Source organism: Artibeus jamaicensis, unplaced genomic scaffold, assembly GCF_021234435.1.
Source record: "Artibeus jamaicensis isolate MK-2021 breed Jamaican fruit bat unplaced genomic scaffold, CSHL_Jam_final contig_1028, whole genome shotgun sequence".
Taxonomy (NCBI): domain Eukaryota; kingdom Metazoa; phylum Chordata; class Mammalia; order Chiroptera; family Phyllostomidae; genus Artibeus; species Artibeus jamaicensis.
In genome coordinates this window covers 7,326,482-7,555,900 of record NW_026521201.1, presented here as the reverse complement: position 1 = coordinate 7,555,900, position 229,419 = coordinate 7,326,482, and the positions used below count along the sequence as shown (strand labels likewise).

Below are 229,419 nucleotides of genomic sequence, written 5' to 3'. Positions count from 1 at the left end.
TATTACTTTACTCACCATTATAATATCAGTATTTTTCTTTACAAGTGCTAAGAGGGCTTCCCAAGTAGTTAAGGGACTGGGTGGGATCTAGGCCACTGCTGCCACTGGGAAATGAGTACAATGAGCAGGGAAAGAGCTTTCTTAGCAGCTCCTGCACTCAACACATCAGGGTAAGTCAGTGGCTCTAATGAGCAGGTGCTACAGTGAGGCACAGGGGCCAGGTTCTAGGGGGTTGGGAGCCACTCAACCTGGATGTGGTCATCTATAAAAGAAAATGAATACAAATTACAAATACAAAAATAGATACAAAAGTGAATATTTATTTATAATTTAAAAATCACCCCCCACAATTTTAAGAAGTTGATGAATACCACAAAAATCATAAAACCTAGAAAAATTATAATTGTTTTTTTTCATTAATTGCTCCACACACCTCTGTAGTACTTTTTCTAAATTTGGTATGATTTATAATCTTGAAAAATATGCAAAATGCATCTGAAATGAAGGCATTCATAGGAACAATTCAAATACACTTAAACATCACTGCCACCTTGTATTGAGCCATCTAACTGCAACCAGATGCCTCTGATTCTCCAACATTGACTTCCTGATGGGTACATGTAGGAGTTCTGTCACTGGAACACTTGTATCCTCAGAAATTTCTCTGTGTTGGTGGCCATTTTGCTGGAACCAGCAAATTTTGTCAGGATGAGATGCATCACGTAGATTAAGAAGCACTCTGACACATGGAATAAATAAACTGTGGTGTCATATACACTGCTTGTGTGATATTATCACCAATTTGGACCCACAAACACAAGAATTTTGATCAAATTCCATTTTGTGTAATTCCCATGGGAAGAGAAGACAATGTATGGCATGTTCATAATCACCCACCTTCAATATCGACTGCTTTCCTAACAGAAGAGAACTGTTTTGGCCAGACCTTGATTTGGCTGGACAATCAAGTGCTCTGTGGGCGATTTAATTTGTTGGATCTCTGGAAGACTCTTCCAGACTTAGCTTCTGACTCGGGGTATTTCAAACCTTATTTTTCCTCCCCTCCCATGTACTTCCAGTGGGGGGGTGCTGTAGGACATTCATAGGGTAATGAATTGCTGTACCTGAGTGTCCTAGTGCAAGGCTGGTCAGCACTTTGGGTGATAAGAGTGTTTCTACATACCAGGATGACTGGAGATAACTTAGCTATACAAGGAAGTAACTGAACTACATAAGTATATCCCACTAAGCCCTAATTAAATGCTTCCCCAAAGCATCTTTCTCTTAGTTGGATCCCCAAAATGTGCACAGCCACTACACATCACCCAGCTGAGGTGAAATCAGAGAAGAGCTGGAATAGAAAGAGACAGAGGTCTTAATCAGTAGTGGTCAATCTTCCTTTTGCATATATTAAGAACATGTTGCTGAGAGGGAAAGACCCTGAAGCATTATCAACTTCCTGGCTAATGTGCCCCTAGACCAGAACCAGAAGCAGGTACAATGCGGGATTTGGGGGATCCATAGGATGTTCACATGGCCAAAATCAGCAGGCCTGGAGACATCAGCTAGAGTTAGACTCTCAACTCTGTCCCCAATCCTTCCTGTGCCTCAAGAGTCCCTGAAAACAGGACTGGATGACAGGAACCTGCCAGGGTTACTCAGAGGTTTAAGGAGAGGATCTGTTGTAGCTCTTGGAAAATTGGAGCTCTGGGCAAACATCAGCTGGTATCCTAAGCTAGTGTCACAGTGTCCTCCTCCCTTTGGGTGCACAAGGACTGCCTCTTTAAAGTGGGGAAGTACACTCTGACCCTGCACTGGGCAAGCCCTGTCTTCTGAAATCAGAGTAATCCTGCTGAGATCCCTTCTGCTACCCCCTCCTTCCTACTGTCAACTGGGGGATTAGAGTAGAGGCCAGTGGATTAATGTGTTCATTTTGTCACAGCCTCCCTTGCCACAATCAGCCCCTCTGCTGGAAGCCTGCTAGGCAGGTAAGGTGTCTCCTCTGTTATCTTCAGGACAGAGAGAAAGCCCCTTCTCCCACCAGGCATTGCAGCCAAGATTGGACTATAAACCAGGAACCCCAGGTTTGCTAGGACTCTAAAAGCAGAAGGCTTGGGGGCATCGCAAGTAACAGGCAGACAGAGCCCATGGTCTGAGGCTCCTGTCTCCTCTGCACCCACCCTGACCCCAGCAGGAGCAGCATGCCTGGACCTCCCAGGTTGTCCACATCCCCCAGCTGCCCTTACATCAGGATGCCCTGGGGCCTGGGGCCCTTGCTGTGGAAGACTGCAGTCATCCTGAGTCTGCTTCTGTCCAGCACTGCCCTGTCCCCTACATCAGGGCAGACCAAGATTCCTCTGGAAATGTAAGCATCCAATTCAGTCCCCACCCCATAAAACCCTTTCACTCCTTGCTCCTTTTCTTCCTCCTGGCAGACCTCAATCTTCTGCCCTACCCACCTCCGATCTACCTCCAGTCTCTCCCCTGGGTGCTTGGATGGCCCTCTCTCTCATTTTTGCTCTGAAAACCTGTTCTTCACCCTCCTCTCTTCCAATGGGGAGCTCCACCTGCCCATCCCCAAACACCTGATGGCTTTAAGCAGACCTGATCGTCAGCACTCACCAGGATGGCAAGCAGCATCTCAAGCACAGGCAGGGTGATGCTTCTTACCAGATAATCGCTGACATGAGGTGACTGGGAATGGGAGTGGTGTTGGCTCAAAAGGATCCTTGCAGCCCCCCCCCCCAGGATTTGTTAGGAAATTCATTTTAACATTCTGAAAGCGTACAGTAGTTTAAATCAACAAAATGGCTCATGCAACCAGGGACTAGGTCAAACTGGACTTTAGTGGTCTCAGTCTCCTCTTTCTACTCCTTTCTACCTCCTTCCAGGCCCTGATTCTAAACCCTGTCATAAAGGCCAGGTATCAGTCATTTACAGTTGTCATTTACATCAGTCATATAAATTTAAATTACTGTGTAACCCCTCTGGGAGTATCTGTTTTTAGTCCTTGGTTCCGGTGGTTCTATTAAAGAACTTTCCAATAAAGGTGGGAAGCAAAGTGCTCTAGCCTAAATAAAGGAGGTTACCTGCTTAGTTCATATTTAAGTCTAGCCACTCAAGTGCAGCATGAGAGTCAGGCTATCAGAGCCAGCGGTCAACCTCATGTGTTAACAGAAGTGGGGATGGGGTGCCAGAGCAACACATGTTTTGGTTGAGCTTTGTTGATCAGTGGATTTGAGCAGCACTGTTTCCATCTGGTTGTGCTTTACAAAGACACCCTTAGTCCACACAGCTATTCAGTGAGGTGGGTAACAGTGTCTCTATTCTGCAACTAGGGAGTTGAGGCGACTTCCCAAGTTCATGTAGCAAGTAAATGGAAGTGCTGTAATTTGAACTCAAATCAGCCTGGCCTGTATGCCACTATTATACCCAGAGAAGCCTGTAAAACTATCTATTGTTGAGGAAGACGTTGAGAATAATTTTCATCCCTAGAATATACACCAACTAATAGTAGAAGGCAAACTCTAGGAATGGTCTGCGTGCCAATTCAAGATGGATGGAATCCAGGCTTTGACTGGGGAGAACTTTGGTGGACCATCAGCACAAAAACCTCCAGAGAGAGTCACTGAAATTAAGGGCCCCTGACACACTCACACCTGCACCTGCCTACTCCCTTGGAGCTGGGCCTCCATGAAGAACCTTGCTCCATCTCCTCCTTCCCACTGGATCCTTCTCAGTCTTTCCCACCCTAAAGACCCCACATTTCTCTCTGTGAAGCTGAGAGATAGAATTATCCTGCCACTCATCCCTCAGCCTCCAATGTCTGCCCTGGCTTCTACTGCCCACCCAAATATGTTCCCACTCCAATCTCAAAGACCCTCATTGCCCAATCCAGTAGCCTCTCCCTTTCTCTTGAGTCTCAATGCCTCAACTTCCATAACACTGTTCTCCTGGGTCTCCTTGGACATCTATTACCTCTCTTTCTCAAGTGTCCCTTTCCCTCTGCCTGCCCCTGAGATTGTTGGTGTTCTCCAGGGCTTGTTGCCCACTCAGACCTTCTCATTCTACACACGCAGTCCTTGAGTGAGCCCATCTACTCAGAATTTCCACTGCCACCCCCGTACTAATGACTCTTAGCCCTTCCTCTACCTATTAGACTCATGTATCCATTGCCTATGAACAGCTCTTTCTTAATATCATGAAAGGCTTTAAATTCAAGTTTGTGTCTTTCAAGATACAGAGCAATTGTTGCTTTCTAGAGTTGGACAACACACAACCTGCCCAACATCACTCTACAACATAGGCCTGCAACAGAATCTTCACATTCTACATATCCCAAGCTACACTCATCACCTTCCACCCTCCCCAACTTGCTTCCACGATCTTCCTGATATTCTTAATTTTATTTAATAACACCACCATCAGCTCAGTCACCCAAACTAGAAACCTAGAAGTAATGTTTGTCTCCCTCGAGCTCTTCCAAATCTATTCATCACACTAAACATGGGTGTCCCTTCAAACACCTATTAGTCTATCTGTATATGAAAGGACAGCCCTCTGATGGAAGATTTTACACTATGTACAAGGCTGAACATTAGGACATTAACAGATAGTGGATGAGTGACTGAATAAATGCTGATATCAAAATGATCATGTGGGCAAATCCTCTTTGCTCCAGTTGGAGAGGCTTAAATACAGCCTGTGACTACCCCCACAACCCCACCAGCCTGTCCAGATGGTGAGGTTTTGATGTCCTTCTGGGGACGGACAAGAGGTCGGAGATTCTGCCAAGGCTGCCTCTCGGGCCCTCACTGCCTGGCCTGCCCTCAGCAGAAGCAGAAGCAGCTCAGAGCCTTTTCCTCTGCCTCTGTGCTTCATGCTCTCTCTGAGGTTTCAACAGACGATGCAGCAGGCTACAATGACCTTGAGCAGGGAACACTAGAGAGGGAGGGACTCACTGAGAAGCTGCTGCTGTGCCCAGGCAGGTCCTGTGTCTGTCCTCAGGGTCCTCTCTGCCCTGTGCTGGGCCTGTCCACAGCCCCTTTCCCTCCTCTGTTTTCCATTCTCCAACCATAGTCCACAGGCTTCAGATGCGTGTGATCAGGGTTTTGTCTAGCTCATCAGCCCCTGCCCCTATTCCTCAGCAGGAGACCCAGCCAAGGGTATTCAGCATACTCAGTGCAGTTGCTGAGCCCTTGGTGGGTCCCTGGAGTCCCCTGCTCTGGCCAAGAAGGGCAGCAGTTCTCTGTGTGTGTTTTTCTCAGTGTATGTCAGTGTGTATGTGTTTGTATGTGTACATGAGTGTATGCACATTAGTGCACAAGCCTCTATGTATCATGTTTGTCTCTGTATTTGTGCATGTGTGCATCAGAGGATGTCTATGAATGTAAACACTTGTTTTGTATGTTCATGTATATCTATATGTATGTCTCTATGTGTGTGTGTGCATGTGCATATACACATATACCTTCATGGCCCCACAGGGTGAAGCTGTGGGCAGACACCTTTGGCGGGGACCTGTATGACACCGTGACCAAATACTCAGGCTCCCTCTTGCTGCAGAAGGTCAGTAACCCTTTCCCAGGAGCCCGTAGGGTCAGAGGGCAGTTAGCCAGAGAGCCCTTCCAGGGAAAGGAGCATAGACCTTGAATCCCTGAATGCCCATGCTGTGAAGGGACTTAGAGATCACTAATCCACTCCCCTCATTTTCAGATGGGAAACTAAGACTCACACAGGGGAAGAATTTTCCAAGTCACAGCAATCTGTAGGGTGGTCAAGGGCATGGTGTCAGTTCAGACCCCTGGAAGTAGAGGTTAAGCTGGAATGGACAGACAGGAGATTTATTGGGGGAGGAGCTGTGAAGTGCAGAGGGGTGAGAAAGCAGGAGTGAGCAGACTGGGATGCAGACCTGACACCTGTGAAAGGGGACAGGAGGAAGGAGAAAGGGTAAGAGGGGCTTCAGCCCACTATGGGAAAGTCCTTCAGGAGCTCCTTGGGCAGGACAAGCAAGCAAGCTGGTCTGTGACCTCTGCAGAGGGAGCTTCCATATATCTAGTTCTCAGGTGCTCCAGCCAGGCCTGGGGGGCTGCAGAGCCCACGTGGACCCTAGCAGAGGTCTGAGCCCGTGCTTGGCTCCTGAGTAGGACACAGGGCCCAATGGAAAATACCATGCACCAGCCCCTACCTTTACCAATAATTGCTTTAGAGCAGATTAACACGTAGCTGTCCTCTTACTAGATAATAAACATCTTCTGATATTTATAATTCCCAGACCAGTTTTAAGAATAGCTTGCCATTCTCAATTATTACCATTTGCTAAGAGCTTTATATTCAGGATTTAATTCTCCTCACAACTTAATTTTCTAAATGATGCCAAAAGCAACTTTCAAGCTTTTATGCCTGCACACAAACATCATGCAGCCCCTGCCTGTATCCCCTTCCCCACAGTTCACTGGGGAACCAGGAGAAGCCAGGCTGAGCCCCCTGTCCTGTGCCTCCATAGGCCATTGTAATAAAGACAGCTCAGACCAACTTGCCACTCACACCACACTCTGACTTTGCAAAGCAGTGTTTCATTCAGTGTTCTCATTTGTGCCCTCTAACCCCAGGTGAGAAAGTTAGAGCAAAATTATGTGACTGTTTTGGGTAAAAACGTTCTCTAAGTCTATGCATTCTAGAACATTCTCTAAAGCCATGCCAATGTCACATCTTGCAGTTGAGAAAACTGACTAATTACCTTGTCTAAGGTCACATGGCCAGTAAGTTGGTGAACTGGGCCATTAGACATTGGTGATATGCACACTCAGCCTGGAGAGTGAATCTGAACCCAGCTCTCTGAGCTCTTCCAGGCTCCCTGGCAGTTTGTCAGGTGGCATCAATACCTGTTGATGCTAAGCTTGGTGTGGACACAATGTGCATCAGGGATTGTGGGGGAAAGATAAATGATGCTCAAGGAGGTATTACAATCCACGTGAGCATCCCCAGGGAAGTCTCAGAGACCTGGCTGTGTGACTGGTCAAGTTTGTTGACCTGAGCCCCAGTCTACTCTCTCCTCAGGATACTACCGAATGTGCCCAGAGCCCCTGGAACGGAGAGGACATTTGATAAGAGGCAGCTATGATGGTTAGTGGGAGAGATTCTGTGAGGAGATGAGGGTCTGTCTTTGCCTCTGGTCAAGTAAATAAGGCCCCATAGTGTGAGTGTGCTAGTTGAGAGAATGGAGGCCACATGTAATTAGATACCACACATCCTGATGCCAGATGACAGGTGCCCATCTCTCCCACATTTCCTCTAACAGAAATACAAGGATGTGGAGCCCAGTCTGAGGATCCAGGAGGTGGATGGATTGGAGCTGGTGAGGAAGTTCTCAGAGGACATGGAGACCATGCTACACAGGAAGGTGGAGGCTGTAAAGGTGCTCCAGGTCCTATTATCTGCGGGGGGGGAACCCACCCTAACCTCTGTCACATCAAAAGGACCCTAACTGACATCATGACCCTGCATCCTCTCACCCACCTCATCCTTTTCTTGCCTCACAAGTATCAGCTTTGAATCCCTATGAGCCAAAAGGTCCTTGTAAAGGAGGAAATAATAGGAAGCAAGGGGAGAGAAGAGGGTTGGGATTGGAGCTCTGCCTTACCGAAGAGTCCTATGCAGTAGAATCAGCCTGCAGTGTCAGGAGGGACCCTGCATCATGACATTGTATTCAGTGACTAGGGTGGAGCAGGTCAAAATGAGGGCTGAGGAGTCACCTGCTGAATGAATGAGCAGGTGAATGGGTGAGTGGGTGAGTAGATAGATGGATGGGTGGATGGGTGGTGCATGGATAAATGGTGGATAAGTGGGAGTATAGAGGTATAGAGAACATACAAAATAAAGCTCCCTCCTCTCCTCCTCCTTTTTTCTTCCCCTACTCACCCCCCTACCCTGTCCCTTCCCACTATATGGGCCCACACTTCATGGCACCGAAGTGCTCCGAGGGCTTCCCAGACAGCATAGGTGCTTACAGTGATGGGCACCCTACTCAGATCATCCACTGTGGCATATCCACCAAGCCTGGCTTGACCTAGATGAAACAACAGTCACTTCCCTGGCATGAAGTGCCTGCCTACAGGGGTGTGATGGGGACCTGGATGATTGGAAAGACATAGTTCCTGCTCCACCCAGCCAGAAATCTGGCCATCTAAAACCAATGTTGTCCCCCCAAAAGTTTTATCTGGGGAGCCAGAGGAGAGCAGTAAACTGTTGGAGGGGAGGCTGAGGCCAGTGCCAAGGGCAGGAAGCGTGGGGAATGGAATCTGAAGCCTGGCCAGTTTGCTTGCCTGTCTCCCATGACCCCCATCAAAAGCACCATCTGGTAGGAAAAGCTGGAGCCACCCTTCCTACATAACTGAAACTGGGAAAGACCAGCATTCATGCAGCCTGTCACATACCAAACCCAATAAACAGAGACAGGGATTGAATCTGTATAAACGATTTATTCAGATGGCCACTGATCTGAGAAGGTGGGTTCATACCCTAATGGACCATGTTACATTTTATTCCAAGCCAGCCTTTTATAGCAGAGAAGAAAGTGCAATAAGAGGTTTTGAAATTCAGGGAAAATTAGATTTAAAAATCCACAGTATTCTCGCCCTGGGCAGTTAGCTGTTCCCCGGAGCAGATGGTCCTCTGTCTCTCTCTGGAACACAATGGCCCAGATGCCTATACTTGTTCCTCAGGCGGTAATCTTTAGTGGTGCTCCAGGAGGTTGGCTATCTCTCTCAGAAGTGATGGGCCTTATCTGTGTTCCTGAAACAATAACTTTGACATATGTATTACCTATTAGGCTTATTAACTATTTACCTTAAACTAAAATTTTCAAACTCTTGAGTCCCCTCTCACAACTTGCAGTCTTTTTTATTCAAGCTTAGGGGTAAGGGGTCTTAGCATGAGGAACCACTGAGAAGATACCAGGGGACTTAGAGAGCCCATTCTGGACCATAGCATGGGGACACTGACCTCACACACAAATAGCACAGCAGTACCGCCTACCTCTTTCAATTTGCAATGCTGTGGAAACTGCCTTCCTGGGAAGAGCACAGACAGTGGAATGCATGAACACACATTGCAGGGGCTGGTCCCTGAGGTGCCAGAGCATAGTAGTCCTGGCCCACTCCCAGAGGCCTGGCTCTGGGCTCCCAGGGGCTCCAGCTGTGCTGTGTCTTTCCCACAGCTTCAACCTAGGAAACCCAATCAAACCAGCGCTTGCTCTGTAGACCTTCTTCAAGCACCAGTCCCTGTTCCTTGCCAAGGTTCCCTGGCAAGCCACAGCCATTGACCCTTCTATGGGAATGCCCATGGGGAAATTTACTGCAAAGCAGCACTAAAATAACCTTGGCTCTGTGGAATGTTCTTTTTTAAAGTATGTTTTATTGACTATGCTATTACAGTTGCCCTATTTTTTTCTCTCCTTTATCCTCCTCCTCCCTGCAGCCCCCTTCCCACCAGCATTCCCCTCCACCTTAGTTCATGTTCATGGGTCATGCATATAGTTCTTTGGCTTCTCCATTTTCTATACTATTCTTAACCTCCCCCTGTCTATCTTCTACCTACCATCTATGCTTCTTACTCCCTGTACCTTTTCCCCATTCTCCCCCCTTTCCCTCTCCGCTGATAACTCTCCATGTGATCACTATTTCTGTGAATCTGTTTCTGTTCTGCTTATTTGCTGAGTTTGTTTTTGTTTTTGTTTTTTTAGGTTTGGTTGTTGATAGTTGTGAATTTATTGTCCTTTTACCATTCATATTTTTGATCATCTTCTTTTTCTTAGATAAATCCCTTTAACATTTCATATAATAAGGGCTTGGTGATGATGAACTCCTTTAACTTGATCTTATCTGGGAAGCACTTTATCTGCCCTTCCATTCTAAATGATAGCTTTGCTGGATAGAGCAATTTTGGATGTAGGTCCTTGCCTTTCCTGATTTGGAATTTTTCTTTCCAGCCCCCTCTTTCCTGCAAGGTTTCTTTTGATAAATCAGCTGAGAGTCTTATGGGAACTCCTTTGTAGGTAACTGCCTCCTTTTCTCTTGCTTCTTTTAAGAGTCTCTCCTTATCTTCAATCTTGGCTACTGTAATTATGATGTGCCTTGGTGTGTGCTTCCTTGGGTCCAAGTTCCTTGAGACTCTCTGAGCTTCCTGGACTTCCTGGAAATCTATTTCCTGTGCCAGATTGGGGAAGTCCTCCTTCATTATTTTTTTTAAATGTTTTCAGTTTCTAGCTCTTTCTCTTTGCCTTCTGGCACCCCTATGATTCTAATGTTGGAACATTTAAAGTTGTCCTGGGGGTTCCTAAGCCTCTCCTCATTTTTTTTTTGAATTCTTGTTTCTTCATTTTGTTCTGGTTGAATTTTTATTTTTTCCTTTTGCTCCAAATTGTTGAGTTGAGTCCTGGTTTGGCCCTGTGGAATTTCTTCATCACATCCTAGGCACTGGGGGTTGGGAGCAGGGAAGGTAAGGACCCTCCCACCCAATTTACAGATTCAGAGAGGCTTAGTGGCTTCTTCCTGACAAAGCCAGAATAGGACCTCAGGTCTTCTCCTCTTTTTTCTCCATATTTATTGAGGTATAATTGACAATAAAAATTGCATATATTTATATTCAGCAGCTGAAAGGTGGAAACAACCTAACTGTCCATCAACTGATGAAGGGATGAAAAAAATGAGATACCTATAAAATGGAATATTACTCAGCCATGATAAGGAATGCAGTTCTGACACATGTAAAAACACAGATGAACCTTGAAAACATTATGCTCAGTGAAAGACTCCAGATACAAAGGTCACATACTGCATGATTCCATTTATGTGAACTATCTGGAATAGGAAAAATCCATTGACAAAAAGTAGATCGGTGTTGCCAGGAGCCAGGGAGAGAGAGGAATGTGAGTGATTGTTTAGTAGATACAGGGTTTTCTTTGGGGGTGATAAAAAGTTCAGAAATTAGATAGTGATAGTTTTATGATATTGTAAATGGTCCTAATGCCACTGGGTTGCACACTTTAACATGACAAAAATGCATTTACACACACACTTAAATAGGTTATTTTCAGAGCACTTTTAGGTTCTTAGAAAAATTGTGAAGAAAGTACAGAGAGTTCCTGTATAGCTCCTGCTCTCACAAACACACAACCTCCCCAACTATCAACAACCCCTGCCAGAGTGGTACATTGATGCAACAGATGAACTACATTGGCACATCTTTGTCACCCAAGATTCATAGTTTACATTAGAGTTCACTCTTGATGTACATTCTGTGGGTTTTGACATACACATAATGACATGCATCAACCATCTGAGATCACACAGAATAGTTCCACTATTCTAAAAATCCTGTTTTCCACCTATTCATCCCTCCATCCCCACTAATGTCTGGCAACCAGGGATGTTTTACTCTCTCCATAGTTTTGCCTCCTCTACAATGTCATGTGGTTAGAATCAGGCAGCAGATAGCCTTTTCAGACTGGCTTCTTCCACTGGTAAATAAGCAGTTACCTTTTGGCTAGTGTGAATAGTGCTGCTGTGAACATTTATGCACAAGCTGTTGTTTGAGTCCCTGTTTTCAGTTCTCTCAGGTATACTTTTAGGAGTGGAATTGAGGACCACTGGCTTCCTTTGGCTCATTGATTCTCCCCTTTGTGTTCCTGTCCCTCAGAATCTGGTAGAGGCCACTGAAGAGGCTGACCTGAATCATGAGTTCAACAAATCTCTGGTGGTGAGTGCTATTGCTTCTAGAGCTCCCAGCAACAGACAGTGTCACCTGAGTACAGGATATGGAGAGTGGGCATGGGGGAGTGCAGCACTGTCTTTTAATGTGCTCAGGATTTGTATGAACCTATAATAATTTGATTCCGAAATGCTTCAGAGTCTTTTGACAAGGGATTTATGGGCCAGGTAGGTGAGACAGCAACCAAACCCTGGGGCTGGGCATGTAGAGTGGCAATCCACCTTTCTAGAGTCATTTATCACCCAATGCAACATGCTAGCCTCTGCCCAGATAAAGTCAAGAAGCTCATAGACCAAATAACTCTAGCATGAGGCCTATAATGTGCCCATACAGGTGGTCAGGTGTTCCCACAATGCAGAAAGGAAGAGGAGGAGCTCAGAAAGTCTCTCAGACAGAGTAGCCTCTGGGCTCTCTCAGGTTGAGGGGGAGTTGAGCAGCTGAAGGCATGAAGAAGGGGTTTCTAAGCTGGGTGAAAAGAAATAATAAATACCCAAGATTGAGGAAATTGCCAGCAGTCAGTTCTGTATGTCCAGGGGATGGTGAAGCAGAAAGTGACTGTGATAAAGGTAGAACTCTGGCCTTTATTCAGCCTGAAAGGCACATATGGAAGGCTTTGAGCTGGGGAGGGGCAGACGTGGATTCGTGGCAGCACTGTTTCACAACAGGCATGTCATACCATGGGCAGGACATGGTGGGGGTGGGGACTGAGGGTGCTCACCGAGGATGTTCACTGAGGGTGCTCTTCAAGTGTGAACCATGTGGTATGGAGAAAGTGGGGAAGAGAGTCTGATTATGGCTCCAAGGTGGTAATCCAAGCAGATGCAACACTGTGTAAGAGCAGAGAGCAGACTGCTGGCTCCTCAGGGGACATGGGCACCCAGTCCACACACAGTTAAAGAGAGAGGGCCTCACTTCTCGGGGCACCATCTGAGTCCCTCTGAGTCTTGCTGCACTGAAGGAGCTGGTGGTGCTGACAAAGCTGCTTCTGTCTTTGTCTCTCCTGGAATCTGTCTGATGTCTCTGTCTCCATCTCTGGTTGTGTCCATACATGATAAAGTGGAGAACTGAGCAATAATCCAGACAATTTACATCAAAACACAATCAAATCGACCATCTGCTCCAATTATCTGGACACGTATTTGCCCCAAATTCTGAGTCATTGCCTGAATACCCCACAGACAAAGCTTGTGTAGAAGCTGTCAGTCCGTCTGACGTCTCTCCCATCTGAGTCTTCTGATCACATCATTCCTCTTTCTCTGGCTCACTTGGTGGGACCCTGTCTTCACTGTCTCTGTCCGCCATTCTCCTCTGCCATAGTTTGACTATTACAACTCAGTCCTGATCAACGAGAGGGATGCGAATGGCAAATACGTGGAGCTGGGGGCTGAGTTTGTCCTCAAGTCCAATGCACACTTCAGCAACCTCATGGTGAACACGTCTCTCAGTAGTGTGCAGCTGCCCACCAACGTGTACAACAAAGGTAGTCCCTGCCCCATGGCCTGGTATGGTTGTTGGGTGGTGCTGGTGGGGGTTAATGATTTACTCCCATTTTCCTGACAAGCTCGTCAGGGTGTAAACTGATTCTCCAACCACCCTGACTGAGGATGGGGAATCCTTCCACAGGAGCCTGGACTGGGAGACAGCTCCATGCTCCTAGCTGGGAGGGTGTGAGTGTGACTCTCCACATGAGGGTGTGAGAAGGAAGTTATGAACTACATCACTGCAGGCTGTGTGTGCATGCTTGTGTGCACGTGCATGCATGTGCATGTGTGCTAGCAGGTGTCTTTAGTGGGTAAAGAATTGGTCACTGTTACTCCTGATTTAGTGTCCCCTGCAATTCCTTCTATAATCTCACCCTTTAGACCCAGATATTTTAAATGGAGTCTACATGTCTGAAACTTTGAACCCTGTTTTTGTGGAGAACTTCCAAAGAGACCCAACACTGACCTGGCAATATTTTGGCAGCTCAACTGGATTCTTTAGGATCTATCCAGGTAAGGACATGGCAGGCATCTTCAAGTCCTCTGGGCTTTTTCTCTGGGAATAAGGCAATAGGGGTATTAAAGATGGACCTTGACACTCAGATCCCTGGTAAATGGAGTTGACCCTGATATCCAAAGGCACCTTCAACCCACACTTTGATACTCTTTACAACATGATATGCACATTTTCAGCAAAGAGTTGTTGAATGAGTGAATGAATGAATGAATAAAACACCATAGTAATCAGCCAATAAATGCCCACATTGAACCCTTGTCTTATGAAAATGATTGTGGAAGATGCGAAGGAGGATAAAAGCAATTCTTGATCTTAAGAAGTTTATATATTAATTGGAGAAATGGGACACATTCAACTTAACATGTTCAGTAGCAACGTAGAGATGATGCCATGGGTCATGTTATGATATGTAACCAACCTAACAAATAGGAGGAGGGAAGCTCTGTTGTCTACTAATAAAAATATAAAACAAAAAAAATCTACCACAAAGTTTGTGAAAGTTCTCCTCTTTTTTTAACTTCCCATTTAAAATAATTCACCTCCATATTTTACTCCAATCCATTTTTATGTTTTAGCACACTGTCCGAAGTCTTGATATTGCTCTGTTTTCCTGAGACAGAAAATCAGAAAGGTTCTAAAGGACTCTTCTGTGTGCTCAGACTGCAATAGCCAACTTCTCTCTAGGAGCGCAGAGTGACCCTGGAGCTCATGAGTCCTCTATTAGTTAGCCTGCTCCTTCCTGTTTCTCTGTCCAAACCCACTACTAGCCATTGGTTCTTCTGTTCTCTGGAGCCTCAGTAAACAAGTTTATCCCTCTTCCTTGTAACAACCCTTCAAATGCTCAAAGACAACCCACAGTTCTCTCAAGTCTTCCCCAGAGTAGAATTCCTGTATATATTCTTGCCACATCAAGGTTTCCAGAGAAGTCAAGTTGTGTGCAAACAACACAATCCAGGTGTGAGCCATCATCTTAGTAGAGAGAGTATTTCTCACCCACACCCACATTACAGATACATATCAGCCTCAGGTAGACAATGTGGGGTTTGCTATAATCTTGATCACAGTGTGCTATCCCCATGTGTTCATGCAGGCCCAACACAAAAGCTAGACTACCAACAATTTCTATTTACTTACATGCTCCTTCTCTCTCTCACCCTCTTCTCCCCCTCAGTTCCCTCATCCCCACAACTGATTGGATAATAGCTGAATTATGACCTTATCACTGTATTTGTATTTTTTGGCTATCTGTTTATTTATTTAGTTTTATCTTATGTTTACACATATACATCTGCTTAAACAATATATTATTTTGTTTTGCTTGTTTTTAAAATTTTAAAAACTAGTTTCTGATATAGATTTTTAGAACTTGCTCTTTCATTCAATATTATACTACCAAGATTCATTAGGTTGTCACATATGGCTATATTTTATCATTTTTGTTCCTGTATCATATTCCTTGGGGTCAATATATCAGTTTATCCATCCTCCTGATCCCATCTTGGTTGTCTATAGTTTTGTTTTTCTTCTTTGTTTTTTACTTTGATTAACAATATTATTATGAACAGTCTTATAAGTGTTTCTCTTGGGCATACCCCAAGGAATGGAATTGCTAGATCCTAAGACATAAGACTGTTCATCTATAACAGGGAAATGCCAAATTGTTTTCCAAAAAGCTTGTACCAATTATATTCTCACCAACAATAAATAAGAGAACCAACTGATCCACATTTTCTCAAACCCTGGGTATCAGTGAACTTTTAAATTTTTTAATAATTTCTTAGTATAAAATTATATTTCACTATAATCCAGCATTGCATTTTTCTGACCACTTGTGCAACTGAGCATCTCTTTATATGTCATTTGTTGTATGTATTTCTTCTTCTGTGAAGTGCCTATTATATATTTTGCCTAATTATCTATTGACTTTTCTATTAACCCACCCTTGCATTTCTATGGTAAACCTAATTTGATTGCAGTATACTAGTCTTTTATGCATTGATGGATTTAGTTTACTAATATTCTGTTTAGAATTATTGCATTTATATTTTTAAGTAAAATAGTCTTATAATTTTTTTTACATACTGTCCTTGTCTGGTTTTCAAAATTATACTAGCTTCATTGGGTAAACTGGGGAGTATTCCCTCCTTTTCTGGTTTCTGGGAGTATTTATATAAGATTAGAATAACATTTTCCTGGAAAGCCTGGTGGACTTCTTCTATAAAACCATATAGACATGATGTTTTCTCTATGGGAAGATTTTTAAATTATCACTTTGATTTATCTAATACTTGCAAGACAAATATGACTTTCTGTTTCTTCTTAATTTTATAAAGTACTTTTTCTAAGAATCCACCCAATTTGTCTGAGTTTTCAAATCTATGTCCATGAAACTATTGTTCTTATTATTTTTAAAATCTCCACTGTATCTATAATTATGTCCCCCTTTTATTTGTATTATTATTTATTTTTTTATCCATATACTACTGATTTCGCTATTTTGTTGTCTTTTCAGGAATCATCATTTGTCTTCCTTGATTGCCTTGTATTATTTCTCTGTTTTTTATTTTACCTATTTTAGCTTTAACTTTATCTTCTTTTTTCTCTTTTATTCTGTTGTTTCTCCTCCTAACTTACTAAGTTGAACATTTAGCTTTAATTTATAGACTTTATCTAATTCTAAAATAAGAATTTATGGCTCTATATTACCCCTAGAAACTACTTTTGCTCCATTTCACAAGTTTTGTTGGTAGTGGTTTTTTATTATCATAGATAAATGCATATAAATTTTACCATTTTACCCATTTTCAAATATATGATTCAGTGGCATTAAATCCATTCGTTTGGTGTGCAGCCATCATCACCATTCACCTCCAGAACTCTCTTCACCTTGCAGAACTGAACCTCTGCACACATTAAACAGTAGTTCACCTCTCCCTCCTCTCCCAGTCCCTGGCTACCACCATTCTCCCTTCTATCTCTATTATGTGGCTACTGTAGATATCTCATATAAGTAGAATCTTACAGTATTTGTCTTTTTATGACTGGCTGATTTAACTTAGTGTAAGATCCTCAAGGTTCATCCATGTTGTAGCATGTGTTAGAATTTTCCTCCTTTATAAAGCTGAAAACTATTCCATTGTATGGATATACCACATGTTGTTTATTCATTCTTCTGTCAATGGATACTTGAATTGTATCCACATTTTAGCTATTGTGGATGATTCTACTATGAGTATGGATGTACAAATACATTTTTGAGACCTTGCCTTCAATTATTTTAGAGGTGTACTGAGAAGTAAAATTCCTGGATCACATGGTAATTTTGTTTTTAATTTTGGAGGAACAGCCATGCTGTTTTCTATAGTAACTGTGCCAATTTACATTTCCATCAATAGTGCCCAAGGGTTCCAATTTCTCTACATCATTGTTATTTTGTTCTGTTTTGTTTTGTTTCTAAGAGTAGCCATTCTACTGTATGTGAGTTGTATTTCATCATGGTTTTGATTTTCATTCACCTAATAATTAGTGATGTTGAGCATCTTTTCATGTGCTTTTGGCCATTTGTATATCTTCTTGGGAGAAATGTCTATTCAAGTCCTTTGCTCATTTTTGAATTAGATTGTTTGTTTTTATGTTATTGAGTTGTAGGAATTATATATATTGTGGATATTAACCTCTTATCAGATATACTGTTTGCACTTATTTTCTCCCATTCCATGGATTTCCTTTTCACTGTGTTGATCATGTCATTTAATACACAGAAATTTATTACCCATGTTTTTAGTGTTATGGTACTATTTTAATTATCATTTGGAGTATTTTTAAATTTTCCTGTGATTTCATCTTTTATTTATTTTTTTGGTTATTTAAAAGTGTGTTTTAAAGTATCTAAATATACAAGGATTTTATATTTATGTTTTTATGATAAATTTCTAACTGAATTGCTTTGTAGACAGAGAATATGGCGTATGTGGTACTGATTACATGAAATTAGTTAAGATTTAGTTTAGTAGCCTAGTACGTCATTAAGTTTTATAAATATTCCATGTGAATTTGAGAAGAATATGTGTGCTCTACTTGTGGAATGAAAAACTGCATATGTTTCAAGATAAGCTTGTTAATTACACTGTTTAAATTTTCTATATCTTTGCTGATTTTATATCTGCTTGACCCTTGATAGCCCTTATAACACTTTGTATTTTAAGTCTGTTTTCACTGTTATTCAAAGAAATACCAAGATGCTCTTGATTATCCTGATATATATTTTTCTCATTATTTTACTTCCAAACTTCTATGTCATTTTGTTTTAGTCATATCTTTTTAAAATAGCCTATAGCTTTTAGATTTTCATCCAAACTTACAATCCTTTTTACTAGTTGTCAAGTTCAGCACATTTATATTTATTGTATTGCTATATTTAAACATGATTATTTTAATTTTTATAATTTGTATTTGTCACTCTATTTTTGTTTCCTTTTTCTTATTTACCTTTTTTAATGATTAACCTTTTTTGATAAATCTCCTGTTATTTATCTCTTTTTCTTTCTCTCAATTTAGAACTTATTCTTCTGTTTTTATTCTTTTAGTAATTACCCCTCATCAGGAATATTTAACAAGATATTACAATTAGGTAATATTTTTACCCCCTTTTTTTAAATCAAAAAAGAACTTAGCGGTCTTCCACTTGCATCTCCTTCCACACAGATTTCCATCCTACTGTCATCTAATATTTTCCCTTTTTATCCCTACAAATTAGATACTGTGACTGTTATTTGATGTAAACATTGCTTGTTTGGTATTAACTGTTGGTTACCATTTTGTTGGCCCACAACCCCTTCAAGCACCACCAGCTGTCTTTCCAAGGTCCTGCTCCTCCTTGAGGCAAATCTCCAGAGGTTCCTTTGTAGTAGTCCCCTTAGTGTTAAGCTGCTTCAGCTTGTGTTATCCACACATGTTTTATATTATCCTCATCTTTTTTCAAAATTTTGAATGTATTCTTTTTTATTTTTGCAAGCTACACAGATGATTTCCTATTGTCATCCTATTTAAGCAGAAAAGGCCAAATCCTATTTCTTTTTTGTTGGAGACAAGTGACTGACTAAGCCTCCATTTGGTGACACACCCCTGAGAAACAGGTTACAGTAAATAACGTCTCAGGGGAACGGACACCCCAAGAAGAATTCAGAAAACAACACTGCAGTCTTCTACCCTCATTCTGGAGTGACAGTTCTGCTGGATATGCATTTCTAAATTAACAATTAGTTTCTCTCAAGACCTTAAAACTTTGTTCTACTGCTTTCTGGCTTCCACTGATATTGAGAAAATCTGCTATTAGTTCAACTGCTTTTCCTGTGAAAGAAAATGTTCTAGCTTTTCTGGCTGCTTTTAAGGTCTTTATTTATTTATTTCCCTTTGGAGTTCTGCAGCTTCACCATTATGTGTGTGCAAGTGGGTATCTTTTTATTAATCCTGTTGGATATACTGTGCTTCCTGGATCTGCGGGTTCATATTTTTATCAGTTCCAGAACATTTGCTCTCACTGTTTTTGTAACCATGGTGTTTCCTTGTGCTCTCCCTTTTCTCTTTCTATGTCTCCAGTAAGAAATTTATTAAACCTTATTTTAGCTTCTACAGGATTCTGGACAAATCCTTCAAATGCCTAATTTTTTTCTTAAAATCATTTTGTTGTTGTTCAAGTACAGTTGTCTCTATTTTCCCACCACCACACTCCCCAGCCCCACCTACCCCCACCTCCCACCCTCAATCCTGCCCCCTTTGGCTTTGTCCATGTGTCCTTTACACATGTTCCTTGATGACCCTTCCCCATCTTTCCCCTGTCATCTCCCTTCCCTCCCCTCTGGTTACTGTCAGTTTGCTCTTTATTTCAATGTCTCTGGTTGTATTTTGCTTGCTTGTTTGTTTTGTTGATTGAATTTTTTTCTTTACCTGTGAATAATCCACTATGCATTTATTTGTTTAACCTTTTCTTCATTTACAAAAATTGCGTATTTAAAAGGCTGTTTCCTTGTTTCTAATAATTTCTTGTTGTGTATTTTTTCTTGTGATTTCTCCAACATAGCTATCCTACATTTTGTATTTGGTAGTTCCAACACCTGTAATCCATAGAAGGATAGCTACATGTGGCTACATGTGGTGGTTCTTGCTGCTGCTGCCTCTCACTCATAGGGGCCTGTTTCCAGCATATTGATAATCTCTGTTTGTGAGGCCATGCTGCTTATAATCTGTGGGAACCCTACAGGTCTGACTTGGAAAAGCTCCCCTTCAAGAGGGTCACTTCTATTTCTTGTTGGAGTCGAGGGTACCCCCAACCAGAACCACCAAAGCCCTCTTTCAAGGTTCTGGTTCAGAGCCCAGAACCTCAGACTTACTTTCTGTTTCTTGTTATTGTTAAAGGGTCAAATTCCCCACAATCATGCTGCCATGGGAATGTGTCCTTAAGAAACTCTATTGCTCACTAGCAGCTGCAGGTTGATGGCAGAGCCATGCTACTCAGGCTTCCTGGACACAGCTCTGCCCATGGCTCTGTCCTGTTTCCCCTGCCAGCCTGTGCCTCCTCATTCTTCTGGCCCCTGCCCCTCCCTTTTGGAACTCTGCCTCCAGTTGTTTGGTTTTGGTAGTATGATCTGATTCTTGCAAACTTCTCCTCCCTTTGACAGACCAGCAATGCCTCAAGGTGTATATCTCATCTGAAGTCTAATTGCTGTGGAATAAAAAGATTCCTTAGAGCTTCTAGACATTCATGATATGTCCACAGTTTTGTTTTGTTTTATTTTTCTAGCCCAAACACAGAATAATATAATTGCACCTATTATTTTTAATATCTTATTGTGAATCCACTCTTCCCAATCACTATTTTTAAATAGGGATGCTATCATGGAGCATGTCAGTGTTACCTGTGCTTTGTGCACATTTATCCCAATGTTTAATTAGATGAATAGAACAAAATCTGCCCAAGCAGTCTGCTAGTGGGTCAAGGTAAGATCTTTTATACTCATGTATTTGTTGTTTCATTCATATGATAAATATTTAACAATCAAGTCTTTTCAGTGCTATGTCAGACACAGTGCCAGGTATAGGCAGACCTTGGAGATATTGCAGGTTCAGTTCCAGACCACCGCAATGAGTTTCTCAATAGAGCAAGTCCTAATATGTAGGCTGATGAAGGGCCTTGCCTTCAGTTTGTAAATAATGCAGCACCTTTGAAATGCCATAAAGCAGGGGCAATAAAACAAGGTGTGCATGTACTATAAGGAATTTATAGTCTTGTGGCCCCATCATTTCTCCCAGCCAGCTAACAAGAGGGACTGTGAGCACTAACAGACAACCTGACTGGAGTCAGGTGGGCTAGGAGTCAGAGCACCTGGGTCTCTCAATACTCTGTCTATGCTTTTGCCAGATGGTAAGGGATGTTAAAAGTTATGCCTTCCTGAAGCTTCCCCCTCCACAACTGAATGTGAAGTTTAGTTCATAAATGAGTCTTGCACACAGCATATAGGAGTCCTACTGTGAAAGTAACCCCAACTCTGAATCTGAGGAGTGCGGGTGGTGAGTACCCCTCCATCAAGCCAGCCTCCCCCTTGCCTGTTCCCTCCCTTTACAGGGTGCTCTAGACCCTGCTGCGCAGGTCCATGGCTGGCCTTCCCTGGGGGTCATGGCATTCCAGGGGCTCTGGACCAGACTCACTGAGGCAGTGAAAGAATTAGTCTTTGTTTCCCCAGGCATCAAATGGACGCCTGATGAGAATGGAGTCATCACCTTCGACTGCCGGAACCGTGGCTGGTAAGAGCTCCTAGGGAGAGGTCTCTGGTGCTGGCATTCATCTCATACACCTTGAGTCTTGTGTCATTCTCCTCCAGTCTCTGCCCCCCAGTCCAAGGGTCTCAGGTGTGTAGAACCTTAACCCAACACAAGAGCAGGAAGAAGCTGTCTTCCTTCTTGTCATGGCTGTCCTTGCTGCCCAACCAATCACATTTGTCTTTCCTGCCCCTCAGCTCCTCCAGGACACTGGGCTGTCTCCAAATCCACCCTCTGCCAGGCTCTCCTCTCCTTCCACACCCCTCCTCAGGCAGATTTGTAACAGAATCTGAGGATGGAACCCACTTGTCTCCCTTTCTGCTGCCTACCCTTCCAGGATCCTGGCTGGTTCAAAACATGGAGGATAAGGTTACCAGCAGAACTTGACTTTTCTCTCACCTGACAGGCCCATTAGATGAGCACATGACCAGCCGTTGTTCCCAAATGATTTTGGAACTATGCTAAGTAGTTATGGAACATGATATAACCCAGCATCAATGAGGCACCTACCTAAACTAAATACAAATAGAAATAATGAGACTAGGTTGGGTGGTTGCTCTGGCTCTAATCTTCCCATAATTGACCTGCCCCTTTCTTTCTGCTAAAGGTACATTCAAGCTGCCACTTCTCCCAAGGACATAGTGATTGTGCTGGACACAAGTGGCAGCATGAAGGGGCTGCGGATGACAATTGCCAAGCACACTATCTCCACCATCTTGGACACACTGGGAGAGAATGACTTTGTTAATATCATTGCGGTAAATGTGCCTTTCTACTCTTGAATAGCTCTCCCTTGTTTTTAAAAAACTTCTGCTGCCTGCACTGGAATGATGGGTACCTACAAACACACAATGCTTCATGCTGTAGAATAATTCCTCTGTAGCTTGGGCTCCTACTCTAGGGTCAGACGAGGGGTGGACTGCAAGAGGTCCGTAGAGTTTCTGAAATTATATGTATGTTCATTTTTCTGGGTCCATAGAGTTCATTAATTCAGATAAATCTGGGATGTAACAAAGATTAAGAAGCACTGGCCTTGAGCCTGATTTATCCCATCCATGTGCTCTTCTTGACCAGTGCCCATCTCTGAACAGCCTCTGCATTCTGCTGTAGGACAAGTGATCCCTGGGCTCCTGCTTTGCATCAATCTCAGTTTTCCCACTCCCTTTATTCCAAATCCAGACACATCAGGAGAAAGGAGAAAGTAGTAGGACACCTAGACAGGACCAACAAATCCTGGTCTTGCTTCCACAGCAACTCTTCCTAGTTCTGCCTGCCCCCATACAGGTAAATTTTGGGGGAGAGAGCAGGAGGAAAATGGGACAAGTTAGGAGAATGCTTTCAAATGCAATGAGAGAGGAGGGGCATGAAGAGACAGCATAGTCCTCCACAGAGGCAGAGCTGACAGCCACCTGGGGTACCATTTTGAAGGCTATCTGATTTAAGACTTTCCTCCACTAGCCTGTGTCATGGCTGAAATTATTATCTTTAGTGGGATTTATTTACCTCATAAAGAAATATCGAAGCAAAATGGTCTAACTTTAAAATGGCCACCCTGGGGAGAAGGGAATGGCCCCCTCATCCCTGAGCTTCTCCCTGAGGCCTGCATCACTTAACCACCCACATCACTCCTGGACCCCATGTACCCCATCTCTGCTGCTAACCCATCCCTGTTCCTGATCTGTAGCAGAGACAGCACTGCTACAGGAACAGGTCTCACCCCCACACAAGAGTAGAGATGTACCTCCCTCAGAGCCTGTCAATACCTAAAGGACCCTCTTCATAAATACACAGAAAAGAGAAAAAGTAGCACAGTTTCTAATCCCTGCACCCAGGCACTGGGGAGGGGTCTGCACTTGGAGGGCTCTGGGAGTCCCATGGAAGGCATTTGGTCTGGTCTTGGCAGCAGAGACCAGTGGAATTCTCTCAGTAACCTGCAGTTCTCTGTGTGCCCTAGGAGAGAGGCATGACTCAGCCACCTGAGAAAATGAACCAAGACCGGAACTTGAGGGAGAATTTTTAGAGCGAAGGCCCTGCTATTCTCTGCACTCTCACCTCTGTATTTAGAAAAATTGCCTGTAACATAGGGTTCCACAAGATAATATACACAGATGCCTGGGTGACCCCAGCCCTGACCCCCTGGTGAGTTGTCTGAGCTTCATCACTGGGCCCTGACTTTCTAAATGGACCCTGTCTGTTTCCCCCTCCCCTCTGCCCTCTGCAACTGCAGTACAATGACTACATCCATTACGTCGAACCTTGTTTCAAAGGGATTCTTGTTCAGGCCCATCGAGACAACCGTGAGGTGAGTTTCCACATCAGGTGAGTGCCTAATGCTTTGGAGTCCCTATTCAGCTTAGAATGGTAGGAGTCATCTATTTTCTCCTATATGCACCCAGCTCCTGGGTGCATGACAGCTCCTTTCCCTCACTCCCATGGCACTTGGAAAGGGGCAAAGCCCATCTGCAGTTACCCACACAAATACACTCAGGAAATTGCCCCCATGATTACGCTGCCTGCCTATCACAGTGAATAGTAGGTAAAGAGATACCTCCCATCTGGGAAAATGTTGCTTCTCCAGGACTGGTTTGTTATTCTGTGGACTAGCCAGCACTCAGTTTTCCCCTTTGCTTCCCACTGGGCCTTTTCACTATGGCAATTTTCATGAGGAGCTTCCTCAGAAGGAGGAGAAATTCAAATCCACTCTGTTGAGTCCCTTTCCAAGGACTTTCCAAGTCCTTGCCAAGGGAGAGATCCTTCCCTCTGTGTCTGGGGAATTTAGGTGTGGCTTCCTCTGAATTCCAGCTTTAAGTTGGAGACCCTGGCCATCTCCATACCATTGGAGGAAGAGCTTGGATGCTGAGACTGCTGGGGACCTGGGAGCCTGGGCACTGGTCTGGGCTGCCCTCCTCACTCTGGTTGGATCCACACTGGCACTTCCTTCCAGTAGCAGGGATAGATTTGTGCCCAGCCACTCACACTCTCAGTTTATCTTGGGGGCATTTGAGAGCATCTGATGTGGGAGTCCAACCATAATATCCTTCTGGGAAACTAGCTCCAAATAGCCTCTGAAATCAAGTCCCTGGCCAACTGGATCCATTGACATGACTCTGGTTTCTTACCTACAATAGCATTTCAAACAGCTGGTAGATGACCTGATGGTTAAAGGGGTAGGGGTCGTGGACCAAGCCCTGAGGGAAGCCTTCCAGATCCTGAAGCAGGTACTGCCCTTGAGGAAGCCAAGGGAGAATGGAGGGGTGGGGGACCACCTGGAGGTGTGGGGAAGGCAGCTTCTAGCCTGTAGTCATGGAGCCACCCCTCCCCTGCACAGTTCCAAGAGGCCAGGCAAGGAAGCCTCTGCAACCAGGCCATCATGCTGATCTCGGACGGGGCTGTAGAGGACTATGAGGCCGTGTTTGAGGAATACAACTGGCCGGACTGCAAGGTTACTCTCCTGGTAGCAGGCGGGGGGGTGGGGGGCGGTGAAGGGGTCAGAGCATGGGGAGCAAAAGGCAGGCCTGCCGAGTTCAAATTGTCTACCCACTAACCCAGTAGTAAATTCAACTGTCCCAGATTGGTGTTCCAAAATTGTGGTGACTCTAGGTACAGAGGACTCATGCAAGAGGTCTCAGGGGGAGAGACCTGAGTATTATGGTGAGACAGGAAAACTGCCCTGGCCAGTCCCAGTATGGCCTGGGCCCCAGGGACCTTTCTGATCCAAAGGAGTGAGAATGGAGGAGCTAAAGTGGGCAAAGCACTTGACAGACATCAAGGACTCACATAAATTGTGTTAACATTACTCACTGCCAGGAATTATGGCTGCTGAGTCTGTCCGTGTCTTGTGGAACAGGTTCGAGTTTTCACTTACCTTATTGGGAGAGAAGTCACTTTTGCAGACCGCATGAAGTGGATTGCATGCAACAACAAAGGTAGGTGGCAGAGCACCTCACAGCCTATCCCTGAAAACAGACCCTGGGACAGAGTTGCATGCAAAAGGGGATCCCCTTATAAGAAGGGAAGGAGAGCAGCATTGCGAGAGGGGGAGACTGACCCAAAGGCCCTTGCATTTGGGGCTCTGCAGCTTCTGTGGCAGCTCTGGAGCTGGAAGGGCCCTCACAGTTCTCTCAAGTTGAGGCAGAGTCTGAGCCTTTGGATCCCCATCAGCATCACTGGTCCATGGCTGCCCCCCCCCAGAAAAGGAACAACCTTGGAGAAAGCAGTTCCCAGTACCCCAGCCACAAGATGGAGAGAGTGCGGGCCCTGCAAAGGGGTTTCATGTGGAGCATCCAGCATTCTACAACTCACATGGCCTATCCCCTCCTCCAGGCTACTACACTCAGATCTCCACACTGGCTGACACTCAGGAGAATGTGATGAAGTACCTCCACGTTCTCAGCCGCCCCATGGTCATCAACCATGACCACGACATCATCTGGACTGAAGCCTACATGGACAGCAAGGTGAGACCCTGACCCCACTCCAGAGTTAAGGGCCCCAGGTTATAAGAGGTGACTTCTTGGGTGAGGAATGGGGAAAGCAATCACATCCTTGGGAAATGTGAAGGGGGTGAGCACTGTCCCCCACCAGCAGACCTACCACCTGAGTGCTGCCCTGAAGGCCCAGACACCCTGTGAGTTGACCTGTCCAGGGTGGCCCTTTGTGGACAGAACCCCTCTGTTCCAAACTTGTTCACCCTTCTTCCCATTGTTCTCACCTCCTTCATTATCCTCTTCCCTGCCCCATTACTTTTTTTAAAAAAAGGAATCTGACCAGTAATTGAAGATTATAGCTTCATCAAGTGACCCCCTCCCACCCCTGCCTGTAGGCAGCAATGATTTACACAAAGATGATGCATCATATTGGGATTAAGAGAGACCTGGGAGTAGTTACTTAGATAAAAGTGTGGTTTTCCCTCATGTAAGAGCAACAGCTGGCCCAGAGCCGATAAGGAGCTCCCTGGTCACCAGGGATCAGACCCTTTCCTGCTGTCCCTTTGGCCATCCCTATGGATCTCTTGCTCCAAGTGGGTAGTGAAACTAGTTAACAGAAGCTATTCACTTTTAGAAAACTTTACCTCTAAACTCTAAATTGAAAAATCTGATGAGGAAGGGGGAGGGTACCTGATAGTTCAAAGTTCTTCATTCTCTGAGGTCTACTGTAGACCTCCATGGCTGGGCAAAGTCCTTTAGTTAACTAAGAAAAGTCAGACCTGTCAGACACACTGCACACACTAATTCTCAGGATCTATCTTCATGGTAAAGCGGGAACATATGTGGAGCCTCTGCCAAGGGGACCGGAGGAGCCAGCACAGTGAGATGAGGAGTAAGGAGGAAGGCCATCTTAGAGGCTGGGAATGATGTGGCTCAGGCGTTCTGAGTGGGGAGGAGGCTGTGGGCTCATTGTGTGTGTGTGTGTGTGTGTGTGTGTGTGTGTGTGTGTGTGTGTGTGTGTGAAGGGGGTGATGGTGACTGGAAGCTACTACAACCACATCATGGCCAGCTCTCACACTGTGGCCCCTCTCCATGTGCTTGTGTTTGCCAGTGGCTCTGCATCAATGTCCCTTTCCCTCTTACCTAGTCTGGGCTATAGTTTGTGCCAATCTTGGGTCTAAGGCAGATATTTTTAGAAGAGCTCTTGCTATGCTCACCTCTTTTTTCTGGGCATGCCCAGGATGGGACTATTCCATGGGTCCGTGCTCATCCAAGACAAGAGGGCTTAGTGAGCATGCTTGGGAGCAGGGCTGTGGGCTCTGGGATTCGGAGACTTGCCCTGGCTCAGAACTTTCCTTGCTAAGTGTCATTGGCCTGGTTTGTCTCCCTGGCCTCTCCCCTCCAGCCTTTCTGCCAGCTCTCCCTTTACAGAAAAAGGAAACCTCATTTTAGATTGCCTCCTCCTGTTGGAAAGTGACACAGTAGTTGATGTTGGTGACTGTGGGTCCTCTGCACTGTGGACTCTGAGCCCTCTGTCCCTTGTTCTTTCCTTCCTGGCAGCTCTTTACCTCACATGCACAGAGCCTGATGCTCCTCACTACAGTGTCCATGCCAGTCTTCAGCAAGAAGAATGAAACAGTGAGTGGCCACTCTCGAGAAGCTGCAACAAGGACTAGAACTTGGGGACCCCACTGGCATTTTTAGACCAATGGTTCTTGGCTCGGCTGGGTATCAGAGCCGCATTAGGAGAGCTGTAAATGCAGATTCAAGGCTCTGTGCCCAACTAGCTATGTCAGAATCTCTTGGTTGGGAGTGGGTGGAGAATGAGAGCTGGGGTTTGGTCTGGACTTTCCAAAACTCCCCAGTGATTCTGCTCAGCCAGCTTGGGGACCACTGTCTTGGGGATATAGGACTAATGGGGTCGCCTGCCAGCCTTCTGCAAAACCACACACACTTAACCTCCCAGTTTGGGAAGGCTGTAACTTGTTGGTAAAGGCATCTGGTAAGGGAATTTCTAGCGCCTTCCATCTCTATCTAGTCAGGAAATGTTTGTTCCAGATCATAGATGAGGGATCCTGGGATTCTGATCCTTCAGCTTCTGCTATGAAGGTGAATATTTCATTCAACTTTGTATTTCATTTGAATACAACTTAAATATTAATATTGGATATTAACCTTCCCAGCAGTTGAGATTACTCCTGGGGCCTCCCTGCTAGGTTCTTGATTTTGTTTCAGCAAGCTCAGCCTAAAATCTAACTGCAGAGGAAGGGCCACATATGACCTAAGGGGCTTCCTCTCCCAGGCTCTAGCAAGGCTGAGGTCCAGCCTGGACCTGTGTTCAGGGAGGCCAGATCTCCCCCTGACCCTTTTTTGTCTTTCCAGCGGTCTCACGGCATTCTTCTAGGTGTAGTGGGCTCTGACATTTCCCTGAGAGAGCTGATGAAGCTGGCACCCCGGTACAAGGTGAGCCTGGGTCAGGTCCCTGAGTGGTGCTCACAGGCTCCCCAGGAGCTGCCCCACCAGGCTCAGGAACCTCTATGCAGACAGCACAGCCAAGTCTAGAGCTGTAATGGGGCCCCAACCCCCAGAGAAATGCAGGCATTGAACTTGGCAGCAGTGGCTTGAACACTTGGGGCCCTTTGTTACCACCAGATCTGACTTGCTCTGTGGCCTTGGGCAAGTGCTTTCACTTTCTGGTGCCTCAGTTTCTCAATCTACTCCTCCAGGCCTTATAGTTCTGTTTTGGAAACAAATGAGATTATCATCAAAGCACCTAAAACATATGGTGGGAAAGAGGCCAGGTAATGATATACATGATTATGGCTGCTATGAACAGTAGAATTAGGAAAGAAATTCAAAATGAATGGCTGGAAGTGCAGCACTGGCTCAGTTATTTCCTATCTGAAAATCTCACTGCTGTGCACTGCCATCTTTAACCATCCTGCAGCCCCAACACCTCCTCAGCTGCAGTTCTCCAACACAAACAACAACTCTGACTTCCCTCCACCCCTGTCTTTGTAGCTTGGAGTACATGGATATGCCTTTTTGAATACTAACAATGGCTACATTCTCTCACATCCTGACCTTCGACCCCTGGTAGGTACAGATCTTATTTTCCTTAGGATTTAACCCTATGGGATTTGGCATACTTCATAAAAACAGTTAAATAATGAACATATGCTGAGCTTCATTAGGAACCCAGTGGGTAATTAAGTCATAGTCCTGTGTTCAAACTGTTTATTACCTAGCAGAAGAGATAAGGCAAAAATACATGAATTGATTGATGAAGAATCCAGAGACCATGGGATGAAGTGTGCAGTTTTCCTTGTCAGACACAGCCACTCATGTTCCCCTTACTGCCTCAGTAGCTCCACACTCCCTCTTGGAGTTTGATGGTGAACAGACCCAAAGAATTGAAAATGTTGACTTAACAATAAAAAGTGTCAGAGGAGCTGTCTTGTGATAGGTGAGGGGCAGGAGAGCCAAGATTTTGGGTCAGGAGAGCCAAAATCCCCTGATTTTTGTCTTGGGATATGTTCCCGAGTGTTCCTGACTCCTTTCTAGGTCCCTCCATCCTGATACAGGGACTGGGGGCATTTTCACATGTGTTCAGCCAAACAACTGATGCCAAGAGCAGAATTTCCATCATTTTATCTAAAAGCTTTGCTTCCAGGGCTAGGGCCTCCCTATTGCTCTACTTCCAGTTGCAGCATTTGGCCACTGTCCATGGCAATAATGGCCTCACCTCTCAGTGTGATTGTTGGGGGCATTAGCGGGAGGGGAGTTAGAATCCTAGAGGAACATTAACACTTTCTCCTCTGCCAATCTTATACTGAATTGGAGTGGCAGCTGAGGACAATAACTAGCAGAGCACCTTTCTGAGAACTTACTAAGGGGTTCATCTGCCTGAGGTGTCATTTGGAGAAACCAGTCTAAGCCACATTCCATTTCATTTGGTTCAGATGATTACTGAGTTTCCATAAGACAACCAATTGAGCTATTTAAAGCAAACTATAGGGGTTTCCAGTGTATCTGAGTAGATAGAGACCAGGATACACTGGAAACCACCTGTCTTCCAAATTCAGACTCTACTGGTAAAGCATATGAACCCATAATGGGTCACTGACTTACACCAGTGGATTCTGTAAGGGACAGCCCCAGTGCTAACAAATAATATTATTTCTCACTAGAGAAATAATAAATGTGTTGGTCCTAAAGCTAACTTGTAGAATGAAGAGGCATTGGTCAGAAATCATCTATTACTACCTATATAACCTAGACAAATATAAGACTTAACCTTATAATGTTCTGAGAATGCCCTAAACAGAAGTTTGTAATCTAATTAAGGGAACTGACCATACACAAATAGACTTATACAAATGAAATAATTAGAGAATAACACCACATAGAACATTGTTCCATAATAAAAGATATGGTAAAGCCAACTTCATGAGATCCCTATGCAAAGTATTATTGATTTATGATAGGTGTTAAGGAGAACAATAGTTGAGTTTTTAAAAAATAGTGCTTATGTTCAGTAACAAATTGAAAAAGGGTCAAGAACCACATTTTGGGGCTGAAATCCTTCTATGTCAGTTGACTGGTATGACTAATTAACAAAGTAGAATTCTGGTCCTAATATGAAGAGCTAAAGATGCTCTTTCAGATATCATGAAGAATTAGAAAATGGCAATGAATGAAGAATTTTGCAGTTTATTCAAAAGAAGCAGATCCAGAGTCAAAGATGGCAAGACAGTGCTGTTTGTCATGAGTGTAGACATCCATAAGAGCAAGAACAAAATATCATCCATGCGTGGGTGAGGAGGAAAAGAGAAGAGTAAAAGGGAGATACTGTCGTGGAGGTTTTACTACAGATCTCCAGCACAGGCAAGGAATGAGGATAAGGCTTTCTGGAAAAAAGAAAAATTGGCAGAAACAAAATGCCCAGTGATAGGAGACTTCAACCATTTAAGCATCTGCAGAGAGGCCTCATTATGCTAAAAGTAAACCCTCTTATTAATTCTTAACTTACCCTAATGAGAAACTATTTTCTTCCTTTTTTAATTTAAATCACTTTTGTTTTTCAACTACAGTTGACATACAATATTATATTAGTTTCAGGTGAACACCCTAGTGATTAGACATTATATAACTTACTAAGTAACCATCCCAATAAATCTAGTACCCATTTGACACCATGTATAACTATTAGTATATTATTAACTATATTCTCAAGGCTGTACTTTACATCCCCATGACTATGCTATAACAACCAATTTGTACTTCTTAATCCCTTCACCTTTTTAATCTTTCTCCCAACTACCTTCCCATCTGGGAGCTGTCAAAATATTCTCTGTGTCTATGAGTCTGTTTCTGTTTTGCTTGTTTATTTATTATTTTTAGATCCATTTGTTGAAACATATGTATTTATTGCCATTTTATTGTCCATATTTTAATTTTTTTCTTCTTCTCCTTAAAGAAAACCCTTTAACATTTCATGTGATACTGGTTTGGTGATGATGAGCTCCTTTAGCTTTTTCTTGTCTGGGAAGCTCTTTATCAGGCCTTCAATTCTAAATGACAGCTTTGCTGGGTAGAATAATCTTGGCTGTAGGTCCCTGCTTTTCATGACTTTGAATATTTCTTGCCAATTTTTCCTGGCTCGCAAAGTTTCTATTGAGAAATTAGCTGACAGTCTTATGGGAGCCCCTTCGTAGATAACTAACTGCTTTTCTCTTGCTGCTTTTAAGATTCTCGCTTTGTCTTTAAACTTTTGAATTTTAATTATTTTTAATTAATTTTATTTAGTTATTTTTCAAGTACAGTTTTTTGTCTATTTTTCCCATCCCAGCCTCCCCTGCCCCTTGCTCCCCACCTCCCTCCCATTTCCACCCCCCTTAGTTCTCGTCCCTGTGTCCTTCCTATTTGTTCCTCCAAATCCCTCCCCCTTTTTCCCCTTAACTTCCCTTCCTTCTCCCCTCTGGTCACTATCCCCTTGTTCTCTATTTCAGTGTCTTTTTTTTTTTCTGCTTGCTTGTTTGTTTTGTTGTTTAGCTTCCTGTTAAAGGTGAGATCATATGGTATTTGTCTTCCAGCACCTGGCCTATTTCACTCAGCATAATGCTTTCCAGTTCCATCCATGTTGTTGCAAAAGGTAGTAGCTCCTTCTTTCTCTCTGCTGCATAGAATTCCATTGTGTATATGTACCACAATTTTTTGATTCATTCATTTACTGATGGGCACCTAGGTTGCTTCCAACTCTTGGCTATTGTAAATTGTGCTGCTATGAACATTGTGGTGCATAGGTTCTTTGATATTGATGTTTTAGGATTCTTAGGATATAATCCCAGCAGTGGAATTGCTGGGTCAAAAGGCAGGTCGATTTTTATTTTTCTGAGAAAATTCCATACTGTTTTCCATAATGGTTGTACCAGTCTGCAATCCCACCAACAGTGAACTAAGGACCCCTTTTCCCCACAACCTCTCCAACATTTGTTATTTGTTGCTTTGTTTATGATAGCCATCCTGACTGGTGTAAAGTGGTATCTCATTGTGGTTTTGATTTGCATCTCTCTGATAGCTAACGGTATTGAGCATCTCTTCATGTGTCTCTGAATGTTCTGTATGTCCTCCTTGCAGAAGTGTTCGTTCAAGTCCTTTTCCCATTTTTTAATTGGGTTGGGTGTCTTCTTAGAGTAGAGTCATGTAAGTTCTTTGTATATTTTGGAGATTAAACCTTTGTCTGAGGTATCATTGGCAAATATGTTTTCCCATACAGTTGGTTGTCTTGCTAATTTAATACTGTTTTCTTTAGCCATGCAGAAGCTTTTTATTTTGGTGAGATCCCATTTGTTTATTCTTTCCTTTACATTCCTTGCTCTAGGGGACATAGCAGTAAAAAAGTTGCTGCGGGAAATATCTGAGATTTTCTTGCCAATGTTCTCCTCTAGGACTTTAATGATGTCACGACTTACATTTAAGTCTTTTATCCACCTTGAATTTATTTTGGTGTATGGTGTAAGTCTGTGCTCAAGTTTCATTTTTTTTGCATATAGCTGTCCAGTTCTCCCAACACCATTTGTTGAAGAGGCTATCTTTACTCCATTTTATGTTACTGCCCCCTTTGTCGAATATTAATTGACTGTAGAGAGTTGGGTTGATTTCTGGGCTCTCTGTTCTGTTCCATTGGTCTATGTGCCTGTTTTTATGCCAGTACCAGGCTGTTTTGATTACAGTGGCCTTGTAATACAGTTTGATATCAGGTATTGTGATCCCCCCTACTTTGTTCTTCTTTCTCAAAAGAGCAGCTGCTATTCGGGCTCGTTTATGGTTCCATATAAATTTTTGAAGTGTTTGTTCTATGTCTGTGAAATATGCCATTGGTACTTTAATAGGTATTGCATTGAATCTGTATATTGCTTTGGGTAGTATGGACATTTTGATGATGTTAATTCTTCCAATCCATGAACAAGGTATATGTTTCCATTTGTTTGTGTCTTCCTTGATTTTGTTCTTCAGGGCTGTGTAGTTTTCTGCATACAGGTTTTCTACCTCCTTAGTTAGGTTTATTCCCAGATATTTTATTTTTCTTTTTGCTATATCAAATGGGATTTTTTTCTTTATTTCTGCTTCTGCTGATTCACTGTTGGTATACAAAAATGCCTTTGATTTCTGGATATTGACTTTGTAACCAGCTGTTTTGCCAAACTCATTAATTAGTTTGAGCAGTTTTTGGGTAGAGTCTATAGGATTTTCCATGTACACTATCATGTCATCTGCAAACAGTGACAGTTTTGCTTCCTCCTTTCCTATTTGGATGCCTTTTATTTCCTTTTGTTGCATGATCACTGTGGCTAAAACTTCCAATACTATACTGAATAGAAGTGGTGAAAGTGGACATCCTTGTCTTGTTCCTGATCTTAGTGGAAAAGCTTTTAGTTTTTGCTCATTGAGTATGATATTGGCTGTAGGTCTCTTATATATGGCCTTTATTATTTTGAGAAATGCTCCCTGTATTCCCACTTTGCTGAGTGTTTTTATCATAAATGGGTGTTGTACCTTATTGAAAGCTTTTTCCGCATCTATTGATATGATCATGTGATTTTTGTCTTTGCTTTTGTTTATGTGATGTATTACATTTACTGATTTGCGAATATTGAACCATCCTTGCATCCCTGGGATGAATCCCACTTGATCATGGTGTATGATCTTTTTGATATATTGTTGGATGCGATTTGCCAATATTTTGTTGAGGATTTTAGCATCTATGTTCATCAGCGATATTGGCCTGAAGTTTTCTTTCTTTGTTCTGTCTCTATCTGGTTTTGGAATAAGATGATGCTGGTTTCATAAAAAGAATTTGGGAGTTTTCCATCCTTCTGGATTTTTTGGAATAGTCTGTGGAGAATAGGGGTTAGCTCTTCCTTAAATGCTTTGTAGAATTCTCCTGTGAAACCATCTGGTCCAGGGCTTTTGTGTGATGGGAGTTTTTTTATTACTGCTTCAATTTCTTTTGCTGTTATTGGTGTATTTAGATTTTCTGCTTCTTTTTCACTGAGTTTTGGAAGATTGTATTTTTCTAGAAATGTGTCCATTTCCCCTAGGTTTTCAAATTTCTTGGCATACAGTTCTTCATAGTAATTTCTTACAATCCCTGCTATTTCTGTGGTATCAGTTGTAATCTCTCCTCTTTCATTTCTGATTGTGTTTATTTGTGTCCTCTCTCTTCTTTTCTTGATGAGCCTACTTAACGGCTTGTCTATTTTGTTTATCTTCTCAAAGAACCAACTCCTGGATTCATTGATCCTTAAAATTGTGCTTTTAGTTTCTATGTCATTTAATTCTGCTCTAATCTTGGTTATTTCCTTCCTTCTGCTTGCTCTGGGCTGTCTTTGTTGTTGTTCCTCGAGTTCTTGCAGGCGTAGAGTTAGGTTGTTTGTTTGAAATGTTTCTATTTTCTTTAGGTAGGCCTGTATTGCTATAAACTTCCCTCTCAGGACTGCCTTCGCTGTGTCCCATAAGTTTTGGGTTGTTGTGAGATCATTTTCATTTGTTTCCAGAAATGTTTTGATTTCTTCCCTAATTTCATTCTTGACCCATTTGTTGTTTAATAGCATACTATTCAGTCTCCATGTTTTTGGGTGCTTTGGGTTTTTTTCTTTGGGGTCGGTTTCTAATTTCAGTCCCTTGTGGTCAGAGAAGATGCTTGGTATGATTTCAATTTTCTTGAATTTTTTGAGGCTCGTTTTGTGTCCTATCATGTGGTCTATCTTTGAAAATGTTCCATGTGCATTTGAAAAGAATGTGTATTTAGCTTCTTTGGGATGAAGGGCTCTATATATATCAGTTAAGTCCATTTCATCTAGGGTGTTGTTTAATGCCACAATATCTTTGTTGATAATTTGTTTGCAAGATCTGTCCATTTTTGATAGTGGGGTGTTCAAATCCCCTACTATAATTGTGTTGCTGTCAGTATCTTTCTTGAAGTCCTCTAAGATTTTCTTGATATTTTTGGGTGCCCCTATGTTTGGTGCATGTATGTTTACAATGTTAATGTCTTCTTCGTGGATTCTTCCCTTGAGTATAATGAAGTGACCTTCTGGGTCTCTCTTTATAGCCTTTTTTTTTAAGTCTATTTTGTCTGATATGAGAATTGCTACCCCAGCTTTTTTTTCTTGTCCGTTTGCTTGGAAAACTTGTTTCCAGACTTTCACTTTTAGTCTGTGATGATCTTTTGTCCTGAGGTGGGTCTCTTGTAGGCAGCATATGTGTGGGTCATGCTTTCTTATCCATTGAGCTATTCTGTGTCTTTTGATTGGAGCATTTAATCCATTTACGTTTAAGGTTATTATTGATAGGTACTTATTCATTGCCATTTTTGTACCTGTGTTCCTCTCTGTCTCCCTCTTATCCTTCCTTCCCTTAAAGCAGTCCTTTTAGTATTTCTTGTAGAGCTGGTTTGGTGGAGGCATATTCTTTTAGACTTCTTTTGTCTTGGAAGCTCTTTATTTGGCCATCTATCTTGATTGAGAGCCTTGCTAGGTAAAGTAGCCTTGGTTGTAGGCCTCTGGTTCTCATTACTTGAAATATTTCTTGCCATTCTCTTCTTGCTTGAAGTGTTTCCATTGAGAAGTCAGTAGCTAACCTTATTGGGGCTCCCTTGTATGTTATTTCTTTTTTCTCCCTTGCTGCCTTTAAGATTCTCTCTTTGTCTTGGAATTTTGCCATTTTGATGATGATGTCTTGAAGTGGGCCTCCTTGGGTTCCTCTTGGTTGGGACTCTGTGTGATTCCTGGATTTGTGAGACTTTTTCTCTTATCAAATTAGGAAAATTTTCTCTCATTACTCGTTCAAATACGTTTTCTATCCCTTGTTCTTCTTCTTCTCCTTCTGGTATTCCTATTATTCGGATATTATTACGTTTCATATTGTCTTGCATTTCTCTTAATCCCTCTTCATTCTTTCTGAGCCTCTTTTCATTTTCTTGCTCTTTCTGTGAGATGCTTTCTACCTTGTCCTCCAGCTCACTAATCCTATCCTCTGCTTCATCTATCCTACTTTGGAAACTTTCTACTGTGTACTTCAATTCGGAAATTGTGTTCTTCATTTCCTCTTGTCTCTTGCTGATAATTTCCATTTCCTTTTTCATGTTGCTGTAGTTTGCAGAGAGATCATTATAGTTCCCCTGTAGTTTCTGGTAGTTCACTGTGAGCTCTTTGAACTTCGTAATAACCAGTGCTTTGAATTCACTGTCTGATAGTTGATCAGCCTCTATTTCATCTAACATTCTTTCTGAAGTTTCTGCTTTTTCTTTCATTTGGGGATTGTTTCTTTGTCTTCCCATTGTTTGAGACTCTTCTTGTTAGTCTCTGCTTCTAAAATTGATCTGTTCTGAAACCCTGGTTTTATGGTGTAAACTTCTGTGGTATGATCCTTGTGAAGTTCAGTGGTGCAGACTCCTTGAAGTTTCTTGATGTTCTTCGTCTCTACCTACACTCACACTGGTCCTCGCGCTGGTCCCTGCGTTGGTCGCCTACCACTGCTGAATGTCCCGGCTCTAGTAGCCACCTCCACAAGCACCCAGGCCCGTTACTGCAGGCCCGTGCTGCAGCAGCAGCACAGAGGCTGGGAATGTCCCGGCTCCTGTATCTGGCTCTCTCTGCTGCCCAGGGCTGTCACAGGGGTTTGGAGTGTCCCGGTTTCCATACCTGACTCCCCGTAGTCTAGTCCTGTCTCTAAGGCAGTGGCACAGAGGCTTAGAATGTCCCAACTCCCGTACCTGATTCCCCAGTGTCCAGTCCCGTCGCTATGGCAGCAGCACAGGGGCTGAGAACATCCCAGTTCCTGTAGAGGGATCCTCTGCCACCCAGGGCTGTCTCAGGGGTTTGGAGTGTCCAGGCTTCCGTACCTGACTCCCCGGTGTCCAGTCCCGTTGCTATGGCAGCGGCACAGGAGCTGAGAACTTCCCGGCTCCCGTAGATGGCTCTTCTGCTGCATCACAGGGGTTTGGAGTGTCTTGGCTTCCATACCTGACTCCCCGGCGTCCAGTCCTGTCGGTATGGCAGCGTCACAGGATCTGTGAACGTCCCGGCTCCCGTAGCTGGCTCCTCAGGGCCCAGGCCTGTCTCTATTGGCGGCGTCACAGGGGCCTTTGGTGTCCCAGCCCCTGCAACTGACCCTTCCGTTGCCCAGGCCAGTAGCTATGGCATCGGCACAAGGGCTGAGATTGTCCCCGCTCCGGTTTCTGACTCCTCTGTCTCCCAGGACCATCACAGGGGCTTGGAGTGTCCAGCTTCTGTACCTGACTCCCCGGCTCCCAGGCCCGTTGCTCTGGCAACAGCACAGGGGCCGCGTGAGACCCAGCTCCAGTAGCTGACTCTGCCGCTGTCTGGTATTTCAGCATCGGTCACAATCTCTGGTCTTTTAATTTCATAAATGCTGGGTAACCGATGGTTTATTGTGCTGTTTCTCTATAGATCTGCCAGGATTTTCACCCATGAGTACAGGAGCTAGTATCAGCTCCATCTTACTCCATCGCCATCTTCCCAGCATCCTCTGAATTTTAATTATGATATGTCTTGGTGTGGGCCTCTTTTGGTTCATCTTTTGATGACCCTCTGCACTTTCTAGAATTCTATTTCCTTCATCAAGTTAGGAAAGTTTCTATCATTTTTTCAAATAGGTTTTTAATTTCTTACTCTCTCCCTTCTCCTCCTATCAATCTCCTTGATGCAAATGTTGGTATGCTTGAAGTTTTCCTAGAGGCTCCTTACAGCGTATTCATTGTTATGGATTCTTTTTCCTTTTTGCTGTTTTGATTAGGTGTTTTTGCTTCCTTATATTCCAAATTGTTGGTTTGATTCTCAGCTTCATCTACTCCACTGTTGATCACCCATAAATTATTCTTCATTTCAGTTAGTGTATTCTTCATTTCTGACTAGTTCTTTTTTTATAGTTTCCATGCCCTATTTTATGCTGTTGAAGTTCTCTGTAAATTCAACTACTTTCCCCCTAAGTTCATTGAGTATCCTTATAACCAGTGTTTTGAACTCTGCATCTGGTATTAGTTTTGTTTATTTTTTTCTGTTCTTTTACTTGGGTCATATTTCTTGTTTCCTCATTTTGACAGCCTCCTTGTGTTTGTTTCTATGTATTAGGTAGAGCTGCTACAATTCCTGATCTTGATAGAGTGTACTAATGTAGTAGGTACCCTGTAGGGAGTTGGGCAACCTTCCCAATCACCTAAACTCTGCACTCCAAGTGCACCCCACCACCACTGTGTAGTTGTGTACACCCTTGATTGCTATTGGCACATCAATAGGACAGATTTATCCCCAGGCCAATCAGCTACAAGGACTGGCTATGACCACCAACCACTGTGGAGAATCAGCTGTACAGAAGCCCACTCCACAGAGCAGGACTCACTTCAGGCAGGGTTCTGGTGCCTGCTGAGTCTGCCCCTTGAGTGTGTTGTTGTGGAGGTAGTTGTGTGGCACTTCAGTGTAGTCTGAAGTTGCCCACTAGGTGTGCTGGCTCTGGGACATCCCAGGAGGTGCAGACCAAGATCAGCTGCTGTCTGTGCTCTGCCCAGTGCCACCTGGTTTGAGCTACAAAGTGATCTGCAGATGTAGCCATACTTGTGCTGGGTTTGAAGGTGCCCAGGAGAGACCATGCTGTGAACCAAGCATGCTGCTTGGTTCTCAGAGGCCACATGCTTTGAACTGGCTGCTTCTACTGCTGGGCACGGGGCCACTTAGAGAGAGGTATGGGGTTTGCTGAGGCCAGATGCTGCTTGTTTTAAGAGATTTTAGTAAAGCCTGAAGCATGAGACAAGACAAGCCACTCATATGAAAAACCACTGGAAACAACTTGGGTGGGCCTGAAAGTTTGGTGGGGTGGGGTCCCAGAGAATCACTAGGGTGGGCAAACAGTGTTAGCCAGGTTGATGGAGACTCAGATATGGTCTCCAGGCTCTGGAGATATGGTACCTGCAGGCTCTGGAGATATGATACCTGCAGGCTCTATGGGGGCAGAGCTCATGAAAAATAAAATAAACAATGGCCACTGCTAGCACTTCTGTCTATATGAAATACTTCATATGAAATACTGACTTTTGTCCTGGGCACTCCATTTTGGGAGTGACACTGACAAAATAAAGCATATTCAGAGGGATTTGAGGCATCTGCATATTAGGAATATTTAGCCTGCAAGTGAAGGCTTAGGAGGGACAAGCACCTTCAGAAGTCTCAAGGGTTATCAAAGGGAAGACAGTCTATGAAGCTCCAGGGAAAGAACTAAGACCAATGGGTAAAACTTACAAGGAGGCAGACTTCTGTTCTGTATGAAGGAGAACTTTCTAACATTCAGAGCTGTCCAAAATTATGACAACCTGACTCAAAAGGAGGGAGCTCCTCCCATGGGAAATATTCACTCAGAGGCCGAGAGACCATCTGTCACAAATGTTGACAGGGAAGCTCTGCATTGGGTTAAAAGTTGGCCCAGATAACCTTAAGAAATCAGTGAGATTTTTTATCATATAAACATACCTATAAGGCTTTATAGAAGAGATGAAACATGAGCAGGGTCTTACGTTAACCTCATGTTTTTCTTCTTGACATGCCCACTGTAGTACAGAGAGGGGAAGAAACTGAAACCCAAACCTAACTACAACAGTGTGGACCTTTCTGAGGTGGAGTGGGAAGATCGAACTGAAACTGTGAGTGGGGAAGTGGGAGGAGCTGGTGTACCTCTACTGCCAACACAGAGTCAACTGCATGACTGGAAGCTTCAAGGTTGCTCTATGCCTCTCAGGGGAGCCTTTCCAAGCCCAACCCAGAAAATTCCTTTAATGAGCAATTCTTTAAAAAACTCTAAAAATATAAAAATATCTTCCTGAATCACAAGAATCACTGAGGCTGCATGAGTTCATGTCTATAAGCTACAGAGTTGAAGTTCTAGTGATGTTTTAGTCTGGTTTTTGGTGTCAGTAGCGCATCCTAGAGGAAATTATCTAAAGGTACTATGACACCATGTTCCCTCATATATCAGTCCACTTTGGAACATTATCTTAGTGAATTTTCAGAACTATAATCTAAATGGAGCCTAGAATCAGTTCACTACTACCTCTCAATATCCCGTTCAGAAGAAAAAGGGAAGAACCAAAAGTGTTCCTAGGGATCACCTCCAATCTGGTCAGTAAAGGTCCACTCTCTAGTGTGAAGGAACTAATTTCATTATCTTTCTTCTTAAAGCTGAGAACAGCTATGATCAATGGGGAAACAGGTTCTCTCTCTATGGATGTGAAGGTTCCACTGGACAAAGGGGTAAGGTGCTAGAGGGAAAGAGCCAGGGTCTAATCCCAAGAGGCAATATTGCCATTAATTGAGGTTTGAGGTGGTGACAAGGAACTTGGACTTAGCTAAATTAGAGCTTGGGACTTGAGGGCTTGATTAAAAAGCATATCCAAGTGTGCCTCAGCCCCAGAGAAGCATCTGGACAAGGAAATATTGTTCACATCAGTGCTGGGTTCTTTGGTAACTACTGTCTGAGGCAGTAGGCCAGCCCGAATAGTTTACAACTCTTCTTTCTTCCTTATGCTGCCTGCTACTTGGCCCTTTTGTTGTTTATGATAGAAAAGAAAAAGGTGACAGTTAATTTTGCAAATTTCTAGTAGTTCCTATAAAACACAATCTATAGGAAGATGTTAAAAATAATTGTTATTCTCTATAGCTGATTTTTATCCACTGTAACCACAGATGCCCAAGAATCAATACTCTCACCAACTGTCTTTATAGACCTGCACATAAAAGATCATTTCACCCTCTCATTTAAAAATTTCTGATGCATTTTTAGTGAATTTCCATTGTCCCTTCACATATTTACAAATGTCACCTCCTCCCTCATAGCCACCCCCACCACCTCCTCCTGTTGCCCATCTGTCTCAGCTAAAAGAACAGAGGCATCTGTCTACAACAATTAGACCCAAGTTCGATAAACACAAACCTCCATGAAAGCCAAACAAAAAGCACTGGGAAGGAAAAACAATTCATACGATTCCTTTGAAATTCACAGACTGATTGTCACTGGGACCAATATCTGATTTCTGTGGCAGCTGCCTTCTTTTTATAAGTTCTGGGCTGAGAAGGGCCTCCTTTAGGCAAACTTGGCAGTACCAGTGTTGTGACACCATCAGTTGCAGGCAGCTGCTTCTCTTGATCCAGAAAAAAAATAGAGGTTTCTTCCATGAGCCTCCACCTTGATCCCAACCAGACACCAGCTCCTGTGCACAAGAGAGCTCTCTCCTAGCCCAGCCCTACCAGAGCTTTTAAGCACTTGTTTCTGTACTATAAGGAAAACTTGAACATGCCCATGGCATACGGCAACTTCAGGACTGATTTGAATGTGGCTATACTGTATTGAATTCAGACCAGCTTATGAAGTAAGTGTGGTTTGTCGACCATCCTTTCCTTCTCATGCTGCCTTAGCACTTCTTGTAACCACCATGGGAGAGTCCTAACCACATCCAGGCAGCCTGAACTGCTCCTGAAACCCCTGCCCATCCCTTTGAAATTTGTTCTTTGCTGCTAATAAATCATCCAAGTCAAATCTGCAATTTAATAATGTCTTCTTGACACATGATGCTTAAACATAAAGAAATAGAGTGATGAGGACCATCGTCACACCACGATGGACATTTCATAACACATTCATGTTTGTGCCTTACTACTACTAACAAAATAATAATAACTAATAATGGCAGCTAACATTTATTAGAAACTGGACCAAGCACTTAATAGGCATTCACTCACTTAATACTTACAATCTTATAGTAGGTACTATCTATCCTATCCCCATATTACAGATGAAGAAATTTCCAGGTTAAAAACTTGCCCAGGGTCACTGAGATGATTAACTGCAAAGCTTAGAATCAGATCCCCATGGATCGGAGTCTAGACCACACACTCCTGACCACTAATGTATAAAGCCTTTCTGTAGGACTGATCCTGAATTCTCAGCTCACCCTTCAGCCTTAAGATTTCCCAAGAGTGTCTTTAGAATAGCATTACTATTTTATCTTTACAAGTTATTGTCTTCTTCTCTCCCTTTACCCCATCACATCAAAATTTGGCCCTCTTTAATCTTTCCTCTCTTTACTCTCATGCCAGAAGCCACTGCACCTGCACTGTGTGTGGGGGATGTTTTGCTGTCACAGGGGAATAAAGCCTGCTGTCACAGTACCCAGCCTCTTACTGCTTTGATCAATAATGATGCCACTCTTTCCCAATAATGCTCCATTTCATTCACCACCAACTGCTCTGTCTCTCCTGCATGTCCTCTCCTTTCACAGGGTAACAGTCAGTCTCTCTGTTTTCTTGCCTACCAATCTTTCCCAGCCCTCCCTCAGCTCAGTGGCTCATCCCACCTGACAAGCTTGTTCCTCAGTGGAAGCAAAGTTTAGGCTAAGGGAAACTTTCTTAAAGCACAGACCTCCATGGAAGCCAAACAAGAAAGGCCTGGGGAGGAAAAACAATTTATTGTATTCCTCTTATCACTCAAGCCATCCTCATGGTGGGTGATAACGTGTTTTGTTGTTTTCCCCAGGAGATTTGGCATGCATCCTTATTTCTCACCAATTATTCAGGCCTTTCTAAATTTCCCCTAAACTCCAGACAGGTAACTATGGTGACATGACCATGGACAGTAGCAGCAACTCCAGCATGATTCAGAGCAGGACTCACAAACTCAAAAACCTATGGGGCCAGACAGGCCATGTTCAGAAATGTGAGTGAATGAAGCAGATAAGCCCCAGTCCCAGGGGTGTTCAGAACTAAGATAAACTGGAGAGTACATGTGCCATCTAAAGAAGACAGCTAGGAATCCATTTTTTTTAATGTGTGCATCTAATTCCAAAAATGTTATAAACACAATCTGAGCCAATATCTAGCATATCAAACTTGTAAAGAGTCCAAGTTTGGCCTGCAGGCCTCCTACTTACCACCTTGACAGAAAGATATTTACCCCCAAAATGTGGACCAATATCAGGCATCATAATTCTTAACTCATCAGTAGCATCCTGGGACACATATTAAAGGAAATTCAGAAAAGCAGAGTATCCTGGAACATCTTATCCTAGACCCTTTCACTTTCATGTTGTCTGATAGTGTAGAACAAATATTTAGTAGCAGGGGAGGGAGAGAGGCACACATGGTGTTTTTTACTGGCCTTCAGACTCTTCCAAGTTAACCCTGCTGAAGTGAGTGCATGGCACACACACACACACACACACACACACACACACACACACACACACACCCAGCAGCTGGCACAGGCATTAGGGCAGCTTCACCAAATGTTCCTCTGCCTTCTAATCCCTATGTACTGGATTCGAGGAGACAAATTAGAGTGCTCTGTGGTAACCTCTCATTCTCATTCTCTCTCCCTCTCTCTCTCCTTCTCTGTCTCTCTCACATACACACACACACAGGAGGCAATCTATTAAAGGGAGAGATTGTTATGATACTTCTTTACTTTCATCCTCCAAACCTCTCCAGCTTTCTCTTTCTGTTAATGAGATTCAGGTATATCCCTCCTCCTCCTTCTCCCTTTCTTTTGCTTTAGTCTTAAAAGATGACCTCAAAGTTCTGATTTTGATCATGAGGGAGTAGTCTGCATTTAAACTAACCTTGCAGCAGATGACAATTATAAATCTGAAAAATATATAAAAAAACAAACATTTAAAGACACATGAAAGTGACCAAAAGCAGGCAGAAACAAAGGTCGAAGGGGATTTCAGCTGCTGCCTATATGGTAGTGGGGACAACTTGAAGTCTGAGTCACACTGAGGTAGAGAAGCTTAATAAACACCTCAAGAATTTTTTGAGAACACAGAAGAGTGACATTTTAGGGGTGCAGATTATGTGTCAAGACCTTGGGGATTCACCCTAAGACTAACAATGAAGTTGAAACAGACCCAATTCACAAGCTCCATAAGTTCAGATGAGCAGCCAATAATCTGTCTGCTGATAAAATAAAAATCAACACTCTTTAGAGGGAGACAATATGTCTACCACCTATTCTTTACTATAGTCAGTATACAATAAAAATTATCAGACATGTAAAGAAATGGGAAAATGTGACACATAGTTGAAAGAAAAAACATCTTAAAATGGATTCAGAGATGACCCAGTTGTTTAAATTAGAGGGACATTAAAGCCTATATGATACATTTGCACAAGGAATTTTAAAAAAGTAGTCGTAGACCTGACTGGTGTAGCTCAGTGGGTTGAGCGCGGGCTGTGAACCAGAGTCGCCAGTTCAATTCCCAGTCAGGGCACATGCCTGGGTTGTAGGCCAGGTCCTCAGTGGGGGCCACCTGAGAGGCAACCACACACATGTTTCTCTCCTCTTTCTCCCTCCCTTCCTCTCTCTTTTAAATAAATAAATAAATAAATGAATAAATAAATAAATAAATAAAATCTTTTTTTTTTAAGTAGTCATAATAAGTGACTAGATGGGGAATCTCAGCAAAGAAATTATTACTGTTTGACATGTGGTGGAAGCAAGAGCAAACTGAAACCCATGAGGAAACACAGGAACCTATGAGGAAAAACTAAAATCCAAATTTGTCTCTCACTACCTCCATCCACAATGATGTCAGTGACCTGCAGATAGAGCTAGTGCTTTCCACCCGAAGCTGCAGGGCTCAGATCTCAGAGAAACTGAAGGAGGAGATCCAGTGGCAGCTCTGAAGAAACCTTAAATGTGGCTGTTTACCCAGGCCAAGTAGGTTAGCCAACAGCTCAGAGCAAGCTACACATGCCTGATACTTATCTTCAGCATGTAAAATGGTTCTTCTTCACTTCTGCCTTAAAAATCTCATGCAAGCTTCTCTTTTGGCCAGTCCCAACTTGGAACTATATAGGGAAGTGAATCTGGAAATGTAATTCAGCTTAGTTGATTTGACACAGTACAAAATTTCCACAATAACCAAATACAGTTTTAGAACTAAATAATACAGTTTCTGAAATGAAATTTTTACTGGGTGGGAATTCTGGTCAAGATATCAGACTATGTAAACATTACGCTGAGCTCCTCCTATAACCATTTCAAAATTATAACTAAATTACATAATAGCCATCAGTGAGAACAGCCTGAAGACTAGCTGGACAAAAGTCCTACAACCAAGGATATAAAGAAAGGGCCATGTTGAGACTGAAGGGGAGGAGACACAAAAGAGGCTGTTCCCACACCCATGTGTGGCAGTACAGAATCAGGAGGGATATCTCAGCACAGAGATGCTCCCTGAAGAACCAGGGGACCCAGCCCCACACTGGGCTTCCTGCATAGGAAAGAGAAGTCACTATAACTCCTGGCTATGAAAACCAGTAGGGATTGCAACTGAGTAAGAAAAGGCCAGATGAGCAGCATCTGGCTTGGTATGCCCTGTACCTTTTGCTAAGCAGCTGCAAGCCTGGCATTAGTGACAACCAGCCTCAGTTTTCAGCTTAGCCTCTCCCAGGCACCTCCAAGTTCTGCACATGCAAGCAACCATCTACAGATCATTCTGTAGCTCATACCAAGTGACGCCAGGCTTGACATAGGCAGCAGCTGACCTTGGCCTGCACCAGAGTACCCCCCAAGCAGCACCTGTTGCCAAGCTTAAGACCACAACATGGCACCACCCAACCACCTCTACAAAAGACACACCCAAAGGGTAGACTCAGCAGGCACCAGAGCCCCCATAAAGTGAATCATCTTCAGTGGGATCAGCCCTGACACAATAGCTTCTCAGACACAGTCATAGCCATTCCTCACAGCCAATCAGCCTGAGGATCAATTCTACCCACTGATGTGCTAACAGCAGTAAAGGCTCAGCTAAGACAGCAAGGCATACACAAGGAACAAGTTTGGAGTACCTAGCTCAGATGACCAGAGAAACTGTGCCAGAGGGCCCCATAAGGCACCTACTATGTAAGATGCTCTACCAAGACTTGGAGACATAGCAGATCTACCTAAGGCATAGAAACAAACCAGGACTCAGCCAAAATAAGGAGACAAAGAAACATGTCCCAAATGAAAGAACAAAACAAAACTCCAGAAAACAAACTAAACAAAATGGAGACAAACAATTTATCTGATGCAGAGCTCTAAATACTGGTTATAAAGATGCTCAGTAAACTTAGGGGAAGAGTAGATGAACTCAGTAAGACCTTTAACAAAGAGATAGGAAACATAAAGAACTAGCCAGAAATGAAGAATACAATAACTAAACTGAGGAATACACTAGAACACAGGAAATTAGATGAAGCAGGGGATCAAATCAATGATTTGGAAGACAAGTTAGCAGAAAACACTAAATGAAACAGCGAAAAGAAAGAGACTTCTGGTCAACAAGGTAGGGTAGGTAGACATGGCTTGCCTCCTCATAAAACCAAACCAAAATTACAACTAAACATAGAAGAACCATCATTCAGAACCATCAGAAATCAATGGAAGTCCTACTACCTCAGAATTAAAGAAGAAACTACAACAAGAATGGTAGGAGGGGTGGAAACATGGAATGGGCTGGTCCCACACCCACATGTAATAGGTAAAATCAGAAGGAATATCTCAGGAGTGATGAGTCCTAGCCTCACACAAGGCCACACAGCCTAGGGTTCTGGTGCCAGGAAGAGAAGTTACCATAACTTCTGGGTGCAAAAACCAGTGGGGATTCAGGCTGTGGAAGACAGAAATTGCTGGATTCCCTGGCAGTTCCTCTTAAAGGGCCCATGCACAGACTTACCCATACTCAATCCCTCTGAGCTCCAGCATGAGGGCAGCAGATTGAAAAGCACCAGAGAGACATGGGAAGAAACTGAACTATGTATCATCAGGGAAAGAGCTGGGGGATAGCTTTCCCATAGACAGAAGTGCTGGCAGAATCCACTGTTCCTTTTCTGAGCCCACACGCCACAAAGGCACAGAGCCAGCAGGCAAGTGCCATATCTGAGACTACATCAACCTGGTCACACTGTTATCCCCACCTTGGGGATTCCCTGAGGCCCTGTCCCACCCAGCTTTTGGGCCCACCAAAGCTGTTTCAAATGGCTTTCCCAACGAATGGCTTGTCTTGGCCTATGCTTCAGATTTTCCTAAATTCTCTGAAACAATCAGCATCTGGATTCAGCATCTCCATACCTCTCAATAAGTTGCCTGAGGCCTGGAACTAGCAGCAGCCAGCCTTAGTTCACAGCTTGGCTTCACCCAGGCACCACCAAGCCTAGCATAAGTAGCAACCATCTGCATATTGTTTTGTAGCTAATGTTGTGTGACCACAGAGAGAACACTGGCAGTGGCTGGCCCTAGATGTGCCAACAGCAATTATGACTCAACTACAACAGAAGGGTATACACAGTCCACACAGTGGATGCACCTCGAGCACCTAGTTTGGGTAAAGGGGAGGCTGTGACACTGGATTCTATAGGACACCTACTAGATTAAGCCACTCCACCAAGCCAAGGAGACATAGAAGCTCTACTTAATACATAAAAAAAAAAACCACAGGGAGGCTTCCAAAATGAGGAGACAGAAACATGGCTGAAATGAAAGAATAGAACAAAACCCCAGAAAAAGTTTTAACAAAATAGAGAAAAGCAATCTATCAGATGCAGAATTCAAAAACTGGTTATAAGAATGCTCAAAAAACTTACTGATAACCTCAACAGCATAAAAAAATCCACTCACAAATAAAGGGTATACTAATCAAAATAAAGAACAACTTACAGGAAACCAACAGAGAAGTGGATGAAGCCAAGAATAAAATCAGTATTTGGAACATAAGGAAGCAAAAAAAAATCAGAACAGCAAGAAGAAAAAAGAATCCAAATAAAATGAGGATGGTGTAAGGAAATTCAGGGACAACTCCAATAACACCAACATGTGTATCATGGAGGTGCCAAAAGGAGAAAAGAGAGAACAAGAAACTGGAAACTTAATTGAAAAAATAATGAGAGACAACCTCCCTAACTTGGTCAGGGAAATAGACATACAAGTCTAGGAAGTGCAGAAAGTCTCAAACAAGATAGACTAAAAAAGTCCACACCAAGAGACATCATAATTAAAATACAAAAGTTCAAAGACAAAGAGAGAAACTTAAAAGCAGCAAAAGAAGAGCAGTTAGCTATCTACAGGGGAGCTCCCATAAGACTGTCTGCTGATTTCTCAAAAGAAAGGCCAGAGTGGAATGGCAAGAAATACTCAAAATGATGAAAAGCAAGGATCTATAACAAGATTAGTGTACCCAACAAAGTTATCATTTATAATTGAAAGGCAGATAAAGAGCTTCCCAGACAAGGAAAAGCTAAAGGAGCTCATCACCACCAAACCACATTTCAGTATCACATGAAATGTTAAAGGATATTCTTTAAGAAGAAAGAATAAAAATATGAACAAGAAAATGGCAATAAAAACCTATCTATCAACAATTAAATCTAAAAAACAAACTAAGCAAACAAGCAGAACAGAAACAATCATTTTGATGGTTGCCACATAAGAGGGGGGCCAGTGGCATAGGGAAAAAAGCTGAAGAGATTAAGAAGTACAAACTGGTAGTTACAGAATAGTTATGGAGATGTAAAGTACAGCATAGGAAATAGAGTACCCAAAAAACATATATGCATGACCCATGGACATGAACAACAGTGTGGAGAATGCCTGAGGAATTGGAGGGGTTGGAGAAAGGGGGGAAAAGTGGGAAAAACTGGGACAACTATGATAGCACAATCAATAAATGTAATTTTAAAAACAACAAAAAATTAAAAATCAAAAAATATTAGGATGTTTTAGGGACCTTGGAGACAAAATCAAATGCACTGATATTTGCATCATAGGGGTACTGAAGGAGAAAAGAGAGAGCAAGGGATTGAAGGCCTACTTAAAGAAATAATGATGGAAAACTGTCCTAATCTGGCAAAGAAAATAGACATACAAGTGCAGGAAAAGCAGAGAGTCCCAAACAAGATACAGCCAAAGAGACCCACACCAAAACACATCATAATTAAAATTTCAAATATTAAGGATAAAGAGAAAATCTTAAAAGCAGCAAGAGAAAAGCAGTTAGTTGCCTACAAAGGAGCTCTCATAAGACTGTCAGTTGAATTCTCAACAGGAATTATGCAGGCCAGAAAGAATTGACACAAAATATCAAAGCGATGAAAAACAAGGACCTAAAACTAAGATTACTCTACCCAGCAAGGCTATCATTTGGAATGTAAAGACAGATAAAGAGTTTCCCAGTTAAGAAAAACCTACAGAAGTACATTACCACCAAATCAGTATTACAAGAAATGTTAAGGGACTTCATTAAGAAGAAAAGATCAAATATATGAATAATAAAATGGCGATAATTACATATCTATAAATAATTACTTTCCATGTAAATGGATTAAATGCTCCAATCAAAAGACATAGGGTAGGTATGTGGTTAAGAAACAAGACCCATACATAGTGCTGTCCAGAAGAGACTCACTTCGAATTTAAAGACACACAAACTGAAAATGAAGGAATGGAAAAGATATTTCATGAAAATGGAAATTAAACAGAAGCCATGTTAGCAATACTTATATCAGACAAAATAAACTTTAAAACAAATACTGCAACAAGACACAAAGAAGGACCCAGCAATTCTATTTCTGTGTATTTATCCAAGGAAATACAAAACACTAATTCAAAAAGACATATGAATCCTTATGCTCTTTGCAGCATTATTTATAATAGCCAAGATATGGAAATAACTGAAGTGTCCATTGATAGACAAGTGAATAAAGAAGATATGGTATGTAAAGATATATATACCATATCTTCTTTATTCACTTGTCTATCAATGGACACTTCAGTTATTATGTGTGTGTGTGTGTGTGTATACACACACACACACACACATACACACAATGGACTGTTGATGTGGACTTCGCCAGCAGCATCCATGTGTTTTAGGCACTATGAACAAATTCACACGAACTGCAGAAGTCCTGTGGAGAAAAAGGGATGGCACAGCCACTCTTTGAGAGAGAGAACACCTTGACCCTTGCCTGGACAGGCTTTTATTGCTTTCCAGTAGCATTACATCAGAGAAGGTTCTCATTCATTATACTTAGGTTTACTTTAAGTGATTACTTCTTGCAGATAACAAAGAAAAAATGTTGAAAATGCAAGGGAACGATAAAAGTGATTGGTCTGGTTACATTTCATTCTTGGGATGGCTTAGCACAGACTTTAGGGAGTTGCTTCAGAGATATACATTAAACATCTGCAGTCTTAACTCAGGGTGAGGGAATTTTGGCAAAAGCAAGCCTTAAAGCAGCCTAGGTACAATGCTAGCCTGGTTCACCATGGGAAAGTTGGTCTGCATGCCTGGGTCCTGCGTGCCACCTCACACCTACTCATTTTTCCAATTCGGTGCTGGGCTACACTAGACATTGCCATGCTGATCAGTTCCCTATGGACTGTTACTCATCCATAAAAAATAATGAAATCTTAACATTTGTGACAACATGAATGAACCTAGAGGGCACTATGTAAGTGAAGTAACTCAGACAGAGGAAGAAAAATACTGTATAATTTCACTTATATGAAGAACCTAAAAAACTAAATGAACAGACAAAGAAAACAGAAATAAACTCATAGATAAAGAGAAAAAATTAATGGTTACCAGATAGGAGGGGCGTTGTGGGGATGTGTGAGAAGATGAAGGGATTAAGAACTGAAAATTGCCTATTATAAAAATAATCATGAGGATATAAAGTACAGCACAGGAAATATAGTCAGTAGTATTGTAATAACAATGTATGGTGTCAGATGGGTACTAGACTTACCCAGGTAGTCATTTTGTAAATTACATAAATCTCTAATCACTATGTTGTACACCTAGAACTAATATAGTATGTTAACTGTCATTTTTAAATTTTTAAATATATTTAATCTTTTTTACTGGATGGGCTTAACAGCAGATTGAAGAAAAATGGGGCAGTGAATTTGAAAACAGATAAATAGAAATCAACTAGAATAGAAAGCACATTTTGAAAAAAAAAAACTTAAGTTACTAGATGCCTAACTTAGGTCCTTGGAATCCCAAAAGAAAGGAGAAAATGGAACAGAAAAAAAATATTCAGAAACTAATGTCCAGCCCTGACCAGTGTAGCTAAGTTGGTTCAGCATCATTATGCTAAGCAAAAGATCTCTGGTTTGATTCCTGGTCATCACACATGCCTAAGTTGCAGGTTAGTCCCCAGTCAAGTCATGTGCAAGAGGCAATAGATCGATGTGTCTCACATTGATGTGTCTCTCCCTCTCTTTCTTCCTCCCTCACCATCTCTCTAAAAATAAATAAATCAAATCTTTTTAAAAAACTAATGCCCCAAATATCCTGAATTTTGTGAAAAAATATCAACCAACAGATACAAGAATTTCAGCAAACCCCAAGCTGGAAAACAGAAAAAAAAAAAAAAAACCCTACACCTAAGCACACCATAGTAAACCTGCTGAAAAAATTGAAGAATAAGAGAAAATTATAAAAGAAACTATAGGAAAACAATAATAGAATGATAGCTGACTTCTCATCCAAAACAATAAAAAAATGCATAGACACAGAAAACAGTATGGTGATTATCTGAGGTAAAGGAGATGGGGGTAGGTAGAAGAGGGTAAAGGTGGGGTAAATGGTGATATAAGGAGGCTTAACTTGGGGTTGAACACACAATACAATATACAGATTGATGTATTATAGAATTGTACTTTGAAACCTATATAATTTTATTAGCCAATGCCACCCCAATAAATTCAATCAAAAAGTAAAAAAAGAAACAGTAAAAAACAAAAAACAATAAAATAATATTTCTGAATGCCAAAAGGAAAACACTATCTACCCAAATTTCTGTATGTAGAAAAAATATCCTCCCCCCAAAAAGGTGAAATAAAGACTTTTGATAAAATAGAACAGAGTTCATCATCCTCAAAACTGCACTATAAGAATGCTTAAAGAAGTTCTTTAGACTAAAGAAAAATAATGCAAATGGAAAATCTGCATGAGGAAATAAATAGCACAGGAAATAGTAAATATGTGGATTAATATAAGACTTTATTATTCTTTTCGCTTCTCAGAAAGATAACTATTTAAAGCAAAAAAATTTGACATTGTGTTGTAAGCTTCATAATGTATGCTAGTGAAGTATGAGGTTAATGGCAATAATAGCATAAAGTGAAGTTATCTCAAAAATGTGAGGCTAGTTTGACATTTACAAAAGTCAATCAATCAGTGTAATTCATCACATTAACAAAATAAAGGAACAACACCATATGGTCATCTCAATAGAAGCTGAAAGAACATTTGACAAAACTTAACTAGAAACAGTAGGAAACTTCCTGAATCTGATAAAAGACGTCTATGAAAAAATTGACTTTTACTGGTGAAATATTAAATAAATTCTTTCTAGAATGTGAACAAGGCAAGGGTGTCTGCTTTCACCACTTCTTGTCAACATTGCACTTGACCTTGCAAGGACCTATCCTTGTAATAAGGCAAGAAAACAAAATAAAAGGCACCAAAAAGGTTTACTGTCTTAATTCACAGACAAGATGTTTATTTACATATAAAATCCAAGAATCTGCAAAACAACTACTAAAACTAATGGGTAAATTTAACAAGTTCACAGAACACAAGATTAATATTATAAAAAATCTATTGTGTTTTTATATATAGCAGCAAATTATTGAACAATAAAATTGTTTTTTCTCTTTTGAATATATTTTATTGATAATGCCATTACAGTTGTTCCATTTCCCCCCCTTCATTTCCTCCACCCACATTCCCCCCTTTAGTTCATGTCCATGTGTCATAAGTTCTTTAGCTTCTACATTTCCCACACTACTCTTGCCCTGTCTATTTTCTCCCCTCCATCTATGCTACTTATTCTCTGTACCTTCTCCCCACTCTCCTCCTCCCACTCCCCTGTTGCTAACTCTCTATGTGATCTCCATTTCTGTGGCTCCACTCCTGATCTAGCTGTCTGATTAGTTTACTTTTTTTTAGGTGTGGTTGTTAATAACTGTGAGTTTGCTGTCCTTTCACTGTTCATATTTTTTATCCTCTTTTTCTTTGATAAGTCCCTTTAACATTTCATAAAAGGGCTTGGTGATGATGAGCTCCTTGAATTTGATCTTATCTGAGAAGCACTTTATCTACCCTTCCATTCTAAAGGAAAGCTTTGCTAGATAGAGCAATCTTGGATGTAGGTCCTTGCATTTCATGACTTGGAATATTTCTTTCTAACCCCTTCTTGCCTGTAAGGTGTCTTTTGAGAAATCAGCTGACAATCTGATGGAAACTCCTTTGTAGGTGACTGTCCCCTTATCTCTCACTGCTTCTAGAATTCTCTCCTTCATTTTAATCTTGGCTAATGTGATGATGATGTGCCTTGGTGTGTTCCTCCTTGGGTCCACCTTCTTTGGACTCTGAGCTTCCTGGACTTCCTGGAAGTCTATTTCCTTTGCCAGAATGAGGAAGTTCTCCTTTATTATTTGTTCAGATAACTTTTCCACTTGTTGCTCTTCCTTTTACACTTCTGGTACCCCTATAATTTAGATGTTGCACTGTTTAAAGATGTCCTGGGGGTTCCTAAGCTTCTCCTCATTTTTTTGAATTCTTGTACTTCATTTCTTTCTGTTTGGTTGTTGTTTTTTTTTTTCTGATCCACTCCATTGATTTGAGTCCCAGTTTTCTTTCCATCACTCTTGGACCCTTTGCATTTTCCTTCATTTCACTTAGTGTAGCCTTCATTTTTTCATCTAATTTGCAACCATAATCAGCCAGTTTTGTGAGCATCCTGATCACCAGCATTTTGAACTGTGCATCTGATAGGTTGGCTATCTCTTCGTTGCTTAGATGTATTGGTTCTGGGGACTTTGATTTGTTCTTCTGTTTGAGCCATAATTTTTTTGGTCTGGCCACACCTGTTATGTAGTGAGGGGCAGAGCCTTAGGTGTTCACCAGGGTGGGGCAACCCAGTTGGTGGTTTGTGATGCTGTATGTGGGAATGGGGTCATAGAGAGAACAGTGGTGCTTGCTTCGCTCTCTCTCAAATTTCAGTCCCCTCTGCTACTCCCCACAAGCAAATTGGGCCCTTCTGGTGCTGGCTCCCAGGTGGGTGGGCTTGTGTGCATTCTAGGTCCCTGTGGGTCTCTTCAACGAACTCTCCTGTGAGGCTGGGAGTCTCTCCCAGCACCTCAACCCCCACAAGTGTTTTCATTTGGTGCTTTTAGGCTTTATTTCCCATCACTGGGGCCCTGAGTTTTGCAGTCTCTCCCGCTGCCCATTTTCGCCTGGTTTATCTGCCCATGAATGTGTGTCTGCGGTTAGCCAGCTGCCTTGTGCTCCTCACTGGGTTGGATCTGCTCCTTTCCTCCCCAAGCTCGGGACTGCGAACCACTGCTTTTTCCTGCCTTGACCCCTCTCCGCCAGCCGCTGACTCTACCCCTCTTACCAGTCTGTATGAATGGTTCATTGTTGGACTTCCATACAGTTCGATTTTCTGTCTGTTCTGGTGTTTTTGTCTCTAAATCTTTGTTGTTCTTAAATTTGGTTGTGTAAGGAGGTACAGTATTTTCACCTATGCCTCCATCTTGGGCAGAAGTCTGAAACTGTTTTTAAGGTTCAATTTCAATAGCATCAAACAACATGAGATACTTTTATGTTGTATTTTATACTAGATATAAATTTAACAAAGATATATACATGGCTTCTACACTGAAAACTATATAACATTGTGAAAAGAATGTCAAAGATAAAATAAAATACAAAGATACAACTATGTTTATGGGTTATAAAATCAATATTGCTAAGATGTATATTCTCCCCCATATTAATTTGTAGATCCAACACAATCCCAATCAAAATTTGAACAGACTTCTTTTAGACATAGAAGAAAGTAATTCTAAAATCAATATGAACATTAAAATAATCTAAAATAGCCAAAATTACCTTGAAAAGGAAGAACAAATTTAAGTGACTCATACCACCTAATTTTAAAACTAATTATAAAGCTACGGTAAAGAAAACACATCCATCCAGCTGAGCCAACAGGTTGGTGCCATATCTGAGACTCCACAAACCTTGCTAGCACTGTTTGATTTGCCTTGCAGACTCCCAGAGATTCTGCCCCACCCAACTTACTGACCCACCCAAGCTGCTTTTCCATATGAATGGTTGGTCTTGGCTCCTGCTTCACAACGTCCTAAATCCTCTCAAACGAGCAACAGCTGGCCTCAGTGAGCCCCAGGCCTACCACTAGCATCAGCCACCAAGATTCACAGCTTGGCTTTGCCTGAGAGTCTCCAAGCCCAGCACAAGTAGCAGACCTCCCAGATTGCTCTATAGTGCATGGCCCCAGTCAAACCACAGGTGGGAACCCAGCTTGGCCTGAGCCACCTGGGAAATATCAGAGCCTGAATATCCCATAGACAGCTACAGACCATATCAGAGTACCAACACCCTGCCCCTGCACAGCTGATCCTCCACGGAAAGTGGAGGTTGGCACTAAGTGGTCACAGCCAATACTTGCAGCTTACTGGCCTGGGTAAATCCTTTCCACTGATCTGCCAGCAGCAACCAAGTCTCAACTATGACAGGGGAGAGTCCTCAGCCCACATAAAGTGTGCACCTCCAGTACCCGGCTTAAATAATAGGGGAAGCTGTGACACTGGACCCTATAGGACATCTACTACATTAAGCCACACTATCAAGACACAGAGTCAAAGCAGCTCTATTTAATATATAGAAACAAACACAGGGAGGCTGCCAAGACTAGGAGACAAAAAATGGCCTAAATGAAAAAACAGATCAAACTCCAGAAAAAAGAGCTAGATGTAATGGAGATAAGCAATCTATCAGATGCAGAGTTCAAAATACTGGTTATAAGGATACTCAAGGAATTAGTGAGAATCTCAACAGCATAAAAAAGACCCAGTTAGAAACAAAGGATACATTAATTGAAATAAAGAACAATTTATAGGGAATCAACAGAGGAGTAGATGAAGCCAAGAACCAAACCGATATTTGGAACATAAGGAAGCAAAAAATAACCAATCAGAACAAGAAGAAGAAAAAAGAGTCCAGAAAATTAAAGATAGTATAAGCAGCCTCTGGCACAACTTCGAGTTCTAACATTTGCATCATAGAGGTGCCAGAAGGAGAAGAGAAAGAGCAAAAAAACTGGAAATCTATTTGAAAAAAATAATGAAAGGAAACTTTCCTAATTTAGTGAAGGAAATAGACATGCAAGTCTGGGAAGCACAGAGAGTCCCAAACAAGATGGATGCAAAGAGGCCCAGTCCAAGACACACCATAATTAAAATGCCAGTGTTGAAAGATAAAGAGAGAATTTTAGGAGCAGCAAGAGAAAAGCACTTAGTTAACTACAGGGAGTTAGTTAACTATGGGAGTTCCCATAAGACTGTCAGCTGATTTCTCAAAACAAACTTTGCAGGCTTGAAGGGATTGGCAAGAAATATTCAAAGTCATGAAAAGTAGAGACCTATAGCCAAGATTGCTCTACCCGGCAAAGTTATAAATTGAAGGGCAGATGAAGAGCTTTCCAGATAAGAAAAAACTAAAGGAATTCATCATCATCAAACCATCATTATATGAAATATTAAAATAACTTATTTAAGAAAAAGAGGAATATTAAAACTATGAATAATGGGTGGAAGGGGATAATGGGGGGAGGGAGAAGGTTTGTCAGGAACATGTATAAAGAACACATGGACAAAGCCAAAGGGGAGTAGGATTGGGGGTGAGAGGTGGGGATGGTTGGGATTGTGGGGGGTGGGTAGTGATGGATGGGGAATGGAGACAACTGTACTTGAACAACAATTAAAAAAATTAAAAATAAAAAACAACTATGAACAAACAATGGAAAAAATTGATATATTAACAATTGAATCTGAAAAACAAACTAAGCAAACAGGAAGAACAGACAGAATCATGGATATGAAAAGCTTTTGATGGTTTCCAGTAGGAAGAGGGTATAGGAGAATAGGTGAAGAGGTGAGAGAATTAAGAAGTACAAATAGGTAGTTACAGAATAGCCATGAAGATATAAAGTATAGTATAGGAAATGGAGTAGACCAAGAATTTATGTACATGACCCATCTACATGAACAATGGTGGGGGGAGTGGGAAGTGCTGGGTGGAGGGAGGCAAAGGGGGAAAAATCAGGACAACTTAGTGATTATGCTGTAATAGAATAATCAATAAAATACCATTTAAAAAGAAAAATAGAACAAATTAAAAATAAAATACTGATAACGCCAAATTCTGACAAAGGTGTAGAAAAAATTGGAAGTTGTGCACTGCTAGTGCAAGTATTGTATAAAAAAACAACTTAGAAAAATTGTTTTGCCATTTTTATAAAAGCAAACATACATTTAGCATATGACCCATCAATTTCATTCTAGGTATTTATAAAGAGAAATGAAAACAGATGTCCACAAGAAGACTTGTTCAAGAATGTTTATAGCAACTTTATTTATTATAGCTCCAAACTAGAAATATCCCAGAGGCCCAGGAATAGGTGAATGTAAAAGCCAACAAGTGTATCCCCACCTTGGAGTACTGCTCAGCAGTGAAAGAAACATACTACTGATGTACTCAACAGCATAGATGGATCTTAGAGACATTATATTGAGCAAAAGAAGACAGACACAAAAGAGTGCACATTATAAGAATGAGCAAAACAAATCTATGGTGATAGAATTTAGAACAGAGTTTATCCATGGAGGGATGGGATGGGGACTGATTGGAAGGAAATTTTAGAGAATGCAAACATTACAATCTTGACTGGGGAAGTAATTACATGGCCGTATATATTTATCAAAACAAATGGAATGATACACTTAAGCTCTGTGCATTTTGCCATTTTATTCCATTTTTTTTAATAAGAAGGAAAAATTTAAAAGATGATCTCTAGTCCCGACACTCAAGCCAGCCCACCTTGGAGCCCAGGGCTCCCAAAGCCCATCTCTACCCTTGCTGGCTGCTGGCTGACCCATGACTACTATGAGGGAGGGAAACTGGAGAGAGCATCCTACTGAAGCAGAAAGAGCAGGAGAGCATTACCAGAGAACTGTTCATTTGGGTGTGGGCTAAAGTGAGTTTCCTATAGAAACTAACCATTTTTTTCCATCCCTCTCCCCCATGTCCCTTCCAATATCTTACTCCAAATTCCAAAGTGGAAGAAAAGCCAGAAAGAGTGAAGGGATTAAGAACAGCTCCTGAGCCAACTAAGGCATGTGGCTTTCCCAAAGACACATGTGAACCAGACAATTCATAAAACTTCAGAGCCCAGAGAAAATCCTGCTGCTCCCTGGACCCACTCCCATCTGTTTAAAACACCCTCACAACCTCACAGCAACCATATGCAAAAGATGCTATTGTTAACCCCAATTTGCAAATGAGATCACTGATGCTTAGAAAAGCATTACTTACCCCAGTGAATTACTTACCCCAGAACACACAGCTTAAATCCAGATCTGTCTGATGCCCAGCCCATGCCCTCAGCCACTGTATACACTTCCCTGATGCTCTAATTTATGAAAACTCAACTGAAACCTGAAAGTTTACAGCATTGAAAGGAAAAAGGAGTTGTAAAGGGGGCTACACCCTGGGAGGAGTTTAGGGGACAGATGGTGACCCCATTCCCTGTCAGCTATAGTCAATAGAGGGGAGGGTTGTAGGTGGGCTGGACACATGATCTCCTGAAGCTTTTAGCACCACCTAGGTCCCCTCCAACTGTATAAATATTCAACTGTGCTCCCATATGCAGCCTGGAGTCACTGTCCAATACAGGAGTCACTAACCATATTGGCTATCTCAATTTAAATGTCTCTTAAATAAAGTTTGAAAATTCATTTCCTCACTTGCACATATTCAAACTCTGTAACCATATGTGCCTGGTGGACCCTTCATGAGACAGCACAGGTCTAGCCCTTGGTCCTCCAGTCAGGCCACCACCCCAAGGGCTATGATTTGCTGGGCCTATGGTGACTCTGCCTGTGGTGTCCACATGATGATGCATGCTGGGGCCAGTCAGGGAAGAGAGAAGTAAAGGGAGTGACACAGAGCTGATGAAACCCCAAGGGTGGTAGGTAAGGAGGTGGAGGGCATGGTCAGGCACTCTCCAGCAAATGTCCTTTCTTTTCCCTTTCAGAAGAGAGTTCTTTTCCTGACCAATGACTACTTCTTCACAGACATCAGTGACACACCTTTTAGGTGAGGGACACATGTTTTACTTGCAAAGTGGAAGGATGGGTGGAACATGAATACCAACAACACAGGTTAGAAATTTCAGGTCTGGAGATGGATTTACTCAAAGTTGGTTGGCAATTTTGTGGTAACAGAAAAAGACCCAGCTCTACATTCAGGAAACTTGAGATGTCTAGACCTGCATTGCCAGTGTAGCCTAGTGTGCAGTCTGGAAGTCTGGAACCAGACTGCCTGGGTTTAAATTCTGCCTTCACCACTTACAGGTTGTATGACCTTTGTCAAATTAACTTAACCTCTCTGTACCTTAGATTCCTCATCTGTAAAATGAAGGTAGTAATAGTAGCTACTTTTTGGCAGTATTATGAGGATTGAATGACATAATCAAAGGTCTTAATGCATACAATTGTAAGCAATTGTTAGATGAAAGATCGTATCTGAAGATATTCTCAGTTCCCTCCAACTGTATAAATATTTAACTCCAGGCAATATATATATTTTGGGAGACAAATAGCCCTTGTCTCTGAATTATCTCATTTCTCAATAAAGCATCATTGCCAGCCCTGACTCATTAGGGTCCTATCTCATTAGAATACCTAAAGAATTTTATAAAATTGCCAATGTCCAGATCCATCCAAACCAATTTACTCGAAATTCTTTTATGGAGTCCAGGCACTAGTACCTTTTAAAACTCCCTGAGTGGTTCAAAATTTGGCCAAGTTCCAAAAGCAATGTTCTACCATGAGAGAGGAAGGCACATGGAATTCACCAGGGGGGGGAAACATTTTCCTATTTGTGAGGCCCTGTGAGGCCTAGGGACCTTTCTACATTTCAGAGGGTTCCTGAGAGGTTCAGGATATATCTTAATTAAAATGAGAGCTGAGGGGCCCTGGCCAGGTGGCTCAATTGGATAGAGCATTGTCCCAATACTGCAAGGTTGTGGGTTCTATCCCTGGTCAGGACACATACAAGACTCAACCAATGAATATGTAAATAAGTGAAACAACGAATCAGTCTCTCTCTCTCTCTCAAAAGAAATAAATAAAAATGGGACAACCTGTGAGGCCAGGGGCAAAGGGAGTCACTTTCCATGGGTATGGAGAACTCCTGGTCTTAGAGGTAGTGAAGGGCAGGACATGGACTGGAATGCTGACTTGGACTTGCTGTTTGATGAGAACATGGGTTCTGTGCTCTCCCCACAGTTTGGGAGTGGTGCTGTCCCAGGGCCATGGAGAATACATCCTTCTGGGGAACACATCTGTAGAAGAAGGTAGGTCAGCGCCCAGTAAGTTGGACACTAGAGGGAAAAAATGGATGTCCCTGGGATGCTGAGCAGAGCCAACTCAACCCAGATCTTATTTGACAGCCTCCAATGTCTTAGGCTTGAGAGCAGGGTCTCAGAGCTGGACTGCCAGACAGGGAGGGGTCTGTGTGTCTCCAGCATCCTGGGGGTGTGGGATCTGCCAGTCAGCAGTGCAAACCGACAGGGTCTAAGACTCACCAACCTTGCATTGTCAGGAGGCTTTGTTGGACCAGAGGGGTGGGCCTCAAGGGTATGTGTTTCTCTGAATAAAGTTGGATTTTACCTGTTAGAGGACATGAGAAAGGAGGCTGGGAAGAGTGAGGAAGCAAATCTGTAACAGTCTGCTCAGGCTGCTGTAACAAAGCATCACACACTGGGTGTCCTAACAATAGAACCTCATTCTCTCACAGCTCTGGAGGCCAGGCACCCTCCAACAGCTCTCCTAGCTCCTGGTCACACCAAGCATTCCTTAGCTCACACGGCAGCTCTTCAATCTGCCCTCCATCATCACATGGCTTCACCTCTTGAGTGTGTCTTTTCCCTTTTCACAAGGACACCAGGAATCTTGGATTAGGGGCCACTAATGACCTCATCTTAACTTGATTATATCTGCTGAGACCCTATTTCCATATCAGGTCACATTCACAGGTACTGGGGGTTAAGACTTCAACATATTATTTTCGGGGATACATCCAACCCATAACAAGGAACTTATGGGAACTGAACCTGAAAAAATGGAAGAGGCGGGCCTCATCCTCCCTGATGCTGCCTGCTCAGACCTGAGCTCCTTGAGAAAGCAAAACCTGTATCCAGGACTCCTGGATATTTTAGGAAGTCCTTGGGAGATGTCAGAAATCCATTCAAACCCACATTCTGTCTATTCTCCCTTCACCATCTCTTCAGTGTATCTAACTATCTTCCACTGCCCTCGTCACTGTCACCTCTCTCCTAGAAAACCACAGTAGCCTCCAGCTGGTCTCCTTGCCTCTTCCTTTCTTTGGACTTCTTTCTGCCACAGGGAAGTTTCTAAAACTGCCAAACTGGGTTGTGTTGCTACTACAGGACCTTCAATAGCCTTCTGCTTTTTTTTCAGTGCTCTACACACTAAGCTTCAGGGTCTTCCCATACACTGTGCTCTCCCCCAAAATACTATCCTCTCCAGCTCTCACACTTTTATCCCATCTAACTTGCACTCACTCCTCAGGCCCCAGTGTACATACCACTCTTCTGGGAGCAGTCCCGGGCAGACCCCTTCCCCCACTGAGGCCAGTTACATGTCCAGCTATGTGCTCCCATGTCCTCTGCTTTTACCCTTTTGCAGCACATATCTGTGACACTGGAACACTCCACTTTAACTTTCCACTGGTCCCAAAACAAACTTCCTGGGTCTCCATGGTGTCTTCCTCCTTCCTCTGCTTTTCTTCCTCTATCCAGATATCCCCATCTTCACTGCTGCAGGGGATAGAAGATGCTACCCCTCACCCACTTTGTGGGAGAGACCAGCCATCATCCCAGTGACTTGAAATCAGGGGCTCAACTGGGCTTATGGGGCTTACCACAGGGAAAGGAGTGTCACCCTTTCACTGCCTGCCTGTGTCTGTGCCAGTCCAGGACTTCCTTTGCCACCTTGGCATGTCCATCATCCTTACCTTCAATTTAGCAAACCTTAATTTGAGCACCTGTTTATTTTAAACACTGAAGGTGCTCAGTGGGGGGTTTCTCATTCATTCGCTCAAACAATGTACTCAGACCATGGTCAGTGTCAGTGTTGTGGTGGGTATGAGATTATAGAGATTACACAAAACAGACCTGGCCCCTCCCTGGGCTCATCTTTTGACTGGCCATTTAGCTCAGTCTAGTATGATGAAGCTGAAATCACTAGTTTGGAGGCTGACCTAACAGGTAGGATAGCCATGAGGCAATGGGGAGAAAGGGCATTTCAGGAGCGGAAGCAACATGAACAAAGGTGTGGTCTGTGCAAACCCAGGCCAGTCCTGCAGGATGAGTGCCTACTCTGAGCTGAAGAAGATTCCTTGCACTTGTTTGTAAAGAATTCAGGTGCAATACTCACACCAGGGTGAGCACCATACTGAGAGTGCGCTCTGGTTTCAGGCCTACACGACCTTCTGCATCCAGATCTGACCCTGGCCAGTGACTGGTAAGTGGAAACCTCTGCACAAAGGAGGTGGAGTGAGAGAGGGAGGGAGGAAGGAAGGAAGGGAGGCAAAGGTTTGTGAGGTGACTTTGACTCCCCTGGGTTCCAGGATCTACTGTATCACAGATATTGACCCAGACCACCAGAAGCTCAGCCAGCTGGAGGCCATGGTCCACTTTCTGACAGGACAGGACACAGATCTGGAGTGTGAGTGCTGCCCACCCACTAAGGGCTTCCCTCTGGGACCCTGCAGATCAGGACTTTGCATGAAGGGAGGGCTGGGAGGGGAAGGAAGGGCTGTCATGTAGGTCTATCCTAGGAACTCACTGATGGTTTAGGGAGGACAGAGAGAATTCCAAAGACAAAAGCAGAGCCAGCATCATCATAGGGCCAAGCTGGTGACTAAGTATCCCTAGAACTGTGGCACACAGGCATATCCCCATAGTCAGGGACTGGGATCTCTGTAAACATCTCTCACCTGAGTACTGTTAAGGTCTTGAAGGGATACTCACACAGTGTAAGGGCATTACCCTGGCCATCTGATCTGTCCCCATCACCACCTTGTGGTGGGCTCCCAGGCCAGCAGCTCACCTTTGAAGTCCAACCCTGCAGAGGAGGGCATTTGACTAGACAGCCTCTTACAGCCTGTGGTCTATGAGTGTTTTCTAACACCTGGTTCTCAGTCTGACCTTAAATTTCCCTCCACTAACTCAACCAGGGTAATTATGGGGCCACAACCTCATTGTGGTGCTTCTTCTCTCTCTTTGGGAGAAGAAGCAGGTCATTTTGTCATGTAAGTATCACCACCAAGAGAAGGCTCCACCTTCCATGTAGTCCGAACATTCATTCCATTAACAAATATGCACTGAGTATGTCCTCTTTACCAAGCCTGGGGCAGGCACTGGAGTACAGAGATGACCCAACCAGGCAAAGCCTTTGCTCTCATGGAGTTTGTAATCTAATCTCATGGGGAAACCATGCAATGAAGAAGCAAGCCCACATGTGTAGGAATAGGTTGTTACAGATTGTGCTGAACAGGAAAACATGGGCCCTGCTTTAAATGGATGGTCAGGGGAGGCCACCTCGGTCAGCCAGTGCCACTTCCCACCTAAGTGGCTTCAAGGGTATAGGACCTCCTTCAGTGGTGATGAAGATGTTCACAGAAGTGAAGGCTGTGCATCACTGTGAATGTACGAGATGCCACTGAATTATATACTTTAAATTGGTTTATTTTATTTATGTGAATTTCACCTCAATAAAAATAAATACTTTAGTAGTCTTCTCTCCCCTAGACTACTTTAAAGATAGTGAGGGGAAAAGAACGAGCCACCCATGCAAAGAATGGAGAGAAGAGCATCCTGACCAAGGGAAAAGCGTATGCAGAAGCTCTGAGTCAAGTTCAAATTCACAGAACTGCAAAAGGCCAACATGTGTGAGGCCAAGTATCAAGGAGCAGAGCAATGAAAGTTCAGATGGAGGGTGAGCTGGGCACAAATGGAAGTCAGTTGTTGCTGAGGGATTCTCCTAATTTCACAGAATATTAGAACTAGAAAGAGCCTTAGAAATCATTTTGTTCTACTCGCATGCTCTTTGAAGTTGAGGAAATGAAGGCTAGAAGAGGTGAAGTGACTTCCTCAAATTCATGTAATGGTTTTACATATTCTAGATACATGTTTATGAGGCACATCTTGTTCCTTGAAGTTCAAAAAGAACATATGAGTTGTGCTTATAATCATGGGGAAAATAAGTGGACTGGTCTCCTTTGATTGTGTACCCAGGTGATGAGGAGCTGGTGCGGGAGGTACTGTTTGATGCAGTGGTGACGGCTCCCATGGAAGCCTACTGGACAGCACTGGCTCTCAACAGCTCAGAGTATGTATCAGTGGGGCTGAAGGATCCTGGAAGAAAGAGAGATTCTGGTCCCTGGCATTCCCTTGGCTGAACCAGGGTCCCACCCATCAGCTGGCTGGCAGCCCAGGAGGTCACCCACATCCTTTGGCCTAAGATGAACAGTGATGAGGGTGCAAAGATGTGAGGAAGTGATAGCAACATGCACCCAGCCCCAGTGAAAGCAGGGGTTCAGTAAAGCTTCTGCACACTGCATGGGCCACCACCTCCCCTTGGAAGAATCACCCTGAGCAGATGCCCTAGTCATAGGACCAAATCCCCCAACCCATACCGCAGAAGCCCCATTCTAAGAACCCCTCTCTGGGGGTTGGGCTCTTGCTGTGAGAGCCCACCAGCCAAAGTGCCTTGAGAGCAGTTCAAGCAGATCAGTGCCTTGTCTCCAGCAGGTGAGGTCAAGACACCAGGAAGTGTATTTGACCCTTGGTATGTCCCAGTGCCTTAGATTTCCTCACTGCCTCTGCTGATCTTTACCTGGTGCTATTGTGTTTAGTAGACAGATAGAAGAGATGTATGGCTTGTGTGTGGGGGTGTGTGCATGCATGCATGTGTGTGCACATGTGCATACATTAGCACATGAGTATTTGGAAGGAGTGAGATATTAATGAGGTTAAGAGTACAGTGGGCCACCCCTTGTTCCTGAATAGAAAGATTTAACATCAGCATCATAAAGATGCCCAACCTCCCCTAGACACTTGATAAATTAATTAATACTATCCTAATGAAAACAGTAACAGAATTATGTAGGAATAATTACCTACTTTTAAAAAAGCAAGATGCAGAATACTTTGCATAGTGTGCTAACACTTCTATAAAAAGAAGGAAAAACATGGTATGAGTGTGTGCATTTACAAGGTGGGGCAAAACAGTTGTTTGTATGGAAAATAATACAGTAATTAATAAATAATAATATAATAAACTCTGTTTCATGTACTCACAACTGTAAACCTACATATTCCCCAGCCTGTATATGAGATACCTATGAAAGCCTGTTCTCATGGTTGCAAAAGGCAAGAAAAATGGGTAACTGAAACAGGGATGGAAGGAACACTTTATAACTTTTTGGTATAATTTTGAACCATGTGAATGTATTACCTACGCAAAATTAAATAAACTAAAAACAAACAAAAAAAGAATGCACTGGGTCAGGCACTATTCTTAGCACTTGGTGCATATCACATTGATTCTCACAAACACCCTACTATCATTATAGGTACTATCATTATCCCCACTTTACAGATGAGGAAACTAAGACAGAGTGAGATAAGAAACTTGCCCAAGACCATGTGCTTCACATATGGTGGAGCTGGACTCAAAATCAGGAAACCTGATTCCAGAGCCTCTAGACTCTTGGTTTCTGCACTGTCCTGATTTCTACAGAAGGGTTGGAGAGAAGAGGCATGATCCACATCTTTCCAATTTCAGAGATTAGCCAGACATGTTTTTAGTATTGAGAACCATTGAGGAACAAATATTCTTAACAAGGGTGTATATTAGAAAAGATGACTTAGAGAACTAATATAAATAGCATATTAATAAAGCTAAGAAGAAAAATCATATATTCACTCCCATAGACACAGAAAAGATTTTAACAAATTCTAATATCCATTTGTGTTTTTAAAAACCACTCAATAAAATTAAAATTGACTTAAGCTAGAAAGTCAGTATCTGAATGGGACTAGAGGCTCTCTCGATAAAGACAGAGGAAAAAAGACAAGCCTAGTGTCCCTACTACCATTTAGTAAGGTCAGAAGCCATTCATTGGTGCAACCAGATAAAAGGACGCACCTAGAAGAAACAAAAAGTGAAGAGGAAGAAGCAAATGATCTTTGTTTAAGATGATGTATTTATACATCTGGAAGCCCCCCAAAGTTAACAGAAAATCTACTATAAACAGTAAGAGAATTTAGTAGAGTAGCAATTTATAACATGCACACTGAAAAATTAATAGTCTTTATCTATACAAACAAAAACCAGATAGAAGATGTGATGTGAGAAGACCTATGTAGGAGAGCAAAATATAAAATATAACAAAATGCCTTGTCATAAATTGTAAGAAATATCCCAAAATTTACATTAAAAATTATAAAGCATTCCTGAACAATGAAAAGTAGACTTGAATAAATGGAAATATACCCAATGTTTTTAGATAGGAAGACTCAATATCACAAAAATTTTAATCCTCTGTAAGTTAATGTTATAAATTTAATGCAATCCCAATAAAAAAAATGCCATTAAAAGCCCTGGCTAGTGTTGCTCAGTTGGTTGGAGCATTGTCCCATAATCCCCAAGGTCTCAGGTTTTATTGCCTATCAGGGCACATGCCTAGGTTGTAAGTTCAGTCCCCAGTCAGGGTGTGCACAGGAGGCAGGCAGTTGATGTTTCATTTTCACATCTATGTTTCTCTGCCCCTCTATTTCCCTCCCTTCCCTTCACTCTAAAATCAACAAGCATGTCTTAAGATGAGGAAAAAAGAGGAAAGAAAAAAGAAGAAAGAAGAAAAGAAGGAAGGAGGAGGGAGCAATGGAGGGAGAAAAGAAGGAAGAAAGGAAGGAAGGAAGGAAGGAAGGAAGGAAGGAAGGAAGGAAGGAAGAGAGGAAGGGAGGAAGGAAGAGAGGAAGGGAGGAAGGAAAGAAGGAAAGAAAGGAGGTCTAACCAACATATTAAAATACATTACAAAGTCTATACCATGTATAAATTGTGGTCAATACTCATGAATAGACAGGCAGACCAAGGGAAGAGAATAGAAAATCCACAAAGTCACCTAAGTGCATGCGGAAATTTAGTCTATGACAAAGTCATCATGTCAAGTGAGTAAGGGAAACGTGGACTTTTTAATAACTGGTTTGAGAGCCATATGGAGAATGATAAAATTATATTCTTTCCTCATACCATAGAGCTGGGTAAAGTTCAAATGAGTCAGAGAATTAAATGTAAAAAAATGAAACCATATGAGTACTAAAAGGAAACATGAGCCAGGTCCTATAAAATCTAGGAGTGAGGAAATCTTTCCCAATGATGACTCAAAATCAGAAACAATAGGGAATGACTGATTAATTTAACAACATAAAAGTATTTATTTAGCAAATTAAAAACATGAGCAAAGTCGAAAGAGAAATGACAAATCAGAAAAAAATGTTTTCAACTTGTAAGACAAATAAAAGCTTATTATCCCTATATTATGTTTTCATGGTACATAAAGAACTTCAAAAGCAGAGAAGTAGAAGACTAACCACTCTACAGGAAAAATGACCAATAGATATGGACCAAGAGGATACATGCAAAGAGTCCTGAAATATATGAAAAAGTTCTCAATACATTTTGTAAAAAAAAAAAAAAAAGGAATGCAATTCAAACTGCACCAAGGTTGTATTTGTCACTTAAACTAATAACCATCTAAGTTTGTTGATGTGCATGGTTGACCAGCTGTGGGGAATCAGGCAATCTAGTACATTGTCAGTGGGAATATAAAACATTTCAAAGTTTATGGAGGGGAATTGGGCAATATTTTTAAAAAGTACACACTGTATGTTATACTTTGACCCAGCAATCCTACTTCTAGGACTGTATCCCAAAAATATATGAGAAAAAATAGGAAAAGATATACACATAAGCTATTCAGTACAGTATAACTTATAAGAGCAGATGATTGAAAATAACCTAAATGGCCATCTGTAGGAGCCTAGTCAAATAGATCATGGTAGATCCACATATTGGAATACTATATAGCTATAAGAAAATGAGAATTGTCTCATAGCAGTCAGACAAGAACATAGTCAAATGCATCCAAATTGGAAAAGAAGAAATAAAACAATCATTATTCACAGATGACATGGTACTACCTATAGAGCCCTTAATATTCCACCAAAAAAAAAAAAACTATGAGAACTCATAAATGAATCCAGTAAAGTTGCAGGATACAAAATTACTATTCAGAAATCAGTTGTATTTCATACACTAATAACAAACTATCAAAAAAAAGAAATTAAGAAACAATGCCATTTATAGTTGCATCAAAAAGAATAAAATACTTACAAGCAGATAAACTGAGAAGAACAACTGGGGAGTGAGACAGACCATGCAACCCAGGGTCCCAGCATGGAGAAATAAAGCCTCAAAACTTCTGACTGTAAAAACCTGTGGGAACTACAGCAGGGAGAGAAACTTCTAGCCTCACAGGAGAGTTCATTGGATAGATCCACAGGATCTAGAACATACACAAACCCGCACACCCAGGAATCAGCACCAGAAGGACTCAATTTGCTTGTGGGTAACAGAGAAAGTAACTGAAAGCTGGCTGAGAACTAAGCAAGCAGCATTGTTCTCTCTCTGACCCCTCCCCTACATACAGCACCACAACACAGAAACACGGGTTGCCCACCCTAGTGAATACCTAAGGTTCCACCCCTTACAAAGTAGCAGGTGTGCCAAGACAGAGAAATATGAACCAAATGAAAGAACAGATCAAAACTCCAGAAAAAATACAACTAAGCGATGAAGAGATAGCCAACCTATCAGGTGCACAGTTCAAAACACTGGTGATCAGGATGCTCACAGAAATGGTTGAGTATGATCACAAAACATAGGAAAAGTGAAGGCTATCCAAAGTGAAATAAAGGAAAATGTACAGGGAATCAATAGTGATGGGAAGGAAACTGGGACTCAAATCAACGGAGTGGACCAGAAAGAAGAAAAAAACAACCAAACAGAAAAGAATGAAGAAACAAGAATTCAAAAGAATGAAGAGAGGCTTAGGAACCTCCAGGACATTTTTAAACATTCCAACATCCGAATTATAGGGGTAGCAGAAGGAGAAAGGAAGGAAAACAAGTGAAAAAGTTATTTGAACAAATAATGAAGAACTTCCCCATTCTGGCGAAGGAAATAGACTTCCAGGAAGTCCAGGAAGCTCAGAGAGTCCCAAAGAAGTTGGGCCCCAGGAGGAACACACCAAGGCACGTCATCATTACATTAGCCAAGATTAAAATTAAGGAGAGAATCCTAGAAGCAGCATGAGAAAAGGGGACAGTTACCTACAAGGGGGTTCCCATCAGACTGTCAGCTGATTTCTCAAAAGAAACCTTACAGTCAAAGAAGGGGCTGGAGAGAAGTATTCTGAGTCATGAAATGCAAGGACCTACATCCAAGATTGCTCTATCCAGCAAAGCTTTCATTTAGAATGGAAGGATGGATAAAGCGCTTCTCAGCTAAGGTCAAATTCAAGGAGTTCATCATCACCAAGCCCTTATTATATGAAATTTTCAAGGGATTTATCTAAGAAAAAGAAGATAAAAATATGAACAGTAAAATGACAGCAAACTCACAATCATTAACAACCATAGCTAAAACAAAAAGAAAAGCACACTAAGGAAACAACTAGAACAGGAATGGAACCACGGAAATCGAGATCACATGGAGGGCTATCAACAGGAGGGGAAGAGGGAGAGAGTGAGGAAAGGTACAGAGAATAAGTAGCATAGATGGTAGGTAGAAAATAGAAAAGTGGAGGGTAAGAATAGTATAGGAAACCAAAGAAGTTATATGTATGACCCATGGACATGAACTAAAGGGGTGGGAAATGGAACAACTGCAATAGCATAATCAATAAAATATGTATTAAAAAAAGAAAAGAAAAGTCATCCAAATTGGAAAGAAAGAAGTAAAACTTTCTATTTGCAGATGACATGGTATTGTATTTAGAAACCCCTAAAGACTTCACACACACACACACACACACACACACACAGTTAGAACTAATAAAACAAATTCAGTAAAGTTGCAGAATACAATATCAATATGCCAAAATCAGTTATTTTCTACACTAATAACAAACTATCAGAAAGAGAAGTTGAGAAAACAATTTCATTTACAATGACATCAAAAGAATAAAATACTTAAGAACAAATTTTACCAAGGAGGTAAAAAACCTGTACACTGAAAACTATAAAATATTAAAGAAGGAAATTTTAAAAGACACAAATAAATATAAAGATATTCCATGCCCATGGACTGGAATGATTTATATTGTTAAAATGCCCATACTAGCCAGAGCAATCTAAAGAGTCAATGGAGGCCCTGGCTGGTGTAGCTCAGTGGATTGAGCATGGGCCTGTGAAGCAAAGGATCGGGGTTCGATTCCCAGTCAGGGCACATACCTGGGTTGCAGGCCAGTTCCCAGCAGGGGACACATGAGAGGCAACCATACATTGATATTTCTCTCCCTCTCTCCTTCCCTTCCCTCTAAAGATAAATAAAATCTTTTAAAAAAAATTTTTAAAGAGTCAGTGCAGTATCTATCAAAGTTCCAAGGGCATTTTCACAGAAATAAAACAAACAATCTTAGGCCCTGGCTGGTGTGGCTCGGTGGATTGAGCGCGGGCCTGCGAACCAAAGGATCGTGGTTCGATTCCCGGTCAGGGCACATGCCTGGATTGCAGGCCGGGTCCCCAGTGGGGGACACATGAGAGGCAACCACACATTGATGTTTCTCTCCCACTCTTTCTCCTTCCTGTTCCCTGTGTCTAAAAATAAATAAATAAAATATTTAAAAAACAAACAAACAATCTTAAAATTTGTATGAAACAACAAAAGACCCCAAATAGCCACAGCAACTTTAAGAAAGAACAAAACCAGAGGCATTTCATTTCCTGATTTCAAACTATATTATAAAGCTACAGTAATCAAAACAGTGTGATATTAGCATACAAACAAACACATAAATCAATGGGACAGGATAAAGAGCCCCAAAATAAACCCACGTATATAATTTATGACAAAAGAGCCAAGAATATACAATGGGGAACAGATGGACTCTCCAAAAAATGGTGTTAGGAAAACTAGACAGCCATAGGCAAAAAAATGAAACTCAATCATTATCTTACATCAATCACAAAAATCAGCTCAACATGTATTAAACATTTTGAACATAACACTTGAAACCATAAAACTCTAAGAAGAAAACATAGGGGATAAGTTCCTTGACATCAATCTTGGCAAAGATTTTTTAGATTTGACATCAAAAGGAAAGGAAGCTAAAACAAAAATAAACAAGTGGAACTACATGCAACTAAAAGGAACAATCACATGAAAAGGCAACCTATGGAATGGAGAAAAATATTTGCAAATCACTTATCTGATAAGGGGTTGATATGCAAAATAAAGAATTCACAGTTCAATAGCAAAAACAAAAAAAAGATTTTTCTTAAGGACAGAAGATCTGAATAAACATCTTCCCAAAGGAGACATATAATGGCCAGCAGGTACATGAAAAAATGTTCAACATTGCTAATCATTGGAGAGAAGCAAATCAAAACCACATGAGATATTTATTACCTCACACCTGTCAGAATGTCATAAAAAAGACAAGTGATAACAAGAGTTAGCACTGATAATAGTGTGGATCCTGAGAAAAATTTCTCCTGGTGGCAAACTGGGCTCAAATTAAAACCTAAACAAAACAGCCTAGCAGCTAACTGACATATGCCAGACACGTGCAATTTAAAAAAAAAAAAAAAGTGAAATACAATCAGAGCTACCAAGTGGTTGCTGTGTGGTGGGAAAATGGGCTGAGTTAGTAAAAGGGCACAGGTGTTTGTTTAGTTATGAGATGACTAAGGTCTGAGGTTCTGACGTAAAACATGATGACTGTAGTGCTAATGCTGTACTGTGTCATTGAAATTTGCTAAGAGAGCAGAGTTCAAATGTTCTCACACACAGGAAGACAAATATGTGAGGTGATAAATATGTGAGGTTACTTAACTGGGAGGGGGAAGCCTCTCACAATGCAGATGTATATCAAACCAAGACAATGTACACTTAAAATATCTTATAATTTTATGTCAATTACACCTCAATAAAGCGGAAATTTAAAAAAACAGAAAGAGATGATGACTACCACCCTGGAGCATTACCATAACAATATGTCTTTGAGACCATGAAAAAAATTGATTGTGCATCGGCTGGCTAATGGATTTTTTTCAGATCTATTGGCAAGGTTATAAATTCCAGCAGGATTGCTTATGTCAGTGTCAACAGTGTGAGTATGCAAAAAGAGCTCACGTGTGAGGTGCTGGGTATGCGCTGGTCATGAGAAGCCACTATTCCTTAGGTCCCAAGACAAAAATCTCTTCCTGAATCTCCCAAAAGCTGAGTGGACAGATCAGGAGCTAGCGCTGAAGAAGCAAAAAAGCATAGGATAAGGGGACCCCATTAACAAAGAGGGTGCTGCCCAGCAAAGCCCCACCCCCAGTCAGATGGTCAGGTGCTAGAGGGCCTTTGGGGTCTTCCCTTCTCCATGTGCCCTCCTCCTGAACCTGCCACTGTGCTGCATGGTGGTGACACCTGCTCTGTCTGCCTCACAGGGACTACCAGCATGTGGCAGACACGGCCTTCCTAGGGACCCGGGCTGGCCTCCTCAGAAGCAGCTTATTTGTGGGCTCTGAGAAGATCTCCAATAAGTAAGTCTGCTGGGTGGGGCAGGCAGGGAGAGGACTCCTGGAATGCAAGGAGCCTGGAAGAGCTGGGGTTTGCAGAGTGGGAGGGTCAGAAAGTTAACCTTTCCAGCCAGGCTTAGACTCACCCCGGAGGTATCCCTAGAAGGGAGGGCAGCCCAGTCTGTCAAGAGAGACCGAGAGACCTTGATGTTCGGAGGGTTAGTCAGAGGTTCGCTTCCACAGAGGGAAACCCAGAAATTGTTTTCCCGCAGGGGCAGGTCTCTACATGACAGCCTAAATCTTCTGGCTGAAATCCATCATTTCTTGGCATCCCCCCTTCCCCTAAGTCTGAAGTTCTTACCTGGGGGTGATTTATACCCACCCAGGGGCATTGAGCAATGTCTGGAGACATTTTTGGTTGTAGAAACTAGAGGAGGGGTGCTTATACTGGCACTTAGTGGGCAGAAACCAGGGATGCTGCTAACCATCAGATGGCACCCAAGACAGCTCCTGACAACACCTAGCATTGAGACTGAGAAAGCCCGCTCCAAGCAAAGCCTGCTTCCAGGAGAGTCCTGCTATGCCCAGGGCCCAGCCAGCCCTGTGTCCTCCCCACTGAGTACTGCAGCAAGGGGTGAGTGGGAGCTCAGAGGAGCATCAGGAAGGGGAGGGGTAAGCAGAGCTACCTGTGCTCTGCAAACCATGACACTGAAATAGGTTAGGCAGGGCCACTAGGCATCTAGAGGAGAAGAACTGAGGGGGCTCCCAAACAGACTTGAGCCCACGGTCCTCACCTCCCACCCACTGACCATTTCTCCCACTAAATCCAAGAGCACTTAGCAATGGAGAGCCATCTTTGAGCTTCTTCCAAGACTCTGGGACAGATCCGCGCTTGCTAGAAAGCCGAGTCTTTCTAGGAAAACCAATGGAGTTGCTCTCCCCTCTCCTCACCTCCCCTCATTCCCTCAGAAGTGGAAACAGAGAATCTTGCTTCCTTGCTACCCTTTCCCAGGGCCCTGTCAGAGACCAGCAAAGAGCTCAGATAGCTGGTCTGATAGGGACTGGACTGATAGGGAACTGTGGGTGTGCCCTGAGGCCCTGACCAGTGTGGAAACTTTCCTACCCAAGCTCACTACCCACTCGTACCTCCTCACCCCCTTAAACTGTACTCCAATCAGAAAACACACATGTTTTTGTTGAGCCAAGGTTGGACAAGTGCACCACGCCTGACAGTGCAAAGGAAGAAAGAATCTCGGTATTCCCCTGTGCCCTCTCTCTCTAAAAGACTTCTGAAAATGGAAGAGGGAAGCCTCAGATAGACAGGCCCAGCAACTGTGAACAGCCTCACATGCCCTGCACAGCTCCCCTCCCCTAAATTGTGATGCAACTGGCAGCCCGGAAACTGTGCAAAGAGGCAGGTCTGCTTCTGGAACATGTACACCAACCAGTCTTAAAATCCCACCTTAACCATCCACTTTATGGGTTATCCGCAGTAATGTTTCTAATCCCCACCAGCTTCTCCCTGCCTCCTACTCTGCTTCTGGACCAACACTCTCTTCTGCCAGCTGCTGTGTGTTCAGGGAATGCAAAACCATAATTAGCAAGATAAAGCTGCCCCAAAAGAGAAAACTCATGATGCATTCTAAAACCTAGAGGCAATGGCTTTGAAGTAACCACTTGGGGGAATTTATGCTCCTGTATTAGCCTCAGTGGTGGAGGTGACTATACAGTTTCCTCACTCAGACATGCCAATCAGCCAGACAAGAAGAAATGAGGCCATATCCAAAAGAAAGAACCTTGCAGGCCAAGCCATTTACATAAGAATGGAAAGTATTCTTTCAAAATACAAGCCTCATACCTTTTCTAGCTACTAATGTGCCATCAGATGTAATGACATTTGACTCTGGAAGAGCCAGAAATAGCTGGGGACACTGTCTGGGGCACCACCAACTAAGAGCTCATATTTTGTACCTGCAAGTCCACCAAAGCAGAAGGGAATCACTCTCTTGATCCAGCCAATATAGCTGTGTATGGAAAAGCAAAAAGAGGGAAATGTGTTCCCAGATTTTAAGGGAAGAACCAAATCTTTCTCCTTGCAGGAAGTTTCTGACCCCTGAAGACAAGGCCAGCATATTCACCATGGACCACTTCCCTCTGTGGTACCGCCAGGCCGCTGAGCAACCTGCTGGCAGCTTTGTATTCAACCTCCATTCTGCAGAGGAGCCAGGTAATCCACACCCTGTGCTGCTGGGCCAGGTGGGACCAGGGCGTTCCTCCTCCTCCTGTGCTCTTAGTGATATAAAGCAGGACGTCCAGACCTCAGGGTTCCCTCCTACCTTCCTCTTGGCACATGGTAGCAATTTGAGAAAGCTCACCGGGGCCTTACCACACATCTTGTGACTACCCCGCTTATAGGATGGGCCATTGTATTCCCTGGCCAGCAGTCACAGTTGGCTGTTAAAAATCCATCATGGAACAAAGGAAAGAGATCTAACCAAAAGTCAAGAAGAGCTGGATTCTAGCCCAAATTCCAAATAGAAGTATATTGGACAAGTTAATCTCTAAGATTGTTCTATTTCCAAACATCTGAGTATCCTTGAAAGTTCTTTAAACCACCCAGGTGAAAGTAATACTTTATTCCACTGGGCACGGCCCATACTTGCTGAGGCCACTGCCCTCCACAGCTCTCCTTCTCCTAAAACAGGGGAAGCAGCCTGGGCTCTGCTCCCTGGAGTTTCCCAGGGGCAGCAACACTGAGCTCCTGGCCTGCGCCTCAGAAATTTCCTGTAATAATGGGGTGCTTCCCACTGGCAGACCACAATGGGTCTGGGGCTTGAAAAATCGGAGGTGGGGCAGCCAAGGCCAGGCCCCATGGACCAAGCCAGCAAACCCTTACTAGTCTAAGGACCAGGAAGGTTTTCAGAGCTGTAGACACCCAACTTCCCCAGCCCCCACTCTGAAAAATGGCCCCAAAAGGAAAAATTAAGTGACTTTAACAGAGTACCAACAAAATAGTAGAATGTTTAGAACAGAGAGGAGCTTTGGAGGGCACACAGCCTCACACTCTTGACTTACACATGAAGAGACTGACCTACAGAGGTGGAAGGCCTTGTCCAGGGGTCCAAGAGTTTGAGCAGAGCAAGCTCTCCACAAGGTCACCTCTGGGGAGGCTAATCCCATCGCAGGAGAGCAAGAGGGCCTAGAAAGTATCCACACCAAGGTCAGAGCTGAGGAGAAGGGACAGAAGGAGGAGAGGGGAGGACTGAAAACATGTGAAAGGAGAGGGGCAGGCTGGGAGCAGACTGAAATGAAAGGTTGCACTTCCCCTTCAAGATGTCTCCAACCCAAACCCTTCTGGCCATCATTTCCACCATAGCCGTCCTCCGGCTTCCTGATGGAGAAATGCCCCCAGCTGACAGCCAGGGAGGCCCAGGCTCCCCTGGGCTCCTCCGGAGCTGCCACAGTAAGAAGGCAGTCACCTCTGTGTCTTTTGGATGCCTTTTTCTCCTTATACTTAAGTCTGCCTCTCCATCCTGTGCCTGTTCCTTTCACCTGAGGTATTACTAACTTAATTTACAAAACTCCTTACTACACATAAACACTTAATCTGCACAACCTTATAAGGTAAGTGCTGTTATCACACCTCTTATTATACAGGGAAAATCTGAGGCTTAGAAAAGTTCTGTGTCTTGCCCGGGGTCACACAGCAAGAGAACCACAGAGCCCAGCCTAAAACCAAGGTCTGCCCACAGAAGTCCTGGCTCTTTTACTGCACCAAGTGGAAGGCAAGAAGGGGGTGGGGTCAATAGGGAGTGCGGTTGCTCCTGGTGAAAGCTCAGAGGGAGGTTCTCAAAGCCAAGGTGAAGGTCTGCCTCCCACACTGCCCACCCTGAGCCAGAATGAGGCAGCTCCTTCTTCCTGGCACCATCTACAGCACCACCAAGGGCTCCCTGAAAAGGGGCTCTCACAGGGTTTGGGGGACATTCTCTGGCCCCTGGCCCCAGCCCAGGATGATACTCTCTGCTGCCAGCATTGTCACTGGGAGGCTCCTGCTGGTTGCTGGGGGAGCTTTTTGTGGTAGGAGGGTGGGTGGGTGTGAACTGAGCCACATGAAGGGAGGGAAGCTGGCAACCCAAAAACAGGGCCAATTGAGTTGGGAGGCAGGAGCTCACTCCTTTTTCACACCCTTGCTCATGCATATGTTTAGAGACACGTGGACACCTCTGCACACGCCCATTCTCCACCAAAGAAAGAAAGCAACAATTTTATTTTAAGGGAAGGAGGAGCCCCAAGGAGGCAGAGGAGTCTGCTTGGGGATATAAAGGCTTCCCTCTGCCTCTCGGTGCTGACTCTACTGCCCTTTGACTGGGCCTAGTGGGTTGAGCCTGCCCGCAGCTCTGTCTTTTGTCAGTGCCTAAGAAACTCACTAGCATGGAGCAAAGTCTCTCAGGCTGCCCCAGGCCTGCTCCACCAGCAAGTGGTAGCCCACTCATTCACTCCAAGTGCTGGACCAAGTAGCTGCTAGGTGACCCACGTGCTGACACTCCTGATGTCCCCAGAGACTGTCATTATGGTCCCCATATCTTCATGTGGATGTTTCCCACAGCCTATGGAGCATACATACAATGGAAGGTCTTTCTGGGAAAGTAGCCTGAGGGCCTGGAGAAAACCACAGGGGGTCAGCCACCTCAGTGTCTTCCAGAAATTTCTAGAAGCAAGGTGACAAAGCCTACTTCTTTATCTATTGTGGTCCCTTGCAGTTTCTTCATGGCAAATTCCTACAATCAAGACAACTTCACACATTTCAGATTCTTGGAATCTGAGTAATTTTAAAATTCTGCGGGTTTTGTGATTATAGCAAGGTGGGATGGGCAATCTTAGCAAAATAGCAGATAAGAGAAACCAGTGGTTGATTTAACTTCCATTTCAAATGACATGGTAAGAACAACCAATGCACAACAAGATTCTCATGACCTGTTTGTTTCAACGTTTCTCATAATAACATTTTAACAGGAAGCACATGATCAAATTTTGCCTCTTTCCTGGAACGTTTAGTACTGAAATTTGATCTGTAGATATGAGTGCTCTGTGAAGCTAATCCAGGCCCATGAATGGGTGAGAATTAAGAAGCCAAGGTCATGTACTAGCCTGTACCAGCTCAGACCCAGAAGCTCTGTTTAATGTAGAGCTGAAACTGCCACCCACATGCTGTACCTTCAGTGACCTGATTCCTAAAAGAGGCAGAAAAGCAACTCAAGGAAAGTCCCTTGCCCTTCAGGAGCCTGGCAGGTGTCCTAGAAGAGCAGGATCTGACTGCAAAGCCAGGGAAAGACATGACTGGACGGTGGTGTGGTGGTAGTGAGTGGGCTACCAACAACCAGGATTTACAAAGGGCCTCAGATGTGTAGGCTCCAGCCGGTCAGCCTTCTGTGCCCTCGGCAGCCCCAAGAGCTAGCTTCCTGAAGGGACTGTCAGGGTCTCCCTGACTCATGTGACTTATAAAGGACAATCCAGGATCTGCTACTACTCTGTGTCCAGAGGCACAGCCTGTCCTTTTTCTAGAATGAGTCATATGATGCAACACAACTCTTCTGGTTGGAAGCTGTGTCAAGAGAACAGTCACAGCAGGGTCCCCGAGCTCACATAAACAGCAAGCAGACAGATTCACTGCCAGAGACAGAGAAAACTCAGTGTCCTAGTGACACTGGCAGTACTGCGTTGTTCAGGTGGGCTGGGGCCACAACATACACCTATTTATCTATCAGGTTCAGATCTGCACAGAGAGGGGACAGCGCCTGGGCCTCAGGAGGCACTTGGCCAAGATCAAGGTTGGTGGTGGCAGAGCCGTCACAGCAACAACTTCCTCAAACACCCCCTCGGTGATCCAAGGATGTCCTCACCTAGTATTTATACTTATCTGCTTGGCCAACCCCAAACACTGCTCTTCTCCAGCTGCTGAGAAAGTGACTAGGCAACTTTTGTTTCCCCAGAAGGTCCGGGTGAGCCAGTGGTGGTAACAGCAAGCACAGCTGTAGCTGTGACTGTGGACAAGAAAACAGCCATTGCTGCAGGTAGGGGCTGCCCTTTGTCCCACTGAGGCTGGGAAGTTGTAAGTCAATGTCAAGAATAAGGCACATGGTAATAGCAGGAGGACTTCTGCCTATGGTCTGCATGGGTCACAGTCCTTGGCTGTAAGTTTTCCCAGGTGAGGGTAGTGGGGTCTTCCCAAGCAATTTTGTTTATAAAACAGTAAAATCTTAGATCTAAAAGAGTTTGTGAAATGAGTAAAATGAAGCCCAGAGAGGTTAAGAGTTCTGCTGAAGGTCACACAGGACAGAGACTGCAACCCAGAACTCCTTTCCACCCCTCAGCATGCTGCTTCCCTCTTCTACCACCTTGGGTATAGTATCCCTCTGAAGAAAGAATGGGGCTGTGACTCAAATCCTAAAATAAGAACTCTGTATGTGTGCTCAGCATGTGCCAGACACTAGGAATCTGCCTGTCATGCATGTTTTCATTCAGCCCTGGGAAGCCAAAATCCAGTGAATCCAAGACTTTTGGCTCCATTTGACAGATGAAGAAACTGAGACACAGAACAGTTATTTGCCCAGTCTTACAGCTAATGATTGATGAAGCTAGAATTTAAACTCAGATCACCTCTCATAAGGCCTGGGTTCACTATCCTGTGTTACCATTTGCCTCAAATGTGGTGAGAGCACCCAATGACTCTCACAAGCTCCCTTGGCTTTGTAGTTTCTTGGCTTTGTAGTGCCTCAAAAAACCTTGGGCATCTCTGTCTTGTTATCTGAGAGCTATCAGGCCTGAATGATGAAGCCTCCTTGTCCTGCTTCCCAGGAACCCCTTAGCTTCCCAGGAAGGACTCAGCAGCTAGAGTGGGGCAAGGCGGGCGAGATCTGTGCACCTTCTCTTCTCAGGCTGAATATAAAGTAAAGGGGGTGGATGAACAGGCTGGGCTCAGGCAGAGAGGGTCAGACCCTGCCTCCCTGTCCCAAGGAGGGCCCAGGGGCCTCCTGAGTCAGACTCCTTTCCTCCTGCTTTCCCCCTGGGGAAGAGAGGTAGGGGACAATGACTCGGTCTGATGTTGCTAAGCACCCATGTTAGGAAACACCAGCACCATGGACAGTCTGCAGGATGCACAGCACAGCATTTAGAAGGTACCCAGGCCATTTTGACCACCCCCTTTTTTTTCTTAATTCTAATTCTTAGGCTAATTCTAAACCCATTTCTGGGCCAAATTATGACCCCAAACTTGTCTCCTTAAAGACTGTTCTATGGTCCCAGCTGAGTCTGTGCCTGTCCTTCTCCCTTCACATCATGGGCCTTCTCAGCTCCCACACACCTCAAAGCCTAGGAAAGAGAATGGATACAGGGTCAGGCTGCTGGCTTTGCTATCCTGCACTCTCCAATTACTTGAAATCTTTTTTAACTCAGAGCTGAATTGGAGCTGTAAGGGGTTGCCATAGAAACTGTGTCCTTCCTGGTGCCTCTAGTTTAGTGCACTGCAGACAATCCCTCTGACACTCTGGGGTGCACAGATGTGACAAGAAGAAGATGAGGTACTGGATACCTGATATTTTAATTATTTGGGGAGTCTCCTTTTTTAATTTCCTCCCCCTGGCCTATGGCTCAGCCTCCCTGATCCTGAGGCCTATGGGGGCCTGTAGCTCAAGACAGGGTAGGCATCTTGTTTATTATCCTAGCATGTTCATCCCTTAGAAATTGGTGGCTTTGTGTGTGTGTGAGCTCCAGGATTGGGTGAGCCGGTGCAATTTTATGTACCACAGAGGCCAGCTCCATGTCAGGCAGAGCATGTATAATGCCATGGATTTCTGCAGAAGGGTAGATGAATGAGGAGGGATTATTTTCATCTCTAAGAAAATGATTTATCAACAGTTTTTGCAAAATTTCTATAAATCTAACTTTTAATCAGGATCTATTTTCAATTCTCCATGCCCTGCAAGCCCTCTTTTGGAAATATTGCCAAAAATAATGATGGTGGTACCATAATCTGCTGTATTTCTCTAGCACATATCCTGCAGTGGGCTTGCACACATGCCCCCGACAGAGGCTTTCATGCAGTAGGCCTGCCGTCTGGAGCTACAGGAGGCTCCTCTCCTCAGAGTTCTGCCCCCTAGTGACTGCATCTCGCTGAAGACCTGTGTGCACACTCCAGATGGCAACTTGAATAATGCATCTGTGCATTGTCCAGACTTGTGCCACACTTGTGAGGGGCCCTGTCCTCTGCTTCTGCAGTGGGGCTTGGGGGAGACTTGGCACTCAGGTCTGCTATAACTGTTAGGGCTACAAGAAGGCAACACCCCACAGTCATCACCACCTAGAAAAGGGAACATCCAAGTTCCACCAGGAGTCCAGCTGAGCCCCCAAAACGGGGACCCTGATGGTCTACTTCTCCCTGGGGTTTGCTCCTGGCTCACTGGAGTACCCACCAAAGAAAGGCTGGAAAAGAGACTAATGAACTGTGTAGCCCAGGCCTGGTCAGCCAGAGGCTAGCCAAGGCCTAGAAGAGGGTCACTGGAGCTTGGGGTGGCCAAGAAACCCTAGAGACCCCACTTACTCCCTCATCTCCTCTCCTGGTCCCCCTTTGCCAGCCCCTCAGTCTATAATCCTGACTCCCCTACCTGCTGAGATGGAGAAATCGTATTTGTAGGCCTAGAGTATCATCTGCCTGTCCCTGAAGTCAGTCTTAGAAGTGAAAGATGGTAATAGGAGAAACTGGGTTCCTCCTTCAGGTCAGCAAACCTCCCCAACCCCACTGCAGCTGATAAAGCCCAGTCCACAGGAGAGTCCCCTAATTGTTTGTAGGGAGCACCCCCCACTCCCCATGATACAGGGGAGTCCCTCTGGGCAGATGCATGCCTTCCTGCCACATGGGCCCAATTTGCCCTTGCCTGTCAGAGAGGCTTCACTCAGGGTGGATGAGCACCCACAGGGCACAGAGCAGTAACAGGTCTCACTCATTTCACTGCCACCCAGTGAAACCAGCCTGAGGCCTGTATCCCCACACCAGGCCAGCGCATACTCAGGGACAGGCCCATTCTAACCCAAAACTCAGCCCTTCACTCTCTCCCAGTGGCACCCAAGGCAAGGCCATGGGTGGGAGGCTGCCAGTTGTCTAGGAAGCTCTGAATATTGGGGTGATATCTGGCAGCACTTTGCGTAGCTGCCTGGGAGGTGAGGGGGCAGGCAACCACTCTCCCAGCACCCTCATCCCCTCCCCACCCAAGGAAACCAGGAAGTACATAGGAAAATACAGTCTTTATTGGTCTTCTGAAACAACAAACCAGAAATATAATTTTGCCTTTAAAAATCTTCCATCTCAAGATGAAGATACCACCGTTGACAACATCCACCCTTCTCCACCATTCCCTTTATGCAGTCCCTAGATCTGGTTTCAGCTGGCAAACCAAAAGAAGGAAGACTGTGCCCCCACCCCCGGGGAGGGCATTTAGCAGCCTGTGCTGGGGCTCCCTCTGCACCCGCTTTGATGGAGAATGGTCTTCTCAAAGGCCTTTCTGCTCCCCTCCTATCCTGCCCCCCACTATGCTCTTCTTTGAGATAGAAGGGCTGAGGGATACAAGGGGAGCTGGTCTTGCCCAGTCCTGCCCTGTCCTTCCTCAGACCCTGGGCCCCAGTGTTCTGCAACCTCCTCCTGGGCCACCATTGAGAACCTCCCTCTCAGCCTTAGGGCCAGAACCCAGCCCAATGTCTCCCACCCTCTGTGGGTCATGGGAAAACCAGTGTCTTGTATCAGACTCATGAGGAGGGGCAGACCTAGAAAAAAAAAATAGTGACCCTCGATCCCTGCACAGCCCTCTTCTCACTGCCACTCCCACCACCCTGCAAGCAGGTATCCCTGCCCCTTCAGTGTAGTTTCAGACAAAGAAAAAACACAGCCTGTGGCTCATGCTCTGGTTTGGAGCACAGTCCAGGGGCAATGGCAAACTGGGGAGCCAGACCGAACAGACTGAACAGTAGGAAAGGGCACCCCACCACTGAAGCTGTTGAACAGAGTGCAGCAGTCCTGGCCCTGCTCCTGTGTCTGTGTGGGAGATGTTGGCAGGCAGTGAACTTCAGCAAAAGCTACCTGTTTTCCCAAGATGCCACCAATCACAGAACATGACCAAGGCCCCATCCAAGGTCACAGGCCCAGAGGTTCTGGAGAGGGAGGGTTGAGAGATGCAGAGCAATGGTTCCTGGGCTTCAGGTTACAGGAGTGGAAGTGGTGGGTATCCTCATGGGGCTGGCAGTGATGATGCATTAGGCTCCCTTGGCTCTCAGGAGTCCGCCATCCACAGGTGCTGCAGCTTCAAGGCCTCTGGGCTGGTGTCCCTGGAAAACCCAGCAGGACAGGTGAGAGAGTTACCATGGTGACAGGCAGGCTCATCCACTTGGCCCACTTTAGAGGATCTCAAAGGCATCCTGTATTTTCGGTTTGGATTTCTCCCCCCTGTGGACTTTGAAGAAGATTGCAGTAAAGGAAGCAAAAGTTCTGTGTTCTGAGGGCTAGAGATCCAAGGGGGAAACATGCTTCTGTTCCCTGAGTTCTCATGGCCTCTGTCTCCATGTGACTGTGTGTGTGAATGTGTGTGAGATCTTGTCAATTGATGTGATCTCACCAGTGATGCTATGAGTGTTTGTGAGAGTGAATTAGTGAATCCAGGAGCAGTGCAGTCAGCATGGTCTCTAGCAGATATAGGGACACAATGGCTTCAGCCATGGGAGTGTGTTATAATCACAGCACTGTGCTAGATCCAGAGGTCAGGGTTGGTTTGACTGCACATGAGTATCAGCTCTTGGAAACTGGACTCAACTTTCACACTATGGATGATTAAGAATATTTCGCTGGCTTAGAAGAGAGTCACAGAAATGGACCACTAACTCTCATTACTTCTTCTCCAGCCCTTAAACGCAGATGAGGAGGGCTGAGCAAGAGGTATGGAGAGTCACCTAGCTGTGACTACACCCAGGGCAGGAAGGGGAGTGCTCAGTTCAGAAGCTTCCACTTGCATTCTTTCTTCCCTATGGCCAGAAGCTCAGGGAGATTGCCCAGGTGTTCCAAAGATTTGGTGGCCCAGAAAGAAGCATCAGCAGGAGCCTTCAGCATAATGGCTGCTTCCCCAGTGACGGAAAGTCCACACTGTGGCTGGTTTTCTGAAGGGTTGTGGGGGAAGTAGAGCTGGAGACTGTGACAGAAAGAAGGGCTGGCCCTTCCTGAAGCAGTCTCCATGAGCTTTCCTTGCCCTTCCTACCTGGGCCAGGTGGAACTGGGCTCTTTCATGCTACAGAGGAGATCTGCTTCTGGTCCTCATGCTCGCCTTCTGGGTCTCCCATGAGGGGTTGGCGCTTCTTGAGCTCTCGGTGGTACTTGGCCATGAGGGAGGCATAAATGCAGCCATAGGCAGCAGCCACCACCATCATGATGCACACGATGCCACAGACAACTCCAGCAATGATCACGGTGCCGATGGCCCGGCGCACGCTCACCGGCCGGTACCTCTGCTTCTGGGGGCAGGCTGTACTGGGCTCAGGCTCAGGCTCAGCCCCTGGCTTGGGCTTCACAGGTTCTGGGCTGGCCTTGGTGCAGGGTGGCCCAGGACTGTCCAGCCCAGCCAAGCTATTCTCATCCTCCAACTGGGAGCAGTAGTTGAACATCTCCATGGGGACCATGCGCATGTCCTTCCCCCTCAGCTCCTTGGGCAGGGTGCAGGCAAGCTGGTCTAGGTGCCCTCCTGTATTGGGAAAGAAAAATGAGGGGCTGACCAGGTACTCAGAAGCTAGACTCCCTCTCCCCATCCCCAGGTCCCAGAAACAGAAAGCTCAGAAGTTCTAGTTTCTATCAGTAGTGCAGTCAGTCTTAGGATAACATGGATAAGTGAGGAAGAGAGGAGGGAAACTAGCATCTATAGTCAGTGAGGCACATACAGCTTATCCTTTAATTCATGCAGAAGCCATAGAAAATGGATATTGTTATGATTCCCACTTTATAGAGAACCACGCAACAATTTCAGTTATGCTTACTTGCTCCAGGGTCACACTGGCCCACAGGGTGAGACAATCCTGACACATGCAGTGCTCAGAAAAGTTTTCAGTGCAAAGAGAGAGCCAAGAGCCCTACCAGACCACAGATCTGCTCTTCTCCTTGCCCCTGAATCTGCCTGCTTGCCACCTGTATGTAAGCCTGGAGCACTGCGATCCATACAGCATCTTATCCCTCCAGGGCTCCTTCCTCACAAAAAGCACAAAAGCCATTGCCAACACCACCACTCTTCCACATAGGACCTTTTGGTTGCCTAAGAGTACCTCCCCAAGTACAGAGAAAAAGTGTTGGGTGAAAATGTTTTTCTTTTCCTCTTTAGAGCAATCCAGTGTTCCCATCATCACCCCAACCTTAGCATCTCTGAGTGCAGAGGCGTCTTGGGAGGTAATCCTGAAGACTCTTTCAGGCAAAGGAGAGGGACCAGTACTAATGGTTGGGGGGTGGAGTGCAGGCAGCAATGGGTGCACTGGTTCACCATGATGATGGTGAAGCCTGCTTCACCATGAAGGGATGGAGATGTAGAACATAGGAGGGCAAGAGAGAGAATAGCTCTGGAGAATGAGCAGCCTGGATATGCCCTAGAAGTCACAGTTGGGTCCAGTGAAGTCTAGATGCAGGCAATAGACCTCAGTGCACCTCCCAGCCCTGTGTCCAATAGATATCAATCTTTTCCCAGGATGCTGATGAAAACAGCCAAGATCTTTTTTGAAGGAGTGCAAGGTTGAAAGCAACTCTACTATTAGAAACTTCTGAAAATATACATTCCCATTCCATGCCCTTTTATGCTGAGAGTTTAGTTCCTGATGACTGATGAAACGGTGAGGGCATTCCCTAGGAATAGCACATTGGTCTAGGTCTGAAGGCACTCGACCTCTAGTTCCTCCCTTTCCCTGTCCCCCACCCCAAGATGCTGACTGCCAAAGTGGCCTTGGCAAGTCTTATATCCAGTGAAATATGCCCAGGGCTGCCTTTCTATAAGCAGGAGCTGGGTGTAGACATGGAGGCAACCTTATCTTCTTCCTCCAAAGACCTGAGGGTAAATCCAGGCTATGTCATCTTGTGTGAATTACTTAATGTATTTATTTGTGAGTCTTAGCTTTCTTGGTTGTGAAATAAGAAAGCTATCTCAATGAGCTGTGAGGATTAAGGTAGGTAATGTACATGACAAGGTGCCTGTAAACTGGGTACTATGCAAACATTTATTTCCGCAGTGGAAATAATAAATGGAACAAATTATCGTAGTGACTAACATTTTGTGGCACTGTAGAGTGTGTAAAGTGTTTTTAATAACTAAGAAAAGAATATTATGCAAATAACTAAGATTGTGGCTGGGTATGAAACAAAAGGAACAAGACTTTGATAGAAAATGTTAGCACTTCTTTTCCAGAAAGTTTTTACATTGATTCATTTATTCAGCAAATAATCATTAAGCTTCTACTTTGTGCTGGGCACCAAAATATATCTTATTAAGCCCATTTAATATTATGACTACTACTAGCAAATGAGCAAAAAAAAAAGTTTTACTGAGAACTTAATTTATGCTGAGCCCTTTTTTTTTTAAGATTTTATTTTTTATTTCTTTAGAGGGGAAGGGAAGGAGAGAGGGAGAGAAACGTCAATGTTTGGTTGCCTTTTGTGCGTCCCCTGCTGGGAACTGGCCTGCAACCCAGACATGTGCCCTGACTGGGAATCGAACCGCGATCGTGTGGTTTGCAGGCCTGCACTCAATCCACTGAGCTACACCAGCCAGGGCTATGCTGAGCACTTTTTAAGACGTTTCACATGTAGTATCTATATGATCCTCACAATGATTCTACAGGATTGTCATCCACCCCATTTTACACATGAGGCCAGTGACACAGAATGAATCAACTTTCTCAAGATCACACAGCTAGTGGGTGGCAAAGCCACAAATCAAACCCAAATCTGGCAGTTTTAACCACAATGCTTACTCCTTTGCCCTCATTTTTCATTTCATTTAATCATTTCATAAGTCATTATAGAACTTTCTCAGTCAACAAAAGGGGGGAGGAAAAGAAAGTAAAACAAAGCCATTTGGCTTCTTATTAAAAGCTTTGATAACAGAAGTTCTTGGGAGAGAACTTCTCTCTCTTGGGAGAGAGAGTTGAGATCATCATCAGAATAACAATTTGGGTCTACGGCGATACCACCCTGAACGCGCCCGATCTCGTCTGATCTTGGAAGCTAAGCAGGGTCGGGCCTGGTTAATACTTGGATGGGAGAATAAAAATTTGGTTTTATCTGTGGATTTAAATGATATTCCACACTCCTGAAACTGTGGGTATTTAAGAGATTGTTGTATTCAGAAAAACAAGGTGTTTTTTTTTTCTTCCTTCTAGCATGCCAGAGAATCCCAGAGCCATACCTAATGGGACACAGAAAAACATACTGTGTCTTTAAGTTCCCTCATGAAATCTATGAAAGGAGATCAAGTGCAGTGAGTCAATCTGAAAGAAAGAGAGAAGAGTCCTGACTGGTGTGGCTCAGTTGGTTGGGCATTGTCCTACAAAGTGAAAGGTCACCAGTGTGATTCCCAGTCAGGGTACATGCCTGGGTTGCGGGTTTGGTCCTAGGTTGTGGGTTCAGCCCTAGGTTGTGGGTTTGGTTCCCAGTCGGGTCATATACAAGAGGCAACTGATTGATGTTTCTCTCTCTAATCAATCTTTCTCTATCTTTCTCCCTCCCTTTTCCTATCTCTAATAAATAAATGAATTTTTTAAATTCATTTGAAATGTTGAAAAAGAGAGAGAAGAGAAGAGAATGGAGGGGGTGGAGAGGGAAACACAGAGAAGAAAGGGGAGCAGTGGGGAAGGAGGGAGACCACCATTCTAGCCTCAGCCCTGCTGATCATTTGGAGGCAAGGCTGGGACTCCTTCAGTATGACTGGTGAAGAGGCAAGGCCACCTCCTTCTCCATGACCTTAGCCCAGAGTCAGTGCCCAGCCTCCAGGAAACATGTTGGATCACAGGTGACCCTACCAATTCCTCACACCCAGAGAGGATTGGCTGTGCTCACCTCGGTAGGAGAACCACTCCATCCAGTGCTTGAAATCTCGCAGGTTACAGTCACACTCCCAGGGGTTGTCCCCAACCTGCAGCAGCTGCAGACTTGCTAGGGGTTCAAACGTTAGCCGGTCCAGGTTCTGCAGGCGATTGGAGCGTAGCGATAGGGAGCGGAGAGCAGGGAGCCCATCAAAAAGTCCAGGGGGCAGCTGGGCTAAGCCATTAATGGACAGGTCCAGGTGGCGGAGCAGGGGGGAGTGCTGCAGCAGGTCTCTGTCCAGGGTCCTGATGCTGTTATTGCGCAGCTGCAGCTCCGTCAGATTCGTCAGATCTCGAAAAATGGAGCTTGGCAGCTGGTCCAGGAAGTTGTTGGATAGGTCCAACCGCTGCAAGCTGGACAGATTGGTAAATGCCCAGCTTGGCAGGGCACTCAGCTTATTGTTCAAGAGCAGGAGGGTTTGGGTGACAGCAGGCAAATCTGGGGGCACAATCGTGAGGCCTAGGCCACTGCAATCCACCTCCAGATTGCTGGTGTCACACTTACAGGAGAAAGGACAGGCAGGAAGGGCCTCCACAGCATACAGGGTGATCCAGCAGGCAAGCCCTGGGGGACAAAGAGGTGGAAGGAAAGTGACAGGTGGGGGTTACCACCTCCTGCCTCTAGTCCTCTTACTAGTTCATGTCATAGTGGCTTCTTGCCTTTATCTCCTTTGACCCAAGCCACAATCAATGGACACACACTAAAGATAATTAACACATCCAAAACCCTGCGGACATCACACAGTATCAGTAGAGATCCTTGCCTCATAGCATGCCTGGCAAAGGAATCACTTTTGTGGAATGTGATCCTGCAGAATGGCAGGCCTGAGTCCCACAGTGCTGGTCCACAAAGATGCTTCAGTTCACGTGGCAGCTCACATTGATCATTTCAGGAGCTTGGGCCCCACTGACACCATAGATTGACAAAGTGAAGGACATATGAATGTTGAGAAACTTGCTCCCATGTATTTCTCCTAGTGGTGACTGCCAGGAGAAGGTTCTATTTCCACATTGTTCTTCCCCCTTGCATCCCAACCCCAACCTGGAGCTGTGCAAGGCTGAGATACGCCACACATTAAGGAGAGAGCACAGAGGGGCACTCTAAGCCTGCCTCTCAACAACCCCCCCCCAGTGTGTCAGATCTGCTTGAGTCCCACGTCCAAGATGGGACCAGTGACTTAGTGTAAGGACCAGCCAGGAGCCCAGCCCATGCAGGGTCCACTCCAGAGACTATTGTGCAAATGATGAGGATGAGACACACAATTCCACTTCCTACTGGAGAGTACTTGTGCCCAAGCCACTGCAAATCATGGGGCCTAAGACAAGTTCCACATTTATTCTCATCCTAAAGCCATCTGTGCCTGTTATGGCCTGAGCTCCTATTCCTAAGGGCTACAGGGTAGCATTTCTGCAGAATGAATCCATTCACAGCATTCCTTCTGTGATCCCATGCTTTGCCCAAGACTCTTCTGAGTAACCCAGTTAAAGGGCCAGGAGCAGAGGTAAGGCCTCAGAGAACCATCACAAAAGGGTAGCTCATTCCATTGTCCAGAAGACTTTTCTAAGAGTGACTGAAAAATCCCCTAAACTGTCCTTCTAAATATCAAAGAAGCATGCTCACTGTGAAAGGGAAGAAGGATGAGCTCAGACTAGCTTAGCTTTACCAAGTCAGCCCCAAGAAGCCCAGAGGAAAGGTCCCACTCAAAGAAGCAATGGAGGTATCTAGCCCTAGCTCATAGCCCAGGTGACTTTACCCAGAGAAGCAGCAGCCACCTGACCCTGAATGCCTGGCTAGAATGGTAAGTGTCTGATTATCTGGTGTTCCAAAGGGCAGAACTGGAAGGACAGGATGGACTTGTGTCCCTCCCCTACCTGGAGGATCAATGACAGCTGAGAGACACACTGTAAGGCTGACACCTGAGCCTCGAGGGGAAATGAGCACAGGCTTGGCCATGGAAGCCAACTGAAGACCCTTCCTGGCCATGTGGGGGCATCTGCTGTTCCCTTTCACCTCCTCGCACTCTGAGCCCACCTGCTGCCAGTCAGGCTGCCCCGCACCACCCTGCACTGTGCATATAAAAATCAACCTTCTTCAGATTTCACATTCCTGAGAAAAAAATTCAGCCTATCTAGTGTCCCTCTCAGAAGATTCCATGTACCTAGAAGCCATTCCTCCCCCACCCTCAAGAAATTTTGAGTGGCACAAAAGTCCTAGTGACAAGAAAACATAATCCTATATTGTGAGGTGTTGAGTGATGCCAGAATGAGGTTGAAAGGAGATCTGAGTGGCTTGGGGATCAGCCACTCTTGCATGGTGAATAATTCAGGCCACCTGTATTAGGCAGCTGCCTGGCAGGGCTGACCATGCAAGGTGGGACATCAAGCAGAGTATGTCCCTCAGGACCACCTTTTACCTCCTACCATGGAGCCTTGGGCAAATCGATTCTTACTGACCTTGTCCCTTTACCTCATACAAAGAGAATTCTTGGGGCTTCTTCCACCCTGGCAGCTTTGTAAGTTCCCTTGTGGGTAATGGAGGGCCTGTTTCCTCACATGCAGGAGGGGTTGGACCCAGCCTAAGGTCTTTTCTAGCACCACATCCCAAGAGCCCACAAGTTGCCCTCATTTTAGAATTGGGAAGACAGAGGCACAAGAGAGGTCTCCAGGTTCACCCAGCAGGAAGTCCAGTGAAACAAGAGGGAGGCCCACATTACAGCAACAGGGCCATAGGTGCTGGAACCACCGCAGGGGGGGGGTGACTTCGTGGTTCAAGGACAGACCAACTTGGGGAGATGGAATCATCTATCATGGCCTCCAGCTCCTGATCTAACCACTGAAGCTCTCAGCAGCGACCCTTTCTTTAGCTGCCACAGATATCAGAAGCATGGCAGGTCTGCACAGGGTAAGCCTTGCCTTCCCAGAGCCAGGCTTTGGGCCTACTGGGAGATCCTAGACCTTTCCGCAGCCAGGATGCCTCCCTGTAGGCCAAGCTGACCCCACCACCTGAACCCTGCCCCACCCCACCATACTCACAAGAGATCTGCCTCCACTGCAGTGCCAGCCTGGTCCTCTGCTCAGGGCCACTGCTGGGGGCCAGCATGGTGAATGCCTCAGCTCTCACAGCCCTGCACTTCTGGGGACAGAGGAGCCCCTTGGTATGTGCCACTGGTCAGTCCTGGGAAAGAGAGAAATAGAAGGCACTCAGCAGAAGCAGGCATTTGAGCCCCGGGCCCATCCAGCCCAGGGGTTAGGGAGAGGGCCCTGGTGTCCTTTTACACTCCTTGTCATTCCCTCTCCTGTTCCCAGCTACGATTCCCTGGGTGGGGGGAAGAAGAGGACTGAGGGACCAGAGACTCCAGGAAAGCTTCCATCTCCCTAGGGTGATGGGGGCAGCATACTGGGGCTCAGGCAACCCAGGAGCCCTCACTCTCAGGCACCGTGCTGAGCTCTGTGCTGTGGATGCAGGAACTACCCCACACTCTCCCCAGTGTCCCCACCCCCAGTCTTCTCTCCTCTTCTGGTTGCCTCTCTGGTGTGTTGGTCTCCGAAATGTTTTCAGAGCCATATGGCACTTCTGTGTCACAGTGGGGAAAGTGAGGGACATCTCTGCTGGGCGAGCACAGTGAGGTCACACCCCCACCAGTGCTCTTACACTCTTACCATGGCCCCAGGAGTCAGAGAGCAGGCCCTCCTCAGGTGCTCTTGCTGCTAGGCAGCTCCTGCTTCCCCTCACCTTCGCCTGAGGTAAGAGTCACCAGCTCAGGGCTTCATGCTGCAGCAGCTGGTTGAATAGGAAACAGGGACATGGAGGAGAGGGTGAGATGTCCAAGCAGGTCTCTCTTCCAGAGAGGACCTAAGAGAGGGCCTCAAGGACCTGCCTGCCCCAACCCAATGATTCATAAGTGGGAGCCTCTTCCATGCTCCCAGCCCCATCAGAGGGTAGGCGAGGGAACTGTGGTGCTCGCCACTACAGCTAGCACAGAGCAAGGTGGGGAGTGGGACAGTGGGGCAGAGGGAGACTCTGCCAACAGCCCAGCCCCCTCCTGCTCCCAAAGGCACAGTCCTGTCATCCACTGCTCCTGGTTGCCTCCTGGAATCTGACCTTTCTTGGTTGTCTAATTCATCCCTGGGTGATTCCTCACTGCAGCCCCTCTCTCTCCTCCCACAAGTCTGGTTAATTCTGGAAGCCCAAGAAGCCAGTGGCAGAGTTAGGCAGATGATAGCTGAAGAGGTGGAAAGAGCTGCTGAAATCTTGGGTGAAGCAGGGTTTCCTGCAGGCATCTAGGGTCCTGCTGCAGCTCTGGATGTCTATCACCAAGTCTCTGCCCCACCCCCTTGGTTGCAGCTGTCTCCTGGAGGGTGCCAGAATGCGCTGAGAACACAGCAGCCCCATGGGACCCTCTGCTGTGCTTCCAGCAAGGGCAGCCTGCTCAGCATGGGAGGGGCCCTGCCTGTTCTTGGCTTTGTCTTCCTTTTCCCCCTCTGCCACATCAGGAGGCTCAGAGTTATGAAGGCCTTGTGGTGGCTGGCAGTGTGTCTCAACAACTGGGTACAGATGTGTGGTGTGGGCAGCAGCCCAGTCCCCACAATGCCTCCTGGACAGTCCCCAAGACTTGGGCTGAGGTGTAGGGTGGATGTTTAGAGTAGCTCAAGTGTTGTTCCCCGGCTCCTCTCCCAGGGCCAGGCCAGTGGGGCTGTGGGTTCAAATCCTCATCAGGTCAGTTCCTGGCTGTGCAGCCTTAAACAACCATCATAAACTCTCTGGGCCTCAGTTATCTCAGCTCTAAAAGTGATGACTATAATACTGAATTGGGTGGAATTCCTGGACCAATCTAATTAAGGGAAGAGAGTTAACATTTACTATAATTAGCACATAAATTACCTTAGACGATAATTCAGGAGAATGTGCCCAGCTTGGACTTGAGCCCAAGAGAGATGTGAGGATATACCAGAAGCTCATAGCAGGCCTATTGGACACCTCTTTCTGGTCCCACCAACCTCATGTGGGCCACCTGCTGTCCTGCCGAACATGAGCTGCATTCCTGAGCCTGCCCAGGCCAGTGGACCATTGTGAGATTCTCTGCAGGGCAGACTCTCAAGCACAACCTCACAGGCCTCTGTCACAGACAGCAGTGTCCCCTCTCTCTCTGTCTCTCAGGCTCCGACCCTCAGAACAAATTCTTACTCCAACAAGAACCTTTCATAGCAAAAGGTCATAGCACCCACATGATATTAGGGCAGGTCAGTGCCCACCCAAGGCACGGAGACAATGACCAACTTGCCCAAGGTCACAGGCAGGTCAAGGATGGAATTGAAGGCTCTGAGTCTGGCTGCTCATCCACTCCCCAGGGACTGTCACCCAGCATGGCCCCTGTGGGGAGACAGTTGTATACTCACAGAGTGGGGTACACACAGGCTCTCAGCTCCCAGACATGTGCTTGGAGCTCCCAACACAGCACATGGTGCAAAGACATACTCACAGACAGCCATGCAATGAGGCACATGCTAGCACACGCACTCACGCATGCACGCATGCACACACAATGCCCTTCCAGCAGCCCTCCAGCACTCCTCCTCGCAGCCAGCTTTCAGGTAGCGGAGTGAGAAGCCTGGCAGTTCCCGAGAGCCCCAGCCGACAGATGTCCAGGGACATGTCCAGCCTAGAAGTAAGGTCTATAGCAAACCCTCCAGGGCAGCCCCTACTCTAGGATGTGTTCTCTGCTCACACCCACACGGAGATTGGGACCCAATCCAACCCTCTGCTCCCACTCTACCCAGCTTCCTGCAGGGAAGCAGTGGGTGAAGAACCCCTCTCACCCAAGCCCAGGCCCTATTTCTACCTGAGCCTCCTCTCCTCTTCCAAGTAGACACTCCTTTCTACCCCCATCTACCCTTCCCTGGCCTCAGTGTCCTCCCAGAAGTGGGCCCAGGGGTTGACCAGCAAGCACCACTTCATGGAGGTGGTGGCCTCGAGTGCAGGTCCTGATGCCCCATCCCCAGAATAATGTCACTATACAAAGAAAATCAGGCAGGTCTCTACAATGCAGACCCACAGGCAATATCTTGCAAAATGGCAGGACACTGTTGGCCCTGGTATCTCTAGAGAAATGTGAAGGGAATGAGGAGCCCAGGTCCATGAGAGGGACCTGTGTTCCCTGGGGAGCTGACCCTTGAGCACCAGAAAAGTGGCCCTTACAGAGATATGGGCTTGAGCCCAGCACGTTCTAGCTCTTGGCCTCTGTCCATCAGTACATCTCCAACCAAAGGGCCTCTTCCCACCTCTAGAAGTCTCCAGACTCATTAGGAAAGGAATAACCTATATGAAGAAGCTTGGGGAGCAGCTGCTACAGCAAGCACTGATGGGCTGCTGGAATAAACCACCGCCATCCAGGAAGGCAGCCCCCACCCAGGGCAGAGAATGGGGGCGGACAAAGAGTCAGGGGCCCTGCCAGTAAATTCTCCTCTCTCCAAGCCCCACAGCCTTGTTGCTCTAGATGCTGGACCTGCTCCCATCTTCACAAGACTTTTGTCCCAGTTCCAGGGAAAGAGACACCAGAGAGCAAGGAGAAGCTTCTCCACTGAGCTTTTCTGGGAAAACCAGGATAGGGCCAAGGAGCTGAAAGCAGTCAAGTAGGGAACTCCCTGGGAACCAGAAACGGGGCTAAGTACTCCTACCCAAAGTGTGGCCCATGAACCTGCTTCGTGGGCTCACCTAGGAGCCTCTTAGAAAGGCAGAATTCAGGCCCCACCCCAGGCACACTGAATTAGAATCAGCATTTTAACAAGATCCAGACCATTCGTATACATATTCCAGTTTGAGAAGCACTGGGCTGGATCACTTGTCTCCCAGCTGGTCCTAACACCTGCAGGAGGCCATGTTGGGCCCTCCATGGAAGCCAGGAGCCAGCCAGGTGGAGTCAGTGACCTGGGCAGAGAGGAGAGGGCACTGACGTTAGCCCCTACTTCCACAGCCTCTGTATGGGGAGGAGCCATTACCATAGCTGCAAACTCCTGGGGATAGTGTTCTCAGCCCTCATAACAGCTCTATGAGGATAGCATTATTACTAACACCATTTTGTAGACGGGGAAAACTGAGGAACAAGAAACTGAGTAACTTCTCACACATTAGGTAATGGAAGAATGCAGCTCTGGGCCTGAGTGGTCTGGTGATAAAGCTCCTAACTCATTATTGGCTTCCAGATCTGTTCTGTTCCTGATCTGCTTCCACACAGAGAGGTTCCTGATACAAGAAGGAAAACGCAGAAAGGGGAGATGCCACCTTTCATTTGTGCAGAACCTCACAGTTCATGGGCATTTCCTCGTTTGCTCTCTCACTAGAGCTGAGCAGACACGTGTTCTTATCCCTCCTACTGCTGCAGAAGCAAGCTCTGGGCCTTGTGGGACTGAGACACAAGCCAGGTCTTACCCTCCCCTACCTCCCGTTCCCCCCCCCATTGCTGCCCTCTGTCCAGAAATATCACAGATGCAGCAGGAAAAGCTCCAGAAGCCAAGATCTGGTCAAGAGAGTAGAGGGGGCTTTCTAGAGATTATTCTGGTAGAGGGTTGGGTGCTGAGGTAAGGAGGGTGGTCTGGGAGTCCCAAGGGTGCCAGGGTGGGAAGGCAGTGATAGAACAGGAGGCAGCAAAAAAGAGCAGAAGGTTCCACATGCTCCTGCTGAGCTAAGTAGGTGCAGCATCCCCTGGAGCCTGGGGGGTGGGACCCACTTCCCCAGGGGGCACCCATGGTGAGGAGCAGCCTGCCCTGCTCTCATACCCTGCAGATGCTCAGGTTAGGATGACTCCAAGCTCTGCCTAGCCTTTCATGCCTCTGCCCCAGCCACCTCTCCTATAGATGAAGGATGATCCTCCTTCATCTATATTTACTTGAAGGTTAATCCTCCAAGTGAAGTGAGCTTAGGCTCCAGCTAGAAACCACCAAGCAACACACACAGGCCTGGTGCCCATGCCCCTTCCTCTGAAGCTTCTGCATGTTCATACCCCCAAGTCAGGTGTTCAAACCATGCAGCCAGTTAATGCCCATTGTGCCTCAACCTGGGGTTCCGGACCCCTGGGAAAGCATGCTGGCCCTGCTGTGCACATCCTCCCTTGGTATCTCCCTTTGATCAAGGCACCTAGACTCAGAATAAGGGTCCCCCCTCGTTCAGACTTACTGAACCTAGAAGCAAAAAGGGCCTTTGCAGTTGTCTCTGCACCCCTTTCGTTCTGCAGAGAGGTGAAGGCCACAGGCTAGTGAGAGGCAGGGCCAGGGTTGCGGCCACTTCTTAGGGCTGCAAGGACAGTTTCCTCCCCACCCAGGGGGTCAAAGAGGGACCTGGATGGCAGAGCGTCCATGCTGAGCCACGTGTGGCAGGGACCATGCTTAGCTGGGCTCCCCCATCTGCTGCCTCCACCCTGGCCATCCAGGCCCTGCCAGGAGACACTGTCAGTCTTTCCCTGCCAGCTGGACCCTAACACATGCTGCCCAGGCAGTACAAGCAGGCTTTTCAAATTCTCTATATTTGTACTTGGAATAGACAAACGCTTCTGGTTCATTTTTAAATGCATGCCCTATTCTTGCCCCTGGCTTCCTGCACCTGGTTTCTTTGTCAAACATCCCCAATCCCAAACAGATCCTCTGGGAAGTGGAACAAAAAGCCCCTAAGTCAGTCCTTGTGAGTAAGCTGTGAGCTCACTGAGGCCCTGGCTCTGGGGCCAGAGCTAGTCTGACAGGGGTGAAGGAGGCCTGATTTGGGGGTAGAAGGAGGGAGGCCCCAAAAGGGGAGAGACTTCTGCTAAACTCCTTCTCCTCTCCCCACCCGAGTGCCCCAGATACCCCAGCATTACATAAACTCCCTGCCCCTCAGCATGCTGCCCACTTAGCCCAAAGCAGGCCCCCAAGTCCTGGCTTAGGTGCCTGGAAAATGGAACAGGGTTTGTTTATCTTGGCCCCAGACCCAGCTTCCAGACAGACCCCAAAGAAACTAGATACGTTGCCTAAAAAAACCTCTTCCCTTCTCCTGCCACCCCCGCCTGGCTTTCCTGGTCTCCCTCTCTGGCAGCGCCAGGGACTGTGCCAATATGAGATGGGGTGGGAAGAGCAGGAAGCTGCTGTGGGTTTCCCTCCAGGATGGACTTCCCCCGCCCATCTCCATGTGCTCAGCTTCCCTCCCCTCCCCCAGCTGATGTAGTTATCTAAGCTGCAGAGTGTCGATCTGAGTCACAGCCAACATGCCTTGACAGCCAGGAGCCAATCTCACCATCATCACCCCCAGAAACACGGACCACATGGCTCAGGGAGGAGACAAAGCAGCCACTGGAACTGAGTGGGAAGTGGGGACTCCCAGTCAGACCCTCCCTCTGTTTTGTCAATATGGACCTTGGGCTGCTGAGAGAGGCAGTCCTGCTCCCACTCAAGTGTCCATGCCCCACTAGGTCCGGAAGCCAGGTAGGCATGGCCTGTTTGCAGACCACCTGCTCCCCGTAAGCTAAGTCCACACCCCCACTAAACCCCAGGTGGGCTAGGAGCAAGGCCTGGAGCCCACCAAGGAAGAACCGCAAGGCTCTTCTCCCTCATCCATTCCCAGCCATGCCCCCCCCCAGTGGCTTCCCCCACAGCTGTGTGGACACATGTCCAGCCAGGCAAGGGCTCCTCTGCAGCCTTCCAAGGACAGCCACCCAGAGGCCATGGCCCCACACTGGGGGCACCCTGTAAAGAGGCTGGGACCATGAGGTCTGTTCCCAGGCCTCAGTCATCACAGCCCTCCAACCCGCCACCCCACCCTGTGCCACTATGCTCTGCACCAGCCCTCTCTACAGCACCTTTCTTCCCACAGAACCACGTTCCTCAGGCTGTCTGCTGAGCAGGGTGGGCAGATGGAACAGGGTTCTTGGCTGGCTGTCCCTGTGCTGCAGGGACTGGCTTCTATGCCACACAGGCCTGTCATCTGGCACTGGCACTGCCCTCCTCCCACCTGTCCTTCTCTAGCACCCCTCTCTCCAGCAGAATCCCAGCTCATGTCCCTAACACTGTGAGGTCAGAGTTCCCTGTGCCCCATACCTGTGGGCCACCCAACCCTGAGTCCTCCCCCAGCCCCAGCATTGCCCCCAGGCAAGGGGCAGCAGCAGCTACCTGTCTGTGCAGGGCAAAGAGATCCAGCATAGACGCGACCCAAGTCCCCATGCCCCAGGCACCCTCTACCCCCACGAGTCCTTTATTCCCACCAACACACAGCACTTACCTTCTATCACCCTGACCTCGAGCTCCTGAAATCAAGTAGCTGTGAACTATCCAATATTCCGTTCCTGAGATTCCTGGAGAAACCCAGGCAGCACCGCCAAGCAGAGCGCAGTGGGCACTGAGCCCCCAATCCAGCAGGAGCAGGGACCTGGCACGCAGCACACCACACGGGGGAGAAGGAATGCCTGCCGCTGCTGCTGCCAAGGGGGCAGGGTCAGTAACAAACTGAGAGGGAAAGAGGGAGGGACAGAGAGGAGAGGGGAAGAAAGGGGAGAGGAAGAGAGAGCACGCGCGAGCAAAGAGACGGAGCAATGGAGTGACAGCTGGGGGTACATCTGTGATGACAGCGACAGTAGCACAGACAGCCGGAGCGCGCGCGCACGGTGCGCGCACCCACCGGAGGCGCTCATGGCCCGACCGGGGAGGGCAGCGCTCACCCTTGAAATGCTCACATTTCAGTGGAAAAAGGCCCTATGGATTAATAGCTCCCAACTCCAGGGAGGAGAAACGCTGTTTTACTATGCATCTCCACATTCCTTCCCCTCCCCGTGCTGCTTCAGGCTCTCCCTGCCCCCGACCCTGCTCCAGCTCAGCCTCTCCCCTCTCTCCCTTTTTCTTTGGGGAAAGAGGGTCAGGACACAGCTGGCAGAGGCCCTCTGGGAAGCTGGGTCTGTCACCTGTTCAAACATGTGGGATGGCATTTCCCATCCTGCCTGTGGAAAAGGAAAAACTGAACCCTTCTCTCAGTCAAAGGGGCATTCATTTCAGGCAGGTTATTCCGAGGGGCTCAGAGGGGGGCTATCTGCCTGCTGTCCTCAAAAGCAGTTCAGAGCATCAGAGCCAGGGTCACAAAGTCATGCAGAGGTCATCGAGCCTCAGTGCCCACAGTCCCAGGCTATTCAGTGGAGCAAAATGTCAGGACCTGCTGGCATTTGTGGGCATGCTGTTCGTAGGGTCCTGAGGCAAGGAACACATGTATTCAGGAACTCAGAGGCCTCTTTCCTAACCAGTCAGGACGAAGATGTTGGAGAAACTGATATTCCAAGAGACAGCCAGTGTCTGATCCAAAGGCAAGGAAAACTAAACCAATGGCCTGGGCACTGACCCCTAAGTGACCCTTCCTTGCAGTTATTAAAGCTGGCCTGACAAGCAGATGGCAGACTATGTGGCATGTTGGCAATGCTGGCGATGTCAGGGGTGTCCTAGTGTCCCTCTTGCATTTCACATTCTTTCCTGGGAGATTCACCATCAGGACTGGGGGTAGGGGTTGAGAAAGCCCCCTGACTCAGGATACCACTCACAGGACACTCCTGCCCCTCCTTTCTGTCTGCTCTGCTGGGCTACACAGCAGAGGAGGGCCCGGGCTGCTATCCCAAAGGGAAAAAGAAACTTTTACCTCCTGAGAACCCTCCTCGCCTACATAGATATTACATGCATCTTGCCCTTCAGGCCAAATGCTCCCAACGACCACTAAACACTTCCTACTTTGCAGCCCCAGAAAGCACATCCTTCCCTGAAGGACTTGCTTCCCTGAAAAACTAAACCACAGCATGGCCTCCTCTATGACGTTTCCCTGGTTAGTCCACAGACTTGACCTTCTCCTCTGATCTGTGGCCCTTCTCTAGGCCACCCTGTGGTTATCACAGAAAATGTGCGCAGCTTTCTGTGGTTGCTTTGCCTGCTTTCCTGCACTGTGAGCAGTTCCAGAGGAGGACTTTGGCCTCACTGCTGTCGGTGCTAAGTGTGGGAGAAGAAGGGAGGAGAGGGGAGACCCAAGCCAGGACTGATGGTTGCAGAGTCGGACTCTGCTGCTCACTAACTCACTTGGTGATTTTCAAACTTCATCTCATGGCATGCATAAACTAATTACTAAAAATCTGTGGCACGCCAAAAATATATATATATTTTACTGATCTGACAAAAAATAACAGGTATAATTTTGATTCATTCACAACAGGCACCTATTTTATTGGCTCTTGTCATATTTTTATTTGATAATCTAAGGAAAAAGAGGTCAGTGCCCCTGACTAAATGGTTGGGTATTGCATGTTTTAAAAATTCTTGTGACACACAAGTTGAAAATTGCTCTGGGGGTGGGGGAAATAGGGGGACTAAATGGTAATGGAAAAATATAATAAAGATTAAAGATTACTTCTGAAACACACAAAAAAAGAAAAACAGAAAAAATTGCTCAACTAGCTATAACTGGTTAATTAACCCACAGCCCTGGGCCTGGGTTTTCTCCTGTAGAACTGGTGAGTGGTGTGGCGAGACCTCTGGTCTCCCTTCCAGCAGGGACACTCTGTGACCCGAATATTCACTGTGCACCTGCATACTTCCCCCTTGTGTTAGGAAAGGTGGCCCCTCCTGAGGCTGCAGTCTGCAGATTGGGTTATTCAGGCAGAGGAGGGGGAAGGGCAAAGTACATATGAGACCTAGGAGGTAAAATATGGAATTTCTGACTCCTCAGGAATACAACCCTGATAGTCACTGTTTCTCTGTGTATGTGCAGTTGAGCGTGAGTGCATGTGCACAGCTATTTTGTTTTGGCTTCTGTGACAACAAAGCGGCACTGAGGTGACAGCCAGGACGCAGGCAGAGCGAAGAGGTTCATCTTGATAAGCTGTCTGCCGCCTGTGGCCTTATTGAGGCTCTTTGTTAGGTTGTCTGCCAGCCAAAGAGATCTTAAAGAAAAGCTGCTTTGGAAGAAAGCCTGAGATCATTGTGGAGAAGCAGGCGAGAGAGGGGTGGGAGAGGGAAAAGGCTGGGCTAGGGCCAGGAATAGGGGGTCTAATTTCTCCTCTATCAGGTTGTGGCAGGTCTCTCTGGGATTGAGGTCATGGTCTAAAACAAAGATCCACATGCAGAGGTATGTGGGGGGGTGGGGGGGGTCTCTTATTAACCCATGAGGGGTGGGGGAAGCTGCCCTCCAAGGCCAAGTGCCTCACATTCCCAGGGCCCTTTTGCTTGGATTTTCGTCTTCACCATGAGTTAGTACTGAGCCTGCCTATGAACAGTGCCATGAGATATCAGCTCCTGCACAGTAGGTCTATTAGGAGGTACTGGGAGGAGGGCGGCCAGCCTGGCACTGCCCCAGGTAAAGATCCACCAAGGCTCTGACAATAGCTAACAACCCAAGTAGCAAGTGACCAGAACAGGAACCCAAGCTGCCCTGGTGGGTCCCCCAGTAAAGAAGGCTGGGCTTTCTCAGTGTCTGGAGAGGAAAAGCACTATTTGGGTTGTAAGGCAGAAGCTGAACAGAAAGATTTGAAATGATTGAAAGGGTACATGCCTTTGGACCTGGCAGAACACAGTGGATTTGTTGTTGAGGATGTTCCCATGCTCCTCGCCAACCTTCCCATTCTATACCAACCAGCATCTGGCAGTGCCTACCATGAGGAAGTTCTTCGTGTCTCACCTAAATTCTCCATTTGTTAGTGGATTTCCTCCTAGGTCTTCAAGGGAATCAGAGCACAGCTAAATCTCTAGGATTTGAGTCCAGCTCTGTATAGCAAAAAGGAGTCCAGCAAGGTCTCAAACCCCAGAGGCAAGGGACAAAGAGATCTTGTAGAATTTGCTTCCCAATCAAGCAGCTGACACAATGGAATTCACAAGTATTTATTTCATCCCACCATTCTGTGCACTATTCTATGTGCTAGGGATCAGAACTCAGCCACTTGCCTGCTGCTGGCCAGGGTATGCAGGCAGATAGTAAATGGAAATAAAATAAACAAACCACATTGCTTAGAAAAGAAAAGGAGTGATGAGGTAGAGAATAAATAACACAGGGGAGGACCACTCTATCTGGGGAGGCGTCTCCAAGACATGATGTTTGGGCTGAGATCTGATGACAAGAAGGAGCCAGCTGTGTAAAGTTCTAGGGGAAAAGTGTTCCAGGAAGAGAGAACAGTTGACGCAAATGCCCTGGAGTGGGAACAAGTTTAGCATGTTTGAGGGAGAAAGTGACTCCCACTGAAATCAGAGACATCACGGGGCCAGCTCCTTGGAGCTTTGCAGGAACATCACAAAGGTGCTTCAGTTTTGTTCAAAGAGCAGTGGGAAGGCGTTTTAGGAAGCTTTCAGGCAAGGGAGTGATGTGATGTGATCTTCAGGAACATCAAGCTCATGGCTGTGTGAAGAACAGCCATGAAGGGCAGGGAAACCACTTGGGGCACACATAAACTTGGTCTATAGCATTAACCCGAGTAAGAGAGAGGATGGTTCAGCCCAGACTGGTAGCAGGGATGGCGGAGAGAAGTGGACAGACTTATTAAGTTTTTTAATAAGATCTGCAAAACTTGGATGGGATGGGGGAACACGATATTAGGTAGAGAATCTACCTCAAATGGGGAAATCTCAAGGAGCATCAGGTTATGGGAGGAAATGCCAGAGTTAGATTTTGAACATGTGGAGTTTAAAATGCCTACTGTTTACTCAAGTGGAGTTGTTGGTAGGCAGCTGGAATGGCCTAAATTCTGCGAAGGATACCTGGATGCAAAGGACCCAGAACTTGCCTTGGAAGAGCTTATAGCCCAGCTGTGAGACAAAACCCAGAAGAGGAGAACCTTCTCTGTGCCCTACTCCTACCATTTCTACCTGAGAGCCCCCAAAGCCTGTTCCGTTAGGGAAGAATTAACCCCACCCTCTCAATTCCCTCTGTTAGAATCATGGAATTTCTTCCAGCTCAGAAATGTCATGCTCCTATAAGACTTGGCACTGACCAATAGGTAGAGAGGCAGAATCTCACTCTAGAAATAGTCTGAGAGAGCTTGGCCCACAGGAGCCAAGGATGGGGGTAAATAAACATTCCTAAATCCCAAAGAGCTAGTCATTCTAAGCATTAAGGTGACTCCCCTCTGACAATTTTTAGAAGGCTTCTCACTCAGTCTTTCTCTACAAGTGAAAGAAACCGGTGTAAAATGAGTATCAAGAATATCGAGAGTGCTCTTAAAGGAAGAATAAGGGGGAGGGACTGAGGGCCACCAGCAGCCTCAGGAGGAGAGAGATGTGAGAGGGACAAGAGGTGTGGCAACCATGGTTGCTGATCACACCCGCTGTGTCTGTATTTGTCATGAACCAAGAAGTGGGTCCACTTGTCCCCTTCCCTATGACTCCTTTCAGCCACTTGGATCTTGAAGCAACAATGAAGGCCCCATAGAACTCAGATGTTCCCATATCACAGGACCATTTGAGAAGGCTAGCCTGAGTTCCAGCCACAGAATTGCCAGGAGACACCAAGGAAAGGGAGGGGCCTCGGTTTCTTGATCAGTAAACACAGAGCTATAGAATTGAATTGTCCAACATGGCAGCCACCACCCATAGGTAGCTATTTACATTTAATTAAAATTAAATTAAAAATTTATAATTCGGGTCCTCATGTAGGCACATTTCAAGGACTCAGTGGCCACATGTGACTAGTGGCTACTGTATGGGATATTCAGATCTAGAACAGCTTCGTCAACTCAGAAACTTCAATTGGACAGTAATGTTCTACAACAGTGGTTCCCAAAATATGGCTCCTGGACAGCAGCCACAGCATCACCTGGGAGCATTTTAGAAATGCAAATTTTCAGGCCCCACCCCAGACCTACTGAATGAGAAACTCTGGGGACAGAGTTTTACCAAACCTTCCAGGTGACTCTGATGCCTGCTGAAGTTGGGGAATCAAGGCCCTGGTCCAGCCTGGGGCTGGAACTCCAGCCCCTTGACCTTCCCCTGGTCTCTCTCTCTCTCTCATCAAATTTCTCTGGATCATTTCATATTGAAAAAAACAAAAGGATACAATTCTGTATCTCTGTGCCATACCGGAAGTCCAGTCCATTTTAGCTTTTTTACAGATTTTTGAATTGTATGTACGTATGTGTGTTTGTATGTATTTTAGAGAGTGGAAGGAAGAGAGAAAGAGAGAGAGAGAAACATCTTTGTGAGGGAGAAACATCAATCGGTTTCCCCTCGTATGAGCCCAGCTGGGGACCAAACCTGCAAGCTCAGCATGTGCCCTGACCAGGGGTTCTCTTTGGGGGAGTGACACCCAACTAACTGAGCCACACAAGTCAGGGCATTCCAGTCCATTGTAGAAGAGCCATCTCAGCCTTAGGAAATTAGAACAATTGTGATGGAAAGCTCTCCAATGAATGCTATCGGGGTGACTGTAGAATGTCTCGTGGAAAACAGTATAATGGCTGGGAACCCAGGTGCATTCCCATTTTTCAGATGAGGGAACTAAAGCCCAGAGTGGGCAAGTGCTTGCCTCTCAGCCCCTTAGGACTACTGGGGCTGTGTCAGGCCTAGGGGATACAGAGGTTAAGAGCCTTAGAGAAAGACCCATGAGACTTGGTTCAGTATTTAGGGGCTAAGTGACGTGGGCAAGCCATGTAATCTCTGTAAGCCTCCGTGTCCTCAGCTGTGAAGTCTGAATAATAATAGAACTGGTCTGCTGTGTGGATGAAACAAGCTCATGGACATAAATGTCCCTGGCACTCAACACTTTTTCGGTATTATTATATCAGGCAGTAGGAAGTCAGCCTAGATTTTTTCTCTTTCTTTTCAATGTAAGCTGTTTCCCCCACCCCTATCCTTTGGCCCCAAATTTCTCTACATCTATTTGGGAACCAAAGAAGCACCAGTGGCCCTTGTAAGTGGCATCACGGAGAGAGTAGTTTTTGCAAGCTGGAAAGTCTCTAGTTTCCTGGGACCTACCTGCAAACCTGGGATAAGCCAGGTACGAGAGGGGTTGTTACCTCAGCATGGAGATCTAGGAGGTCCCACACACCCAACCCACAGTGGCCATGAATTGCCAGCCACTTTTGGTCACATGACCTTGAACAAATGGCTTGGTCCCTCTGCCTCTATACTTTTCCATCTGTGGGAAAGGGGGAATTGTCTGCCCAGCGCACCTGCCTTGAGGTCCCTAAGACCCAAGGATGACTGCCATCCTCAGTGTTTTCTAGGACCCATGCCTCATCTTCCTCTTGGCCCATTTCTGGTACCATGTGCCATGGAGAGGCAGAAGCCACCAGTCTGTCTTCCTTTCTCCCTGACCTCACTCCCCAGAATCTTGGTCCACGGGCTGCCATCTGACATAGCTCTCCCCATCCCTTCTCTGCCCTGGTACTGTCTCTCCCCTCAGTTCTTGCTGATGCACCCCTCTCTTTAACTGGAATCTACTTTTTTCTCTCACTGTCTCCTCCCTCCTACCACCCACCTCCCCCAAAACAGTGGTGGGCATCCAAATAAGGCTGGACTTCCTACATCACCTGTTCTGGGCAGCCACACAGCAGGTGGGTGTGATGGTGGTGGGGTGAGGTGGGGGCCAGAGAGCTCTCCAACATATCCATGGTGAAGAGGGGCTGGCACTTTCAGACCCACTCCCCGAGCTGCCCCAATGCCTTCCAACCCACCTCCTGGGCCCCCATCAGCTCCTGGATCCTCTCCTCTGCCTTTCTCAGCTCTCAGTGCCCCTGCCTATGGCCTCAGTCTCTGGTCCAAGCCTCTCCAGACAGTGCTCTCTCTCAACTTAGACCTGAGGCAAAGGGCAGGATACCGTGTCCTCTCTGGGCCTGGCCTGCCTTTCACTGCATCTTTGCTGCCCCAGGTCCCCCACACAGCAGAGTAAGGAGACTGCCCTCCTTGGGCCTTCCAGCCATGATCCGAGCCATGTCTGCAGTCACCCCAATAAGAACTCAGCCTTACCACTTCCCTTTCCATTCCACCTCTTGCTCTCCTGCCTTGGCCCCCCAGAGACCTCAGACTTGGTTCCTCCTATACTTTCTAAGGCTTCTCATTGTCCTCCACAAGCTCCTCCAGCCCCAAATCTGCCCCCATGGACTGAGCCTCCTCTGTTCCCTGGCCCCCATTCACTTATCATTTGTTGCTGTGCCCTCACTTCGAGCAAGTTCCAGAAACCAGAGAGTGAAGGTAGAAGGGATGGCAGGGGGAAGGAGCAGCAGCCCAGTAGCCTCGGGTCAGCCACCACATGATGCAGGATGACAAAAAACAGTAAGAAGCCACCCCATGCATCTTTCCAGCAGTGCAGCTGACCCACAGTCTCCCCTCAGCCACAGCTACTGGGGCCAGGGCTCCCTCCAAGAAGGCTGACCCAGCCAGCAAGGACACTGCTTCCCCTTCCCCCCCTACCAGACACTGCCATGCACGTGTGGCACATACCACATCAAATACATGCATGCACACACCCACATAGCTACCAACATGCAATATACACATATCACACACCACACATACCAAATATACACCACATATACCATACATGGATGCACACTGAACGTAGATACCATAGACACACATGTGCAGGTATCACTAGCATGCCATAAACACACATCACCAGTCCCCACACATCAACACACAGACAAATGTACCACACACAGCACTCCCACAATCACACATCACGTATCTACCACACAAATGCCCAGGGCGCACATACACAATTGACAATTTCTCTTCTTCCTTCCAGTGCAGTGCTGGGGATGGGCTGTGCCCACAGAGCTGCCAGGACAGTGTAAGTTCTCCCCCAGTGTGAAGAGGATGGAAGTGGGAGCTGTGGGCCCCTACCCACATCCTCTTGATGGGCCAGCTCCCCTGATCCTAAGTGCACTTCCTCCCTACAGTGCTGGCTCCACAAAGGGCACCTTCTCCTTAGAAACAGACGCTGCCTTCCCAGATGCCAGGACAGGCAGGGACCCGGGGGTTGGGGAGGGAGGGGGCAGACCTCACCTCCCTTCTGGGTGTCTCCCCAGGACCTGGACTGCTTCGTCATCGACAACAATGGGTTCATCCTGATCTCAGGGAGGCCCCAGGAGGTAAGGCACTGGGGAAGTGGGGTTAGGGAGAAGTCCAGGCATCCAACAGCCCTGGCTTCAAAGAAAGGATTTAATGGCCTCGGGAAGTAATATTGGTTTAGAGCCGATTAGAGTGAAAGGTCTGAAGAAAATGGGGTCTCTTCTTGAAACCAAATCCACCATACCAAGATTACGAATTTAAGACACTTTACAACTCAGATGGTCCTAGACAATAATACTTTTTATTTTTATTTTAATATATTTTATTGATTATGCTATTACAGTTCTCCCGTTTTCCCCCTTCACACCCTCTTCCACCCATATTACCCCCTTTAGTTCATGTCCAACTGTCATACTTATAAGTTCTTTAGCTTCTACATTTCCCATACTATTCTTACCCTCCCCCTGTCTATTTTCTACCTGCTATCTATGCTACTTATTCTCTGCATCTTTTCCCCATCTATCTCCCTCCCACTCTTCTGTTGCTAACCCTCCATGTGATCTCCATTTCTGTGGTTCTGTTCCTATTCTAGTTGTTTGCTTAGTTTGTTTTTGTTTTTGTTTTCTTAGGTTTGGTTGTTGATAGTTGTGAGTTTGCTGTTATTTTACTGTTCATATTTACTGATCTTTTCCTTAGATAAGTCCCCTTAACATTTCATATAATAAGGGTTTGGTGATAATGAACTCCTTTAACTTGACCTTATCTGAGAAGCACTTTATCTGCCCTTCCATTCTAAAGGAAAGCTTTGCTGGATAGAGCAATGTTGGATGTAGGTCCTTGCCTTTCATGACTTGGAATACTTCTTTCCAGCACCTTCTTGCCTGTAAGGTTTCTTTTGAGAAATCAGCTGACAGTCTGATGGGAACTCCTTTGCAGGTGACTGTCCCCTTATCTCTTGCTGCTTCTAGGATTCTTTCCTTCATTTTTATCTTGGGTAATGTAATTATGATGTGCCTTGGTGTGCTCCTCCTTAGGTCAAACTTCTTTGAGACTCTCTGAGCTTCCTGGACTTCCTGGAAATCTATTTCCTTTGCCAGATTGGAAAAGTTCTCCTTCATTATTCATTCAAATAACTTTTCCATTTGTTGCTCTTCCTCTTCCCCTTCTGGTACCCCTATAATTCAGATGTTGTAACATTTAAAGATATCCTGGAGGACATCTAAAGATGTTCTAAGCCTCTCTTCTTCTTCTTTTATTTTTTTAATTCTTGTTTTTTCATTCTTTTCTGTTTGGTTGTTTCTTTCTTCCTTCTGGTCCACTCCATTGATTTGAGTTCCAGTTTCCTTCCCATCACTATTGGTTCCCTATACATTTTCTTTTATTTCACTTAGCACAGCCCTCATTTTTTCATCTAATTTGCAACCAAATTCAACCAGTTTTGTGAGCATCCTGATTACCAGTGTTTTGGACTATGCATTTGATAGGTTGGCTATCTCTTTGTCACTTAGTTGTATTTGTTCTGGAGCTTTGATCTGTTCTTTTGTTTGGGCCATTTTTTTGTCTTGACGTGCCTGTTATGTAGTAGTGAGGGGCAGAGCCTTAGGTGTTCACCAGGGCAGGGCAACCCAGTGGCTGGGTTGTGACGCTCTTTGTGGGGCAGGAGTCCAAGAGGGAACAATGGTGCTTGCTCCGCTCTCTGCCAGATTTCAGTCACTTCCCCCAAGCAAACTGGACCCTTCTGGTACTGATTCCTGTGTGGAAATTCCCATTTGTGTATGTTCTAGGACCTTGTGTGTCTTTCCAATGAACTGTCCTGTGAGGCTCGTAGTCTCTCCCAGCACCTCCACCCCCACAGATGTTTTTCAATTGGTGTTTTGAGGCTTTATTTCCTGTGCTGGGACCCCAGGTTGCGTGGTCTGTCTCACTCCCCAGTTTCGCCTGGTTTATCTGTGCACAAATGTGGGACAGCCCAGTCTGTCAGCCACCTTGCACACTGTGCCCCTCCACAATCCACTGCCTTGCTGCATCTGCCAGCTGCCGCCTGTGTGCACGGGTCCTCCAGCCACCGCTTTGCTGCGACTCCACCCCTCCACTGATCTGGATGAATGTGTCTATTTTAACTCCTTGGTTGTTGGACTTCTATACAGTTCAATTTTCTGTCAGTACTGGTTGGTTTTTTTGTTTCTAAATTTTTGTTGTCCTTATTTTGGTTGTAGGAGGAGGCACAGTGTGTCTACCTATGCCTCCATCTTGACCGGAAGTCCTTAATAATACTTTTTAATTTTGTCTGTACCTAATCAGGCTTTGTCCCATGGGTAGTGGGGAAATGGTCCATATACCAAGGAGAAGCTCAGCAAAGCTGCATCTCGGGCCCCCCATTGTTTTCTGTGCTGGGGATGTGTTGCTGGGCAGAGCCTCAGGACACCTTCTCCCAGAGCTCTGCGTACCTCGCTGCTCCAGGCTCCTTAGCTCCTTCCTGCTATCCCGCTGTCATGTCCCCACCCCAGTTGTCCATTTGGGCTGGGGCTGCCATAACAAACAATTACTGACTGGGTGGCTTATAAAACAACAGAAATTTATTGCTCAGCCTCGTGGAAGCCAGAAACCCGAGATCAGGGTGCCAGCCTGATGGAGTGAGGCTCTCACCTGTCTGGGTCATAAACTTCTTGTGTCCTCACATGGTAGGAGGGACAAGAGGGCTCTATGGGGTCTCCTTTACAGGGCATTCAACCCATTTCTGAAGGCTCTGCCCACTTCACCTAATCGCCTCCCAAAGGCTCCACCTTTGACTATCACCTTGGTGGTTGGGTTTCAACACATGAACTTGGGGGAACACTTTCAGATCATAGCTCCCTTCCCTCCTACCTTCTTCGCAAGGTCAGGAGGGCTAAGCCTGCCCTTTTGTGCTGTCTCCCTGCCTGGACCTCTTCTGTGGAAACTTCTAACCCAGCAAATATGCCCCTCGGTGTGCTAGCAAGGAAACAAAGGCATGGAGGTGACCCTTGTGTTGCAGCCTGGCTCATGTGTCTAATTTTCCCCAGGACTGTGGATATCTCCCTGGCCCCACGCATGCTCAGCAAGGCAAAAGAGAAGGTGTAATCATAATTTTGCTTTGCCAAGTCCTACATTGGGCCCCAAAATTAATTGTTTATTTAGCCAGGAATCAAACCTGAGTATCTCCTTGGGAAGTGTTTCCTTGAAACAAGCCAGAAGCATCAAAGTGGCCTTCACACTGACCCTCAATGGAAGGGAAATGGTATTTGGTCCAGAACAAGCTTTCCCCCTGATTAGATAAATATGTGATTGGGGTAAGCAGCTTCCATTAACTGTGACTCAATTTCCTCCTCTCTAAAGTAAGGGGCTTCACAATATGATGTCTAAGGTCACTCTCAATGTCCTGGGTAACAGCAGAGCTGGGAATAGGCCAGGGCCATGGCAGTCCCCTGCCCTGGCATCAGCAGAGCCAAGGAATAGGAAGGAGATGCGAGAAAGAGGGCAGTGGAAGAAGGGGCCCCAGTGGCTCATGGAGTCTGAGTACTTGGAGAGAGATTTTGAATGACCTACTTCTGTGGGGCCCGTCTCAGCAGCAGGCATGAAGAGGAAGATGGTTTTGCCCATTTTCCTCTGTAGTGGGAGTCAGGGGCCAGCTGACCCTTGAGACATCTGGTGCAGGACTCGGACTGCTGATCATGCACTACTGTTTCCTGGGTCCCTCTGCTGTGGCCCCTTGTCCCTTTCATGCCCCCTCTTGGCCACATCACTCTTCCCTGGACTGAGCAGCCGTTCAGTTAGTGCTTCTCAGCCACCCTGGGAGAAAATAACGATGACGGAAGTTGAAACCAGTGGTTGGAAAGAGGCTTTGGGCTTATCTGATGCTCTCAATCATTTATGTGCTGACCCTGCTGCCCTGGGAACTGAGATGGGCAGTGTCTCCAGGTCCCCGTGGTGTTAGCTTTCAAGGACCAGAGTTTCAGAGAGAGTGTGGAAGGCTGGACCCTGGGGAGGAGAGCACAGGGCACAGGGGGCAGGGAGCTGCACCGGAGAGGCCCGCTCTGGAGCAGCCATCAGCATGGGCCCCGTAGCAGAGCACAGAAAGCTGTGCACATGCTTTCTGGGCATGCTTTCGCCCTGACAGCCACTGCCTAGCTCCACAGGGGCAGTGTAGATGCAGCCACCTGCAGCATGGTACTGTGAGCATGGCTTTGTTCCGATAAAACTCAATTACAGATCCTTACATTTGAATTTCACATAATTTTTATGTCATGAAATATTATTAATATTTTGAGTTTTTTCCAACCATTTGAAAACAGAAACACATTCTTAGCTCAAGGGCCAGGTTGGCCCCCAGACACCTGCTTGAGAGGCAGCAGGACAACCTGGAGAGAGCAGGGCTGGTGACAGGCGCTCCTGAGGGGCCCTTTGCTTAACTCACTGTGGCCCTGCTGAACACTCGCTCACATCGTCACAAGCCATGACACCACAGGGTACAGCTTTGGCTAATATATGATAGCAAACAGCTCTTCAGAGGTTTATATTTTATAAAGCATGTGTTTACTTAGCTTATTTACCCATTTTCTCAGCTATTGTATTGTTTCGTAATGTCGTATGTAGTTTTACAAATCCCTTGAAAAATGAAGCAGAGTACAAATGAAATGAAATTCAATCTTCATTAATAGGGTTGGGACCTACTGGGAACTCCTCCAGAGCCCCAGGCTCCCACTGAGCCTGGTCACCCTCGCCTTGGTCACAGCCCATGCTCCCCCTTTTCCTCCCCGCCACCGTGAGGCCCCAGGAAAGGTGGGGGACACCTTCCTCTGATCAGCTCTGGGGGTGATTTCAGTCTCCTTTTATGCCAGGGGAAAACTGAGACTCTGTGAGGGAAGCTAAGCTGGGAGAGTGTGGGTTCTAATGGAAATCAAGAATTTGTTGGGCAAAGCGGGTAAGCCCAGGGAGAGGGGCCTTCTCTGGAGAGGGTTTCAGGCTGCAAGTCTGGGTCTAGGGCAGTCATCCTCCTGCCTGGGCCCCTGCCCTAACTCACTCTGTTCATGCTCAGGGCAGAGGTCACTCGCACAGCTGCACTGGTCCGAGTCACACAGAATTAGAACCAATGCTCTAGGACCCTGAATACCCAGGCCAGAGACACCAATGGTAAAAGTAGTGCCCAGTAGGTGTCCAGGCAAGGCCATCCATCCATCTGTTTTTACTTTTTAAAAAATTAATTCATTTGATAGCTCTATAGCAGTTATCTATTGCCGCATAACAAATTACCCCAAAATGTAATAACTTAAAACCACAAGACTTACTATCCCCCAGTTCCTGGGGGTGACGAATCCGGGTGTGGCTTAACTGGTTGAATGGCTCAGAGTCTCTCATAGGCCTGTAATTAAGGTACCAGCCAGCTCTGCTCACTCAAGCTATTTCAAAGCTCAACTATAGGAGGCTCAGCTTTCAAACTCACCCCCACGGTTGCTGGCAGGTTCTGGTTGCCAGGTGGGCTTATCCAGAAGATAGATAGCTCTCGCCCAGAAGATAGCTCTCACCCAGAAGCCAGCTTCACTGGAGCAAGAACAAAGAGAGGAGAGGAAGATAGAAGTTAGTCTTGGGAGCCTAACCTCAGAAGTGACATCTGGTCAATTTTACCATATTCCATTCACTAGAAGCAAGTTACCAGGTCCGGCCCACCCTCAAAGGGATGAGTTAACACAAGGCATGACTAGGAGAGGCTGGGCCATTGTGAACCATTTTAGAACCATCCCACCACACATTCCTACTCAACCAACCAAACTTGCCCACCCAAACACATCCAAATGCCAACCAAGGGCCACAAGTCTGGGTCAATCCCAACCTAATCCTTTTTCCCCGACTCACCCCTTTCATCTCAAGACTTCAAAGCATGGAGGGGGACCAGCAGCAGCAGCAGCAGCAGCATCTGGGAGCTTGATAGAAATGTATGTTCCCAGGCCCCACCCCAGACCAAAGGAATGAGAAACTCGGGGTGGCCCACCCTCCAAGCTGCAGCACAACCCCTGGCAGTTCTAGCGTGTGACGGGGTCTGAGCGCCACTGCCTTGGCCCTAGTGCCAATTGCTGCTGATCTGGATGCACTGTCTGGACTGGGTTAATGTGCTAGAAGTTCCAGGCTACTTCTTGTCCCTACAAAGGTCCATCCAGGGCCTGGGGACAGAAGCCTGTCACTATCCCAGATGTCATGATTCTTTCCGGACAGAGTCCTTCCCGGCCCTTCTTCATGGAGACCCTCCTACCCAGCCATTGCAGGAGTGCAGAAGCCCAGGGCGACCCCTGCGGCCTGACTCCGCCAGGCCAGGCAGTACAGTAGGAAGGGAAGAAAGGACTGACCCCCACTAGAAGCCATGTGCACTGATTTCACTCTGGTGATTCATTTAATCCTCACACCCGTTAAGAGTGTTTTCCCATTTTTAGAGAAGAAACCAAGACTGTCCCTAGGCAAGGAGGCCATATAACATTTGATCCATTCCAACACCAGAGGGAATCTTGGCCTTACTTCACCCTCTGGCCCCACTTCTTGGGGCCAGCACACTCACTCAGGCATTCCAATTAGCCCATGTCCGGGCACTCACCAGTTCTGCATTCTTGGCTGCCACGTGCCCCATCTGCTTCCTGCTCAAGGCTACTGGTAGACACCTCACAGGGCCTCACCTGTCTCTGGGCCTCCTTACAGACTGGAAAATCTGGAGCCCCAGAGTCCTATACTCGGCCACCTGGTGGACCATTGCATATGTGGGGGTTGCCCTCAATGAGAACGGAGCCCTGCCCTGGGGCGAGCAAAGCTGGTGAACTGGTAGAGCTCCCAGAGTCCCTTAGGCTGTAAAGAGGCTATAGTCCCCCCACCGTGCTGTGCTGGGTGTCCCTATGCATTCAGTTTGGGGGGCCTAAATTGACAGGGTACCCAAGGTTGAATGGTTGGACCTTGGCTTTGTAGATTCAGGAAATTCAGTCAGTTTACCTATTTGAGGCACTGATTGACTCTGAGTTCAGATGAAACTGTATAAGCTAGGAACTGTGTTCTACTGCCAGGCATAGAATCCCCACTATAGTGACTTGAGCAAATTAAAGGCTTATTCCCTCACATAAGGAATGGGTGGAGGCAGCCCAGCCCGAGTATAGTAGCCAGGTGCCCCCACACTCCAGATCACAACATGGGTACAGGGGCTCCTGCCATCTAGTCCACTTTCCAGACAAGAAGGAGGGGGAGGGTGCCCTGTCTGCAGAGTTGTCTCCCTTTCAACAGATTTCCGAAGGCCTGTTGGCCAGCCCCAACCACAGGGGAGGTTGGGAAACGTAGTCTTTCAGTGGAGTATATTGCTATTGTAATTAAAGCAGGATCTCCCTACCAAAGACAGGAAGGATGGGTATTCTCTGCCAGCATGACATATCCTTGAAGTCAAGTCATCTATTTACACAGGAGGATACATTTTTTTCCAGTGTCTAGAAGCTTGTCTTACTCTCAGGGACTTCTCAGTATCACGTGTCTAAACAACAAGGGTTTTGGTGAATAAGCCTCGAATTAGGGAGGAGAAGGGGACGGCCTCATAAGGAGCCTCAATTCCACCTCACTGCACTTTCCCGGGGAGCAGAACACTCACGCCATTTCGCAAGCCCCCTTGTCTGTGTGCTCACACCATCCTTCAGCACCATGCAACACTGTGAGCAAGACCCTGTGTGGTCTGCAGAGAGCAGAGGCGGGTTTCTGCCTGCTGGGACACCGCCATCTGGTGAGCAGGAACACGGGTGGGCGCAGTGACTGGAACAGCAGAAAGGGAGCCCCAGCTGATAGGGAGCCCTCTACCCACAGGAGCTTCAGGTGGCTTCAGGGCTGCGCCTGGAGGAACAGGCACGATTGGATAATCCTGGGCTTCCTATTTGTCATTCTGTCCCTGGAATGCCCTTGACTCTTCCACGCTGTCCCGCTGCTGTCCACTGCCCTCTGCGAAGAAGCCCCTCAGGCCTCCCAGTCACAGCACAAGGGCCTCCAGGCACTGAGAGCAGCGCTCAGATAAGTCTGAGCTCCCATTTCTCTCCCGTGTGTTCCTGTGGCCAGCCGGAAGTGTTTCAGTGTTGTGGTGCAGAGAAATGAGACATTCATTCTGCCTGGAAAGGCAAGAAAAGAGGCTTCTGAGAGCAGGGCATGAAGGAAGGCTCCTTGCAGTGCAGACTGGGGAAGGGTAATAGAAGCAGGGAGGAGAGCCAAGATCCTGGTGACTCCTTGTCACACTGGCCACACCTTATCCAGTACTTGCTGAGAGCCCAATGCTGGGCATGCATCTTCCTCAAGCCTCCTAACCTCCTGCCCATGGTCATGCAGCAAGCGGTGAACATGTGGCAGGGCAGCGGGTGCAGTGGGGCTCTGGGCTGCACAGCAGGCAGAGGGTGAGCTGACCTTGTTGGCTTGGAGGACACCCAGCACCCAGTCAAGTGCTCACCTAGTGTTGGTGGATTGGGTAGTGAAAGGGATGGATGGGCAGGGTGTCCTGTTTCAGGAAACAAAGATGACAGCAACCAAATCCCAGCTGTGTGTGAGGACACTGTCTGGCAGCAGTGACTGGGGCCTGGGAGAAACTGCAGAGAGGACAAGGGTTTAGTCTAAGTCACTATTCCTGGAGTCTGGTGGTGAATGACAGATCCACAGGAAACACGGATTAACTGGAAAGGGGGGAGGGCGGGAGGGAGAGGAAATCAAAGGCAGCTGAGCTCTCAGATTCCAGCTGGGTGACAAGCATGGCAGTGCAAGAGACAGAGTCCCGCTTTTGAGTGTTTTGTGGCCAAGACACACACACACACACACACACACACACACACACGCAAATATGCAATTAAGTTCCACAAAACCCTGTCTAACCTTGCTGCAAGTGATTCACACTGATTTGTTCAAAGAAATTGTGTAGCTTAAAAAAAAACGTGGTTGCAACCCCTAGATTGATTTTATAGCCAACTAATGGATTACAATTAAGAGTTTTCAAAACACTGAGATGAGAATATATGGCAGAAGAGCAGATCAGAAGACCGGCTTTGATTAGGTTGAAGGGCTCCTACAGGGAAAGCCCCAGTGGCAGCTGAAGTCTGGAGCTCAGAAATGAGTCATGGGCCAAGGCGAGAGATTTAGCCTCCTCACCCCACTGTCTCACACTCTCTCTCTCTCTCTCTCTCTCTCCCCCAGATAGGAAGATTTCTGGGGGAGGTGGATGGCGCTCTCATGACCCAGCTGCTCAGCACGGGGGTGTTCAGCCAGTAAGTGGGATGCCTTCTCCCTGCCTGCATACTCACAGGAAAGGCAGAACTTGAGGCTACACCATCCAGACAGGTCTCAGGGTCCTGACCTCCAAAACCCACAGTGAGAGCCCCAGAGTTCTCCAAAAACAACCTTTCTGAAGCCAGAGACCTGACACGAGGTGGGGAGGGGCATAAGGACATGTGGGCCCTTAGAAGGGAAGCCAAACTTGCTATTCATTCCCTTTAAAGCAAAGTGCAGAAATGGAACTTTGGGCACATGCTCTGTTCTGATCGCCTGTCCTAACTCAGGGACTGTTGGGAATCTGGGTGAATAAAACCCTCTGCAGACTCCCCTGGGGCAGGGGCAGGGGCCGGGGCAGGGGCAGGGGCAGGGGCAGGGGCAGGGGCAGGGGCAGGGGCAGGGGCAGGGGCAGGGGATGGTCTGGCCTCGCCATGCAGCCATGCTCCATTTCTGGTTTTCAGAGTGACCTTGTACGACTATCAAGCCATGTGCAAACCCCCGAACCACCACCACAGCGCAGCCTGGCCCCTGGTCAGCGTGAGTGTCACCCCAGACCTCCCCTCCATTAGCCCGAAAGCCCTGTACCTCCCCTAAAATGAGGCTCCCTGGTCCCTGGTCTCACCCAGCCTCAGGCATCTGGCCCAGGGCCTCACTTCTGACCCTGACCAAAAAAAAGTCCTCTCTCACTTCTGCCTACTCCCACCCCAGCCCTGCAGAGCTTACCTACAGGACCTCTGGCATGGCAGTGTGGTCGCACAGATCACTGGGGACCCTAGGCCCTGCTGTCTACCCCAGGAGGCCTGCCCTCCAACAGGGGTTTCTCAGATACCAGGGCTTTCCAGGCTCCCTCGCTGCAGGGATGGGAGTGGTGCAGCAGGAGGGAGTGTCTCAGGGCTGTGGTCTCTGACGGAACACCCTGGCCTGGCCTCGGGTTAACGGTTTGTCCCCCTCCTCCCAGCCCATCTCTGCCCTCCTGACTGTGACCAGATGGCTGGTGAATGAGCTCTTGCTGTGAGTAGGAGGTTGAGGTGGAGGAGGGGGATGGGGAAGGGCTTGGGGACTTCATGCAGGTGTGTCCTCTGAGGGAGCCTAGAGGTGGGGGTTGAGGTCTGGGGAAAACCCATCCTGTGTGTATGGGCCTCCTCTTTCCTGCTGCTGCCTGGGGCACCTCTCTGCTCGGCCATGAACCCTCAGGCAAGAAAGAGAAGGTTTTAGAGAGCAGGCCTGGCCTGGATGAGCTAGGAGCTCTGGTGCTCCAGCCCCTCAGGTCCCCGAGCTCAGCGCTGTGTCTGGCAGGTTTCTGCTGCAGTGGAGCACCTGGGACTCCTGGTGCACGCCCAGCGGGGCCGAGGGTGAGTACGAGGGACTGCACAACTGGATGAGTGACACTGATGCCATTTCACTCAGCCAGGAGGGGGGACAGACAGGGTGGGCGGTCTGGACAGTTCATTGCTCAAATCTCACCCTGCTTGAACTTCTCTCATCACCTTCCCCTCACTCCTGGCTCCCCTCACCTCTCTGTGACACCATACCATCTCGGGACACCACTGCTCCATGTGACATCATTCATCCCATGTGACATCACCACCTTGTGACATCCTGACCTCGTGTGACATTATGCCCATGCTGGGCCTCATGCTGTGGGCAGCCAAGGCTGTTTTCCATCACTGTAAGTAGCACCTGCCCTGGAGCCAGGGTGAGGGGAGGCAGCATGGAGCTGCAAAGGCCCATCCTCAGCTCTCTGTTAAAGGGGTGCACTCAAGAGGGCTGAGCTGTCTTTCTCCCAGGAACCCCAACTCAGGGGACCTTGCCCAGGTAAAGCCCCTTCTTTAGGGGCAGGGCTGCAGCCCAGACTCACCCTGTGTCGGGACTTCAACCATCTCCTCACATGAGAACGTTCACGGTTCCGAGAAGAGAGGGTGATGTGGTCCAGTGGCTGTGACCACACACAGGCGAGAGGCCACCAGGCCAGCCTGCAACACATGAACTATGGTGCCTCCAGCTTAGGTGTCCCCCGCATCCTGAGCTCAGAGTTGAGGGCGTGACAGGCAGAGGCCTCGTCTGGTCACAGGCACAATCCTGGCGTAACACCTCTCCGGTGACCTTCTCTCTGAGGACAGCGTCCCCCGAAGGTCTGACCACAAATCTGAGAACTTATCCTCACTGTCAGCCACTGTGACTCTAGGCCACATTCCCAGGGCAGTGAGGCCCCTTGATCTTTAACTGCAGAGGGGCGTCAATCACTTCCGCTGCCTGGGTGGCCGGCGGTCCCTGCACCACACAGGGCCACGCCACTGCACCAGTTGTGCTCAGCCTCTCTGGCTCACACGGCCTTCTCCGCAGTGTCCTGTGCCTTCTCCACGGCTGGTGGCACTCCCAACCCCTTCTTTTTCACAGTTTTGGCTCCCTGATGAGAAAATAACTTCCACCTCTGCCCTCACTCTGGCTGTAAGAGAGGCATCCTCTGACCCTCAGCTCATGTGGCCAGTCCAGGCCATGCTTCCAGACTCCTTTTGGAAATCACACCCCACAGTCTTCACAGGACCACTCTGGGGACAGTTCATAGTCACTTGGTGTTTGCAACAGGAACCATGAACCATGTGTCACCACCCATTTAGAAATAGGTCCCTCCTCCCCTCTACATGGGAACACAGGGTCAGGGACAGCAGCTATGTCTTAAAAAGTTGAGAATGACCTCCCTCGCTCGGCTTGTTCGGAATTGCTCATCTTTAGGGTGGCTGTCCCTGCTCCTCCCCAGCCTGCCCAGCAGGCCTACTTCGGCCATGCGCCCCCGTCCTGGGTGAGTGAGCACTCAGCCCACAGTCAGAGGGCACAGCTGCGCAGCCCTGGGGAAGCCACCCGCCTATTGCTATTGGTATGGTTACTCTTATTGTCACTGACTTACCCACGAGGTAGCTCAGCTGACAGGGCAGACAGGCCAGCCCGAGCCACTGGGTTGAGGCCAGTGTAACTGGGCACCGGACAGGAGCCAGCCCCACCCACAGGCTTCAGCCTGAGCTCCACTTCCCAACCCTGGGGCGCCCGGAGAGTGCAGCTGCCCAGCGGCCACCCCTGAAGGTCAGTGTGATCACGGCTGAAACCTGACCACAGGGGCAGACCCCCAGCTGTGGTCGTTCCTCTCCATTGGGCCTTCTCGCCCTGCAGGCTGGCCTCCCCTCTTGCCATCAAAGTCTGGTGGCCTGTCTCTGGGGGTTAGAGACTTATAGCTCCCTGTTGACCTTTGTGTGACCCTGCAAAAGGTCATATGTACAAAATGGAGGGACACTGCTGGCTCTGCTTTTTCACAGAGAGACTAAGAACAAAAGGACAGGTGTGAACAGTGCCTTGAAGAACTGGTAATGGTGTATTAACAAAATGGCACTGCTATTTTAAACAAAAATACTGTCATTCAACCCATGAGCTGGCCTTGTTTGCTTTTCGCTCACCTCAGAAGCAATTGTGGGCCCTCCAGGGCAGACTGCCAGGATGCTTCTTGGTGCTGAGTCCTTTCTGACTAAATGCAAGTGCACCACACAGACATGCCCTCAGGGGCCCCAAAGGTTGGCAGCAGTCAGCAGGAAGGAGCCCCTGCTCTCAGCTGTCCCCTAGCTCCCACAGCCACACACTGGCCCTCACTGCTCTGCTCAGGGACCAGCAGCAGGGATGGGAGAACAGGCCCAGGGCTTGTCCAGGACATGCACTTGCAGGGCACCTTAGCTGGGCCCAAGAACACGTCACCTGTCCATACTGAACGGAAGGGGTGATGGGACGATGAAGCTGAAGTCTCCCCCAAGCCACACCTTGGCGCTCTGATAGCCTCTGTTTTCCTCTCCGACCCTGCACATCGATGCTGAGAGAAATCTTCAAGAAAATGCACTCTCCCTCACCCAACTGCAACTTACAGTGGGGGTACATGCTCTCACAGGCAATGAGTGGTTTTCCCAAGGTCATGGGGCTAATGTGTCAACCACACACAACTGACCCCCAAAGTACCTTTAAGCCTGGTCTGCTGCCCTTCCCACTGTGGTCCACTCCCCTCCTTTGATTCTGTTCCTTTTCCTGCCTTGTTTCTCTCCTATCCCACCCCTGCTTTACGTGTCCTGAGAGCCTTCTAACAAGGGAGCCATCTGTAAAGGGACTGTGGGCATTTTACTGTGCAGTGACCATGGTGGCCCTGGAGGTGCTGAGCCTGAGATCCCCACAGGCATGACTGCTCAGGCCCTTCAGGTTCCACAACGCTCTCTCTCGCATCTGCGTCTGTCTCCCCACAGCCCACAAGCACCAGAAGCAGGACATGCTGCAGCCCTGCCACACCAAGTACACTGTGTTTGTTCACCAGAGGGCCGTCCAGGAGGCCAATGGGACCATCGAGTGCGGGGCCTGCCAAAAGTAAGATCTGAGGGTGCTCTCCCTGTCTCCAGCCTCGGGGCCAGGCATGGTCACTCTCAGGAGGTCATCTCCGCATGGGGAGAAAGGAGGAGTGCCCTAAAGAAAAGATCGTGCCCCTGGGGTCTTTGTTTCCCTCTCTCTCAGTGAAGGAAACACAGGCCCAGGCCAAGGGTATGAGGGAGGAAGCCAGTCGGGGGCTGCTGTGCCATATTAGGGGGCCCGTGGAACATGATCCCAAGGCCAACAAACTCTTGTCAGCAAGTCCATCCCTGCCCCAGTCTCCAAAGCCATCCCAGACAGAAAAAAAAATGATCCCATAATTCAGTGTCTGTCTCACTCACACCTGCGCAGCAGCTCAGTCAGGGCCATGCAAGTTGAACTCTGCCAGCGAGAACTTGGATGGACGGCAAGGATAGATATGAGGAAAGAAAGAAGTCAGCTCTCTCTTAGAAATCTGTGCAGAGAATGGAAAAGCTTAAGGCTGTACATCAGCCTTAAGGCGTGGGTGGGCTGGCACCTCTACTCCTAGGCCCTCAGCCTGCGTGTGGGCCCCACCTGGGCTCAGGCTGTCCTCCATGTAGAGGACACTAGATCCAAGCGGCTCTGCCCAGCCCTGGCCCAGAAAGGCAGGGCAGCCTGAATGAAAGTTCTCTTTTGCTGACTCTCTCCCCTGACATCAGGGACCCCTCACCTGGGAAGTTCTGCCCTGGCCCAGCAGGCTATGGCCTCCTCCAAGGTGTCATCCTGGCCAGCCTTGCCATTCGCCAAGGGTTTCCCAGGACGTTTTTGAAAGACCCCAGACTTCAAGCAAATCACTTTATAGTGTAATAGTTCAGGCTCTGGCATCTCTCACTCTCAGGTAATGTCAGGCAGGGTTTTAACTGTGCCACAGCAGCCCTCTTGGGACTATTATTTGTGCACTTAGCTCAAAGGCTTGTAAGAGTCAGGTAAATGGTATGTTGCAAAGACTTTAGAATAGACAAACCTTGAATTTAAAAAGTGGCTCTGCTACTTCCTAGCTATGTAACCTTGGGCAAGTTACTTGGCCAATTCTAGCCTGTTTTCTCATCCACAAAATGGGAATAATAACCACTTCATATAGTATGGTGAAGGTTATGTACACGTATACATATGTGTGCATACATGAAACCATCCATCCCAGAGGAAATGCTCAGTACGGGGCAGCTGTTATTATGTAACACAGCTGGCCTTCTGCATAATAGTTTTTCCACAATCCTTCACGCTCTCCCCCATCATTGGATTCCTGCGCAGTATGCAGGGATACTGTGCCACCTAATGGCCAAGACTAAGCATAGCACCTTCCCTCTGTGGCCTGCCCCCACCACATTCACCCAAAGCAAGGATAGCCACACAATGTCTATTTGCTTGGCACAGTCCTAATTTATCCCTGTTGTCCCTGAATATATTCATAAAAACTCATTTCACCCTCAAAAATGTTTGTTTGGACTCCCTCACCTTCTCCAATCTGCTAGGAAAGGAACATTTACAAAGGCTTGTGGGTAAAATAAACCAATAGGACTGTCAGTTGCTGACTATTCCTGTAGCTGCCACTGATCTGATCTGCCTTGTGGTCCCACTTCTTCTCCTGCAACCCCAACTCCTCACCAGAAGTCTCCAGAAGGGGTGTTTTCCTCTTGAAGCCCAATGTCAAGCCCACCATGGGGAAGTTCCATGGCCCCACCTCTCTCTTTGCTTCAGGGTGTTTGTGATGCATCAGATTCCCAACAGTAACCTTCTCCTTCTGGTGACAGACCCCACCTGTGACTGTAGCATCTTCCCACAAGTCCTACAGGAGACTACAGAAGTCAAATATATCCTTCCAATTTCCCAGGGAGTGAGGGGTGAGGGAGGCTGGCGGTGCAGGAAACCTTGAGGGACTCAGACTTTGAAGCCCACCAACATCCTGCCCTCCTCCACAGCATCATTATTTGTCCTCCAACCCTCCCCTCAGGGCCCTGGGTGTTGTCTCCTGACCCTGGAAGCCACTTGTAAGGCCGCTGGTCCTACCTCAGGTAGGATCTTCCAGAATTTACTCTCTAGAATCAGCTCCTATCATGAGATATTTTTGCCTTAACAGTGAATTCTGCACATAATGCCTCTCTCAAGTGTGACAGGATGCGCTCCCAGAAGCTCCGCCAGCGACCAGACTCCTGCCATGCCTTCCATCAAGAGGTGGGGGCTGCAGGGGGCAAGGGGTGGGGCTCCATCTTTCTCCCCAAGTCCTAAGCTCTATGGCTGTGTATGTGCACCTGGACACAGAAATACAACTGAACATGCACACTTTCATACATGTGCATCAAATACCAGGTCAACCAAGAGTCAAGGGGGCTGCTACGAACACAGCACAGTCCCCAGGGTTTTGGCCCTCAGTAAACCAACATACAGCTTCCCCATACTATTCTCATTGCCACTGCACTTAGCTCCAAATGACCTCAGCAAACAGGAGGAAACCATTATGTGCAAAATACTAATGGTAAGCAACATTTATTGAGCACCCACAAGTGGCAAGCCCTGAGTTGGGTCCTTCATACACAGTACTATCTTTGCTGGATGCAGCTGCCACAAAGAACCCACAGCTAAGGTGCTCCCAGAGTTAATGGTTCCCTGAAGTCATTCTGAGAGGATGACCCCACAGTCACTCCAAGACTAGGGGCAAGCAGACAAGTCTTGAACCCAGCTCTGGAGCTGAGTGTACAGCTCTACTTTCCCGTAAAAGGTAGGGGTCTAGGGAAAGTGGCAGTGCTTCCTTCACTTCCTGAAACTTCCCTCTTTCCCAGTTTTTGGGCCCTGTTAGTCCCAGACACCCCTGTCCTACTCCTTGTCTCCTCTGGCTGCAGTGGCTCCTCCACCCTGAATGCCGCCCTTTCCTCTCTGCTCTGGGTTCACAGGAGAATGCCCAGGACTGTGGCGGTGCCTCAGAAACCTCAGCCTCTTGCCCCTCACTCCTGCTGCCTCTGTGTGCCTGGCTGCTGCCACCCCAGCTGCTGCAGTGACACTTACTCTCTGACCTCTGTTATGACAAGGTGATCTTTCCAGAGACATTTTATAGTGTCAGCAACTGATGTGGGAGCCAGCTCACTACAACTGAGCTATCACCCAGGTCGTTGCTCATCTCAACCTTGAGCTAATGGTCCCTGCCTTCTAAAGTTGCTGGATACAAGCAGAAACCCCTTCCTGAAGACTAGGGTGCCTGGAACTAGCCCCCGCATCAACGAGCACATCTCAGCCTTCCCAGCATGAGCTCAACTAGGATCAAGACAAAACGATTTAGTTCCATTTATTCTCCAGAAGTCCAGACCCAGCCAAAGAAACAGTCATCTGCTTCCCATGAACCTGTTTGGTCTTTAGTAGAACCCAAGGACTTAAAGGTACTGAGAAAGAGGAGCAAAATTTGACCAACAATACCAACAGCAGGAATGAGACAAAGGCAAGAAGAAGCCCCTGCCTAAAACATTCCTGCCTCAGCATGGGATGCACGGTGGGGGCAGCTCAGTTTCTTTCCTTCGGCTGCTCAAAAAAGTTCTAATTCTGTGTGTGTGCACATACACGCATGAGAGAGAACAGGGAAGTGAATAGTAATGGGACACATGGCGGCAGACATATGTCTGCAAACTACTGCTATTAAAAAAACTTCTAGACTTCTGGTCAAGATGGAGGCATAGGTAGACAAACTTATACATTTGCCTCCTCTCACAATCATAAGAATTACAACTAACCCAAAACAAAAAACACTCAGAACTGCCAGAAAATTAAACTGTATGGAAGTCCAACAACCAGGGATTTAAAGAAGCCACATTCATCCAGACAGACAGGAGGGGCAGAGCCGGGGAGCCGGGGCAGGAATGGCATGGAGAGGTGGCAGCAGAATGAACTGTCCCACATTCACATGTGGCAGGTAAAAATTGGGAGGGTTAGCTCAGACACAAGCGATCCCAGCTCCAGGCCAGACTGTGCGGCCCAGGGTTCCAACACCAGGGGAAAAAAGCCTCACAACTTCTGGCTGTAAAAACCAATGGGTGTTGGGGCAGCAGAATAAACTGCCAGTCTCAGGAGAGTCCATTTAAAGGACCTGCATGATTCTACAACATACACGAACCCACCCGCTCTGGGAATCACCACCAGGCAGCAGCTAGAAGGGTGCCAGGCACATACAGGAAGTGGGTGAAGTAACTGGAAAATGGACGAGTGCTGGGCAAGCCTCCAGAGGCCAGGCAGTGGCACTGTCCCTTCTCAGACCCCTTCTGGCCCTCACAGCACCACAAAGTGGTAAAGCGGGTTGACTCACCCTTGCAAATACCTAAGGCTCCACCCCTTACAACTTACCTGGTGTGCTAAGACAGGGAGTCAAAGCAGCTTTACCTGATACACAGAAACAAACACGGGGAGGTTGCCAAACAGGGGAGACAAAGAAATATGACCTAAATGTAAAAAGAGAACAAAACCCCAGAAAAAGAACGAAGCAAAATGGAGATTGTACCAACCAATCATATTCAGAATCAAAAACAGTGGTGATCAGGATGTTCAGAGAATTCACTGAGTTTGGCAAACACATAAGGCAAGAAATAGAAGCTACATTAAGTGAAATAAAGAAAATTCTACAGGGAACCAACCAACGGTAAAGGGAAGAAAGCTGGGACTCAAACCAATGATTTTGAACAAAGGAAGAAATAAACATTCAGCCAGAACAGAATGAAGAGATAAGAATTAGCCCTGGCTGTCATGGCTCAGTAGTTTGAGTGCTGGCCTGTGAATCAAAGTGTCACTGGTTCAATTCCCAGTCAGGGCACATGCCTGGATTGCAGGCCAGATCCCCAGTAGGGGGTGTGTGAGAGGCAACCACACATTGTTTCTCTCTCTCTCTCTCTTTCTCCCTTCCTTCCCCTTTCTAAAATAAATAAATAAAATCTTTAAAAATTTAAAAAATGAGAAGAGTGTAAGACTCTGGGATATCTCCAAAAGTACCAACATATAAATAATAGGAATGGCAGAAGAAAAAGAGGAAGAGAAAGAAATTGAAAACTTATTTGAAAAAATAGTGAAAAAAAACTTCCTTAATTTGGTGAAGGAAATGGACATACAAGTCCAGGAAGCACAGAGAGTCCCAATGAAGTTGGACCCGAACAGGACCACACCAAGACACCTCATAATAAAAATGCCAAAGGTTAAAGATAATCTTAAAAGCAGCAAGAGAAAATGAGAGGGTTACCTACAAAGTAGTTCCCATAAGACTCAGCTAATTTCTCACAAGAAACTTTCCAGGCAAGAAGGGGCTGGAAAGAAGTAATCAAATTCATGGAAGGCAAGGACCTACATCCCTGATTACTCTCTCCAGTGAAGCCAACATTTAGAATGGAAGGGTGAATAAAGGTAAAAGTTTTATTCCCAAGGTAAAAACTAAAGGAATTCATTATCACCAAGCCATTATTACATGAAATGTTAAAGGGACTTACTTAAGAAAAAGAAGATCAAAACTATGAACAGCAAAATGACAACAAACTCGTAACTATCAACAACTGAATCTAAAAAACAAAAACAAAAACTAAGCAAACAGCCAGAACAGGAACAGACTCATAGACGTGGAGATCATTCAGAGAGTTATCAGCTGGAAGGGGAAAGAGGGACAATGAGGGAAAAGGTACAGTGATTAAGCAGCATAATTGGTAGGTACAGAATAGACAGGGGGAGGTTAAGAACAGTATAGGAAATGGAGAAGCCAAAGAACTTATATGTACAACCATGGACATGAACTAAAGAGGGCATTGCTGAAAAGGGGGGGGGGTACTAGGCAGAGGGGGGGCAAAGAGGAAAAATTGGGACAACTGTAATAGCATAATAAATAAAATATATTTAAAAAATTTTTGCAAAGCCCTAGCATTAAAGAACTTTCACATCTATAAGAAATGCTGCCACATTGGAAGGTAAGGCAGGTTCAGCAGAGGCAGCAAACATGGCTGAAGTGCAGTAGAGAGGTCCCAGGGAAATAGCAGGCCCTCCCACCAGCATGAGGTAGAGTCTCCTGAGCGCTGGCTCCACACTCTCCAGGAGGTCCAGGTCCCATCATGGTATTTTACTGGCCACTAGTCTACAAAAGAGACTCCCTGGCTCTGTTCCTGGGGCTGGAACTTTTAGGAACATCCCAATTTGCCAGGCACAGTCCACCAGGAAGGGAGCTCGCTTTGGAAACTCACTCTCCACATATATACTACTCCAGAGGCTTGAGACCCTGGAATTTCCTCCTCCCTCTCCCTCAGACCTGGCTCCTATGAGACAGCAGTCTCCACTGTGAGAGCAACATTAAAAGCAGTACTATATAGGAATTCTGGGGTGGCCTCAGACCTTTCCTTGTCACCAGCCTCCAATGAGGAGGGCTAGCCAAGCCCCATCATCATGGTCAAGAACAGCACACAAGAGCCTTGGGGGACCCTTCTTCTCAGGCCTCCACACTTCAAAGTACAAGTTTCCCTCTAGTAGTTTGCTCCACTTCTCTCTAGAGTAGGCCAACTCAATAAATACACATTCTTTATGTTTTTAAAATGCTTTATATTATCAATTATAAAATGTTTCTTTCACTACCATTTAGGGCTTACAACAAGCCTGTGAGGTAGCCTGTTTGCAGCTAAGAAATCAAACCCCAGAGAAGATCAGGGATCCGTGCAAGCTCACTCAACCCGTTTAAATGGAAGAATAACGCTAGGAATACCTAAGGTTCATATGAACCGAGTAAAAACAGGTATTTGCTCATTCAATCCTAGCATTAGCCCTGTACTACAGACCAGAAAACAAGCATGGGGTTGAAAATTGGCTCCAAATTATTGGAAGAGTATTGGGAGATTTGAACGTGATGTTCATAATAATGTGCCTAACTACTACTACCTGCTTTCACGGAGTAGGGGACAGAGAAATAAGTTTGGATGCCAGGAACAGTAGGCAAAGGTTACAGTTGTCGGCCTGCTGCAGGCCAGTGAGAAAGCAGCAGGAAGCCCTTTCTCCAGCCCCTTGGCTGTCAGTGCTCAAGAGCTTCCCCATGGTCCTGTCGAAGCCCTCACTGTGACTTTCATGAGTTTTTTATCCTTACCACTAGCTGAATGAAGGGCTTATCTCCCCCACCAAAACCAAGAGAACACATTCAGGCAAATCTATCAACTATATTCACCATAATTTAAGAACCAAGCTCAGAAAGTGCTGCGGCAGATCCCAGCCACATTTTGTTCATTTAATCCCTGTGCCTTTGTGTGGCCAGAAGTGAGCTGTAAGATCTAGAAATCTTTCAGAACCAGTGGAACAAAAGACCATTTCTAATAAACTACCCTTGCTCTTTACCTGGGAGAAGAGAAAATTCTTCTGAATTTTACCTTCAAAGGTCAGAACCCTTGTCCTCTAGATTTTTAACACAGATACTCCAAGAGAGCAGGTGGCAGCCTGGCTCAAGCAAAACAGCCATCGGCTTGATCTCAGAGGAACAAAGTTCAAACCTGAGTCATTTAATAATGATGTCTGGGGTACAGAACCTTGAAACCCCTTCTCTTATAAATGTTGCACATCTTTGGCTGACCAAGAACCCAAGGCTGCTATCAGATCCTTCTTCCTCAGCACAGGAATATATTAATTACTAAATCCACCTAATAATTTTGTGTATTTTAATAGAAATGCTTTCAGGTAAAATGCTTCTGCAGCCACTTTGTAAGTTTTGTTTCATGAGGGCAAGGCAGTGGACATCATCTTAAAGTCAGACAAATATATATGGGGTTACAGACCACAAAAGGGAGGAAGAATGAGAGTGGCAAAAATGCCAGCCAATCACATGGGAAATTTGAGAAAGTTGATCTGTAAGAACACTTCATGGAGAGATGCAAAGGATGTTACCCCATTTTAACAGGTGACAAAACAGACTGGGGAAATAAATCTTTTGCCTGTGTTACTCTGCAAATGGCAAAACTGGGCTCTGAACCTATGGCTGTTTCCTAGTTCAGTGTGGTTGGCGGGGGTGGTCAGCGAGCAGTAACGAGAGGCTTTTGCGGTCATCATGCAGCTGGATCCCCAGCTTCCTTGGGTCCCTGAGACCTGGTAGACCGTCACCAGAAGTTACGAGAGCCAGACTGCTTTGTTTCACCGAATATGTGAAGGCGGCAGAAGTTCGTACACTAGGACACAGGGAGTAGCGGTCCATAGTACATGCCCACCAAAGGAAGAAAACACAGAACGTGCTATAACTGAAGCAAAATATTCCACACAAGGACATTATTTCTGGGGTAATTTTTTAAAAGATTTTATTTATTTGGAGAGAGGGTAAGGGAGAGAGGAAGGGAAACCTCACTGTGTGATTTCCTCTCCCATGCCCCTATTGGGGACCTGACCCACAACCCAGGCATGTGCCCTCACTGGGACTCAAACCAGTGAGCATTTGGTTTGCAGGTCGGCACTCAGTCCACTGAACCACACCAGCCAGGGCATACTTCTAGGGTAATTTTTAAAGCAACACTGCCCCCAGAGGTTTCTCTAGGCCACCAAGGGCCCCAGCATTCTATAATCAAAATTCAAATTTGTTCTTATCTATTTCCTTTACAATATCCACAGACCCCACCTGAGAAAGAGAACATGCAGACAGCTTGTAGAAAAGACTAAGGAAAAACCAAGTGGGTTATTCCTAGGCCTCAGCTCGTTCAAGATCAGAATGCTGCCCATGTTCTACACCCAGAAAATAACAGGAAACTCTTAAGACTTTATTTACACTTAAAAACAAGAACTCAGAATGGTTGTTATCCCAATAATGGAAGTTCCCTTGAAAAAACTAAATTTATCTAAGGCAAAAGGATTAGGATTCCTCTTCCTTAATTACAGAAAGGGTTAACAATCCTCAAAACTTTTTACTTATTGCTTTTTAGAGAGAACAGAAGAAACATCGATCTGTTTTTTCGCTTATGTCTGCACTCACTGGCTGATTCTTCTATGTGCCCTGACCAGGGACTGAACCCACAACAATAGCATATTGGGAAGATTCTCTATCCAAATGACCTACCTGGCCAGGACTGCAAAACTTTTAAATCAATATACATGACTATTTCATCTGAATTTCCTTCTTAAAGAGTGCCAGCAGAGTGAGCCTTAGCTTTTCTAAGCATGTTTTTGCACCTATGAAATGAGAGTGAGCTGATCAGTTCACAGAATGATGGTTAGGATTGTATGAGGTATCAAGAGTACTTTAACAGACCCCTTTGCCTAGCATGTTCATTGTATTAGGTATTATTTTTAAAACTGTACTAATAAATTAAGAACTGCCCCCGTGGAGCTAGCCCTACCCTCTGTTCTAACCCTTGTCAGAACGGTTGAGGAAAGTGAGCCGAGTGCAGTGAACACTTTGGTTTGTGAATTCAGATTGCCAAGTTTCTAAAATTTCCTTAAGCTTCATTGTTGAAATTAAAACTTCAATTAAGAAATGTCAAAAGTTCTGGGGAAGTAAACTGAGGCAGTAAAAAGAAATATACGCCAACGGTTCATATTCCATTTGGTTCTTTTTATTAGAAGTTGAGAACACAGCAAGGGCAATCCCATGGTGAACAGCGCCGCCGCACAGATGCCTTTCTGAGACCCCAGCCTTCTACGATCCCCAGCGTGTGCTTTGTGGCTTCAGCAATTTATAAAGGGTAAAGGGAAAAATACTGAAAAAGGCCACTATTTAATGGTGAGAGAGTGAAGCTGCAGAGGTCCTAATCAGCCCAGGGCCAAAAAAGAAAATTAAAAATCTGCACAGAGCAAGCAAGCCTCTGACTGCTGAGAGTAAGGCATTCAGGCGCCAACCTGGTGAGAGTTCTCAGCGAGCACTGTAAGACCAAGTGCAGTGAGGCTGTTGGTAGTGAGTTGCACACAGACACACACATATAAATGGGCACACACACACCCACACACACACCCTTTAGAGATTTTTACTGGATTGTACATCGATGTTAAATTTCATGTTTCTTAGGGGTTTGTGCTATGTTGAACCAGATTCAGCTCCTCCTTGGGGGTGTGAAGTGATGGGGCCCAGAGACTGCTACCTCTATTGGTATTGTTTCAAGGCTGCATCTTACACCCCATATCCAAAGTGCATGACTGAAGAGCAAGTCTGGCTTCTGATATGTGCTATTGTGTCTGTGGAACTAAGTGAGCTTCCTTCCACATGGCCACTGTCCTGCTGGACGGTCTCCTCGAAGAGAGTAATACTGTTTATTCTGTTAGGCACTGAACCAATTTACCCACTTTTGCTGGGTCCACCGAGCATCCAGGACAGTGACCTTATCCAGACCCAAAATACTATTAAGTTCTACAATGGATTCTTTCTTCCTGGTTCCCAGCTTTTGCTAGAAACTGGAAGGGGAAAGAAAAGAGAAAAAGAACCGAGTAAACCCTGTCCAGAATAAATAGGAGACCCTTCCATATTCCCAAACACCCAGCTGAGGATGCAAGCTTACAAGCTTAGGACTAAACAATCACCTGATGAGGGTAAGTAACCTAAGACTCTAGTGCTATTTGGGTGGTTTGAGTATGAGCCAAGATGAGAGTTCCCCTCCCAGGCTATGAACCAGAACCTTCCCCTACCTCTCCCTGACACTGTAACAGGGTAAAGACATAAGCAGTCTTTCTTTTACTTCTGGCACCCCTTCAAAGATACAACTTTAAAGGTTCTACCAGACCCCCTGACAACATACAACTTTCCTTTAATAACTTCCTACCACACTTATCCGGAAATGCTGATACTCCATGGTGCGTACTGGACCCTGCTTCACAAGAGTTCTCCTGGCTTTTCTATTCCAGGAGAGCTGATATGTCTGTCATACTGAGGCTCGCCCAGACAAGGTACCAGGTGAAAATCATCTTCCTAATCCAAAGGCAAGCAGTCTTCCTAGCTGGGTAAATGAGCTCAGGAGGCACCTGGACAAGGCAGACTTTTGTGGCTGGCTCCATGCCAAGAAAAATTATGCTGGGAAAAAGTTGATTTTTTTAGTCCTCCAGGAGGAAGAAGGGTAGTTGGGGCAGTGATTTTAGTAGAGGGGAATTTCCAGGGTATTGTAAAGCTCTATTACAAGGATATGGAAAACTGTCACATCCCTGTAATCAGATAAAAATCACCACAAAACTGAACAGGATGCCAAGGAAGTAATCAGATCAGCCCCTGTGCTAATGTCTCCAGAGCTTCCCCTCTACCAGCATAAATGACTTTCTGAAGCAGGTGGCTCTACTCCTTAAAGGGTCATCAACACAAAAAAGCAGTCAGTCTCTCTGAAGACATCTTAATTAGAGCCCTTATGTAACATCCTGTTAGCCACTCACATGCTGCTTCCACTGAGAAAACACATACCAACTCCCTCTACCTCAGGACTCCCAAAGGCTCTCAGTCATGAGAGTGGTCATGTGATCACTGTGCTGGGGCTGTACTCTCTGCCCCACCAGGGTCCAAGATATGTCAGCCTTCAGAAGGCACCTTGGTGCACCAAGGCATTATACATTCTGGGGCTACCGCCTGATCCTCCTACAGTCACTTTGTGCAAAATTGAAACAGTGTGTGGTACTTGCATGTTTCATCCTATACAAAAATTCTCCCTCCCTCCCTCCCCTACCCCAATGTTTTAAACATTTATATAAATTCTTATTTAAACAGTAAGTTAGAAATCTTATTTACATTTTGTTCTCCCAAAACAGCATCTAAAATTACACTCCCACCACTTAATAAGATATAAGTGTTTATCTAAATTGGTTTGTATTATTGTTTTAAGGAGAGAGAAAGGGAGGACGAACTGCCAGTTAAACTGTTTTTCCATCTTCAACAAATAAATATGATACAGATCAGAAGCCAGTTTGCCAAAGGTCCTGCAGAGCCCTTAAATCAGTACATCGGACGAGTATGTCAGGGTTTGGGCCATTTCTCCTTTTTTCCTAATTGATGCACTCTATCCTTTGAGGTATGATTTATTTTTGTTTTTCTCTTCTCAGTCATGTGCCACATGGAGCCCCTGGGGCGTCACCAAGCCTGTGAGGCTGTCAGAGTTTTGGAGCTCCTCTGGAACTGGCATCACTGGACAGGAAGGGAGGCCTGCAGGTGCCACAGGCGCTGGTTCAGGATCCCAATCCCTGGATACTGTAGGTATCACAGTGCATCCTCTTCACTGCAGCCTCCGCCAATCATGAAGCGGAACTCTTGGAGGTTTGAGACCCCATGGAAGTGAACAAAAGCGCCGGCAACCACAAAGATGTGGAAAAGCTGATGAGAGTGAAACTGGAGGCAAAAAAAAAAAAAGGTGGGGGTGGAGAAACCTATGCATTATTAAAAGTCTGCTGAAGGATCTTAAGATCATTTACACTGAGCACAGGGCATAGAATGGATGTGACAGAGCTCAAATTCGAGGTGTCCACAGATCCTCGGATATACATTAGGCATATCATATTCTGCTGAACTGAAGACCAGCTGCCCCCAAGAAATCAAGGTGCTACTGCTAAAATCTAGACATGAAAATGTGCACACTTAACACTGCAGTATAAAGTGAACACAAGGACACTGACATACACAGACTCCTGCTGCCAGACCGCCAAGGCCCCAAGGGTCCCCTAATACCTAGCAGTAGGCAACGGTCAGACAGAGGGCATTTTCCTCAATGCTGACAGACACATTTGTCATAAACTAAAGCATTTGAGCTATGGTCATTTAAATGTTAGAAAATGCTCTCTGTTAGAAAAACTAAAGGTATTTCCAGGACTGGGTAAAGGTCAAAAACACATGGTGGCTAGAGTTTTCTCTAGCTTTAAGACTCTGGAATTACAGGGACAAGATACTAAATGTATCAAAAGACTAGGAAAGCAGGGTCTTCCACTTCCTTCTGAAGTCAGAAGCTGACCTACAACCATGTGATAGTATTTCTGACTCAACCTGTGCTGCTGAATGCTCAAAGGGGGTTATCAAATGTTCAGTGCACCGAACATTACTTCAAAATCACACTATTCTCTCATTATAGTCTCAAAATGAAAAAGTACAGCAGCAAATAAAGAAAAATACAGCAGCAAAACAGTATTTAGCAATGGAAAGACATTGATTTTAGAAGTGTAAACTAGAAAAATCTATTAGCCACAGCCAGAGAGATGCTTTCAAGGACACCAAAGGGACTTAACTCTCCCCCGAAAGGAGAAAAGGTAAAAATATCTTCCCATATCAATGTCAAAATTATGAACAGACAATCTCAGAGTGATAAATTAGCTAATTTCCAGCTCAAAAGACTGCCTAAATTAGCATTATTTTCATTTTACAGACAGCTAAACTAAACTTCAAAGAGACTGCCTGATCACCTTAGTCTGTAACAATCGACAAGAGGTTAAAAAACACGATTCCAAACACAATTTCAAAGGTTTGACTTCATGTCAAACAACATTCCAATTCTGTACCATTGAAAATGTTTCAAGCCATTTTCTGTTATAGAACATTCCATCTATCAGTCCCCTGTATCTTCCTTCTCTCTCTTTCCTCCTTTCTTACCATCAAGCACAATCTAGTTATCTCTACCTCCCACTCCAAACACACACATCCACACATTCTCTCTCTCAAAACAAATATTAAACTAGGTGATCAAAAAGGATCTAGGTAAAAATCTGGCCCCCAAAAAGGATTTCAGTAAAAATCTGGTCCATCGCTCTCATTTCATAAATGAGGAAGCTGAGACAAAGAATGACTAAGTGACTTGCCAGTATAGTGTAGTATACCCTCTGACACTGGAGTCTCATTCAGCGTCTACTCCTATCATGAGAGCCACTTAACCTCCCTAAACCTCATGTCCTAATCCGCAAAATGACAACATTAGTAACAATTATTATACCTTATAGGGCTAATGTGTTCAATGAGGTAATCCGTGAGAAGTGCTCACTCAGTACTGTGCTAGGTACCAACTAAGTGCTCAATACATATTCATATTTTGCCATGTATAATGCACACTTTTTTGCCCAAATTTTTGAGGGAAAATTAAGGATGTGCATTATACATGGGTAGTACCTGAAATACCTAGTATTTGTTCTTGTGTCCTGTAATTATTACATAAAATTTCTTCTACCATATTATGTCCCCCCAAATGCTCAAATTCCTATATAATACAAAAAACAAGTATCTAAATATAAATAATAATTGAATTAAAAAACTAAAATGAGCCCTGGCTGGAGCGGCTCAGTGGATTGAGCATGGGCCTGTGAACTAAAGGGTCACTGGTTTGATTCCCAGTCAGGGCACATACTGGGCTGCAGGCCAGGTCCCCAGTTGGGGTCGGTCACACAAGACGCAACCACACATTGTTGTTTCTCTCCCTTTCTCTCTCTCTCCCCCTCTGTCTAAAAATAAACAAATAAAATCTTTTAAAAAAATTTTTTCCCCTGAAAGTGTGAGCTAAAAATGTGGGTATGCATTATACATGGGAATGCATTATACATGGCAAAATAGAGCAGTTTTTGTACTTATCATCCAGAGAAACACAAGTAATGAGAGAGTTAGGACTAGAATACAGATCTGTTGACTTTGAGTCTACAATTTTTTCGGTTATTTTACTTCCCAGTCTGCCAATAACCCACTAATAGGTATGCACATATGCACAATAGCCACCTCTGATCATACTTACCCAGATGTCACACTTGCCAGGAAAGAAGCGTTCAGGGATGCGGGCAGCATACAGGGCAGCCCCTGTGATATAGAGGCTGGCCATGAGCATCAACCAGCCGATCTGTCCTATGGTGGCAGCTTTCAGGAAGCCTTCAGAGATGACATAGTGCAAGGCAGGGATGATTCCACTCAGGCCTAGTCCCAGAAACACTCCTGAGAATCATGAGAAATAAATAAAGCAAAAATGCAGATAGAAATAAGGAACAAGAAATAAATATTACAACACAGAACCAGCAATTCTGTAAAATGAATACTTCCAAGTATAATGCAACATTAGCCTCTTGTATGAATGGAAAAAGAAGGTTCTTCAAACTCTACCATACTGCCACACAAGACAGCAAAGGTACATTCTAAAAGATGGATCTAGTTACAAATTCAAGGAGCCCCCTGCTAAGAGAAGCTTAGCTTAACAAGCGAGCAGTCCTCAGAGGATGTTGCAGTGTTTTAGGAACGAGACAGCTCTAGGAGTTGGTTCAAACCTCCCTAGATGCTGCCTCTCCATAGACATGGACTGCAAAACAAAGCACAGACACAGATATTTTACGTATTTTTATCTTCCCTTTAAAACAACAGATATTAATGGTAATGGAAAAGATGCAATTTTTTTTTTTAAATACACAAAACAAGAGATATTCCTGGGGTAGCAGGAGGGATGAGAGAGTGAGAGGTGGAGGTGAGGAAACATGAGGCAGTTATTGGTTCTGCTGACTCCCCAAAGCATTTCTGGGAACCACAGCTGGAACTACACTCAGCTAGAGGTTCGTCCTTCCAAGCCTAGGCTGTGTCTTCATTTCCAAGACAGAGACAGAGACAGAGAGAGAGAGAGAGAGAGAGAGAGAGAGAGATGAGATAGAGATAGAGATAGATAGAGATATATATAGAGAGAGATGCTTCAGTTACAGAAGTCTACCAGAATCACTCCACCAAGCCCTACATGCCTTCAAAATTGATAGCAGTGTTTTTCAAACTTCTAGATATGACCTAGGTTACAAGATCAACTGAGTCTGGATCAGAATTTTTTTAAAATGAACTAGAGTAATATAATAAATATCACACTGTGTCGCAAGTGGAGAGTACTAGTTTGTAAAAGTTTTATAATTGACATTTCTGTCCATTTGTGTGTGTGTTAAAGCAAAATGTCACAATCAAAAAAGTTTGAAGGCAACTGACCTAAAACCACTCTGAGATGTGTGTCAACCCACACACCACATAACTCCCTGCAAGAGCCGAAACTGCTGCCACATTTTTGACACAAAGACTTAAGAATGGCCCTTGCAAAACAATGGTAAGCTTTTTCAAAAGAAAGGGGACTATTGCTTGCTTTAGACATTACTCCACAAGTTGCTGGTATGCAACAATGTATGCACATATGTATATTCATAAATAAAATGGACATTGACAGAGAAAAGGAAAATGGCAACGCTCATCTCACAAAAGAAATAAGCCAAGCAGGCCTAAATAAAAACTACTCCCTACCTCTATTGCTCACTAAAGAAGTCAATATGACCCTGTTCCTTGCTTGTTCTGTTCCTCTACATGCTAAGCAAAGGCTGACAATGGTCTTGCTCTACATGCTAAGTCAAAGCTCAGGAACTTGGTTCTTCTGATGTGTGTGAACCGCAGGATGCTCAGCTCTACTCAGCAAAGAGGTTCTTAAACTCATGTACTTAAGCAAGCTTAACACTAAAGGTTAAGTACTACTGTAAGCCAGCCCGGACCACTGCTCATTTGCTCACATAAACATTTAAGGAGGGAAGAGAGTAGTGTTAGAGCATAGAGTTAACTCTAACTCCTAACCTTCTAGGTAACTGCAGGTGGAACCATGGCTTAGATTTTAATACTAAATAGACTTTTTTGTTTTTTGTTTTAAAGATTGAAAGGAAAACTTCTCCTTTTAATACTTCTTCATTCTCACCAGGCACTGGGTTTGATGCTAGGAATAGAAAATTCAAGCCCTGGCTGGTGTAGCTCAGTGGATTGAGCACGGGCCTGTGAAGCAAAGGGTCGCTGGTTCGATTCCCAGTCAGGGCACATGCCTGGGTTGCAGGCCAGGTCCCCAGTAGGGGACACATGAAAGGCAACCACACATTGATGTTTCTCTCCCACTCTTTCTCCTTCCCTTCCCCTCTCTCTAAAAATAAATAAATAAAATATTAAAAAAAAAAAAAGAAAATTCAAGACACAGCCTTGGCTATAAGGACTCTCCAGTCCTGTAGAAGACAGAAACATGTCTCTGTTAACCCTATACTCTTACAGGAAAGCTCAAGCAAGTCACTCAAAGGCTTGTGGGCTTTCCATACAATCTATAAAAAGCCTCTTTATCCCTACATCAGAAGAGATATATGGTGCCTACATGAGTGGAACACAATCAGTATGAAGTTTTTTTTTTAACTTTATTTCTTTCCATCACCTCTTATCCCCCCACACCATCTTCCACCTCCACGCGTCCCCTCCCCTCCCCCATATGGAGTGAATTCTTATTTACCTAAGCAGATCGAACAATTTAAAATAAAAATACAAAACAAAAATAACAACACAACAAAAAAACAAATCACTGCAAAAATTATGCTTCATGCTGACAGTAGGAGGAATCAGTGATTATTTTACAAAGGTTACAGAGCCCCCTGGTCTCATCAACAGTGCATGACCATAAACTAAAGGAAATTACACACTGCCCAGAACACAGGGCTCATACAGCTTACCACTGTTCCTCAACTCTACTGCTTTAACACAGCTGATGAACACTGCTTTAAAAGCCCCCAAGAACAGAAACTATAATTTATTCATCTTTGCATCACAAGTATATAGCATAATGCTTAGAAAATAAATGGAAGACCTTTAGTAAATGACTGGCAAACAAATGTTCAATGTAAAACCTCCACATGCTCTTACCTGCTCTGACTCCCCGATACTGAGGGGTGGCAAACATGTCCCACTGGGAGACTATAATGGCTGCGATGCCCAGCACACAGATGACAATCAGGTAGATGAAGCAAGGTTGTGGATTACAGTAGAAAGAATAATAAAGCCAAGGAACAAAACTTCCCATAATCAGAAGAGCAATGCCGGAGTAATCTAGTCTAGGATGGGAGGGAAAAATCCATTTGTTAAAAATCACTGTGCATTACACATTCAAATTAATCCCCCATGACAAAAGCCAGCAATGACAGCTAAGAAGCAAAGTGGGATGCTTGTTTTAATTTTTTTAAATGTTCCTATCAGATGGCACTAAGAATTCTGTCAGCTCCGCTAGATGTTTTTCACTAACTCACTCTATCATTGATCAAAATGTGGACTTTACAGATACTTACTTAGAGAAGAGTCGGGAGACCCCTTCTGAATGGCAGTAGACCGTGTGGAAGAGCCACGAAAAAGAAAGGCAGAGAATGGCCCCCAAGAAGAACAACCCAAAGACCACCTTCTCTTGCAGAGGGGCCACAAAGGAGATGTTTGGACGAAACATATAAAAGATCCCCAGGCACAGGAAGAATACACAACCTAGGAGAAAAGTACAGGCGAGGGGGAAAAAAGATTATCCTTTTGAAGAAACAGTATTTTTTTGTTGATTACATTTTCAATCCTTCACAATTACAATGACAATCTGGATCAAGAGTTCCATAAGAAAAATCTAAATAACCAAAACCTATCCAAAATTTTGGCTAATTCAAGCACTGTTGGTATCATATACCTTTCAGCATCATAAACAGTATACAAAATACAATCACTTACTTATTTATCTAAGTACTTAATTTAAAAAGTGATGCTAGTCATAAGTCTACATTAGCCCACTTCTACCTCTAGATCTACTATAAAATTTCATTTATAACGTTTTCAGCACATTATGCTGTAGTCCAGCTTACAAAGGTCTACTTTGCATTTGTTTTTGCAATAAATCTCAATACCCCTAAACCCTGCCAAGAAATACAGCTTTTCTCCAAGGAACACTATGCTCCTCTGTTCCTCGCCAATTGGCTCACCAGATTCAAGAAGTAAGGACAGTGGCCCTGGCCGGGTAGCTCAGCTCGTTAGAGTATTATCCCAATACACCAAGGTTGCAGATTCAATCCCCAGTCAGGGCACATATAAGCAGCCACCAATGAATTTGTCGCAAAGTCAAATTACAAATTGATGTTCGTTTTTCCCTCCCTTCTTCTCTCTCTAAACATCAATAAATAAAAATTTTTTTAAATTTACAAAAAAAAGAATTAAGAACCATAAAATGCCTATTCAGGCTATTTCATAACCAATTTTTAAACCGTTCTTCACAGTAAGATATCATGTTCTTACTGCTTAGGGAAAGGGCCACTTAACAAAAGACAGGCACAGATATTAAGAATTTAAACATCTGCTAGTGGTTCTATCTGATCCATTTAATAAAACGTTTATTTACCCTGGTGTTAGACATCAGCAACAAACTTGATTTTATACTCTGTTGTGTTCTCACTACACTAGCAAGGTAGGAACATGGGGACACAGTGGAAATCAAATGTGTTAAGAAATGCAAGTCAAATGAGGTAAAGGCCACAAATTATTTAGTATACAATAGTTTTCCCCCTTATCCAGTTTAGCTTTCTGTGGTTCAATTACCCACAGTCAATAGTTGTCTGAAAATAGTAAATAAAAAATTCCAGAAATAAACAATCTGTAAGCTTTGAATTGCACATCATTCTGAGTAGCATGATGAAATCTCCTGTCATCCCGCCCTGGTCATGAATCATCCCTTTGCCCAGCGTACACATGCTTCCACTTTCCTACCTGTTAGTCCCCTTGGAGCCATCTTGGTTATCAGATCTGTTCATGGGTCTGATACCATATTCACACAGACACCACATTCACATAACTTTTATTACAGTATATTGTTATAAGGGTTCTATTTTATTGTTATTGTTGTTAGTCTCCTAATGTGCCTAATTTATAAATCAAATTTCTCATAAGTGTGTATGTATAGAAAAATATATGGGGTTAACCTCTATCTGCGGTTTCAGGCATCCAGTGAGGGCCTTGGAATGTATCCCCCTTGGACTTCACAAGGTTGTGAAATCATCACTGTTATTATATTCCAGAACATTTCCATCACCCCCAAAAGAAGTCCTATACCTGTTACAGTGATGTCCCATTCCCCAATCCCCACCCCAGTCAACCACTAACCTAATTTCTGTCTCCAGACCTCCCATTCTAGGCATTTGATGTACATGGATCATGTAACACGTGGCTTCTTCCACTTAGCATGTTTTCAAGCCTCACTCATATTGTAGCATGTATCGATACCAAGTAATAATTCACTGTATGGACATTTTACTTTTCAATTCACCACCTGAAAGATTTTGAGTTGTTTCCACTCTTTATCTATTATAAATAATGGTGCTAAGAACATCTGTGTACTCATTTTGTATGAACATGTTTTCCATTGCCTTAAGTATAAGCCTGAGGAGTAGAACTGTTGGTAACCCTGTTTAAGTATCTGAAGAACTGCCAGACTATTTCCCATAGAGCTGCACCATTTTATATTCCCACAAGCAATGCATGAGAGTTCTAATTTTCCACACCCTTGCCAAGGCTTGTTATTTTCCATTTTCTTGTTTATAGCCATTCTAGTGAGTTTGGCATGGTATTTCATTGCATTTCACAAAGTATTTGATTTGCATTTCCCAAAATGACTAATGGTGTTGAACGTCTTTTCATATGTCTATCGACTATTTGTAGATCTTTGAAGAAAAGACTATTCAGGTGCTTTATTCATTTTTCAAACTGGGCAGTCTTTTTATTGTTTAGTTGTAAGAGTTCTTTACTAGTACAACAGTCCCCAATCTTTCTGGCACCAGGGACCAGTTTTGTGAGACAATTTTTCCACAGATGGCAGAGTGGGGTGTGGGAGGGTATTGCAGAGACAGGAGGCAGGGCTCAGGTGGTAGTATGAGCAAAGCTCTGCTCACCTGCTGCTCACCTCCTGGTGTGCAGCCCGGTTCCTAACAGGCCACTGATGAATACATGTCTACAGCACGGGGCCAGGGGCCCCTGCTTTACTAGACCTTTATCAGATATACACTTTGCAAATATTTTCTATTCTGTGTGTTACCTTTTCCTTTCTGGGTAATTTCTTTTGACATACAAGCTTTTAATTTTGATTAAGTCCAATTCATCCATTTTTTTCTTTGGTTGCATAGGCTTTTGTTGTCAATTCTAAGAGACTGTCACCTAATCCAAGGTCACAAACAGTTACATCTATGTTTTCTCCTGATGATTTTAATAGTTTTAGTTTATATGATTAGGTCTTTCATCCATTTTGAGTTAATTTTTGCATATGGTGTAAGGTAGGGTTCCAACTTTATTCTTTTACATGTAGCCACTCAGTTATTCCTAATACCATTTATTAAAAAGATACTCTTTCCCCCACTGTATTCTTTCTTTAGTATACAATCATTATGAGAAAAATACTACACATAGCTACTTCAAGCCAAATATTCTACTTTGTATTCTACTTCAAGCCAAACTAAAATTTAATTGTGAATATTATAAGTACATACTTTGAAAAACCAGCTTATTTCTAGTAAATAACTACCTTTCTCTTAGTGTTCAATAAAATATTTTTCACATTTTGTGTAGAACCTTTCTCTTGGCCTGGTTCAAATACTGTCTAGAAATCCAGTAGTGGTAGACAGATCAAGCTACAAAGAAAAAGGACTCATGGACATGGACAATAATGTAGTGACTGGGGGCAGCGGTGTAGGTAAATGATGATGAAAAAAATACAATTAAAAAATCAGTAGAGAAAAATATGACAGCTATAAGAAATTCACAGGACAAACCACAGAGCAAATCAGTAAGAAACTGCATCATTACAAATCCAGAAAACAAAACAGCAAATCCCAAATACATTTTTTAAGTTCTGTCCTTACCATCAAATAAATAAAACATTTAAAAAATAAAGAAAGAATCAGCCATTCATTACACCACTGATATTTCATACCTAAGAGATGTGTCCAGATGTTGCCTGTCTCTGTGTGTATTCTGAAAATGCTCTTGAAACAGGCCCGGAAAGAAGGCATAGGAGGCCGGTGTCCATGTAAAAGGAAGTCATTGTCCTTGAGCCAGTCTGGCAGCACATCATGGGGAATTACTCGCCATCGACCTTCCCATACCTAGAAGAAAAATATCATCAACTACCTTTGGAGTTCTGTCACTTTAGCAACACTGGTCCTAAATAATCTCTTGTATTTTCTTAGGAGAAAAAACCTTATTTTTCAGAAAGACAAACACATTACAAATGCATAATGTCCTATATTCTGAGTTTTTAAAAATAGTTTGATCAAAAATATATCTTTAAATGGGGGGAGGGGCTTTTCTTAAAAAAGGGAAGAGGTAAATGCACTGACAGAACATGCCCTAAAGAGTTGCTTCAAACTCTGTTTCCATCTGGCTAAAGTACGTTGAGGGATCTAAAGTCCTACTCTATAGACTCCCTCCATGCTCCACAACAAACTCTACCTCTGAATAATTCGACATTAAATATGACCATTTTTATACTTAGGAGTCCTGTTGGTAAAAAAAAAAGAACTATAAAGAATCATACTTTTGTGTCTTTTGCTTAAATCTGTCTTCCTCTTTTTACTCTCTCTTCTCTTCCTATCGCAGCAAATATAATGAAGTGGAAAAGAAAGAACATAGGAGTCAGAAAAGCTCAGATGTCTGCCATTAATTAATTAAACAAACTTTACTCACAAAACTGCCAAGCTTCAGTTTTCTCATTTATAAAATGAAGATAATAGTGTTATGATTACTTTATAAAGAAATTACAAGGATCAGATGAAATGGCCCAGAGCCCTTCATAACCGAGTTAGCAAACACCAACATCCACCCCAAAGGTAGTATTAATCCTAACCTTCCCCAATGGCTACTAGGCTACTACCTGTCTAAGAATCAGTAACTAATCCAGCCTCCTCATGCTGGAGAGATGGCAAAGAAGTTGAGCCTTAACTGTCTTTTAAGTCCCTTTGCCCCCTACCCCTTTCTCCCTTTTCCTTACTGTCCCTCCCCATCAAACTCTAAAGGAAAAGGGATCCGAAGTTTTGATATCTCCTCCTTAAAAAGTCTGTCAACCTCTGCTCTGCTTGTTTTAATGTCTCTCAGCCCAGAGAGCTCACACCACAAGGATCACGTATTCCTAAAATAACTTGCTTCGGCTAGCCAGAAAGATATAAGAAAAAAATGTCAGGCACATGGACTACTTTTAGGCTTTAGCTTCAGGCAATGATTCCACCTGTTCTCCTCAGGGTTCTTGTGACAAACAATATGGCTGGGACATGCAAACTTGAGTCTCTTCCTACTACACAGAAAGATTAACACTTAGTTGCCAGCTACTATTCCCATTCCTTCCACTCCACAACACTGTCCTGTTTCTGTTCTCCTTAATCCTTCCTTCCTGGCTGACACATTGAAGAACTGATCCTCTGTGTAACTCCAAAAACCGTGAGGACTAAATTTAAGAATAGAAATGGCCCTGTGGTTACTGGTGCTAATTTGACATTCAATGCTTGTTCCTAATATACAATAAGAAATAAAATACCAAAAGACTAATCTAGAGGTGTTTTTAATTTTTAATTTATTTATTTTTAGAGAGAGAAAGGGAGGGAGACAAGGAGAGAGAAACATCAATGTGAGACACTGATCACTTGCCTCTCATGTGCATCCCAACTGGGAACCAAACCCGCAACCCAGGCATGTGCCCTGACTGGGAATCAAACTGGCGACCTTTCACTTTACAGGATCCAACACCCAACCAACTTTTTTGTGTACTGTTTATATTACCACCACTTATAAAAGTAGCTGTAGTTATCACAGAACTTTATAAAAAGTGAGAGAGACACCCCAAGATGACAAATTTCTTTTATCTAATTTGAACTTGAGAAATACTATTATTGTTGGGATTAACCTTACAAGATGCTGCTACTCAGTTTTACTTTGGGAGAATTTTATTTCCTAAGATGAAGAGGAAGACAGACATCAATCCTTACATCTCAAGGCAAACAGCTCTACCATGACCATATGAAAAGCGCTTTTGTGTTGCCACACAGAGACAAAATGGTCAAACACTCCCTTTTTATAGTTAGAAGGAGTATGCTGAGTTTCTTACTACTTCTATGTGCACATAATGACAGAGTGATTTCCCCCCATCGCATCTATACGAACATTCTAGTGCTCTAAAAACTGAGCCAGGGAGCTATATTTTCTAATTATACTGCAATTAGTGTTATATTCAACAGACCCTGCACCCTCTCTCTCAACTTGGAGTCAAGCCAAATGCCAACCCAAACAGTAACCTCTTTTACTACCTGAGGGAAAAAAGAATAGGATCACAGCTTAGATGAAGACATGTTTATTTATAAGCTTCACCAAGACACCACCTAAATCAAATTTAGCAATGGCCCACTGGGTTTGTATTACGCCATATAGTACACAAAAGATAATTTTTTAAGAAAATAAAAAATTACCCACAATATACTTATTCCTGAAACAGGCTGCAGCCAAGAGGAGGGCCCCAACTAGGGATTTGGAATGGGGTCCAGAACTCAAGGTGTCTAGGAATTATTAGAAAGAAATATAAGATGTCCTCACCTCTTCTCCTCCAACAGGTGTGAATTGGGGGAAGGGACATATGGAGCAGGAACATGCAGGGCTGTTTTGTACAGCAACAGCTTTGCAGCTAATCCATGGCATGGTCATTTAACATATCTATAACCTTTAACTGGTTGCATAGATACGCTGAATAGTTGTGGCCATGCTCTGAGATAGGGGGATGGAAGGGACTTCCCCCCAAGATGTAACTGAGGGTCAGGTCCCCCAGGTTACAGGGCCTCCATGAGAGCTTGGACAAGATTGGTTCCATGACATGGGGCCACACCTGCCCAGACTCACGATGGCAGCCCAGTAAACTTGGAATAATACAGGAATGCTGGCAGCTGTCACTGATTGTAGGAGGAGTCAGAAATGGGGGCATAGAGGAAGATTGGTGCAGGATTTAAACCTAGACATGGCAGCCATGGGAGAAGAACCACGTGATTTTGCCACAGCGCAGGCCCCCGCAGCTTTGGTGAAAAGAGAACCACGTGGCTTTGGCAAGAGTGAGGACTCCCATGGCTTTGGGGTGCACTCCTTGGCTACATGGCTTAGGAAGCAGGAAGGACTTTGCCTGAAAGAAAATGGGTACAAAGAACTCTTATCAGTAAGCCATGAGAAGGTGCCACATGGCTTTGGATTAATTACAGATCCTGTCTGGACGGCAACACAGCTGATGGTGCTGGCAGCCTAAATCAGACGTTTACTTCTTTTCCTGAGTTACAGTTCCTCAAATTAGGGCAGGGGGAGAAGGAAGCACTATGGGCATCTGTGGGTATCCAAAAGGACTTTGATATTTTAATGAAGACATTAGGTCACTACTTTAAGTCTGTATAGCGTTAAACAAACATTTCCTTTCCTTTTCACAAATCTCTGGCATTGAGAGACGTCTTTCCTATGGTGAAGGGCAACTGAACCTGGTGGGCAGTCCTTTAAGTAATCGTGTATCATACCCCCTTGGCCCTGAGAGTGCGTGCGTGCATGTTCTGTAACATTCCCACCACATGAGCCACGCTATGCTGGTAAAATTGCAGCAACTGAAGGCTGACAAGAGAAAGAAGAGATCAAGATCAAACTTGGAAACTCTATAAAGACTAAAATTATTTTATCTCCCCTATTCCTATAAGAAAAGCTTTTCCTAAAGGGAAAGTACAACCAGCAAGGCCACAGGACATTTCATTTTAAACTGTCTCCATTTACTTGCTTCCAATCCAAAAAGCAGAATCACTGTGTCCCTGGGACTTGGCTAGTTTTCAACAACAGCCAGCTGTACCACCGCAGAAGGGTGGAGCAGCTCTGGAGAACACCACGTAAGAGGAAGCCTCTTCTTGTTGCTCTCATACACAAATGCAAAGGGATGACAACCAAATGGTTTATCTATTTCTGTGCTCCACTCATTTTTCTTCAGTAATTGGTTTGTAGCAAAAATGCTTTATTTATTCTCCATTTTGCTATTAAAAGTTTTATTAAATATCTGCTTTATTCTTTGTTCTTAGTTCAGAAAGATAGCAAAAAAATCAGCGAAGTTAACTATAGTACCCCGCTGATATGTAGATAGATGTTGAAAATCCTTAATGGCCCAGAAAATAAATTCTCAACTTTTTTTTTAAAAAGGATTTTATTTATTTATTTTCAGAGAGAGGGGAAAGGAGGGGGAAAGACAGGGAGAGAAACATCTATGTGAGGGAGAAACATCAGTTGGTTGCCTCTTGTATATGCCCTGACCCAGGACTGAACCCACAACCCAGGTATGTGCCCTAATCAGGAATCAAACCAGTAAACCTTTTGTACTGCAGGACAATGCCCAACAAACTGAGGCACACAGGTCAGAGCTAAATACTCAACTTTGAGGACTAAATCCCCAACTTGCTTTTTGAAAAACAAAATATATCTTTTTTATCCTTCTGTGTTAATTCTCCAGAGTCAGCAATCACCAGAATGGATCTCTTATTTTGCTTGACTTTTTCTTCACCAATTTTCAAACACTGATTAAAATGCCCTGGATTTTAAGTAGACCCAAAAATGTTTATACCCCTCCCCCACCACTTTCCATCAATCCCTTCATCTTGGAAGGGATTTCTATATTCAGGTCATAATGTTTTCTTCTTATCCTCTGGTCCAAAGTACAGTAATATAAGTCAACTGGCCCCAATTATTTCTAGTCATTGTGAATGTGTAAAAACCTAAGTTTAGTTTTCAGGATCTATGACAACATGCATGAAAAGTCTTGGTTTTATAAAACCCATGAAAAAGCTGAGCACAAAAATTTCTCTCTACATGAAAAAAAAGTTTTTTCCAGAAATCTTTAATAAAGGAATTTACATACACATATACACATGGACAGAGTTATGCTGACTTTAAATCGTACCTGCCAGGGACCTAATCGATCGGATTAATCAAGTGGTTATAAATTTACAAATGTCCTTCCATATTTTCTCTAAGCAAGCAACCCCAATTCCAGTTACCATTTTAGGGGGAAAAATATCTGCACAATAGGTCCTAATGGATCAGAAAATGAATAGGAAGAAAAACCTTAGAGACAGAAAATAATATATCAGCTAAATTGAAAACATTAGACATGTATGAAAATCAGGCAATTCCTATCCAAAGAGTAGGGTGAAGACCCATACAATCACTAGAGAGAGTAGCAAATTTGTCATCACAGTCAACAGCAGAATCACTTCAAGGGACTAGAGGTGGCATTTTAATATCTCCAGCCATCCATTCCCCCGCAATGTTGTTTCATCCTGTCTTGTATAAACTATCTATAACCTATTATTAGGAAAGACTTGTTTCCCAGTTGGATGTTCTAGTTTTCCCAAAACATGATCATGGCTGCTACACAGGCAAGTGTTATTATGTCTTGAACAGGGTTAGAGTCATGAGATTGTTTTTGTCTCCCTTTTCCCACAGATTATTCCCAAAGCAAACCTAAGGGTAAGGGACTGTCACTCTCCTTTAAAAGTTTCTGTCTGGGAAGAGCTGATCACATAGCGTGAAAAAGACATGAAACTGCCACCTTACCTTACAAACAAACTCCTCCATTCTTTCCATTGCATGATGGGCTTGTAAGAGAGGGGACATTCCCATAAACCCCTCCTCTTCCTGAGAAGATTCATCATTACATTCATGTTCCTCAGAGCTCTGCAAGGTAATCACAGAAACAGTCAGCAGCAGAGACCAGGAGCCAAAGAAACACAATACACTGTCCTTGAAGAATTATAATGAAATTTTCTTAACGTCAAAGCAAGGCCTAAGACAAGTAAAAACACAGGAAGTAAATAAAGTCTGTTCATTATAGAATCATGAGTATTAAAAATGAAGAATAGTTACTCAAGTTTCTTCTGACAGACAAATGAACTATAACAACAGCATTCCTATGTTTGGTTCAGTAGCAAAGTTCTGGAGTAGCTTAAATGATTTTTTGTTTTAAGAATTATATTCATAAACCACGTATTATTAAGTAGATGAAGTTAAGGAAATACTGAGTTGAAAATTTCCAAGTACCCCACCTGGTACATATAATATAAATAATTGAGGTACAATGTAGTACATGCTCTAGGGGAAAAAGAGAAAAGAACATTTATTAAATTCTTACAATATGACAAGCACAACCCTGGCTGGTATGGCTCAGTGGATCTGAGTGCCAACCTGCAAACCAAAGGGTCACTGGTTCAATTCCCAGTCTAGGGCACATGCCTGGGTTGTGGGCCAGGTCCCCAGTAGCGGACGCACAAGAAGCAACTTCACAACGATGTTTCTCTCCCTCTCTTTCTCCCTTCCTTCCCCTCTCTAAAAATAAAAAATAAAAAATATGCCAAGCACAAAAGAAAGGGCTTTATACAGGCCATCTACCTTAATCCTGACAACCACCTACCTTACTAGGTAAGTATTCTTATCTAATTAACATATTAAAATTCATTAGGCAAAGAGGTTAAATAAATTGTCCAAGGGTAAAACTGGTAATGTAAAAAAATAAAAGTCTTCCCGCATTCTTGAGGAAGTGATCAATTCGTCTAAGAAAATGAAGGAAGAAATGCCAATCTGGTTAGACCTTAAAGGATACAATGAAGATTTCTGTTTCCAGATCAAGCTTCAAACTAGTTTAGACAGAATGATACTTGTGATGAGGGCAATGGACTCAATAGAAGGCAGGAGACCCAAACAGTAAGCCTGGTTCTACCATTAATATCAATCTTTCCATAAGTCTCTCAACATTTTTTATTCTCTGCTCAATTTTCTTATTCTATCTAAAAGGAGGAGTTTAAACTAAATAATCTCTATAGTCTTCTCCAGTCTCTAAAATTCTGTGATTCTGTAACTCAATGACTAATGACAGCATGAGGGAACTGTAATTTCCTATCTAAGAGCAGCTAGATAAACAGTACTAACCGGACTGCAGGAAGAAGTGGACTGACCCCCCCGCCTCCAATAAGAAACTGGTAAGGATAAACATGCAGAGGTAATAGTAACATACTATAACACCCAAATTTGCACATATATGAAAAGAAATTCTATGCTTTTATTTTTCTACTCTTCATTTTTCAAGATAGTAAGAGGCTAACAAGTTACATGTGAGACATGTTACACATCCAATCTCAATTTTTAAAAAATTATGTTCTCCAAGAAAACTATCTTGAACTTACTTCCCCACATTCTTACCAATAAAATGCCCCCCTTCTTTACTTACCTAAAACTCACCTGTCTTTCAATGCCCGATCCCATCATATTTCTTATTTGAAACTCTTTCTTAACTATCTAGCCTAGCTGTTCCCAGCCTTTCTTTCATGGTTGCTAACTCCCTCTCCCAGCTCCCCCCAGCATTTTTAGATTGCTTCCCCATGAATTTTTAAAAGATTTTATTTATTTATTTTTAGAGAAGGAAAGGGAGGGAGAAAGAGAGGGAGAGAAACATCAATGTGTGGTTGCCTCTTGCGTGCCCCCTACTGGGGATCTGTCATGTAACCCAGGCATGTGCCCTGACTGGGAATCCAACCAGTGACCCCCTGGTTTGCAGGCCGGTGCTTCCCCATGAAATTTTAACAACACAAGTATACTGTGTACCTGTTTATGTGCTGTGGCCCTTTGGAGGGCTACAAAGCATTGTATTATTTACAGTTCTTCATTCCCAGCAAAGAAGAAGCAATTTTCATCACAGAATGTATGCCCTACCTAATCCATAGCAACTGCCTCCTCTTTTGAACTTTTTTGGCACTTAAAATCTGTACCTCTCACTGGATACCTAATATAATCTCTAATTACAGCTTATTTTATTGACATATATTGCTTTATTTAGTGTTTAACAGAATTTTACATTATTAGTATATCATTTTTTAAAATATTTTATTTGTTTTTAGAGAGAGGGACGGGAAGGAGAAATAGTGAAAGAGAAACATCAATGTGTGGTTACCTCTCATGTGTCCCCCACTGGGGACCCGGACTGCAACCCAGGCATGTGCCCTGACTGGGAATCAAACCGGTGACCCCTTGCTTCACAGGCTCATGCTCAATCCACTGAACTACACCAGCTAGGGCAGTGTATCATTTCTTAAACTAAAATTTAAGTATCTGTCTTCTTCCCCATGGCACTCAGAATAGCAATATTTTATATAGTTACACAGTGGCTAAATTCATTAATGATTTAAAAGATTTTAAACAAAATATTAAAAAGAACATTGCCCAATCAAACAATAAAATCTCATTAAAATAGCAATTATATGAAACTGAAAAATAGAGAACAGCTTGAAATGATTAGCAGACTGATTTTACAATATAAAATATAAATTTACATGTAAAACACAAAATAGTTCAAGTTCAGCCTGTACTTGATTCTTCACAAACAAACAAAAAATCTTGATTCTCAAGCAAATAAATTATGTCGGCGTTTTTCCACAGAACTACAAATAAGCACACAAAACAAAACCACAATTAAATGTTTCCTGTACTATCATAAGTAACACCTGGCTAAGTTGCACATAGTTTGAAATATCAATAGGATTATTTACAATCAGTTAATTCTGAATACCAGGCTAAATGCCTTTGGGTCCACAGAGAGCTATTGACAAGAAAAGGTAAGCCAGCTTCACTAGCAACAGAAAGGGCATTTCACAAACTTAATTTTAAATTACAGACTTAGATAAAGAAAAATGATAGGGCGCCTCACTCAGCAGGCACTCACCACTACACAAGTCTATAGGAAAAAGAAATGAATGGTTCAACTTCCTAATCACAGGGAGGAATAAGAACAATGACATTGCTATTGGAAAAAACAGTAACAAAAAAAGCGGAAAAAAAAATAAAACCAGCTTTGTGTTTTCAGCAGTGCTAATAAATGTTTGTTGAAAGAAACCAGAAGTACATTCAAAATGTAGTATAGACAGTCTGAGTCAAACACCAGCCAGGGACCCAAATACTGTTTGAAATAGGGGGAGTGTTTCTGTCTGGGTGATGAAAGTTCTTGGAAACAGCGGTAAAGGTTGCACAACATTGTGAATGTAATTAGTGCCACAGAACTGTACACTTAAAAAGAATCAGAATGGCAAATTTTGTTATATATTTTACTATAAGAAAATAATTCAAAAAAGGTAAAGAGATCCATAGCAGCATTATCTGTAATAGTCAAAACCAAAAATAACCCAATTGTCCATCAATAAGAAAATAAACAAGTATGATGTTTATATAATAAAATACTACTCTATAATTTTTTTAAACTACTGACATACAAACAATATGGGTAAGTAGGGAAAACATGTCACATGAAAATAAAACAATCATTAAGAGTTTATATTGTATGACCCCATTCTACATTAACCAACAAGCAAAACAAATCCATACTGGTAGAAGTCAGAACAGTGGTAAACCTCTGAGAATGGGGGTTGGAATGGACAGAGGTTATGGGCTCAAAAAGGGGGTGACAGAAGTTTCTGAAGTGATGGAAATAATCTGAAACTTGATTTTTTGATAGTCAATGTCATTTTGCTACATGTTTAAGACCTGGGCATTTTTGTTTATGCCAATGTTTAGGGGGAAAAAACCAGGAGGGTGGAGGAATAAAGATGCAGTTAGGTAAGGGCCAGCTCATTAAAGGCTTTTGATATTGATGTTAAGGTGCTTTAGGCTTCATCCTATAGGCAAAGGTGAGCATTTAAATGATATGAGGTTGGGGCAAGCAGAGTGTTATTCAGTTTGCAGTTAGAAACCATTACTGTGTTAGCCAAAAAGTTCATTTGATTTTTTCCCTAAGATGGCTCTAGTAACATTTAGTTGCTTTTACCTTCATTCAAAACAATTTTGTTAGACTGTGTTCTGTCATATCAGCATGCATTTAAAAAACATCAGGGACTTCCAGCCAAGATGGAGGCATAGGTGAAAATACTGTGACACCTCCTCGCACGACCAAGTTTAAAGAGAACAAAGTTTCAGTAACAAAAACACAACCAAAACACAGAAAATTGAACTGTACAGAAGTCCAACAACAATGAACCATTCAGCCAGACTGGTAAGAGGGGCGGAGTCAGCGGCTGGGGGAGCAGGGTCACGCAGGAAAAATCCGCTGGACCAACCCAAGAGTGCAGGCAGCAGTCGGCAGATTCCAGGTGTGGGGTGGCAATGGGTGGATCCAGTGGGGGTGCAAGGCGGCTGGCTGACCACGGTCACACATTCGCACACAGATAAACCAGGCAAAGGAGAAAGCAGTGAGACAGGCTACTCAGGCTAGGGCCCCAGTGACGGGAATTAAAGCCTAAAAGCACCAATTGGAGAAACTTTTGGGGTCGAGGTGCTGGGAGAAGCTCCCAGACTCACAGAGTTTGTTTAGAGAGACTCACAAGGTCCTGGAGAATGCACAGGCCCACACACCTGGGAGCCGGCACCAGGGGGGCCAGGTTTTCTTTCGGGAAGCAGCAAAGGGGACTGAAATCCGAGAGCAGAACAAACACCATTGCTCTTCTCTGACCCCACCCCCACATACAGCATCACAACCCAGCAACTGGGTCGTCCCACCCTCCTGAACACCTAAGGCTCCATCCCTCACTACGTAACAGGCACTAACAGACCAAAACATTATGGCTCAAGAAGAGCTCAAAGCCCCAGAGCCAATAATTCTAAGTGACCAAGAGATAGCCAACCTATCAAATGCACAGTTCAAAACACTGGTGATCAGGATGCTCACAGAACTGGTGGATTTCAGCCACAAATTCGAGGAACAAATGAAGGCTAAACTAATTGAAATGAAGGGAAATGCACAGGAAACCAATAGTGATGGAAAGGAAACTAGGACTCAAATCAAAGGAGTGGACCAGAGGAGGAAAAAAAAATGAACAAACAGAAAAGAATGAAGAAACAAGAATTCAAAAAAATGAAGAGAGGCTTAGAAACCTCCAGGACATCTTTAAACGTCCCAACATCCGAATTATAGGGGTACCAGAAGGGGAAGAGGAAGAGCAACAAATGGAAAACTTATTTGAACAAATAATAAAGGAGAACTTCCCCGTTCTGGCAAAGGAAATAGACTTCCAGGAAGTTCACGAAGCTCAGAGAGTCCCAAAGAAGTTGGACCCAAGGAGGAACACACCAAGGCACATCATAATCACATTAGCCAAGATTAAAATGAAGGAGAGAATCCTAGAAGCAGCAAGAGATAAGGGGACAGTCACCTATGAAGGAGTCCCCATCAGACTGTCAGCTGATTTCTCAAAACAGACCTTTCAGGCAAGAAGGGGCTGGAAATAAGTATTCCAAGTCATGAAATGCAAGGACCTACATCCAAGATTGCTCTATCCAGCAAAGCTTTCATTTAGAATGGAAGGGCAGATCAAGTGCTTCTCAGATAAGATCAAATTCAAGTTCATCATCACCAAGCCCTTATTATATGAAATGTTAAACAGACTTATCTTAAGAAAAAGAAGATAAAAAATATGAACAGTGAAAGGACAGCAAACTCACAGTTATTAACAACCACACCTAAAACAAAAGCAATCTAAGAGGACAGCTAGATCAGGAGTGGAACCACAGAAATGGAGATCACATGGAGGGTTAGCAACAGGGGAGTGGGAAGAGGAGAAGGGGGGAGAAGGTACAGAGAATAAGTAACACAGATGGTAGGTAGAAAATAGACAGGGGGGAGGGCAAGAATAGTATGGGAAATATAGAATCTAAAGAATTGTGACATATGGACATAAACTAAAGGGGGTAACGGTGAAAAAGGGGGTGTGCATGGTAGAGGGGATGAAGGGGGGGAAATAGGACAACTGTAATGGCACAATCAATAAAATATATTTAAAAAACACCAAAATTGGTGAATTTTTGTGTAGACATTTGAATACTGAAGATGGAAGAAAGTATGTGATATTTTCATTATATTATGTTTTATTATTTCAAGAAATATAAAAAAAACTGAAACACAAAAAAAGGTTTGTGCAGTATATGGAAAAGGTGCTGTGATTGATTGAACATGTCAAAAGTGGTTTGCAAATTTTCGTGCTGGAGATTTCTCACATAGACCAGTTAAAGTTGATAGTGACCAAATTGAGACATTAACTGAGAACAATCAACTTTATACCATGCAGGAGACAGCCAACATACTCAAAATATCCAAATCAATAAAGTTATAGATGAAATGAAAAATATGTCTCTTATTTTATGAAAAAAACCATTGGGACTTTTTAGCCAACTCAATATTTTGGCAACAGGGAGGTCACATTGAAAAAGGGAACAGGAAGGAGAGGAAAAATTAAGAAAATACTTTAAAAGTCTAAAGCAGTTGTTCTCAACTGGGGGCAATTCTCCTCTCCCCCCAATCTCAAAATACATGGAATCATTTTTACTTGTCAAATTCAGGGAAATGCCACTGGTGTCTAGTAGGAAGGGTCAAAGTGCTATTAAACATCTTACAATGCAAAAGAAAGCTTCCCACAACAAAGAACTATCTGGCCACAATGTCAATAATGTTTGAGGAACTGATCTGAAAAAAAGATGAGAGGGTCTATACACTTCAAATTATATATGCCACCATCCAGTATTATTTGTTTACATCAGATAAAAATATTTTATCAGATACTTCACTGTGAGAAATACTGATAAGTCAGCTACTTTGAAAAGTGGTTACTAGTGCCAAGGCTAAATGGTAAATAAGCATCCATTCAAAAAAATTTTTTAAGTATCATTGAGCAGCTACTATCTTACAGATGAGAAAACTAAGGGCAAATGATTTGTCCAAAGCCGCACACTTACAAAATGCCAGAGCCTCTGGTCCATACAGTTTCAAAGTTCATACTCTATTCTTTCTACTTTCAGTTTTCTAGTTATGACACTGCCTGTATCAGGTAACACATTTGACCCAAGGCCACAACACATACAAGCAGATCTTGTTTTTTTTTTTTTTAAGCATTTTTTTTTTTTAGATTTTATTTATTTATCTTTAGAGGGGAAGGGGGGAAGGAGAGAGGGAGAGAAACATCAATGTATGGTTGCCTTTCGTGCGTCCCCTGCTGAGAACTGGACTGCAGGGAACCGGCCTGCAACCCAGGCATGTGCCCTGACTGGGAATTGAACCACGATTGTGTGGTTCTCAGGCCCGTTCTCAATCCGCTAAGCTACACCAGCCAGGGCCAAGCAGACCTTGTTTTGCATGGTAGTCAAGGCTAGTAAAAATTACTCAAAGTCAAAATCATGTAAAACAATCTTAAAAACCAGTGGGGAAAATGACTATTCCATGACAGTAACAAATTTGTCAAAACAACTTTCAGTTTTAAATGTACTGAGAAATTTTAAAAATAGCCAAACTGTTATTTATTTCATATGCTATATTTTAAAGCAGAAACATTGAAAATTAAGTGTTTGTTAAAAACTTACCAAGAGTAACTGGAACATGTTTGTCTTCTTATGGTATAACTCACAAAACAAAGTGAACAATCTTTCCTATGCCTTGGCAAATTGTTATACTCCTTCCTAAGTTTCCATGAGCTTTCATCACTTTATTCTTTGCATTTTCAGTGTGGTAAAATATATTTAAGTGTGCCTTTAGTTTGCCCTTTTTACCTGCATCACTTCTCTGGACATCTTCACCCTTTTGGTCACAAACACTTTACTCATTTATATCGACAATTTTGCCTTCACTAAGTTCCTCTGGTTGCCTATTTAAAATCTCTTAAATGGTGGCAGTGTCAACATTACCACAGTCAGCTATTTCTTCTATAATCCATTTATGTTTCCCTTTCACTTTCAGCATTACTATTTTCTTTTCTTTGCTTCACTTTTATCTTTGTTAGCTGATTCCCACTTTTGATTATCCACTTTTATAAAACAAATTACATAGGTTTATCGCTGGGAAGCAAAACAAGTATACACTTGCCTGTCTTGTGTATTATGAGTAACAATACATACAATAAGCAGTCACTGGCAGACTTCAAAAAGTGACATAACTGGTTACTCACTGACCATGATACTCATCATTTGTATAGTGACCTGTAGACTAAAGAGCTAGCAGTAAAGTTTGTGCCTTAGCAATTATAGTAAATACACTGTGGTGACTAAAATTTGAATCGTATTGTTGAGGAGTTACTATTATTTAACCCATAGTAACAAATTCATACATATTGGAAATTTTCAAAGTATTAGGGCTGCCAGTATGCAATTTCTCGTCACATCTTTCACAACCACTTATCCGAAATGTCTCTGCAGAAAAAGCTAGTCTCAATTCAACAGAATGCATTGTTACTGTTGGTAATAATATTTTTACCTGGTAGTCCAGTGTATGTTATTAGGCAGACTGTGATCAGAGGTCAGAAATACATATCACAGAAGGATAAATACTTCCACCTACCCCAACATGTCAGCAAGATTTCTGAATTTTTATTTAACAAAGTCTCCTTCAGAAGTACAAAGTACTTGTAAGTCTGTTGATTTATCATGTCTCATCCCCAATTCTCACCCTCCTATAACAAAATACTAAAAAATATACCCTCAAAAGAAAACTTTATAATGCTATCCATAATTACTTATTTATTGTGTTCAAGCATTATGGAGTTGTTATTTAGGGATCTGCACGGGTGAGCGGTGGCAAACACAGTCCCCTGGGTTAGACAGAAGATAAAGTGGTAGAGTCAAACACTGACCAGAAAACAGAACTTTTTTTAAAAAAAAATGCTTTTTCTTAGAGTACATAGGCAAGTTTATAGCTATGCCATATAATGATGGTTTTGAAAGCCTACGCTAGGCACTATATATAAAAGTCTGTTTTCCAATATTAACTCTAAAGAAGTACCTTGTCACGAGTAAAAATTACTTTCAATTTCCTACCTAGCGGCCACTAAACCACAGTGCCCAGTCTTTTCCTTCCATGCTAAATTGCATCTATATTAAGACAGTCACATACAATTGTTAAATATGTTCTGTTCTGTTGTCATGCTGCTAAGCCTTATCAAAACAAATTATGAAGAGAAATTAGACACTGTGAAAAATTAAACAATTAAAGCCAAAACTGCCTAAAATTAAGGCATAAAACTTGATTCCCTAATGGTTTCTATGAATAAATCACTGTATTTATACTTAGAGAGACCAATGCTAGAACATGAGTACAAAATATTGATAAACATTTCTCTTCTCCTACATTCAGTGAAGTCCATCTGCAAGAAGACTGAGTTAAAGTTGGTTACATTCCAAAACATAGTATTTGAGTCTGGTGATCTGTCCAAACTTGTTGGGAACCCCCCTGCCTGGTTTCAGGAGCTGTAATCCCCTGTGGCTAAGGCTGAGTAAAGGACCATGGGACTATAAATCACTAAGAAGACAAAGTTTATTTTCCTTGTAGGGACACCATCTCTGCCCCCTTTCTCTTCGCCCTCCTTGGCCCCGGAGGATAACTGGTTAGCCAATGACAGGTAAGATTCCTTAAAAGAGGGATGACCTAAGACAGGCACGATCTCAAAGGGGCCCCCAGGAAAGGACTTGGGGGACTATAGAAAAAGGGGGTAATGGAATCTTGCCCCTCGGCTTTGACATAGCCTGAGTCCTCATTCTATTTTCAAGAAGTCTCCTAATCTCTTGGCTGCCTTACTTCCCCTGCCTGACTTAAGCCTGAAACAATGCTGGAGGTGGGTGCTGTGCTGGAAAGGGCGGGTCCCCTAGGGTGATCAGGCTTAAGAAAGAATGCATAAAATCCTATGAAACCTACTTTGCTAATTACCCTCAATTTAAATGATAATGGTCCAAGCAGGAAGTGAGTTTGTTCCCCAAAGCTTTATGGCCCTTTAAGTATCTGACCCTGACTCAGAATAAGACCTCAGAGTTCTTTGAATGTTATCTATTTGTTTAATCATTTCTGCCTGACAATGATTAATTGGTATATGTATACACCCTGTATTCCTGTGCAAACAGAACCCAATAAAAGCTTGTCAAGGCAAGGGTCAAGGCACTCTCCTCTTGAGAGAGTAGCCAAGGCGCTCAGAAGCTTATTCTCCCCTTGAGAGAGAAGCCATGCTGTCCCTTTTCCTCCACGGGACTTGGTAGTCCATGTGAATTTGTCTCATCTCATCCATAATGCCAAGGAGCACAGGGGCCAGGATCAGAAAGTGTCAGAAAGTGCAACCTAAAATGACAGTTCTCTAAAGTATATTTTATCTTTGGAAAGACTGAACCATGGAGATAAAGATGAAAGGTCTTTAACATCAGTCTAACATGAAATAATTCATGAATCTCTTGAGTGTTTATCTGTTTTAGCCTGACTCAGTTCAACAGAGCAGCAATTTTCAACCAGTGAGTCACAAGATTTTTATAACATGCAATACTTGACCATTTACTCAGGGGCAATGACCTATTTTTTCATAAACTGTTAAATAAAAAAATGACAGCAGCCACACACAACAAGATAATTTACCTGGTGTAAATGATCAAAATTATACCTATTTTTGTCAGGTCGGCAAAAATATATATCTTCAGTGTTTCACAGAATTTTAGTAATTAGTTTATGTGTGCCATGAGATGAAAAAAAGCTGAAAATTGCTCTAATTGAGTAATTGTTTAAAAGGAGTTTTAAAAAGAAGAGTAAAATATAGTCTCTGTTTTCCATGGGCTTACACTCTAATAACGGGCTGAATTAGCCATATAAATGACTATAAGAGAGGTATAAGGTATAAGAGAAAGTTTATGCCCTGGCTGGTATAGCTCAGTGGATTGAGCACAGGCCTGCGGACCAAACAACCGCAGTTCAATTCCCAGTCAGGGTACATGCCTGGGCTTCAGGCCAGTTCCCAGCAGGGGACACGCAAGAGGCAACCATACACTGATATTTCTCTCCCCTCTCCTTCCCTTCCCCTCTAAAGATAAATAAATAAAATCTTAAAAAAAAAAAGAAAAGGAAGATAAAAATACAAACAGTGAAAGGACAGCAAACTCACAGTTATTAACAACCACACCTAAAACAAGCAAACTAAGAGGACAGCTAGGTCGGGAGCGGAACCATAGAAATGAAGATCACATGGAGGGTTAGCAACAGGGGAGTGGGAGGAGAAGAAGGGGGGGAGAAGGTAGAGAGAATAAGTAGCATAGACGGTAGGTAGGAAATAGATAGGGGGGAGGGCAAGAATAGTGTGGGAAATACAGAATCTAAAGAACTCGAGACACATGGACATGAACTAAAGGGGGGGACTGGTGGGGGAGGGGTGTGCAGGGTGGAGGGGAATGAAGGGGGGGAATAGGACAACTGTAATGGCATAATCAATAAAATATATTTAAAAAACGAAAATAAAAGACTACAAACTGAACGGTTTCAATGATATCAAGTACAAAAACAGGCAAAACTAATCTGTTTTTAGAAGTCAAGATAATTAGAGGGAGACTTGACTCTGGGTGGTGAACACAGAATATGATGTACAGATGATGTATTATAGAGCTGCACACCCGAAACCTATATACTTTTATTAACCAATGTCACCCCAAAAAAGTCAATAAAAAAGTCAGGACAATGGTTACCTTTAGGGGGAGAGGAATAGGTAGTGACTACAGAGTGGTCGGTATAGTAAAAGGGAACCTCTGGTTCGCTCTATTTATTTATCACTCTATCCACTTATGTATGACTCATGTACTTTTCTGTATGCAATTACATTTCACTAAGGGTTTTGTTGTTTTTTTTCTTTTAAAGACCCTCCCACACAAAAAGGTTGGAAAATAATGATGTAGAAGAGATCAGGGATTCAAACCAGGTCTCTCAAAATCCAAGACCCTGCTTCACCTTCCCCCGCCCCCCAGCCTTTTATGAAACTGCTCCTTTTGAAATTATCTACTGGTACACAGTAATGATTTACCTAAACAAAATCAACCATGATAAAAGTAGCCACTAAGTAATGTTGCTTAAATCAACGACACCTAATTGGACTAATCTATAAAAAATTATCATCTTTATTCATCTTTTATCCTTTGACAAAAAAAAAATGTTAAAACTATACTGGGGAACCACTGAAATTTGGAGGTTGAGAAATCCTTAGAAACCATCTACTTCAACAACTTCATTTCAACATAAGGAGACTGAGGACCCAAGAAATTAAGAATACTGGCCAAAATTACATAGCTGGTGGGCAGTAAAAGGCCATGGGTAAAACTCAAGTTCAATTATTCATTCATTTCTTTACTTAAATATTTATTGGGCAAATACAACAGTCTCAGACTATTCTAGGTGCTGGGGATAGACACTATGTCCAGGTGAATGGAAAAAAAAAATAACTAAGTTGATTTTTTAAAGAGATTTCACAAAGTTTAAAGAACAATTAAAAAATATAAAACCAAAATCTAACAGACTGACTTTGTCCTTTAGATAGGATAGTCTTGCCTTTTGAAGGTCAAATTTAAACAAGTCTTTTCTCTTTGACACAGATATACACCCCTAATGAGGTACTACATCTAACAGTGGTAAGTACTTTCCAGGAACCAGGCATTGTTCTCACTGCTTCACAGGTACTAACTTACTCTCACAACAGCCCTGCAAGACAAGGTACATATTCTCAGTATATTACTGCTATTACATTTACAGAAGAGAACACACAGGTCCTCTGGGGCTAGCATTACCCCAATGGAAATTCCATCTGTCTATAACCTATATATGCACTGTGAAGACTGTGATCATTGGCTCTCAACTTGTAAACATGCCCGAGGATCACATGGAGGAGCTTGTAAAATATTTGAATCAGTTTCCAGTCCAGTACTCTTTCTTTAAAAACAAAAAACAACAACACAAAAAAAAAAACCTTTGCTTTATAAGGAACTAAAGAGATTAACATCTCCATTTTCCTAAATAAAAGACTTTTAAACATAGGGACTCCTGAAGGTACCTGTGCACACAGATATTTCATTTGATGCTACCTGAGAATCAACTCCACAATTACAATAAATCACTATCACCTATCATAAGTTCTCTTTTCCCATGATTCTGACTGCCTACAGAAAAATGTCTCTTAAAATGTATTAAAGGCAAATAACCACTGAAACTGCCAAATCACACTTTTGACAATGAACCAATAAAAACAAAATCCAACCCCCAGGAAGAAAAAAAATCCTCCAACAAGAATCCTGGTATGTAACAAATTCAATGGAGCTTCAGTTTCCTTATCTGCAAAACAAAAATACTACTAATATCTATTTCATAAGGCTACTTCAGGAATAAGATAGTATTTGCAAGAACTTAGAAAACTGCCTCTGTTGAACCATCATTATTCTTTTGATAAAGAAAGGAATGCATTATTCTATCATAGATTAAAATAAGTATGTTAATTAAGTTTCCCTGAACATCAAAATAGCATATCCCAGTATTTTCTTTGTGTACATCTCAAGTAGTTTATGGAAACTACTTGAGACAATTTAGACATAGAACTCTAAACTGGCTGCTGATGAATTCATTCAACAACTATACCATTTCCTGATATTATAAGCACACCATGAAAGACTGACCAGGATCTGAGGATGGGGTGCATAAAAGGCAAAATTCTTCCTACCATGGAACATAGAGTCTATACGCAAAAATAACTGTTAAGCAAATATATAAGTTATGATATGTTGTTAGGGAAAATAAAATGTAAGGTTAAAGAAAATGTAAAATGAAGTGAGGACAGAGATTTTGAAACAGGTTTCTCTGAGGAAGTAAAACTTAACCTGAATACTAAAGGATGAGCAGCAATTAGCATGAGGTGGACATAAGAACCCGCCAGACAGAGGAAATAGCCATGTCTGGAGAGACCCAAGCCCCTTTAAAGAAGTGAAGTAAGGCCAGTGGGGGGCTGAGGCTCACTGAACAAGCAAGAGAATGTCTTGAAATGAAGTTAGAGAGATAGGCAGAGTTGAGATGATACAAAGTCCTGTAAGCTATGGAAAGGAGTAAGGATTTTATCCTAAGTGCAGTAGGAAGCAAATGAAGTATTTTTAAGAGTGGGAATGGCATAAAAAACTCTGCATTTTTAAGAGCTGTGTTTATCAACTGTGTGAAGAACGTATTGAACAGGAACAAGTAACAAAACAGAAAGTCCTATTAGAAGGTCTAGCCCAATATTAGAAACAGAAAATGATAGTATCTTAGACTAAAGTAGTGACAGTACAGATGAAAAGACATGGACTGTTAAAAGTTGAATTGATGCAACTTCAGTTTTGTAACAGGTTTGACGTTAGCTATTTTCAAAGTCTTCAAAGAGGTTAAATAATTAAAATCTTCAGCCACAACTAACTTCAGTAGAACTCCTGATAAAAGCTCAAGAGACTACTGTGACCACAATGAGATACCACTTCATACCCAGTAGGATGGCTATATTCAAAGGCAGACAAAAGCAAGTGTTGGCCAGGGTATGGGGAGGGTAGAGCCTTCACACATTGCTGGTGGGATGTAAAATGGTACAGCTGCTGTAAAAAGCAGTGTGGCAGTTCCTCTAAATGTTAAACAGTAAAATTAACTTATGACCCAGAAAAATCATTCCTATGTATATACTTAAGAGAAATGAAAACATATCCACACGAAGACTGTGTACATGCTAGTTCACGGCAACATCATTCATAATAGCCAAAAAAATGAAACCACCACCACTGATTCTAGAGAAATAAAATACAGGATATCTATACAATGGAATATGATTCAGCCATAAAAGGGAATGAAGTTCTGGTACATGGTACAACATTATGCTAAGTAAAGGGGCCAACATATTGGCCACAAAATACCACATATTATATGATCCATTTATATAAAAAGTCCAGAACAGGTAAATTCATAAAGACAGAAAGTAGATTGGAAATAGCCTAGGATTAGGTATTGGAATAGGGAGTGACAGTTAATGGGTACGAGGTTTCCTTGGGGGAAAAACAATGTTCTAATCTTAGATTGTAGTGATGGTTGCACAAGTCTGCGAATATACTAAAACCATAAATTGTACACTTTAAATTGGTGAATTTTACATGAATTATCTCAATTTTTTAAGAGTCAACTGTGAGTAAATATGACATTTTCCTTTAACAAATAATAAAGTCTAATTTTATTTTCCAGATTGTTCTCAGAGGACATGTAGACATTTGTCTTTTTGTGAAGCATGTTCCTGAGGAGTTTTTATACATTAACTGTATTAAATAAAATAGAATTATTTTAGGCACTCATTTTTAAACGATAATGAGCATCTTTATCACTTTCACAGCTTTTTGAAAGTGCATCCATCCGTGCCCTGGCCAGGCAGTTCAGCTGGTTAGAGCATCATCGCAATACACGAAGGCTACAGTTTTGATCCTTGATCAGGGTACATACAAAATCAACCAATAAATGCATAAATAAGTGGAGCAAATCAATGTTTCTTTCTCTCTCTTTCCCTCTATCTCCCACCCCCCTGCTAAAATCAATGGAAAAAAATACATCCAAGACTCAAAGATTCTGGCTCAGTACGTCTGGAATAAAATCCTGGCATCTAAGTATTTATTTTCATTATAGGGCCAGAGGTAATCAAATAAGAACTCCTAATAGACTTAAAGAAACCTGCTGATAAACACTTAGAACAACACATATCACTCCATAGTGCATGTAACTACTTTTAAAACTATTTTTATAAATTCAGAATTTCACGTACCTTGCCTATAAAAAACACCCCTTTTGCTTTCTTATTACATTTTTATCCTATGCACAATTGGCATTTAATGCAACTAGGCGGCCTAAGAAAAACTATCATATTTTTTAAAGTTTATGCAATCTAGTGAAGTTCTACATCCTAAAAAGAGGAAAGAATACTCAAAGAAACTGATGGAAAATCATTAGAAATATAAAGGATTACCCCACAGATACAATAGGTTTATTTACTTTCAAAATAAACTGAAAATCCATTAAATGGTTAGGATGCATCTAAGAAGAATATTAACCTTGCTTAACAAAAATAAGGTGCGCAAAAATTCCATTAAAAAAAAACAAGTACCAACTGTTGAACCTAACCTCTGGACCCAACATAGATACTCAGGGGCAGGGTCTGCAACTGAGAAACATGAAGTCAAATTGGTGCCAGCTGTCATAAAGGCAGCTTTGTTCAACAGAAAGAGCAGTCAGAAAGACTTGGCACATGCTATTTTAGCCATGTGACCTTGAGTAAATGAAGCTTTCTAAACTTTCATCCACTTTCAAAAAGAGATCGTATCTGTTCTTCGTATTTCAGAGTGCAGTTTTGAGAAGCAAATGAAATAACAGCTATGAAAGTGCTATACACTAATTTAAGGCATTATTACAATTATTTAGAAGGATACACTCTACTTGCTCAAAGTTCAGATAGTTCCACTTCAAAACTGGAAATTATAAGAATTGAATCTTCTTCTATACCTCTATCCCCTTTTCTCTTCTAGCTCCCATGATTATTCTGCACTAATAAGCCTAAAATTAATAGCAAGGGACAGTAATGTATATAGAGTAAATATAGAGCAGAAGTTGCAATGAATAGAGAGGAAGGGCCAAGGAAGGACCAGAGCAGAAGATTTCCTTATAAGTACCTCCCAAGTAGGTCAGTAGTACTGGCAGATGCACTAATTTCTTCATAAACCACCTTCACTTTTTTGGCAAATAATTTCCACTCCCAAGAGAAACACTATACAAAGAATTTTCATCAGGAACAAGAACACAATTTCCTCATCTGTAAATTCAGGTACTAAACAACATGGTTTCAGAGAAACTTTCCAGCTCTAACATTCTATAATCTATGGATCAGACAGATCCTCTCCTTCATTCCTCATAAAAAAAAAATCTGTTAAAACAGATGGAAAGAAATGGTTTCTTTGATCACTCTGTTCACTTTTTAGGTTAGCTCTAAGCTTAAAGGGAACTCAAATACAGGCTTTCAGGGCAATATAATGAGTTTGTTTATATAAGGATGAAAAAAATTACATTCAATAATTTGTCAGCAAAACAAAAAAACATGTATTTAGAAGACACTACCAAGTGAAGATGGCAAACAAAAACACACAGTACAACAAGAAATAAATAACCAATTAATGTGACTGACACAAAAGAGACTGAGTGGGGAAATTCCAAACTCTAAAATCATTTTACTATCTCATGGTTAAAATGTAGTAACTAATATTATAAACAGGACTTTGTTGCCATTTATAATGTCAGATTCATTAGCCTGAAATTCCTTCACACTTTAAAATTCTTTAGATTCAATAAACACACGTCAGATTTAAATGTAGTTAAGAAACAGTGGTACATTAAAATCATAGTGATATAGTTACTGCCTACTCACTATGTCTCTTCTAAGATGACTAATATGAATCTCAAATCTCACATTCTAAAACAGAACTCTTTGATTTTTCTCCCTTTAAACTTACGCCTCACTCTTGCCTTACCAATCTTAGTTTTAGCTCAATTAAAGTATCTAGCAATCGTCCTTGACTCCTCTCTTTTCCTCACTCTCCACATCTAATCCATCAGGAAGTTCTGCTGGCCTGACCTCTAAAATACCCAGAATCCATCCATTTCTCTCCATTTCTGCTGCTACTGTCACACTATTTCAAGCCATCATCTCTCACCTAGAATGAAGGCTTCTGGCTTTCTTCCATTCTGTCTTCTCGCAATCCATTCTCCACATCCAGAGTGATCTTTTCAAAATCACCAATGTCTCCCAACTGTTTACACACCACAAAAGCTGCCTGCTTTCCACTGAATTTTATTAAACTACAATCTAAACTCCTTCTATACACCTAAAATGAATGATCTAGCCCCCTGCCTGGCCCACTGACCTCATCTTATTATTCTGCTCTTTTCTCTTGTTACTTATACTCTAATTGCACTGGTCTTCTTTCAGGCCTTTAAAAAAAAAAAAAAGATTGTAAGAAGAAGGAAGAGGAAAAAAAGAAAAGCTTATTCCTGCCTTTGGATCTCTATACTAGCTTGTTTCCTCTACCTGGAAACCCTATTCCCCCAAGTGTTTGCATGGCTGATTCCTTATCACTCAGGTCTTACTTCAAACATGCTCTTCCTTAGAGAGGCTCCCCTTTACCACTGTATCTAAAAAATAGAAGTGGATAGGCAGAGTACAGGATTTTTAGGGCAGTGTAACTACTTACTCTGTATAATAACAGTGATGGGTAGATGTCATTATACATTTGTCCAAACCCATAGATATGCAGCCATCAAGAGTGAACTGTAACAACAATTATAGACTTTAACAACAATATGTGTGGATTTAGATTAACAAATGTATCCTTCTGGTGGAGAATGTTAATAATGGCAGAGTACAGGATTTTTAGGGCAGTGTAACTACTTACTCTGTATAATAACAGTGATGGGTAGATGTCATTATACATTTGTCCAAACCCATAGATATGCAGCCATCAAGAGTGAACTGTAACAACAATTATAGACTTTAACAACAATATGTGTGGATTTAGATTAACAAATGTATCCTTCTGGTGGAGAAGTTGATAGGCAGAGTACAGGATTTTTAGGGCAGTGTAACTACTTACTCTGTATAATAACAGTGATGGGTAGATGTCATTATACATTTGTCCAAACCCATAGATATGCAGCCATCAAGAGTGAACTGTAACAACAATTATAGACTTTGGATGATTACAATATGTGTGGATTTAGATTAACAAATGTATCCTTCTGGTGGAGAATGTTAATAATGGAGGGGGCTATGTATATGTGAGGGCAAAAGGTATGTGTGAAATCTCTGTACTTTCTCCTCAATTTTGCTGTGAACCTAAAAACGCTCTAAAAAAATAGTCTTTTTGGCCAAAAGCTCTCCCTATGCAGTGCTTCCCAACCTGAGATCTACTCTTTTTGGTAAACAGAGCCTTTCTTCTCATTAAGCCCTGATCATTCTATGCATCTAGTTGAAGGGACATAAGAACCAACCTTACTAAAAGAAGACATTCTGAGGACTTATTAACCAGCTTTTAAAAATTAATAAATTAATAACTGATTCATTTTACAGCATGCTCTTGGGAGAAGAAGACTCCTCCCCCAAACAGCAATATAATCCCTATCCCACTATCTTTGAACCTGGCCATATAATTCCTTTGCCCAATAGATGATAAGTACATGTAACATACATATACTACTTTTGCTAAAGTTTTGCTAAAGTTTTTTAGCAAAAACTTTAAATGCAAATGTGTGATTTGGCTTATTCTCTGGAACTTTTGCAATCTGCCATGAGAACGTGCTCCAGGAAGTCTCCAGTCTCCTTCTGCCTGGGTCTGAGAATGAGAAGACACATGGAGCCAGCCTGCAATAGGCTGGCAACCTAAAGCAACCAATCTCACTTGGCCTACAGCCCTCACGGAATGTGTGTGTTTACTGTAACTCATTGAGCTTTTGGATTATTTAATTCCTGCAGAAAAAAAGCTGACTAACACAGGAATATGGTCTTTCAGGTACACTAATATTTAAATATTTACATAACTCTAAATATCAGTGTATTTGACTTTATACATTGTAATATACATATATTATTTTATCTTCTGCTTTTTTTAATTTAACATTATTTAATATGCATATATGAACACTTTGAGATATAAAATTACCAGAACATTGGCACTGAAGATAGTTGTTTTATAATTCATAATTCACATTTTGTTATTAAAGTACTAGAAAGCAAGCATAGCATAATTTCAAGCACAAGCCTACAGAATTCAGAAAAGAGGGTCCACAAATTTAGAGTTAGAACATCTACTTTTTAGTCTTAATAATTATTCTTTTTGTAGTCCAAAACACCTCTAAAATACTTACATCTATACATTTATCATCAGTAGACTGCAAATGTACTCATTTAAGAAAGAACAAGCCAAAAATTAAAGGTTTTTTAATGTAATTCTATTGAATAATTGTTATTATTTCACATGGAAAACCAGAAAATTTTAAAATAATGTCATTACACAGGAACCATACTTGGAGAAAAGTTCATTCATTTGATCGTCTTTTTCCATGACAGGGAAAGAACTGCCTATTACATGTGCCATGAATAATTATCACCTGCTATTCACAATTTGATCTTCCCCAATACCTGGCTTCTGTTCCCAGCTGTCCAGCTCTTAAGTACAGCAATGAACATCATGTTGCCAGAACCAATGGTCACTTTTTCATCCCTTTCATCCTTGATCTAAAGTTTCGCAGCACCAGACACAAACTACAGCTCCCTCCCCTCCCTCCTGAAATACTTGTTTTTTGTGATATTACATTTTCCTGGGTTTTCCTCCTATCTCTCACTTTTCTTTTTTAGCTTCCTCTACTTGCTTGCTCTCCTTGTAAATGCTGAAAGACCCTGTGAATGTGATGTTCTTCAGGCTGGATCCTAGACCCTTCTCTTATCCCTCTCTTCATTCTTCCTCCCTTATGTAACCTTAACCATTTCAATAGTTATAAACAACATCCATACTGAGGCTATTTCCTAAGTGATCATCTGCAGCACAGACCTCTCTGGAATTCCACACTTCAAATTCATCCTCCTTTGCTTTTCCTGTCTCAGAACACAGTATCATAACACTCATCGATCCAATGACTCGTATAACTTCAGCATCATGCTTGTCAATTCCTTCTCCCTTAACCATCATACCCAATCCACCAGCAAATTCTGTCAACTCTACTTCCAAAGCATAGCTCAAATATTCCCACTTCTTGCCAATTTCGGTCACTATCACTATCATCCCAGACTCAACTACTCATGAATTTCTGTGGCAGCCTTCTAGCTCATCTACAGTTTTATCACCCCTCTCAAATGTACCCATAATACACTGTCTACCCATGAGGGTCAAAAATTAAATTTCTAGAATATAAATATAGTCTTGTTACTTCCCTGCTTAAAACCTTCTAATGGCATCCAAAGCACTTCTCCATATCATAGCTTACAAGAGTCCTTTCCTACATGTTTTTTACTTCATCTTTTACCATCCTCCCCCAACCATTCACTACACTTCTTAAAACATGCCAAGTTGTTTTCAGACTCAATACCTTGCACATTACTCCTCCTGTTACTTGAAATGCCTACACATTCTCTCCTTTCCTCTGCTCCACTTTCCATCAGCCTTTACTAAGCATTCAGTTACAGTCACTTCTAGAAACTGCCAGGTGTATTACTTTATCACTATCAGTTCTTTAAACTGGATATGACTATATTCCAGAACAGTTCAATGTGTGTATTTGAAAATCTCTGAAAACATTTCTTAATATCAAGAAATTGATAAAAATATAGAATCTTATTTTTAACTGGAAAAGAACACATACATCATCTACTATCCTATGACATATGACAAAAACAACTCAGGGAAACTAAATAAGCTATTTTATAAGGCTATGACCCTATCATAGAATATTAGAGAGAATATCTGCAATCCATACACCATGTAAGAGGTAATATCCAAAACATATAAGGAACTCCTAAGAACTCAATAGCAAAAAAATAAAAATAGGACTTCCAGCCAAAATGGAGGCATAAGGTACATACACACTGCCTCCTCACGCAACCAAAAGAAGGACAACAAATTTAAAAACAAATATAACAAGACCTCCAGCCAAGATGGAGGCATGGGTAGACACACTGTGACTCCTCCAACAACCAAAATAAGGACAACAACAATTCAGAAACAAAATGACAACCAAAACTAAGAAAAAATTGAACTGTATGGAAGTTCAACAACCAAGGAGTTAAAGTAGACACTTCCTCCAGAATGGTAGGCAAGGTGGTAGGTGGGGTGGAGTCCAGTGGCCAAGCAGAAAGGGGTTGCAGCACAGGAAGCGGTGATACTGGGCATGCAAGGCACCCAGGGTGCGAAAGACAGCACCGGGCAGACCCTGGGCACCCAGGCAGCAGCTGGCAGACCCGGGCGTGGGGTGGCAAAGAGCAGGCCCAGCGAGGCAGCAATTGAGAAGCAGGGCACTGTGCACAAAGTGGCTGGCTGACCAGGCAGTGGGCCCACATTCACGTGCAGATAACTAGGGAGCAAGACAGATCTAGCAACCCAGGGTCCTAGCCCTGGGAAATAAAGCCTCAAAACACCGACTGAAAATACCTGTGGGGGCTGAGGTGCAGGGAGAGACTCCCAGCCTCACAGGAGAGTCTGCTGGAGAGACCCGCTGGGTCCTAGAATGTACACAAGCCCACCCACACAGGAATCAGCACCAGAAAGGCCCAGGTTGCTTAGGAAACAGCGGAAGGAACTGAGATGCAACAGACAGTGGAGCAAAGGGCCACTGTTCCCTCTCGGACCCTGCCCCCACATAGGATAGCATCACAACCCAGCAACTTGGGTTGCTCTGCCCTGGTGAACACCTAAGGCTCCGCCCCACATACGTAACAGGCACTAACAGACCAAAATATTATGGCTCAAGCAGAAAAACAGCTCAAAGCCCCAGAGCCAATACTTCTAAACAACAAATAGATAGCCAACCTATAAGATGCACAGTTCAAAACACTGGTGATCAGGATGCTCACAGAACTGGTTGATTTCAGTCACAAATTAGATAAACAAATGAAGGCTACACTAAGTGAAATGAAGAAAAATATAAAGGAAACCAACAGGGACAGGAAGGAAACTGGGACTCAAATCAATGGAGTGGACCAGAAGGAAGAAAGAAACATTCAACTAGAACAGAATGAAGAAACAAGAATTTTTTAAAAAGGACAGGCTTAGGAACCCCCAGGACATCTTTTAAACGTTCTAACATCAAAATTTTAAGAGTACCAGAAGGGGAAGAGGAAGAGCAACAAGTGGAAAACTTATTTGAACAAATAATAAAGGAGAACTTCCCCAATCTGGCAAAGGAAATAGACTTCCAGAAAGTCCAGGAAGCTCAGAGTGTCCCAAAGAAGTTGGACCCAAGGAGGAACACACCAAGGCACATCATAATTACATTAGCCAAGATTAAAATGAAGGAGAGAATCCCAGAAGCAGCAAGAGATAAGGGGACAGTCACCTACAAAGGACTTTCCATCAGACTGTCAGCTGATTTCTCAAAAGAGACCTTGCAGGCAAGAAGGGGCTGGAAAGAGGTATTCCAAGTCATGAAAGGCAAGGACCTACATCCAAGATTGCTCTATCCAGCAAAGCTTTCATTTAGAATGGAAGGACAGATAAAGTGCTTCTCAGATAAGGTCAAGTTCAAGGAGTTCATCACCACCAAGCCCTTATTTTATGAAATGTTACAGGGACTTAATCTAAGAAAAAAAAGATAAAAAACATGTGTAGTTAAAAAAAAAAAAAAAACACAGTGCCAGAAAATCAACTGTATGGAAGTCCAACAACCAAGGAGTTAAAGAAGAAACATTCATCCAGATGGTCAGTAGGGGCGGAGATGAGCAGCTGAGGCAGAGAGGATACACAGCAAGGCGGCAGCTGGTGGACCAAGTGGTCCCATGTTTGCATGCAGATAAAGTGGGAAGAACAACTGGGGAGCGAGACAGACTGCACAACCCAGGGTTGCAGCACAGAAAAATAAAGCTGCAAAACCTCTGACTGTAAAAACCTGTGGGAACTACAGCAGTGGAAGAGTCTCTGGGCCACATAGGAAAGTTCGTTAGAGAGACCCACAGGGTCCTAGAATGTACACAAACCCACTCACCCAGGAATCAGCACCAGAAGGGCCCAATTTGCTTGTAGGTAGCAGAGGAAGTGACTGCAAGCCAGCCAAGAGCTAAGCAAGCAGCATTGTTCCCTCTCAAACCCCTCCCCCACATAGAGAACCACAATATAGCTATGCGGATTGCCTCACCCTGGGGAATTACTGAGGCTCTAAGGAATTACTAATTACTGAGAGAATCCTAAAAGCAGCAAGAGAAAGGGAGACAGTTACCTACAAAGGAGTTCCTGAAAGACTATCCACTGATTTCTCAAAAGAAACCTTGCAGGCAAGAAAGGGTTGGAAAGAAGAAAAAAGTATTCCAAGTCATGAAATCCAAAGACCTACATCCAAGATTACTCTATCCAGCAAAGCTTTCATTTAGAATAGAAGGGCAGATAAAAGTACTTCTTAGATAAGGTCAAGTTAAAGGAGTTCATCATCACCAATCCCTTATTATATGAAATGTTAATGGAACTTATCTAAGAAAAAGGAGATAAAAAATATGAACAGTAAAAAGACAACAAACTCACAACTATCAACAACCGAACCCCCCCAAAAAAAACCAAAACAAACTAAGCTAATAACTACAATAGGAACAGAGCCACAGAAATGGAGATCACATACTGACTTCCAATGTATGCACTAGAGATGAACCATACCTGAAGAAGTATTTCCAGAATACAATTAGAATTTCTCCAAAAATATAAACAATAATGTCATCACTAAAGTACTACACATTTCCCTCCTCAAACAAGACGAAGCAGATTAAGTATGATTTTAAGTATCAACAGAAAAGGCATAACTATGAAATTGAGTAATACCTAGCTGATTTAAAAATGAGAGACTGCAAATTATCCTGAACAGAACTTACAAATGTGCTCAAGGTTCCTTTCCAAAACCCTATCCTCTCTCCAGCCATATTCCCATACATTTTTGTTTTACTTACCATCCTGCCACCTCAACTTACTTTTTTATGATGGGTAGAAAGAGCAGGTGCCTCTAAAACAGGCTCCAAATCTCCTTGGTAATTGCCATTATCACTTTTCTCTATACCATCAGTTTGGTACCCTTTTCTGAGCCGTATTTCTGGCTCAGGAGTCCTGCTGCACTCCAATCGGTTTTTTGCTGTCTCGTTCATGGGATACACACGCTTTTCTTACAAAGAGGTCTTCCTTTCTGTCCCTTCTTCGTGGGAGGATGGACTTTCAGGATAGTTGAGTTAACCCTGAAAGAGAAAGGTTTTAAGTTAACATATTTTAAACACATTAAATGAGTGCTGGGGGAAAAGAGAGGTTATATTATTATACACTGAAACAATAAAACACTCAGAAATCAATAACAATAAAATGACGTATTTAAAAACATGCATTTGCTGATAGGAAAGAATGCCAAAATCTATTTTTAATGAAAAAGCAGGAAACATATACAGTATGTTCCCACTTATGTATTATAAAAATATAACTGTATATGTAACATAGAATAATTATTGGAAAATATTCTAAATTGTACTCTTGGTACAGAAATGAATAGGGAAGAACCTAGGGACTGGAGTGAGATTTACTTTTCATTTTCTTCTACCTGCATATTTGTCAAATAACACATCTTACTTTTTTTTTTATTAAAAGCATATCTAAGTACAGAAAGAATATATGTGGATTTTATGCATTGTAGTTGGGTTTTCCATATTCATTCTCATTTAGACATCATAATGACCCTCCATAGGGAATTTTATTGCTATTTCACGGGTGAGGAAACCAAAACTCGCCATGCTTTGTATGAAATAAATAGAACAACCTCTGTCCTATACAGCATAAATTTTTGGTAATCTTTTACATTTAAATTGCTTAATATCTGACATCTCAATATTTTTTAGTCATTTTGAACTCTAACTAGACTACCCTGGAAGACAAGAAACTCAGAACTGGAGCATACTTTTATATTGCTATAAGTTTTCAGAAAATGCTATGCACATAAATGTTTGATTAATAGTTGATGATATTTAAATATTGTTTTGTAAAAACTTTCAGAAGTCCTAAATATCTCTCTAAAATGAATTGCAGTAAGTTTCCTAGAGTACAATATTTTAAGTCCTTGACCCTCTCCCTCTTAAATCACAGTACAAAAGCTTATTTTCGAATTTAGTTACATATCTAAATAAGGTAATTATCACAGGCAACCCAACTAGAAACACTAAAATAGGAAGGAGCCAAGGTACAAGTGACGCTCATAACTCTCATGAAATTCAAAGTTCTTACTAGGGGAAAGGAGGAGTAGAGCAAAGTGGGAGGACCTGGTTACCATAAGAGGTAAAAGGTGTACTTAAGTGTTCATATATGTGAGTATACAAGACTTAGTCCAAGAGTTCTAATTAAACAAAGAGTTAGTCTGTTAGTTCCATAAATCATGTGATTTTGCCGCAGGATTTCTCTAAGGGTTTTCAAAGTTTTAAGAGCAGTAATAAACACAAAAAACTTTAAGGATCACCAATCCTGGGCTTCTGCCTATCACATAAGAGCCTGGGCTAGCATATTTATAATACTGAGATTATAAATGATGCTATTAATGCCCAATTCTGAAAAAGGGAATAATACTACTGATTTACATTCACTTTACAGATACGCAAACTAGGCTCAGGGATTGAGTAAATTTATTCAAAGCCATCAGTCTATAAATAAAGAGAAGCTGGAATTTATACCAAGGTCATTCTGACCCTCATTAAGTTCATGTGCTTTCTACTACCCAAAAAATTTAGACTAGTAAAAAAAAAAAAAGTTTAAGAACTTAAACCTGTGAACAAAAAAGGGATTCTGTAGTAAAATAGACAAGTCCAGTGATGGAAAAGTAGCCTCACAGGGTGATATGATCATAAATTCCTAAGTGGTGGTTAGGCATGCTACACATGACTGGTCGTTAGTCGTGCTACACATAACTGGTGGTTTAAGCAAGTCTGTCCATTGTTCTTGTGAATTTAGATTGACACACCTTTGAGATGCTACAAGTAATCCTTTCTCAGACCTTTGGGGAAGCAAATGATCTTGTTAACTATACCTTGCCTTGCTTTCTCTCACCTTCAGGTAATTTTCTTCATGTTTCCTCCTTAATTCCTAAAGTATAAAAGAAACTGCAAAACGGGCATTCTCCAGAGAATGTGAGATCTTGATTCCTGGCTTAAATAGACTCATAAAAATTCTCTGCAGATCTGGACATGTCTTACAGAGACAAACCCTAAAGTCATTTTGTTTACATGGCAAGCAAACAAAAAATCAAAATCTTTATTTTCAAACATAGCAAGTACAATAAAACTTTCTGCAAAGTAGCCTTGAAATATAACCACACTGATCTTTTCATAAGCAGGAGCTATGTATAAAGATATGTTGTTCATTAAGGAGAATATACATGGGGTGCCCTATTAACTAGATTTGCTTTGTAATCTTGAACTCAGAAACAGAAAGCAAATGACGAGAAATAAGTTTTCCCAAAAAATCTGTAAGGATTCTCCATAAAATAAAAACACATTTAAAAAACCAATTTCCGGGAAAGGCCTGAGATCAAAACACAGTCCTATCAACAATGTTTTCTAAATCTACAAGTACAATGAAAGAATGAACAAAATAAGGCACTGTAAAATCTCCATAAATTTTTAATTATATTCACCATTTTACATATTCTAAAGTAGGAAGGACTACCAATCTATTTTGTGAACCTCCAGGGTCCCAAAGACTTAACAAAACAAAAAAGCCCAACAGGAGAACACTGGAGAGAACTGTAATTTACTACACACTTTAGTTCATTTGCATGTTCTCTAATTATAAAATGAATTCCTACTTGGATGCAATACACCTTGAAACCCAAAGCAATCAATTCTAAAACTCTAAGGTAAAGGTAGAAAGTAACAGTGTCCTTTATCACCATTATTTTTTTTTCTCCCATATCACCATTATTAAACTCTGTCCTAGAGGTTTTAGATAGTTAAACAAGAGAGAAAAAATTAAAATTGTAACTATTTACACATTATAACACTTTATCTATAAAATCCAAAAGAAGCAACTAAAAATTAAAATTACAATAAGAAAATTCATCAAAGTGAATGGACATAAATACAATACATAGATACCAACAGCTTTCATGCTAAAACCTACCCTATTTGATTATTATGTAAGAAATTAATATACACAACAGAAAGACAAGAAAAAATACTTCAAAACAAACCATGAAATGCTACTGAAAATCTACAGAAACTCCCAGGACTACTAAATGAATGAGTAAGATCAACAGATAAAACATGAACACTCAAATATCAATCACATTTCTATATAGTAACAACTAACATGCGAAAATTAAATTTAAAACAATGCCACTTTACAATTACTTCAAAAAATTTAAATATTAAAGTATACACTTAAAATATGTATAGAATCTGTTTGCTGAAAATTATAAAATGCTAATGAAGAAAGTCAAAGGTCTAAACAGCAATAGTTCACATTCGTGGACTGAAAAACAATATAGTGAAGATGTCAATTTTTTGTAATTTAAAAAAAAACTGTAACTTTAAATTATATATATATATTTTTTAAGGTTTTATTTATTTATCTTTAGAGGGGGAAGGGAAGGTGAGAAGGAAATACATATCAATGTATGGTTGCCTCTTGTACATTCCCTGCTGGGAACTAGCCTACAACCCAGGCATATGCCCTGACTGTGATCCCCTAGTTCACAGGCCCATGCTCAATCCACTGAGCCACACCAGCCAGGGCTAAATTATATTTTTTTTATTATGCTATTACAGTTACCCTGATTTTTCCCCCTTTGGCCCCTCTCCACCAAGCACCCCCAACTCCTTCCTCAGGCAATTCCCTCCATCATTGTTCATAGCCATGGGTCGTGTGTATAAATTCTTTGGCTACTCCATTTCCTTTATTGTAACTACTATTGTACCATTTAATCCCCTCACCTCTTCACCCATTCTCCCCCACCACCCCCCATCAGGGAACCATCTGGTAACTAACTTTTTTCTCTTGTTGATTTTAAGAGTCTCTATTTTGACCTTTGGCATTTTAATTATGATGTGTCTGGGAGTGGGCCTCTTTAAATACATCATAATCAGGATTCTCTGCGCTTCCTAGACTTGCATGTCTATTTCCTACACCAAATCAGGGAGTTTTTCTTTTACTATTTTTTCAGATAGCCCCTAATGTGAATGGCACCCCTAATGTGAATGGTGGGCCTCTTGAAGTTGTCCCAAAGGCTGCTTGTACCGTCCTTTTTTTGGATTCTTTTTTCTTCTTGTTGTTCTGCATGGTTGTTTTTTGCTTCCTTATATTCCAAATCACTGATTTGATTCTTGGCTTCATCCAACTTACTATTGATTCCCTGTAAATGCTTCTTTACTTCAATTAGTGTATCCTTCATTTCTGACTGGATTTTTTTTATGCTGCTGGGGTCCTCACTAAGTAAGTTCTTGAGCATCCTTATAACAGGGTTTTGAACTCTGCATCTGATAAATTGCTTATCTCCAGTGTGTTTAGCTCTTCTTCTTAAGTTTTCATCGGTTCTTTCATTTGGGACATGTTTTTCTCCTTATTTTGGCAGCCTCCCTGTGTTTGTTTCTATTTATTAGGTAGAACTGCTTTGACTCTGTGTCTTGGTAATATGGTCTAACACAATATGTGTCTGCAGGGTCCAGTGGCATAGCCTCCCCTATCACCCAAGCTGGGTACTTGAGGGCTGAATACAAAAGGGCTGAGTATACACTCCTCTTGTAGTTGAGCCTTGGTTGCTGTTGGCAATCAATGGGAGGGATTTACACAGGCTAGTCAGCTGCAAGGACTGGCTATGACCACTGACCACCAACCTCCGCCGTCCATGGAAGATCAGCTGTGCAGGGGCAGGGTTGCAGTGCTCTAATGTTGTCTATAGCTGTCCACTGGGTGCTCTGGCCCTAGGGTTTCCCAGGTGGTGTAAACCAAGGTCAGCCCCCACCTGGGGGCTGATTCGCCTGGAGCCACCCTGCCTATGCTGTAAGGGATTCCAAGGCCAAGCCCAGATGTGAATCTAATCTGGCTACCCCCAAGCTCACAATGAAGCCAGCTATTGCTTGTTTGATAGGATTTAGGAGCCAAGACCAGCCATTCTAATGGAAGAGCAGCTTGGGTGGGCTCATAAATTGGGTGGGGGCAGAGCCTCTGGGGACCTCCAAGGCAGGCCAAACAGTGTTAGCCAGGTTGATGGAGTCTGAGGTATGGCACCAGCTTAATGGCTCTGAGGGAGGGAAGGCTGAGAAAAGGGACAATAGCCTTTGCTTGATGGCAGACACTTCAGGTTCTTCCTGTATACCACTGGTGCCTTTCAAGCTGCTACTCCGGTGCTGGAGCTCAGAGGGAATGAATCTGAGTATGTGAGTACACATGTGGCTTAAGAGGAACAGCTTGGGAATCCAAAAGTTTCTTTCTCTAACTCAATCTCCACTGGTTTTTGCAGCCAGAAGTTGTGGGGACTTATCTTCCAACCACTGGAACCCTGGGCTGGGGTGCCTGATGTGGATCTGGGACTCCTCATTCCCAAGATATCCCTACATGTGGATGTGGGACCAATTTTTATCCATATGGGTGTGAGACTGTCACAGGTGGGCACAGGTAACCAGATTCTTGGTGATCAGGGTGAAGAATTAAACCAGAGTTTATAGCAGAGAACATGGAAGCAGGCCAACTCTAAGCAGAGATTCACCCCATAGGCTGGAGGGATTCTATTATAGGGTGGATCCTCCCTGGCTAGTTTTGGCAGGCTTTTATCTCACATGTACAAGTAGTTGTATTACTTTAAAGCTACTGTGCATGTGGTCTCCCATGATTTCTTTGGCCACCAGAGAAAAGGTCGCACAATGTTACCAAATGGACCCACCCTAGGGGTCCCCTGTACTAGGTTCACCTTGCCTGCTGCCAGGAAATTATAGCTCTCCATGTCAGAGATTGGTGAAAAAGAAAGGAATTATTTATTCAAAAGTTATACAGACTTAAGAATGATGACTTAATGTCTTCATTAAAATCCCCAAATCTAATCTTAAAACACCCACAGTCACACACGGTCCTTCATTCTCCCCCTTTGCCTGGTCCAGGGTACTGTATCTCAGGAAAAGTAGTAGAAGTCCATGGCTCAGTTAGCACCAGTTCTTCCCAGTAATCCGTGCTCAGCTGGCAGGCTTCCCTTAGTTGCCAGCACCACCAGCTATGTCGCCGGGATTTCCAGTTCTTATCCAAAACCACATGGCACACCTTTCTCATGGCCCACCAGCAAGAGTCCTTTCAACCCTTTCCTTCCCACAGCATCTCTCCTGCATTCTTCCGAACTGCCAAGAGAAAGCTCTGCATCGCTGCTACATCTTGCTTTCCAGCTTCCTAAGATGAGTAGCAAAGGGAGACCCAAAGCTGCATGGTTCTCCCCTGCTAAAGCTACATAGCTCTTCACTGCCAGAGCTGAGTGGTTATTCTTGTCATGGCTGCCACCCCTGGGTTTAAATCCTAGAGTTAATCTTCCTCTGCAACCCCATTTCCGACTCCTCCCACAATCAGCTACACTTGCCAGCATTCCCATAGCTTTCCAGCTTTTCTTGGCTGCCATAGTAAATCTGGGCAGGCGTGGCCCTGTGGTATGGAGCCAATCACCTCCAAGCTCTTACACAGGCTCTGTAACCAGGGGGAGCCACCTCCCAGTTATATCCTCAGTGGAAGTCACTCCCTTCTCCCTGGCTCAAAGCATGGCCACAGCTATTTAACAAATCTATTATAGATATGTCAAATGACCATTCTAGAGGTTATCTGCAAAACTGTTACTGTGCAGAACAGCTCTTGCTGGCCCTGCTCCATGTGTCCCATCCCCCTGTTCAGACTTGTGGGTGTGAAGACACCCATATTTTTAATATTTCCTGGACACCCTAAGTTCTGGACCCCATTACAAATCCTTTTTTGGGCCCCTTGGATATACCCTCTTACAAGACCAGTCCATTCCACATCTGCGCCCCCTCCTACCAGTCTGGATGAATGTGGTTTCTCTAATTCTACAGTTGTCAGACTTCCATTCAACTCAAGTTCATGGCTGTCAGACTTCAATTCAGCTCAATTTCTGATGTTCCTGAGTGATGGCTGTTCTATATTTCAGTTGTAACTTTGATGTGGTTGTGTCAAGAGGCGAGCCACTCTGCCTATGCCACCATGTTGACCAGAAATGAGATGTCAACTCTCCCCAAATTCTATAGGTTTGATTCAATTCCTATCAAGATCCTAGAAACAATTTTTGTAAATAAAGTTTATTATAAAATTTACAGGGCAGCAGCCTGGAATAGCTAAAACAAATAATGAAGTGGAAACAATCCCTTGGGAGTTGGGAAGGAGGGAGCAAGGGAAGTAGGAGGAGGACCTCCACCTAAATAAACCTCATACCCTATACGAATACTAGCTCAAGATGGATCATGGCGCTGGTAGGGCAGCTCATTTGTTTAGAGCATCATCCCAATACACCAAGGTTGCAGTCTGACCCCCAGTCAGGGCACATACAAGAAACCGATGAAGACACAAGTAAGTGGAACAACAAACAGATGTTTCTCTCAAATCAATAAATAAAAAAAAATTTAATGGATCGTGAACTGGTATGTAAATGCAAACTATAAAACTTTTATGAGAAACATAGGAGAAAATCCTCAAAATCTATAGCTATGCAAAGAGTACTGAGACTTGACACCAAAAGCATGATCCATAATAAGGAAAAATTGATAAATTGAACTTTATCAAAATTAATTTTACTGTGAAACACTAAGAAGTTGGAAAGACAAATTGCAGACTAAAAGAAAGTGTTTGTAAATCACATATCCAACAAAAGACTATTATCTAAACTGTATTAAGAACTCTCAAAATTCAATAACAAGAAAACTATTCCAAATAAAAAATGGACAAATGACATGAGCAGACATTTCACTAAAGGGCATACACAGATGGCAAATAATCACAAAAAAAAAAGTTCAACATCATTAGCCATCACAGAAATCCAAATTAAAACAATGAAATATCACTGCATACCTAATTAAAACAGCTAAAATAAAAAAACAGTAACAGCAGGAGAATGACTTCTGCCATGACTTCTGAATGACTTCAGAGCTCCACTGTCTAAAGCTCTACCTTTTTATCTGCTCCCCAGTGAAACTGATAAAAACTATTTTTAAGGATTAAAAGCCTCTGGAGAAAGTCTTAAAGGTGAACAACAAATAAACATTCAAGAATGAGGCCAAGATAGAGGCGTAGGTGGAAACACTGTGCCGTCTTACACAACCAAGTTTAAAGACAACAAAGTTTTAGTAAAAAAAGGTGCAACCAAAACACAGAAAATTGAACTATACTGAAGTCCAACAACAACAAGCCCTACAGCCAGACGGATAAGAGGGACAGAGCCAGCGGCTGGCAGAGCAGGGCTGTGCAGGAAAACTCAGCCAGACAGACCCAGACGCATGGTTGGCACTTACAGAATCCCCAGGTGTGGGGTTGCGACGGGTGGACCCAGTGAAGGCACGGGGTGGCAGGCTGACCAGGGTCACACATTCATGCACAGATAAACCAGCGAAGGAGCGAGCATTGAGACAGACGGGGCAGGCCCCAGCAGCAGGAAGTAGCAGAGGGGACTGCTATTACCCTTCTCTGACCCCACCCCCACATACATCATCACCCAGCGACCTGGGCAGCCCTACCCTGGTGAACACCTAATGCTCCACTCCTCATACATAACGGGCGCGAACAGATCAAACATGGCTCAAGAAGAACTCAAAGTCCCAGAGCCCATAACTCTAAACGATGAAGAAATAGCCAAACTTTCAGATGCACAGTTCAAAACACTGGTAATCAGGATGCTCACAGAACTGGTTGATTTTAGTCACAAATTAGAGGAACACATGAAGGCTAAACTAATTGAAATGAATCGAAATGCACAGGAAACCAATAGTGATGGAAAGGAAACTGGGACTCAAATCAATGGAGTGGACCAGAAGAAAAAAAATGACCACCAGAAGAAAAAAATGACCAAACAGAAAAGAATGAAGAAACAAGAATTCAAAAAAAAATGAGGAGAGGCTTAGGAACCTTCAGGACATCTTTAAATGCTCCAACATCTGAATTATAGGGGTACCAGAAGGGGAAGAGGAACAGCCACGAGTGGAAAGCTTATTTGAACAAATAATAAAGGAGAATTTCCCCAATCTGGCAAAGGAAATAGATGTCCAGGAAGTCCAGGAAGCTCAGAGAGTCCCAAAGAAGTTGGACCCAAGAAGGAACACACCAAGGAACACCATCATTACATTAGCCAAGATTAAAATGAAGGAGAGAATCCTAGAAGCAGCAAGAGATAAGGGAACAGTCACCTATAAAGGAGTTCCCATCAGACTGTCAGCAGATTTCTCAAAAGAGAACTTACAGGCAAGAAAGGGCTGGAAAGAAGTATTCCAAGTCATGAAATCCGAAGACCTACATCCAAGATTGCTCTATCCAGCAAAGCTTTCATTTAGAATGGAAGGGCAGATCAAGTGCTTCTCAGATAAGATCAAATTCAAGTTCATCATCACCAAGCCCTTATTATATGAAATGTTAAACAGACTTATCTTAAGAAAAAGAAGATAAAAAATATGAACAGTGAAAAGACAGCAAACTCACAGTTATTAACAACCACACCTAAAACAAAAGCAAACTAAGAGGACAGCTAGATCAGGAGTGGAACCATAGAAATGAAGATCACATGGAGAGTTAGCAACAGGGGAGTGGGAGGAAGAGAAGAGGGGAGAAGGTACAGAAAATAAGTAACATAGACGGTAGGTAGAAAATAGAGGGGAGGGCAAGAACAGTATGGGAAATATAGAATCTATAGACAGTAGGTAGAAAATAGATAGGGGGAGGGCAAGAATAGTAGGGGGAATATAGAATCTAAAGAACTTGAGACACGTGGTCATAAACTAAAGGGGAGGAATGGTGGGGGAGAGGGGTGCAGGATGGAGGGGAATGAAGGGGGGAATAGAACAACTGCAATGGCATAATCAATAAAATTAAATTTTTAAAAAATGAACCCAGCCCTGGCTGGTGTAGCTCAGTGGATTGAGCACGGGCCTGGGAACCACACGATCGCGGTTCGATTCCTAGTCAGGGCACATGCCTGGGTTGCAGGCCGGTTCCCTGCAGGCCATTTCCCAGCAGGGGACGCACGAAAGGCAACCATACATTGATGTCTCTCTCCCTCTCTCCTTCCCTTCCCCTCTAAAGATAAATAAATAAAATGTTAAAAAAAAAAAAAATGAACCCAGATGTCTCTCTTCTTTCTAGACCCCCTCCTGACTCCAAGAAGCAGAAACTACATACCAGACTCTTGTCAAAAACACAGGGCTCTCTCTGACCCCGGTACCCAGAAGGGTTTCTTCCCTATAAAAAGTGTATGTCAGTATTTTTCAATCTGCCTCAGCTATTGTTGCTGATGCTAAGTCCCAAATAAGCACAGCTCAGAAGGAGGTGCTCCCTTCTTCCTAGCAGCCCCACTTATGGAACTGAGGCCCTCCCTTGACCACAGTACACTGAGAATTGCAGGGTGCTGACCATTCTATATCCAGCTCAAGAGTTGGTGGCTCTATACCAGGCAAAGCAAGTAGAGAGAACCCACTGCCCCTCCAAGCTCAAAGAAACTTGTCAGTGTCTCCATTCTCACATCTCTGGAGCTGTAATTCAGACATTTGGGGGGGGGGGGCAGGGGAAGAGGGCACAGTAACATCTAATTTCTTCTAACTTTATTTGCAAAACAAGGTGAAGAAGCTCAAGTCAAAGGCATTTTAAAGAACAGTGGATATTTTGATAAAAAGCAATTGGAAGGAGAACCAAGAAAAAAGCTAAACTTTAGGCAGTTTAGGTTAGTTTTCAGAAGTAAAACTGCTGCCCCCTCCTGGTGTCAGAACCAACCTCAAAAACCACTCCTTCAAAACAGCCAGAATTTCATGGTATTAGTCTGCAGAACAATCTATGGCCTGGGGCATTCTTAAAAATCAGCTGGCAATTAATTATTGGAGTTTAACAGCTAGGTGTAGTCAGGGAAAGAGAGCATGAGAGCCCAACCAAAAACATCATCTCACCCCATGGGCATTTCTAAAACAATACCTCCTTGAGGAACAATATCAGAAACTGAATCCTTGAGACTTTACTAAAACAATCCAGTCATTCATTAAACAAATAAGCAAACAAGTAGTATAACAAACCCTGGAGAAGGGGGGCCAGTACTTACAGTTACTACAATGTATTATCTAAAATGTCCAGTATCCAACAAAATTATTAGGAGGCATGTAAAAAAACAGGAAAGTATATCCATACATTGGGGGAACATAAAAACAGACAACAAAGATGATCAAAAGGTAAAAACTTCCAATTATAAAATAAATAAGTGCTAGAGATGTAATGTGCAGCATGTTAACTATAGTTAACAATACTGTACTGTATATTTGAGTACCATGAAATAAAATAACTGATAGAAGCCCAGAATAAATAAAAGCTAAGATAATAAATCTTTAAAAGTTTCCATTACAAGAAAATAATTTGTAACTAAGTGTGTGTGGGGGGGGGGGAGGCAACATAATGTATCTGTAACAGACACCAGATATTGGACTTATCAGAAATAATTTTAAAATAGCCATTATAAGTATGTTGATAACTAAAGGAAACCATGAAGAAGTGAAGGGCCCTGGCTGATGGGGCACAGCGGATTGAGCACCAGCTTATAAACTGAAAGGTCACTGGTTCAATTCTGTCAGGATCATGGATTGTGGGCCTTGTCCCCAGCTGGAGGCATGCAAGAGGCAACTGTCTGATCTCCCACATCATCAATGTTTCTCTCCCTCTTTTACTCCCTCCCTTCTCTCTCTGAAAAATAAATAAAATCTTTAGGGAAAAAAAATGAAAGGAGGTATGACAACAATGTCACATCACACAGAATTATCAATAAAGACAGCAATTGGAATAAAGAACCAAGTGGAAAATAATGGGGTTGAAAAGTGTAACTAGATTTTAAAATAGAAGGGCTCAACAAACTGCAAAGAACAATAAGCAAACTTGAAGATAGACTGATGAGAGATTATGCAAGCCAGAAAACAGAAAAAACAATGGAGTAAAATGATGAGAATTTCAGAAGTATACAAGAACCATTAAGCACATCAACATCTGCATAATGGAAGCACAGAAAGGAAAGAAGAGAAAAGATATTCAAAGAAATAATGTCAGAAAACTTTGAAAATTTACTCAAAACAATACACTACACACCCAGGAAATTCAATAAATTCTAGTGAGAATAAAAGCAAAGACATTCTGCCCTGACCAGTGTGGCTCAGTTGGTTGGGCACTGCTCCACAAAGCAAAAGGCCACTGGTTCAATTCCCAGTCAGGGAATGTGCTGTGTTGTGTGGGGTTTGGTCCCAAGTCCAGGTGTATGGGAGAGGCAACCAACTGATGTTTCTCTCTTAATGTCAATGTTTCTGTCCCTTTCTTTCTTCCTCTCCCTCTAAAAATAAATAAATAAAACCTTAAAAACAAAAAGCACAGACACCTACAGACACTTCATATTAAAAATGTTAAAAGTGAAACACCATTTGAAAATCCTAAAAATAGCAAGAAAACTAGTTATTTACAAGAGAACTCAGGGGGATTAACAGTTGACTTCTGAACAGAAACAATGAGGCAGTCAGGAGGCAATCACATAATATACTCAAAGAAAAAAATTATAAACCAAGCATCTTATACCCAGAAAAGCTTATCTTTCAAAAACTGTGAAATACTTTCTAATACTTTCTAAAATTGGGGGAGAGGAAAGAATCTGAATGAATACATTTGTTACTGGCAGGCCTATCTTAAAAATATTAGAGAATTCTGGGAAGATGGCAGATAGAACACACCTTGGGAATCTGCCCACCTAACAACTCTATTGTCAGAATATGTAACAATTTTCTAACTCTGTGGAGTCTGTTGAAAGCTTGCAACTTCCAGGGGATAACTGGAACAGGCAAATTGTTAAAACTGGTCAATTTCAGCTTTTAGCATAGTCCCCACCTCCAGCCAGGCAGATAGTGGTACACCAGCTCCTAGAGCCACTTTCACAAAGCTTGCAGGAGCTAGGGTGCTTAAAACAACCCTGTTCTCCAAATAATGGGGATCTATGCTCTGGCTCCTTCTTTTGATCCCAGAGTTACAGATGACCTGGGCAGCCATTATTGTTATACCTCCCTGCTACATTGCAAAATTCTCCCCATCCAGGTGAGGTGACTTCCAAAAATTCTAATGGGTAGATAACTTTTTCCCCTTTTATCTTTTGTTTTTCCCCTTTGAGGAGTCAGACATTAAAAGACTAGAACATTCAAAGCAACTATATATATATATGGGTAAAATTAAAAAGTGACAGTGCAGGCTGAAAGAGATGCTCCCAAAAAACGTAAGGAGACTTAGACCTCAGGACAGAGACAGGATGAAACAACAAAAGAACTAACAATAACCAAAAAACCCCAAAACCCCCACAAACCTCGGGGGAAGGGAGAATCTGATTTCCAGAGTTACCACAGTATTATAGTCAAATAAACCAGCGTTCAAAAACACATCACGCCCTGGCTAGTTTGGTTAAGTGGATTGAGTACTGGAGTGTGAACCAAAGGGTTGCTGATTTGATTCCCAGTCACGGCATATGCCGGGGTTGTGAGCCAGATCCCCAGTTGGGGGCGTGCAAGAGGCAATCGATCCATGTTTTTCTCATGCATCAACATTTCTTTCCTCCTCTCTCTCTCCCTTCCCCTTTCTCTAAAAACAAATAAATTCTTCTTCTTTTTTTTTAAAAATCACAAGATGTGCAAAGAAACAGGAAAATACAGCATGACAATCTTTGCCAAAAATCACTCTGGTTTCCTGCTTCAACAGTGTCCAGACAAATCCAACACTAACTCCCTTCCCAGTCAGCCACCCAAACCCAGCGTTCCACCACCTCCTCGGTGTCCTTGCACTGGCCTAAGCACCCTGCTATCACTCCAGCACCACAAAGCCACCTTTCCTCAGTCACCCACAATGACCATCTTGTCTACCTCATAGGTGGCACCAAAACTACCATCAGGTAGAGGCCACCATCATGGAGGCCAGATCAACTTAGAGGACTATGCTTCCTACATCTACCTGTCCATGTGTTACCTTTTTGACCACAATGATGAGGCTTTGAAGAACTTTGACAAATATTTTCTTCACCAATCTCATGAAGAGAGGGAACGTGCTGAGAAACTGATGAAGCTGCAGAATGAACAAGGTGGCCAAATCTTCCTTCAGAATACCAAGAAACCACACTGTGATAACTGGCAGAATGGGCTTAATGTAATGATAGAGTGTGCATTAGACTTGGAGAAAAGTGTGAATCAGTCACCACTGGACTTGCACGAACTGGCCACTGACAAAAAATGACCCTCACTGTATGACTTCACTGACACTACCAGAATGAGCAAATGAAATCCACCCAAGAACTGGGTGACAATGTAACCAGCTTGCCCATGTTGGGAGCCCCTGAAACTGGCATGGCAGAATATCTTTCTGACAAACACACCCTGGGAGACAATGAAGACAGTGCAGCCTCAGGACGCTTCCCATAGCCAGAGGGGTGATTTCACTGGTCACCAAAGCAAGACGTGCATGTTGGAGTTATCTTTACCTTTTCTATAACTTATACCAAATCATCCACTTACATTCTTTCATTTGCACCATTCCTTCAAATACAGTAATTTGGTAGCCACCCCCCAAAAAGAAATAGGAAATATGACCCATTTGAAGGGAAAAAAGTCAACAGAAACTGCTGTGAAAAGCACTGAATGGTTCATGTATTAGTCAAAAACTTCCTTTAAAATAACTGTCTTACAGATGCTCAAAGAACTAAAGGAAGATGTGGATGTGGAGAAAGGCAAGAAAACAATGTGTGAACAAAATGGAAATATCAGTAAAGAGATAGAAAATCTTAAAAGAAACCAAGAAGAAATTCTGTAGATGTAAAGTATAATAACTGAAATGAAAAATTCACTTACGGGATTCAAAGGAAGATTTCAGCATGCAAAATAAAGAATGGGTGAACTTAAGGACAGGACAATGGGAATTATTGAGGCTGCGAAAAAAAAAAAAAGATTAAAAAACAGTCTAAGGGATCTATGGAACACCATTCAGTGGACTAAAATATGCATCATATGGACACCTGGATATAATGCAAAATAATACTGAATGTAATTGTAATTTAAAAATATATTAAAAAATATCATAGGGATCCTAAAAGGAGAAGAGAAAAAGAGGCAAAGAAAATATGTAAAGTAATAGGCTAAAAACTTACTTTAATTAAAAACCTAAATATAAACATATAAGCTGAAAAAACTACATGTAAGATGAATTCAGAGATGCACACCAACACAATATAAGCATACTTTCAAAAGACAAAGAACAAACCTTTAAAGCAGCAATAACTGATACCACAGAAATAAAAAGGATCATGAGATTACTATGAATAATTATACACCAACAAATTGGATAACCTAAAAGAAATGGATAAATTCCCACAATCATACACCATACCAACACTAAATCATGAAGAAATAGAAAATATGAACAGACCAATAACAAGGAGATTGAGATAGTAACCAAATATCTTCCAACCCCAAATCAAATGGCTTCACTGGTGAATTCTACCAAACATTCAAAGAATAATTAATGCCAATACTTCTCAACCTCTCCCAGAAAAAAATCAAAGAGGAAGAAACACTTCCAAAATCATTTTACAGAGCCAGCAATATCCTGATACCAAAAAGTCATACAAGGACACTACAAGAAAAGAATTACAAGCTAATATCCCTGACAAACATAGATGCAAAAATCCTCAACAAAACACTTTTAGCAAACCTAATTCAATGGTACATCAAAGGGACCATATCCTATGATTAGTTGCAGTTATGGATGCAAGGTTAGTCAACATGCATAATCAATAAATGTGACGTACTACATTAACAGAATGTGATCATCATTCATAGGAACATAAGATCATCTCAAGAGATGCAGAAAAGGCATTTAACAAAGTTCAACACCCTTTCAAGATAAAAACTCAGCTAAGTTTAGAAAAAATGTACCCTAACATAATAAAGGCCATATATGACGAGCCTGCACTTAAACATCATACTCAACAGTAAAAAGCTGAAAGCTTTACCTCTCAGATCAGGATCTAGACAAGGAGGTCTTGTAGTAACTAGTAACTAGATATCTTGACTGCAAGTCAAATGTACTAATAACACCAGATTTCCTTCCTAAAAGGAAATTTAAAATTCCCACTTCTTAGACTTCACTTCCCCTTCAAATAATGCAGTCATCCCTAGGGGTCCAAGGTGGGTTAGTTCCAGGATGCCTGCACATACTGGTCAACATGCTCAATCAATAAATGTGATATACTACATTAACAGAATGTGATCATCCATACCCAAGGATGCTCAAGTCCCTTATATAAAATGACACAGCATTTGCATATAACCTATGCATATCCTCCAATATACTTTAAATCATCCATAAATTACTAATAGTACTTAAATCAATGTAAAAATATGTTATACTATATTGTTTATGAAATAATGCCAAAAAGTAAAATGTCTGTACAGACGGAACTATTGTAGGCCTATCAGCAACAAGGTGGAACCCATGGATTCAGAGGGCCAACTACTGCATAAGGTAAACTTATATTATTTAAAAGCACCAAGGCTGTTTAACTGCCTCAAAAATCAACTTCTTATCTGTACAAATTGCTAGCTTAATTGTTTGACACCTCCAGTCTAAAAATCTACCTCTATTCCAGGAAAGGTGTTTTTTAAAAACCAATGGCTTATATCTTCCATGAGAGCAAGGACTTCTGTTTTGTTCACTGCTGAAACCCAAATTACAACAGATACATAGTAGACATTCAAAAAACTTTCTTGAGTAGATGAACCCAATGTCCCATTCTCAAAGGGGGAGAAAGAAGAAGAAAAAAGGAATTTAAATTATTGATTTAATCATAGTTAAATGGGGATTCCTGCCAAGATAGATTAGTATAATGTATTACTTCACCTATTCTGCGACTTTAATTTTTATGTTGCCCTCAATTTTAAAGAGTATGCAAAGTCATGGACACAATATGATGGTTCCTCAAAAAAACTGAAAACAGAATTACTATACAATCTAACAATTCTACTTCTGAGTATACACACAAAAGAACTGAAAACAGAGTCTTGAAAAGACACTTACATACTCACGTTCATAATAGTATTTACAATACCTAAAATGTGGAAGCAACCCAAGTGCTACCAACGGATGAACAGTTAAACCAAATCAGGCCTATACATACAATATTATTCTCCCTCAAAAAGGAAGGGAATTTTGACACAAACTACAACCTGGATGAACTTTAAGGACACTATACTAAGTGAAATAAGCCAATCATGGGGAAAAAATAGTACTACATGATTCCACTCATATGAAGTACTTAAAGTAGTCAAAATCTTAAGAGACAGAAAGTAAAATGGTGGTTGCCTTGGGCTGGTGGGAAAAAGGAATGAGGGGGGTTACTGTTTAATGGGTATGGAGTTTCCATTTTGCAAGATGAAAGAGTTCTGTAGATGAATGGTGTTAATGGTGGCAAAACAACATGAAGTGTACAACATAACTATATACATAAAAATGTTTCACATAGTAAATTTTATGTTATCTGTATTTTATAATGTTTTAAATTGAGGGGGAGGTCAATCTCAAAAACTTTCATGCTATATGATTCCATTCCAAAAAGTGCCATACTTTTTGGAGTCCATTATTGTATAATATTCTTAAAACAATAAAAAATATAGAAATGGATAAGACAGTGGTAGTCAGGAATTAAGAAAGGTATGGGAGTGAGAGGGAACTGGGTATGGCTATAACAGGGCATCATGAAAGATCACTGGAGTAACAGAATTGTCCTGTATCTTGATTATATCAATGTCAACATCATGGCTGTACTATATATAGTTCTGCACAATTTCTACCACTAGGAGAAAGTAGCCAAGATATATGGGAGATTTTTTTTTTATTTCTTAGAAATAAAATTAAAATTTTAATTTTAATTAGAATTAAAATTCTAATTTTCTTTTTTTTGTTATTTCTTAGAACTACAATTAAAACTACAATTAGTCAAATGAAAAGTTTAATTAAAAACAGAACAGAATTCAAGTCCAGCTTCATGGTATTATTATACATAATATTCCACACCAAAAATTTCAATGCAAGGAGTAAAAGATCATGCACACAATTTCCCAATAAAACATGCATACCACAATGCTAAGAGCACCTAGGTACTAAAAATAATTTCAAAAAAAGATCATTAATACCTCTATCTCACTAAATGATGGCAATGGTGATTAAGACAGTAATAGGTCCCTCAAAAAGTTAAACACAGAATTACCATGACTCAGCAATTTCGCTCCTAGGTATATCTCCAAGATAATTGAGAGCAGGAACTGACACTTGTACACTAATATTCCCAATGGCCAAAACGTGGAAACAACACAGGCACCCATGAACAGATGAATGAGTAAACAAAATGTGGTATGAACATACAATAGAATATTATTCAGCTGTAAAAGAGATTAAGTTCAGATTCATGCTACAACAGTTAGAACAGAGGTTATTATCATAGCTGGGGAGAGGGAATAATGTGGAGTTATTGCTAAAGGTTAAGTTTTTGTTTCAGGTGATGGAAAAGTTTTAGCTTAGATACTGGTGATGGTTATACAACATTGTAAATGTACTTAAGGCTACTGAAATTGTAAACTTAAAAATGGTCAAAACTGGGAGAGGTAGAAAAGAGTATACGGGAAATAAATGACAATGACAGGAGACTTGATTTGGGGTAGTAGGTGATTAACACAATACAATATTCACATGATGCATTATAGAATTATACACCTGAAACCTGTAATTTTATTAACCAATGTCACCCCAATACAAAAGAAAAATTGGTCAAAATTGTAAACTTCATGATATGTGCACTTTATCACCATAAAAGATAGTATCAGCATCCAGAACCTATTTAGTGTTCATTATATGTCAGGCACTATGTCTTTTCAATCAGATACAAGAATTACCTTATTTAAAACCCTATGAAATGGGTACTATCAGAATCCCCATTTTATAGTTGTGAAAGTAAAGCAAGACAGTTTGAGTAACTAACACCAACTAATTGGAGATCTAGAATTTGTTTCCAGTCAGTCTCACTCCTGGTGCTACTTCTTAATTTTATTAATAGATGATTAATATGAGCAAAGAAAACCTCACTTCACTAATTCTTATTTGGGTAATAAATAAAAAGAAAATATGCCCTGGCTGTTGTGGCTCAGTGGATTGAGTGCTGCCTGCAAGACAAAGGGTCACCAGTTTGATTCCCAGTCAGGGAACATGCCTGGGTTGTGGGCCAGGTCCCCAGTGGGCAGAGTGTGAGAAGCAACCACACACCAATGTTTCTCTCCCTCTCTCCTCCTTTCCCCTCTCTCTAAAAATAAATAAATAAATATTTTAAAATAATAATTGTTAAAAGTCAGTAACATTAAAAATTAGTGAATAAAGGGGATAGAAATGTACTTCCAAAAACCATGCTCAGTTTAAATCCCATGGAGTCCACAACTAATAAAATAAAGAAAAAAAATACTGAATTCAAGTTTTAAGACCTGTGAAGTAAGATATTGAAGGCTGTATTTCAGTAAAATATACTCTAGTACTATACTGTCTTTTTGTCTAGTAAACTTTGTATTGATGTAAAAAAAATTCAGAAAAGCACAAAAGTACCCAAAGTTCTCAAAATTTAAATGCTGTTTAATCAGCAAGAGACAACATTCTAGTACCCAGAGGACCCCTCTCCCCATCACTGTAAAGTTTTTTAAATGAAATTAAGAGATACTACTCCCTTCCTTGCCAGTTAAAATGTGATAAAAATCTTCCAGCAAGGTTCTCTAAAGCCAGTCCAAATTAACACACCTTAGCATTTCTTCTGATAATGATTAAAAAAAGAAAAAAACTAGCTAATACTCAAAAAGAAAATGGGTACATTTAATATCCTTGCTGGTCCCATTATTCCATATAATGGGACTATATAAACTATTCCATTCCTAAAAATAATCCCATTCAATTACTGGCTCAGATTTGTAGCAGACACTATATTTTTACTTCACACTGAAGTCTAAAAGAAGAGGTAATGAGGGACACAACATACCAACATTATCATGTAGAACATTTTGCACCACTCAGGTTTCCGTTCAAGGAAAAACATGAACTTGATACCAGAAATCTCATTAACCATGTACCAACTCCAAACGCAAACTTCAGTGTGGAACAATAGGTTACTTTCCGTATACAACTTTCAAGTCACCTTGAAATTGGCTACTTTCACCTTAGAGGAAGCCAACAAAATTATGGAACATATTTTGTAGCCTATCCTCTACCAGTGAATAATAATCTAATTATAGACCTAGACAGTGACGTACTTACTCAACTCCCACTCACTGTGTATCAACCAATACAAACAGACATGACACCACTGGCCCTCAGAATTTTAAGACTTAATGCTCTAGTTTTGGGGTTGTTTTTTTTTTAATTCCTTTCTAGAGACAGGGGAAGGAAGGCAAAGTGAGAGGGAGAAAGAGGGGGAGAAACATTGATCAGTTGCCTCTCACATACCCCCAAACTGGGGACCTGGCCTGCAACCCAGCATGTGCCCTGACTGATAATCGAACAGTAACTTTTCAGTTTGTGGGCCAGCAATCAACCCACTGAACCATACCAGCCAGGGCAATGCCCTAATTTTTAACAACCTCAAAGGTGATGATAGATGGTAACTTAATTTTTAAGAGTTAATAACAATCTCTACTTCAACCATGATTGTGAAGATTAAATAAGCTAACAGAGACAAAGCACCAAAATTAATTGAAATCATGCCCTGTGAGTTTGTTTGGTGGTAGAACAGGATCACTAATGAGAAAGTAAGGCCTAGCCAAACATCAAGCACCTTACAGTTCAAATATGGGCAGTCACATCTGAAGATTCTAAAGTCTCTGATCACAACAAAAATACTAATGACAAACCAGTATTTAAAAAAAATCAACATAGTGTCATGACATCTTAAATTTCTGCATTTCCCTGTTTTTAAAGATTTTATTTATTTTTATTTTTAGAGAGGAAGGGAAAGAGAAAGAAACACTGAAGTGCAAGAGAGACATTGATAGGTTGCCTCTCACACACCCCCAACTGGGGACCTGGCCCACAACCCAGGCATGTGCCCTGACTGAGAATCAAATCTGCAACCTTTCAGTTCATAGGCTGGTACTCAAACCACTAAGCCTCACCAGCCAGGGCATGCTTTTGATTTAAAAGAAAGGAGACATCCACATGATTTTTTTTTTTAATTAGCAAAAGATAAATTTAACTTTTAAAGTAAATGGCTAGCCCTGGCCACATAGCTCAGTTGGTCAGTGTCAGGGTGACACTGGTAGTAGTGTCACCCTGATATGCTATATGCTAGTAGGTTCAATCTCCAATCAGGATACATACAAGAAACTAATGAATGCATAAATAAATGAAACAATAAATCAATATTTCTCTCCTTTCTAAAAATCAATTTAAATAATTTTTTAAATAAATGGCTGAAGCCCTAGCTCATAATCGTATAATGAACAGGGAAAGTATGAAAATAACAAAATCTACATAAGCAATACTTAGTCTTTTTTCATTAATATTAAAAATAGAACCCAATACATAATAATTTCAAAAACGTGATGGGCTCAATTCTTTATATTACCAAATGAAAACCATTCAGCTTCAAATCATTCTGAAACATCTCCGCTAATGAGGGACCTACAATGGCTTCTTCAAATGTTTAATCAACGTGACTCTGTCAAAAGACATCATCTGTTTTGTTTTGTTCAGTTCTCCAGACGATTATGATATCCACTGGTTTGCTGCAAATCACTATTTAATTCAAATTTGACTAATACAGATTTAATAAATCTTACTCATTTACCTTTTCCACAAAGGACCTATTTTTAAATTTCTGCTCATTTCCCAGGGTCTTTCTGAAATTTGCCAAATTCTTTCATCTCCTTATGTAGAGTAAGAAGTTCAGAATTCGATTTTTTAAAATACTCTTTACAATTACAACCATGTGATAGTTGATGCAAAGTATACATGCAAAATACAAGACTAACACACTACTATTGAGGCAGCTACAATCAAGTTTCTCCTAAATTTCTGAATGTTTGCATAATATTTTTCATTATTGATTTGAGAGACAGGAAGACATCGATTTGTTGTTCCATTTATTTATGCATACATTGGTTGCTTCTTGTATGTGCCCGACTAGAGATCAAACTGCGACCTAGGCAGATCAGGATGACGCTCTAACCAACTGAGCTACTCGGTCAGGGCCTGCATAATTTTTATTAACTGTAATGAATTGGCTTTTTGTGTTAAGTAACATTAACGATTAGCTGAATGATTTGTATTGTTACCTACTAAAATTTCTCACTTTACAAGAAGAAATCAAGTAGACTCTCCCAACAAATCTGTGTCAATTCACAGCTTATAAAGAATTTACAAATCTTTCATCTTGTAATCCTTTCAAAAACTTTCAGGTAGATGGGACTTGACCACGTTCATAAAAGTTCAAGAAAAATTTTGGTATGAAAAGTGCCCTGTATATGGTATCAAACTGAGTCCAAATACAGGTAAATTCTTGGACTGTCACTTAACTTCACTTGAAAAAGCTCTCTCATGTCACAAGAGGAAAAATATCTACCTCAATGTTTTAAAAAGGACTGTGTAAGGTATATAATGTATCTTAACAGAAGGTACTCAAATAACTGCATCCAAGCAAGTGTAAAACCAAAACTCAAATCTGGGCCTAACAATCATTTTTCTGCTTGCTTTTTCACAAGAAAAGTTCTCAAAGAGGATTCTATAGTTGCCACTTCTACTCCAAAACCTTGTATTCTCATTCAATCTCTCACTTCATACCTATCTACAATCTAGCTTCTATTCCTTCTGAGTGACCACACTTGACAAGGTCATACCACTGAAATTCTTATTACCAACTCCAGAGGATACATGTCAATGATTCCCAGATATTTATCTCTGGCCCTAACCTCTGAACTCCAGAATGCTACTATCTTCTATTGCCAAGTATAAAATCTCTATCTACATAGATATCTGTCATCTCAAACGTAACCACAATACAATACAACTCATCACTATCCCACCAAACCTCCTCTACCCTCTAGTCTTCCCCAATTCAGTAAACTGTATTTATCTTCTAATTACTCAACTCCTCCTAAGAAAAGAGACATTACCGTTTTTTTAAAAGATTTTATTTATTTTCAGAGCGAGGAGAAGGGAGGGAGAAAGAGAGGGAAAGAAACTTCCATGTGTGAGAGAGACATCAATCGGTTGCCTCTTGCACACACCCCTAACAGAGGACCTGGAACACAACCCAGGCCTGTGCCCCACTGACCAAAAATCAAACTGGCGACCTTTAGGTTCCCAGACCAGCGCTCAACCCACGTAGCCACATCAGCCAGGGAACCTGTCTTCTCTCCTATATTCCCAGCACCTAAAATAGCAACTAGCACATAGTAAGTATATTCAGTAAATATTTAGCAACTAAATTAATGAAAAATTACTGCCCACACTTCAAGAATTCAGGAGCAAAACTTAATTTCCTTGACCCCTTGGGTTCTTAACACTCCTTTCTTCTCATTTATTAATGTTTCTATTATAGTACCTGTCAGAATTTCTGCTGCCTACGGTAGTTATCGACAGCTACTGTTATGGGAAGTTGGTGCCTGCATCACTCAACACTGTTTTGTGTATGTCGTCTGTACTCCATATGGACCTGATCTTTACAGTACAGAACCCTAGTACTTCTATTTATTTAGTTAGTGGATTTCTGAATTTTAATGTCGTCTTTGCTTTGGCTCTCCAGGTGTTACCCACTGGCTTCTCTTATGAAATATCTACGGCAAAGATTTTACATTCACAATTTAGGCTACCCATATTGGCTTACTTTGGCTCCAATGTGCGTATTTGGTTATAATTTTCCTCAGCCTCCTAAAAAAGATTTCTTTTTTCTTGTATATCCACTTACATGTCTCTCTGGTGCTATGGCCCTTTCTGCACTTCAAAAATGTTACCACTTCATGTTTCAGTGACACTTCCTAGAGCATTATGTTGTACACTCAAATTAGCTGGTGTTAGGAACACTCTTCCTGTTTGTAGTCTTATCCTTTTCTCTCTTCTGTGTGTCACTCTTCAGAGGGTACCATGGGCCATTTGATTTGTACCCAGAATTTTACCAAATTGCTACAGACCCAACTATCCACAATGTCGCAGAAGGCCAGCCTGTTAATATCTGTTCAGGAAAAGAGTGACATCAATTTTCTAGCTTCAGTTCATTCCATCAGAGTTCAGGGGCCAGTTACCAAAACCTCTTGTAGAGGGCCACTGGCCACCTAGATTGTTCCTACTGACAAGAATGACCAGAACCTAGAGAAGCCATCCAGATATACTGACATTAATAAATTTATTGACACCATTATTTAGTGGATTTGGACACCATGACAGAAACACCCATGGAGACAAAATAATCATCCAACAGAGAAGAATGAATCAGCTAAGCCTATCGAACATTCCTTAGTGCTTCTAGATCTTCAAAGCTGCTGGGGGCACTTTATGACCCTGTCCCCTTCCTGTCAGATTAGTATAGAGTGTATACAAACTACATCATACCCAGAAGGCAAAACAGATAAGGAACTAAAGTGAAGATCAGCAACATGCTTGGCCCCAAAGGACAAAGATCCTGTTCTGGTGATTCCAATGACAGGACCCCCTCCAAGGCATCGCTTGTAACATTTATAATAAAGGTCATCAAACACGCACTCAAATTATTAATAGCTTTCGTAAATATTTCAGTAATTACATATTCCTACTTTATGTTTCCACTCTAACTTATTAAACTATTATTCTAATATTAAACATTCAGGCTACTTCTAATGTCTTGGATCCATAAATCTTTGTCCACATTATGTAGCATGCCATCACTTTGATAAGAGTAGAAAAATTATAGATAGATTAATTATAAATAACTTGCCTGAGTTAACTATGTTAATAAATGGCAAACTAATCTATCTAATCCAGCAGTCCCCAACCTTTTTGACATCAGAGAAGACAGTTCATAGAAGACAGTTTGGTTTCAGGATGATTCAAGAGTATTACATTCAAGCTCATCTCCTGCTGTGGGGATGGGTTCCTAACAGGCCTGGACCAGTACCAGTCCATAGCGTGGAGATTGGGGTTAGGCAGACTAGCCTAACACCCAAGTCACTGCTCTTATCCACAACCCTCTACGTTTGAACCATAAACTGTTCTCAAATGCATGAAAGCACCTTGTACTTTATAACAATGTTGACAATATTAAGAAACAGTAAAGAAATGGAGAACACGAACCTTTGCTATACACCAGAAGCAATAAAACAATTGAGTAAATTGAAATTCTTCCCGTTCAGAACATTTATGAGTAGAAAAATGTCAATAAAACAAAACTGATAACTGAAAAAAATATTTAACTGATAAAATGGGAAAAGTTCCTAACATATGTTCCTGATATAGTTCTTTTAAAATAATGGTACAGTTGCCCTGGCCATGTAGCTCAGCTGCTTGGAGTGTTGTCCCAGTACACCAAGGTTGTGGCTTTGATCCCTGATCAGGGCACATGCCAAGAATCAGCCAATGAATACATAAATAAGTGGAAAAAACTGTTATTTTTCTCTCTCTTGAATCAATAAATTTAAAAAATTAATTACATAATGGATAACTGAGAAGAAACAACATCTAGATTTTTATAGACAGGTCATTCTCAAGCCTTCTGCTCATAAAATCTTAACTTCTATAAGCACAAATATACTTCAAATTAAAAAGCAGTTTATTTTAAAGATATAAAGGCAGGCAACACTCTTTATCACGTATACTACTTTTTTCCCCTAGCATAAAGTAGGTCAATTTTAAGTAAAATCACATGGAACCTGTTCTAACTTACTGCCCCCACTCTAGTGACCAACTTTATTCAGACAAAACCAGGCAAATCTTATTATTAAGAAAGCCAATGAAAGCCTAACACATACCACTGCTTTCATTTACCACTGGGGAAATATTTAATGGGAATCTTCCTGTAAAGATTTCCAAAGTGATGAAAAAAATGCAAACACTTATTGCTTAGGGCCTGCATTAGGCCTACTAGAAATCAAGTCCACTGTTAGCCATTGCAAATCCTTCAACGATGTTTGTCAAAATTTGAAGAGCCCTGGCAGGTGTGGCTCAGTGGATTAAGTGCCAGCCTGAGAACCAAAAGGTCACTGTTTGACTCGCAATCAGGGCACATGCCTGGGTTGCTAGCTAGGTCCCCAGTTGTGGGCAATGTGAGAGACAACCAATTGATGGTTTCCCTCCCTCCTTCCCTTTGCTCTAAAAATAAATAAAATCTTTAAAACTTTTTCAAAGAACTGTACATCTAAAAAGGGTACATTTTACTGAATGTAAATTGTACCTCAATAAACCTGACTTTTAAAAAATCTGACAAATACTATAAACATTTCAAAAATGATTATTTCATTCTCAATTTTTAAAAAATATCTATTTGTTTTATGATATCCCCAAAAGTACAAAGCCAAGTTCGAAAGCTTTAAAAAACAAGGGGTTAGAGAAAAATAATGAACTTTCTCTTAACTTTTTAAGTTATAGGACTCCTATGATATGGCCATCTCAAGAAATAACTTGTCTTTCAAGAACTTGAATTGGTTTCTGGCCAGACGCAGGCGTAAATAGACACACTGTGCCTCCTTGCACAATGAAAAGAAGGACAACAAAAAATTTAAAACCAACAGAACTGAGAGAAAATCTAACTGAATGGAAGTAAACAGCCAAGGAGTTAAAGAAGAAACATTCATTCAGACCAGTAAGAGGGGCGGAGATGAGCAACCAGGCAGAGAGGACTCACAGCAAGATGTGGCTGGTGAACCCCAAGAGGTGGCAGATTGTGGACTGGGTGGTCCCACATTCACTGCAGATAAACCCGGAGGAACAACTGGGGAGCAAGACAGTGCAACCCAGGGTTCCAGTACCAGGAAATAAAGCCTCAAACCTCTGACTGAAAACACCTGTGGGGGTTGAGGCTGCTGTGGGAGAAACTCCCAACCTCACAGGAGAGTTCACTGGAGAGACCCACAGGGTCCTAGAACGTACACAAGCCCACCCACCCGGGAATCAGTATCAGAAGGGCCCAATTTGATTGTGGGTAGTGGGGGAAGTGACAGAAAACCCACACAGGGCAGAGCAAGCGGCATTGTTCTCTCTTGGACCCCTCCCCCACATACTGCATCACCCCCTTACTAGCAACAGGCATGCTGAGACAAAAAAAAAAAAAAAAGGTCCAAATGAAAGATCAGATCAAAGCTCCAGAAAAAATACAAGTAAGCAACGAAGAGACAGCCAACCTATTGGATGAACAGTTTGAAACACTGGTGATCAGGATACTCACAGAATTGGTTGATTTCAGTCACAAATTAGATGAAAAAATGAAGGCTATGCTAAATGAAATAAAAGAAAATGTACAGAGAACCAACAGTGATGGGAAGAAAACCAGGACTCAAATCAACAGTGCAGACCAGAAGGAAGAAACATTTGACCAGAACAGAATAAAGAAACAAGAATTCAAAAAAATGAGAAGAGGCTTAGGAACCTCCAGGAGATCTTTAAACATTCCAACATCCAAATCATACGGGTTCCAGAAAGAGAAGAGGGACAGCAATAAATTGAAAACTTATTTGAACGAACACTGAAGGAGAACTTCCCCAACCTGGCAAAGGAAATAGACTTCCAGGAAGTCCAGGAAGCTCAGAGAGTCCAAAAGAAGGTGGACCCAAGGAGGAACACACCAAGCAACATCATAATCACATTAGCCAAGATTAAAGAGGAGAGAATCTTAAAAGCAGCAAGAGAAAAGGAGACAGTTACCTACAAGGAGTTCCAATGCATTAGACTGTCAGCTGCTTTCTCAAAAGAAATCTTGCAGGTGAAGGGCCTGGGAAGAAGTATTCCAAGTCATGAAAGGCAAGGACCTACATCCAAGATGACTCTATCCAGCAAAGCTTTCATTTAGAATGGAAGGGCAGATAAAGTGCTTCTCAGAGAAGGTCAAGTTCAAGGAGTTCATCATCACCAACATTTATTATATGAAATGTAAAAAACAAACTAAGCGAACAACTAGAACAGTAATAGAATCACAGAAATGGAGATCACATAGACGGTTAGCAACAGGGGAGTAGGAGGAGGAGAGAGGGGGGAAAAGGTACAGGGAGTAAGTAGCATAAATGGTAGGCAGAAGATAGACAGGGGAGGTTAAGAATAGTGTAGGAAATGTAGAAGCCAAAGAACTTATATATGTGACCCATGGACATGGACTACAGGGGAGGAATGAGGGTAGGAGAGGGTGTACAAGGAGGAGGGGAATAAAGGAGGGAAAATGGGACAACTGTAATAGCATAATCAATAAAATATATTTTTTAAAAATCTTGAATTGTCTCAACTGCATTCAATTCAAAATAAGGCAATCTATACAATCACTAAGTATTGTTATAAAAGAACTGTATGTGATATGGCAGTTTAAAACTCTAAGAAAGAATTTTTAAAACCTACATTTTATCATTCAACATGAGAAACCACATCAAATCAAATTCCCCAAGTTTATACCACATGACCTACAAATCAATTCCATGAAAAGCAGATACAGAAGTAAAATGATGCTATTACTATTTACAGAAAGTGAAGATATTTTCTAAGTTATCTATAAGAAATTGGCTGCATTTAAATAAAACTGAAGTCAGCTTCAAGCATGACAGAGTAATATAATTAGGCTAATCGTTTAACAAACATTTATTATATATTTAATCTGTGCCAGGCACTGTTCTAGGAACTGATAACAATTCAGCAATTAACTAAAATAAAACAAACACCTGACTGGTATAGCTCAGTGGATTGAGCACAGGCTGCAAACCAAAGGGTCACCAGTTCAATTCCCAATCAGGACACATGCCTGGATTGTGGGCCAGGTCCTCTGTAGAGAGCATGTGAGAGGCAACAACACATTGGTATCTCTTTCTCCTTCCTTTACCCTCTCTCTAAAAATAAATAAATAAAATCTTAAAAACAAACAAAATATATTCCATTTCACTAAATGTTTTCTTTCCAATACAAATACAGAAAAAATAATAAAGCTTACATAGTCAAATTATTCAGTCCCTAGTACCTTCAGAGACTCAGTAGAATTTCAATGAAACTCAAACTTATGTTCTGAGCAATAAACAATAGTCCTCAATCCACAGGGGATAGGTTCCTGGACCCCCAGTGGACACCTGAAACCACGGATAATAATGAAACCTGAAACCCATATATACTATTCTTTTTTCTCTATATACACACCTGTGGAAAAGTTTAATTTATAAATGAGGCACATTAAGAGATTAATATTAATAACTTAAGGAACTTGCAAACACACTACATGACTAAGCCATTCTACTAAAAAGGTACTCAAGAGAAATAAAAACATAAGTTCACAAAAAGAATGACAAGAAAATTTTCATTTTTTTAATTTGTATTTTATTAAATACAAATTTCATGGAATAATTTCATGGAATTATTTTTAAGATTTTATTTTTTTATTTTAATTTTATTTTTTATTTTATTCATTTTATTTTATTTTATTTTATTGAAGGAGGGGAAGGGAGGGAGAGAAACATAAATGTGTGGTTGCCTCTCACGTACCCCTAGCTGGGGACCTGATCCACAACCTAGGCATGTGACCTGACTGGGAATTGAACCAGTGACCCTTTGGTTCTCAGGCCTGCACTCAATCCACTGAGCTACACCAGCTAGGGCACAAGAAAAATTTCTGAGATGTCCTAAATTAAATTTCAGCAGGCTGCAGGATAAAAGGAAGGGGTTAACAGGTTGGTTGGTTAATCAATTAACAGAGCCACAGGTCAAAACCTCATTCATGAATGTATATTAAAACTTTGAATCAACCTCCAGAGGGTTATCTAAAAGTTTTTTGTCTTTTTTTTTAAGCCAACCCCCACATGCCACATCATCTTGCTTATGCATAAACTTTCAGAACTCTTGCCCACAACCAATACAGAAAAGTCTTCTTTATACACTATCTACCTATCCTAAACTGCCCCCATCTCACCTTTTCCCACCCTTCTTATCTAGGGCCAATGTAAACTGTTTCAAAACAACTTACTGTATTTTGATGTGTATAACGCACATTTTTTTGCACAAACTTTTAAAAAGATTGTATTTATTTATTTTTAGACAGAGGGGAAAGAGAGGGGAAAGAGGGGAGAAAGAGAAGGAAAGAAACATCAACATATGGTTGCCTCACACGGGACCCCAACCCGGGACCTGGCCAGCAACCAGGCATATGCCCTGACTAGGTACAGAACCAGCGACCTTTTGGTTCACAGGCTGGTACTCAATCCACTGAGCCACAACAGCCAGGGTTTTTGCACAAATTTTTGAAGGAAAAATAAGGATGCTTATTATACATGGGTAGTACTAATTTCATATCTATATACATGTTTTTCTTTTATTTATGCTTATGTGTTAAAAGTGTCTAGAAAGCAATAACGGTATCATATGCAAAATAATACCCTGGCCTAGGTTTTTTATCTAAATATAAATACGTAAATAACTGAAGTAAAAAATTAAATTGAAAGATTTTTTTCCTGAAAGTTTGGGCCAAAAACATGGGTGCACACTATACATAGGAATGCGTTATACATGGCAAAATACAGTACATCTTTCTTTAAGAAAACTAGAAAGAAAAAAGAAAAACATAGAATACCTCACAAATAACTATCTGTGGGCCTTACAATAACTCTTCTCAGACCAAAAATGCAATAAAAACCCTTTCAAAAGGAAAGAAAAATAAAGTTTTCATTCTTTTTTTATTTACTATTTTAGAGAGGGGAAGGGAGAGAAGTATCAATGTGAGAGAGAAACATCTGTCAGTTGCATCTCACGTACATGCCCCAACCATGGACCCAACCTGCAACCCAGGCGTGTTCCCTAGCCAGGAACCAAACCAGTGACCTTTCACTGCGGGAGGACACCCAACCATCTAAGCCACACTGGTCAGGAAAGTTTCCATTCTTAAAGTAACTGATTTACAGTGGTTTCTAAGAAATAGTTAAGAAAATTAAGACTCATATTTACATACTGAATTCTCCTAAAATTAAAATTAAGTCTCAAACTTCAGAACACATATATATGACAATAGTAACTGGATGACTAAATACACGTAAATATTCTGAAGTTTTAACTATCAAATGTCAATCTAATATCTGCTTATCTAGTTTCTAAAGTCTGTAGGTACTAACCAGCAGTGAAGAAAAAGAGGGAAAAGAACCCAGCAATCTTATTTACTCATCAAACTATACCCTCAAAATGCCTACAACACAAAATCTACTTTAAAAGTGGTTGAGAAGCAACAAGCTCACACCTGTAGGGTCTCCATGCAGCTGCATGCACCAACTCCTACTCCAGCCACACACAACCCTGTAGCTTCATGGTGACCTACACTCTGAGACACGGGTGACAGCCTCCCCACCAGTTTCTGATGGAGAAAAGGGAAAAGCCACCAAGGCTGAATACAGCATGCCCCCCACAGGCCTGACTCAGAAAAATCACAAGATGGAGGCGCAGGTAAACACAGCTGGCCTCCTGGCTCGCCTCTTTGCATAATCACAGCAAAAATTACAACTAAACTACAAAACGACTATCACCCAGAATCATCAGAAAATTGAGCTCTATGGAAGTCTGACAACCAAGGATTATTAAAGAAATCACATCCATTCAAATGAGTAGGAGGAACAGAGAAATGGAGAGGTGGAATGAGAGGTCCCACATCCACATGTAGTAGATAAAAATCGGGAGGGAAACCTCAGGAGCAAGGGATCCCAGCCCCGCACCAGACCACCCAGCCCAGGGTTCCAGCACCAGGTATGTAAGTCCCCATAACTTCTGGCTCTAAGAACCAGTGGGGGTTGGGGTTGAGGAAGGAAGAAACTGCGGGATTCTCAGATGTCTCCTCTGAAAGGGCCTGCCATGGACTTAGGACTTAATCAGAAGCACACCCTCTGGGCTCCAGCACCCAGGCAGCAGCTGGAAGGGCACCAGTGGCATACAGGGAGAAAGTGTCTGGCATCAGGGCAAATGCCAAAGGACAGCTTCCTCCCAGAAAAAACTCCAGAGGTCATGCAGCAGCCACTGTCCCTTTTCTGAGCCCTGCCACACACAAAGCCACAGAGCAAAGACTCCATATCTGAGACTCCATCAACCTAGTTCACACAGGTTGCCCCATCCCAGTGATTACCTAAGGGTCCATCCCATCCAACCTATGGGTGTGCTTTTAAATAGTAAAGCACATTGCTAAGATAGGGAATCAAAGCAGCTCTACCTAAACACAGAAACAAACACAAGGAGGCTTCCAAAATGCAGAGACAAAGAAACATGGCCCAAATGAAAGAACAGAAAAAAGAACTAAACAAAATGGAGATAAGCAACCTATCGGATGCAGAGTTCAAAACACTGGTTATTACAATGCTCAAGGAATTCATTGGGCACTTCAACAGCATAAAATAGACCCACACAGAAATGAAGATCACACTAAGATAAAGGAAAATTTACAGGGAGAAGCCTGGATGAAGCTGAGAATCAAATCAATGATTAGGAACAGGGGTGTCAAACTCATTTTCACCAGGGGCCACATCAGCTTCATGGTTGCCTTCAAAGAGCTAAACATAATTTTAGGACAATATAAATGTAACTACTCCTTAACTCGGGGCAAGAAGCTCTGTACTGCCCCTGGGTAGAAACAAGGTGCCAGGCCAGATAAAACTAGGTGGAAGGCCAGATTTGGCCCGCAGGCCTTGTGTTTGTCCACTGTGATTTAGAATATACAATCAGAACAGCAGGAAGAAAAAAAGAATAAAAAAACAAGGATAAGGCAAGGAGCCTCTGGGACAACTTCAAAACATATCAACATTCAAACCATAGGGGTGCCAGAAGAGGAGAAAGAGCAAGACATTGATAACTTATCTGAAAATATAATGAAAGAAAACTTCCTTAATTTGGTGAATGAAATAGATATCCAAGTCCAGGAAGCAAAGTCCCAAACAAGGGACTCTGGATGCAAAGAGGACCACACCAAGACATATCATAGTTAAATACCAAAGGTTAAAAATAAAGAGAGAATCTTAAAGGCAGCAAGAAAAAAGCAGAGTTACCTACAAAGGAATTCCCATAATACTGTCAGCTGATTTCTCAAAAGAAACTTTGTAGGTAAGAAGAGACTGATAAGAAGTATTCAAAGTGATAAAAAGCAAGGACCTACAACCTAGATTACTCTATTCAGCAAAGCTTTTATTCAGAATCAAAGGGCAAATAAAGTACTTACCAGACAAGATAAAGCTAAAGGAGTTCATCATCACCAAACCATTATTATATGAAAAGTTAAAGAGACTTGTTTAAGAAAAAGATTAGAGGACTTCTGGCCAAGACAGAGGCCTAAATAGACACACTGGCCTAAATAGACACACTGTGTCTCCTCGCACAACCAAAATAAGGACAACAATTTAGAAACAAAATAACAACCAGAACTGACAGAAAATTGAACTGTATGGAAGCGAACAACCAAGGATTTAAAAGAGACACATTCATCCAGATTGGTAGGCGGGGCGAAGTTCGGCAGCTGGGCAGAGAGGGGTCGCAGTACAAAAAGCGGTGGCACCGGGCATGCAAGTCACCCTGGGTGTGCAGGCAGCAGCTGGCAGACCCCGGGAAATGGGCAGACCCCAGGCAATGAGCAGACCCAGCCAGGCAGCGACTGCAAAGCGAGGCACTGCGAGCAAAAGTGACTGACTGGGCGGTCCCACATTCGCGAGCAGATAAACCAGGCAAAACTGGGGAGCAAGACAGACTGTGCAACTCAGGATCCCAGTACAGAGAAATAAAGCCTCAAAACATTGATTGAAAACACCTGTGGGGGATGAGGCAGCCAGAGGGACTCCCAGCCTCACAGGAGAGTTCATTGGAGAGACCCACGGGGTCCTAGAACGTACACAAACCCACCCACACAGGAATCAGCACCAGAAAGGCCCAGTCTGCTTGGGGGAAGCAGTGGAAGAACTGAAATCCAACAGAGCAAGCGCCATTGTTCCCTCTCGGACCCTGCATCGACATACGGCATCACAACCCAGCAACCGGGTTGCCCCGCCCTGGTGAACACCTAAGGCTTTGCCCCTCATACATAACAGGCACAACGAGACAAAAAAATGGTCCAAATGAATGGACAGATCAAAGCTCCACAGCAAATACAACTAAGCGACCAAGAGATAGCCAACCTATCAGATGCACAGTTCAAAGCACTGGTGATCAGGATGTTCACAGAACTGGCTGAATTTCGTTGCAAATTAGATGAAAAAAATGAAGGCTACACTAAGTGAAATGAAGGAAAATGCACAATAGTAATGGGAAGAAATCTGGAATTCAAATCAAGGGAGTGGACCGGAAGGAAGAAAACAATCAAACAGAAAAGAATGAAGAAACACAAATTCAAAAAGATGAGGAGAGGCTTAGGAACCTCCAGGACAACTTTCAATATTCCAACATCTGAATCACAGGGGTGCCAGAAGGAGAAGAGAAAGAGCAAAAAACCAAAAACTTATTTGATAAAATAATGAAGAACTTCCCCAATCTGGCAAAGGAACTAGACTTCAAGGAAGTCTAGGAAGCTCAGAGAGTCCCAAAGAAGTTGGACCCAAGGAAGCACACACCGAGGCACATCATAATTACATTACCCAAGATTAAAGATAAGGAGAGAATCTTAAAAACAGCAAGAGGAAAGGAGAGAGTTACCTACAAAGGAGTTCCCATCAGACTGTCAGCTGCTTTCTCAAAAGAGACCTTACAGGCAAGAAGGGGCTGGAAAGAAGTGTTCCAAGGCATGAAAGGCAAGGACCTACATCCAAGATCGCTCTATCCAGCAAAGCTTTCATTTAGAATGGAAGGGCAGATAAAGCCCTTCTCAGATAAGGTCAAGTTCAAGGAGTTCATCATCACCAAGCCCTTAGTAGATGAAATGTTACAGGGACTTATCTAAGAAAAAGATCAAGATTATTAACAGTAAAATGACAACGAACTCACAACTATCAACAACCGAACCTAAAAAAAACAAAAAGCAAAAACAAATTAAGCAAACAACTGGAACAGGAACAGAACCATGGAAATGGAGATCACATGCAGGGTTAGCAAGAGGGGAGAGGGAGGAGGAGAGGGGGGAAAAAGGTACGGAGAATAAGTAGCATAGATGGTAGGTAGAAAATAGACAGGGGGAAGGGCAAGAACAGTATGGGAAATGTAGAAGCTAAAGAACTTAAGACACATGGACATGAACTAAAGGAGGGGAATGTGGGTGGGTAAGGGTGTGGAGGGGAATGAAGGGGGGAAATGGGACGACTGTAATAGCATAATCAATAAAATATATTTAAAAAATAATCTTAAAGAAAAAGATTAAAACTATGAACTTTAAAATAATAAATTCACAACTATCAACAACTGAATCTAAAAAACTAAGCAAACAAAAAGAACAAGAACAGAATCGCAGATATGGAGGTCATCTGGAGGTTATCAGTTGCGGGGGAAGGGGGAGAATTGGGGAAAAGATGCAGAGATTAATTAAGTACAAATTGATAGGTACAGAACAGATAGGGAGGTGTTAGGCACACCATTTCTCCCAAAGAACTAAATGTATGACCCATGGAAATGGGAGGGAAGTGGGTAAGTACTGCCAGAGGGAATGGAGGTACCAGGTGGAGGGGCCAGAGGAGGGAAAAATTGGACAACTGTAATAGCATAATTAATAAAATATATTTTTAAAAAATAAGAGAAACACAAAAAATAAAATGTGGTTGAAAGAAATGACATTTGAGTAAAATCTATAAAATACAAGGGTAGGCAAAGGTAGGTTTACATCTGTTCATATGGAAAAATAGATAATACAAGAATAAAAAATAGGATGCTGACAAGACAGGTGAAGTACTGATAACCAAGGAAATCTGTCACGATTTGAGAAGATAAGCTACAGAAGAAGAAGTATAAGTGCATCCATTGCGAATTTTGTGAGTGATGCTCACCACATGATGTCAAAGCATCCTTCCATTTATCCAACCCAAGAGGAACTGGAGGCAGTCCAGAACATGGTGTTCCATACCGAGTGAGTTCTCAAAGCTGTGTCCAACTGAATCAATGAGCAGGAGAAAGGCAGCAGTGAGCATGCTGAGTCTTAGAACTTGGATGTGCCCTCAGAGGACACCACCAAAGAAGGGACCAGGGAATATTAGACAGAGCACATGACCTGCAGGGCATGATGCATGTTGGAGTAGCTGGACCTAGAGCTGGTGCTGCTATCCAAAAATGAGTCCACGACTGCCCTCCTGGACAAGATGGCTGACAACCTGACAATCTAGCTTACTGTCATTACAGAAGACAACAAAATACTTCCAACCTGCTGATGATGCTGCAATAGTGATAAAAAAACACAAAAGAGCCTCCGTTGTCCCTGACCATCCACCTGATACCCCCCATTGTCAAAGAAATAGAAAAATTATTAGCTGGAGAAACGCTATTAGTCAAGGACCTCCTGGACATCCTGGACAGGTAGAAATGCCTTGCTGACTTGGTGTCCCTCCAACACACCAACTGGTTCCAGGTTAGATCCAATGGGCTGCAATCATGTGCTATCGCCATCCAGGCCCTGAGTGACCTGTGCACCCACATGTCCACCTGAAGTCCTATAAGAAGATGGCCCCTTGAGCTTCTCTATGACAAGCCCATCAGCACAGCCAACACATACATGGGTGCTGGAATGCCTAGTATCAAGCATCATGATTCCAGATGGTTCTAGTATTTATGAGCCTGTGAAAAAGAAACCGCTGATGCTATTAGGCATCTAGACAGACAGCAATTGGAAGATTATCACAGAGTGTGCAGCACTGCAACTCATTGCATTTGGCCAGCTGCATAAAGATCCAAGTATGGATCCTCTGCCTTTTAAGATACCCAAGAAACAAAAGAATGAAAACCCAGTGAAGCCCTGTCCAGTGCTGGCTGAGCATCATCCTGCAAAACGAAAGGTTGCCAGTTCGATTCCCAGTCAGGGCACATGCCTGTGCTGTGGGTCCAGTCCTTCACTAGGGCACATGGAAGAGGCAACCAATTGCTGTTTCTCTCACACATCGATGGTCCTCTCCCTCTCTTTCTCTCTCCCTCCCCCTCTCTCTAAAAATAAATAAAACCTTAAAAAAAAAAAGAAAGAAACCCCAGCAGTTTAAATCCATCCCCCTATCCAGTACCACCTATGCCATTATGCCAATGAAACACCCAGTGGAGGAGGATGAAGAGGAAAAGTCTCCCAGCAAAATGAAGAGTCAGAAGAAAAGGCAGAGCACCCCCAGGCTATGAACGCCCTGATGAGACTGAACAAGCTGAAGCCTAAGCTGCAGTATAAACTTGTTTCCCAGGAGGGGCCAGTCCACACCCCAATCTTCACCATGTCTGTAGAAGTAGACAGAAGCAGGAGACTGTAGACAGTAGACATTCAAGGCCTCTGGACCTCCAAAAAGACTGCCAAGCTGCATGTGGCTGTTAAGCTGTTACAGGACATGGTCTTGCCTACAGAGACTCCAGTAAGGGTAAGGACTTAGCTGAGGAGAGAGGGGCCATGCCAGCCGTAGTGGCCCTGCCACTCATGGTAGAAGTTGCTTCAATCCCCAGTGCTGCCTCCAACTCAGATCCCACTGCCAAGCAGGGGCCAATCCTCACCAAGCATGGCAAGAACCCTGTCATGGAGCCTAATGAGAAAAGGTACGGCCTCAAGTAAGAGCTCATCCCAGAGATTGGTAGCAGCCACAAGTACTTTGTCACAGAGGTCAATGTAGATGCACAGAAGTTTCAAGATGCAGAAAGGTGGCAAAAGTATACACTGCCCTTGCTCCACTAAAGAAGCTATTCCCTAAAGCCATGCCCTAAAGCCAATTAAGAAGAGAGCACCTGTGCCTGTCGGAGGTGGACCAAAATGTGCTGCTGGACTGCATAATCCTGGTTTTGGTATGGGAGGCCCCATGCACAACGAAGTGCCCATACCCCCAAACCTTTAAGGGTAGGGAAGAGTAGGAAAACATCCGTGGCCAAGAAAGAGGATTTGGTGGTGCCAACCATGGAGGCTACATGAATGCTGGCACTGAGTATGCCATCTATGGGTATGGAGGCAACTTGGCAACAACTGGCTACAGTCAGTTCTGTAGCAATGGAGGGCATCCTGGGAATGCTGGTGGTGGTGGAAGCAGGAAAGCAGTGGTAGCGCCTCCTGTTTATAGCTCCTACTACCAAGGCAACAACTACAACCTCTCCAGAAAGATGCCAGGAATAGGAATCAGCCACATAAGGGCCAGCAAAAGCCCCCCTAGGGTTCAGGCTACTAATTCCACCCAGACCAGCAGCAGTCCTACAACCAGAGCCAATACAGCAACTGTGGCCCCCTGCGCGGAAAACAAAAAAGCCGTAGTCATAGCCAAGACAACTATTCCTCCTGCTCCAACTCCTACAGCTCCTCCAAAGGGCAGCTGCCGCTCCGACTACAGCTAGGACAGCAAATTCAACTACAGTGGTAGCGGAGACCAAAACAGCAGGAACAGCTATAGTTCAGGTATCTCACCTACGACCCAGGTTCACTGTAGGGGGGCTACACAGAAGGTTCTGCATTGGCTCCTCCTATCAAGGCAAACAAGGAATAATGGTCACATTAAACTATAATTCCCCAGTGTCCAGCCAGAATTACAATGGCTCTTCCAGCTCCTACCAGTCATCACAGGGAGGTTACAGCAGAAACAGACCACAGCATGAACTACAGATAAAGCCCTGAGAGTGAAGATTTGTAGCTTCTGCACTTACCCCTCCTCACTGTAAAATTCAATTTTATGCATCACAGTTAACATGTCTGCGGCCCCTCTAGGTCCCCTTGACCTACCCATCCATGTTGCCATGTTGTGATATACAGCTGGTGACTCTGTACATCACCTGTTCTGTAACCCATAGTTAGTTGTTTTGGGGACTCTACATCTTCAGGGATTTGTTAGTTACCATTACAACTAACTTTGTCCAAGTCAAGTTCTGAGTTCAGTATTCTTCTATTTACGATCAGTGTTAATTAACCCAGTTTGATTTGAAATAGTTACAGAAGGGATACTTCATCTGTTAATGCTATTGTGGAGTCAGTTAAACAAGCTTTCTGTACTTTAATGCTTTAGTGTTTCAATTTTATAAGTGAAAATTTTATTTTTAAAAACCATTGGAAAAGAGTGGTTTTTTTTTTTTTGTATGTGTGGATTCAGCTGAATGTAGACATATTAAAAAAAACCAAATAAACAAAAACACAAGAAAAAACGGTTTCACATGTGAACACACTGTTGCCCACTACCTGTATGCTCTATATCTGCATCTCTAGGTTCCTGTTCTGGATCAAGTAATCGACCAATCACATTACTCTGGTCCAGAAGTCACAAACTTGAACACATGAATCAGCCTGGTGAAAAATAAAAAGGCTATTACTGTGCTGAACTGAAACTGCTTAAAAGATTTACAACTCGAGCACACCTTCCCTGCCCGGAGCATGCCGGTGCCCTTCCCTTTCTTGCTCTTCTCCCCTTACAAACATCAGTCTCCTAAACTCCAAGGGACCTCACAAGACTTGCAACCAGAGGAGCAATGGGCAGCAGCAGCTTGTCCAGGGCAACCCAACCCCCTAAACTTGTCCCCAGAGCCCCCTTTTCTCTGACTTCCGATGAAAGGACAGTAGCCCTAGCCTGGATGACTTCTTTCCCATAACCTTTGTAAAGAAGCAAGAAGCCCTGCCCAGGCTATCTCATGTTGCTTCTTCTGTCCTAGGCCCTTCCTTGTTTCACTGCCCCAGCTTTAATATACTCTCAAAATTAAAAATTAAAAATTAAAAACAATTTATGTCCTGGCTGGTGTGGCTCAGTGGACTGAGTGCCAGCCTATGACTAGAAAGGTGGCAGATTCGATTTCCAGTCAGGGCACATGCCTAGGCTGAGGACCAGGCCTCCAGTTAGGGGCATGCAAGAATCAACCAACTGCCCTTTCTCTCACACATCAATGTTTCTCTCCCTCTCTTTCTACCTCCTTTCCCTTCTTTCTAAAAATGAATAAAATCTTTATAAAAAAAGACTTACAATTCAAGTTTACAATACACTTTGTTAAACAGCTCTATGTTAAATGCCTATGCATATGAAAAAATTAAATTAGATCCCTGCCTCACATCATATACCAAAAAAAATTTTTTTCCAGCCAGAAGAATCAAGACCTAAATGTAAAAAAAAGTCTGAAAATTTTAGAAAGAAATATGAGACTCAATGATCTCAGAGTATGAAATAGATTTCTTAAATAATACACAAACACAAACCATTAATAAAACTAACGATAGATTTGATAATCACTTTTATTCAAAACAAACCATATAAAAATTAACAGATAAGACACAGAGAATAGAAGATTTTTGCAATTCACTTATAAGACATAACCAGAATATAAAATTAACTCCTAAAATCAAATTATGACAACCCAATTGAAAAGGTAGGAGAGGGAACGGCCCATTCATGAAAACCTGAATAGTCACTCAACATTTGAAAACATGCTCTATCTCATAATTAATCAAAAAACTAAAATTAAGACAATGTGATATCATTTCACACTCATCTGATTTGTAAATATGTAAAAGATCTGACAATTTCAAGGATCATGCATGGTTTGGTAACAGCAAATGCTGATTCTAATGCTAAAAAATGCTAAGTGGTACAATTTGGGGAAGCAACTTGGCAATATTTCCATAACCTCCAAGCCAGTAATTCTATTTCTAAGTAATTTACCCTAGAGAACTTCATTTCAAATTTAGTACACATACAGACACACTGCAAAAACACTTATCCTTACTGCCTGCAATACAACCTGACATTGTCCCACCCTATTTTAATTCCTAAACTGATTTCCCAATCCCTTAATGGCTTCCAAGATGCAGTTTGAAAAACTTGACAAAGGCCTTAAATATGCACGCAAGGATTCCCAATCAGGAATGTTCAATGTAGTGACAAGAGAAAAAATTCTGAGACCTCCTAAAGTAAATTACAGCAGGTGGGGAGAGTGAGAGACAAGAGTAGTTAACCAGTTAACAGCTGTGGGCCAACTAACAATAGACTTGCTCACATTCCTGACTGTACCTTGGAGCTTTGAATAAACTTCTATAGGATGCCACAGCACCCTGCTTATGCATGAACTTCCAGGACCTGCCCAGCACCAATCAATAGTAAATATTCTTCCTTAAGGACTGTGCACCTTCCTTAAAAACAGCCTCCCTTCATTTTTCCCACCCACTTATCTGTAGCCAATACAAATTATTTCAAAACTTAAACCTTTCTTCCTCACAACATAATTTATATACAGGGGTGGGCAAAAATAGGTTTCCAGTTTGAAGTACACAAGTTGTTCTTGTATTACTGTATATTAATCACTGTATTATTGTATAATTATTGTATTGTATTAACTGGAAACTTACTTTTGCCCACCCCCTGCATATAAAAGATCCTATGAACTCAAGGGCAGAGGACATGCTGCCTTCTCCATCCAGCCCTGCTGACGATGGCTTACGCTGCACCCCCAGGACCTGTTCTTTCCTGGCCAGCATTTGGCTCAATAATCCCTTTCTTTCAGAAAAGCTTTCTGCCATGAAAAGATTCACAGAACACTCATCCTTACTACCTGCAATACAATCTGATACTTTTCTATCTAGTATTTTAACAGTGGCATTGTTTTTAAGGAAAAAAATGGAAACAATCTAAATACCTATCAACATGAGAATAAATTTAAACTGGCTGTATGTATAGTTACAATAATGTAACTATATATAGCAGATAGATGTGATGACAATAATAAAGTTGAGCAATATGAAAACTGCCATTTTTGTGGGTAAAAATGGTAAAAGATCAACTTCATATGACCCTAAAAAGCAAGTTTCGTAAAAAAAAAAAAAAAAAACAAGTTACAGAATAGGCAGAAAACTGTTTCCATGAAGTTTGAAAATATGTGAAACAGTATTATAATCTGTAAATATATTCCTATGACATAATTACATAAAAACAGGCATTAGGAATGTTCAGCAATATTCAGGATAATCATTACTTCTGGAAAGTAAAATATAATCCAAAAGATGCTTCAATTGTATTTTCTCTTTCCACTTTTTCTTCAAAAAATGGGAAGTATGGGAAAATGTTCAGATTTAGATTTGATTTATTTATTTTTAGAGGGAAGGGAGGGAGAAAAACATCAATGTGTGAGACACATGGATCTGTTGGCTCTCCCACCCCCACTGGGGACCTGGCCCACAATCCAGGCACAGACCCTGACTAGGAATCAAACCAGCAACCTTTAGGTTCACAGGCCAGCACTCAATCCACTGAGCCACACCAACCAGGGCAGAATGTGTTAAGATTTAATATAGTATGATGGATATATGGATGTTAATTATACTGAGTCTTTATTCTGTATGTTTGAAATATCATAAAAATAAAAAAGTTTGTGTTAGCCAAATAAAACACACATCTGCAACCTAATTCAAAACCAACTCCCTCACAAAATCTCTTTCCTTAGCTTAAAATGTTAATGTTCAGCCCTCAACTTTTTAACTAGGGCCTCTAGTCAAAAACAAAAATAGCACCCTGGCTAGTGTAGCTCAGTGGATTGGGGGCCAGCCACTGGATTGGAGGCCAGCCTGAGAAAGGTTGCCAGGTTGACTCCCAGTCAGGACATATTCCTGGGTTTCAGACCAGGTCCTCGGCTGGGAGCATGCAAAAGGCAACTGATCCACAAACCTCAATGTTTCTCTCCCACTCTTTTGCCCTCCCTTTCCCTCTCTCTAAAAATAAATAAATAAAATATTTTTTAAGAAAAAGTAGAACAAATCAATGTTTCTTCCTCCCTCCCTTCCTCTCAAAAATCAATAAATTAAAAAAAATTAATTCTATTGTTCTGTGATCATCCATTAAAAAACTTCAAAGTGTCCTTTCTCATAGGTATTTCCCCCCTGCCTGAGGATATTTTGGCAGCTTCCAGAATTTAGCTTCCTTTTTCCTCTGTCAAGACTTACTGTATGTCACCTCTAATACATGGAATACTCCAAAACAGGAAAGTCAAAACCATGGGTTACATGAAACAAATCCCCTATGTAATCTGTTCCTTAATTTCCAAAACGGAATATGAAAAGTAATCAGATAGGTTAATTATTGCTAAAAATAGGTCCTAGAATAAAAAGCATTAAATAAGGAAAATATATAATCATTATCTCATTAAATAAAGAATGAGCTAGAGAATATACACCCAGATGACAAATTTATACTATAAATGTTCAAGTTTATATTCCACAAAGATTTTGAAAAGGTTATTTTTAACAAAGTTAAAACACTTTACTCACTAGTAACCCCAACAGAACAAGATCCAATTTAGGTTTTAAATAGACTGTTTAGTCAAGACCTGCTAAATACCAAGGCTGCTATTCGATATGAAGAAAGCTGTATATTCCGTACCCTCAAGAACTAGACAGCCACTGAATAGTCACCGGATCTTATTTTATTTTATTTTTTTATTAATTTTTTTTATTGATTATGCTGTTACAGTTGTTCTATTCCCCCCTTCATTCCCCTCCACCCTACCCCCCGTCCCCACCATTACCCCCCCTTTAGTTTATGACCATGTGTCTCAAGTCCTTTAGGTTCTATATTTCCCATACTATTCTTGCCCCCCCAATCTATTTTCTATCTACTGTCTATGCTACTTATTTTCTGTACCTTCTCCCCCCTTCTCCTCCTCCCACTCCCCTATTGCTAACCCTCCCTGAGATCTTCATTTCTATGTTTCCACTCCTGATCTAGCTGTCCTTTTAGTTTCCTTTTGTTTAGCGGAAGTGGCAGATCGTACTGCTTTCAAGCTCCAAGTAGGGAATCTAAACAGAGGAGCAGCTCTAAAGGAATACTCAGAAGAACAATTAGAGAATGTATGCCCCACCTAAAGTAATTCTAAATTACTTCCGGCAAAGATGGAGGCATAGGTGGAAACATAGTGCCTCCTCCCACAACCAAGTTTAAAGACAATAAAGTTTTAGTAACAAAAAACGCAGCCAAAACAGAAAATTGAACTGTACGGAAGTCGGGAAGTTCGACAACAACGAACCATCAGTCCAGACTGGTAAGAGGGGCGGAGTCAGCAGCAGAGCTGGGTCGGCAGGAGGGATCAGCTGGACCCACCCAGGAGCTCAGGAGCACAGGAGTGCAGGCATTGGTTGGCGGATCCCAGGCGTGGGGTGGCAACGGGCAGACCCAGTGAGGGTGCAAGGTGGCTGACTGACCACCATCACATATTCACGCACAGATAAACCAAGCAAAGGAGCAAGCAGTGAGACAGACCACTCAGGCCAGGGCCCCAGCAAGGGGAATTAGAGCCTGAAAGCACCAATTGGAAAGACTTTCGGGGTTGAGATGCCGGGAGAAGCTCCCAGGTTCACAGAGAGTGCATTGGAGAGAACCACAGGGTCCTGGAGGGTGCACAGGCCCACACACCTGGGAACCAGCACCAGAAGGGCCCAATTTACTTGTGGGAAGCAACAGAGGGGGCAGAAATCTGAGAGAGAGTGGAACAAATGCCATTACCCCCCTCTGACCCTACCCCCACATACAATATCACAATCCAGCAACTGGGTCATCCCACCCTTGTAAACACCTAAAGCTCCGCCCCTCATACATAATAGGCCCGACCTGACCAAAACTTTATGGCTCAAGCACAAAAAGAGCTCAAAGTCCCAGAGCCAATAAATCTAAGCGACCAAGAGATAGCTAACCTTTCAGATGCACAGTTCAAAACACTGGTAATCAGGATGCTCACAGAACTGGTTGATTTCAGTCACAAATTAGATGAAAAAATGAAGGCTATGCTAAATGAAATAAAAGAAAATGTACAGAGAACCAACAGTGATGGGAAGAAAACCAGGACTCAAATCAACAGTGCAGACCAGAAGGAAGAAACATTTGACCAGAACAGATAAAGAAACAAGAATTCAAAAAAATGAGAAGAGGCTTAGGAACCTCCAGGAGATCTTTAAACATTCCAACATCCAAATCATACGGGTTTCCAGAAAGAGAAGAGGGACAGCAATAAATTGAAAACTTATTTGAACGAACACTGAAGGAGAACTTCCCCAACCTGGCAAAGGAAATAGACTTCCAGGAAGTCCAGGAAGCTCAGAGAGTCCAAAAGAAGGTGGACCCAAAAAGGAACACACCAAGGTACACCATCATTACATTAGCCAAGATTAAAATGAAGGGGAGAATCCTAGAAGCATCAAGAGATAAGGAGACAGTCACCTACAAAGGAGTCCCCATCAGACTGTCAGCTGATTTCTCAAAAGAGACCTTACAGGCAAGAAGGGGCTGGAAAGAAGTATTCCAAGTCATGAAATACAAGGACCTACACCCAAGATTGTTCTGTCCAGCAAAGCTTTCATTTAGAATGGAAGGGCAGATAAAGTGCTTCTCAGATATGGTCAAATTCAAGGAGTTCATCATCACCAAGCCCTTATTATATGAAATATTAAAGAGACTTATCTAAGAAAAAGAAAATAAAAAATATGAACAGTGAAAGGACAGCAAACTCACAGTTATTAACAACCACACCTAAAACAAAAGCAAACTAAGAGGACAGCTAGATCAGGAGAGGAACCATAGAAATTGAGATCACATGGAGGGTTACCAACAGGGGAGCAGAAGAAGAAGGGAGGAGAAGGGAGGAGAAGGGAGAAGAAGGGAGGAGAAGGGAGGAGAAGGGAGGAGAAGGGAGGAGGAGAAGGGAGAAGGAGAAAGGGAGGAGGAGAAGGGAGAAGGAGAAGAGAGGAGGAGAAGGAGAAGGGAGAAGGAGAAGGGAGGAGAAGAAGGGAGGAGAAGGGAGAAGAAGGGTGGAGAAGGTACAGAGAATAAGTAGCATAGGCAGTAGGTAAAAAAATAGACAGGGGGGAGGGCAAGAATAGTAGGGGAAATATAGAATCTAAAGAACTTGTGACACATGGACATAAACGAAAGGGGGGAATGGTGGGGGAGGGGTGTGAGGGTGGGGGGGAATAGAACAACTGTAATGGCATAATCAATAAAATATATTTTTAAAAATAAAAAGAAAAAATAATTAAGTAATTCTAAATTATATCTCCCAGTGAGACAGAATATTTTCCAAGAAATGTTTAACAGCCAAACAGATCAAGATTTTTTTTAAAGGTGGCAATGGCATGTTGACTCTAGATCTCACCAACACCCACATTTCTGATGAGAGTTTACACTGCTGTGACCTTTCTGGATGGCAGTCAGGCAATATACATCAAAATGAAAAACATATCAACCCAGTAATTAGATTCTTAGAAAGTTACTCTGAAGAGTCATTAGCAGCAGCCACTACCCTCTATCCTGCCCACCTCTGCATCTCTTGAGAATGTACTATTGCTTTTTACTCTAATAAATCTTGCCACCAGCACTTTAATAAATACAGTCATTAGCATGCAGTAATTGTACATGCAAGGCACATGTACAATATACAATAAATTTAAACACACTAAATGTACAGCAATGGGAACACTATTAAATTACGATATACTGCCCTGGCTGGTGTAGCTCAGTGGATTGAGTGCAGGCCTGTGAACCAATGGATCACGGTTTGGTTCCTGGTCGGGGCACATGCCTGGGTTGCAGGCCAGTTCCCAGCAGGGGACACATGGGGAGCAGCCATACAATGATGTTTCTCTCCCTCTCTCCTTCCCTTTCCCTCTAGAGATAATTAAATACAATCTTTAAAAAAATTATGGTGTACTCCCTCAGTAAAATACCAAAGAGCTAATTAAAAAGACCAGATAGATGCAGATGTACTGACATGGAAAGTTATTCATTATTATTATTTTTTTAAGCACACTATAAGACAAGGGCTGTTTCCCCCACACCTGGAAGCATAGTTCCAAACTACAGCCTGAGAAGGGCTGGCTGGTGTCAGTGGTGAGGTTTTCTGAGAATTGCTCACTGAGCCCATCTGTAGCCAACATGCCCAGCAGAAACAAACACAAGCCACACTGCCACCTACATCACTTACAGAACTAATAAATGGGACCCTCTCACCTACACTGAGGAGTTTCTACAAGAGTAGAAAGCTCCCTATAAATCCAATCTGGAGATTTTCAAATTGCAACCAAAGACACCTGCAAAGTACTGACAAAGCTAATGATGTTTATGGCACAGATTGGTCGCTGCTGCCCAAAACATCTGTAACTGTTGGGAACTGTTCTGCCTGGTTTCGGAACTGTAACTACCCCCCATGGCTAAGAAGCGACCTCCGGAATGCAAGCGACAAAGAGATAAAGCTTGTCTCGGGTAGCAAACACTGCCTCAGCTTATTCACCTGCCCCCAAAGCATGGTCAGCTAGTCAGAGACGGGACGGGACGGGTAAGACTCCTCAGAGTGGGGGGCAACCTAAGCCAGACACAATCACTTGGGAGGCCATAATGGAAAAACTCAGAGGGCAGCAACAAAGAGGGAGCAATGGACCCTCGCCCCGCAGCTATTCTGGCATAGCCCGAGTCCCCATGTCCTCTGGGAGAAACACTTCCTAGTTCTAATCCACTTAAGCCTGAAACACTGTGATGGGGAGGAGGTGCAGCTCCTTGCCTTGCTAGGGCAGTATCCGGGGTTATCTGGCATAAGAAAGAATTCCTAAAAGTCCTGTGAAACCTGCTTTGCTAGGAGCTCTTTCATTCATATGTTAAGGGTCCGAGCAGGAAATGAGTATGTCTCCCTAAGTTTCCGCAGCCTCCTTTCCTGACAGACACTGACTCAGATTAAGCCGTCAGATTTCTTTGAAATGTTATCTACTGTTTGATCCTTGCCGCCCTGTATTCCTGTGTATTATAACCCAATAAAAGCCCCTTGAGGAAAGGACTCTGGGCCTTTTTCCTGTGAGAAACTGGCCACCTCTCCTCCCCAAGCAGATCATGTCTTGGTAGTGTTACTTTCATCCGCGGCAGATGGGGGCACTTGAGGGCAAAGTCGCCCCCACATACAACTTTCCTCGAGAGCAGAAAGATCTGCCCTCCTACAATTACACTACACTGTCTTGAATCTAGATCTTACAATAGCAATTTGCAAAGCTCTGATCTCACTGAGAAGAATCTCATCAATCCATCATTTGCTAGAGCAACTTCTACACTGTGCTTCTACACTGCCACAGAAGCATCTAAAACCTTACAAACTCATATTGTGACTGGTGCGAATACAAGCACAAAATATAAGAATAAAGTATCAAAAATACAAGAATCACAGAATTTCAAGTACATATGTCAAGAAACAGCAATGCAACTGCTCTCAAGGTATCTTTGGGAGTGACAACTGAACTTCACAGAAGAAAAATGCCAAAAATGTCACAACTGCATGCTTCTCTAAGGTCACAAATTAGATGCTGTCTTGAAATTCTTGTTCATTCTAAAAAAGAATGAACAAGAGGAACAGGACAGTAACTTTATGCTACTACAGTATGCCACAGGGCATAAGGACTCCAAACACAAGAAAAGGTTGAAAACATGAAAGCGCTTCAAAAACAAAAAGAAAAAGCAGGTGTTTTTCACCCATCCGTTAGATTCATAATCTCCAAGAGTTTCCAAAATAACAACTAAAGCAGCTAACAAGCTCTAAGGAGGTACTATAAGTAACGATGATGCTCACAAACTTTGTAACCAGATTGGTGGGAACTCATGAGCTTTTTCTAATGTCTACCTCTTCATGCAAAGGTTTCTGCAGCAGCACCCAAATAAAGAGAAGTAACAAGATCTGTTTGCTGCACAAACATCTCATCACATGGTACTCCTCAAGATCATTCAGTCGTTCAATGAACATGACCATGGCCTCCCATTTGGTTATGGACAAGAACTCTGGGGAAGACATGACAGTAGAAATCAGTGCTACAAAAAATGATGGCTCAGACTTCTGGCCAAGATGGAGGCATAGGTAAATACACACTGTGTCTCCTCAAACAACCAAAAGAAGGACAACAACAAATTTAAAAACAAAAAACAACCAGAACTGACAAAAAATCAAGTGCATAGAAGTCCGATAACCAAGCACTTAAAGAAGAAACATTCATTCAGATGAATCCAGATGAGGAGGGGCAGAAAGGGATAGCTGGGGTAGAGAGGATTCACCATTAACACAGTGGCTGAAGAACCTGGGCAGGCAAAGCAGAGGCTGGCAAACCAAGCAGTTCCACATCTGTGTACAGCTAAACCAGGAGGAACAACTGGGGAGACACAGACTAAGCAACCCAGGGTTCCAGCCTGGGGAAAAGCCTCAAAACCTCTGACTGAAAAAACCTATGGGGGTTTTGGCAGCAGGAGACATTCCCAGTCTCACAGGAGAGTTCACTGGAGAGACCTTCGGGGGCCTAGAACATACCCAAACTCACCCACCTTTGAATCAGCACCAGAAAGGCCTGATTTGCTTGTGGGTAGCAAGGGAAGTGACTAAAAGCCAGCAAGAGTAAAGCAAGCGGCATTCTTCTCTGACCCCTCTCCCACATACAGAGCCATAGCGCAGGGTTACCCCACCCTGGCAAATACCTCAGGTTCTACCCCTTCCACTCCTTACCACCTAACAGGTGCACAAAGACAAAAATATATGGCCCAAATGAGAGAACAGATCAAAGCTCCAAAGATATAACTAAGCAACAAAAAGAGAGCCAACCTATTCAATGCAGAATTCAAAACACTGCTAATCAGGATGCTCACAGAAATGATTGGATATGGTCACAAAATAGAAGAGAAAGTGAAGGCTATGCAAAGTGAATAAAGGAAAATATATAGGGAACCAATGGCGAAGGGAAAGAAACTGGGATTCAAATCAACAATTTGGAGCACAAGGAAGAAATAAACATTCAACTGGAAAAGAATGAAGAAACAAGAATTCAAATAAATAAGGATGGGCTTAGGAACCTCTGGGACAACTTTAAACATTCCAACATCCAAATCACAGGGGTGCCAGAAGAAGAAGAGAAACAGCAAGAAACTGGAAACTTATTTGAACAAATAATGAAGAACTTCCCAAATCTTGCAAAGGAAACAGACTTCCAAAAGTCCAGGAAGCTCAGAGTCCCAAAGAAGTTGGATCCAAGGAGGAACACACCAAGACACATCATAATTACATTACCCAAGGTTAAAAATAAGAGGAGAGAATCTCAAAAGCAGCAAGCGAAAAGGAGACAGTCACCTACAAAGGAGTGGCCATAAGACTACCAGCTGATTTCTCAAAAGAAACCTTGCAGACAGGAAGGGGCTGGGAAGTAGTATTCCAAGTCATGAAAGGCAAGGACCTACATCCAAGACTGCTCTAACCAGCAAAGCTTTCATTTAGAATGGAAGGGCAAATAAAGTGCTTCCCAGATAAGGTCAAGTTAAAGAAGTTCATCATCACCAAGCCCTTATTATATGAAATGTTAAAGGGACTTATCTAAGAAAAAGATCAGTAAATATGAACAGTAAAATAAAAACAACTATCACAACTATCAACAACCAAACCTAAGAAAACAAAAGCAAAAAAACTAAACAAACAACTGGAACAGGAATAGAATCACAGAAATGGAGATCACAAGGAGGGTTATCAGTGGGGAGGGGGAGGGGGGAGAATGGGGGGAAGGTAGACAGGCAGAGGTGAAGAATAGTATAGGAAATGGAGACATCAAAGAACTTATATGTACGACCCATGGACATGAACTAAAGGGGTGGAATGTTGAGTGGTGGAGTGGTGCAGGGCAGAGGGGAAGGGGGGAAAAATGGGAGAAGTGTACTAGCATAATCAATAAAATATATTTTGAAAAGCAAAAAATAATGGCTCAATGACAAATAACTACCTGGACACACAAAGATAAGAATATGATAATGTCTGCTAGAACTGATCCAGTGAGTCTGAACACTGAATCCTCAACTGTTGCAGAATTCCAGAGTAAGGCTACAGATGCCTTGATAAAATCAAGAGCACAAGAATACAGGCTTTAGATGCTGAAGATTACATTCCAGGAACTTAAGTTCTGGATGCTGAGGAAGAGAAAGCCAGGAACAATAAAGATGGCTGGGAAAATATCAGTCTCAGTGAGGGGGATGATGGTGATAGTAAATGGGTTCATTTGGACCACTCTTCCAATGAAGAACAAGAAATCTCTAAGAAGCTGAACAGCTGCAAGGAAGAGCCAGAATATCCAGTTAAAAAAAATTACAAGCATTACTTTAGAGAAAAGCAGCTGGTACTAGAAGACAAACTTTTGAGAAAGATTAAAAGAATGAAGTAACTCCCAAGCAAGTTTCCCATTCCAAGGAGAATGCTAACTTAATCTGCAAATTTGTGAATTAAGAATGTTTATTTACACCAAAAAGTCCAGAAGTACTATTATTTTGAAAACTACCCCCAAAATCACAGTGCTGAACAATGACTGGTCTGATCTCATTTTTTAAAAAAAAACTCTGCAACACCAAAAAATAAGCCTTAATATAAACTAAATTTTAATGAATAGCAATGCAACAGTATTGGTTCATGAACTGTAACAAATATGCCACATTAATGCAAGATGTTATTAATAAGGAAAAATGAGGAATGGACAATATGGGAACTTTCTGCGCTACCTGCATAAATTTCTGTAAATATAAAACAACTCTAAAAAATTAATTTTATTTAAACCTGCATATGTAGACAGATTTGCAATTGTTTATTTGTAAAGGGAAATGGAAAAAGTGAAATGGAAAGAACATAAGGAATTTTTACATAATATACCTCTGGACTGTCTAAATTTTCTACACTGAACAGCACTCTAAGGAGAAGCTCTGTAGCATATTGTGAGTCTCGGTCCTGAAATCGTATTACATGATTTCAAATCCCAGCTCCACTATTAACAAGCTAACAAATTTGGGCACTGAATCTCTCTGTGCCTTAGTTTCCTCATCTGTAAATAGGGACAATAGCATGTGTACCCATAGAACTGTTATAACAGAACTGTTATAGGTATTATATGACTTACTATATGTAAAGTGTTGGAAAATTAGTACATAGTAAGTGTTCAATAAATGATGTCCACCACCACCACCAAGTATATATTATTATCAAGCATCTATTATTCCTAATTTTTTAAATCTCTGGCTAGTAAGACAAATCATAAAAACTTGGTTCATCAAGTAGAGGATCTTTGATGCAGAAAATACATATGTATTCAATTGCCAAATAAAAATAACCTGAGATTTTTTAAAGCAAATTACAAATCAACAATTTGAGCCAATTTATATAAAAATAATCACTCTATACATTCTATAAGGATAATCACAAAAACAGACCCCTCTGAGTGATTCTGGATAATTTTACTTTCTCCTTTTTACTTTTCTGACTCATTTTAATTTTCTACATAGAATGTGCATCATTTTTAATAAAATAAAATAGTACTCAGGTAACTTTTTCTATTAAGGGCCAGATAATAAATATTTTAAGCTCTGCAGGCCATATGGGTCTATGTTGCAATTACTCAACTCTACTGTTGCACCACAAAATAACCATAGACTATATCTAAATATGTATGTATATTTACATGTATGCATATGTTTGCATATGACTATGTCCCAATAAAAAATTTACAAGGCAGCTGGCAGGATTCGGCCCACAAGCTGTTAGGTTTGCTGATGCCTAAAATGAAAAATAAAACAAAATCATTTTCATTTTGGAAAATAAACTGTGATTTATGCCAAAGAAAGAGCCTCAGCTATACTGATATTATTGATGGAAAAAAATCACTTATTAACTCATACAAGTCTAGGAATAGAAAAACATTCTGGAAATTCTCCTGTCATCCTTACTGCCCCAGTAATAAAGAGAAAATTTTCCTGAAGTCTAAATAAAAGCATACACAGGTGGGTGGGCAGTTAAAACAAAAGTTAAAAGAAATATGCCCTTCATATTTAAATTAATTTGAAATTTTTCAAATCTCCACATGTGTGGAAGTCCTGAGTACTAATGAAATTATTTTACTTACAGATCATCATAATCACCACTCCTGACAAATTTCTGAGAATGAAAACACCTATGAACAACAGCATCAGAAATGAAATTAGAAATTAGAGTGAAGTGAAACAAAATTAAATGAAATTTGAAATTAGAGTGAAATGAAAAATTAGAAAAGAAAATCTTTTTTTAATATTTTCTTTATTTATTTTTGGAGAGAGGGGAAGGGAAGGAGAAAGAGTGGGAGAGAAACATCAATGTGTGGTTGCCTCTCATGCATCCCCTGCCCGGAACTGGCCTGCAACCCAGACATGTGCCCTGACTGGGAATCGAACCGCGATACTCTGGTTCACAGGCCCGCGCTCAATCCACTGAGCTACGCCAGCCAGGGTAGAAAAGAAAATCTTAAGAAACGCTAACAGAGTAAGTGTCAGAGTCTGGTAAACAGACATAAAGGTAGCCCTCAGTATGAGGGCACTTCAAAATTCAGGAGTGACAAAAGTGTATGATCTGCGCCCCTCCCCCGCCCCTGCAACAAAACAAAGTCTTAGCCATAAAGGAATTATTTTTAACATTTCTTTGAGAAGAGTTTTGTGATCAAATTATCTTAAATTTTATATTTCTTGAAGTTTTAAATGCTGTGGGATGCTGTTTTTGGAAGAGGTACAACGAGAAAAAACACTAATGCCTGAGAAATCCAGAGTCTAAAAATAAGAACATTAAAAACCATTCTACTTTAAAAAAAAAAAAAAAAGCCAACAGTCTGCAATGAAGTCAAATTAACCAGTGGACATCCCATGTGAAAAAATCTCAGGTGGACATTTGAGTTTCTACCAAAATTCACTGTTGGGACATCACGTTAAGTTGTTAAAATTCCAGAGGCAAACGTTTAAATAAGGTCAAAAGCCAGGGGGAGGGGAAAAGTACCTATCATTTTTCAGCCCAAACTCTCTCACAGACCTTCTAACACTGATTTAAATCCTGTTTTCAACAAGTTTTAGAAGCAGCACAGGGACAAAAAAAAAGCCCGATGGGGCTTGGGAAAACGGGCCCCTAGTTACTCTGCCAAAAGGCTGCCCTAAACGCCACCACCTAAGAAGAGAGGAAAATCTTCCTACTCCATATACTGTCAAAGTAGTGAGTACTGAGCAGAACCCATTCGAAGTCTGCACCCCAAAAATTCCTGAAAGTGATAGAAGGGACGGAAATGAAGAATCGGAGGGTAGATTCCCTCCATGGGCAGGAAGGACAGACAACTGCACACCAACAGAGGAGAGCTAAGAGTCTCTGGACCCTCTGCTAGGAGAGGCGAGGCTGACGGTGGGTGGGTGCCAGGCTCAGGGGACAGCGGTTGAAAGGAGGACCAGACCCAGGCCCCTCAGGGTACTCCGCGCCACCCACCAAACTGCACACTGTCCGGAGCGCCGGGTCACGGTAGAAGGCCAAGCTCAGGGCTGAGACGAGAGCGAGCTTCTCGGCCCACGCTCGGACACTCGCCCCCTCAGCCGTCACCTCCTCCCCAACCTGGGGTGTCTACCTCTTCGCCCGGGGGAAACGGCACTCACACTCCAGAGACACACTCACCTAGAGCTTGTCGCTGCCAGGCCACAGGTCTCGAACTCCTCCAGAACCACAGATGAGGGGAGGGGGAGGAGGGGGGGGCCCGAGGAGGGAAGGGGCCCAACCCGATGGAGCCGTGCTGCTGCGCGCCGCTGTGACACCGAGAGTGACACCCTGCGTGCGCGCCCGCCTCGACCCGTGACCGCCTCCGCCCCGTCGGCCCACCCCGACAACCTCACGTCGCAGTGACGTAAATCGCACAAGGCAGGGAGATCCAATAAGACCAGACCGGGAACGCAGCCGCACTGGCCAAAACCAGAAACAGCCTGACAAAGTAGAACCTTGGTGCATGTTGGGAATTGTGGTTCAGCCAGGGTCTGAATAAAAACAGTGCTGAGCGTTAAGGAACCGAAGGAAAGCGCTCCACCGGACGCTCATAAAAATTCCCTTCGTGTTTTCCCTCCCACTGAAAAGGGAGGGAGTTTAGATTGGAAGAAGGGGTGGCCGCCCTAGTTCGTGGACGCTTTTACCAGTCTCTGTGGGGACGGGTTACTCACCTCGGAAGGAAGCCAAAATTTAGGGATTCAGGCTAGATCGTGTGTTTCTCTGCCAACGGCCAGTTGATAGGTCATCTGTGAAAGCTTCGGAAATAAATCCGAAAGCATTAATCAAGTCTTTCCGAAAACAAAAGCGTTTGCCTTTCAGGTATTAAGGTATTATGATTTATGTCCTATTACTTCTCAAA

The 229,419-nt window shown here is 43.1% G+C and overlaps 3 protein-coding genes, 1 long non-coding RNA gene and 3 pseudogenes across 16 annotated transcripts; 4 read left to right on the top strand and 3 right to left on the bottom strand.

The window, feature by feature from the left end:
• Nucleotides 1–1,947: 1,947 nt before the first annotated feature.
• On the top strand, nucleotides 1,948–127,154 carry CACNA2D4 (calcium voltage-gated channel auxiliary subunit alpha2delta 4). Of its 8 annotated transcripts, XM_053662715.1 has the most exons (39): nucleotides 1,948–2,365; nucleotides 5,487–5,568; nucleotides 7,301–7,426; nucleotides 11,698–11,757; nucleotides 13,087–13,249; nucleotides 13,632–13,763; nucleotides 21,507–21,567; nucleotides 22,190–22,340; nucleotides 22,762–22,866; nucleotides 23,810–23,884; nucleotides 24,711–24,800; nucleotides 24,911–25,024; nucleotides 25,430–25,508; nucleotides 25,906–26,039; nucleotides 27,570–27,647; nucleotides 28,392–28,472; nucleotides 29,031–29,105; nucleotides 40,138–40,224; nucleotides 40,760–40,831; nucleotides 59,747–59,808; nucleotides 61,002–61,069; nucleotides 63,215–63,260; nucleotides 63,367–63,464; nucleotides 65,036–65,129; nucleotides 73,523–73,618; nucleotides 75,694–75,821; nucleotides 79,585–79,665; nucleotides 106,190–106,251; nucleotides 107,442–107,486; nucleotides 107,725–107,787; nucleotides 116,903–116,973; nucleotides 117,439–117,514; nucleotides 117,936–117,988; nucleotides 118,274–118,329; nucleotides 118,626–118,646; nucleotides 121,249–121,366; nucleotides 123,086–123,201; nucleotides 123,480–123,559; nucleotides 124,276–127,154. In XM_053662715.1, exons 1-39 carry the CDS (start codon nucleotides 2,202–2,204, stop codon nucleotides 124,378–124,380), a joined length of 3,468 nt encoding a protein of 1,155 aa, XP_053518690.1. In that variant the 5' UTR covers nucleotides 1,948–2,201; the 3' UTR covers nucleotides 124,381–127,154. The 8 variants fall into 8 exon arrangements, 7 of the variants coding, with proteins under 7 accessions (XP_053518690.1, XP_053518691.1, XP_053518693.1 ...); XM_053662716.1 differs by lacking the exons at nucleotides 123,480–123,559; nucleotides 124,276–127,154 and having other exon boundaries at nucleotides 21,492–21,567; nucleotides 118,237–118,329; nucleotides 123,086–123,195; XM_053662718.1 differs by lacking the exons at nucleotides 118,626–118,646; nucleotides 121,249–121,366; nucleotides 123,086–123,201 and having other exon boundaries at nucleotides 21,492–21,567; nucleotides 123,465–123,559.
• LRTM2 (leucine rich repeats and transmembrane domains 2) lies at nucleotides 82,875–113,615 on the bottom strand. 4 transcript variants are annotated; one of them, XM_053662739.1, is made up of 6 exons: nucleotides 113,166–113,615; nucleotides 92,396–92,516; nucleotides 91,769–91,910; nucleotides 88,710–89,300; nucleotides 84,886–85,365; nucleotides 82,875–83,965 (listed from the first exon to the last, which is right to left on the bottom strand). In XM_053662739.1, the coding sequence occupies exons 3-5, from the start codon at nucleotides 91,833–91,835 to the stop codon at nucleotides 84,911–84,913; spliced, it is 1,113 nt and encodes a 370-aa protein (XP_053518714.1). In that variant the 5' UTR covers nucleotides 91,836–91,910; nucleotides 92,396–92,516; nucleotides 113,166–113,615; the 3' UTR covers nucleotides 82,875–83,965; nucleotides 84,886–84,910. The 4 variants fall into 4 exon arrangements, with proteins under 4 accessions (XP_053518714.1, XP_037004459.1, XP_053518716.1 ...); XM_037148564.2 differs by lacking the exon at nucleotides 113,166–113,615 and adding an exon at nucleotides 98,973–99,310; XM_053662741.1 differs by lacking the exon at nucleotides 113,166–113,615 and adding an exon at nucleotides 93,618–93,691.
• Nucleotides 113,630–117,903, bottom strand: LOC119051683 (uncharacterized). Its single transcript, XR_005082971.2, has 3 exons — nucleotides 117,701–117,903; nucleotides 116,169–116,304; nucleotides 113,630–115,836 (listed from the first exon to the last, which is right to left on the bottom strand). It is a non-coding gene; the product is annotated as an uncharacterized LOC119051683 (long non-coding RNA).
• Nucleotides 127,155–130,877: 3,723 nt separating the features above from the next.
• Nucleotides 130,878–228,865, bottom strand: ADIPOR2 (adiponectin receptor 2). Of its 3 annotated transcripts, XM_053662712.1 has the most exons (9): nucleotides 228,699–228,865; nucleotides 227,146–227,193; nucleotides 173,672–173,929; nucleotides 148,686–148,805; nucleotides 143,017–143,188; nucleotides 139,361–139,547; nucleotides 138,942–139,129; nucleotides 136,009–136,202; nucleotides 130,878–133,637 (listed from the first exon to the last, which is right to left on the bottom strand). In XM_053662712.1, exons 3-9 carry the CDS (start codon nucleotides 173,840–173,842, stop codon nucleotides 133,509–133,511), a joined length of 1,161 nt encoding a protein of 386 aa, XP_053518687.1. In that variant the 5' UTR covers nucleotides 173,843–173,929; nucleotides 227,146–227,193; nucleotides 228,699–228,865; the 3' UTR covers nucleotides 130,878–133,508. The 3 variants fall into 3 exon arrangements, with proteins under 3 accessions (XP_053518687.1, XP_053518679.1, XP_053518688.1); XM_053662704.1 differs by lacking the exon at nucleotides 227,146–227,193; XM_053662713.1 differs by lacking the exons at nucleotides 227,146–227,193; nucleotides 228,699–228,865 and adding an exon at nucleotides 213,430–213,514.
• Nucleotides 186,943–188,368, top strand: LOC119045177 (ferritin heavy chain-like; annotated as a pseudogene).
• LOC119045176 (alpha-1,2-mannosyltransferase ALG9-like) lies at nucleotides 190,437–198,592 on the top strand (annotated as a pseudogene).
• On the top strand, nucleotides 211,320–212,866 carry LOC119045175 (interleukin enhancer-binding factor 3-like; annotated as a pseudogene).
• Nucleotides 228,866–229,419: the final 554 nt, after the last annotated feature.

Coding starts and splice junctions, on each gene's coding strand:
- CACNA2D4 (XM_053662715.1), top strand. CDS start 2,202: ATGCCTGGACCTCCCAGGTTGTCCACATCCCCCAGCTGCCCTTACATC. Junction 13,250..13,631: donor CACCAACGTGTACAACAAAG/GTAGTCCCTGCC, acceptor CTCACCCTTTAG/ACCCAGATATTTTAAATGGA. Junction 117,989..118,273: donor CTGGTGAATGAGCTCTTGCT/GTGAGTAGGAGG, acceptor TGTGTCTGGCAG/GTTTCTGCTGCAGTGGAGCA.
- LRTM2 (XM_053662739.1), bottom strand. CDS start 91,835: ATGCTGGCCCCCAGCAGTGGCCCTGAGCAGAGGACCAGGCTGGCACTG. Junction 89,301..91,768: donor GCAGTGGAGGCAGATCTCTT/GTGAGTATGGTG, acceptor TTTGTCCCCCAG/GGCTTGCCTGCTGGATCACC. Junction 85,366..88,709: donor GGAGTGGTTCTCCTACCGAG/GTGAGCACAGCC, acceptor TTCCCAATACAG/GAGGGCACCTAGACCAGCTT.
- ADIPOR2 (XM_053662712.1), bottom strand. CDS start 173,842: ATGAACGAGACAGCAAAAAACCGATTGGAGTGCAGCAGGACTCCTGAG. Junction 139,548..143,016: donor CATCTGGACACATCTCTTAG/GTATGAAATATC, acceptor CTTTTCTCCTAG/GTTGTGTATTCTTCCTGTGC. Junction 139,130..139,360: donor GTCTCCCGACTCTTCTCTAA/GTAAGTATCTGT, acceptor CTCCCATCCTAG/ACTAGATTACTCCGGCATTG.